This window comes from Rissa tridactyla, chromosome 1, assembly GCF_028500815.1.
Source record: "Rissa tridactyla isolate bRisTri1 chromosome 1, bRisTri1.patW.cur.20221130, whole genome shotgun sequence".
In the NCBI taxonomy this organism is placed as follows: domain Eukaryota; kingdom Metazoa; phylum Chordata; class Aves; order Charadriiformes; family Laridae; genus Rissa; species Rissa tridactyla.
In genome coordinates this window covers 130,128,726-130,413,192 of record NC_071466.1, presented here as the reverse complement: position 1 = coordinate 130,413,192, position 284,467 = coordinate 130,128,726, and the positions used below count along the sequence as shown (strand labels likewise).

The 284,467-nt window shown below is 46.7% G+C and overlaps 8 protein-coding genes across 36 annotated transcripts; 4 read left to right on the top strand and 4 right to left on the bottom strand.

Annotated features, from left to right (window-relative positions):
• The first annotated feature begins 29,952 nt into the window (after positions 1 to 29,952).
• Positions 29,953 to 30,417, top strand: NHLH2 (nescient helix-loop-helix 2). Its single transcript, XM_054186014.1, has one exon. The coding sequence runs from the start codon at positions 29,953 to 29,955 to the stop codon at positions 30,415 to 30,417; it is 465 nt and encodes a 154-aa protein (XP_054041989.1).
• A 36,762-nt stretch (positions 30,418 to 67,179) lies between these two features.
• On the top strand, positions 67,180 to 103,403 carry CASQ2 (calsequestrin 2). The gene is made up of 11 exons (XM_054187121.1): positions 67,180 to 67,617; positions 82,009 to 82,093; positions 83,597 to 83,697; positions 85,887 to 85,998; positions 87,321 to 87,394; positions 88,820 to 88,950; positions 93,654 to 93,699; positions 96,131 to 96,185; positions 96,865 to 96,965; positions 97,325 to 97,399; positions 101,246 to 103,403. Exons 1-11 carry the CDS (start codon positions 67,345 to 67,347, stop codon positions 101,444 to 101,446), a joined length of 1,254 nt encoding a protein of 417 aa, XP_054043096.1. The 5' UTR covers positions 67,180 to 67,344; the 3' UTR covers positions 101,447 to 103,403.
• An 8,203-nt stretch (positions 103,404 to 111,606) lies between these two features.
• On the bottom strand, positions 111,607 to 158,096 carry VANGL1 (VANGL planar cell polarity protein 1). 4 transcript variants are annotated; one of them, XM_054223249.1, is made up of 9 exons: positions 150,034 to 150,436; positions 149,016 to 149,307; positions 147,087 to 147,213; positions 143,701 to 144,308; positions 124,757 to 124,890; positions 121,543 to 121,675; positions 119,285 to 119,519; positions 117,763 to 118,035; positions 111,607 to 112,498 (listed from the first exon to the last, which is right to left on the bottom strand). In XM_054223249.1, exons 2-8 carry the CDS (start codon positions 149,096 to 149,098, stop codon positions 117,775 to 117,777), a joined length of 1,581 nt encoding a protein of 526 aa, XP_054079224.1. In that variant the 5' UTR covers positions 149,099 to 149,307; positions 150,034 to 150,436; the 3' UTR covers positions 111,607 to 112,498; positions 117,763 to 117,774. The 4 variants fall into 4 exon arrangements, with proteins under 4 accessions (XP_054079224.1, XP_054079213.1, XP_054079203.1 ...); XM_054223238.1 differs by lacking the exon at positions 150,034 to 150,436 and adding an exon at positions 157,993 to 158,096 and having other exon boundaries at positions 111,607 to 118,035; XM_054223228.1 differs by having other exon boundaries at positions 111,607 to 118,035; positions 150,034 to 150,437.
• Positions 158,097 to 162,892: 4,796 nt separating this feature from the next.
• On the bottom strand, positions 162,893 to 188,354 carry CHD1L (chromodomain helicase DNA binding protein 1 like). 4 transcript variants are annotated; one of them, XR_008463914.1, is made up of 24 exons: positions 188,184 to 188,353; positions 186,924 to 187,036; positions 186,128 to 186,234; positions 184,764 to 184,878; positions 183,186 to 183,217; positions 181,078 to 181,159; positions 180,061 to 180,223; positions 179,562 to 179,717; positions 178,269 to 178,361; positions 177,719 to 177,815; positions 176,226 to 176,299; positions 175,014 to 175,124; positions 173,306 to 173,420; positions 172,713 to 172,866; positions 171,449 to 171,614; positions 169,952 to 170,097; positions 169,420 to 169,583; positions 168,592 to 168,800; positions 167,452 to 167,550; positions 166,975 to 167,045; positions 166,599 to 166,713; positions 166,246 to 166,354; positions 165,204 to 165,555; positions 162,893 to 164,355 (listed from the first exon to the last, which is right to left on the bottom strand). XR_008463914.1 is itself a non-coding variant. In XM_054186636.1 (23 exons), exons 1-23 carry the CDS (start codon positions 188,278 to 188,280, stop codon positions 165,477 to 165,479), a joined length of 2,667 nt encoding a protein of 888 aa, XP_054042611.1. In that variant the 5' UTR covers positions 188,281 to 188,353; the 3' UTR covers positions 162,893 to 165,476. The 4 variants fall into 4 exon arrangements, 3 of the variants coding, with proteins under 3 accessions (XP_054042611.1, XP_054042531.1, XP_054042727.1); XM_054186636.1 differs by having other exon boundaries at positions 162,893 to 165,555; XM_054186556.1 differs by lacking the exon at positions 162,893 to 164,355 and having other exon boundaries at positions 165,513 to 165,777; positions 166,233 to 166,354; positions 188,184 to 188,354.
• Positions 188,355 to 188,395: 41 nt separating this feature from the next.
• Positions 188,396 to 206,474, top strand: LOC128903001 (uncharacterized). The gene is made up of 20 exons (XM_054186874.1): positions 188,396 to 188,597; positions 188,710 to 188,766; positions 190,571 to 190,608; positions 191,833 to 191,973; positions 193,585 to 193,647; positions 194,809 to 194,929; positions 195,361 to 195,453; positions 196,492 to 196,652; positions 197,766 to 197,851; positions 198,088 to 198,171; positions 199,244 to 199,306; positions 199,444 to 199,521; positions 199,614 to 199,702; positions 200,419 to 200,455; positions 201,728 to 201,876; positions 202,093 to 202,155; positions 202,467 to 202,542; positions 203,201 to 203,285; positions 203,426 to 203,513; positions 204,092 to 206,474. The coding sequence occupies exons 1-20, from the start codon at positions 188,436 to 188,438 to the stop codon at positions 204,200 to 204,202; spliced, it is 1,845 nt and encodes a 614-aa protein (XP_054042849.1). The 5' UTR covers positions 188,396 to 188,435; the 3' UTR covers positions 204,203 to 206,474.
• A 242-nt stretch (positions 206,475 to 206,716) lies between these two features.
• Positions 206,717 to 227,303, bottom strand: TMEM39A (transmembrane protein 39A). Of its 9 annotated transcripts, none has more exons than XM_054187055.1 (11): positions 226,926 to 227,066; positions 226,524 to 226,615; positions 224,832 to 224,920; positions 215,005 to 215,198; positions 213,207 to 213,429; positions 211,699 to 211,782; positions 210,159 to 210,301; positions 209,346 to 209,694; positions 208,337 to 208,524; positions 207,685 to 207,805; positions 206,717 to 207,146 (listed from the first exon to the last, which is right to left on the bottom strand). In XM_054187055.1, exons 3-11 carry the CDS (start codon positions 224,859 to 224,861, stop codon positions 206,913 to 206,915), a joined length of 1,566 nt encoding a protein of 521 aa, XP_054043030.1. In that variant the 5' UTR covers positions 224,862 to 224,920; positions 226,524 to 226,615; positions 226,926 to 227,066; the 3' UTR covers positions 206,717 to 206,912. The 9 variants fall into 9 exon arrangements, with proteins under 9 accessions (XP_054043030.1, XP_054043246.1, XP_054043318.1 ...); XM_054187271.1 differs by having other exon boundaries at positions 224,844 to 224,920; XM_054187343.1 differs by lacking the exon at positions 224,832 to 224,920.
• Positions 227,304 to 234,214: 6,911 nt separating this feature from the next.
• On the top strand, positions 234,215 to 264,617 carry B4GALT4 (beta-1,4-galactosyltransferase 4). The gene is made up of 7 exons (XM_054197664.1): positions 234,215 to 234,353; positions 249,600 to 250,051; positions 251,634 to 251,866; positions 255,415 to 255,602; positions 260,308 to 260,430; positions 262,892 to 262,996; positions 263,440 to 264,617. The coding sequence occupies exons 2-7, from the start codon at positions 249,784 to 249,786 to the stop codon at positions 263,579 to 263,581; spliced, it is 1,059 nt and encodes a 352-aa protein (XP_054053639.1). The 5' UTR covers positions 234,215 to 234,353; positions 249,600 to 249,783; the 3' UTR covers positions 263,582 to 264,617.
• Positions 234,585 to 278,272, bottom strand: LOC128908047 (beta-1,4-galactosyltransferase 3-like). Of its 15 annotated transcripts, XM_054197614.1 has the most exons (11): positions 278,045 to 278,272; positions 277,789 to 277,926; positions 277,480 to 277,659; positions 276,654 to 277,173; positions 274,023 to 274,062; positions 271,570 to 271,805; positions 270,511 to 270,701; positions 269,823 to 269,945; positions 266,884 to 266,988; positions 265,787 to 265,906; positions 264,806 to 265,028 (listed from the first exon to the last, which is right to left on the bottom strand). In XM_054197614.1, the coding sequence occupies exons 4-11, from the start codon at positions 276,666 to 276,668 to the stop codon at positions 264,911 to 264,913; spliced, it is 948 nt and encodes a 315-aa protein (XP_054053589.1). In that variant the 5' UTR covers positions 276,669 to 277,173; positions 277,480 to 277,659; positions 277,789 to 277,926; positions 278,045 to 278,272; the 3' UTR covers positions 264,806 to 264,910. The 15 variants fall into 15 exon arrangements, with proteins under 15 accessions (XP_054053533.1, XP_054053525.1, XP_054053551.1 ...); XM_054197597.1 differs by lacking the exon at positions 276,654 to 277,173; XM_054197619.1 differs by lacking the exon at positions 274,023 to 274,062 and having other exon boundaries at positions 264,809 to 265,028.
• Positions 278,273 to 284,467: the final 6,195 nt, after the last annotated feature.

The window sequence follows — 284,467 nt, the reverse complement described above, 5'->3', positions numbered from 1 at the left end:
CTAGTAACCAGTTTTCCCATAGCTTTCTGTAACATGGAAAACTGCTTTAATTTTCATTTTTGCGTTTAATGCGGGAGCATTGCTCATTCTTCCTCCCAGCACTGTCTCTTTTCATCACTCCTTCCATGATGCTTTTAGCTCCCAGCCTCATGAGCTCTTGGGGTGGTGCAGCAGTGCCAGGGCAATGCCAGGGATGGGAACACACTGAGGTGCTTGCAGGTCTTTGTCAGGGACAGAGCTGGGGCAAAGGGGAGAAGACGGGCTATGGGTGCACACCTGGAAGATCTTGATGTGCCTGGGACTAAAGAAGGGAAGCAAAGGTGGGGAAGTGAGGACTGGGAGACATCGCATTAGTGTGGGAGGGTCTATAGGCTTTGAATCCACATTGGGAACCGTGTTTAATACCAACTGCCCCGCTGTTGTGAGTGTATGAGCTCCGATATTCCCCATCACCCTAACGAACCCAAATCTGGCTTCCATGGAAAAAGCTGAGGTGTGCTTTCAAACCAGGGATGCTTCCATGGGTGTTTCAGCTCTTTCAGAGGGGCTGAGATATTAGGCGGGCACGTAGTCTCTCCCACCATACTCCATGCAGAACAAAAGGCTTCGCTTTCTTCGCCATCTTCTTTTGAAATGTTTCCGGATAAGGCTTCCCTTCTTTGCTCCTGTCCCAACATTCAGAGCAGACCCTCTTACCAATGACAGGAGCGTGCTGGAGGGTTTGTGGCCCCCTCTCCTCTCAGACTACCCTGTCCCACGCAACCCTTCCCCCTCAAGTCCATGCCTTTCCCACCCTCCTGTCACAACCCCTATCCTGGTCCCCATCCCCATGCTGCCGCACACCTCCCACATGCAGGAAGATCTGAGCCTCATCCCTTCAGGTACTTGTGGGACATCCCATCTCCCCATCTTCTGCCTGCGGAGCTAGAAACACTGATCCTGGCACCCACTGAATCCTGAGCTGTAGCCTGGGGATGGAGCAAGCCAAGGCCTGCAGGCTGGCAACCTCCCCACATCGGTTCAGGGTCCTGTTCTTCCTGAGGGATGCCTCCTGCTACCTCTCCGCCTTGTCCCCCTAGTCACCGAGGGGATAGAAATACCTCCTTCTACACAGCTGCTGAATGGCTTGGGCTCGTCTTTCCCCAGATAAATCCACCTGTGAGCGGTCACGAAGAACTGGCAGGTTTCAGTCTCCAGAATGAACATTTTAGAAAGTTATGAGTGACTGAAAATTGGCGAACAGAGCAAAAATGTTTAGCTGGCTTTAGCTGTAGCTGTCGCTAGCACAACACCCACATCAGCAGGCAGAAAGAAGGCGAGCGCAAGAGACAGGGAGGTGCAATAAATACAGCCAAGTAGTCTAAAAAGCAAAGAGCTACTATTTTGCTGATACAAACAAATTAAAGTAGCCTCAAAATTTAGGGTCTGTGAAACAAGCTCTTTCTAAGCTTAAGACAAATAGCAATATTCCCATGGGGGGAAAAAGACCCCATTGATTGGAGAGATTTTTAACAGGGAAATGTTTTCTCTCGGTATTAGCAATGCAAATAACAGCACGGTGCTAGAGTTTGGTAATGGAAGGATGAAATTGTGTAGAAACTGACTGAGGAAAAACCAGAAAGCATGTCTTTTTTTCCTTTTTACATGGCAAGGTAAGCAGAACTGAATGAGATGAAAAAAAAATCAGGCAGGATGTTTCGGGCTATTTTACACAGGAATTTTCCATTATGTCATTATACAAACTTCTGGGGTCATTTTGATTTGTTTTGTTTTGTTATTTTTTTTTAAGGAAAAATTGCAATTTTTAATATGGCTTCATTATTTTTACCACATGTCAAACGTTTCAGGGGAAGATGAGGACCAATCTTCTTGTTCCTTGAAGGAAGCACAAGGATAGGGGAAAAGACAGAAGGAAAAAAGCAAGTTGGGTTAAACGGAAGCAGCAAAGTGTTTCATCTCTGATACAGAATGCAAGAAAAAAAGACCTTTGAAATGGTCTTTCGACGTCCTGATGTCACGTCTCTCTCTAATCTCTTCAAAATAGTGTAAACCTCAGTGATTATTAATATATTTTTGGTTGTTTATATGAATCTTGAGGGGGAAAAGAAGCTGCTGCCATTTTAATTCCTTTGTTAATGTCTTTATGAATGCAATTAGCACTTCATTCACGCTTCTTTGTTTCTGGATCCCATTACGATATGGCTTCTGCCAACTTCTTTCTCCCAGGAGAGGTGAGGCATCACACAGCACTCTGCTCAGCTGTGTGGCTGAGCACTGACAAACTCAATTTACTGGAGGAGTGCATGAGATGACACCGTGCAGTCGCTCTTGCTGTGATATGGACAAATGGCCTCTTTCGTTCCAAACAAGACATCACCTATCTTGGGGAAACACGTCTGTACATAAGTAAGTGAAAGAAAAACAGGGTTGATTTACCTGACAAGAAAGTAACCTACCGCAGCTGGTCTTAAAACTGAAATATCTGATTGTTCAGTCAATTTTTTACTGTTGTACGTCACCTGCTTACAGGGTACCCATTCAGTTGCTTTTCATTTCTAAACATGAAGCTAAAGTCATCCCTCTTATAACCCCATCAGGCCCTACAGTCTTAAACCAGGGATGGATTTGGCCCCTCAAATTTTTTCCTGTCTCCAAACAAAACAGACCTGTTTCCAACGCTCCAAATGGCTTTGATGTGAGCTGAACAGCACAAGCTCCAGCTCTTGAGGCCACAAGGGTGGAAGCCAGACCATTATACCACCAGGCGCTTGGGCTCACTGGGGTCTCTGATCCTGACCTCATAGTCCATCAGTGCAAGTTAGGGGGAAGCCCGGTGAGACGAGTGGGCTTGCAGTGGTGTAAAACTGAAGTCAGAAGGAGATCAAGCCTTTTAGTCTGTGAGGGCAGCTTTTCAGCACTACGTGGACATTTACAGATGCAGGGACAGTAAGCATCAGGTGCCTAAGTGCTGCAGCCACCCAAGGGGAGTGAGGAACTTAGGTGTTTCTGAACAACCCACCAGGTACCAATTCACACCTAAATACTTCTGGAAATCTGGTTCTGAACTCCTGCGAAGTGAGGAGCCAAAGAGCAGCCCTGATTCAGGAGTGTGGTAACTGCGCACAGACAGAAAAATCCAGAGAGATTTTGGAGCCAACAGAGCCTGTTGGAGCCCAGCAATGCTCCCAGCTGCAGGGTGATGAGTTTTTTTGTCACCTCCACCAGAGCAGAGGATGGAGGCAGATGCAGTTTACCTGCAGGACTGATTCTTTAAAATCACTACAAATATTCCACAAAGGACACGAAGACAGTGGGATAAAGGCAGCAAAGCCATAAGCTGTTCCTCCCTCCAAAAACTCCTGGGGAAGGGGGCTGGGGGAAACTGGTTTTCAGTGTTGTAGAGCTTTTCTCCCTCTTTTTATGCTGGTCCCATGCACTCTTTGCCTTTCCCCAGTGCATGCTGGCACACAAAGCGCATCGGCAGACACAGAAGTCCAGACGCTCCCTGTGGGCTCCAGATCCCCTCTTGCACCGCCCCCTGGTCCCCGAGGAACCCACTGCCAGCTAAAGAGGATCGTTGTTTCCATCACAAAACAGAAGGGAGGGAAAAACTGTGGGCTAAAAGCCCAAGGAAAAGAGACAGGAATTCTTTATCGCTTATTAAATGTGCAATTCAAAACCTGGTGAATAGGGAGATGAAAAGCTCCTGCTGAGAAATGGAGAGAGAAATTGCGTTTTGGCCTCGGGGAAACCTGTGCCTATAATATTAAAGATGTGCAAATAAATAAATAAAGGCAATAGCTAGATTTACGTGTCTAATATCCTCGCATGCTGTGATCAATGTCGATATTTTACTTTTTTATGAGGTTCTCCAAAAATCTATGGCCCTTTCCTTTATTAATTGGAGATCCTCATTGCAAAGGTCTTTCGCATGTCTCCAGCAACTAGGTCTTAGCTGTCAACTCCATTAAATTCTATTATAATATGGCATGATTGAATGCTCCAGTGGGATTGGCCAGCCAGTGTGTATTAATATATTATGGAGCACGCAGAGGCAGGCACCAGCACCTTGCTGCATTCACAAAGATGCTGTTGTGCTTACATTTTTTTTTCCCTCTCTGTGCACACATCTGCTGTTTCAGTGGAAACCGGCTTTACCGTAAATTATCCCTTGCAAAAAGAACAATGTAAACTGTGAGGGAGCTTTCCCTGGGACGTGGAAGCCAGCGGTCTTCCCTCAAGTGAACAGATTCTCATTCTCTGTCTGGGATGTATTTGTATGACTTTAATTAGTTTGTGTTTGTACAGTATGAAAATCTAGGAGGCCTATGGTATTTAAAGTTAGGGAATATTGAAGAGCAGAGGATTTCCCACCCTGCCAGTTAGAAACAGGGATGTTACGCTGCTGGGAGGGGGTAGAATCAGAATTCAAATAGACGGGATCATGGATTTTTTTTTTAAATAGGATACACTGAAACATCACCCCTGGCCGCCTGCAAATGAGGAAATATTTCAAATCAAGACAGCTTTTACTAGGGTGGAGGCAGGTTGTGTGACATATTTTTCGAAGAATGGAGAGAGGACTTTTGTGGCAAAACCACCACACCCTTCTACACCAAAACCTCAGTTTGCCCTCCCATGGGAGGAAAGTACTTGATATGGCTACAAAGCTCGTCTTCGCAATCCCTTGGTCCTCTCAGAGCCTAAGCAGCCAGCTAGTGCAGAGCTCTGAGCTGGTGAGAGCTGAAACAGCCCTCTGCAAGCTGCTCCCCTCTCCAAAGGTGAGGAGAGTCCCTGAGATGCCACCTTGCCTCCTCCTGCCCCATCCCATTTCCTGCTCCATCATCTCACATCCAGCTCACCCTTCCTTGCGAGGGGTGGAAGTGGCTGAATCCTTGCACTTCTTGGATATTTGCACCAATTCAGGCTGACATTTTGCTTCAAGAGTCAAATTTGGTCTCAGCTGCATGAATGTCTAGTGGTCTTCTAAACTCTTGTAGCATACAAAGGGATCTGGCAGACCATACATATGGGTAGTGGAAGACCTGTGCCTATTTGGGGCAGTGCATGTAGGGTGGATAGGATGTCACATGCAATGACACTGTTTAGACAATTTAATCCCACTCTCAGTGCCTATTTGCAGCCTGAACTGAGCAACCCAATTTAGGCACCTTCTGCTTCTACTAGGAAGGCAGAGGAGCAAAGGAAGACTGCAGGCTCTGGCTGAAAATCAGTTTAATTCAGAATTGGGGAAGAGAAAAGACATGTGAAGGCGTATCCAGCTCTCAAACCATGTGTAGCTTCATGAGATCTCTGCTTGTCCTGGGATGCTCTGATCTGATGGATTTCATAGTTAGCAGCAGTAAGTCAGTGCTTCTAGGTCTCTGGGGAGTTCTGCTGGGTCACCAGGCTCTCAGCCCAGAGCAGCCGCGTGCGTTGGTGCTATTAGCTCCCTTTGCCTGTGCTTACACTTGACAATTCCAAAGTCCTGTGTGCTACCACGAAGCAGGAACACGGCCAGGGCAGCGCCAGCCACAGCACTACAATGGACGAGCTTTGATGAGCGTTAACACTGTGGCTGCAGCCAGAAGAGAGAAGTCGCAGCCTGATTGCCTTTTGGGGGCCATGCCAAGGTCAAACCAAAGACTAATTCATGTCTGCCCAGCCAGCGTACGGCTGGCAGGGAATCAGGCAGGGCTCTGTGTACCTCGGTACACTGTAGTCAAACCTTGTGAAATTCCTGGATTACTGGGGGGCAGGGGGGGCTGCCATGATGATATTGGCTGAAATGTAGCTGCCTCCTCCTCCTCCTCCTCCTCCTCCCTCAATTCATGCAGGATCATATTCTGCACTGCACGGTTTCAGTTCCCATGCTCCTGACACACTAATTGCCTTGGTCAGAGATGTTGCCTCGCCCAACTCAATCTGCCTTTAAAGATGAAAAACTCACCTAATTCCATAATTCATCCTTAGCATCACACTCCACTTGCTTCCAAATAGGAATCATAGACAGATTGATTGATCTGTCACAACGAGGGCTAAAGATGGTCTAGTATTAGGGGCTGAGGACAGGGAGAAAAAGATGCCGCTCATACTAATAGATTGCAATTCTTTTCCCGGAGGATATCATTGCCTTTAGCCAATTCAAGAGACTAACCATCCAATTTAGGAGAATAAAAATAATCATTATGCTTACAACAGTGACCAGGGGAAAAAAACCAACCACAAAATAAGTAAAAAATCAAACCTTTCTGAGAAGCAAATGGGGAAAGAGGATCTTCTCCTGCTTCCCCAAAGATGTGCTTCACCTTTGTGCCTGTGCTGCGCAGAGAGGAAAACCAGTCTGCTTTGTTCCTCCTGGAGCCAAGTCAAGGGGCAACAGTGTAAAACAGAAGTACGAGCTATGTTTTCCTAGATCCAAGGAGGATGTAAATGCGTAAAACATGATGGAAGAGGTTGGATATTTTTTTTCCCTTTCTTTTTTTTATTATTTCTCTCTCAGGAATGGTCTGACAGCCCCAGGCTGGAGTATGTGTCTCTCCCAACTACTCTGTCACCCGGGTAACCATGGAGACCATGACGATCGATTAGATGCCATCTGATCTCAACCTCATAAAAAAAACCCCACGTGCACCCGCGCGGGCGCATACGCGCACACACTCACAAAAAAACAACCCACAAAAACCAGGCAGCAGATGGCAACCAGGCCACTAGACCTGTCTCCAGAGAGAGCAAGCTGGGGAGAGGGACTGAGAGATGCAGGCGGAGAGAGACCATGAGGGAAAGGGGGAAAAAAAAGACAAAGAAAGAAAAGGTGGGGAGGGGGGAGACAAAGAAGCAAAGAGATCAGGGGAGAGAAAGGAAAGAGGGAGAGATGGGAGCGGGTCCTCAGCTGGTGTGATTTCTGGGGGACCTGTCAGGGTGGAGCAGCGACCATTTACACTGCCTGCAAGTCTGTCTTGCTTTGAGAGTGGAAAGGCTGAAAGAGATAGGGGAAGAGGAGAAAAGTAGAAAAATACCAAGTCAAATCCAAGGGAAAGCCCATGGAAGTGCAGTAAATGTGCCTTTGTGCACTTCTACCCCTGCAACAGCCAACGCCCTCTGCAACTGCTCAGGCCGAACAAGGTCTCTCTCTAAGGATGTGAGAAGGTGTCCAAATGGAGATCAGAGCTCCTCATCCCACCGAGGCCACAGCACGTATAATCTGGGAGCTCCTGCACTAGCTCCTTGCCACCAAGAGGACAGCTGCTACGCTCTGGTCACCCCCACTTGGGACCTTCAAACTCTGAGGGATGGAGGCAGAGGAGCCACCTCACCTCTGAGGACCCATGCGTGGTCTGACCAGACACAGTCTCACTAACCTGGAGGTGATTGGCAGGAGTAAAGCTGCCTGAAGTCCTTCACGGCAGGAACTCCTATGTTTGTACAACACCTGCAACAACTGGGTCCCTCCACTTGCTGGAGGCTCTTGTGGAATTGCGAAATAACCAAATAAATCATAAAGGGATCTTGGAATTGTAGGACAAGCGATTGGACTGAGACCCCAACAGTGTCTGGGAAAAAAATTAGGGCTTCGACCACCACTCTGTAGGGATATACCAGAATGAGGCAGGTTAAGACCTCTCTGAAGTCTCACAGCAAGAATCCTGGGGTCCCTTTTTCTGCTGCTGTTAGTTGGAGAAGAATTGGAAATGCTTTTTTAATATGAACTGCTTTGAAAATGAGCAGGCCAAGGGCAGAGAAGCAAGGGTGCAGGAGCAGAAACTCAGCTGAGAAGGCCAGGCATATATATGTGACTGCATGGGCTTCTTCTGGAAGCCAGGGCTGGGATTTATGTGATCAGTGCTGAACATCTCCATCTGCATCAGTCTGGGCTCCCTTTAATGGGGACAAACAGGTCTTTCTGGTAGGTACTTCACCTCACCCTACCACAAATGTCTAAAATAGGCTAGATGAGTTGCACCATCATAGTGCCTCCTTTTCCCTGTGGATGTCAAGAGAGTCAGGAGGAACTATCTCAGATGAAGTGGGGACATAAGAGCTTAGCTGAGACAAATCCCACTCCAGGTGTGTCAGTGGCACGAAGGCTGCTGCTAAATAACTCATCTATCTCCTCACCACCATCCTTTTACAGACGTATATGCAGCACATCTCAGCAGACAGGAGCTGGTCCCTAGGGATGCCTTCTCAGGATGCTGTCAAGAATGGTGAGCACCGTGTGGATGATACCCTCACTGTGAGGACATTGCCATATGAGGGAAATAGTTCATGTTCAAAACATATTGACTCAGGTGAGTTTGAAAATTGCTCTCAGGAACACAGCACCTATTCACTAAAGTTAACCATATCTAGTTTAAATGGGGAAATTAGGATCATCATCTCTTGAAGATGGTACCTCTCTGGCGTTGGGCAGGGTGTGGAGGGCGGGGGGCTGGTGATTGTCTGGAGTGGGACTTCTTTGAGACCAGCTCTCAAGAAGGTGCTAACTCACCTGCACTTTAAAGAGTGGGTGAAGAAGACCAGATCTGTATTCATGTTGCATAGAGATTACTCATATGCATGATTTTCCTTTCCTGGGGTTTCCTGAAATGTTCAGAACAGGATATTACCTACACTGATATCTAAGGTTCCTTCTTAGATTGACATTTACCTTAGCTGAGAGAGCAATCCAAACTTGAGTGAAGAACACGAACAATGAACATTAGTGAATTCAAAGAATGGTTCTGCAGACCCCCAGCATGGCCTACAGCCCAAATCCTTATTTTCAGAATCGTCAGTTTTCCTGTTTTCTTCTCTGAATCACTGCTATTAAAAGAAAGCTTTGTCTACCTATCCCCAAGTAAGCACAGAAGGGAAAATTAATCTGAAAGCCAAGAGGAGGTTGCTGATGGTGAACTGCACCCATGAAAGCATTTTTCCCTAGATACCTTCAAGGAAGACAAAGGCACAAAGTCATCTTCTGTCCTCAGCTGCCCCTCTGAAAAGTCACACTGAAAATTTCTGTAGCCAGAAAGTTACTCTTGATTTGCAGTGAAGAAACTGTAAAGGTAGCATGGCAAGTCATCTCACAGCAGTCTGATGAAGTCTAGTGTAAGCCACCTGACCACACTGGTTGTTCCACTCAACCTTAGTCTGTCATCAGGCAAGGGTCCTGCGCTTGTCTGAGTATAACCCAGTGACACTGGATTAGTATCACTAATCGAGGCATGAAATTGCTCTAACAAGGCTAAGAGTCTAGCTGTCATGTATGTGATTCTTGAAATTAGTGGGAAACAGATCAGGTGTCCAGAAAGGGCTGATTTCCAGGACTGCTAGAGCAGAGTCATTTCTAAAAACCAGTGCTGTTTCAGATAAAATTTGTTTAATTGAGTACTAGATTAAAATCAGAAAGAGCCAAGGTATGTTCTATGATCTGTATTACACAGGACAAAAAAAAAATAACCAAAACATCAGTGTCCCAGTCCAGTTCTCAGCCTGTGAGTAAAATTCTGCTACCTTGAAATCAAGAGCAAGTTGTTCTGTGATTCAGATTTTCCTCCCTGGATTTTCCTACCAGATGGGTAATGGGGAAATAAGGGATATGGCCTATGTTATCCAGAAACGCATGGCACTGACTCAGCCTGTCTTGAGGCGCTTGTCTTGTTCTCTTGCAGAGGGAAGAGAGTTATTAGTGTTTGGTGGTTTAAGCAACTTCAGTACTCATGACCAGCCCCTGTGACTTTTTTCTGGGATGACAGGCCCAAAACCTCCTTAAGCAGTTTCTGGCTTCACAGAGAGATGACAGAATTGATGGTTCTGGTTCTGTTAAGAGTCCACCAGTCCACTTATACCAAACTTCCCTGCTCTCCACAGCCTTTCCCAGGTTGTACCAATTGATGGAGCCTAAGAAAGGGACCGCGGCTTTACCAACATTGATCGCAGTAAGAGATGCTTCAGGGCACCTCACCAGCAGCAAGGACAGATGTATGCCCTAGTGAGAAGCATCTTTTTTTTAAGTTGACATCAAGTTGGGTATAGGTTGGCAGGGTGAAAGCACGTTCAAACATTTGCCAATCACTAATGCATCTGTCTCCCATTGGAACTGAGTATTCATTACCCTCGGGGCAACATTATTGCTGCAGTGTTTTCTCACCAGGCTACCATGTCAAGTGGCAGCATGTGACATGGTATTTTTAAGCAAATGTTTCAAAATGACACTGGATTAGGAAAAAAATACAAATGTGTGATCAATTCCACCTCAGAGATACTACAAGAGGAACAGGAACTGGACAATGGTCTGGATTTGGACTGTTGAGTCGATGGAGTTTTGCTTGACAGCCAAGCTGTGTTTCTTTCTCCTGCCTGCCAAAAGATGACTGGAATGCCCAGTTTGCAGGAAATCATCAGAGCATTACCCAGGGAATTTTCTGAAATACACAATAATGGAAATCAATATCCCATAACGATGCAACGCAGGAGTACAAGAAAACTGGTATGTTTGGTGTCTGTGACAAATTCTGAGTGGTTTATTTCTCTGTTTTGACTTAATTGCTGTGGGTTACATGACCATGTCCTTAGGAAAAGAGTGCAGAGCTTTTTGATTTGGGTGACCATAGTTAGGTTCCCAAAAATCAAGAGTCAGTGAAACAAATAATGGCCTCATTTTCAGAGCTCCTGGACATCCATAAACCCTCTAGCCTTATCTGCTGTGGAAAAGAAATTACATTTTTATTTAGATGGCAGGATCTGAGAAATTAATTTTATTCACTCAGATATGAGAATATAAGCCACTATGCTTGCACAGGTAATTAAAAGTGCATGTGGGGATTCCTCTTGAAATAACACCCACGATAGACCTTCATCAAATGGAGCTCATTGTTCTTGCTCTTTAGATAATTGTTCTTTTCCTACTGGTTTAACTGGGAGAGGATACAGATTTGTGTCATAAGAAAGTACATCCCTACAGGCTGCTTTCACTTGTCCTCATTTCCAAGAGCCCTACCAGCCAGTCTGCGAGCCATAAGGCTTCAGCAACAATGTAGAATATACCCTCCACCTTTTTTTTTTCTGTTTTCATCGAAACCTGTTTTCCCATGACTCTGCCTCCTCTTCCTCTTCCTGCATCTCATTTTCTGCCTGCACACTTAGCCCAGCTATCCCAGAAGACTGTGACCATTCCAGCCTCCTCTATGCCAAAAGTTACTTCTCCTTCAAATAATTTCTCAGAGGTTTTCCAAGTCTTATTTAACCAGCAAGGCAAGAAAAAATATTCTTACTTCAACCCCAGGCTTTCAAACTCAAAGGCATCAGCTCACAAAGCAAGACAAGGACAGATTAAATTTAAAGATCTCCAAAATGGCCTTTTTGCCTAGTGAACTCATTGTAAGTACCTGATTTCCACAGAGACAAGAACAAACTATAAGGAAGAAACCAAAGAGCAATAGCAATAACCGTAGATAGGGGCAAGAGGATTTTATTTTGAGGAAAGACTATGCGTGGGAAGAGTACCTAGCTTGGCTAAGCAGCAACCAAGAGAGAGCACAACCTGAAATTATTCACAAGTACAAGTAAAGTATTGTGGGGGTGCAGTAACGAGCAAAACAAGAAAGCACACACGACATAGCAGTAAGAAAATATAAACTGGACTCTTAAAGATAGAGGTCACCAATGAGTGGGTGGCCAGGCATGCAGACCTGAATCACCCTGCCCTAAAGAGTGGTGGGCACAGCCTCATGTCAGTGGAGGACCCTGGTGGTCCACATAGCATGGTGGCACAGTGTCATTAATGAGAGGTGTAAGAATCCATTAGCTTCCTCGGGAAACCACTCCTGCTAGCAATCCCTGAAACAAAATAATAATCTGAAATGGAATGGAACGGTACTGAAACGCTGTGTGTCTGAGTGGTGCTATCGGTGTGGTGTTTATCGGGCTGATATAGCTCAAGTAGTCACAAATCAGACAAGCTTTCGAGGACGTATGCCCTCTTCAGGTCTGCCATGGGGTGGGGTGCTGGAGAACGTCTCATGAGGCACCTGTCTGCAATTCTGGGTTTTGAGGGTGTGAGAGGCACTGTTTGATGGAAAAGCCTCCCATGGGACATAGAAGCCCTGCTGGCTAGAGTATTTAAAACTAGACAAAACACTAGTAAAGGTACTTTAGTTTATAATCATGTGCCAGGAGAAAAAGGGAACAGATTGGGTGCCATAAATCTTACCTATTTCTAGTTCTCATGAGCCCCTTTTCTGTTTTGCATTGCCCCATAACTGCATGCTATGTGTGTAAAGGACTCATCAGAAGGATGACAATGCCGATATTTGTAAAATGTCACTTATGCCTATGTCTGGTTAAAGAAATAATGACACTGATAATAGTAATAGTGTGAGAAGCCCCAAGCGCTAGGTCAGAAGAAGCAGGGCTTGGGAAACCCATTATGAGCCAGAGTCTTCAGCCTGGGCTGTCCTTCTGAAAGGAGGAGGACAACAAACACCGGAGCTCAAGTTTTGCTTCTGGGTCTGGGTTTTTTTGTTGTCTTTGTTAAGAAACTAGAGTTTTACCACATCTCTGTTCTTGCTCAGACATCTTGTTTTTATGACAGAATGTTGTAATAAAAAGCATCTTGCTAAAGAGTGCCGCTTACTCCCAGCTGCTCAGGATGGGCCAAATTCACTAATTTCAAGCCCCTCTGGGTTTGTTTGCCAGTTGGCTGGCCACAAGCATTGAGACCAGATATGAAACTCATCTTTAGATCCTTACTTTTCAATACCACAAGTCTCAAGTTTTGTTTCCATCTCAAGTCAAAAATCATGCAGAATTCCTAAGTGTGAATAATTTACATTAAGGGATGGTGTAACAGCCAGTTAGATTAACGCACTCAGACAAGTTCCCCCCTCAAGGATGCTCAAAGCTCAACATGATGATCTTACTGCTAGGAACTCTGTTTTCTTTTTCCCTTTTCTTTTTTTTTTTTTTACCATTGCCTTCCTCTTTTCCTACTCCTTTCCTCTTTCTACCTCTCTTTCTACCTCTCTTTCTACCTTTCCTTCCTCTACCTTTTCCTACCTTTCCCTGGCTTCCCTCCTTGCAGTATACTGTCGTCTCTCCTCGCCCTTAGTTAGCGCAAAGCCCTGTTTTGTCTCAACAGAGCAGGATTCAGACAAGATGACCCAGAGTGGGTGCTTACAGCTCCCAGACCTCTTTCAGACAGCACTTAGCCCAACAACTCTCTTCCTCATGCACCTTTTTGTCGAGGCTTGCTCTGGATTTGATTCCCCCCAGCCTTCAAGACTGCATCCCGCCAGTTTGATATAGTGCGATGCCAATTATTTCAGCTGTGACATGTGAGGATAAAGTTGTGGGGGAGGAGGCTGAAGAAGTCCCTGAGAAATCACACTGGCCAGATCTTCAGAAGCACTGAAGAAACTAATTCCCTTCAAAATCAATACTGCAATGCCGCTGAGGAATCAAAGCAATGTGCTTGAGCGAGAGCAGAGCTGAATATACCTGTGAACAAGTGTCCTGATCACGTACACCACGGTGCCTGATCCCTCTCCCTTGCAATATTACAAGTCACGGGGAAATTAATTGCAGTCCACAGGGCAGTGCAATCATAAAGCGTGGGTAAATGAGTGGGGAATCAGGGCCAGTAAAAATACACTCACGGTGATCGAAACACTCTTTGCCAGCCCATTTTTTTCCTCTTCTAGTTTTTGTCTTCTCCTCTTCATGCTTAACTTCACTTCTCAGGCTTCCTAGCACTATGATTATTATTATTGCTATTATTATTATCATTGTTGCTTTGTGGGCTGAGTTGCAGATCTCAAGAATAAAGCAGATGTCAGCAGCTCCGAAGGATTCTATTCTATTACACAGCAGAACAAATGAGTATGTCAAGGAAGGGCTCTCCAATCTAACAAGAAACCAGCACAAACAGACACAAAATAAATAAATAAAGAAACCCTGCGGGGACAGGCAGGCTAGTTCTGATTAGATATTATGCTAACATGATGCCTACTTTCTACGCTAACAGTGTTTTAATACATTTAAATGATACTGGGGAAATAAGTCATGAAACAGGAGAAGAAACCTTCATGTCAGAAACGATTAAGATTATCCAAGGGGGCCAGACTGCCTCTCTCATGGAAACGCGGCTCATGGTGTGGGATTATGAATGTAGCCCAAAAGGTATTTACATAGAGTGCTCGACGCGATCTCATTACCTTTGCCAATGATTGCTTTTCCTGGCTGCTGGAAGAGTAGTCCGGCTGGCGAGGAGGCCAGCACCAACGTCTGCACCACGGCAAAGTCTCAGCCTCTGCTGAGGCTCCAGGAGGCCCCTGGGTTTTGCAGGGACATGCCACGGGGGAGACACCTGAGCAGCTGTAAGAGGGGATGGAGCCAGGTACCACCTTGGTGCCTGCACTTGACGCTCGCAGGGGTGCATGCCCGCCTCCAGCTTTCCTGCAGAGGGGTTACGAGCAAAGCTGAACTCTTTAGAAATGCACATTTCTGGAGCAAGGCCATGCTCACAGTTCTTAGAGTGTTCTCCCTCCATACTTTCTGAGAAGGGACAAAACCAAAAAGTCTTGCCTGACTCAACCTGTTGCCTTTCATCTTCTCCCCAGCTGCCTCCCCATGCTCCCCCATCCCACAGATAGAAGATCTCTTTTCTCTTGAAGGACTTGCATAAAAATCTGAATACACTTGTCAAGCTTCATGCAGCAATGTTAATGTTGCTTGTGAAACTGTGGCCTTGGGAGACCCTCCATCTCCCGAGTCTTTGCAGCCCTGGTAAATGGCCATTTATTAGCTGCAGCCCATAATTTCCTTCCTCCTGTGACCCATCCTGTAATTTTCCTTGAGATGACAGGCTACAAATGAAAAGCATACTTGTTTTCCAGCTGTAGCATATAAAATATAGATGTAGGCATGAGATCTTGAATCCATCAAGAAAGCAGAGACATTTCCTTTTAGGACCTAAGGCCCTAAGGACCCAGGGCTGGGCTGAAGCCTCCATACCCTGCGAGCTGGCATCTGCCCAGGCACAGAGCAATGATACTGATCCCAATTACCAGTAACTTGAGTCACCCAAGTGCTCTGACAGATGAGCTGTGACGAAGCCCGCAGCAGTAGTTTAAGAACTTCCTGGTGACCCTCCTCCCATTACTCCCTTTGCAGATTCGGCAGATGGGAACGCGTGTCCTCCCGTGGCTCTGCCATGGTGGAGCCTGGTGCATTAGCTCAAAAGAACTGAGACACCAGATGATGAACTGGAGCTGCTGAGACTTTCTGTCACAGGGGGAATAACTTGTGGCTGATGGACGAGGCAGACAGCTGGATATGAAAGTAGCCTAAACTGCCACAAAAAGACTTGCCAGCTCATCTGTCAACCCTAAGTGAGCGGTGAATCAAACAGCATTAGCCTCTGCTCAATACTGCAGAGCAGCAGTTGTCAGGAAGATCATACCCAGTATGCACAGGGGGGCAACTCACAACTCAGTCCTCGTTTTAGGAGACTATGGAGAAAGTGAGCAGAGGAGAGACTGTACACAAGGAAACAAGACGAGGACTTCAAGATGGCCTAACTTGCAACTTCATTTCTTTAAACCTAAACCCTGAATACAAACAAACTATGGCCAATAGCAAGCTAGAGCCATTACAGTCTAAAACCTGCTCAGAGGTTTGATTTTGTGGAGCTGAGGACCTGGGAACGCTGTGCTGCATAAACACCCCTATGGAGAATACGACTACCCCCAGTCTGTGGTTGAATTCCCTTGGGAATGTTCCCCAAACACCGGGGCCAGTGAATGACAGGATTGTCGGACCTATAGGACCTACTGGAGCAGAGCACCAGTAGTTACTGCTCTATCCTAAAACAGCTCATGGAGGTAGGCAAGAGCCTATTCTCCTCCTGGATACAAACTCCTGACATCTAAGCCTCAGTGGCGAGAGAATTGGATCATGTTCCCATCTGTCCTCTACCAGATTTCTTGTGTGCCTATAACTCACCCTTACTTCACCTTCCCTTGCCCATAAAGCAAGACCAGTGAAGCTATTCACCTTTAAAAAATGCTTTGAGATCAGTGAGTAGAAATCTTCTCTGTGAACGGGTAGTATTATACTGAAGTCATTCAACAAGAGTTTCTTGGGGCGATGGGCACAGCCCCGACAGGAATAAGAAAAGCCATTGAAGTGGAGCTATGCAGAGCTGAACTACAATCTGCAGAAATGGAAACACCTTCTCCCCCACAGCCTTCAACATCTTCTCCCCCATCAGGCACTATTCACCACCTGGAAACGCATACACTTGCTAAGCCATGTGGACTTTTAAGTGCTTAACGGGATCCTATGATGACCTTAGACATATTAGTCCATCATCTAGTCTTATTAAAAACCTCGTAGCTATGCACAATGAAATGATGCAAGATAGTGCATATCTTATAGAATTTTTACTGCAGGACACTGCCTGCACATTCAGACTTCTCTGCATCTAACACCCTCCAGGCATATTTTCAAATTCATCTGAAAACCAGGAGAGCTTGAAGCACTTTATTAAGGGAATGCTGTAATTTAGCATAATCATGACTCCAGAAGAACTCCAAACTTCTTAGTGAGATATAAGGCTTATCCTAACCATGCAGAAATGAACACGTAGGCAACAGAAGAAGGAGTAAACAAGAATGTGAATTATAACATGAAATTTCGTAGACATACAGTGTTTCTGCTTTTTTGTTTTCCTTCTTGAAATATAGCCCTAAAGTGGAGTATTCTTGAGAAGACAATCAGAAAAACTGGAGCCTGAGAGGAATGTACAAATATGCCTATCTGAATACGTATGTTTACATATATACATAGAAAGAGTTACTGCCCCAGGAGGCTTGAGGAGAGTTCCTATAAACCTCAGGCATTGTCCTAGACACGAATAGGAATAGTCTGTGTTCATGAGGAAATCCTGAAAAGATAACGGAGGTGACTTTATCCTTCAGGGAGGCTGTGTTGTCAACTTGGACAGAGCCCTGACTAGACAGTCTTCTTGGTAAGTCTTCTTCCCTTCAAACAAGGCATCACCCAGCTGGGTGCTTTGAGAATCATTTCCGATGAATGGCAACAAATAACAGCATGGGGAAACAAAGGAGAAAGTAGCGGGTGCAGGCAGGAAAGATAACTGCGGGCAACTGATAGATTTCATATTGAGGAAGATATGAGGAAACGTGTTCAAGGAGAGGATGCAAAAACAACTCTAGAGCCTGCAGCAAGAGACAGAAGTCAAAACTAGGGGAACAGGAGAGGAATGCCCAGCAGTTTGTGACATCAGCTGATTTAAGTCCTAAGAGCTCAAAAACCAGGAATGCAGCGCTACATAGCCTCAGTGGGGTGGGGGAAGGTAGTCAATGGAGATGACTGAGAATGCAGAAGACCCAGCACCACCTTCCATATGCGCAGGACTAGAGAGCCAGAACTCTGGAGGTTGAAAGAGAAGCAGCTACTGGAGCACAAAGGAGGTGAAAGTCTGCACAAGAGATGGAGCCTAGGATATGGTGTGAAACTCTATGGGAAAGAAATGGCTTTTTAGACACCTGATTCTATTCCCTGGAAATATTTTGTCAGGAAACACAATTTGTTAGGCCTGAGTGACTTCTTGGAGTGAATCAGTTTGCCTCCTGTGCCAGGAATGACCGTACAACTCACAGGAGCCAACGTAAAGCCAGTTAGAGCTGGCCCAAACTATACAAGTGGAAATAAATTATCAGTCTGCACCCCTGAATGCTCTGCACACTAGCAATACCCTTGCTGCTTGTTGCAGGCATTAAACTTGTTTGAATTTTCATTATGCTTTTTCATTATTAATCAGTTAGTTTTAGTCCCTGTTTACAAGGGAGTGAGAACACGGGGAGCGCAACAAGCCAGGGAGGGATGCGAGGAAGACCGCTGCAACTTTCTTTGTGTGAACATAATTACGGCTGACCCTAATTAATACCAGCCTTCCCTTTCCTGGCAGCGTTCATCTGGGGAGCTCAGTCACACTCACCTCGCTTCACACTGTTTCTTCTGCATTAGGTTGTGAAACTCCCTCTTTCCTTGGCACAGAGCTGAGGTATGGAGAGGTGAAATTTTTTGTTTGAGACCACTTTCTGACTCGGTTGTGGGTCTGGGCTTTCAGATGAGAAGTCCTGCCTTCCTCTTCATCTGGTAGCACTCCCAGAGATCTCTGGACCTCCTATACAGGCACAAGATTGCTGGGAAGGAAGGGTGAACGAGCAGCCACTTTGGGAGCTGACATGGAAAGAAAGGGGAGACATGACAACCAAAAGCACTGTTATGTCACCATATGAATCTATGATGTGTCCACATCTTGAAGAGTACATTCTGATGCTATCCCCACCCCAAATGTCATTGCCGAACTTGTCGCAGGAAAGGAAAGGCAACAAAGATGGACAAAGGTATGCACCTGCTCCCATGCAAGTTACCAAATGGATAAAGTAGCAAGTAACTACATAGACTTGGGAATTTTGTGGCTGGAGAAGAGACCACTGTGGAGAAAGATATGATAGAGGTGTCCAAAAGCAGGAAGAAAGGAAAAGCTAATGTATGGGAAGAGAAGAGCAGAGAATGGTTGTTCATTGCTCCTAGAAATCAAAAAGTAGGAGGCAAATGAAATACAGCAAGTTCAGAACCAACAAAAGGAAGGGGTTCTGTGTGTGTATGATTTTAAAAAATATATAAATTGAACAAATTCATGGAAAACAAATCCTTCAGGGATGGTTAAACCCCCCAAATCACTTCTGAGCCCAGGAAATAAGCAAGTCACTGTTTGCTAGAAGACAGGAGACCAAGCCTGGCAATGTTACTCACCTTGTTCTCACCTTCATCCACTCTGTTACAAACCGGTGTTAATATGGAGCAAGACAGCCCTTTGACATGGCACAACAGAGCCACTCAGGTGTGTTTAGGCTAGTGAGTAGCTGCTGTTCTGCCTGCCTGTCTGATTAAACTGCTCCTGAAGAATGCTTACCTGGTTGCCATAGGCCATCTGCAGTATGAGGTAAAACTTAAGATGACATTCCTGGTTGCTAGGTGCCCATTGTGTCGCTCCTACAGACAGGCTCTTAACCTTCGAACTCTGTTCCATATGGGCACATCCTATTTTCAGGTTGCAACACTAGGCATTTGCGTCAGCATCTTCCAGAGAGCTTGTGCACCCACCTGTGAGATGCCCAACACTGGCCATGGCTGGGGAAAGGACACTGAGCTGGGCAGAGCACCTGGATCCTCCAGGGAGGCAGTCTTTACACCGCATGTGTCTCATGGCAGGGTCTTTCTTACCTGGTCAACTGGCCTAAGCTGTCCAGTTATGATCACTGGGGTGTGTTTTACAAGTTCTACTTCTTCCAAGTGAAGAAAGGAGACCTGGACTCTGGGGTGCACGGCATCAATGGAGGGAGAAATATCTGCTTGTGGTGGCTTCAAAACCTCCTTCATTTTTTTTTTTTTCTTTTTCACAAGAAAGAGCATTCCCCATGGCTACACACACAGACATCAGATTTAAAAATAGCCAAGTTCCACTTTGACTGTGGGGGAGTGAAAGACGGAAGACAGATGCATTGGCTGCCAGCTAGACTTGACATCCACTTTTTCTTTCCTCACCCTGGCAGCCAGCAGTTGCACACACGTGCACAGGTAAGGTCCTCGGTGGCAAAGCACACCGTGTCTGCCTCCCCCTCACTTCACTAACTGCTGCACCCCGGCCATGCGTGTTTCAGAGCCGCATAAGCCCACACACCTTATTTAGTACACCAGGCATGTATCAAAAACACTGAGTTCCTCCTATTTGTTCTGCTTAATTCACAAACTACTCACTAGTCATTTGTGCGTGTGACTTGTTAGCGTGTTGCAAAGGTTACCGTTCACATCTCTGCTTCTGGCTTGTTTTGTTAACTGCCTTAGCGCCTGCTCCACGCCGCCACTCTCCATGGCTCCAAGCTACATAACAAATGTGTGTGCGTGTGCATGACGGGTCGTATCTGCAGACCCTGGCCCAGGTCATTTTAAGATGATCAGCTGCTTTCAAGGAGCCAGGCCTTGCTCTTGCTGCCTTCCCCCTACCCAGGCAGTAGCAGATTCCTCCTCTTTTCCCTAACTGGCTATAATCCACCCACTATTTATGCTTTCAAAAGCATTCATTGAAAACATAAGGCACTGCTGCCCACACACTCAACACTACTCTTCCTGTACTCATCAGCGGTAGAAGCCACAGTAATACAGCAAACTTGGCTAATTTATTTGCAAACATGTTTACATGAAGCATCTCTTTATGCATTTACCTAAATTGCATGGCTCACAGAGAACTCCTTGCCATGGGAAATTACGGATGCTGAAAGTTTACACAAATTCAAAAAGCAACTTGACAAATTCATAGAAGAAATGTTCATCTGGTGCATTAAACTGCAATTAACTGGATGTCGGGAGAATATCTGGGGGCAGTATCACTGTAGATTTATGTATCACTGTAGATTTATGTTATTCTCACAAGCTTACCAGGCACCTTCTTTTGGTACCGATGAAAACCAGATACCTTTGGTCTAACCCACTGTAGCCATTCTTGGGTTCATGTATGTGTTTTCTGTGATTTTAGTGTGATATGATTTCTAATATGCCTATGCCGGGAGCATCCAGGCTGCGTTAGATCTTATAGACACACCGAAAAGCATGGTATGTGTTTCTTGTTCTATATTCACAGCCAGGCATGCTAAGCATCTTATTTCTGGGCTAGGATTATGGACAGGAAGAATGGAAAGTATCCCAGACCAGAACCACCCTAAAAGTAAAGCAGGCTAACTCTCTTCTGCATGACGACAAGGCATTCAAACCTGTTCAGTTTAACAAAATGAAGGCTGCAGAATTGATATGGCCACTACTAATGAATAGTGACCTAGGAAGGACCGACAGATGTCTGGGTTTACTCAGGCATGTCTTCTCTTTCTGCCTGAAATGTTTGCCCAGGTGGAATTTTCCCATTTGTCCAAAATTTCCAGACGTCTGACCGGAGCAGCAGCAATAGCTGTAGCTAGGCTCTGCATGACCGGAAAGTCCAAGCTAATAACTGGTGCACGCAGGCATATCAGCTGTGCAGCACACATGCATACACCTGTTCACAAAATCCCTACCTAAACCTGATAATATGATAATAGAGAACCCTTAATCCAGGGGGCCAAGATACAACAAAATCCCACGGCTGGGTGCTGACAGTGTGCATGCTCATTTTCCGTATCAGTGTTTTCAACAGTGGGGAGAAACAGCTGGTGAAGTAACTTACCAAGGATCATAGTGAATACTCCAACAACAACAATGTTTAGATGAATATTATTCCTGAAAAACATGTGCTCATTCATACAAGAAGCGAATAGGGAAGTCCCGTGGCCTTCTACCTGCAGAGATGCTCACAATGGTCCCTTCTGCCTTTAAAAACTCCGCATCATCCTCCATCTCCTGAGACATCTTACCCTCAAGAGAGCTGTGAATATTAACTAACATTGCAAGGGTGATCTTTGGAGATATCAAGACAATATGCCAGTGAAGGGTCGTGAACACCCTCATGATGGCACCTGGCTCTTTACAGCAGCAGCTGGAGCTTGATGTCACAGCTCCTCTAGTCCAACAGGCAAAGGAAAAGACTGGAACCAAAACAGAGACCAAAGGACCTGAGCCAAAGGCTGAAACTAGGTAAAAAAAAATCAGGATTTTGTCCAAAAGACCTAGATTTCAACCATTAGGTAGCCTGGAGACAACTGATTTAAACACAGCAGCCAGTCCCAGAGACCGTCCCACTCACGTTTGCAGGGGAGCAGCTGAGGGGGCCTGCCTGTCCCGCAAAAGCTGGCAGACCTCAGCCAGGGTGGCCTTGCATCCAGATGTGGTGGCCCTGATACCTCTGCTGACGGCCCAGAAGGGAAACTGTTTTTCCACCTTCCCCAGTTGCAGGCCGTTCCTGCCAGCAGCCTCCAAGCTCCTGACCCGTTATTAAAACAGCCCACTGTCCCACTGCCTAGAGAAAGCAAACATGACCGGTGGAAAACAAAAAATATCACCCAAATGTCCAAGGAAACCACGAGCAGAGGCACTGAGCTATATCCAGCACAGATTTTTCAAAAGGACAAGGATTTTCATGGCTCAGCGTTCTAATTTGTTTGACCGTTTATTTCCAAGGAACACATCCAAGAGTGACAAGCTCCATTTATTTCAATGGGCAGCATATGCCAGCAACGTGAATGGCGTATGCTATAAAAGAGAATGGATGTTCTCAAGCATCTCGGAAAGCTGTCCTTTCGACAGATAGAGGACGTGTCGGTAATGGAAGTGCAGCTCTGCTCTGACAAGCAACGCCATAAAAGCAGCGTTGTGGGTTCCCGTGTTTGATGTCTCGCCGTGGCAGCCCTGCAAGATGTGTTCAGGCTGCAAGTGAAAAATTATTTTCTTAATACCTGGCCCCGTGCTGGAGAGCCCAGCTGGGTTCTTTCATTCTTCTGCTTTTCCAGGCCAGAAGGACTTCTCCTCAGGACAAATGGCTACGCTGGGGTGTTAGTGCTGAACCTTGCAGACTTTTAGGGGGTACATGCCAACATGTGCTATTCTCACAAATGACGTTACCTTCAAATGATCGTGTGACATGAATCTGAGATGTTCACAAAAGAAAATTCCCCCTTTCCATAAAATACCATAATACGTCAGCACTGTTTTCAGCCTTGTCTCTTCTGACTACACCCTGAAGATGATCCTCTTCTGAATCTCGCCTTTCCAAAGCCCGATCCTGATGAGCTCTGAAAAGCCCTGGGTTGTGAGTCTCTGTCATGGCATCACCACCACCTATCACTTGATATTGTCTGGTGGCCTGTCATGCTTTGCTGTAAGCCTCATAGCAGTGGGCAGCTTTTATTTGCTATCATTAATGAATTAACTAACGTTAGTTCCGTGCTAGTTCTTATCTAGTGAGAAGTCTGGGTTTTAAGGTTTTACTGGCTTGTCAGCAAACCCTGGAAGTCAAAACAGAGTGATTTTCTTCTTGCTTTTCAGTGAGATGGCCCCTACAAAGGTGAGATGTGAGGGTTTTGATACTGAGTCTTTCTCTGGCCACCTTTCATCCTCATTAAACTTATGAGGTTGCTGGGAAGGAGATGGGTGTTGTTTGAGCTGCAATGCCATCCACAGACCAGCTCCACTTCTCCTATATCTTCAACCCTGAGAGCAACATCTCAAGCCAGGTAAAGAAGAGGTGCTCATGGGTCCCTTACAGCCCTCCAGCAGGGCAAAATGGAACCCCAGATTCTCCTCCAGGATATGCCTGCCCACTTGTGCTTCAAGGTTCACTATCATGGATTTAGTCTGCCATAAGGCCACAGTCATACAGTGTCCCTGGACGTCCATTGTACAAACTGGAGACCCTTGCTATGCCTTAGTTTTTCCTATGCACTTTCTCTTCATCAAGTGCAGCTTGGAGGCTGTGGTTTCACCTCTTATGGAGAAGCTAAACCAACGCTATTCATGCCACTGAGGTCACCTTTGATACCATCTGGGAATTTCAACTTGTCTTGATGCCAGTCAGGTGCTTACTTAGTGAAGAAACCAGCCATAGGCTGGTACTGGCCATGCCTATATTGGGGAATACGAGTCATAAGGTGGCCTTGCATCTATGCAGCTTCCTTTGGGACCATACTGATTCTCCACTTGCAGCAGGCTATATTATAAGAAAAAAGACACAGAGAGCTTGAGGAAGAGCTTTAGTCATCCCTCCTTTACCAAAGTGGAACTGGTTTAGTTTCCATCAACTGTACTTTTGCCCTATAATTTCTGATTATTTCTGGTGACCTCCACATCTGGGCCAGTCAGCCCCGGGAGTGTTGAGCTCTGGAAACCAGCCTCTTCCTCCAAGTGTGAGCAGTGGGAACAAGGAGATCTCTCTGCTGGGAGAATTTGGCTCTGCTTGTGGGCTTTGGGGCTTTGTCTGCTCAGAGAAGAGCCAGGCTCTCACAGCTCCAGCATTTCTGACTGGCTTCTTAGGGCTAAAGATACAGAGGCTACAGCCTGGCTCTTGTGGCTGATGTGAGAAGATTCACAGTATCCCAGCAGGGCTGTTCAGATACACACCGCAGGCCTCGCGTGCCCAGGGCAGAGTGGGAACCTCCACGTTTAACATGTCTGGGAGCAGAGCAGTGGGAGGACTGGATCACAGTGGCAGTAAACAGCACTTTATGGGGCGTCAGAAATGTCTACTCATAACTGAAGGGCAACAAGAAGCAACTGCTTGGTTTCTTCCTGGAAATTAAAAATAAAAAGCGAGCCATGTGATGACAGCATCTGCAGCGGGGTGGCTTGCATGAATTAGCAGCTTCCTGGCTGTTACCTATGGCAGCCGTAGCCAGCTACTTGTTCCATCACCTGCAGCTTCTGTGGGCTGAGGCCTCAGACTTACAGCTGGAGGAGTACTGCAAGCCAGAGCCCCCATCACTGAGCCACAGTCAAGCAAGAGCTGGAGAAAGTCTCCTTCACAGCTTGCTCCTTGAAGTGTGGGACGGTGGTCGTTTGATGGAATGGGACCTTGTCTTGCAATGTGGAGCACTGTGACCTTGAACTGCTCAGATCCTGATCTCCAAAGGTTAGCAGAGAGCTGAGCTGAATGGAGATGTGCCACGGCCTCGGAGAATTGCATCTGAATATTCCTGGGGGGGTAGCTGAGATTTTAGTTACTTCCCTTCGCAGTAGCCAAGGAGTTTACTGAGTCCCTGTGTCCAGGAGCCCAAACACCCCCCAAATACGATGTAACCGCCCTTTCCATGCAGACCAGCTACCTCACAGCAATGCCTCCCCGCTCCCCTGAAGCTCCGCAGGAGGTTTTCTGCAGATCTAGGAAGCCCCTTGTCAGGACTGGCAGAGAGGTGTGATGAGGACACATGCGTTTCAGACCCTCGCAGCCAGAGGCTCTACTGCATTTCTACACTCTACCTTCCACAGTGGGTCTTTGACAGGCACGTCCCATGGCAGCCAAGGATCGCTTAGCCAAGCATCTCCAGAAGCCCCGCCGGGATCGTATTGGATATCCAGGAATGCAGGATGTGGAGTCAGAGCACCTACACAAGTGACAGCCTCCTGCTGCCTTGGAGACATGGTGTGGGCAGGGGAAGGGAGACGAATTCCCACATTTCCCTAGAAGAAATGTCCATGAGGATCCTCTTGCAGGCATTTCTTTTGCTAGTGGGACAGGTGACATGCGGGGAGATTGTATTCTTTGACAGAGTATCTATCACTTTCCAAAAATAAAAAAGACAAAACACAAAATTACTCAGGCGTGTTACTCATTCTTGTTAAGGTCCTGTAAATCATACCAAAAGCAGAACCTTCCATCATTCAGAGATCCCCCAGCCTGTTGCATCTATTACTGCATGAACCACGGGGACCCCTGTGTTTCCCTGCCACCTCACCCCCACCCATCCTACTGATGGGACCCAGGGAGAGAAGCATCTCTGGCAAGACCAAGCACCCACAGAGTTGCTGGCAAGCAGCAGAACCAGCTCTGCTCTGTGCAGGAGACCACTACTTCCCTCACCCCTCCCACTGCCCCTCTTGGGGGGCTCCGGAGGGAGTCTGCCAGTACAGGCTGCTGGCACAGAAAAGTCCCCAGGGAGGGAGATGGTTACACCCAGAAAAGTGGCTACAGCCCCCATTTGATGGGATCTGCAGGGAGGGAGGTGGGGAAAAGGGGATCAGAGCGAAGAAGGGGTTGCCAGCTGGGAAGGGGGCTGGGGCAAGGTGGCAGCAAGAAGAGTCACCTTGGTCACAGGCGTCCCCTGGCTCCAGTGTGAAGGGGCCTGGCTCCATCCAGCCTCTCGCGAGCAAAAAAGCCACAGACCCGTGGCCGGCTCCCTCGCCTCATTGTCTGTGTGCCAGAGCTGGGGGATGGCGGGGGGGGGGGCGAGGGGGGGGCAGTGGGACCGAGGGGGGCTCTGCCCCCCGGGCTCCGGCAGGGCTGAGCCTGCCGTGCACTGGGATTGGGGGTGGGTGGGTGGGAGACAGGGCATTGGGGACCGCCAAAATAAATGCACTAGAAAAACAGTCTGATAATTCTCCACATGCTCGGCGTACATGATGCAAATTGACGTTTAAAGCTTATTTATTAGCTTGCATGCGAAATGCCAGCGGTGTTTTTCTAGATCGGTGGGTAACCAATATTTTTTTGGGGGGGGGGGGGTCGACAGCGGTGGGAGTGAGCATGGCTAGAGACTGTATATCCAGAGGCTAGGGTTTATATCATGGGCTGCTCTCGACTGTTATAATTTGTGGCACAGATTCAGCGAGAATCTGATCTGCTGAAAATATTTGGGCTGTGAAAACTCCCACACTGTGACAGATGTCAAGTCCAATTAAGTGACTCGTGTCCAGGTTTCTGTCCAATAGGCTTTCCCATTAAATATCAATTTAAGAGGGGAAAAAATGCCGTCCCCTTTTCTCCGAGCCTTTATCTCTTCCGACCATCTCTCGGCTAAACCCTTTGGTACCAGAAGCGGATCCTCACGCATCTCCGCTCCGTCTGTCTGTCTGTCTCGCCCCTGACACCTTCCGCACCCCTCCTTGGCTTCTTTGCCACTCCGGGAGGGGTGGGAGGAGGAACTGCACTTTCTTTTTTGTGCGTGTGAGCGTACCTTTTCCTGCACCGACGTTATCTCTCACAGCCGCTCCAAACCCGCGCCGAAATTTTTGCTTATTTTGTTTTGTTTTGTTTTTTCTTTTCAGCATTTCACATTTCTTTCTTTTATTCTCACTCGAGAGATGCGGGAGGAGTTAGGAAGCTCAGGGACGGATGGGGGTTTCGTTTATCCTTTTTTTTCCCCCCCGCCTCGCCAGCTCTTGAAAGACCAGAAGAAAAACTAAGCCAAACATTTATTTTTCCGACGGCGTCTCCCTGCCCCTCTCCGCGGGACCGGTGAATTAACAAAACCGCACGTTACACACAACCCCTAAAAAAAAAAAAAAAAAAAAAATACAGAGAGAGAAATAATAGAGAAGAAAGGAGGGAGCGACGCTTTGTCACCCCCGACCCTCGCCGGAACAAAGCCGGCCGCGCCGCGCCGGCTCCTCCGCGCCCCGGGCTCCGCGCAGCGCGCAGCGGGCGCCGGGCTCCGCGCCCCGGGCCCGGGAGCGGCGGGCGGCGGCGGCGGCTCGGCGGGCGGCGGCTCGGCGGGCCGCCGCGGGGAAGGGGAGGCCGAGGGGGCGGGGGAGAGGGGATAATCCCGGCTGGTGCTATCGCCCGCATCCCTTTTGTTATTTATCGCGATCGGGGAAGAGGAGGAAGAAGAGCGGGGGAGCCGGCACTTTCCAGCGCAATTTCCCTCCCCCCTACCCCCCGAAAAAAAAAAAACCCAACCCGACTGGCGGCAGCTGCCGGTGCATTGCAGCCCGCTGCCCCGAATTAACGGGCGGAGGCAGACTTTGATGGGGGAAAACGCTTTCTCTCCCCTGATGCGTCGTAAGTAACTTAAGTTGTTATTTATACTCCGCAAACAAACACGGCGATAACATCTCCCAGCTCTGGAGCACTGGAGGCCGCGGCGAGGGATGAGATCTGCCTTTCCCCATCCGAACAGGACACTTTTCCTCTCGTAATTTATTTGATTTGCTTTTTTGCTTTTTTTTTTTTTTTTTTTTTTAATTTTTCCATGCTCCGCTCCCGGAGGGTCATTTGAACTGTAAAGGAATCGCCGAGGGGGCGAGGGGACCTGGAGAGAGAGGCTGTCCGACCGACTCCGCCGAGGTAAGCAGCCTTAACAATATATCCCTTTTCCAGGTAGCACGGGCACGGGTTTACTGAAAAGAAAAAATAAAATAGGGGAAAAAAAAAAAAAAGCTTTTTTCCGGCTCAGCTCGCCAAAACATACCGTATGGATAAACCTAAACCAAACAGGAAAATTCAACACACACCGCAGAGAAACCTTTAAGCAACTTTCTCCAGGAAACCCCGCTGTAATCGCCTGTTTTCTTACAAGCGCCCTGCAAATCCTCCCTCTGTTCGTGTGCTTTCGCATAAACCCCCTCGCTTGGATTTCAACTGAAAGATGATTTTAAACGTTTCCTATTTATTGTTTTGTTTTGTTTGGTTTATTTTTTGTTTTTTTTTTTTTCCAAGAGATCGCTGATACCTGCCCTGCGCGCTGGCCGGCTTTATTCCCTACCGCTGCCTTGCGGGCCTGATTAACGCTCCTTAATAAAAAGAGAAGAGGAAGCGTTTCCGATGGCCCTGGCAAGCGGCGGCCCTTTCCCGGGGAAGCAAGCGCCCTCCTCTCCTCTCCTCTCCTCTCCTCTCCTCTCCTCTCCTCTCCTCTCCTCTCCTCTCCTCTCCTCTCCTCTCCTCTCCTCTCCTCTCCTCTCCTCTCCTCTCCTCTCCTCTCCTCTCCTCTCCTCTCCTCTCCTCTCCTCTCCTCTCCTCTCCTCTCCTCTCCTCTCCTCTCCCCCTCCCTGGGCCTTTCCCCACGCGTGCCCGGCGTCTCGCCCCGTGGGGGGAGGCTTGGCTCTAGCCCTGCCTGGGAAGTATTCTTCCTGACCATCGTTTGATGTCGTATTATTATTATTATTACTACTACTACTACTACTATTATTACTACCACTACTACTACTATTATTATTATTATTATCGCTTTTTCATTTATTTTTCCCAACCGGGCCCGAGACCCGAGGGGGGACTTTGCCCGGAAACTTTACGTGGAAATACTCGGCAATCTGAATTCTGGGGAGGGAAGGGAGGAGGGTGCATCACCTCCTCCCTCAGGCTCGCTCCCCACCTTGCTCGGCACCCCAGCCGTACACACACACACACAAGCACACACACATTTGTGTCCAAGGTTATTCACTAGTTGCCTGATGTATTGTTTTATTACATGCCGGCATGTCCACGGGCGCGCTCGGATCTGTATTGCTGTCTACATGACAGATGGTGCTCTGTGAGGCCGCAAGAAGATACGATTCAATTTTCTTTTGAAAGGCACGTCCGCATTTATTTATTTATTTTGCTTTTCTCCCCCCCACCCCCATCCCCACCCCCACACCCTCCACCACCCCCTTTCGCGCCGGGAGGGGAGGGGAGGGAAAATTTAAAGGAATGGAAAAGTTCGGCCGCTGCTTTGGGGTTTTGCTTCTTCTTGAATCCCACGCTGAAAAACCGGAGACTCCAAACATCCCCATTTGATCGCTGGCAAATCGCTATCCGCACAATTAGCAGCAGGAAAGGGGGAAAAAAAAAAAAGAAAAAAGAAAAAGAAAAAAAGCAGGATCGCAGAGAAAAGAAAAACCGGAGGAGAGCCCAGCAGATACATCAGATCCCCTAGTTTTGATTGGGGATATAAATTTCCCCACCGGCCTTGTTATGTTTGGGGAGCCTTGAGCTGTATATTTAAAAGCATCATGCCTGTAGCTGGGATCCCACAGAGCGTTACCGAAAGATAAATGGTTAAGCGGAGATTGGTAGGGGAGGAAATACGATATTAAAACTGGGGGGGGGTCGGGGGGCGGGGGGGGGGCGCGGAATCGACCTAATATCGAGCCACTGGATATTAGCTTGTTTGAAAAAAAAATATATATATTCTTTTATTGTTTTCCGGGCCTGTTCCTACAACCAAGCAAGCACGGGGAATAATGGGAGGAAGTATATCCCGCTGAAGCTGCCGTCAAAGGCTAGAAACGGGACGGTAAATGACGGGGCACCGCTCATCCCCGGTGTCGCTCCCAGCAGCGAGCGCTGCCCCCGAAGGAGCAGCCGCCCGCCCGCCCGCCCCCCTCGGTGCCCACCGGCGGCGGGGCCAGGGCGCGGAGACCCACATCTCCCCGTCCCTGCCCTTCTCCCTGCCCCCCTGTACCCGCCCCGGTGCCGGCGGGGCCGTGGCGCTGACCCCCCTCTCTCTCCTTCTCTGTCCCGGGAAGGCTCCTCCGCCCCCCGCCAAGATGATGCTTAGCCCGGACCAAGCTGCCGACTCCGACCACCCCTCCTCGGCTCCCTCCGACCCGGAGTCCCTGGGCGGCCCGGACGCCCAGGCTCTCGGATGCTGCGTCTCCGACCCGGAGCCCACCGAGGCCGGCGGCGGCGGCGGCGGCGGCGGCGGCGAGGGCCGTGGCGGCGGCGGTGGCGGCGGCGGCGGCGGCGGGGAGGGCCGGGTCGGGTGCCGTCCCGGGCTGCACCCACCGCCGCTGAGCCGGGAGGAGAAGCGGCGGCGGCGACGCGCCACGGCCAAGTACCGCTCGGCCCACGCCACCCGTGAGCGGATCCGGGTAGAGGCCTTCAACCTGGCCTTCGCCGAGCTGCGCAAGCTGCTGCCCACCCTGCCCCCCGACAAGAAGCTCTCCAAGATCGAGATCCTGCGCCTCGCCATCTGCTACATCTCCTATCTCAACCACGTCCTGGACGTGTAGCTCCCGACCGCCCCGACGGACCCACGGGGCTCCGGGCATCCCCTCCTCCCGCCCACCCTCCCCCCCCCCATCCCCCCATCCCCCCCCAACCCCGCCGACGCCGGGGAACCGCCCCCCCCTCCCCCCCCCCCAAAAACCCGCCGCCCCGGGTCCGGCGGCGAGGGCAGCGGCGGGCAGCGCCTTCCCGGGGGTCGGGTGTCCCCGCAGCCTCCCCTCTCTCCCCGGGGCTTCTCCCGCAGGGTCGCGGTGTGGCCGGCGGCGGAGAGCCCGTTTGTTCGAAGAGAAGTGTAAAACCGGATTGTTTCTTCAGGCTGTCAAGTGCCCCTTTATATATATCCAAAAACATCTACTTGTGACCTTAAACGTGTGACCCATGGGTGCAGTTAAAAATAACTATTTTTTATTTATGGTAGAAGGAGTTGACAATTTATTTTTTTCAAGATTTATTTATTTTTCAGAGTGGTGGCAATTTTACTTTGGATACTTTGTGCCAATTGTTTTCTATAGTCGGGTGTTTACACTTTCTCCTGTGGAATATTATGTTTAACTTGATGAGTGTTTGTTGGGATCAATACCGTGTTCCTTTTCCTTATTTTTTAATTTATTTTTTCCCTCCAATTATATTGCACTTGTGTACGACAAACCTCCCCTTCCTCCCTGTTTATATTTTATATATGCCAAGGCATTTGTTCTTGACCTTTTTTCTTTCTTTTCTCGTGTGGGATCGACAACCACTAGCACTTAACTAGGAGAGGTTTTTTTAAAACTTGTTGTTATTCTGATCTATAGTTATGTCTGAAAAGTACTTTGCAAATCGTTTATAAGGGAAGTAGTTTCTTTGTGGGTGTATATGTGCGTGCGTGTACACATGCATGTGTGTGGGAGTGAGCGTGGGCGTGTATGTGTGTGGTATATTTTTAGGAAAGGACATTTTTCCTAAAAAAAAAAAAAAAAAAAAAGAGAAAGAAAAGTAAATCCAGGACTGCTTTCCTTTGTGACAACCAAAAAAATTCTATAACCTGAAAAATGTTTCATGTTCTTTGCTGTGAATCTCTTAAGACAAGAAGCGCATTTTAGGGACGAAAGAGGAAAAGAGAAAAAACACATCTGCTATCCAAAGATTTTAGTCTTTTTCAGGGTTTTTTTGTGTGTCTCTGTTGCTTTATATAATGCAATATTTTGTAGTGAAAATAGATAAATCTGGTTTCTATCTGATGCGTTTTTCATATCTCTCATGAATGGTGAGCTGTTTTGCATATAAATAAAAGTATCAAATAAAAGCTGTTTTTTCCTAATTATTCTTCCCTGTTGGTCTTTCTATAAGACGGAGATGCGATGCCCTTCCGAGTAAGGATTGCAAAGGCTTCTCGAGTCGTGCGGTGGGAAAGCTTCAACAGGTTACCTGCCTCTTCCTAAGGAGACTCAGGCTGCGGTCCCTCCAACACAGCTCCCCTGCTCCAGCTGCTCACAGCGGGCCACGCTGCCCAAGTGCAGAGGGGACACAGGACCGTTACTTTCACTTTCTCCCGGCACATTTTCAAAGTTCAGGCTGTAAAATCAATCCTGATGCTTGCAAGCACCTGTTTTGCCACACCGCTCTTCGATACCTACAACTTTGCAACCAAAACGTACATGTTTCCTCCTGTCTGAGTGCACCGGATTTTCTTTCTCTTGTTTAAATCGAGTTTTGATCCCTCTCTGGCCAGGTCCAATTCTACTGAAACCAGGTAAAAAATCTTGGGCCCTTTCCCTGTTTTTGAAAAACTCAACTATGCTCCTTTATACAAGGCTTCGCTGCCAAAGCCTGTCATTTGAAACATGGCACAGATACGGACTCAATAACAGACGGGTTACTACCCGAGTAACGTGAGACACCTGTGCTATCTCATTTATCAAACCCTTTTCTTGTTTACCGCAAGGGGTTAATTCTACCTATAATTTGAATATTGCCATTGACTCTAGCCGCTGCCTTCAGTAGAAAGCAAGTCCATTGTTACTTGCTTTAGAGATAAAGCCCTTCTTCCCCGCCCCCCCCCCCCCCCCCATTTTTATGGCTGACACTTGCGCAGTGGTTTAATTAAGTGTGGGCTTGACCAGTTGAAAAGCTCCATGCAGAAAACCTGTCAGAGAGGCTGTTAATTCCACTTTCTACGCATGCACGTTTCCCACGTCCCAAGGGAGCAGACACAGATTGGGTAGTTCGATGCACAGTTTTCAAATCCTGCATCTTTCGGGGCTGAAATAACTCCACCAACTTTGGAGCTGGTTTTCTTTGGGGCAGGCTTGTTTCTTAGGTTCTGTCAACATCTGGACACTGGGTGGAGTTTGATGCTAATTGCCTGAGCGACGTTATTAATCCTGCCATCCAGCAAGCCTTCGCCCTACCAACATTCAGGAGGACTTAGTTGATAAAAAGATTAACATGTTATTTCTTTCTTGAAGGTGGGAATGCACGTTTGAGGGAAGAGAGTGCTCTGCAATACCTCACTGTAAAGTACGGTGTCGGCAGTCACTGGCGGTTGATTGAGGCACACAGGGTATGGGATAAGGAGGTGTGAACACTGTGTTCCCCCTGGCCACACTCCCCACCTCTGGGGGTGTTGCAAACACATCAGGTCGCAGGTTGAGAGACCTTAAGTTTTGTCCCTGCAGGGTGGACCCAGGAGCAGTTACTATCCCAGAGGTGTCGCAGGTCTCAAGGCCCCAGCCACGGGACCCCGTGCCCAAGTGACGAGCCAGGGAGCCCTCTGTGTTGTGAGCATGGGAGAAGGTAGCGTGGAGCTGCCTGGGAACAGCTCAGGTTTGGAAGTAAAAGAATATTCTCTGGGTCATCCTGTTCCCACCATCCCCTGGGAAAACAGAGAGGCTGCTTGCGCTCAGAGAGAGGGCAGGGAGGGCTCTGCTTTTGATGGTATCCACAGGATCGAGTCTCAAGTTTAACCTGCAGAAGGATCAGGGCACTTGACCTGAAGATGTGTGCTTTTCTCCCAAAGGTTTATCTGATGGAAGAAATTGCTTCTCCCTACAGGCCCTGTCTCTCTTCCTTCCGCTCACCACTTTGCTTATGTCCTCTCACTGCCATAACATCAGCCCAATCACTTCTATTTTCCCTGCTGGCATCAAGAAGGAAACTCATTCTCATCTAGCAGCTGATGACTGTTGAAGACAACATGTAGGTTTTGCTGCCCCATCCCACTCCTTTTTTATTCTTGAGAAAGATCTGTGTAGATTGTACAAGTTACAAGGCCAATGCAATAAAAAGGCTGCATGGCTAAGTGCTCAAAAGTCTGGATTTCTGAAGAACGGGTAAACAACCTTAACTCCATCTCATTGCAAGTCTGCGTTAGACAGCAATAAAGTCTAATTATGTAATCAAAGTTACTTTGCTGACATCTATGTTCCCTCAGCAATACAAGAATGAATGACCTTGCACAATATTATAGGAGGAATAGGGTGGAACTGCTTCAATGGAAGGTTACATCATGCACGACCAATCCAACAATTGGGAGGGAAGAAACACAGAATTAATATTTACTGGGGTTTTAGGGATTAAAGCTAAGATTAGAGCTACATTCAGATACCTTTCTTTCACATTTAAAGAGAAGCTCATCTTACGAACCATGAAAGAAAGCATACTCGAAGACAGAGAAGGCAGAGCACTGCCTCTGCACCTTTAGCTGAGGCTGAAAGAGGTGCTTTAAATCTGACTTAACTGAATATATAAAACATAGCATGGAAACCTCCAGCATTCACAGAGAGGAAGTACTTCCAATGGGTAGATCTAGAATATCCCAGTACTACCGATATCCAGCACACCCTTAACGTAAGGCAGTAACACCTATTAAGACACATTTGCAGACCTATATGGACAGACATGGACATATGGCACAATACACATTCACATTGGTATCGTTAGGAAACAGGGCATCTAATGCATTCACTTGAACCCTGGAAATGGATCCTGACCCTGAAACTGTGAACGAGAACAGAGAGCAAGCCAAAAGTAACTTCTACAAATAAATGCACTGATTTCCACAGGACCGTACAGCTAAGGGAGGGCTGTTTCTCTGAGGATCATACACTTTCCTAGAGCACAAAATATTCCAAAATATAGACTTGCATTTATGCTGCTATTAGATATGCATATACAAAAGGAAGGATTTCTAGACACAGACCATGATTCTAACTCACCAGCGAAGTGCATTCAGGAACACACTACTCACCGGCCTTATCGCTTGTGTTAAAAAGTGGGTGAACCAGGTAGGATATTACAACTGATACTTCAAGGGGAGAAATTCTGAGGGTCTTGGATGTGATTTGATCTCTTTGCTGTGTTTCTAGCGAAGAGTGTGTCTGTGTATGAGAGAGAGATGGGGGGGTGGGGAGCTGAAGAGGATGCTGTATATGAAATTCAACAAAGAAATGGATCGTTTCCATTATATAGCCATGAAGAAATACCAGCGACGTTCTGTCTATCTATTCACGTATCTAGCCATCTAGCCATCCTGTAACCCAATTAACCCAGTCCTTTTAGGGTGAATAAATGTGTTCTGATATCAGCCATTATTTTTCAGTACTCTCAGTTTATTCTCCAGGGTGGGACAGATCAATAACCACAATAAGCAACCAACCCAAAAGGAAAAGGCAATCTCCTGGCACTTCTTATTTATTTCTTCAGAGGCGATTTTGTTTTTCCTGCCTCTTCCCCTGGTGACGGATTTTGCCTTTCCTGCCCAGAATGGCCGTGTTGTTTTATCCTGGGCTCTATTTGCATGTGGGCTTCAGATTCGTCTTTGGCTCCTTGCACGGTTTGGGATGAGACCCTCCCGTCCCCAGAGAGGGGGGCAGGTGTTGCTCCAGTCGAGCGAATGGAACCAAATTACAGGACCGTCTGTCGCCTCCTCTGGGAGCCTGCGGAGGGAGGGGAAGAAGGGGAGGGGAGTGGGATGCCGTATGACAGAAAAGAAAAGCAGAACATCATACTGATGCCGATAAGAGCTTGAAAACATGAGTCACCCCAGCCCACGGCCCCACCCAAAACCAGGCAGCAGCCACCTGAAAGAGAAATGTCAGGAGCAGAGACAGAAATAAATCAGTCACTGGGCTGGAATAACTCAGGCTTCAAATGAAAGACAGCTCAGACCCCGTCCACTTTCAGCCACAGGAGCGCGAGCACAAAGTTGGACCAGCTAACGCTGCTTTTTTTTTTTTTCTCAGCTCCCTGCTGGGTGCTTTGATGTCTCCTCCCTCTCCTTCCAGAGCAGGCTCCTCTTCCCACCACCACGCTTTGATGCCTCCCCCCTGTCCCTCCAGAGCTGGCTCCTCTGCTCTCCGCCAGCTCCTGGCAGCCCAGCTCTGTGTGTAGCTCGTTGCCTCCCCTGCCTCCGTCCGCTCTTCCTGGCCTCCCCCCAACAGCCGCGTTGCCCTTTGAGGTCCCTGAGAGTTGCACGACCGTGGGGAGGTCCTGCTCCTCCATCGCTGCGAGCCCGTGCCCTGCAGTGCAGCCGCTCCTTGCTCCCGCGGGGAGCTGCTTGGAGCTCCAGCTCAGGGGCAGAGCGGCAGGGCTGGTCGCTCGCCTCCTCTCTCATCTGTGCAGACTTCTGCCCAATCGGCCTGAGAGAGCAGGTGATGTTACGGAAGTTACACTCTTCTCGCACCCCCATGGCTGATTCAGGCTTTCTTAGTGATTTCATACAAAAAACCCCACTTGTTTTCAGTGCTTTAACCTCCCAGGCTCTCCTGCACGCTCACAGACACACACTTGTGTGTGCAAGGATAGCTCCCGGTGTGGCAGGGCACAGGGTTGCTTGGAAAGCGACAGGTGACAGTTGTACTGAAACGTGAAGGCGATCAGAGAAGAGAAAGCTGCTCTGGTGAGAATTCAGAGGAGACCTGGGAGAAGGGATGAAAAAAGGTGTCGTTAAAAGTGCTTAAATCAAAGCAAAAGCAGCGCAGGGTGAAAGAGTGAAAGGCAGAAGGAGCCAGGTGGAAGGACAACATCAATCAGACTGGGCATAACGCGAGGGATTTTGCACGAGGGTGGTGGGCTCCACAAGTGAACCTGGGGCATACGCAGATGGAGCAATGAGGGAAAAAGCACATGAAAAGGCAGGCAACAAACATGAGAAAAGACGGTCGCAGAAAGCGTGAGGAAGGGGAAGGGTATGAGCAGCTGGGTAGAGCTCCTGGTATGGGAGGATGAGGAGAAGATGCTCCGGCAAGCCAGAGGTAGCAGCAGTTTACTCAGGGGGTTAGAAGCGATTTCCATCCAGGCAGGGAGGGAACTGAAAGGAGTCATTAATTAGACATTCAAGACTACTGAGGAGAGATCACCACAACTTTAATTGTGGCCAGAGGGATGGACTGGCACAAGAACATTTTTTCAAGGACCAAAAAACAAGCAAGGGGTTTGTCATATAACATCTATCGTCCAGAGAAGTCTTCTGTCATTCTTCTCCCTCAAATATCTTCTGTTCGTGGAAGTGGCAGAACGATTTGCAAACCTCAGGGCTAGAGCTCAGCACAGGCTCACAGACAAGATAAACACAGAGAAAGAAAAGAAAAGCAGAGCAGAGCAGGAGAGAGCAGAATTTCTCTATGTGCAGACACAACGTTCAAAGACAACTCTTTCCCACATCTCAGACTCAATACTCCCAACATCAAGGGTCTTCTGCCCATTTAAACAATCTCAAGATTTAAGACAGGCTTCAAGACTTTCCCAGAAAAGACCCCCATAGGGTAGAGCCACAGACCTGTGTTGGACTCTTGTTATTCCGGATAATAACAAGAAGGACTGACCATGAAAAATTGCAGCAGGACTGTGCAAGACTGATAAAATAGCACAAGAAATTCCATCTAAATAAAGCGATAAGGTGATTCACACAGGGAAGAACATTTCTAGCTTCACATATAACTGATAGGTCCTGAGCCAACCCTAGAAGCAAGATCTTGTAGTTATGATATATTGTTTCGTGATAACATCGGCTTGGTTCCTGGTGACATGGAAAAAGAAAATGAAATGTCAGATATTATTATCACTGTAGAGAGAACAGAACAGGTAGAGAACAAGACAGAGAGCATTATTATGCCACTGCATTAAACTGAACTAAGCCTGTATCCTGAATAGCATGTGCCACTCTGGTCCTCCAGTCTTTCAGTAAGAATTCAGTAGGAGCGCAAAAGCATCTGAGAATGGCAGCAAGGGTAACCCTGGAGTAGCTTCCACACAACAAATCACTAAGTGAAAAGGACTGAGTCAGTGGTGATTTAACAGAAAGCTGTCGTATCCCAGTTAAGAAGGGGATGGTGGAAAGGGATCGGTTGTTCCTTGTCTCTTCCAATACAATTTGATAGCAGGAGGCATCAAATGAAACTGGAGGGTGCCACGTTCAGAACAAATAAAAGGAGGTCTCTCATCACACCATGTGCAGTAAAGCTGTGGAACTCCTTCCTCAGGATGTTGTGAAAGCAAAAATGTTAAAGAAGTTCAAGGACAGAAAGCTCATGGAAGAGAAATCTGCCGAGGATTTTTAAATGTGTAGAAGCTGCTTCCAACTCAGGCTCTCCTCAAGCCATAAATGGTTGAAGGCCACCAGACTTCTAGCAGGATACTTCCTGCTGTATATGTGATACTTCATATATACCTCCACTATGGTGATATTTCCCAGACATCTGGGTTTGGCCCCTGTTTGAACTGGGATGCTGGGATAGACAGATACTCGGTCTGGCACAGTGCAACTGCTTTTACGTACATCTTCATGATCTGAAGGAAATGGCTCTTTGACTGATGGCCACTTCTTTCAAGCCTCGGTCGCTTTGGACCTGCACACAAAAGCTCTCTGTATGGTAAGTCTCCAGTGGGCCAATGTGACAAGGTAAATATGACCTTTTGGATCAAGAGGGCGGAGAGCTTGTTCTCTGGGGCAATAAGCAAAACAAATGCGGTTTTCCTGAAAGCCAAAGGGCTGGAGTCTGATGTCAGACACATAAAGGTAAATCTAAAGCAGTTCCACTGATCTCAATGGAGTTACTTAAGACTGTCACAAGAGTAACAATCCTAAGAAGGATCCTGAAATGATGATGATCATGGTACAGTAAAATGGTCAAATGCAGGATGGGGTCCTGCTGTGAATTTGGTCCCAACCTTCTTGTCCTGACATTTTTTTTTTCAGTCCTTACTTGGACAGGACTACCTGCTGAACAGGTAGGTCCTATTAGTCAAGGTCACAAGTTCTTACCTTGCTTGAATTGCCCCAAGCACACCTAAGCTCAGGAGACCTTAAATAAAATTAATCTAGCAATAAGCCCTAGATGACAACTGGAAGCGTTTAAAGGAAAAATGGACTGATGAGAGACTTAAGAGCTTAGATTCAGCCATCCTGGTCATCAAAACCTAACAAAATTTGACATACTTTATATTCAAACTGCAGAAAGGAGAAAGAAACAAGGAAGAGGAAAAGGAAGGGGAAGTTAAGGTGATGACATAAATAGTAGTAGTGAGAACAGGAGAGTACATGAACTAGGGTGGGAATGGTCGATCATCTTCTAAGCTCATCCCATTGGGGCTTCTTATGTATTTAAAGTTGTCTCAAACACACAAGCAGTTGTGGGGCCACACCATGTGTAGTTATTCAGACAATCCCAGTATAAGTAGACCAGCCTAAATTTTGTGGCCAGAAGCCACCTGAAGCATGAGCCAGGTCTTGCTGCTCAGCTAGGTGTGGAGTCTCCAAAAGTGGTTTAGGGATGCTCACCCCTGATTTCTTGGTGGGGGAACAGAGCATAAAAAAGATCCAGAGATTCAGAAATGATCTTTAAAGGCAAAAATCACTTTCCTGTACATAGTCATATGACTGCGTCAAAGTCTACACTCTCTAGCTCAGCCTATATCAGACAAAGCATGACTTTCAAAGAAACTATCTTTAAAAAACTGCAGAGCAACGCCCCGGCTCTCCCAGTCTGGGGCGGCCCACACAAAGCCCATCAATGCCAAAGGATTTATTGAGAAGGAACTACCAGATTTCTTGACCCATGAAGTATCTTCAGACAATGTACAAAATAAACCAGTGCAGGACTTCCCTGCTCCATTCACCCAGTAACAGTATCCAAGATTTGAATCTTACTTTGTAAAGGTGAATTTGCCTCACTTGACCGTTTCTTGAATCACTCTTAAAGCAGCTCTCAGTGGTGGGTTTACAGGGCATGCTTGACCTACAGACACACATAATACCTCCTCTGTATAATTTCAAGACACCCATGACTCTTGCTACCAATCGACTTACTTCTCAGTAGCACCCTAAAGGTGAAAGAACTACATGAAACAGGATTCAGAGGACAGATTTACAAGATTGCAGAGCGCATAGTGTTACGAGGGGCCAAGGCCAGTGTCAAGTCCCATCGGTCGCACGGGCATTCTAGCACCCAGTTGCTTTTTTAGCCAAAGGGTAAAACCCCCTGGTAACCTTTTTAGCCATGCAGATGGTGTCAGTAGTCTCTTAAATATTTTCCTCAGAAATAGAGATTCAGGTGAGAGCAAGCACACTATGAGCCACTGAGGCAGATCCTAGTGAGATGAATATTTTGAAGTCTCAGAATCTGAAGCCCAAGGGGCATTCACCAGCAATCTCAGAAGATGGCCCAAGGACAAAATACACGGTGAAGCTTGCACACGGCCTAAAATACAGTCTCTCTAGGGCAGGGTTAAGCCACGCTGGCAGGATGGCACAAAGAAACCTGCATTGCCTGCTAGCATAAACAAGCTGTAATAGCATTCATTGCTTTTCTACTCAGACAAACCGCATTTAATTACCGTGCGTCCAAGTTGCAGTAATCTGGATGCAGATAGATCTGAAGTAAATTGAAAGGAAATGGATTTTACGTGACAATGTAAAAAGGAAAAGCACATTAAGATAAAGATGATTAGGTGGATTGGAACAACCTTGTAAAAGATAATTGCATCCAAAACAACAGCATCTTCAGCAGGGGAATTTCTGTCAAGTGAAAGTTATACCACTGTCACACTTGGATAACTGTCCACACCAGATTGACTCCTTCTTACTGTGCATGGTGGCTTCTTGAGCTTCTCTAAGAGTTGCAGCTTCTGGCTTGACTGACACCAGCAAAGCCATTTCTCTCAATCTCTGAATCTCACAGCCAGTCTGGTATTTCGCCGTGTCTCACATCCTCCTGGGAGACAACATATGCTTCCCTTTTCCACCCTTTACGTGTTTAGATTGCAAACGCTCTCTCAGCAGTATAAGGACCTGACCTACCCGGCAGGATGATTCGCAGCCTACCCGATCCCGCCTTGTCTCTGAAGCTGACCAGTCCCTCCTAACTCCCTTCCACCATGACAGCTATATAAACCCTTGACTAACACAGATGCCTGTTCAGTCCCATGAGGTGACTGAGCTACTCTGGTACGCGCCTCTGGAGAAACAAGAACTGACTCTTACTGCTTGAGAGTAGTCGCGCAAGGCATCTGTGTTTGCCCACCTGTAGTCAGCCAACTCCATAAGATGTTATTAGATCCATCACCAAACTAGGAGCCAGCTTTCAAACAGTTCAACATCCCAGGGTGTTTTGACTGAGAGTTGTGGGTTAGCCTCTGCTTTATTCCTGGCCACTGTGTTATGACAGCAGAAATCCTCGCTAATTACTGAGTGGCAGTAAAATGTTGCACCCTTCAGCAAATACTCGGGAGTAGGGATCTCGATGGAGGTCACCACCACCCACTCCTGGCGTAGATGGTACAGTATGACGTGAGTCTCCATACGTGCTGGCCCACAGCTGTTCTTGCCTGCTTGTCCCAAAAACTAGTTAGTGATACAGTTCATCAGATAACAGGATCCCAGCTTGACATCCCTGCAGCAGAGAACTTTGAATAAATACCTACAAAAAGTGGAAATATCCATTTAGTCTCTGGATTAGCTGGTCCAACAATGTCAAGTCTATTGTGTCTCAAGGTCTCTTTTGAGAGAACAACAGCACGGCTGGTAAGCAACAGGAAGTCCATGTTTTGTGGTCATGTTATATCAACTGTCTCACCATTATTCTGCTGTCCTTGTCTGAGGCCCTTCCAAAAAGAAGGCTGCCTCACTCCAGCTCCATCTTCACCGGTGTTGTGAGAATGTGCTCCTTCTTTCTTCACTGTATGCATCTATCTGACAAGTCTATTTGACAACAGCCTTCCGTAGCGGCAGGGCTAATCCCACCATTTGCAACTTTGCCTCCTATGCATCCTTCAGGATGCATAATAGCAACTTCTGGGTCCCTGAATCACATATTGCTTGTTATATCTTGTCTTTTTTTATATATTAGAGTCCCCAGGGATTCTGAGTCCCAGCACTTTTATCGGCATTTTGCTTGTTTTCAGTTTCCTATTGACCACATGACAACCCACACCACAAGTACCGCTTTGAACTGTAACAGTGCTGAGTATCCATCTGAAACTGGCTCTGTGTCCTTCTTCAGTAAGTACTTTACCAGCCAACCCAATAGACTGGGGAGTGCAGACATTTTGGTATCACGTATAATGCATCCAGGAAAAAATGCTTTCATGCACATGGAATGCTCTCGATTGCTGACAGCTGGTTTTTTGTACAGGTCCTTTATACCTTTTCAGAGTCTGCAGTCTTTGCAGGATGAGTTTTTGCTTCAGAGTCTTGTTCACTTCAGCTTCCGTAAACCTCAGGAACAGCTGGTGCCCAATGCCTCCGATTCCTCATTTTGGGCATCTCACGGTTATATTTGCCTGCCTTCTATTTTAGATAACAGGAAGATCAGCAGCAGATTCAATGTGCTGTACCTTCCTGCCATCCTCCTGTTTATAAGAGCCCATGTCTGCTGAGGAGATATCTATGCTGGGGTCCTGTTAAAGTCCAGGCTTGACATAAACAGCATCTTCCTCAATGCGTACAAATTTGATTGCTGTCAGTCATGCCCTTGATGCTCAGTACAGACCAGCCTTTCAACCTTTGCTCTATTTTTTCTCCTTGTGGTTTCACACAGACTCATATTTCTGTTCATATTTCATTCACGGTAACCTTACTATTCGGCTCATGGTAAACCTACTGTTTCTTTTACTTCTCTCTAGATATTTGACAAGTTTCATCAGCTTCCTTGATGCCACTGGCCTTCTGATGCCAGGATAAAACACCTTTGGCTCTTCTCTTTGATTTTTTCAGTTACTGAATATCTTTGATGTATCCCTTTGAACATATTTTTTTTTGCCTACCTGGCTGTGTTAACTTCTCTTTCAGACACATCATTTCCGTCATATGAAATATATAGTTTTGCTTGTTCATCTGGAAACTCCAGCTTTTTCCAAAGTTGCTCCAAGTCACCAGTCATGTGTTCTTCCCCATATCCAAATATCACCTCTGCAGACCTGAGTATCTTTATACCACCAGCCTTGCTAGTGTTTTCCTGGGAGGGGGGGGTAAGATGTGAAATGCAGCCTGAGTATCAATCAAAGGAAGGGATGTTTCCCAGAAAGGGTGTTGAACACATGCCAACATGCACTCTGTTTTTCTAAAGCCTTGTTTGTGCCGGAAGCCTGCTGATAGATCACATTCAGGTAATATATTTGGGGATCACAAAAACTGTCTCTGATGTCCTGCAGTGAAAAATATTCCCTTTAGTTTATTTGTTTCCCATCAGGAACTAAAGGAAGAATTTTATCTATTTCACCTATGACAGCAAATATATCTACTCCATTGACTTTTCTCCTAGCTCAGTGAACTCCTGAAGCTGTAAGTTTATCCAGCTACACTTTTGGCCATTGGCGAAATGCAAAAGGAACTTCCCTATATATGCCTCTTAGTTGTATTCCCGCAATCCCTGCTCCATGCACTCTTTTGGGGTACCCAGCACCGAAGCAGCCCCACAAGGTTAAGCGCATTGTGAGGAAAATACAGCTCAGGGCTGCACGCTCCTTTGCTCCGTGGTGGTGGGTCATGCACAGTGGTCGTGCGTGCCAAGGATGGGCATGGGTGCAAATGAGTTTTACTCTGGTTTTCTTTGGAGGCTCACAATCTGGCCAAACTGGGACATTTTTTCAGGATATGACAGAAGTCGTATCCCCTGCAGTGGAGGCCCTTTCAAGCCAAATTTCCAGTCTCTGCTCCACAGAAGCTTTAGATCTTCTCAGAGAAAGGCACTGCGAGTCAATTTTAAACTACAGATACATCTGTTTCTTTTTCTCCAGCCTCATTCCGAGAAACTGCTTTTGAACTGCTTCAGATTAAACTCAGCTCCCCCAGTCCAAACCACCAGAGACATCCGCCACGGCGGATCTCACCCTCAAGGGTTACATTTGGCTAGGTTGTAAGACGTTGGGAACAGGTTCTTGTAATGCAACCAGCCTCGTAGAAAGCGTTGTCAAAAACTGCGTTTTCTTGTTTTCTGCAAATAGCTGTTGCAGAAAGCAAATAAAGGAGCTGAAAGCAACCCCCTATTGATCTGTACCTATCTGCAATGCTAAGGGCTCTATTTCTGCCACACTCATTTTTCTGTCTCTTCAATAAACCAGCTACTACCGTGATCCCTTCTCCTTCCAACCTCTGCATACACCCACCAGCGCATTCATCCCTAGAAATCACCTCTTGTGGTTGCCTGATGGATGAATTCAGCCGAGGCACGTCCCGCTAATATATCAATAGTGCGCCGTTAGGCCGGGCTGAAGGGATCTGCTTCCGAATGATAGACAGGAGAGTGGCCGAAGTGTGCACTCTACGTGTGAGAGGGATCCCCTGTAAGAAGAGGTGTGAAGAGGAGAGGGGTTGCGCTGCTCATGCAAATTTCCTACATTAGATTAGCCCCCGGCATCGACGCACAGAAGGAGGTTGCTCCCGATTGCTAGGATTCAAAGGGAAAGGGACACAAAGGAGCAGTGCTGGCCAGTCCCATGATCCCCACACCTTTTTTAATCCCACTCTGGAGAAGAATAACTGCTGACCGCTGAAACCGAACAGCTCCTATCTGAAAGGAGCATGTACCTGCCTCTCTAGGAGTGGGAGATGCCAACCAAGGGAGGATCTCATCCACAAGGAAACAGCTCCACCTGTGTGATTGAAACGAGACGTGAGACACTTAGAAAGATTCCTAAAGCTTACATGAGCATAACCACTACTTGTACTCACTGCTTTTTAAATGCATTTATTTGCATTTCTATTGGCATGAACAGGTCAGCTTCAGCTTGTTCACTGTTTTTGATCTTTTCTTTCTGGCTCCCCGTCTTTGAGCCAGTGGGAGTCAGGCACCCTGGAGGCAGGCATCCACACGCACGCCAATAAACTTGCTGTATTGGTAGGGGATGATGGACACATTCGGTGGGATCTGTTGTGCAGCACTTCTGAAAATGAGGCAGAGCCACTGTCACGGCACTAGAAATCTCACTTGAAATGACTGTTTCTGAAAATCTTGTCCAGGACCAGATGTTGTGTTTTGCAGAACTCCCTCTTCTCCCCCCCAAGACTGATTCTTTTACTTTGCTGTGTTTATTGCAGCCTGGGTGCAATCAGTTCTCATGGTGAATATCCCTTTAACAGTCCCACACTGGTTACTCAGGTGCTACCTGCTCAATGGAAAAGAATCAGTGAATCTCATTTCTTCACTCGACAAAGATTCCCCTGCCTCCCTTTCCATCGTTACATTTCTGGAAGCTCTTTTCCTCCTTTTTATTTTAGTCCTGGGTGTCCCCTGAGCTCCCTGATTGCATTTAAAACAGACACAACGACATTATGAAGCATTAAACTAATGGCATTTGAGACCATTTTTCTCCCGTAAACCATTACGACGTCCCTGGAACGGCTGGCAGAGGGCTGAGCACCAGCGCTGCCATCCAGGGCTGCATCCCTCTCTGCCACTGGGTACCCGCTTTGGGATTCGAGGTGCCATCTCTTGTGCTGCTCTCGCTGTAACAGTCCCCGAGAAAGCTGTTTTGATCTTCAGATGAGTTGTTTGGCATGACCATAATGACAAATACATGAATGGGGGGTTAACCATGAATTGCAAAGTACCCATCAAATCCCCAAGGTGGAGAGGAATATATCTTCCTTCACACCCTTTTGATGTATAGTTAATTACACGAATCTGGAACTGTTACCAAGTGCAAACACAGTGAAAATTGACTTTCTAAGCCATCCCTGGCCCCTCTGCATATGTCGCTTGCTCTGGCCCAATACTGCGCTCTGTCTGTACACATACATATATATGATCAGTGCTGTTTTAAACTCTTTTTTTGATAATCTAGCTTTATAAAATGTTAGAGGAATAGAACGGAATGTAGCATCCTCCAGGACTGATGCAGCTTTTTTAAAAAGAATAAGAAGAAAAAAAAAACTTATTTTATATTGGTTGTTCTTTCTCTTGCCTGAATAAAAGCTTTAGCACAGCTTGAAAGGGTTGCATGTGCTGAAATGTAGCCCAAGGATATGTGTTATTATCCATCCCCTCTTGACCAGCAGGGTCTCGGCTCTCTCTCCCTTTCAGCCTTTTGTTTGAACAGATGGGATTGGGGAACGAAGGGAAAGAAAGGCAGTCTGTTCTCATTAACTCTCCCAGTACACAAACACAAACCTGAGCACAGGGGACCTACAGAACAGGACTGCTTCCACTCCATACACATCCACTGAGACCATATGTACCCGCACACAAAGGCAGACAGAAGACCCACATCGAGCCAGCTACTAGGCGTTTACCAAGGATGACTCCTCACCAACTAATTAAATTTTTTTTTTTTTTCAAAAGCCCTCATAGGTCATTTCCTTTTTATTCAGCTGCACAATTTAAAAAAATAACCTTCAACTGATGTGGTGTTGAGGCTGTTTTAAAAGAAAGATTGTAATGAAATTAGCCTAAAACCTGAGCTGGGAGCATTTTTTGTGTCTTGGTCTGACATGAGCTGTGTGAAGAGGTTTCACACTGAACCCGCCAGATCAGGGATGAGGCCCATCCAGCCCAGCTTCCTGGCAAGGGCCAAGGCTGCTTCTTCTGGAAAAGGTGCTCAAAAACCTGCTGTCAGCCATGATGGACTACTTGCGTTTGAGAACATCTCCTCACAAACTCTGCAGCCAGGATACACCATGACCCTTCAAAACTGTGTCTTTCTGTTTCCATCATGGCTCTTGCATATTTTTCCATATTTACTGATAGAGCTCTTAGGAGTGCCATTTAAACAAATATTTGACATTTTTGGAATCAGGCATGGTCGTTGGCCTCAGTGATCTCCTGTGGCAGTGAATGCCTGCACAGACAGTATGTGGGGAAACATCTCCTTCCAGCAAAGCTTGACTTCTCACTTTGGAGAAGGACAAGCAACTTCAAGCTCTGTAGCCTGGTGGCTCACCACCTTGTGACAGCTGAGCAGAGGTGACCACCCGCAGCCCGTGACAAACCCAAAGCCAGTTGGACTAGCTTGGCTTGTGAAGACGGGGAGGTGAGAAGTGTTCCTCAGCACCCCGCTGCATGCCACACATCCATCACGGGTGCAGGGCACACACAGATGGCTACCGCAGCTGGCACATGGCAACTCATTAAGCCACCATATCACAGCCACACACCAGGGTCAGACCATGCTTGGAGCCATGGCAGAGCGGGTCATCTGCTGGATCATGGCAAGCTCCTCCAGACAGAGAGCTTCTGCTCCCCTTCCCGGGTGGTGACCCTCACCGCAGTGTGGAAAGGGTTTTTTGTCAGCTCAGGTCTTGCCGCTGCCTCGTCCCTCTTCCAGGAGTTTATGCCCACCTGCCCTCCCCAGCTCTAACGGGGTCAGGCCTGAAGGGAAGATGTACCAGGCATCTGCAGCTGCTTAACAAGGAGCCACCACATCAGAAATGTGATGGGCACTTGGCGGCTCAGAAACAAACACCGGTGAAAACGAGTAGAGTCAGGAACCAATTCCCCAAATATGGTCCTTGGTTAAAGCCCCCGACTGACCTTTGTATTTGATCGTATTTCCCCAGGAGCCTTGCTATACCCTAACGAACATCTTATCTTTTTTAGCTGTCGGGTAACAAGGTGAGGGAAGCTCAAGAGTGGCTCTCCTCCAGCTGCAGTAGGAGTGAGCTGGAGACACGGCAGGCTCTTTCCTCAAGTGTATAGGGGAACACCCATGTATTATGTCCAGCATCAGGTAGATCTATATTTCATTACAGCCCCGGGCATTTGACATGTAGTCTCAAGAAAAGAGAGCTGTTGTTTTTTCCCCAGGTATTGCGAGCGGAGGGAACGCAGACCAGAAAATGAAGTGGTTCTCCCCGCAGGGGCTGTTTGCAGAAAGATCACAGGAGGGCCGAGGCAGAGAAGCAACAGTACCTCTGTTATTGCCAGCAGATGAGTGGCTGGCAAGCTACCCTCTGCCGACTTTTTTTCCATGCAGGGTTGTCCATTTTGCTCAAATAAGAGCAGCAGGGGCAGATCCGAAATGCAGCCCCCTGCCCCGGCTACCCAGCCATGGACTGGCGCAGACCAAGTGAAAGGCTTTGCTCTGCAGGTGGTGGGTCCCAGTTGCACGTGAGCTATACCATGAAGGTGGTGGCCTCCGTGTTAGGTCCATGGCAAGCCACCCCAGGCCCAACTGCACTTAATAGCTGGAGCACAGCTTGTGTCCTGAAGCAGGGCAGTCACTTCAGCGTGGTGCAGAGCACAGATAATAAACCCCGGTGGGCCCAAACCGGCAGCACAGCCCTCCTCAGGCTTCACTGTTAGTGAAGGCAGCGCAAGTAGCACGGCAAAAGGAGCCCAGGCCAGGACACATCGCTCGGTACAAGGCCATGTCCAGGAGAAACCCCCGTATCTTTGCAGCACACCTCCCAGTGCTCCCAGCCCAGGACTGGGGGCTGCAACGCACCAATAGCTGCAGTTAGCAGCATTCACCCTACAGTCTGCCCGCACCTCGCAAGCAATGAACGTCAGCTTTAATTGCTCGGCACTTTAGGCAGGCAACAGTCAGCAGAAGAGACCAAACCACCAACCACCATTTTCGGTAGCCTGTAAGCACAACATCGTTACCTCTAGGCTGACACTTTGCTCATTAGCCCATCTGCATGGCACCAGGAACAGAGAATAGATCCTGCTCTTAAAAATCCAGTCAGCCAACCAAGGAACAGAGGCCCCCAAGCTTTTCAAAGCAAAACACTTGAAGTTTGGGCTCAGCAAACATGACACAGCTCAGCAGCTTTCCCTCTTCCCAGCAAGGACTGGCAGTGCTTTCAGCCAGACCATTACAACCTGTTTACAAGGGAAGAAAAATAAAAAAAACCCCTAGCAGTCCAGAAAAAATCAAAACTCAACAGTCAGAGGGTCAGCTGAAGTCTAGGAGTATTGAGGTTCCTTAGTTTTCCTCTGTCTTTTTGGCAGAGGCAATTTACAAATTTACAAATTGCTTCCACCCCATACCAGAAAAGCAGCCTGGAATCTGATGTTTCACATCTAACAAAAAGCCTTTGCAAAGAAACAAGATTCAGATCAATGAAAATATTTTGGTTTACCTTGAAAAAAAAAAAAAACCAGCCTAAGTGACAAGCTGCTTGAAAGTGAAATATTGAAACAGAGCATTTCAATAACTTGGAGATGTTCCCCCTTTGAACTGCCTGTGGGGGGGAACAGTGCCTGCGTACAATCAAAAGGAGCTCACAGTGCAGCTGCAGAGACAGCCGAAGGCTCGGGCTCTGAGTCGTCCTCCTTCAGTTACTCTGTGTCACAGGAAGGTTGATCAAACTCCTCTCTGGGGGTATTTCCGAGATATACAGGTAAGCCTAATAAGGACAAAATCATCCTGCTCCTGGTACCTATGCCTTTTCCCTATGCAGCTGCCACTAGCCAAGCGTGGAAACAGGAGGCTGAAGGACAGCTCTGCAGTCCAATGAAGTTGTTCACAAAATTGCTTGTCGTGTTTTGCTCCGTCATGTACAAGAGAGTCTCTTTCAGCCCATCCGTGCCTCAGAGCGCAGGACGGCACTGTGCTACCTGAGCCTACAGTGCCACAGGAGACATCAGCCTGTGCCAGGCTGTGTCCTGGTGCCACCAGACAGCCACTGCTTGAGCTCCATCCTTTGACACTTGCTTGGGTCGGCAGCTGTGAGCAGCTGGATGTGCCCTGCCGTACCCCAGCTCTCCCATCAATTCAGACGCCCGGAACAGAAAATGGACAAGTGCTCAGACTACCACCACCCATGGGGCTCAGAAGACGAAATTCCAAAAGCCAGCTAGTAGTGGGCATTTGAGGACTCAGGGCCAAGGATTGCTCCTGCTGGTATCTGCATGATCTGTCAATATAGATGTACCTGCTTATACCCATCTGAAAATGATAGAGGGATTACAAGTGGAGGCCAAGCAGAGTGCCCTCATTGCAAATAATGCCATGCCCATACTGGACTACACTAGGAGGAGGGTGGCCAGCAGATCCGAAGAAGTTATAAACCCAATCTGCTCAGTGCTGGTGAGGCTGCACCTACATATTTTGTCCTGTTTGGAGTCCCCCAGTTCCAGAGGGATGTTGAAAAACTTGGAAGCATCAACTGAGATGGTGAGGGGCTTGGAGCACATAGGCTATGAGAAAAAGTTACAGGAGATGGGCTTGTACTCTGGTGAAGAGACACTACAAGATAATATAGCTGCAGGCTACACTTATCTCAAAGGGAGCTCCAAAGACGATGGGGCCAAACTCTCACACCGTCTGGGGAGAGGACGCGGAGAGGCTGAAGGGGGAGTTCAATGTGACAGCTCATAAAAACAGGTGGAACCATTCAGAAGCCAGAGCCACTGCAGGCAGAACGCGACTGCCCTCTCTCCTAAATCTTCCTGTGATCAATAGCCAGAGGTCTCAGCTCAAATCAAGGGTCAAGTGTTCTCATTGAGCTTTAGAAGTTGAGATAACTCCTCTGTGCAACAGATGCTGCTCCAGAAATCTCTCAGCTGTGCAGGGATGCTTTTAAACTGGTCCTGGCTCTAGTTTTGCATTATATCTCTCCATTTCCCCGCCTAATGCCCCTCCAAACGAATGTGGTGCCATGACCATCCTAATCCATCTACAGTGTTTAAACTTGGATCACAACTAACACAAAGGGGCTGGAGACAGCAAGTAAAACACCATATGTTAATTAGCTTTGAAAATTGCAGAAGTCCAAAGCCAAAACTTCCCTTCATCTGCAGTCTGCAGAACTGCTGACATGGACGGAGATCTGAATCTTGCGTCTGTCTGATCCAAGTGGCTCCAAAGAGGCAATCCCTTCGTGATGGGGGAGGATGGGCTGGCTGCTGGACTGCAACTGCTAGCTGCTGCCAGTTCCCAGAACTTCAGCTCTGCCCGGCCTGCCACTCGCTCTGTTGTCACTGAAGTAGCTGAAGCTGGGATGCTCAGCTGGAGTGGACCTTCAGCTTTGCTGCTTGAACCAGTTTCTACCTGACGGCTCACTCTTGCTCCCAGTTACATGGAAAACCAACGCACCCAGTGTGGTTATGGCACGGACTGGCGCAGACTGGGACTGAGGTGCCAAGCTGTGAAAGAAAGGTGAAACTGGGGTGGGTAAGGAGGGCCACCTGAAGATGGGCTCCACTGCCCTCCTTGCTTCAGGGCCCAGCTTCATGTCATCAGTAGTCACAAGAGCTCTGCTCCCCGGCAGCCGCCTCTACGCGTTTGCATTCAAGCCTTGTGTGTGAACGTGATTTAGGGACCTCAAGAAAAAACTTGGTCCTTCGGTCTCAGGTGGTGGGTGCACAGGGAGGACAGTGGAGAGAACGAGCAGCCCATCTTGCAATGCAAAATGAAATAAGAGGGCTCGGCGGTGGCCGTACTGGCAGGAGGAGCAGCGGCCCCTCCGTGCTGTCTGGACTATTTCCCAGAAGGGACGGCAAGGCCTGTGTAATCGGGCTCAGCTGGTAATCAGGCAAAGTCCAAACTAGCATAAAGACTAAATTATCCCTTAGTCCTTCCAGCTCAGGGGAAAGGCTATTGATAGGGGAGGCGAGGATGGCTGCGGGACTGCAGCTGCCAGCAGCAGCCCATGAAGACAGAGAAACATCTTTCCACCTAACCTGCTCCTAGCCCCATTGTCATTCAAATCGCCAGCCCCTGGCCTGCAAAGGGCGAAGGCAAATCCCAGCGCCCTGCTCAGCCCCACACCAGCGTAGCTGCGGGCACCCTGCAGCCCTCCGGGGGAGGATAACCCCATCTGCGCCTGCCATTGCTCATGGAGAGCTGCCCAAAGACCCCTCCACTCACTCACTCGACCCCAGCTTCCTCCTCTCTCTGGTCTGCAAAAAAGGGGAGTGATGCCAGGCTGTTTGAGTTGTCATGAAACATGGGCCCAGCAGACTAAGCTAAACCTGGGTCCAATGGGCTGAGAGACCCTGTTTCCATCAGTGCCGGAAGAGTGTGCAATATCCCACCATGGGAAAGGTGCCTGGCGGCTGGGTTCAACCTTTGGAGAAGGGTTTATCACACCTTTAAACCCCAGTAGACCCATCCCCACCTGTTCAAAAATCATAGCCATCAAAGTTACATGATCATCTTTAAATCACAACATTTAAATTCAAAAACCAAATTTGTGTGTGTGTTTTTGGTTGGGAGGGGGCAAGCTTTTTTACACTCCAGTTTCTGAACCTTTAAAATCCTACTGTGGATCATGACTTCAAGCTGCCCTCTGCAACCTCTGAGGCTGGGGGGAACCTTAGGTTTTAAAAATGGAAAGCCAAGATCTAAATTTCACATTAGCTGTCACCCCCCCCGCCAAGGTCCTCTGACTCTCAGACACCCCTTCTCACATGGCACTGGAGCCCAGATCTCTGAAAAGGTCCTGGTTAAAACAGCACAGGATGAAAAAAGAGAAGGTTCTCTTGAGCTGGACCCATTCTCTGATCCTGACTGTGGTGTCTCCCCATGAAGGGTTGCCTCAGCACAGCGAGGGAGCAGCCGTCAGACAAATGGCATTACGGGGCAGGCAGCAGCGAGCTGGCAGGGCAGGTGAGGAAGAAAATGGCATGATGCCACATGCGGTGACAGAGTGTACCCTCAGCAAGTTTGCTGATGACACAAAACTGGAAGGAATGGCTGACACACCAGAAGGCTGCACCACCATACAGTGAGACCTGGACAGGCTGGAGAGTTGAGCGGAGAGGAACCTAATGAAGCTCAACGAGGGCAAGTGTAGGGTGATGCTCCTAGGGAGGAATAACCCCATGCACCGGTACAGGTTAGGGGTTGATGTGCTGGAAAGCAGCTCTGCAGAGAAGGACCTGGGAGTCGTGGTTGACACCAAGTTGACCACGAGCCAGCAATGTGCCCTTGTGGCCAAGATGGCCAGTGGTCTCTTGTGGTGCATTAAAATAAGTGTGGCCAGCAGATCAAGGTATGTCATCCTCCCCCTCTACTCTGCCCTGATGTGTCCACATCTGGACTACTGTGTCCAGTTCTGTGCTCCCCAGGTCAAGAAAGACAAGGAACTACTGGAGAGAGTCCAGTGGAGGGCTACAAAGCTGATCAAGGGAATGGAGCACCTCTCATGAGGAAAGGCTGAGAGACCTGGGTCTGTTTAGCCTGGAGAAGAGCAGACTGAGAGGGGATCTCATCCATGCTTACAAATATCTAAAGGGCAGGTGTCAAGAGGATGGGGACAGACTCTTTTCAGTGGTGGCCAATGACAGGACAAGGGGCAATGGGCACAAACTGGAACACAGGAAGTTCCACCTCAACATGAGGAAAAAACGTCTTTACTTTGAGGGTGGCAGAGCACTGGAACAGGCTGCCCAGAGAGGTTGTGGAGTCTCCTTTCTGGAGATATTCAAAACTTGCCAGGAGGCATTCCTGTCCTGCCGCCAACATAAGGACATGGACCTGTTGGAGTGAGTCCAGCGGAGGGCCACAAAGATAAGCAGGGGGCTGGAGCACCTCTGCTATGAGGACAGGCTGAGAGAGCTGGGGTTGTTCAGCCTGGAGAAGAGAAGGCTCCAGGGAGACCTTATAGTGGCCTTCCAGTACCTAAAGGGGGCCTACAGGAGAGATTGGGAGGGACTCCTTATGAGGCAGTGTAGTGATAGGATGAGGGGTAATGGTTTTAAACTGAAAGAGGGGAGATATAGGTTAGATATTAGGAAGAAATTATTTACTGTGAGGGTGGTGAGGCGCTGGAACAGGTTGCACAGAGAAGCTGTGGATGCCCCATCCCTGGAAGTGTTCAAGGCCAGGCTGGATGAGGCTTTGAGCAACCTGGTCTAGTGGGAGGTGTCCCTGCCCATGGCAGGGGGTTGGAACTGGGTGATCTTTAAGGTCCCTTTGGAGTCTAACCATTCTGCGATTCTATGAACCTGCTCTGGGAGAACCTGCTTTGGCGGAGGTCGGGGTGGGGGGTTTGGACCAGGTGATCCCCGAAGGTCCCTTCCAACCCCTGCCGCTCTATGACGTCCCCGCCGCTACTTCTCCCAGGCGCGGGGTTTACCTGTCGGCCCTCGCCGCACCTGTGACGGGGGGGGGAGTCGGGGGGGGGGGGGGCGGGCGGGCATTGATCCCGAGGGCGGCAGGCAGAGCCACGCGCGGAGCGGCGGCGCCACCTGGCGGCGACATGCGGCACCTCCCGTGACGGGCAGGGGATGCTCCGCGGGCGGGGCTGGGGTGGGAGGGACACGGGGAGGCGGTAGGGTACCGGAGCGGTGGGACGAGGCCCTCACCCTGCCGGAACGGAGGGTGTTGGGGAGGGCGGGGAGGGGGGGGGGGAAGAATTGATGGAGTCTCTTTGTTTAGCGGCGATTTCCCAAGGGATGGAGTGCTTGTGGTGCTGCGTGGGCAATAGCTGAAGTCTTAAAAAACAGCTCCCCGCGTGGTTTTGAGGTTTTGAGCCGACGGGCATTTTTATCTAAAACTGATGAAATGGGGAGGGTCTCAAAAAAAACGTGGAATGGTGCCCTACAGGAGGCTTCGTGGGGAAAGGTGGCCGGGCGGAGGTAGAAGCTGGGTTATTGCCTGTGTTACTGAGCTGCTCTGTGAGCTCAGCCCTTATTTCAGGGGATGTAGTCCGCTCGGAAACATAAAACCAGACAGACGTCTTCACAAAGCAGACGTCTGCCTGCATTGCCCCATGAGACATCAGTGTGTGCTGGCCAGGAACACGACTTCTGCATCTTCGTGTGTGTCCCTCAGCATTTGCTGTGGCCACTAAGGCAGAGACCCTCCCTGTCCTGTGCTTGTGCAGCACCCAGTGCCGTGGCTACCTGCTCTCCGACCCGGGCTCCTCCCTGCTCTGGGACTGCGAGTGAGGGATGCTTGTTTGCTGTTTTCCTGTTTAAGGAAGAAGACCCTATGGGTGACTTCAGCAAGAGGCCAAGGGCAGAGAAGTCAAGGACAGCAGGCTCAACAGGGCAACTTCACTTGGGAGGATGTGGTCATCCCATCACCTACTTTGCCTGTGTCAGAGGAGACGGAGAGATCAGTCCCTGTCTCCTGCAGTGACAGGCACACCACCATGTAGGTGACACAGGGGGGGCTGTATCCCAGACTGGAGAGTCACCAGCTTCTGACAAATGAAGCAGAGTCACTTCTGAGCTTCAGAGTTTGGCTCCTAATTTAGACCACTGTGAGTGGGCATTGAGTCTATGAGAAGGTACAGCCCTGATCAGCTACAGAAAGGCACCCCAGAAGTGACTTCATTAGTTAGAAATTGCCAATGTAGGTATAGCTGATAATTTGTGAAAAACTGTTGATGATTGGGTGTATACTTCTGACCTGCCCAGCCTACCCACCATAAATCAGCCACTAATAGGAAAGACAGCAGAAGCCCTTTATATTAATTGCACTGTGTCATTTGACAAGCTCTATCTAGTTAAATCTTGAAGGACCTTGAGGAGTTGGGCTCTGATCCAGGAAAACGGTGACCCACATGCTTAACTTCTAGCGCAAGGGCAGACCTAATGGGATGCAAAATTAAGCACAGGCCTAAGTGTTTTCCCTGCGTTCGCCCGAACCCAGGCTAACACTTCAGAGAAGGTCAACATCTCGCAGCATATCAGCATCAGCGGGGAGACGGATGGAGAGCTGCTTCCTAATTTTACATATGCTAATAAATTCCCCACCTGTGTCCAGTAATTTACAGGCAAAAAAAAGCCAACCTACTGTCACTGGGTAGCTATAGATAGCAGCTGGACATCGTGTTTGGTTCACTAGAGTTCAATAAGCAAAGTCTCTCAGGGCCTGAGGACCGTGGGCAGGTTCGCGCGCTCCTGCACCGTCTCCCTGGGTACCAGGCTCGCCGGGTTTCCTTTACGATGTTCCCAGTGGAAGGGAGGATTTTAGGGCCTGATACTCAAGCAAGTGGTTTCCCAGCTCTCATCTGAGACACAGATTAAGTACAGAAGGTAATTTTTAGGTTAAAATAAAAATATTGCAATTAAAAATGTCAAAAGAAATATTTTCACTGTTTTATCTGAACGGTTCTGTCAAATTAAAACACAGTTGTTAAGTCCTTTATGTTACAGAATCTGTGCTTTCTGCCACTGGAGAGTTTTAGCTGGATATTTTTCAATTAGCACTTCAATTAATGTCATTGAGGGTCTGCCTGAGATGATTCTTAGGTAGTCTTCCCCTTTCTCGCTTGTGCAGTTATTTGGGTCCACACTGTCAGTGTAAATGATGCTGTTCAGCCCCATATTTTTGTGTATGTTCACAACATGTGGAAGTAAAGAGGACTTACTCAAGTCTTAAGTACTTGGGGTCTTTGGGAGATTTGAAAAATGTGAAATGAATCGTTGAATCAGGCCCTGTCCTGAGTCATTCAGCTGCCTAAATCTCTGCTTTCTGCCTCTAATCTGGACAAACAGTAACCAAAACGAATTGTAGAAGCGACAAAAAAATATAAGTTTCTCATCCTCACTAGCCTTAAGTATCTAATTGCTTGTTTAAACCCTGAAAATCTGCTCCTTGCAAATGAAATAGTGATCCAGAAACGACTGCAGCCTGAAATTGGTCTTTAAAAGAGCATTGTGTTCATAAATCTGCAGGCTTTAACTCAGACAAAATACTAATATAAGTAGTCCAGAAAATGTCACTTTATGACAAGGCAGGCATTTGTATCTTTGTCAAAACGTCCCAGATAGCATAAGGAAAGCTCCATAATCCTCCCGGGAATCTTTTCCTCTGTACTAGATTGAAATGGAAAGAAAGGGGGAAAAAATACACAGAAAAACAGGAAGAAGAAAAAAAAAAAAAAGACAAGAAGGTGGTCTTGACCAGGGAAGAATCATTATATTTACTAATTTAAAGCTACTTTTGTTTCCTGCTACTGGCTGGTAAGGACTGAGCACAAACTGCAGTGCGAGATCATTCTGGCTCCTCTTTTCACATATGACATTTGCCTAACTGCACTAACCAGCAGTAACTCCAGCTCAAATTACTCCGTCCCTGCCCTGCATATCCCCACCTGCTAATCTGGGGAGCTTTGTAGGAGCTTAGTTGCAGCCTTCAGCGTGCGGATGCCACGCACAGCCCTGACGTGCAGCTCCCGAGAGGCGGAAGAGCCGAGTTTGCAGTGCTGGGCCCTGACACCGCGCACGTGCTGCGAGAGAGAAGAGGACGAAGAATCACAGAATCACAGAGTCACAGAATCACAGAACGGTAGGGGTTGGAAGGGACTTCTGGAGATCATCCAATCCAACCCCCCTGCCAGAGCAGGGTCACCTGGAGCAGGTTGCACAGGAATGCGTCCAGACGGGTTTTGAATGTCTCCAGAGAAGGAGACTCCACCACCTCTCTGGGCAGCCTGTTCCAGTGCTCTGCCAGCCTCAAAGTAAAGACGTTTTTCCTCATGTTGAGATGAAATTTCCTCTGTTCAGTTTGTGCCCATTGCCTCTTGTCCTGTCTCTGGGCACCACTGAAAAGGGTCTGTCCCCATCCTCCTGACACCCATCCTTAAGATATTTATAAGAACATCATCAATGCGCAACCTCACTTCTTACCTAAAACCCATCACATCCTCCAAGATGACCTGTATCTCCTGTCAACCAAAATATGCCCCATTCAGGGGTCTCCAGTCTTCACTAGGGCCACAGCACTCTGCGAGGGACCTGTTGAGAGCAGCGCCATAGCTTTCTTTCCCAGTCAAACCGTGAGGAATATCTGAACGTTGGCCACAGGCTGGCATAAGGTGGTCTAATCTTCTCTTTGGTGCAACTCTTGGAGTGCGTGCCATGTTGTGCGCTTGGAGTGGTGCATTTGGAGTGTACCATGTTGTACAGCCGGCAGCTGAACAAGCCATCTTTGATGAACTTAGAAGAGAAGGGTCCAAGCAATATCCAGTGCAGGAGCCATGCCCTAGTTTTTGAGATCCTCCTTATCAGCAGCACCTGAAGAAGAAAATTCTTTACCTTGCTGGAGACAGCCTGTCTCCCACGAGATTGTAGTGGCTCACACTTCCCCTGCACCGCTAGAGAAAGCCACACACCTCCCAGAGTTTCCACTAGAAACTGAGCACCGTATCTCCTGTGCACCCTCTTTGCCCCATACCCTTTTCTCCCCCGAACCGTTCTGTCGTGCCCCCCACCCAGCCACCTCCAGGTGCCATCTGCCGGGAGGTGGCGGGCCCCTTGGCACACGGGGATGGAAAGAGGAGCGCACCCTGTGGAATGACTCCCTGAGCCCGGGGAAGAGCTGACCTCTGCAAGCTGGCATGCTGCAGTGGAGGCAAGTGTTATAAATACGAGCGAACCCAGCAGCCCTTTATGGAAGCCACAGCCCGGGCTGCAGCCCGGGGGTGCTGCCAGGTGGTGCTTAGCAAGAAACCTCAGGTTAGAAAGGAAAGCAAAGCCATGCTCTGGCACAACACCTTGCTGGCCCCAAGCTTGGAGAGACACAACTACTGCTTTTTCTCCAGGAAAGTGCTGGCTGCATGTTTTGGGGTGTGTTTGGCTTATTTTTTTGTGTCCCAGGACAGGGCTGGTGCAGGAGGCTGCTGCTGGGGTCTCTTCCTTCCCGCAGGGCCTCTCTGAACATCCAGCCTCACCAGGTGGAGCCTCAGCCTCCACTTCCCAACCTCCCACCATGAGACTCAGAAGTGCCCTGTGCCAGGATGAGAAGACTCTTCAGCAGCACAAGCCGGTGCCTCTTCGAGCACGGGTGACAATTTCTAAGGAAAGGTGCAAAAAGATTCAAAAGGAGCTGTGATATGTTTCCCCTGGCCAAAAAGCTGCTAGACATCCTTAATTGCTGGTAGCAGCTGATTTCCAGTAAGGCAGAGACATGCTTCTTCCCACCACCAGCTGCAACAGCAGTTTTCGGCCATCCCTAAGGAGTGAGGTGAGGTCTCCACCTCTTTGCTAGCTTCCACCATATCATCATATAGTTTGTGATTTTCTGGTCCTTTCGTGGCTCTTCAGGGTAGGATTCACACCATTACTCAAGCATTGCGGCTTCCATTTTCAAACAGAAAAGCTTTAAGAGAGAAGCCTTTACCTCTTTTGTGGCTGCAGGTAAATGCTTGAGCACAGGCACCCAGAAGCTGCCATGCCAGGGAAAAATATCACAAGCAGGACACTTCTCACATCTCCCGGTTTCTAGGCTGACTTAATGATCTGAGGGAAGGGGATACCCGAGTCATTACTTCTGAATGCTTGGGAATGCTGTGTAACTGTACCCCAGCTGCATAACAATATCTATGGTGGGTTTGCTGCCAGTAAGGCTTATTCACACAGAAGAATTTGAATTAAAAAGTTGCCTGACATTAAAAAAAAAAAAAAGCATGCCCGGAGCGTACATAAAGGATTGCCTGTAAGACATCAGTAGTGCCTGGAAAGCTATTCACCCTAGAAATGCACATGCTTGACAGGTGCCAACAGACTTTCTAAAAAGATTCAAGGCCGACCCAGACTGTACAGAGTCCCGTTAGAGAAGAGGGAGGTGAAAATGGAGCAGAAATTCAAGAGCAGCAAATCCTTTCTGTCCCCTTACAAAATTAAGGAGCACGCTAAGCTTGTCCAGCTCATCATCCGAAAGGAATGAGGTTCCTGGTGGCACAGTGAGCTCACCCCAGAGCTTCCCAGTCCTGCCAGCTGCGCCCCGGCAGGCGTCACGGCCCGGGCAGGGGAGGGGGAAAGCTTTGAGGGGCAGTGAAGGAGGATGGGGGTGAAGGAGAGCTGAGCCGCCACTCCAGCGCAACAGGTGTAAATCTGCTGGGCACAGCTCTGTCGGCAGCAGCCGGCGCCATGCTGCTAAATTAAACACCCTTCCAATCATCAAGATGTTATTAAATATGCCGGTGCGCTCATGGCTAGGAGAAACCCGAGGTGCAAGTGGCAGCCCAGACCTGGCCACCCCTAACCCTGCCTGGTGCAGGATCCTCGGTTTGGACCCTGGCTCCAGAGGTCTGGGTGGTTAATGCCTGCACGGGCAGGTGCAGGCAGAGGCACGGACGTATGCCTGGACATACCCATCGTGGCCAAACTAGGCAGGAGTCCAGTGATCCCACCTCCTCCAAGAAAAAGGCAGGGGGACTGATGGAAACGGCCAGACTGGGCTGTATATGCCCCAAGGGTTTCCAGAAGGGAACATGCTGTGTCAGATCACATGGTTTATTTCTTTTACTTTGCTGTTAGTAATTATATAATTAGTATATTATTAGTAATTACTGGGGTCCCTGGGCCAGAGCTCAGCCTGCACCCATTCACACCTCAGCTCTCAGGGGACCAGCTTTGGGACATGCTTTCACACTGGCTCAGGGCTTGGCTCTGCATCACCATGTTTTCAAGCAGGTCACCCAGAGCTCAGCTCTCAGCATCTCTCATGGGAACATGCCTGGCCAGGTGTCTGAACCAGCTCTGCTGGAGACGCTGCCAGCAGCAGTTGTGTCCCCTTCTCAGGCTCTCCAGCATGCCAAAAGCTTCAGTAGCCCAGACCTTTCCCAGTCTCCCTGCTTGCCTAAAGCACTAACCCCCATCAGTCTAGTGTCAAAGCACCTTACAACTTCATACCATCCCTGGGCCCCACCGACACAGTTTGGATGGAGAACTGAGACACAGAGGGATTTTTTCAAAGCCCCACGGGAAGCCTGTGGAGAGGAAAATTTGAATGCCCATCTGTCTTGGGCTGAGCGACACAGGACTGATTTCTCTTCTAATGCTGGGGAAAACTCCACTTTTGGAAGACTCTAGTGTCTGACTTTGTGAAAATATTTACTTTATAGCCAGCTAGGCTATGTGGGATTCAAGGTCTCAGTGTTTTCAAGCCTTGCCAGGTGCAGGGCTGAGGAGGAGCAAGGCCTGGGCATTTGACCCAGGCTGACCAACAGGATTATTTCATACCATGAACACCACATTCGATATGAATTAGAAAGTTTGCTGCGTAGTCTCTCTCTCCCTTGATGGTGGCAGTCCAGAGAAACTCCTTGCCCCGCTGCCGGACCCCTGAGCCCTTCCCTTCCTCCCGAAGCCGCAGCGCTCGCAGTGTCTGACATTTGCTGTCCACGGCTGGGAGTGCACAGCTTCCCGCTGATGGAATTGGCTGAGTGTAATCCTTGTACATCTTATATTAGTATTGGGATTAATACCGGTTCTTTAGTATTATTGTTAGTTATTTAGTCTTATCCTATTAAATCTACATATATTTCAACCCTTGTGTTTCCTTGGTTTCCCCAATTCCCCTTCCTGGGTGGGGAGAGGTCATCGGGTGATAGAATAATTGTCTAAATGACAATAAATTGTTATGGGTTTTCTCAAACCATAACACCATCTCTTACCCACAGCCACCTCCTGTCCCTCCTGAAGCACCTGTCCCCACGTTTCCCCCTGTGGGGAGATTATGCCCCTGTCTCAGGGGCAACTGCTTTAGCTCATCAGTTGTGATGTCACAGCACAGGAGGGTGACATAGAACGAGGCGGGGGGTGGTGGTGGTGGCAGTGACATGCCATGGGATTTGTCCTCGGGGAGAGTTTTTCAGCATGCGGCACTGGAGTTGTTCTGAAGAAGGGTGACAGAGGTACCTGGGAACAAAAGGACCTCCCATCAGTCAGCTTGAAGATGTTACGCAGGGATCTGCACTGACACTAGAATGATTTTAGGAGTTTGTACATCAAAAGAAAAGGTTGAAAGCTCCAGCACTAAATTGCACGTCAGACCCCTCCTTGCTCCCAGGTCCTGCAGACGAGAAGGTGGGCAGGAGGCCACTGCAGGCAACAGCATGGCCAGGTCTCTGCTCAGGCTGCTTTGAGTGTGTGATCGGCAGAGCTCTGGCACACATCTGTAGGACCTTGCGATTACTGGAAAGGCGAAGATTTTACTAACCAGGCTATGGCTAAGTCACATCTCCCCGTTTTCAGGTAAGATAGAGCCAGAAAGCCAAATAATTGCTCCAAAGTCTCTTCCAAATGCTAATTATTTGCCCAAACAAGGCTGCCTTCCAGTGGCTCTGAAAAGGCATTGCCTGTCAGACCCAAACAGCCACAAACAGCTCCCCTGTGCCCGGCCCCGTGGAGGCAACCTCCTGCAAACTGCGGGCACGGGCTCCCGTCAGAGGCCCAGTGAATAAATCTGGGTCTGGCTTCTTTAGGCAGGGACCCAGTTACTCCATCCTCAGAGTGAGGAGTTTTTCCAGATGAAAGCACAGGGAGTGATGGGACACCTGAGTGTAGCCCTGCACGCTTACCAAATATGATTGGGACCTGCAGCTTATGAAATGGCCTTTCTTGGAATATTTTTAGATCAGGGTGTTGGTTTTTTTACCACCTCTCTGCCCACTCCTTAGTAGGATCCAGGCTTCTTCTAATATGCCTAACGCAATGCAGGTACAGCCAGGTGCAAAGCTGTCACCCCGATTAGGATTCATAAAATGCCAATTTTAAGCTCTTATTTCTTTGAAACTGTCTGGGTGTATTAGAGGTAGCATCTGTTTGCTGTCTCCTGTATAAGCAATAGGAACAATGGAGAAAATCCTGCCATCCCAGTGCTGCCTGCAGGAAGCCCCCTTGGGGATCCCCTCCACCCTTTCCAGGGTGGGTTGCGTGTGGATAAGTCGTACGCTGCTCCCACAGGCTGGTGGAGCTCCCAGCCCACTGGGAGGGATAGGCAGGTCGCTGCCTCTCTGTCCTGCTGCAGGCTACCTGCAGCCTTTTCCAGTCCACCTGATGGGTCCCCCCAGCCACCGGCAGCAGGTTCCCTTCAGGTGTCCCTTGTCGGACCTCTGCATGAAGAAGTGGTCTTCCCTGCTTCCAGCATTTCTCATTGTGCTTTTCGTTTTCATTTTATTACTCTCCTTCCCAGCCATTTCCATCCCTGCCAATGGGCCCATTTCCATTTGGCCCTGAGTGAAATCTGAGTTAAATCCCTTCTTGTTGTGTAGGGATTATAAACTTATTGGGAGGAACTCTGGGACAGTCCTGATTATGACCTTCTAAACTACTTTCTGACCTGTATAAGACACAGATGCCAGCTCTCAAAGACAGAGAGGTGCAATGATCCCCATAAGTAGGCACAGGACAACTTTACTCTGGGGGACACGATGTCTAAAAAATACAAGACTTTTTTGAAATGTCAGTGAGCAGAGACCCTCATGGCTCCGAGTGAGTCAGGACTTCTGAGTTGTCTCATTGACCTTCCCTTTACAATTTCTATATAATTTTGTATAAGTGCTTTTGTCTGTGCTGTGTTTTATTTTCCTCATCAAAAGCAGTGCCCATGTGTCAGAAAACAGGAGGGTTTACAGCATCTTCTTATCACACGACAGGTCTTGGGACACCTCAGTCGAAATATACAGAGATCTCTGGAAGTTTAAAACAGGAAAAAAAGGGAGGGAGGGCAAATGATACAGCTTCTGTGCCTTGTACTTGCCATCACTGACGTGATTATGTTAGAGTACAGGCAATGTAAAGCACCATGAAAGACTTGTCACCTTTCAGGGATGAAGGGAAGGGAGAGAGAACTACGTTTTTTTTTTTTTGCACTGCAGTGCTTTCCTCGAGGTGATAGCGATCCCCTTAGTCTCCTTAGAAAGGTTCAGTGCATTTCTGAGGCTTTCACCTTAATGACAGCATTACACTCAAAGTTATTACGTGCTGTGACCTTGCTTGGCTAGCTGGAGGCAAAAGGCATATTTTCTGAATACTCCCTATCTTGCAAAACATACAAGGTCTTAGAAGCTTGAAAAGAGATTAGCTAAAGCAGAACCTTAAATCCTGAAGCCCTGGAAAAAAGGCTCACCGAAGCATTTGGATCAGCAGTGGCTGGGGACCTCCTTTACTGCGTGAGCTAGAAAGGACAATGAAGGTGAGAATGGCAGCGTGGAGTGCGGCTGCAGCAGCCAGGAGGGAGGAGCAGCAAGTGGATATCCCTAATTTCTAATACAAGTAGAACAAAAAAATCAACAAGGAGGAGATATTTATTTATCCTACATCCCCACCCTGCTTTTCTACAGGCCTGAAATGAAGGGCTGAGATTGTACTGTTTTGAGCACTTCCATTGTATTTCTGTCGCTACCTGTCCTCACAAAATTTAAAGAAACAAGGTAAAATCCTACTTCAACACATGTCGGGGTGGTTTCACAACCTAATTCCCTGGAGCCAGGATTTTGCTTAATGCATATACCCCAAAGAGCCTAGAATAGTGGATAAATCAACAGCAAGCTTTTCCTTTAATTCTCTCTTTCTTTGCCTGAAATTTTGGGGTCAGTTCCGAAGGTTGTTTGAGTGATGTGGGCACCTGCCCAGGTGAATGGGCATTAAGCCCTATCAGCTCATCATTCAGAGAGCTTTCAGGTGGATGGTGGGATGGTTTGCCAGGGAAGAGCATCATACTGATTTCTAGAAGCAGGTCTAAAAGATGGTTAAGGAGTCGAAGTCGGGAGGTTGAGCCTTATATCAGAGACTAATAGATGTCAGCTTTGCCAGGGAATGAGCTGAAGGGCAAATGTCGCAGGACACAGCGCTGACCATATCATTCCCTCTCATGGCACTGCTCACAGAAACAGATGTATTGCAATCACGGGCAGCTAAATGCAATCAGGAAGACCTTGGACTATGCAGAAAGATAGCACAAAGTACTTGTGATGAACCTGTGAATGCAAAATCCAAGATTCCGCAGAAAAGTTCTTTGTCCTCCTCTTTCTCCCCTCCTATGGGGAACTGCTATTTCTCCTACCCTACGGGGAAGGATCTGTCACACAGAGAAAGCTTTTATCAGTATCCTATAGAAATGGGCCTTCAACAAAGCTCGGGTTCCCCAAATCCATGAGGTCTACACAGTGTCCATTTCTTGACAGTGAGCCTGCCCCAAAATGTCGACTGGATTTTGCACTAACAGTCCTACTGAAGTTTTGAGTGATGAGACAAAGAGATGGACTTTCCAGTGACCACGACACGCAGTGTGGGTCTGCTGGAGGAATTCCCTTTGCAGCAGAGGTGAAGCCTAACAGTCACAAATCTTTGCTACTCATGCCACAGGCAGATAAAATAGATGTGTCTGGGGCTAACGAGGTAACACTTTTTGTGAATAAAAAGCTTTTTTGTTCCTTTTTTTTTTGATAGCAAAAAGAGGAGAAAATGAAAATTGGATTGCATCTATTTTTAGGCAGATTAAAAAGTTATTCAGACTAGAGAGAAAATGCCTCAAAAATAGCTTGAGTGATACAAAAGTGGGGCAATTGCTGAAGATCTGCAAGAATAAAAGGAGGGCAGGAGTCTGGGAAACCAATTCGGAAGTAGCTGTGAACATTTCATTTTTACAGCCCTGTCTGTTGTGTGCCTGCTTTAAGACACACTCTGATGCCAGCAGAAGTCTACTCCTGCACCCCAAATCCATGGGGTCCTTCAAAGGCAACCAGCCAGCCTGGTGTATGTCTGGTCATCCCACAAGCTCAGTTGTGCATTTTATAGCCTAAACATTCAGCAAAAGCCTAGCCAGCCATTGCCACCCACTGTGACACAAGGCTTGCGTCTCTCACTAAAAGCAATGGGACGTATCCAGGTTTGTCACATCTCCCTCTAGAAATGACCGCCCCTGAAGGGTGCCTCTGTAGGGAGTGTATTCCTGAGGCTCTGGCTTCTACCCACATTCCTCAGGCTTCATCATTAGGACTTCAAGTTGCAGGCAAACGTTGAACTTCTGAAAAGGCAAGAGCAGAAACTGAGAGCAGGCTTTGGAAATAAGACAGACTTGGGAACTGTTGCCCACAGAGTTCCAGTCAGTATGTCGTGGGCTGTTCAGATTGGAAGTGAAAGCTGAGGGGATGTGAGTTCCTAGATCACCCAGGAGATGGGTATAATCTGCCCATGGAAGTGGTTGAGTCACCATCCCTGGAGGTATTTAAAAGGCCTGTAGGTGTGGTGCTGAGGGACATAGTTTAGAGGTGGACTTGGCACTGTTAGGGTTACAGTTGGATTCGATGATCTTAAAGGTCTTTTCCAACCTAAATGATTCTATGATTCTGTAATTGCTAAGTAATGCTCGCCTTTTGCCCCAAATATTGAAATAATCCCAGCTCTACAGTGAAATGGGAACAGCTGCTCCGGGTGAGAGTTGCATGCACCAAGAAGGGACATCACCTCCTCCCCGGCATGGATGGAGCAAGGCTGGGATGGAGCAACATGCAAGGAGGAGGCCTGATAAGGCCACTTCTCTGCACATCACTTTGGCATGGGGGAGAGACCCGTGCCCCCTGTCAAGCTCTTCTCTGCCAGCCCCTCAGCATGCCTTCTCCAGCGGATCCACGTCAGCCCCGGTGGTGGCATGTGGCCAGCTGGCCTGCCTCCACCTGCCTGTTGCTGCCAGTCATGGGGCAGCAGTGACACCCCGGTCAGAGGAGGGGAAGAGGTGAAAGACAGTGCCACCAAGCCGTTCCTCCCCCAGCAGCGTGATGTGGGAGGCACAGCAAAGCGGCAGCTCCCGGTCACCATTCCTGGGAAATGAAGAGGAAGGAATATGCAGGACAGCTTGCTTTTTTGGGGGAAAAAAACCCCTTAGGGCCAGCAGGCAGGTCCTATCGCCTGGGAGGCCAGCAGTGATGGTGGCATCTGTCCATCATCTTGAGGAGAACCCTGCCTGCTGCTCCAAGACACCGGCCTGGGCACGTGCCTCCTACCCTTCATCCCCCTTAACACGATAAGGTTTTAACCCCTCGCCAGCAATGTGTGGGGCTTGGTGACTGCTGTGGGCCAGGGAGGCTGCAGCGTAAGCTGCCCTCTGCTTTGGGATCACAAGTCCAAGGGCCAGCAATTCCCCTGGTACCCTGTAAGCAGAGAAGGTTCTTCAGAAAAGAGTTTGAATGTCAGCCGGCAGCTCCGGCTGGTGCCCGAGGCAGGAGGAGGAGGAGGGAGTCCCACGAGCGCTCACCTCCTTTGCTGCTGAGGAAACGGGACTTTTCCTCTAGCGGTGCCGATGAGGCTCTGAAACTGTTTAATCTGAGATCTGTTATCCAAAGCCTAATCACTGTGATGCCCAAGGGGTTACAAAGAGAGATACCCTTATTAAAAAATGCAGTAAATAACCTTCTATTTTTGTTAAGCCCTAGTAGGGCAGGCTGTGGCTTGGTTCCCTGTGCAAGTGAAGTCTGTCCCTTTGCAAACCCTGCCTGCGTGTTCCCAGCATCGACATCTTCCACTCCCTCCCTCTTGCTCGCTCCCTCTCTCTCAGATGATGCAGAGTGCCAGCAAGGCCCTCAATGGTGTCATATCTGTCCTTTTTATTCATTGCAGGGTTTATTTTTAGCCTGAAACAACTGCTTCCTAAAAATGGAGTTCCTAATGACACGGGAGCTGGACACAGCTATGTAAGGTATCCAGGGCTTGGCCTGACAGCTTCTCCTGTCTGTCTCTTTGTTGTGAGCCCAGGACAGCAGAGTTTGCTGCTCCCCACCAGCCTTGCAGGGTTTGGGCTGATCACTAGGAAGGCAGCAGAAAGAGAAACTCAGGTCAAACTTCACCTGGAGCCTTTGATCTCCCCCTCTTCCCAAATTAAGAAGGAGGGGGATGTTTACCTGTCCTCCGCTGCACTCCAAGGCCTCCCCTATGAAGGCGACTTGCTGGATCCTGGCAGGTTTTTACCTGCTTTTCTGCTGCAAGGCAGAAGAGGGACTGAACTTCCCCACTTATGATGGGAAAGACCGAGTGATCGACTTGAACGAGAAGAACTACAAGCAGGCCCTGAAGAAGTATGACATGCTCTGCCTGCTCTTCCACGAGCCCGTAAGCTCTGACAAGGTCTCCCAGAAGCAGTTCCAGATGACAGAGATGGTCTTGGAGGTAAGCGCCGCTGCATGTCCCAGCCGGGGTCAATATCACAGCATTGCCTGGAGCCGTGGAGAGGAGCCACGGGAGAGGACCGTCTAAGGGTCTGGTGCAGGGGGGAGCTTGAGCACCCAAAAGTTTAGGTTTGTTTACTTGGATTTGAGTAGGCCCCTGAGTTCTGCAAAGCCCAGGAAAAAGCCTCTTTTGTGCTCTTCTGAGTTGTTTTGCTGGGAAATAGTCTTTCTGGATTGCACGTCAGAAACCCAGGCAGTAGCAAGTAACCTTGCAAACCTCAGCAATGTGAACTCAGTTCAGCTGAGCTTTCCCAAATCTCGGCACAGACCTGAGTCCGTAGCTTGAAATTTTTAGATCCTTTCTCATTCTGTGCAAGCCAGTATCCCCCTTGTATTCTGGATTCGGTCCCATTTTCTATCCCACTAGGAGTAATCAACCAAAAAGCCTTACCAAACTGTGCTGCAAACGGGTGCCCTAGCTCCCCATCTCAAAAGCCTCTCACTGATGCAGCATTAAATCCCTTTTTGTTTTTCTGACACTGGGTTGCCTGCTTGGAATCAGTCTGTAGCTGCTTATTAATGCAACCAATCGTTTCTGTGCTGGAAAAAAAAGTGTTGTTAATTCTTTGGTGAAAGAATGATTAAATAATCCTCAGTAAAATAAATTGTGGTAAAAATTGTGAAGTAGATTCATAGCATTCTTTCCTGTAGTATAGCTGTAATCTAGGGAATCATACAGCTGCACGCCTGGATTGTTAGATGCCTGTTTCCTACCAGGGGCTTAGAAATATTCCCTCTTAACTAAAAGACACATTTGGAAAGAAAGAGAGAATTGCAGAAGAAACATATAAGCTGTATTTATCAGATCCGGAGAGAAAATTCATTGCACCCCTAGGAGTATAGCAAACGTGAATTAGAAAATACACTTGCTGAGGGCTAGGACCTGAAAAAGTCCAATGTCAAGTTCAAAGTCTGCTGACCTCCTCAGCAAGCCTGACAAGAAGGAAGATTCAAAAACTACACCAGATTTTACTCACTTGTCAGGAAACAGTTACTTGCTCCTCAAACCAGGACAGTGAGCAATAAAATAAAATTTGGCAAAGAAAAGAAAGAATAATGTTGGAACTGCCGTTGAAATGTTTATGGTTGGGGGTATAATTGCGTTGTTATTTAATAGGATAGCTATTTCATGCTCAATAGATGGCAAGCGGTTGCTAAATACATATTTATAGAAATCTGACAGAAGCAGGTATCTGTTGTGTACTATCAGTTTTAGTCCCCATGACACCTATACCCGTGTTAAGAATCAGCTCTATCAAGGGTGCAATGGCTGCAATACACTCGGGCTTAAGGCTTTTATTTTGCAGGGTTGGATTCAGCAGTGAGCACATTAGCTTAGGACTCTGGTGACTTGGTTTCCAGTTGTCTCCCTGCCACGGACTTCTTATGTGACCTTGGGCGAGAGATTTAGGATTAGATCCTCAGGAGACTACATAATTGTAGTGCTCCGGCCCGCTAATGCTCAGCTAGCAGCTAAGCGTGCCCCTCAGCAACCGGCGCTTGTGGCTTGGACCTCAAAATTTCCCAAGCGCTTGCAATGCTGATTCAGTGCATGTCTCAAAGTTTCACAGTCCTCCCTTGGACTGGGAACTGCAGCAGCAGCAATCTGACAGCCCAAGCACAAGGGCGATTGCAGACTGAGCACTCCTTTGCCTCTGTCACCCGAGAGAATCAGACGGGGACAGGCTCTCAGAAAGCAACCGAGAAGATAGGATGTGTCTTATCCTGCATGGGTCACAGCCCAGCAAGGTGCTGGGGCTCCCAATTTCTGTACTAAGTCAACCATGGGAGCACTTGTGAAAGGAGCAGGCGAGCCAGGTTGTGGTCTGCTCCCTCCTGTGACAGCATTCACTTCCGTCACCTCAAACCATAACGTGTTGTGCCATGGGGGTCACTCTCAATCTGCCCTGCCAGAGCTCATCCGGCTGTGGGAATTCACCCCATGTTCACCAGGACAGGGAGAGGGAAAGAAATGTCTGCAGTGGCTCCGTGGCTGAGGTGTGGAGCCATTCATCCGGGAGTTGAACTGCCTGGGATCAGTCTCCCTGGAGGCAGTCAGCAGATGAACCCAGCTCTCCCGTAATTTGAGTAAGTACCCAGAGTAGCGAGCTGCTGGGTAGGCACAGGAGCAGTGACAGGGCCTCCCGTTCCAGCCAAACCTGGGAAAATTTCACTCAGGAAGGCTTTATGTATCTAATTTCCGTAGAGGACTCAGGGCTCGGAGTGCAGAAAGTCCTTTATGCCTGAAATAAGGTATCTAAGAGGCAAACACTCCAGCCCTTGGTGTTCCCTGACAGCCAGCCTGGGGGGTTCCCAGCATAGGGCGAAGCCTGTGGTAAGATGTCTTTCTGGAGCACCTCATGTTTTTCCGTCTTACTCTACTGAGAACTTACCTACTGACTTACAACAAGAGGTGTTGCTTCCACAGCCTGGGAAACATCACGTCCTTAGCCTCTCATCCATAAAACGGCATTGGTCTCCATCACTAGGAATACTAGGGAGCCTTCAACCAAAACACAGGCAGGTGTGGAGCTAAGCAGAGATCTGAGCTGCGTGGTTAAGCATTGTTATGTCCTATTGTCTGATGAACATGAGTGTGTGTGCACATGGGAGGGAAGGGGCTTAATGGATGTTAAGTCCAGAAAAAACCCAAAGAGCCTACTCTTTCTGTTCCTCTCACATGCTTTTTATAAGAAATTTATAATTCCGAAGACCAAAGACCTGAAGAAATATCTTAGACACCAAGAAAAGAATAAGAGATCCAATGCCCAGGTTCCTGCAAATTTGCTAGGAGAAACTCCAAGATGTGTCCAGATAGTAGATGACATGGCATGTTGCTGAAGCCAACAAAAGTCCCACCAGTGACGACCAGTTCCTTCTAGACTCCAGATCCAGCCACCAGTTTAGGCTTCAGCAAGTCAAAAAAACCCACAGTTACAAAGCTGGGGGTTGCCGAAGAAGGGCAAGATGGGTGTAGACAAACACCCCTCCAACCTAGAAAAAGGTCCCTTGACCATGAGCATGGTTTCCTTGAAATATGAACCTTGTGGACAGTAACAAGCTCTGACTTGGGCTTCTCCCATGAGTGAGGAGCCTGTGAGGTTCTCTTACCAGGTCCTCTGGTGTCTAAGAGGGGTTGAGCTCATGTGGTGACATTTCCTTCCTTCAGAGCACTTCAGTCTCTTCCCTTCCAAGTCTTGCTCTTCACGAAACTTGCAATAACTTTATTATGCTGATATCCCAGCCTCTGGAAAATTTGGCTGAAAAGGGCCAATAGCTAGAAAAATTATTAGGGGAGGCAGCTGACAGACGGACCTGGGGGGAGAGAGAAGAGAATCACACAGGTCTCGTATCCTTAGGAGATCAAGCTGAAAACCTGACAGCACATGAGTAAAGTTAAGCACATATTTAAGGACTTTACCAAACCATAACTACAAACTGACTGAGGGGGAAGTGATATGATAGGAAAAATTGCCTTCCCAGGACAAAAGCCCAGCATGCAGGACTGACGGGCGCTGTCAAAGCACACCAGCTATCACCAGAAAAGGGATGCCATCATTAAGCTGATATTACAGTGGGACAGCACACGGGGTCTTCAGCTCCCCGCACCCAGGTGTACTGGGAGCTGTCACCAGATTGCCACAGAGCCCAGGGTCCATTTCCAGTTTAGAAAGAGAATGAAAGTGAAGACCATCATGAAGCAGTCCTGACAGCTCCTACCGCTTACACTGCTGGGTGCTACCTGGCAAGGACAGGGTCTGGAGATAACCAAGCCCCTCTGGGAGAAACAGCAGCTTTGGACCATCCTTTGTGCATGACAACAGCTCCAAGGGTGGCAGTGCCAGGACCCCAGGTCAGGGTGGGAAAGCTGGGAGCTGTTGGGTTAGTCTGTCAGGAAAACAATCAAAGCAATGATTGGAGATACAGCTGCCTACTGCTTTCTGGCTAGGGTGGAAAAGGTTTGGGGAAAGACTGTTATAAGACAACCCAGAGCAAAACCAGCATGAGCACAGACTGTTTCACAGCCCAGGTTAAAGGACTCTTCTCCTTTGCTTGCCCTTCTGCTATGACCTCACTCTGCACCTCTGACTACCAAAAAGCACCTGCAGCTTGAGTGGGGAAAAGCCATTGTATGGGCCAACGCAGAGGTAGAACCAGGCAGTCCCAGGGCTAACGGTGGCTATTCTTATTCTGCGGAGATGTTTACAAGAGCCCTGCATGCCCCATGAGGTGAGCACAGTGAAGAAGCAGATGGAATAGCCAGGCACAAGGCTTCCCAACAATTATTTAACAGACAAGTAAGAAAAAAAGCTACTTGTCCTAAAAGGTCTCAGCTTTCATGAAGAACGGACAAAAGAGGAAAAGACCAAAGCAGCGAAGCTGAGAAATATCTGTTCTGCTTTTCTTCTCCTCTGTAGCTCCCCTACCATATTTCATCCTGTCTCATACCACCGCTTCTCAGACCTTCTCCCCTCTCCCTCTCATCTCTGAATCTCCTAGGGATATTTCCACTTTCCCAGTGGGCCAGCCCCCCTCTCTAGGAGTCATGTAGAAAAATAATGAGCGGTGGGGTTAGGGGCTTTCCTTTTGCACCTGAGAAGCTCTTTCCAGCAACTGAGGCTGTCTCACTACCATAGCAGGCTGCCTGCGATGCGCTCCGTTACCACCTCCTCTGCTGAAACTCGCTCAGTCCTGGCTCCCCAGTCATTCTTTCCTTGTCATCTGTGTGCGTGTGTAATATCCTTTACAAAAAGTGGTTTGTCAAGCCCAAGTACTTTAGGTCCTTCAGTGCAACAGTGTCCCTGGTCCAAAAATTCATGGAGAACTGTCCTAGCACAAACCATTCTGATTAGAGATAAGAGAAGAGGGACGTGGTACTCCACTTCCCAGATAAGGTCTAGGATCAGCCCGGTCTCTAGCAATAAATGGCTGGAAAAAGTGAAACTGCTTAACGTATTTGTCCAATTCTGTAACACAAGGGAAAATTTCTCCTATGAACCTGGGAATATAAATCCAAGAGACTACATTGCATGAGATCCTCCTTGTGCCCAACCACAGCCAGTAGCTACCTGTGGTGTGAAAGGGAAAGATAAATTTTGAATCCAGCAAAAGGCAAGGGCTAAACTGGGTGTAAAGCTTACCTCCCAGTTCACTCAAGAGCAAGGATTTATTTTCAAGTGTTGAAACTACTGCAGCTTCCAGCTCAGGATGGAAAAACTGGTGCAAGATCAGCTGGTTTGGGGATAGTTCAATCCACATGGTCTTGAAATCTCTGGAGAGCAGATGTTCCCATGAGAGTTCAGAGCCATGTAATATATAGCAAAAAGTCCTTCTCTGCTTCTGATGCAACAAAGAAAAAAGGTTTACAAGTTTAGGTGTGTAGTTTATCCCAGAAATTTATAGGAACCAGGACACAAGATTCTAGTTTATCCCCATCTCTAGATAGAGTATAAATATAAATATAAATATAAATATAAGCTTTCTTTTTTAGCAGCCTTCTCTGTTTGTTTCACAGACCCAGATTTCAGTCTTTTTCTTTGAAAATGGGCATGTTCATGAGACAGTGCCTCAACACAATTTCCTGGGCTGGGTTGACACGTTATATGAGACTTTCACTGAGTGTCACAGAAACTGCCAGGTCCCTGGGTCTCTACAGAACAAGTCCTCAGGGTGAGAGACAAGGCACACCTGGCTGGATAGGTATGTGTAGAAGCCTACAGTGCAAGTGCCTTTTACTTGCCTGTAATAAAAGAGGTGTTTTGGTTTCCATGGCTACTAAAGCAGTGGCTTCCAGTACAGATAAGTTAATGCAAAAATAAGGAAGGAAGGGAAAGAAAAGGAAAAAGCGTGCACTGATTACTTTGCCCTTTGAGACCATGTAAGTAGGTCTCAATTCATCAACAGCCAGCAGAGCACTGATTTTTAGCAGTAGCACCTAGGAGGACTTCACTTACTGACATGCCAGTCACAAAAGCAAGTTGCAGAGAGCTCCTCATTTCACATACGGGCACACTGACATCCAGGGACAAGTATGTGATTTGGTCTTTCTGTATAACAGTGGCAGAAACAATTTCCAAGGCTGCTTTACCTGTTATTGCCCAGTCTCTTTCTTTGAAGTTCCTCTGTCAGTTGCCAGCAGTAAGTTTGGACTTGCTGCATGAGAAGCATCTAGCATAAGGGCAGCATCTAGCATAAGACCCCCTTTTCGGTGCCATACAGCTCTTTGAAAGGCACCTTTCTCAGATGCTAAAGTATGACGGGAGGGAGGTGTGCTGACAGCAGTTCTCAGAGCAGAGACCAGCTGTAAGCCCAGGTTCTAAAGAAAATCAAGGTGGTTTCATCCAGAGACCCAGCCTTTATGCAAATGTTATCTGGAGACATGGCAGACCCCTGTGAGCTTGGATTCACTTACTAACACAGTGCAAGGCCAAGTCTGCTCAGGCTTTGCAGGCTTTCTTGTCCCCAAAGCGAGGAGCTCTTCTCACTATCCAGCTGGAGAGCAGACAACCTCTGTAGGTGCCGTGCAAGACCTTAAGTCACATGGAGACTCCTTCTGTGTCACCCCTCCCTTCAGAAATGCAACTGGGGAAAAAAGTTGAAAATCCCATCCTCTTAGGTCTCAGCCATCCTGCCACGCTAGTCAGATTCCCAAAAATTGTGCTGGTGACGGTTTCCTGTTAGTCTTCCTGTTGGGCTGGTTCCTGGGAGGTAGGGTCTCACTCTTGTAGAACGAGGTGCCTTTGCCCCATCCTGAGTGGGGGCCTTCAAAAGGACTAGCTTGAGCTCACACTCGCCTACTCAGTGGACACGTGTGGTGTTTACAGTTTTCATTTCGTGTTCTCCACCCCAGACCTTGACATTTCTCGCAAGCCTGCCCGCAGGCTGGGACAGCTGTTGCTCTGCGAGGCAGACTGGTGGGCCATGTTGCGCTCATCCACCATGATCTTACACTAGAACTTGGTCTGCCAGTGCCCTTCATCTAAAACTGAACTAATCAAAGCCCATGACTGCCCTTCCTTCATGCCTGAGCTTCATTTGTGGGGAGAGTGGAAAGGGAATACGATAATTCTCTTTAAACACCCAAGAGGGAAAAGAGCTATTTAAGCACCAAGCCTGAGGACAAACTGGCTATGAATAAACCAAGTCTGGGAACTAGGAAGTCCCTAATCACCAGAGGAGGAAGACATCAAGGGGAGAACAGCCCAATGAGATTTAAATGGACATTGACCGGGTTGTGACAGATTGAATGACACTGTCCCTGGTTTGATGACCAAAGATGTCCTTTTGCAGCCTCTGTCCCTAAAGGACAGGCTTCAGGTAAGGAATCCATGGCCTAGGAAAGAAGTGACTTAGCAAGGTCCAAGTTCTCCTTTTTTTTTTTCCTTTTTTTCTTTTTTTTTTTCTCTTTGGCACATTGGGATTTACCTACATACATGAGACAAAACCTTGCCTGAGGAAATAGAACGAGTAGCAGCGGTGAAGAACTCAATTCCCCGGGGGGGGCCGCAGAGCTGGCGTTCTCTCCTCCCCTCCCTGGCGCCCTGGGACGGCCAGTGCTCCCTCCTAAGCAATGCTGATGGTGCTCATTCCTGCCCGCTCACTGGCACAGCCCTGGCGAAGGCCAGCTGCCGTACATGATACGTCCTTTTTCTGGGAACCCTGTCCTGCCCTGGCAGGAGATGGGATGCTGTGAGCTAGCAGACCTCTGACACCTCGAACCCTGCGCAATGGGGCTCTGTGTTTTTAAGGCTTTCCTCAGTTCTTGTTTCTCACCTTCTTGGGCAAAAGGCTTGTCTTGTCTCAAGGAACCCTCCATTCCCGCAGGACCCCCCCTCGCTGATCATTCCTGCGGATGCAGGATGGGAGCTCCCCGCTCCTGCCTGCAGCGTCCTGGGCTCTCTGGGGTTTCATAGGCGCTGGCTCACGCCCACTTGGTCAGAAACTCAAGAAATCTGACTTGTTCCTGGGAGCTGGAGGTGTAGGAATGTAGGAATGCCGAATCCCATGTCGGCAATGGTCTGCGGAGGTGAATGGGCTGAATATCAAGCATGCTTCCCTCCTGCAGCAGCTACTGAAAGGAGACAGCTTGTGCCCTGCGTAGGCTTCACGGCAGCATCCAGCCTTGGGTTGCAAAGCAGCCTGTCTGAGGCCAGAAGGACAACAAGGCAGCGAGAGCCTCACTTTTGCCGAGGACAGCCCCCAGGCTGCACCTCTGGTCTCCGTTTTGTCGAAGGGGAGCTTAGCGGGGTGGCCCCTGGGCACCGTCCCAGAGTCCACAGCCTGGGTCAGCACATGGACGCACGCACGGACGCACGGCCCGGGCTGTCCCCGGTGTGCCAGCTGCCCAGCTGAGTCGGCAAAACACCTGTGATGCGGTGCCAGCGAGGGCTGGCTGGCAGCAGTGGCAGGTGGCCCCTGCACCCGTGGGTGCTGGGTGGGCACGGGCACCGGCCCCGGTCAGCTCAGGGCTGGGGAGGCTGTGCTTTGGCTTACCCCTCGCTAAAATTAGGGATGCCCGCTGCGGATAAAAATACTAACTATGCGAAACCTTTAGGGAGGCAGCCAAAGAGCACATCATATGTCTGACCGGGCTGAGCGGCTGCGCAGCAATTAAAGCCCCGGGAAGGCGTTCTTGGAGCATTACCTGTGAAAGCCACCTCCGCAGGAGTGACCTTTGGGTGTTCCATATTTGGGGACTTGCCTTTTAGTCCGAGGAGCAGCGACTCCCAGGGAGGGCAGGTTCAGCCATAAACAGCCTCTCCTGGCAGCTCAGGTGGTGGAAAAGGGCAGGAAGGTGGGACCAACATGCTCTCCCCCAGTTCGGCTGCCAAAGAGTGGCTCCTCTAGTGGCAGCTGCTCCGCAGGCTTCTGCCCCTTCCCTTTGACCACCATGATGTGTCAGGACCTGTAATTCGCTGGTCTGAATTATGCAAGAACCCAAAATGTTGCTGGTGGAGGTATGCAAGGGGATGCTAGAGGAGACCACACAGCATTAGGAAGGAGAGATATCCCCCTCTGCTCTCCAATAACCTGCCTACCAGCTCTAACAACAGAGAAGCCAACTGTAGCATGAAGGCATGAGTCCTGCATACGGATTCAAAGCTTTTGGGGAAATGCCATCTTTTGCCATCTCCTCCTGCTGTTTCTGAAAATAAAATCCTAACATTTTGGGATATAAAATCATCATCAACCAGGTTCTGACCATCAACATAAACTGCAGCTTTAAAGAGAGTAAGGAGAGAAACTGCAAAGAAGTGTAGGTTGCTTGAGGGACGTTCCCTCATCGTCTCCTGTTGCTCTCCTCCTTGCACTGCTTGAGTTTTGTTCTTCCACCGCTGCCAGCCAGGGAAACAGAAAGCTCCCCATGCTTAAAAGAAGTTTGCTCATGACGGCTCTCACAGAGACACAACATCCTGCTTCCCAACCTGAGCGGCTGGGGAAGATGAACCTTACTGCCTGTGGGAGCTCCAGGCAGGTGCTGTAGAAGTAGGAAGAAAGTCCAGGCCACAAAATCATAATGTCACTCCACAATGAAAAACTGACCATGCTGAGACATCCACCCCTCCCACCCGCATTTGTAACCCTCTCTGCTGGGTTTTTTCTGCCATTTAGCAGGAAAACTGACACCAAGTGCAAGGTTTGACACAATTAGTGTTGTCTGCAGCTGGAATAGGAGCATGGTCAGGCAGCCTGTGACAATTCTGCTGCTTTATAACCTAAGATTTCAGAATGACCCTCTGGGTCTTCTTAAATGTCCCAGTGTCACACCTAGGTTCAGATAGGTATGGTAGGTGGGAAGCTGAGATGTTCTGGCAGGGAGTTGCTTCTTTCCATCCCCATTATTCAGATTGCCTGCAACTGTTGACACTGTCCAAAATGAGGTGGCACTTGCTTACTTGGTGGTACCCAAGCTTCACTTTGGGCTGGCACCTCTCACACAACCCAGACGGCCATGCATTCCCTCACCCTTACCCAAATCCAAGTATGGCTCTTACCTGAAGGAAGTGGGAGAAAGGAGGAAGTGCTCCCAAACTCACACCTCCTTTTCTGAGGACTGCGCAGGACACAGCTTGTGATCCTGTGGCTAGAAAGCGTGCACTGCAAAGGCTTCATGCACATGAAGGGAGGGCTGCAAACTGTGCATGGGCTATGAGCTTACAAGCGACTGTGGTCTTTGCTTGTGGTCTTTGCTTATGGTCTAAGCCAGCTCTGCCTGCCCAGCGCTCCTGCTGTACCTCAGGGACTGCATGACCAGTTAGGTCCAGTTCTTCTAGGGCAGTTCCTCCCTGCAGACACAAAGACAAGGGCTCTGGCTGGCCAAGACTTCAGGCAATATGAATTTAAAGGGAGGAGGAGGAGAGAGAGGAGGAGGAGGGGCTGTGTTCTTACATTACAGCTGTCTCTGTCCCAGGGTCCTGAGCCAAGAGGATTGTCAAGATTAGAAACATTATCTGCATTCAAATCCCGCTAGCATTATGGAATCAGAAAATACTGTAAGGGGATATATAAATGCTTGATACTGTAATAAGCAGGGGCCAACTAGCCAAGCTGCTGTGCCTCTGGCATACTCTATATTTTGTTGCCTTGTGGGGTTCAAATATAAGTGTGGGAATTCGTCCTCACCTAAGCACTGGTCAGACTTACCTGCCGCAGTGGAAAGCAGGGAAAGCACAGGCAGGAGCAATGCCTAGCCCCTGCAGGGCTGGCACTAGAAAAAGCCACCACAGGTACAGACACTCTGCAAAGGTCTCCCGCCTCCGGGCGCTGCCCCAGTGGAAAGAGCTCCCAAGAGTCTTGTGTTGCATAGAGATTCCCCTGGTGCAGGAGTCCAGTGCTCTGCAGATGGGCACAGGCTGTACCGCTCACCTCGTTATCTCGTTAGCATGAAAGTCACACACTGTGGCACATCTTCTCTTGGGACAAGCCTCTTCAGAGGAACACCTCCAAACACTCCTGCCCACGGTACATACACCTCCTAGGGACAGTCTCGCTAGACGCGGTCACGCAAGCCCTGCCACAGCAACAGGCACACCTCCAGCGCCACTGTGACCTTTTCTGCCTCCCGAGCCCTAATGAAGTGCACACTCCCAGAGTCTCACACAAAGAGGCTTTCATCCCACCACCCGCATTTTCTAGACACGTTTGCTCTTTCCCAGCAAGCTCCCACGCTCGCAGCTATGCGGCTGCACCCACACCACTCCACCACTCCGAAGACTGACCTCGCGTATGCTGCATGCTCACATACATTACTCCCGATCAACGCCTCCTCTCTCGCAAATGTCCCCTCTCACACCCAACTACTTGTCTGTAGCAGGTGTTGTGGCCTCACACAATGAAGGCACATTTCTGAGCTGCTTCAAACTCCCCCAAGAAACCCTAACCATCTCCTGTGTGCAGGAGTCAAGAACTATTGGTCTTAAACTGCCTTGACTTTGTCTGGCACATGGCTAACATAGCTGTAAGTAGATAGCTAGATCAAGCACAGACTGGACTGGACGTGACTGGACAATCTTTTTCCCTTGGGCTTTCTGTGTTTTACCTCTGGTCACATTGCAGCCAGAGCCTCAAGTGTTGACCCTGAGGAACCTCTTGCTCTCCTACACAACTGCCAAAAAGTGGGGATTTGCTGACAATATCCCCTAAAGCTGATGAACCTACAGGCTCCATCCCTTTGTCCAGTAAAGGCAGATCCCCACAATGGGGAACAGAAAACAGCTTTTTTCGCCGCCACCTGCTTGCAAATGTCTGGGGAGCTCACAAGAGGTGTCCATCTCCCTGTGTTATCGGGTACCAACTGCTCTCAGGTGCTCTAATGTGGACAGCTGTGGCCTGAGCCAGGAAATGGGATGTCAGACTGGTCAGACCTGTGCTGAGATGCATTATCAATGGATGTGCAAATATGCACCACTGCTCTGCCCCCTTCAGGCAGCATCCCCTGTAAACACCAGCCCTGAACGTGCAACCTCACCTTTATTTCAAAGCACTGTCAGAGAGCAAGGAAAGAGTAGTGAGACCATGTGTTTCCTGCATAACACGGGGAACCCTTTTTGCCTCACACAGTGGCATTTCCCTCTAAAGACAACAGGCCAGGTAGCCACATGGGAATCAAGGTTGCAGTGGTGCTGTGATGGTTGGTGGAGTATATGTCCTTCTGGAAGGCTTCAGGACAGTCCTGGGGATGCGTATTTGGTGGGAGGAGACAACCGTGTTCTCCATTGCTCCCCTTTGCCTCTGCCCCTCTACTCTGCTCTCATAAGACTCCACCTGGAGTACTTCATCCAGCTCTGGAGCCCCCAACATAAGAAGGACATGGACCTGTTGGAGCGGGTCCAGAGGAGGGCCACGAAGATGATCAAAGGGCTGGAACACCTCTCCTGTGAGGACAGGCTGAGAGAGTTGGGGTCACTCAGCCTGGAGAAGAGAAGGCTCTGGCCTTCCAGTACCTAAAGGGGGCCTACAAGAAAGGTGAAGAGAGACTCCTTATCAAGGAGTGTAGTGATAGGACGGGGAGTAATGGCTTTAAACTGAAAGAGGGCAGATTTAGATTAGCTATTAGGAAGAAATTCTTTACTGTGAGGGTGGTGAGACACTGGAACAGGTTGCCCAGGGAAGTTGTGGATGCCCCTTCCCTGGAAGTGTTGAAGGCCAGGCTGGAAGGGGCTTTGAGCAACCTGGTCTAGTGGGAGGTGTCCCTGCCCGTGGCAGGGGACTGGAACTAGATGATCTTCAAGGTCCCTTCCAATCCAAACCATTTGATGATTCTAAGCAAGGTCCCTGAGACCTGATTGCCAGGGTGCCTGCCATCTCTCCCAGGATTTTGGGGAAAGGCTGGACACTGCCAGCATGGGGAGGTGGCTGGCCCTGTGATGCCCCAGGGTGCAGGTGGGGGGTTTACCCCACCACTTTTGCTCCCCGACGCCTTTAATCGCCGCTCGGTCTCACAGCAGCCGGGCGCAGGCAGAGGCTATTTATAGCAGGGGAGCCAAGGGGCCACATGGCCATGGGGACAGTGCCGCTGGGTGACATTCAAACCAGCTTTGAGGCTGGGGGTGTGTGTGCCAAAAAGGGGTCCTGGAGGAGGGCGTTCCTCATAAATCAGCCTGCCATCCCTCTGGCCACTTTTCTTCTGCCCCCCTCCAACCTCCCTCCACTGCACATAAGCAGCTGTGCCCTAATAGGGACATTCCTGCCCTGGAGGTCCCCAAACCCTCATCCCCATCACCCGCCCCTATTCTGTCAGGGTTGGGAAGGAGGGACAGCAAGAAGACTGTCAGCACCAGTGGCATTCGTGGAGCAGGAAGGGAGAGGGAAGAGGAGGGGGCTCTTACAGCTGCTTGTTGGTCTCAGAGCATCATTACCGCCTTGTAGGGTCTCTGGTGTTCTTAAGTCAGTCATCTGGTGACTAAGCGGACTCATTTCCCAGGGTCACTGCAACTCTATGGAGCCTGTCTGGAATTCACAGGGTCTCACCCGGGGCCGCTCCCCACCATGGGGCACTTGCAGAGCGTCTCTCCTTTCCTCACATATCTATTTTCACAAAACAGGCAGGAACTCGATATCTTCAAGAGGCCCCTTCGACAAAAATGGTGGGAATGGGAGGCAGTGGTTTCCGAAGTTGCAAGGAGGCAAATGTGAGCGTGGCTGGGATTAGACTTATTTCTTTAGGAAAAAGAAAGGACCAGGAACTGAGGGGTGACAGAAGCCTGGCCAGGAGACATGACTTAAAGCATTTCATAGGAGAAGGGACGGCTTTTGCAAAGCCAGGAGTCCCTCTGCTTTATGTCGCTGGGAGCCTGCTTTGGCCACCCCATCACATGTATGAAGGAAATGTGATGCTGCAGTGCCCTGCATCCCCTCCAGTTTGCAGCCACTATTGCCTGGCACCAAGCACTTTCAGAGTTATAATGTCCATGGTGCCCACATGTCACGCTGCCCCGCAGGGGGCCACCAAGGCACAAAGGAGGAGACAGTTTTTGCTTTGTGTCGGTGGCACAGGTTGTTCTCCCAGCCATGCCTGCAGTGCTCTGGTGTCCCCCATTCGGCCAAGAGTGCCTCTGCCTATGCCCAAGTGTCAAACAGCAGTTAGCAGCATGTGGTATCGCCAGCAAACTCGGCGCTGTGACACAGTGGGAAGAAACCCAACCCTTGTGACCTCTGGGCAGTGTTATCTCAGCGGGGAGGCAGCATGTGATGCATCCCACCCTTTGGTGCTGCCTGAAAGCAGAATATGGGTCACTTGTGTCTGTCGTGCCATGTTAGCAGGGCATGATGCCCTTTAGCTACCCTGTGGTGTTAATGCCGCTAACGTTGGGCTCTCTGGTTCCTCCCACAGCTGGCGGCTCAGGTCCTGGAGCCCAGGAGCATTGGCTTCGGGATGGTAGACTCCAAGAAGGATGCCAAACTTGCTAAAAAGCTAGGTGAGTCCCGTATCTGATATCTCTGGAATAGCTTGGAGGGGGTGTTGGAGTGATGCCCAATAGCCAGCCCCATAGAGGACAGCCAAATCCTTGTCACCAGGATGGAGAGGGTGATGTTGGCCATCGCAGACTGAGCACCTGCCTACCCCAACATAGTCAGGATCAAGTTGGGGGGCAAGGATGAGAGGGGTGACCCAACACCCTTCCAGTGAAAAGCTTCCTGGCTGAGAGTGCCAAAACAAAACCAAACCAAGTGAAAAAGAAAACCAGTTCATGCCATAGCGATGACAGGGTGGAAGCTCACAGCTTGCTGAGCAGAAACTAGACAGGTGTCATGCAGTAACCCCATGCTCTTCCTGTACAGAGACAGGTCTGACACAGCGGCACAGAACCAAAGCTTACAGGGACATCACATAGGCCCCCAAATGTCACCAGGCCCTTGGCAGGGTGACCCCCAGCCACTAATAGGGGAGCTACGGCCTTGCAATGGTTTGGCAGCCAGGTGCCAGCCCTTCCTCACTTGCTCCACAGAACAGAATAGGAAACCTCCTGCAAAGGTGAAAGGCTGCTGCATTGCTCACCCCTGGAAATTCCTGGCGATTCCTTCATATTTTAGCCCACAAAGCAATGTGGAAATACTATGGCACATAAATACAATAGCACACAAATATACCACTAGGCTTAAAGTCAGAGACTGTTCAAGCACACTGGACTGTATACTGGACTGTGATTTTCTTTCCTAAATTAGAGGCTAAGTGTGCTGGTGGAAGCTAAACTAAAGCTGAGAGCTTCTGCCTCTCCAAGAAGGACCAAACTACCAACCACCTTTACCCTGCCATCAATGCATTGCAGGAGCTTAGTGCCGGTGATTTTGGAGCCTCCACTGAGATGCTGCAGCAACGAGTCCTCAGCCCAGTGATATACCATACAAATCTGCCAGCCTGCCATCTGCAGCGTCTCTACCGTAGGTTTCTAATCCTTTTGCCAAGGCTAGCTAAGACACAGAGAGATTGAAGCTCGCTTTGGCTTCCCGTTCACTGTTTATGTTCACATAGTTCAGCCTTCTTCGGGCAGAGAGTACAGCCCGCACCAAAAATCCATTTTTCATCTAGTGTCAGGTTGTTCAAATTCGGGATATCAGTTAGAGCTCAGTATTATTTACTGCAATAAACAAGTTCCCGGTACAGAAATTTTCCAACTGAGGCCAAACTGTGACCAGAATGAAAACGTTCGACATTTGGGAAGAAACTAGCACAACTTCTGGCTGACATCTGTCCCTTGTGCTACGAAATAGCAGTCAGGATCTTGCTCAGGTTGTTTCTAGCTGGATCAACATGCTGAATTGGCAGTTGTGTTTTCCAGGAGGTGTTGCTAGAACGACAAGCAAGATACTCTGTAGTAAAAATGCTTTTAGTGATGTGTTGGCCACATGTCCTGGTTGCAGCTGGGAAATAATTTGTTTTCTGTCTAGTGATTGCTGTCTTTCCTGTCTCCTTCTTTCAGGCTTGGTTGAAGAGGGAAGTCTCTATGTCTTTAAGGAAGAGCGGTTGATTGAATTTGATGGGGAACTGGCCACGGATGTCTTGGTGGAATTTCTCTTGGATGTAAGCACAGATAAGCACAGAGATAGATAAAGTCTCTCAGAGAAGACATTGCAAATACTCACTTTGCTAAAGAACATGGGTTTATCTTTATTTGAAATTCCATCCCTATTTGCTACACACTGGTAGAGATGACATTTGCCAGCTTCCCAAATACTCGTCTGACCATGAGTTCCCAGGAAAGCTGGTCCCTTTCTATCCCACCAACCACTTATATCTTAAAGGTATTTTGCTCTCTTTCCTGTTTATGGTGTATTGGATTGGAAGCAAGCAGCAATCCCACATAACTAACTGCTTGTCACCCACCTCAGTTAGCAAGCTAGTGTGCAAACACTTTGCCATTTGAGAAACCTTTCACTCTTTTTTTTTTTTAAAAAAAAAAGAAGAGGTATTAAAAAAAAATAAATACAAGAAGTGGCATTCTCATGGAGCAGCTAACAGCAGCTCAATTCATTGAAAAATGTATATGCTGCAAACTATTTGCCCATTTCTAGACACAACCGCGCAAACAACGTAGTGTACTACTGCCCCTTCAGTGAATTTACCAAATTGCACTGCCATGAGTGGGAGAAGATCAAGGCCCTCACGCTTAGTGCTCTCAGGTCATTTTGTGCACGGGCACAACTGTGTACTCACCTTTGTGCCTAAATGCAAAAGAGATGCTGAACCCCTCACCAACGTGTTGCGCTCCTCTCTACCTTTTATTCCCAGAGCCCAGAAACACGGTCTTTGCTCTGAAGCGAAAACATTTTGCTGCTTTTTGGCTTTCCTTTGAAATGAGGCTCCCTTTACGGGCAGCCTTGCAGTAATGCAGTTAAGGGAGGTGAGGCAAGCAGCGAAGCCGGCAGGGTTTGTTTCCCAGGGTGGCAGCTTGCCTAAATGGTGACCTGTGGTGCAGGAGTGCCAGTAGTGAAAGGCACCTCTCAGGGAGAGAAAGAGCTCCTTAGGACCTCAGCTCTCCTACGGCAATGCAGCTGTGGCTGCGTGCATCAGATACTATAGCCAAAACGTATACAAGTGATTTCAGGGACAGAAGCAGGCATCTTGCCCCACACAGGAGGGCCACAGGCAGGGCAGGGCTTTGCTGCGACCCCAGCAGCGGTGGGATCCCTGGTTCCTGTGGCTCAGGCCACTTACGGCAGCAGGGAGCTGCCCACCCTGCTCTGGACACGGCAGAGGCACAGCCACATGCCAGAGCATCACTCGCAAGGGGTGCAGCATAAAGGCACTTTGTGAGGTTCTGTTCGCTCTGCTCTGCGGTACGCCACCGAAAAACCGAAAACACAAAGATTTCTGTTGGTGTATTTTCCACTCGAGAGGGAAAATACCCAGCAAAGCAGGGAAATAAGAACAAACACATCTGTGGTGCCTCGGCAGCCTGCTCTCAAAGGAAAACAAACCCAGAGGTCCTCTCCTCCTCTGTAGGCTGTAGGGTGGCCTGTCTTTAGGTTTTTTTTTCTAGTGAAGCCACACCTGATTTACACCGGTATTGCTGGGCAAAATAATCAGACCCAATCTTTTCACCAGCAGTGGCTAGTTAAGAAAACAGAAACAAAGTTTAGACTAAGGAGAGGCTGAAGCAGCAGATAGGTCTTCATCTTCCTCATCAACACTGTTACATGTCTGAGGACAAAGCATAGGTTTAACCCATTCTGCATGGGAGGATCAGCCAGGAAAATTCACATCCAGACATTTCACTGCTCCAAAACACTGTTTGGCCACGCTCTAGCATGCTAGTTTTAATGTTTTCCAAAAGCCAGTTCTTCGCAGTAACACCTTCCAGCAAATTACAGTTACGAACAAATATATCCATCATTCACAGAAGCTCACAGTCTCCATACCAGCCCCTTTCAACTGCTCGCCCTTTTTCTCAGCTGCTCTAAAGCCAGTTGCAATTGCTACCCCTTATCTCATATCAGCAGTCCCTCAGCATCCAATTTGGGTTACCCAGATGTCTTTCAGTTTCCCTCTTGATGCTTCAACCTACGCAGTGAACCTACTAATGACTCCCTCTGAAGGTGACCTGCATCTCTTGGTTCCTCACATTAAGGCAGAGAGCACTAAGTAGGGTTTCCAGCAGCAGAGAAATTGGGTGACCTCTTTCTCCCCACTTGGGCTGCTAGTGACACACCCTGCCAGGCATAGGTTCCTGCTGCAAATCGTTGCGTTATCAAATGCATTTGTCATGGCAGCTGCTAGAAGACCCTGTGGAGATCATAAACAGCAAGCTGGAGCTTCAGGCCTTTGACCAAATCGATGAGGAAATCAAACTCATTGGCTACTTCAAAGGAGAAGACTCTGAACGTAAGATGAATCTATTCCTCATGGGGCTTGGAGCCTGGCTGGGGGCGCTGGGGGCCAGGCGCTGGTTCTTCTGCATGGACATTAAGGTTGTGGGAGTATATGGCAAAGTAGCTGGAGGATGTGGTGGGGTTGCAGGCAAGTTTCTGCTGTTGCTATGCATGAGCCCATTCCAACACCAACAGCGGTGATGCTTCTGCACGGTGTCTGCTGGCAAGAGAAGGGGGTGATTATCCAGAGTCTCCTGAAGAACTTGTCTACCTCACCCAAAATCAGCTAAGGTTACAGTTACACTGGGTGAGCACCTAAATGCTTACCTCTTATGAGCAGTGAGCCCAAAAGGTCAAAAAAAGAGGGAGGGAGGCAAAGGGAAAGAGGGGGACACTCATTAAATGCTAACTTGGCAAACATACAGCAGCAGCAAGCAGGACGCCTTAGGGCAGCCTGGCAGGGGGACTGACCTGTTTCTCCTTGCTGAACCCCAAGACTGAGAAGAGGCTGGTCCCATGCCCTGAGAGATGTGCAACTCGGGGACCATTCCAGGCAAAACCATCATTGTTCATGAGCCTTGAGAAACCCTCACCCAAGTCTCTCCCCAGCAAGCTCCAGCAGTATCTTCTGCCAGCCTGAGCACTCCCCCTGCTCTCCAGGTGGCACCCCACACTTGCAAGACTTGCCTTTAGCAGAAAGACAGGCGTATTCTTACCTGAGCGAGCAATGTATCACCAGGTCTGCTGCACCGCAAAAGCCCCTCCACCTCTCCCGTCAGCTTTCTCACCTGCTCAAAATGGGCTGCGGGGACGGCTCAGACAGGGCTGTGCACACAATGCTGCTCAGTAATAAGTATTTTGAAGAAAGGTGGGAAATACCTGTTGTAAAGAGCTCTCACCAGGCTGAGAGCGTCAATCCTGACCCCAGCTGAGGACCTGATACCGGTGACAGTAAGAACGTACCTCATTCCTCCCCCTTCCTCCTGCAGCAGGAGGAGAGTGCCTAATCATGCTTGATGACTGTTTAGGGAATGGCAGCAATCATTAATGCTGGAGCAACTCCATATATTTCCCAGGCTGCTGATTTCAGCCCCAGTTAAGTGTGGCTTACCAGGATTCGTAGTATTGCTGAGTGTTGCGGGGGGTGCACAACATGCATCCTGTTCACTCGACATGAAATGGTCCTTGTTTGTAAACCCTGGAAGGGTAGAAGAAACATAGTGCTGCCATCTGATGTATTTTGTGATAATTTATATTTATTCTTCCTTCTGTGCTGATCAGAGCATGGCCAGCTGCCTGTGAAATCCTTTCTTCATTCCCCTTTTCTCCTTCCAGATTACAAAGCATTTGAAGAAGCTGCTGAACACTTCCAGCCCTACATCAAGTTCTTCGCCACATTCGACAAAGGGGTAGGCATCCATGGACCCCACTGTGGGAGCTCATAGCCTCCACCACTTGTTTTCCAGAAGCTCAGGATGCTCACAAATTTAATATCTGGCTCTAGCTTCTCATTTTCAGTGTTCCTGTAATTTGTGCTGTTGGTGTCCGCATTTGGATTTGGCCCTGTGGTGTTCCCCAGGGCTCAGTACTGGGTCCAGTTCTGTTTAATATCTTTATCGATGATCTGGATGAGGGGATCGAGTGCACCCTCAGTAAGTTTGCAGACAACACCAAGTCGTGTGGGAGTGTTGATCCACTTGAGGGTATGATGGCTCTATAGAGGGATCTGGACCAATGGGCTGAGGCCAAAGGTATGAGGTTCAACAAGGCCAAGTGCTGGGTCCTGCACTTGGGTCACAACAACCCCATGTGGCGCTACAGGCTTGGGGGAGAGCGGCTGGAGAGCTGCCTGGCAGAAAAGGACTTGGGGATGTTGGTTGACAGCTGGCTGAACATGAGCCACCAGTATGCCCAGGTAGCCAAGAAGGCCAACAGCATCCTGGCTTGTATCAGGAATAGTATGTCCAGCAGGACTAGGGAAGTGATCGTCCCCATGTACTCAACACTAGTGAGGCCCCACCTCGAATACTGTGTTCAGTTTTGGGCCCCTCACTACAAGAAAGACATTGAGGTGCTGGAGCGGGTCCAGAAAAGGGCAACGAAGCTGGTGAGGGGTCTCAAGCACAAGTCTTATGAGGGGTGGCTGAGGGAACTGGGGTTGTTTAGCCTGGAAAAAAGGAGGCTAAGGGGAGACGTCACCACTCTCTACAACTACCTGAAAGAAGGTTGCAGCGAGGTGGGGGTTGGTCTCTACTCCCAAGTAACAGGCGATAGGACAAGAGGAAATGGCCTCAAGTTGTGCCAGGGAAGGTTTAGACTGGATATTAGCAAAAATTTCTTCACAGAAAGGATTGTCAAACGTTGGAACAGGCTGCCCAGGGAAGTGGTGGAGTCACCATCCCTGGAGGTATTTAAAAGTTGTGTAGACGTGACGCTTAGGGACGTGGTTTAGAGGTGGACTTGGCAGTGCTAGGTGAATGGTTGAACTTGATGATCTTAAAGGTCCTTTCCAACCTAAATGATTCTATGATTCTATAAAAGGCCATTGCTCCAAGCCTGGAGGCAGGTCCTGGGTTCAGAAACCAGCCACATTAGGCTTGCAGGATCTTGACTCTGGCCTTGCTCTGCCCCAGTGCTTGAGACCAGTAGTGTAGAGCATCAGTCTTTTTTTAACCAAGGAAGGGTCCATCCATATTTTGTTGGCCACCCCTAAGAGTGCATGCTCTGGAAGAGAGAGCAAGCACCTTGACCTCAGCTCTGCCACTGGGAGAGACTCTGGGTAGGCAAAGAGGCACGCCAGGCTCACTCACCTCTGACCATCTGCACTGCAACAGGTTGCCAAGAAGCTAGGTCTGAAGATGAATGAGGTGGACTTCTATGAACCATTTATGGATGAACCTGTTCACATCCCTGATAAGCCTTACACAGAAGAGGAGCTGGTTGAATTTGTGAAGGAGCACAAAAGGTACGTAGTGTACAGGATGCTCCTGGCCAAAGGGTATCGGTAAAGGTGTCTCTCATCACAGGCTTATCACTCTAGGGCATCCCTCAGTAAAAATTAGGATAATGACCACCTTTTGGCAATTTGCTGACCCAGCTTTGAGATTTTGTCTGGTCTTTTTCTACACCCAGAAGTGAAAGTATCTGTGCCACAATCAGAGCCCACCACCATGGGGCTGTGACGACGCAGCTTCCCTCCTCCTCCTCCTCCTCCCTGGTTAGTCCTCCCTCAAAGAGCAGGGAGGCTTGCAGGCAGTGGGGAGTGGAAACCTTGTCCTACTTGCCAATGCCTTTAATTTAGAAGATGATCTTCTCCAAGGCCTCTGAAGCCAAAATCAAATTCTGTCCAGTCCCCTCTTTCCCCAAAACAGCTTCACTAATGGGTATATCCCTCTCCTGGTGCCAGATATGTTTGTAGGCAGTTCTGAGCTCAGACCAAGCTTGGAGGAGCTGCGATGGACTGAGAGGCCCCTGCTGACTGCAGGGGCAGAGAGGAAGCCACTGCTGTTATGGCTGTCTTAGTCCTCATCTGCAAAGGTGCTGAGCACCTACAATGTTTGATCAAGTCAGCGTGAGCTGTGGATGCTCCGTGCTTTTTGCGATGAGGTTTATTGCACAGTTGTTTAGGGACTTGGGCACCAACGGCCTGGAAGCAACCGGAAAGGCTGATCCCATCTAAAAGCACAGGGTTAAAAATAAGGGCATAATTACCTATGAGGTACTGTATTTTTATGCCCTTAAAAATACATCAGAGAGTCGCACAGGCGATCTGCTGCTCCTACAACTGCATTGCCCAGCAGATATTCAAGGGAGCAGAAAAGAGTTCAAGAAAAGCAGGGCCATTGATAGTGTTAGGAGAGCCCAAATCAGGCTGAGCTGGAGGTTTGTGTTCGCACACAGAGGCTTCAGAGACAGGAGATCATCTCTAGAGTCTGCGAGTCACCAGACTTGGAAACAGATCTCTGCTTTTTCTGAAATATGAACGGGTCCTCTATCTCCCATGTACTCGCAGGTCACTTTGCTGACCTCCTGGACTTCCTGGCCTCAGTCCTTCCCATCTTTCTTCCTAAGCTCATTCTGTCAGGCAGCAGTGTCAGGATGCTGATTAAACAGAGTCAGCTAACTGCTAGCCTAATAAGGCAAGCTCTTCACCAGCACAAAATTGCAGTGGAAACCCACCAAGTCTTACATATTTCAAGATGCTGTGCTGTGCTTGGTAGGAGCAAGGGGTGGTGCCGAGGCTCAGAAGGGAATTAAAAGGAATCTCATGAAATCAGATACCCGAAACCCCAAACCTGCCAAGATGCTGCCATGACAGTGGAAAAACCCTGGGGTGACAGTGATATGTTCCCAGCATTTAACACTGAGTCTCTCAGAGCAGAAGTGCTTTTTCCTGCCTTGCCACCAGTAAAGGACCTAAAGCCAAAGGCTGGAAGTGGAAATAGTCAGACACAGAGATAATCGGGCCTGTAGAGAAAAACAAAGTGACCTCAGCAGTTGCCATGTCTGGTTCCCTGTAGATAACTTGGCAGGATCTTCTGCTCTGCAGGAAGGTGTAGAAGATCACTTACCTCCATGCCCTCACAAAACAGATGTTCTCACTTCACCCCATCCAGCAGGTGTGGGCTATCCCTACGCTGAGGTGCAAAACCCTTCTGCCACCTCTCCTCCATCCTGCAGAAGGAGCCCCGTCATATCATCGGGGAAAGCTCACAGTGCTCAGCAGTACTCAGGCTCTTTGGCATGCTTTAAACAGGCCTTCTAAAAAGAGGTCCCCACTGCCATGCCCAGGCAGGCTTCACCACCTCTTTCTCCAGCCCTATGTGGAAATTGGGATTTTTCAAGGCAGGAACTGAAGCGAGTGGCCAGGAGGACCCCATACGCAGCCTCCTGGCTGATGCTTCCCTGGGCAGCTGCAGGCAGTGATGAGACAGTTCATCCTCTCCCGAGCAGATCAGGAAGCCGGTGTTCAGCACAGTGGCATGACTTGTCCAAGGTCAATAGGTGTCCGGCTGGGGACGGTGGCTGGGTGCCGCCACGCCAAGGTCTCAGCCCAGATTTTGCTCTGACTTGCACAAATACAAATTACGTGGTAGTTCCCCTGCCTACAGCAAGAGGCCTCTGGGTTTATGCATGTTTCACATGCAAAATGCTAGGGGTGGGCACCCCACCCCAGCCCCGTTCTCCGTGACTGTGGTGGCCAAATGTGGGGGCTGAATTCTGCTCCCTCTTATTCACCTAAACCCCACTTATCTTGCTCCCTCCGGCATTGGGGAGTAACCAGAGTAAATCTTCAGTAACTCCACAACAATCGGTACATGTGGGTGTGATCAAATCCTTCCCACCAAGTTTCCTTTCTCCAAGCTGCCCCCAGAGAACAGCTAGGGAAAGCATCTTGAAAGCCAGATACAAGTACATAATATGCATTCACCTGATATAATCTTCAGTTTCTGGCAATCAGCGATGAGGAGACTTGCTGGGTCAAAAATTGTATCCCTGATCTTCTGTTTAGTGGCTATTTCTTCAATCTCTATAGTCATTTTTTACCTCATTTCTATCTTGATGCTGAATGTCCCCAATTATCATGAGTTCAGTGGCTGAATTATGCATTGCATCAAAAGAGCATTCCTATTTGTTCGGTTTATACCTGCTACTTAATAATTCACTGCGTGCCTACTAGCTCTTGTGTTATGAAAAACAATGACTAGCCGTTCCCTGTTGTTGCACTTTTTTTTTTCACCACTCCTGATCTTTTAGACCCCCTACCAATATCCTCTTTGTTCACCTCTTTTACAAGATAACTAGTTCTCATCTATTTAATCTCCCCCGAACAGAGGTCATTCCATACCTTCGTTCACAGCTGCCACGTTTCCATGTCCCTTTTTCAGTTGTCCCGTATAATTTCTGTGATGGGGTGACCAGAACCAAAAATACATTCACTGTGGAGGTGCATAGTGTAGTTGTCCAGTGCTATAATGGCATGATGTGTTTTCCCAACTGTTTATAACCTTCTTTTTGCCTTTGGAGATGATGCTTTCTCAATTTGTGACACCTGGGCCCCTTTCCTGAGAAGCAAGAATTAATTATAACTAATTTAGAACCCACTGTTGCACCTGCATAATCAGGGTTGTTTTTCTGCAAGTGCATTACATCCTATGTCTATCATGCAGACACTCAAGTCTCGGGAGATCCCTCTGTATCTCCTCATAGTCAGGCCTGTGTTGGTTGTCTGAAGAATTTGATATGATAAGGAAATGCTCCGTATTCGTATTTTCTGTCTCTTTGAGATTATGTGAGAATATGTTCTGCATATCATCATGCTAAAGTACAATCTATGAATCTTAATTGGTTCATTCCCTCTGTCGTGAAAGCTGATCATTCATCTCCACCTTTCATCTTCCAATGTCATGAATCCACAGGAGGACTTATCCTTTGACCTAACTGCAGCTTAGTTTCTCTGAAACCCTTTAGTAAGGGACCTTGTCCAATGGTCCTCCGAAGGCAGCTCTCTGCATTGATCAGCATACCTTTGCCCACCCGTTGACTTGCTCGGGGAACTCCAGCATATCTACTGCCATGATTTTCCTCTTAAAGGCCACATGTGTCTTGTCCTATCACGTCATATTCCTTCAAACATCTGTTAACTAAACAACTTCTGGTAGCATCGTGTCCATAAGGAGGTCACTCTTTCAGATCTGTGGCTCCTCAGGTCCCTTAGGAACCTCTAAAAAATGCTCCTTGTTTCCACTGCTCTTGTAGCGAGGCAAACCAAAGCGGCAGGTTACACATCTCATTAATGCCACCTGGTCCTGGCAATGTGCTGCTACTCCCTTTGCCAATTTGTTGTAGGGCCTCATTGACCGACACTTCTCTTTGCGACAGCTCCCGGGGCTGGTTTGCCCGGGAGTCCCGCTCTGCTGGGGGAACCTCCCTGAACCGGAGGGAGCAGAACTGCAAAGGACTACTTGTGCTTGTCTGCTATGGCCTTGTGTTCCTTGGGTGCCCCTTTAACACCTCAGTCACCTCTCATCCTGCCAGGCTCTCTGACAGGCTTCCTGCCTCGGATGTGTCTGAAAACATTTATTAATCTTTTTTTTTTTTTTTGGCCTTTATGAGCTACTTCTCAAAAATATTTGCTTTGGCCAGTCTTACAGTTTAAATTTTCTCACCAGTGCTTATTATGATCTAAATTTTGCCAGAGGTTATTCTGTTGTCTTTGCTTCAGCAGAGTTTGGAAGGATTTTTACAGTGGAATTATGCTGGGGTAAAACCAGGAGAAAAAGGGGAACAAAGCCCACTAGGAATGTCACAGGGACTGCAATACACAAGTGAATGGGTCACCTCATGCTCTCAGCATGGGCAGAACAATCTGCCATGTGTGGGACTAATTCACCAGTGTACCCCAGCACAGAGAGGCATCTCATCTTCCCAAGCACAAATAGCGTCTGCAGTAACTCCAGTGGGGTCAAGGGCAGGGTTTTATCACCATAAATAAAAGCATAAGTTGACCTACTGTGCCCCTGCGCTTGCATTCAAAACATGGTGGTCAATGGCGCTGACTCCAGCCACCAACCAAATGAGCCACAGTGACCTTTTCCATGATACCAGCGGCGTCATGTGTGACAGTGCTGGACGCGTCCTCAAAGAGCATTTCTGTCTTCCTTTCAGGGCCACCTTGAGGAAACTGCGCCCAGAGGACATGTTTGAGACGTGGGTAAGCGCGCGTGGTGGGAAGCCTTGCGTCCCCTGCTAGCTTCCAACAAGAAACCGCTGCTCAAAAGCTGAAGCCTCTGGCTGGGCAAAACATTGTCTTTCCTTCCTTGCAAAGCCACTTCCCCTCCTCTGGGAAGAAGGGAAAGCCTTGGATGTGATGCCCAGTGCCTGGGTTCAAACGGTGTGTTCAAATGCTTTGCTCAGCAGCGGTGGACAGCTGAGCTGGGTCCCGTTTGCTCCCCAGAGGGTTCAGGGAAAGCTAACCAAGTGTGCCAGGAGGGCGTTGTGCCTCTGTAGCGGCTGCGATAGAGCTATGGAGAGCATTCTTCCCAAGGATGCTCTGTCTCATCTTATGCACCTCAGTGCTGGTGGTGGGGTCACTTCAGTGGCCTGCTCACTGGGCGAGCTATGGAGATTGTACCGAACAGATGACTCACGAAAATTGTATTGGGGTGGTCATACAATTCAAAATGCAAGCGAGGGCAGGCAGTTCAGATAATTATATAGGGTACGGAGCAAATTGCGCATTGATTGCACTTCTCATGGTGTGAGCAAGCTGCACGTCAGCGATTGTGAAGAACTAACCAGCGGTTTGGCACTGATGACATGCAGAGGACTCTCTTGGTCTGCAAGTGTGGGGGAAAAGAGGAAGGGTGAAAAGGAAAGAAAAACTGTGTATAACAAATTATCCTTTCTCTGTGAATGAGTACGATGTTAATAGTCAGTCAGGGACCGTCAAGTGTGAGCTGAATGCTGAAAACCAAAGATAAACAGGTGCTTTACAGATGCTAAGAAAGATGCAGTCATTCCTTCAAAAAGCTCGGCATATTTCTAACAGCAATTGAGTTACATCCTTGCTTGGCTTTGTAACCTGAAACGCTGAGGGACTCTGAAGCACCAAAAACCTTGGGAGTCTTTAGGACAACAAGGCGAGAGGTAATAAAACTGACGCAGGAGTTACGAGTCACTTAGGTATGATAGCTTTTCATTTTGTTTTGAAATACAGATTCTGTACAGAAGACAGCTTCCTAGATCCACTGAAGTTCCTCAAAGTTTTTTCCCAGGGTTTCAGTGGGATGCAAATTTTACATGCAGTGGTTTTGCTTTCATACTGAATGTGTTCTAAAATAACCTCAGGAAAAGTGTGAATTGTGGGCAGTGGGATGCTCACTTTACCAGCATCCTGGGAGTACAGAGTTGCCTCCGCTATGAGCAGGGAACTCGTACCTACAGGTGACAACAGGCTGGATTCTGATCTCGCCGCAAGTTCAGGACATCCCCAATACCTTCACTGGAGTTACTCTCGTTTTGTTTGCTACCTTGGGGGACAGAATATAGCTATATTATATAGCTGTGTATATAACTATATATCGCATATGGGGTTTTTTAAATTATTTTGCTGTCTGCCAATGCTGTGGGCAAATATGGAGAAAAAGCAACAGTGCAGATTTTGCTAGTTGTAAGTGGTCTGAATCCCAAGTAAATCTGCCTAGAATACCCTGGTAAAAACGTATTCCCTGAAGACGCCAGCAAAGGCCCAGCATCCGCTATTGTTTTGAAAGATAATGTTTTCCACTTAGTCTTTCAGGGCTTTTTTTCCTTTCAGTTTTTGATGGTGGCTTTGTCACCTCTGGGCTCAGAAGGGAAAAGAAATTAGCATTTAGATGGGACTTTTTGCTCGCATTAAAACCAACTGAAATGGAAACCGGGACCAGCAGCGGGTGAGGAAGGCAAAACCGATCCATGGGATAATTCAGAGATGACATTCATAGCAGGCGGATGATGAACCGGGTGCCAGATCTATTGGCCTTTGCCAATATCATTACCCATTACTCACGTGTCTCATGGAGAAAAGCAGTCCACCAGGCTGTCATTTCTGTCCTCCACTCATTGGAGCCCCGAAATGAGCTTCCCACTCAATTCCTCTCACTGTTCACGGAGACCCTCAGCCAGAGCAAGAGACCCATCACCTCCTGAAAGGTGCCCAACTGATCCACCTCACCTCTCACACTGTGAGGAAACCTCCTTTGCTGGCCCCAAAGGAGCACGTTTGGGGTCTGAGCGTGGTGGCAGATCTTTGTTTCCCCACAAACCATCCCCTGGCAGCTGCAAATTTATGAGGGTAGGGGGCCTCGGGCATGGAGGGTAAGCCTATGTTCCCATGCTAGAGAGCCTTTGCCATTGTTGTGCTCGCCTCATTTTTAGCTAAAGGGTTTCAGCAATGCTACCCAAAGTACCCACTTCAGCACCTACTACCTCCATGACTCAGCCTCACCTCAGGTCCCATTTCTGGTGTCTCAGTGGGACTCCAGTCAAGCCTCTCTTTGCAATTGTCCTGTTCGTTTGAAGGCATCCCATCGCTCCTCTTCTCCAGGAACTGCCTGGACTCTCCTCCCTCCCTGGCCCACCAGTAATAGTTTTGTTGTTTCCAGGAGGATGACATGGACGGAATCCACATTGTGGCCTTCGCTGAAGAAGATGACCCAGGTAGGAGTCCGTTTTCCTCCTCGCATGACTCTCCATCACTCAAGGTGGTGTAGTTTCATGTGTTTTGTTGGCATTGCAGAGCCTTGCACCCCAGCCGGGACAGGGAGCAGGGATGCTTCTGGGTGTTTATGCTAGCAGGAGTGCTAGCTGGGACTCAAACTTATGGTCTCTAGATATAAATGGATGTCTGACTGAGGAAAAAAAAAGTCATTGCCCCCAACCCCAGTGCCAGGATTTGCTCCCTAACTCTGCAGCCGTCTTGCTGTGTGGCTCCGAGAAAGTGCTGAGGGCTGGGTGTGTGATGTGCATGCGGGAAACCCGTGGGCATCGGCTCCTGAAAAGCCGTGGCATCGGTGCTTCTCCGCGCCATCAGCGTGCCGAGAAGCTGCAGCCGCTCGGGGGCTCGGTTCCTCCCTCGCCACAAGAAAATAGTGACATTGTTCCACTCCACGGAAGGATTATGAGACTTAATTCATGTGTAACTAATTTCAATACCCGGGGAGGATGCTTGAAATTAAAAGCCTTATTATCAGAAGAAAGAGCTGGGAGACAGCACTTTAATGAGATCTATATACAACCCCTGTGTGCATAGGGGGGTGAGGGAAGTTGAAAGCCCCGCAAGCGAAAAGTGCCTGCGTGTTTGCAGGAGTGGGCTGCAGCAGTTCATATATCATTTCAGATGGTTTTGAGTTCCTGGAAATCCTGAAGCAGGTTGCCAGGGACAACACCGATAATCCTGACCTGAGCATTGTCTGGATTGACCCCGACGACTTTCCTCTGGTGAGTGGCAGGGGCTCCTTGCCTTCCTCGGTTTAATTCATGGATGCAGTGTGTGGGTGTGTGTGTATGAACACAGGAATTGCCCCAGGGAATGTGGGACCCGGAAAGATGTGAAACTGGACCACGGGTGATGCCTGAGAGCTGCTTGTTGGGGTCTACCTTCCATAAAGGTGGTGTCTGGAGAACATTCCCAGAGCTGGGCACTTTCCTTTGCCATGTGTGGTGGCCCAGGCTTGGGCCTCTCTTCTCTCCTGTGCTTTCATGGATGCACGCTCCCTGCACCACAGCCCAGATGGATGGAATAATGCAAGGGGGTACAGCAAACATCCTTGTCTGAGCTTTGCTTCTCTCTCTTGCAGCTGATCACTTACTGGGAGAAGACTTTCAAGATTGACCTGTTCAGACCACAGATCGGGGTGGTGAATGTCACAGACGTGAGTAGCACGTGCCCAGAAAATCCAGCGATCCCAAGATTAGGGTGCTAGAAAGGACAGGATCTGAGGTCCTCCAGAGTCAGTGGGATTTCTGCCGTTGAGTGCAGGTAGACCAGGCTTTTTCCCAAGGGAGAAAGTGTAAAGACTTCACCACTCCTGTGTGCAGCTGGGTTCATAACATCTCCAGGACTGGGCTTCAGGGCTTTGGTCTGAGAGTGTTTCTGCTGCCGAGTGACATACAGACCATGTCTGCCGAGGAGAGGACCAGCCCCTGTGGTCTGAGCTTCAGGGCTTTGCCCTGTTTTGGTTTCAAGGCCCACCCCAGCCCACAGCATGCACCATTGTCCGTGCCCTGCTCTGACTGAACCTGGGAGTGCTTGTGCGGGGAAAGTGTGTGTGTTGTGAGCGGGGGAGAAAGCCGTGCTTGGGGGAGGAGAAGAGGAGAAAAAGGAAGGTGTTTTTGCATCAGAAGCAGAATGGCCCAGCTTGAGCGTAGGAGGGAAAGATGGTCCCCAACAGATGACAGGGAGCAATTGCACAGATTGGAAAAAAAAAAGAACCACAAATAAATACACAGCCTTAATAAGGATATGACATAAAATGGTAATGGAGGGATCCTGCTGGCATGAAGAGGGTAAATTGGGGTTCATCCAGTCCTTCCTCCCCTTCAGTCACTGCCGTGCGGATGGTTCTGGAGGGATTTGGGTGGGAAGAGGAGATGTGTCCACCCCATTCTCAGCGGCAGTAAAGTGTTTCAACACTGTCTGGCAGCCAGCATCGCTGCAGAGGGGGAGGCGCACAGGCAGGTGCTGCTTTGGCACGGCTGTGGTGGTGGTGGTAACCACAGCATCCACAGCTGTGCTATCAGGCCAGCTTTCTAGCAGCTACTGGTTTCACCATGGTTGCCCTCAAGCCAGCAAGCCATGGAACTGATGCCAGGTTGCCCACACACTGTGAGTTTTTACGGCAGGTGGGAGAGGGACCCGTCCGACCCCCACAAGCAGAGATGTGGGGAGAGCTGCTGAGTGCAATGTAATGTGCATTATGGCCCTGACACAACTACAGAGAGGAACTATTTTTCCTCTTTCTGACAGTAATAGTCCAGACAATCAAAAAACATGTAATGGGGTGTGCTCCAGCCTGGCTCATTTATTACCTTAGTTTATTTTTGATGGTTAGGTGCTGGGTGGTTCTAATCTCTTTAAAATGAACCTGTGTGGGTATGTAAGTGTCTCTGGACGCAGAAACCTCTCCACTGCAGAAGTGTTCATATTTTGGGGCTTGACTTCTTTGTGTTTGAAATTTCAGCCATATGGGAACCTGATGTTTCATTACAAGAGAGCAAAAAGGGACAGAGAGCTGGGATAACTAGCCGGGGCTGGATGATGGTCCTGGCCCTGCAACCAACCTTGCTCCCAGCCCCGATGTTGTCTCTCCTGTACCTTGCCAGAAAAAGAGGGACAGGGAGGGAGTACTAGAGGGTTGTTCCTCCTGTTATAACAAATGCTGCAAGACCATAAGATGGGAGACGTGGTAGGGAAAGCAAAGCGATGATGTTATAAAGAAAGTGGAGACCCTGGATGTTACCCATCCCATTGAGGAGAATGAGAAGGAATCACACAGGCATGGCTTGGGAGTTATGGAGTAGATGGTGGCTCTGGCTGGATGTGAGCAGTGCTCTTCCTGTAACAGAGCAGCATCCTCCAGAACGTGGGACAGACACCTAGAGAGTGGGGACCCAGTGGGCTAAGGGTTGTGAGCAGAATTGTTAAGAGAGAGACAAAAGGGAAGAGGGCCAAGATAGCATCTGTCACCTAAAGTCATGAGAGAAACGAACAGACAAGCCAGAAATAGACCCCAAGTCTTCCAGTCTTTTGCCCTTATTACTACTCCATAGTATCTCCCTTCATTATATTTACTGCAGCTGGCCATGTTTAAGTGATGTCAAAGCTACGTTAAACAACTATCAATGGAAATTCATGGGAGTAGGATTGTCAGTGGCAAGAGAATCATACAGAAACTAATGTTAGGCAGGAACACATGCCTTATTATCCATCAGCCACTCAGAGACCTGTAAAAACTCGTGCATGATCTATCTTTGATATAGTAAATGTTTCAGGTTGTTGATTATAGTATTTGCAGTTTTTATTTCATTCCTCTTAAGTCTGTTTTCTACTCCTCAAGAGAGAGATTTAAGAAAGTTCTAGGTTGGCGGGTGATATCTAAAACAAACACTGAGCTCATTTCGTTATTTCAGTGTTACATCACTGCATTCAGCCAAGTTACACAGGTACAAAGTGGGCCTTACGCAGCAGAGTAAAAATAAACACTGCTGTTGGCTTTGGTGGACATAACCCCCGTGACCCCATTGCTTCTCTAAAAACCTGCCAATACAAACACCAGAGCTCCTAGCAGCCCCCACTGGCCCATCACATCGTAGTGGCCCAGGACTAGGGCCGTGACGCCCTGCAAAATATTGCAGATTTATTTGCACAGCATCTTCTGTAGGTGCAGTGGGCCCGCTCCTCTGCCCCTTATTTAAAGGTATCACTTTTTGCCACATGAACAGTCCTGAGGCTGGGGACAAGGTCATTTGCATGAAGAAAGAGCTGCATGCCTCTCCATGGCCTCTTTTTTGTTACAGTTTTGGTGTTTTAGGAGGAAAATATTGTAAGGGAGAAACAGTTTTCCCTAAGCAAAAATTGGTCTGGCTTTTTAGCAAGCCATGTGACAAAGAGAATTAGGTACCACAGACAGGGAAAGACGTGGGGCACGTTTGCTAAAGCTGGTAGTTCTCTTCTGACATATGGAAAGCACTTGCTTCTGCAACACCAAATGCTGAACAAGATAACCACACAGCACCTCTGCAAAATAGGATGCTCTTCCTATTTTATGGAGGGGAGACAGTGAAGGGAAAGGGGCTTACCCAGGCATTTACCCAAGGAACCTATAGCAAAGCAAGGAGAAAACCTTTCATTTCCAGGTCTCAGAGACCATCTAAGCTTCGTCTCCCTGGGTAACAGCCACAATTTAGTCAGCATCTTCGCACCACATTTTAGAGAGCATCTTCTTACTGAATGCCTCCATACCCTACAGTTTGTGAAAGTAATGCAGACAGATGGAGAAAAAGAGCAGGGGGCACCTATAGTCCAGCGCATCGGTGTTTTTCACCATTCTTCAGTTGGAGCATGGTTGAGATGATCTGAGGAAAGGCTATTCCAAGAGGAGGAGCTGCTATCACATGTAGAGAGTCCAGAGCAACATCCTGAGGCAAAGGTGGTGGTAAAAAAGGCTGGGGAGAAGGGGTGCTGACAGTAGGGTGTAAATGCTCAAAGGAAGAGGTTCCAGAGAGGCCTTGGAAGGAAGGAGAGAAATGCTGTGATGTCCTGTGAACTTGGGTGATGCATGGGGAGCTGGCATAGGTCTCTTTATGCGTTCTTTTATGTTGACTTGGAGTCTACAGAACTGGCCAGATGGGGTGAAGACAATGCATCAGGTGGACGATGCTCTTGCTCACAGGTGTAAGCAGTGCAGGGGAGGAACGGGCAGCAGGCACACATCTAACCTGGGGCAAACAGTACCACACACTCATGTAAACCCATTGAGCCGACCCACTGCCCTTAGTGAGAAGCAACAGCACTTCAGGGGAAGTGGTAATCCCAATGTGTGGGCAGAGAGACACTGTGGCTGAGCCTGCCCACAGGCTGTGGCAGAGAGGGAGCTACTGCCACCCCCCCCACCCTGCATCCCACCTGTGGTCCAACCCTTACCCCCTCAATAGCAGCAAACCTCATCTCTTCCCTGTGTCCCTGGGGGTGGCTAATCCCCCATCACCTGTTCCCTCAGGCTGACAGCATCTGGATGGAGATCAGAGACGATGATGACCTGCCCACGGCCGAGGAGCTGGAGGACTGGATAGAAGATGTGCTTTCTGGGAAGATAAATACCGAAGATGATGATGACGATGATGACGATGATGACGATGATGATGATGACGACGATGATGATGATGATGATGACGACGACGACGACGATGACGATGACTAACTGTGACTCTGTGCAGTTTGACTTGTGGGGGCTGAGAGGCCTCCCTCCGTGGCAGGTCCTTCCATCGGAAGACCTGTGTTTGAGCGTCAGCAAGCACCGCTGCTCCTCTTCCCCGCCCCCACCCCGCTCCCCCTGCCTCTGCCCTTGCCGGGACCCCCCTGGCCTGATTCTCAGCGGCGCTGAGCCACCGGGACTGCCCTTGCAGTGGGCTGGTGGCACCTGCAGGCACCCAGCACCGCTGCAAATCATGCCTCCTTAGAAAGGACATTAGGAATCTGCAGGGAATCTGCCCCCAGTGCCCCAGGGCAGGAGGAAAGTGCCTGCCTGCTTGCTGCCAGAGGGACACAGGGAGACAATTTGTATTTTTCATGCTCATCGGCCCAGCACTTACATCCAAAGACCAAATCTCACTTCAAGACATAGGGAAGGCCACTGTAAAGTTTAGTCCTTTTATTAAACACAATGCCCTTTGCAGCTACTCTGCCAAGACCACTCCATCCTGCAAGTTCTGCTGCGAGGGTCTATAGCTACTCATTAACATGCTAGGAGCAGCAAAAAGCTGTGCGAGGGGAGGAAGGTTTTAAGGATGCTATTTAAATTTTCAGTGATTACATAGAACAGTATATTCTTGTCTGGCAGAGCAATACAAAACCAAAGACCATGATCCCCATCTGAACCTCTTTCTTCTTGAAAGCTTAGGTGAAAGATAGGGTAAGTGCAGGTGGTCTGATATGGGACTTCAAAACTTGCAAGTTCCTGAACCGCTGGACAGGCTCATCCAGGTCTGAGCCCAGACTCTTGAGGATGAAGATCACGGCAGTGAGCCAAACCGTGGGTCTTAACCCCAGAGAAACACCAGAGCAGACCCCAGGCCAGTTCCAAACATTTGCAGTCAGGTCTGGGCTGGGCTGGGCCTATCTTCCCTTTCAGGTGAACCTCAGCTGGATTGAAGGTGGTGCACATGAGATAGACAGCATACTACTGCCAAGGGAAACATTCATAGGGGCCCACCATGAAGCCCTCCTATTCCCCACGACCTTCCAGCTTTAGCTGACTTTTAACCCAAAGCCTACGTAGCGTCTTTTCCCATGACCAAGTCATTGGGCGGGAACACATCCGTCCAACTGTATTAGATGCTGGATAATGTGCGTTGGGCAATGAGCAGTGAAAGGATTCAAGCCGTTTGGCTTTTAAGTATTCAGTTGCACAGTTACTCCCTGCTTAGAGAATCGGATGTCCCATGGTAGCCTGTGAGAAGCCCCTTTTTGCCTGCAGACTGGGAAGGAGCTCAGGGCACCAGTTCGCAGTCACGGGGGGTCACTCACAAAGCAAAGGGTCAGCAACTCCGTCCTGGCGAGTGCAGCACCATCCATGTGCAGGTCACTGCAACAGTGTTAGGTCTCCCTGCTTTCCCATGCCGGCAGATTTTAATTGTCTTAGCTTATTAGGTTTGACAATAGTGCAATGAATGGAGAGTTTGGAGGCAGTTTTATCTTTATAAATACATGTATAAATATGTTCTCCAGCCGTTCAGACTTGTTAGCATAGGTAGGGTACACACGTCCTCTCTTGCTACAGATGAAAAATATTGTTCTGACCTTTCTTATAGTGGTTTACGTCAGAGGTAAGTGATGTTAGTGGAAATAACGATGTGAGGCACAGAAGAATCAGATTCGTTGTACAAATGATGAGAAACAAGGTTTACACACTATATATTTCCTTTATCAGATGAACTGCAAAGCAAGATTTTATAGGTGTTTTTTTTTTCCTGCCTGTTGATCAGTCTCTTTGACTCTCTCTCTCTCTCTCTCTACGTTAGCTGAAATAGAAATTTGAAACTACTGGTATAAAAAAGCTGAAGTACTGATATATTCCTACATGTGCCATACCCCCTTGGTGGAAAGTGCCAGCATGAACACCACACAGCTGGGTATCTATATATCTCCATGTATATGAATGAATACTGTGCTTATATGGTATATGACCGTAGGCCATGTTAGCTCCTCATTGAACATCAAACACTCAACACGTCCTTGTCAGACACAGCTTGTTAGAAGAATAGACGGGACAGCAAAGCCCCCAGGCCAACTATTTGCCCTTTCTTGCTTCTTTACGATGCATAAGCACTGCCTGGAAGGCTTGATCCAAGTGTATTTGGGGAGACCGTCCACCTGGTCGCACTGGGGTTATGAACGACTCGGCCCGATCCCAGAGGACCTGGTGGAGACTTTCAGAAGGCTCGAAATGCAGAGTGCTCTCAGCCTGGAGGTCCACTCCTCTCCTGGACAGAGGGGTGCCCAGCACCCTTCTTCTGCTCTTTCCTTCCAGCTGTTTCCTCCAGAGGTTTGCTGGAGAACCCTGGCTCAGAGAGAAAGGGAGCAAGCTGGACTCAAGGTGTCATTGATGCACATCGGTAAGGAGCAAGAACAGGCAAAACTAGCCATTTAGTAGTCTCCTAATCTGTGATTAAGGGACAAAAACTCACCTGAGCAAAGTGCTTGTTTATCTTTACCTTGGGGCTATTCCCAGGAGCAAAACACACACAATTTCACCCTGCATAAGGTAACAGCCTGCACAGGCCCCGCAGCTACAGATCAGTCCCCGCAAAGCACCACGAATTTCTATAAACATGAAGAATAAACAAAGAGCTGCCCTACCGCCTTTCCTAACTGGCACTGTCTCCGGAAATCCCGATTGCCTGTGTACTTTCCATGTACCTCCCCTCCCGCTGTGGATGCCCATCTGTTCTGACGTGTCCCCCTCTAGATGCTCCGAGAGGCAGAGCTTACATGGGCAGAGCAGGCAGACCCTGAAAAAGGCACTACGGACGTGTTAAGCGCACGGGTATTTCTTAGGCACGTACGCATTTCAACGCATTAAGCAACAGAACTCTGGGGTGAAAAAATAATTGACGTAGCGGTGCTAAGGCTTATACGGAGGTCAGTGAGGCTGAGCTCATACTGGGGCTGGTGTCAGGAGTTTACGAAAAGTTTGCCTTGACTTATGAAAGGGCTGCGCCTAGGGCTGCTACTCCTTCACGATGCCAGTGCGGTCCTTGACGGGGCCACCCTTTCTCTCTTCCCTCATCCCCCCATTACAGTTCTCATCATTCTCTTTGCCCACAAAGAGGAACTTTTTATCATCAGCTTTTGGGATAAACACATAAAAAGTTAAGAAAACATTGCAGGAGAGGAAGGATTGCAGCATTGGAGATGAGTAGGCAGCAAAGCCTCTCCCATTAACCTGTAACACCTCGTCTGCCCTGAGTTCCTAGCAACTGAACCACTGAATGAGGCCATACCCTTTGAGAAGGAGATGGCAGCCTGAATTTGAATGTCTTCCTTGCAGGGACAGGTAAGATAGTGGTGCGGGAGGTACGACACACAGGACCCCAGGCATGGGCACTCCTGGGCTCCTCTGTCAGACACAGGCACAACTGGCACTTGAAAGGCACTGGCAACCCTGAGGAGCAAAGTCAGCCTAACCCTGATGACTACACGCCCAAAAGCAAAAGGTCAGTACCTTTGGATGAGGAAACCAAAAAAAAATAATCTTCTTTATTTGAAGAAATTAATTGTGCATGTGGGCAACACTGAGTGTTTCTGCAGGCAAGTCTCTTAAGACTGTCCCTCTCTTAGCAGATAGTTCTTTTTCTCCAAAGTGTTAGCTAGACATTCATATTAAATGCATCTTAATACACATAAGACAAAGAATCGTATTTTGCCCTCATCTAACTGCGAGTGCTTCAAGCTGATCAGTCACTTTAAAGTACCCAAAATCCTAGTCTTACCAGCCCCCAACGAGAGCGAGGACCCCTCTCACAAGTGATATATGGCAAAAACATGAAGACGTACACCGCCTCCTCCCAGTCCCCAGACATGGGGCGAGGGGCCACAGAAAGGCTTTGTTTGGTGTGCTGTACCACAGGCCACCCTGTGCTGCTCGTGGGCAACCATCAAGGGAGAGGGGATCCCATCAAGAGCCACATACTGCAGCCATCGTACAGAAGCAGAAAGGAGAAAGCATCTGCCTTTGCAGCGGACCCAAGGACACTGATGGAGAGGCTCTGTGAACCCCAAACTGCTCTGAGCTAATGTCCACCATTTGGGAAACAGCTCCAGAAGCCGCAGATGAGGGAGGCGCTCTGAAAATCACAGACTATTCCATATTCTCAGGGTCAGTGGTTTTTGTGATGTTTCTGAGGAGTGGTGAGAGTCTCCTGTGCTGCCCTTGGGAGAGGAATGGGCCCATAGTGAAACCAGAGATCCCGGCTGCTTCCCATCCCGGATTGAAGCTGCTCAGCCAGACGCCAACATGCAAGCACAGCTGAGGACACCGGCTGCTTCTCCACGTCTGTCTGCACATCATACCTCAGAAATGATTGATTCATTACCGAGACCAAACAAAAAAAGTTGCCATTTATTCCCAAGGAAATAATTAATTAGACAGAAACATATCGTCTCCCAGCTGCCGCTGACTTGCAGTCCTGTGAAAATAGGCCAGGATTGCATCTGGATCCCTCTCTACCCCAGCAAAGCTTTGGCTTTGGGGAAGCCCCACACACTGGGGAAGCTGGTTGCGCACCAATGCCCGGACTTGAAGGGCAGAAGAGGGGGAAGGGGTGAACAGGCGACCAACGCCAAGGCCCTCCAGGGCAAAGCAAACTGCCTCCTGGCTACTTTTACACCCCAGGTACATCTACGCCCTGCAGCGCAACACCACCTGCTAGAAACTGGAAGCAGCAGAGCACAGCAGGAAGGATAATTAACCTCGGTAACGAGGCTGCGCCAGCAGGACTGTGTCCTACCCGAGACCCAAGACTTTTGTGCGTCAACCCACTGCGCTGCAGCATCCCCTGCCTTTTCCCCGCTCCCTTGTACCACCGGCATCTGGGGCCAGCCCTGGCATGGCTCTCACACCTGTTTGGCAGAAGAAGATTTCTAATGACGACGCGGACCACGGAGCAGGGTCCAGGGCAGAGCCAGTCCTCTTGGCCCAGCTCCCAGAAAGCTCCCTGCCAGGTTTAAAAGGTGCTAAACTATTTAAAGAGGGGGGTGGGGGGAAGGCTAAAGGGCTTCCTTGCAGCTTGAAGACCCGTTTCTGGAGTCAGATTACAAGCAGCTTTTGGGATGGAAGCAAAGATCCTTCCGGTGCCTTGCTCCCCTCCCTTCCGCTCCCCCCTCGCACCTTCTCTTGCCAAGCTCCTGTGATGAAGGAGATCAGCAAAGCACTGAAAGGGCTTCTGGTATTGTCCCTAATGCTATAGAAAACAAGAAGAAAACATAGTTTTTTCACCTTCTTTTCATCCCTCTTGACTTATTACTCTTCTGGTCTTCACTGGCTCCCCTTATTTTTTTTTTCTCTCTCTCCATTTCTATTTAGCCCGTCTTCTTCTCAACCCACACCCACAGCATATGGTACTGAGGGTCACTTAAGGACAAGGCCCTCCCCTGCCCCTGCTGCTTGAGTTCATCCTCACACCACTGCCAGGAACCGGCCATGGTGGAACCCATTCCATGAGCCGTGGCTATGAACATGGGGAGGGACAACACTTCCTTCCCAAGGAAGAAGCCGACTAAACAAGGCTGAGACTGGCTTTACTTTTTGGTGGGACACACTCAATGGAAAGCTGTTTTACCAGCCTGGGCACTGCATAAATACCAGAGTTTTTTTTTTTAGGCAGATACTTTTTTCCCATTGTCACAAAATCCAGGTGAGGAACCATCACTCTTTGACCAAACCCCAATTGCATGAGGAGAGGTTGGGTCACCTTGTCTGCTGCTGGAGGAAGAGATCAGTAACCCCCAGTGCCACCAGCAATCACACCGCTCCACTGCCTGAGCAGAAGACAAGTGGCATGACTTCACATATGAGAAGTAAGTCTCGAGGGTTAAACAAACTAAGTTTGCTGGAGGAGTTATTCTATTTTTCAACAACAGACAGAAAGCCAATGGCCTGCCCAAGAAGACCAGTAGTTGTCCTGACTGAGCACTCCTTCGGTTGTGGGTGGCAAACGACTTAAATAGCCATGGGCAACCTCACCCTCCCCTTTTGGATTTGGAGGAGGGCCAGCTTGAAACAGGTCCCTCCCTCAGTAACCCAGGTGAAAATAAAACGATGTTCGACCAGAGAGCAGCCCTGAAATTTGCCTGGTGTTAGATTCTTGCTTTAAAATTCAATCCCAAATGTCAAAGCCCTGCTCCTGCTAGTGACAAAGAAAGAGGCTATTGAACGACAAAAGTACCTAAATGTTTGAAGAACATTTTAGTCCCCACAAAATGAAATTGCTGAAGGAATTTGCACAGCTTCCCGCAGTCTAGTTACTGAATTACTAAACCAGTTTCTCCCAACCACTTACAAAGCAAAATTATAATCAACTGTAGGATCTGGTATTATGAGTACTCAAGAATGAGCTTTTACAAAATAGAAGCTAAAAGGTTTGCAGATCTGTTTCACATCTGCGACCCAGATATAATCAGCTCCTTCTTGTTCCCTCTTTTAAAGCATGCCCACAGCATCTGACTCGTGCTGAAGAGAGGTCCAAAGAGCTAAAAAGTTCCGAGTGGCTCTTAAAACTTCCAGAGAGGCTGAATCAAATGTGTTTCATCAAGAACTCCCTTCTCTCTGCATCCAATTTTCATTTATGCTACCTTTTCAAGGAGAAAGAAAAAAAAAAAGACTACAAAGACTGTAGATGTCTATGCATTTGGAAGCCTGATTTTTGCCTTTGGAAGAGACTTTAAATGTTTCAATTTACAGAATAGCATCATCGCCTAGAGCTATCTGTGGTGTCTCTGTTTTTAAAACCTTTGTACCTTCATGTTTCTAAGGGTGCTGGAGGGAAAAACCACACCCTGTTCTCCAAGGTCTCTTCCCCTGCTTTTGCATTGCAGCCTCCTTGTCTTACTGTCTCTCTCGAGGTTTTGCTCCTTCCTCTGTATTTCGATATGTAAGCAAGGTGGGCGCACTGAGCTATTCTAAATGCACATCCACAAGGCAAAAGTTATCTCCCTTCTTCCTCTTCTAAATTGTATTTAGTGCTGCCCACATGGAGCACAAAGACTGCTTGTTCCCTTTGTCTTGGCCCCACCAGCAAACAACCATTCTCCTCTTCCTACGGGCAGGACCCACGGGTTTTTGGGAGGCCTGCAAGCAGCAGTACTGCTGCGTGAGGGCTCTTGGCGTCCCCAGGTTATTTGCATTAGCTGAGCTGGAACCAGAGCAAGCCCCAAGTCATGTACAGAAGTGGCCATCTTCACCCCGTTCAGCTCCCCAGATTTTAGAGGAAGGGAAGATCAGCTCAGGGTTTTGGAGACGGCAGTCCTGCAGCAGCCCCCAACCTGCTCACAGCCCGCTGTATAAGCAGTAGCCAGGAAAAAACACCTCAAACCTTTTCCGAGTTCATTATGGAGGGGGACAAGGAGATGGGGAGAAACTGGAAAACAGCTTTCTTCCCGCTTGAGGTACTCTCCATTTCACTAGCAACGTGTCAGCATAAACCCACATGCACACTCACAGCAGGGCTGTAAAACTTGTTACAGCATTTCAAAGCAACCCGGACAACCTTGTTGGTAGATAGTGATTTACGCACATGCAATCACCCCACTACACCGTCCCTACCTACATCTGCAGGCACGTTATGCTCGCTGCTCTCCCTTCTCTCAGCACCTCCTGACCCGGCAGTGCACGGATGCACACATGAAAAGGGAACGGACACCCCTGCACCAGTGGATTATCTGTCAGTACGGGAAAGGACTGTAACCTAAACCCATCAAACCTTCCCAGTCCAACATAAACTCAGGAGGGGCGCTGAAAGACAAATCAAAGCGCTCCGCTTGGCCAACTCCCAGCGTGCCTTCCCTTCCTGCGCGCTGTTGTGAGACCCCACGTCCTGCTGAGAGACCCCCTTCCCCTTGCACCCACCCCACCTGCCCCGAGCTCCAGCCCGCCCCCCCCCCCCCAGCTTGCCGCACACACTTTCCCTGGAAGCCCTCAAATCCAGTTCCTCCCTGTAGCTCCCAGCAGTTCAGGTCCGGGGCTGGGACAGCAGAGCCAGTACACAGCAGTGGGAGAAGCTGTTTTGGGGCTTGAAGCCCTGCCCACGTTGACAGTCCGATGTTTATTGAACTACTAATTCAGCTAACAATATTGTACGGTGAGGTGTTGCTAGTGCTTCACTCAAGGCTCTGGGGCCAGTCGCCTAAGGTGGAAAATTCCTTTCTTAACCCATTTGTTATAGCCTGACTGCATGCAGCCTCTTTGCCCCATATCTCCCCACTGAATTCTCCAAAGCTGATGTCTTCTGACTGTCCGTAACTGCGAAGCCTGGTTCTATCACCTACTGGGGTCAATCGATCGTATTTCGTATGAAGCCACACTTCATCCCTGAGCCCTGCCCAGCATCAAATACATTTATCTGCCCTGGCGGCTGTAGCTTTGCTGTCTCGAGGTGGCTGCAGCCTTGTGCCCTCACGGCTGGCAAGGGCACTGCAGGACAGTCCTCTCCTTCCCAAGTGACCCCAGGCTGCTGTCTCCCTCAGGCAGAAGGTTCAGCACACCAAGTCCCTCCAAGCATTGCTGCATCCCCTTTCTGTCAAAGGCTTGGGTTGGTAACGCTTAACCCAACGTTGCACCTGAGGCTCCCTCACACCTCCAAGACCCCTGCAATTTCAGCAGAAGACTTGGCCAAACCAGAACAGCACCCTCAGCTCTAATTTCTGCTGAGCTACGTGCCACAGCCCCTTATGATTCAGATACCTGAGCTCTGGGCGAAGGCCCGGGGAACTGGTCCCTCTAGCAAAGCCTGTTCCTTCCATCAGCTTCCACAACCCGCAGCAGGAGAGAAAGTGCCACAAACGGCAGCGATCGGGTGTTGATTCGGTATCAGCGTTAAGCCACAAACGAAACAGAGCGTGATGAACTCGCATGTAAAGACACAACTCTCAAGGCTAAGAGCCTAGGACGAGCCCATTATCTTGTCTGTGCCAAATTCCTGCTTCTTACACACCTGCAGCCGGCTCCCACAGTGTTTTTACCCGCACAGCTCCAGTCTGGCAAGTCAGGTCTTCCTCCGAGGGGCAGGAGGGGACCAGCAATGGCTGCGCACCCACGGCAGGCTCCGCAGGGCAGCAGTGGCGTTATTTCCTCTCCCTGCCCACCTTCAGGAGCTGCACTGCAAACAGCCCAGGGCTGGGCACTGCCAAAGCACCAGCAGGATGAGGGGGACAGATCAAAAGCAGAGAGATCACGGGAGGGCAGGAGGCAGGACGGAGCACACGGCCATCCCACCCTTCCTGCTTCCTCCCGGGCTTTAGTTCAGTGCTCTGTAGCCTAAAAACATCCATCTCCTCCCCCCCTCCCCAAGCAGAGAATTACCCACGTGGACATTTCTCTCCATCAGCGTTTATACGTGTGCTGCTTATCTCCACAACTGTTGCATTGCATTATTTTTTTTCCACCACCCAGCAGCATCCTGTGGATTTTTCCAGCAAAGCTACAGAGAAGCTCTGCTGAGCCAGAGGCCAGGTACTCCCCATTAAAAGGGGCTTTCCTGAAGAGGGGGTACCAAAGACAGTCTCGGAAAGGCTGCTTCCATGTTTCCTCGGACACAGCTGCCGGTTTTTCCCAGCTCTGGGCATGCTGGTGACGGAAAGGGGAGGTGGGGAGAGCCACACCCACGGGCGCTGCTGGGGCGAGATCCCCGCACGACGTTAGAGCAGAAGGCAGGCTGGCGTCCACGCAAACAAGGAGCACTGGCTTTTCCTCCTCCTCCCTGCCAGCTCCAAATAAGGAACTTTGCCACGAATCCGGACTTCATAATTCATGTGCGAACGAGGACGGAAGACAGGAGGCAGAAAAACCTGTTCCCACTCCAGTCATGGCACCCCCCCGCCCCCCAGCTGCATTTGCTCCCCATCGTTTGCGATTTCAGGTGTTCAAAGCCAGTCTTTCTTCAGGAGTGATAAATGAGTTTGCATTTTACTGTGGCAGGGCAGATCAGAAAGGTCTAGAAGGAGGGTGACAAAAAGACAGCCTTCAAAGAGGTTAAGCCACATGTTTGCAGGGCCCCTCCCAGCCACCGCTAAGGAATGCTTGAAGGCCATTTCTTTTTTTTTTTTTTTTTGCCTCTTTTTGTCTGAAAGGATAAGAGGAAGGAGTGGGACAATCGAATCTGGTTTCAGTTTATTTCCAGAATTTTACTGTACAAAATATGCAAAGTGTAAAACGGTTTTATGTTTCAGTTTAAAAACAACAAAACCCCATCCAGCTATAACTTAAGAGAACCCAGCTTGGAACAGAACAAGTTACTAGGCTAGACCCACAGTGCATTAATGTCACAGACACCAGGAATTTGCTTAAGTTCACAATTAGAAAAGAACAGAAAGACCATGTACCATTGCAGTTAAAGTCACATGTGCAAAGAGGGGGGGGGGGGCGGAGAAAGAAATGCTGGTTAGTGTCTATTAATTAGAAAACCTTGGCAAAACCCATCTTACTATAACAGAGTTTGTGTAGAAAAAGAGTATTACACAGTGATTAAAAGAAGGTGAGGGAAGGGCATTTGCTCCCACCCCCTTCCCCAAGACACGGTAACGCTGAATCAAAAGAAACAGGCACAGAAGAGTGTAAGATTCCTTCACAGTTAACGCCTGTGCAGGTAGCGAGCCACAGCATCCCCCCCAGTGCACGCAGGAGATAGATAGATACCCCCAAGCTTCGTTAGCGCTGGTGAGAGGTGCCCGGGAAGCGTCCAGAGGGAAGGATTCCCTCTCTCGGCAGAGCACACCCCGGGCAGGGATGGTTGCCCACAGGGCTTCGGTATGGTACAGGGATAAAAAAGTAGTCTCTTGGAGGGATGCGGAGGGGCGGACGATGCCAGCCATACCGCTGGTGCTGCGGGAACCCAGCTCAGGAGTACCCCAAAGCGATCCGCCTCCCATCACAGAGCAGCTGTCGGAAACGGCAACTTTTGGTCATCATCTATCGGAGGCAGCAGCCTGGACGCAGGAGGATGCATATTCCTGTAGGAGACTTCATGGCCCAAAGCCATCTCTTTTAGGAGAACAGAAATTTGCGGGGAGTTTAATTTATTTTTTTTTTTTTTTTAAAAAAAAACAAAACAACCAAAACCAACCACCACCCAGCAGCTCAATCCCAAAAGCGCTTCCTTCTTAACACAGTTTAAAACACTGAACCACCAAGCCTGGCTTGAGGCTTTAGCCATGTACAATGCACACATCTATCAGGGAAAAAGCACACAGACACACAAGCTGAACGAGGAAACAGACGTCTGCGCATGAACAGATCTCGTGAAACCTCTCACACGGCAGGGCAGAACCGAGGGCAACTGAAGAGCAGAGCCTGGGACCAGACTACAGCATTTTTGCAAAAGACCGCAAGAGTTTTGTTTTACCTTTGAAAAAGGCAGATTTACAAGTTTTGGTAAGCAAGATGAAATTGGCTTGAACATTTAACACGGTAGGGATCTTTCCATTTTCCTCAGCAGCAAGTGTTGGAAGCGAGCACATCTCAAACAAGACTTTTAAAAGCTACTTATGCAGGGCCAGCTTCAGAAACTGCTTCCCCACAGCTTTTGGCATACTTGGCAACAGCCGATTCCCAAGGCTTTGCATGGAGATTCCCATCCCAAAGGAAAAGGTTAAGAGGCTCCGATTTGTTCAGACCTCCCCTAAATTTGCGCCTTATCATGAGCTGCCCCCAAGCTCCAAGCTGTAGCCCCAGCACCTCCCATCCCAGTGGATATTTGCTCTGCCTCACTAGGGAACTTCAGGGAAAAACATGGGAAGGGGAGGATGGGAGCTGGAGTGACTGAAGTTGCTGGAAGGAAAACTTTTAGAGGCAGAAGTCAAAAAAATAGCTATAGCAGAGGCTGAAATCTGATCCGCCTTTCTCTGCAATATCCTCCTTCCGCGGGGGAATCGCTCTTGAAGGCACCCAAGACAACGCCAGAAGCAGAAGCTGGCCTTGCTCTGCAAGCAAGCTGCATCACACCACCCTTTCCACGTGCGTCCATCCCACCCCAGCTACCCTGCTGCCTACAGGGGTGGGTGGGTGGCAACGTCTCACCTCCACAGGGTGAAAAACTGGTAGTTGCAAGCAGCCCCCCCACCTCCCCAAGCTGACCACAGGGACTCGTTGAGGGACCACACGCACGCTATTGAGAGGAGCGCTAAAATGCTCACGCTTCTCAGAGCGCTGCAGCCACATGACAATGAGGGGCTAGGAGGTGTGCTAATAACCTTCACACAGCCCCAGTTAGAAGACTGGCAAGGTATTAAGGGTCTGATATCCACCCCTAAACTCCTAAAAGCTGTAAGAAGTCTGAATCTTTCACTCTTTAGCTATGAAAGAGAAAGCCAGCCTTCGTGGGAACCCACAGCCACTTCCATCTGCTCCGTAACAGTTGAAAGTCTTAGCTGCATCTGGTTTTGGAACATCTCAGCATGGTTTTGCATTTAGGCTGTAACAAATCTGAGAGCTAAAAACCAAAGCCTTTAAAGTATCCAAGCAGCATATTTGAGAGTCATAGGAAAAACGCCAAATGTGGAAGATAGGAGTGAGGCAACACCACTCCTGGCTAGGCAACACGGCACCTTTAATCAAGGATGTCCAGTGCAATGATATCTAAGGAGGACACTGTCCACTTCACCACAAACAGGGTTATCTTATAAACCACTTGAATTCTAAAAAAAAAAAAAAAAAAAAAAAAAAAAAAAACCAAAAAACAAACAAAACCAAAACAAACCCCCAACAATTCCCAGCCAGGTATGAGCATCCAAGGCTGGGAGAGAGGAGGGAGAATATGTGCAAGGAGACAGTGCAGGATAGGAGAGGCATTCAGAGGAAAACAGCCTGCACTTGGCTGGCAAACCCTACAAGCCTTATTTATGCTCAGCTCTTGGCAAGCTCTGCAGAAGTAAGGACTGCAGGATTTTGGATCAGAGCTTCATTCCCTGTGACTCGATTCTTACTCATTAGCTGGCTATAAACAGAGTTAAACAAACCAGCCTGCTCCCACTGCTCAGTATTTTTATGAAGAGTCTGAATTCCTATAGATGCCACAGATCCATCTGTGGATCTCAAAGCACTTGATGACAAGTTGGGAGTTTAGCCCCACAACACCCCAGTGAGGTAGGTATGACGGCAGTCCCCTGATTTTGCGTGGCGAGGGGAAATAAGAGAGACCCCCCCAAAATAAAATGTCATTAAAAACCCCAACAAAACCAGGGAATACTCAGGAGTCTCAATTTCCCCTTTGAGTCTGTCCTCACCCCTAAGGTTTATCTCTAAAGAGGTGGTTTGAGAGGCCAAGTCCTCTCCTTCGGATTTCATCAGGCAAAGCACCCATGCTGCTCACACAGGGAAGAGCATTTAATGTAGGAGATGGCCCCCGCTGAAGGTATCCTTTTCGGCAGTAGGCAGAAAAGGCAGCGCTGAACCACAGCACACAGATGAGGAAGCAGACGCAGAGCAAGCACGTGCTGCTTCTGTCTGGTTGTCCATGTGTTTAAGGATTCAACGCAATTAAGACATGAGTTTCCTGAGCAGATACTGACAGAAAACCACCCTTGTTGGGGAGGGAAAAGGAAAGGAAATCCTGGGAAAGTAAGGAAGTTTTGCAGGTGTCAGAGACAAGGTGCTCTCATGCACATGGCACACCCAAGCCCCTGGCGAGGTGGTTCTTGTTCTGGCTTCACAGAAATGAGCCAATTCAGCCACAGGCAGTAGCCTCCACACAGGTATAAGCGCTCCATAGTCTCCCAAGCTACTCCCCGTGTCTCCCACCTTGCTGGTTATGCACATCATAAAAGCCAGAGACAGGCATCTTTAGGAGAGCCAAGTGTGAGATGCTATACGCTCCCCTTCCCTCCCCCCCCCCCAAGGAGGGAATAAAATAATCTATTTTTTGAAAAATAAAATACTGCAAAGGCCACAGTCAATAAATGAGTCCCCATATGGACTCCCAGAAAGCCTGACCTAGAAAGAAACCCAAACACTAAGTTTAGAGAAGGGAAAACTCTACCTAATTCCCATCCTTTAAGGGACTGATCCCACCATGTACTGTGCCGTCTGGTTTCTTCACAACCACGTCTGGCACACTACATGGAGAAGACAGGATCCAGGTGACTACCACACACTTGTAAGAAAGGTGCAGGAGACTGCAGGTGTCACTTGGATGGCGAATCACCACTTTGGACCCTCACTCACCAGGGTGCTCCCCTGATCCCAAGAGGACTATTTGCAGGTGCTGTTGGACACGCAGCTCCATTGCTGCTGAAGGTGGAAGAGGTCGGACCTCCTGCCCTGTCCCCTGCATCCCTGCTTAAGGTGGCTGCTCCCTCCCACTGGCTCGTGGTGGGCACCGTCAGCCCACACCAGCCATGCCATGCAGGACCGGCAGAGCCCCACTCCCTGCTCTTAGCCAGGCCACCTCGCACTGGTGGGAGTGGGGGGCAGCCCCACAAGCTGGTGAAGGAGCCCAGGGAAGGCCTGGGGAAGGCCAAAGGGGATGGGAAGGGCTGTCACAACTCCCCTTGGAAGACGATGCACCCTGGCAGCGAAAGGCACTGGCTAACGTACCTTGCTGAACTGGGACCTTCTGCGTTAAGACATCTGTATGGAGGGCAGGTCAGATCCTGCCTGACAGAGATATTTGCAAGGCAAAAGACTCAGGGGGTGGGGGTAGGGGGAGAATGAATCTAGCGTTTGCATGCACACACGCAAATTTACCACCACCAGAGCAGGGGGGTTTCTTGGAGAAACCTGACTGAAGGCAGGTCCCTGCCAGCCTTGGAGGTGGCTCCAGAGTCACACAATGCCCTGTGCTGGCAATCAGACTTCAGATATCGCTTTAGGGTCATCATTAAAAGCAAACCTTTCAAAACTCTGCAAACTTCAGACAACAAAAGTCATACACGAAAGCTGCACCGATAGGCAAAGGTGGCCTTACAAACCAAACTGCAATCTAAGACCTACACAACCCTCACAGGAGCAGGTCCCGGCACTGAGCAGAAAGTCCTGCAGTACAGAAAGCCCAAGAAAGGCAGGCAGATTTTCAACATTCAGACGTAGTTTGGTATTTCTTAGCTATAGCTGAAGGCGTACGGTGGGGAAGGACACACTGCAGTGTTTCCCAAGCACAGCAGTTCTCCAAAGCAAGTGCACGCGGCAAAGATCAGCCCTTCCCTGGCTCCTCTCCTCAAGGAGGGAAGTGCTTTTCCCCTTCTTTCCTCCAGATGCACTTGACGCCAGCTGGAGAGGGAGAGGCGCATTCCTACCTGCACCCCCCTTCCCCTCAAAGAGGCCGTCAGACATAGGGAGGGTCTGTGATTTATCTGAGGAGGAGCCAGGTACCCACCTACCTTGTCCCAGTGCAAATACGCAGCCCTTGCAGGTGCAAAAGGAACTGGCGGTAAGGCAGACCCCGAGGGGACTGTGACTAGAGGAACACATTGGGAAAGCCAGGCAGCAGGGGGCAGAAACAGGGAGCCCTGGGAGTGCCCGACACAGATGCGGGCAAACAGGAGAGAGGGAAGCAGGTGAGAGATAACAGGGAGCTGTGCCACGCAGAACAGTTTCACTAAAAAGCACTAGTAAAAACAAAAAATAAAATTAAAGAAACAGAAGCGCTGCAAGATGGGCTGATCCAGTTCAAGACAAACAGCTTCAGAGACACAGAGAGAAAAAACACACCCCGCTACTCTCATACAGGTCCAGCACTGACAGAAGAGGGCACACAGAGAGGAGGAAAAGAATAAAAGTCTTCAGTCTCCAGAACAGGTGGCTCACAGAAGCAGCCCTCTCGCACCCGTTCTTTGATGCCCTCTCCTCCCAAAGCGAACAGGGACCAAAAAAACTCCCCCTGTGCAAGGCAGGTTTCTAGTGTGGAGAGGTGAGCGACACGCTCTCAAAGACAGCGACAGGTCGCAAAAGCAGAGACACAAAAGCGCAGGCGTGCGCATGGCGTAAGGCAGCGCTCCAGCAAAAATACCGATGTTGCAATCGTGCGGAGAGAGAGAGCGTGAGATTTACAGTATGCCTAGAAAGGTGGGGGGGGGGTAAGAAAAAAAATCTGTTCTGTCTCCAAGGCTGAGCTAACTGAGCCAAGTCACCCTGTCACCTCTTAAGATATTTCTTTCTAGATAAGATAACCCAACTCCCCCCTCCCCTTTCCAAATAAAGTGCAGATGGTCAAATATTACTGGTCCATCATCTGCCAGTTTCAGTCAGCATTGGGGAAATTAAACCCAAAAGCACAATATTGAAAAAAAAATAAAAATCCCCAAACAACCCACCCTCAAAATCCCTTAGACTGAAGTCTCAGACTGTAAGCGGAGGACAAATTTATGAGATTTAGGGTCTATGAACTCTTCCGAGAGTTTGATGAAGGGGATTTTCTTCACATTAACAACAAGGCTGAAGTCCAAGCACTTGAGGACAAAAACAACGCCGTCTTGTAACCCGCTTGTGACCGCTTCCTCGCTGACAAGCGTCCACTGCTTGGAGAACCAGCGATCCCTGTCGTACTGGAGGGTTGGGCCCGGGTTGAGGTAACGCTCCAGGAATGCCTGCCAAGAGAGGCACACGCGTTAGTGCTGGCCCTGCAACTTACTCTGTGTCGATGCTCTCTTCCCATTCCCAGGCACAGCTCCATGCGCACGGGCTTCCCATGCTGCGAATGGCTTCAGCATCCGTGCTTCAGGAGACATCCTCTCCCTAGTCCGTCCCAGCTTTTCAGACCCCAGGAGCAGACACAACCAGCAGAAGATCCTCTTTCAATCCATCCCAGCAAGCTTGCAAAGTTATGGCCCCAACTTCTGCTGTCAGCACTGCCATCCAGCAGCAGCTCAGTAGAGCAGAGGACATTTCTCCCCCACCAGCCCCATAACCCATCCCAAAATTGCAGTGCCAGAAAGGCAGGTGGGACAGGTGGCCTTCCTTTCTTCAGGCCAACCTAGAGGTGGAAAGCAGAGGTTTCCATGTTTGCAGCCTGACTGAGGCTGCAAAACCGAAAGCAGAACAGAGAGCGCCGTTTGATGTCGCTTGAGTTTTAAAGTCTCCTTTGCAGTCTCAATGGCAGTAGAACTCCCCCTTGCATACCAGGGTGAGGTCCCAGGTGGATCCCAGTAAGACGGTGCTAAGCCCCATCTCTTGACAGCATTTATGCTCTTAGCATAGTAAAGTCCTGGGTAAATGCCCGGTAGTAAATTCTTGCATTTCTAACCCTTCTCTAGGATTGTGGGGTGTTCTTGGAGGTGAAGGTGGAGAGTGGGAGGGAGATCGTGTGACCCGTTTCCCTCATCATTCAGTCCCTCCCTGTGTCTGCAAGTCAACAGTCACAGTCAAGGTGCGAAGCAGCAAACTGACATTTGAGCAAGTGGCCCATAAATTAGAAATGCTCTAAGAAGCGGTCCAAAATGCAGCACTGTAGAGGGGTGGGGGGGGAAGGTCCTTTGCAGGTTGCCATCTGCATCATGTCATCATGCTGCTACTGTGAGCCAGCTGGGAGAACATCCTGTGACTCCAGGAACAGGAGACTGGAGTCTTGGACACTTCTTTGGTACTCCCTCTGCTGAACTGGATACGAGAACAATTATCTCATAGGCACTTTCAAATAGAAAGAGACAGATGATGATGTAGAGGAAACATTACTTCCTTTTAAGACCTGATACAACCTATAATGCACTGATCATATCACAGAGAGCAACCGTAAAAACCTCTGCTCACCTCCCCTGACAATTTTCTGTTCTGCATGTACACACAGATGTGCCATCCCTTTCTCCCTCCTTCCTGCACCAATGTTAGAGAAAGCATTACCTTTGGTGTCATGTTATTGGTGATGCAGAAAGACAAGTGTTGCAAGATGCTCTCCATGCTGTGGTACTGTTGCTGGCGGGTGGTGCGAAGGTACTTCTGCAGAGCTCTTGCCATGGAGGGAAAGATTGCCTGGGCTGCTTCTCGGGGGTCCATCATCTCTCCTGGAGCTTTCTGCTGTTCCTCTGCCTGGAGGCGTTTGATGTGAGTGAAAGCCTCCTCTACTGCAACCACAAGCCTGCAGAAGGAAAACCAGCACAGAAAGAGTCACAACAAGAGAGGTAGGATGGGTCTGTGGTTAAGGCAGAGCCTAGGAGTCAGGATTTACAAGCTCCTATTCCCATCTCTGCCACTGACTCACTGCCTGCCATCACACCATTTACATAAAATCTTCTCTACTGACAGTCTGAGAGGCAGACAGCAGCTTTTCTTTCCTTGCCCAAGCCGTCCAGCAACTGAGGGCCATAAAACAGGATTAAGACTTTAAAAGCCTGAGTGTCGTACTTGGTTCTGCCAACACAGCATAAACATCAGCTACATGAGTTAAACAAGACACAGCTGCCCTTGGGTTTAATGCACATCTCTGAAAACAACGGTTCCAGCATACAGTACTGCAGCATGAAGCGTAAGGACGAGCAAGCAGTGAGGAAGGGGCTGGCTATAGCCTAGCATGACCCAGGACACAGACTGCTCCGTGACTCTCTGTGCTCAGAAGCTGCCATCCGCTCCGATTTACACCACCTGCGTACAGACCTTGTGCCACCGAATGATTGTTCTGCACCCCTCCACTCCCGCCTTCACTCCTAACACTGAAGCTACAGACATCCTCTGCAAACCATTCCCCTGTTGGCACAGGTGAGCAAACACTAAGACCACACCATAGGAAGGCAAAGAGATGCCAAACGACACTTGCAAGCATCTAAGGACTAAGGAACAAGCGAGGGGCTACGCTGCAGTAAGTGAGGAGAAAGCAATGATAGTGGAAGAGCCACCCAATAAAACTCTTTTAGCCCTCCAGACAGGACTTGTTTCACACTAAATTTCCACTCAAGTCACCAACTACTGTCCACACTGCCCTAAACACCCAAAGCATCTTAAAGCCAGGGGAAGCTGCGTCACGACAAGCAGAGGTATAGCATACTGCATTCAGACTATATATGAGGAACAGCATGAGAAGCCCTCATCCCTGCCCATTTTGTTTAATTTGGCTTGGGAGACGTGGGGGGTGGAAATCAGTTTCTAATCTCCTCACGTCTTTTTGTTACCGCTCTGACCTTTCTCCTTTGAAACATCTGGCCTGGTCCTCTAGTGACTGATGATTTTCCTCTGACTAAGCAGCTGTTCTAACCAAACTCGGCAACCAAGGGAGCTGTGCGCGAGTTACGATGCTACACTGCATGGAAAGGAACGTTTAGTTTCCTATTGCTCCAAGGCTGGAAGAGAGCCCAAAAGACAACGGCTGTGGAGCACAGGTCAGACCGGAGCAGGCTATGGGGGGAGACACTGTGCCAGCACTTTCCTGATGAAATATAAACTGCCAAAAGAAAACACAAAACAAGACAGCTCCTTCCAGTTACGGCACATTCCTTCCAAACGCAGCTCAGTTCAGGGGTGCCTGCCTGTAAGCAACTTGCCTCAAACTGTTAGGTACGTTAACTACAAACTGTAATTAGGCTCCAGAGCAAATAGAGGCACTATCGCAGGTCACCTCAACAAAGCATCAACTCTGCAGCCCATGTGCGACTGGCAGGAAACATACCTGTGCTCCAAAATAAAATGCAACCAGTTCTGGTCAAGCCTTTCCTCCCCAAGCCACTGAAAAGGGAAAACTGCCCCTTTTAGTAGTCTGCAAACACAAATATTCTCCTTGCCCATGAACAGGCAACACCAAGTGCTCCACCGATCCTGCCCCTGGATTACTTGTGCTGAGACGACAAGCCTGGGCATGGGGAAAATAATGGGATTTCCTACAGTAAGTAACTACAGATTTGTCAAGCACTGGACTGCTCCCTAATCCGTGACATTGCCATTAGCTTATCTGGCATAATATACATGAGCTCCGCTTTATGCACGTTCTTCAGATAATTCCAGTTGCAAGCCGTCACTGTCCCTTGTGCATCTGGGTTTCGTATGCTTCTTTGCTGTGACAGATTTACAGCCAACCCCCAGCCCTTAACCATGGGTGTCCCCCGCCTCGTCAAGCCCCATGCGACTGAGTCTTGCAGCACCAAGGAGTGGCACCTGGGAAGGAACATTTTTACCTTGCACGGCGTTTTTTCACTCGGCGCTCGTGGTCGGCCTCTTCATAGTAGAGTTCGTTGTGACTGGAGTCCCGGCGACGGGCTGCGGCTGCAATCATGGCACGGGACTGCCCTGAAGCATTGTTACCTGGGCCTTTGAGAGATGAGGACAAGCAAGATGCAGACACGAAAGGTGGCATTAATGCCACAGGAATGGGGCTGGGACAGACCAGCACCCCACAGCATCTGTCACAAGTGCTGTGCGGCTCCAGCCTTCCCAGCCAAGGCTACAAACCCTTCCCAGGTCCTCAGGAGCTCTAACAGAAACCTTGCTAGACAGCACAGGCTTGCAGAGGGGGCTTTGGCTTGTGGACGAGGGAAGTTAGTTGGGATGAAGGATCTCACGCAACGTACACAAAGGCAGAGGTGAAGTGTACATGCCAAGGATGCAACTTACCACCCATTATATATGTTTTCAGTTTGAAGGCAAAGGCAGCTGGCACACACCGCATTTCAGCAACAAGACAGTGTGAGAGCACGAGAAGGGAGGAGTTGGAAAGGGGAGAAAGACAAACACAAGAACATCAAGAGACATGAAGATGAACGAATGAAAGCCAAGCTCCAGACAGTTACACGCAGAGAGGTCAAACAGGATGCAGAGGCAGCGGGGTCACCTTTAGAAAAAGCATAGGGTTTTCCAGAAGGGCAGATGCTGTCAGAGCAGCAGTCCTGCAACAGGGTAGGCTGGGGACTATATTCGTAGTAGCTCCTCAAGGCTCTCAGAGAAGTACCTGCCATTAGCATTTCTGTTGCTGTTAACGGATCCTACACACCTACTGGAACAGGGAAGCTGCACCTGGACAAGCGACAGAGCTGTCTGCTACAGGACCTTAACTAGTGACCCTAAAATGCAGTAGTAGGTTCTGCGGTTCCCCCATGAAGCTCACTTCTCTGGCTGGTTGGGCAGAGAGGAAAAAAAAAAAAAAAAAAGTCACTCCAGAAGAGTCTACCAACCTGTTTATCTAGACAGAAGATAGAGGTGGGTCTAACCAGAGGGACAAAGGAGAAATCTAGGACAGTCTCCAAACCACCAAGAGCTGCTTTTCTGACTAACTGCTCTGAAAGCCCACGCTCTCAACTGGCAGTGGTCAAGGCCAATCAATTGCACAGACATGCTTAAAATTGTTCTGCTCATCCAAGGGCAACTTGTTCATTTTTTCTTAAAAAGCACAAACCAGATTCCAAGACAGAAGCCTGAAGCTCAGCAGTGGGAAGGACGAGCATTCACACAGACAGCTTCTTAAGAGTCTAAACGCTTCAGACACTGTTTGACAGCCCTGAAATGGAGGATATGACTCAAGGGAGACACTAGCTCCCAAATTTGGGTTAGAACTGCAATTGGACTTGTTGACTATGCCTGGTGATGAAAATCCTCGTTTTGAAGGTGAGCCTCGCCATTCCGTATAAGAGAGATTACTGCAAGATGTTTCTCCTTCCTGGCTACTCCAGTATCAAATACGAAAGCTGCCAACAAATTAGGCTGCCTTAATAGCATTACTGTCTTTTCACATGGAGGGTGTAAGAGACTGTCAGGATGCCAACGTAAGCTGCAGCCAGAACTATGCTCCACTTCATAAAATGGATGGGAATCTTCTTAAGGACATGCCTCTAAGCCTGAGATTTCCACATCCACAAAGGCAGCGGCATTGCACAAGGAACAGCCCAGGGAACTGGTACTGCTCCAGAAGGGAAGGCACAAGTTTTCAGGCCCTGGCAGGCTCATGAGCTTGACACTTAGAAAGGCCTGTCAGCCACATCTGGAGCTTACTTCTGGTTCCTTCTCTTACAACAAAGTTTTGTGAGCTAGCAGCTCCTAAGCCACTAACACTACCAGACTGGCAATTTTTCCTCCGAGCTTGGGAGTCCCAAGATCCCAGCAGGTGCTGCAGGGGCAGGGACCCTGCCACCTCCTGAAGAGATGCTGCAGCATCTCTTGAGAAGACAAGCCAGCTACTAAACAGAATGTCACACCCTGCAGCCAGCCTGGTGGGGCCGCTGGGTTTGAATGGTGTGCTGACACCTGTGGGATTGGGAAGCCCTCACTTTCCACACACCAGGCCTCATTGAGAGCGAGCAGCTGGAATGGAAGATTTCACCTCTAGGGAGCGCAGAGCAAGTCTGTTTGCTTGCCCTCTTCAACTCATCTCGTTCTCTCCCACCTGAGAGCTTCTTCACTCCAGGGCAGCGGGGGACACACAATGAGCAAGGCTGACCCTCTCCCTCACCCCTGCTTCCATTCACCCCTTCCCCTGTCAGGACGGGGACCTCCAATTAATTTTACAGACTCGGGAGTGCTGGATCAGGTTTAGGGAAATGCTTAGAATAAGGTCTTTAAAATTTCTGAAGTCACCAACAATGCAAAAAAATTAAAAAAAAAATTAAAAAAAACATAAGGCACTGGAGCTTTGTTGAACGCAAAACAATCATGTCTCATGTTTTCCCACGTTTATCATGCCTGCTTATCATGCCTAGCTTTCACTGATAGGGTTTAAGAGTGTCAAATGATTAAGTCCAGTTTTCACTGCTTTGAGCGTCCACAGGGATCCACCCAGCCATCCTCCCACAGACCTCTACAGAGCCCAAAAATTTGAAACAGGTTTGCAGAATGGCAAAGCTCAAGGGGGATAGTTATCTGTCTCTGAATTTCCACGAACTGCTTAGCATCACGATGACTTGGAAGCATGGCCATGCATAAGCCAGGCATAGCTAATTTACTGCTAAGGCTGCTGCTTCTTCCCACATTGGTATCAACCTCCTTCACTTTCCTGAAGGCTGCCTGTGGAAGAGGCACGGTAAATGGCTGAGGAACTCATTTAGGTTAGAAGTTGTGTTTATTGTACTAGCACAACCAAGGAGATGACCCAAGGGTGACAAAAAGCAGAGGCTGCCTAAAACAAGCAGCGCTGCTGAGAAGTGCTTGTCAAGCCACATAATAATTAAGCCTGACCAAAACCTTGGCCGTTTCACCTGGCGAAGACAAAAGCTTCATTGTGGGCTCAACACATCTGTAAAGTCATCTGGAACCGGCAAACTCAGCACCGTTAGGAAGATTTCCAGCAAGAGACAAGGATTTGGCAAAGCAAGAAGGTGAGAATGTGTGCATAACAAAGCATAAAGCCAACCCGGCCCTTCCCCATCCCACCCAGTCTCAGAGCCTACATTTCACCTCACCTACCATCAACATTGTAGACTTTCAGGCCAGCCATGTGCTTGGCTGCACGGGATTTGGAGGCTGTTAACAAGGCTGGGTTGTAGACTGTGAAATCTTTGTAGTAATTTTCCAGAACCACCAGTGCAGCTCGCTGGATGCTAGGGAGAAAAGAAAAAAAAAAAACAAAACAAAACCAAAAACGTAAGACAAAACCCCCCAAAATGCAACAAGTTCTTTTGTTTCATTAAAAAAAAAAAAAAAGAAGAAACAGTCACATTATTTGGAACGGGCTGCCACGCCCACGGCATTAGGCAATGTGCAGAATATTAATTACTCTCTCTGGGACTAACATTTCATCTGAGATGCAAGATAAACACGTCTGCCCTCACCTCAGTGAGCGGATGACAGGGAATCCCTAAACAAGGGCAGCACAACCACCAGAAGCGCCCAGGCTGCCCGCAGCATGGGAAACTGCAGAAGAAGAGCTCAGCCCGCCTCGGTGGTAACAATAGCTGCAAAGCAGAGTCTTTGCCCAAGCTGAAGACCGCAGCACCACGCTGGTTTTGCTGTAGCCGGCTGGCTCAGGATGGAGGGACTGGCTCAGGATGGCTGCTTTTCCCTTTGAGTCATTTCCAGCCACACCTCGCAGCTCCTCAGGTCTCCTCCATCCCAGCACTGACAAGAGCCCAATCTCTTCAGCTTTCACAGCAAGATAAGATCGCTGGCTGAGGAGTGCTGCTGCTGCTGCTGCTTGTTAAATCCCAGGCAAGGGACAGAATAAGGAGCAGTGGCGCTCCCTCCCTCCCTTTGAAGGGATGCCGCTCCATAAAATAATGACACACGGGAGCAAAACAGCACACGCGCCAGCAGCAGGAAAGGCTCAACCCAGAGGTATCTTCCTTTGCAATCATTTTGACAACAGCGAGACAGATGTCTGTAGGCACTGCTACGAACAAATAGGACTGTATTTCAAAACAAGCCAGAGCTATGGTATTTAAAAATGCCAGCACGCGTGCGGGATCTAGGACATAGCTCTCCCCACGTTGCTCCGGCTCCGTGCCCCGGTGTGGCACTACGTCCGGCTGGCCGTAGTATTCTCAGCAAATCGCCAAGATCACCGATTCAGTCAGCTGGAGTTTGCCAAGAACCCACGCTTTACATTCATTTTGAACCCACAAAAATTACAAGGGAACTGCCAACACATTTGTTGCCAGTTAATTGTAAAGTTCACACTTACCAACAAAGCCTCTCCTAAGGAAAGCAACCAAGTATTCTCACACATGTTACAACATAGGAAGAAAACATTACAAGGATGGTAACGTGGGAAAATAAGACATGAACAAATTAAGACCTAAATTCAATTCTCAGCACTACCACCAATTCAATGCGCACTCCCAGAGGAGCAATTTAAATGTTCCTGTGCCTTGTGCTAATATTAAACTTTTGCATCACACCCCAGTAATTCAAACACACACACACCCTTCTGCCATCCTCATTCTCCAGCTGCCCCCCCCCCCACCGATCACTGAATTAAGCGTAGATGCCAGCCCATTCACGAGATTCTGAGAAAGAAGAACAAACCCAGACTTGTTCACTGTGTACCTTCATCAGTCAGTATTACAGTACAGCGCCATATATTTCACTAGCTTTGTACCTTTAAGATGATGAATTTAGCTTTTGAAGCAAATTCCACCTTGAGCACTGTTTAGTGGGGTCTTTTGCATCAAGGTAGAGCATCTTAAAGAAGCTTTACTTTTCAGGCGTCAGTCCTTCCTATCTCCTCATATCAGGTTTGTTAAAAGCAACTCTACTTAAGCACTCAGCTACTGATATGGAATTAAAAGCCACTATTTAATCAAGGAAATAATCTTCCTTTAATGAAGTAGTAGAGACTGACCCACTGCCACACACGTGTAGGTGCTGACACAGAAGTAGTGAAAGCCAGTTTATTTCTCCCTGCCAATCTTTTGATTTCTACTGTGAATTTGCTGCAGCTTAGAACCAAAATTTCATAAAAGAAGCCGTGTGGCGGCAGCACATATTCCCCCTTCCGACTACATTCAAATATGAACGAGTTTTTCCATGTCCAGTTCCCAGGAAGGTAAAACTCCATAGTTTCATCTCAAAACGCAACATTTGGAAAACTAGGATCAACTGAAAACGAGAAGATAAAAATGAACAGAGTTATACTCTGCTAGTACACTGTGCTCATTTCAGGCAGCGTTGGGACTTCCATCCCAGCAGTGGAGATGTTTGGAAGGTGCTCCACTGACCAACTAGCTCTATTAGGACAAAGCACAATGCTTCACAGGACAGAATCATTTATTTTAATACATACGCATTTTCCCTGGACCACACAGAGAACGTTAGCATCAGGACGACTGCTTTCCCCACCCACTACCCCTTCCATCCCCTCACTAAATAACCTACACTACCCCACCAATTCATTGGCACACGCACCCAAAATCCAAACACTATAAAGCTTTTACATTGCAATAAGCAAGCATCATTGCCCTGAAAATTAAAGCCCAGCTATTTTTTGCTGATGCAAATCCAGCATAGGCTCAATCCTGCACAAGAGATACCCCAATCACACAGAAGATCTGCTCTAAAGGGAGAGAACTGTAATTAAACATCAGTTTCCTAAATTTCTACCAGCCCATTCAGTCTCCCGTGTAGTCCATCCTAAGCATGCCAGGTTAGGAAGACTGCTGGACTGCAACCCTTAAAATTCTCTTTTAAAGGGGGTAAAAAAAAAAAATAAAATATTAAAGAGAAGATGCTGCGTACAAGAAAATTAGAAGGGTCACAATAATTAGCAAGAGTGAGGAGAAGGCTGAATCAGAGCCTTCTGGGCTGTGTTGCTCAACCTCTTCACCCACATCAAGGGGAAGCCTCACCCTGCGCAGCGCAGGACGGCCAGCCCTGCCCCATGCGGGAGCTGTAAAGCAACAAGAACCACCACCCCCCCCAAAACAGGCACAGCCGTCACAAGCCTGGCAGAAAGGGACCCAACACACTTGTGCAATACAGTGTGCAAGCAGGAGGGTAACTGGAAGCAATCAAACACCCAGAGCTTTGCTCCTGCTCGTTCCTCGGGGCTGCGAAACTCTAAGGAATCCTGCTGCCTCCTCCCAGCAGAAATTCAGTTTTCCGGGACTTTCTGCTGCAAGGCAGACCCTCTGGCTGCCTGGCGAGCAAGGCGAGGTGGCCGCAGCAAAGCCTCCTCTCCACCCAACACGCCAGCTCCGATGGGAATGGAAACTGGCAGTCTTCCCGGGAGCCTGCATTCGGAGGCTGTTTCCTCGCAGAAGCGTCTCGGGAGGAGATCACCACCACCATGTCGGTCACTGCATTCACTCACCCCGCGCTTCAGCAAACTCCGGCTTTCCTTGCATTTACGGCTTTATAAAAGAATGGGGAGGGGCAGGAAGAAAACGAACAGCGAGTCTCAATGCTTAATTGCCTGCTCGCAGAGGGTCAGAGCGAGGATCCTCCTCACGTCCTACACAAAGCAGGTCCGGCACACCAATATATTTCAGGCGTTGTGACAAACTACCGGCACACAGAAAAGCGTATCGGGACACAAAAAGCATTTCCATGCAACAGTTCAGACTCAGAAAACCTATAACACGACAAAAAAAAAAAAAAAAAAAACAAACAAACCACCAACTCTTGCACAAGCCAGTGACCGACTGTAAACCCAGTTTTCCTTGTAGGCAATATTGGTAAGGCTCTCTGCTTTGTTGCTTTGCATTTTGTGTGGTTGGAGGGTTGATGTGTTTTGTTCTGCTTTTTTTAATTATTATTATTATTACTACCCTGAAGAAGGCCATGTCACAGCATGCTGCCAACAAGGAAAGCAAACAAGCAAATCCAACAGAAGCACGGGGCACCTCAGTGGCATTTGGCAGCAGAGAAACACAGTCCTTTGCAAACAGCAATGAATTAACTTTTACAGGGCATCCAAGGAAGTGGAGGAGGGGACTATGTGACACAAAGGCAGCAACTATTGCCAATTTATTTTTTTTTTTCCCCTCAAAAGGTAAGTCAGGAACAGTTTTGCCTGAATACTTGCTGCTACACAGGATTTCGATATTTGAGGTCTTGCCATACTCTGTAGCTCAGAGGCCATTTTGGCTTTGCATTTGCTTTCTGTGACATAGCTACACCAACACTGAATTTGGCTTTTTTAGAGGATTTCCAAGAAAACAAGCCAGTGCTATACTGAAGCACAGCACAAGGAAAGAAGCCTGTTTATATAATCAAAACACCGGCTTTAGGCCCTGCCGGCTTCTAGAAAAATGGTTTTGACTTTTCTCAAGTGGTGGGAAAGGGTTAGCAAAAAAGAAAATAAGGAGGGGGGGAAAAAAGGGATTGAAGCCACACCTCTACGCTCAAAGTTGCCATTGGACACACTAGGGTCAAACCCAACCGGCTGCAGCAGCCATCATTCACATGGCTTTAGCAGTTTCAAGCTTTCCTGTAAGCTAGAAATGTCACTTGTCACGGTACTATACCAACCATCAGCCAGACACTGCTCGTCACTGAAGGCAGAGCAGTGCCCCACACTTTTGCAACAGGTACGGATATAAATGCACATCCAGAAAAGAGCCGCTTGCTACCAGAGCGCCCACTTCCTTACCTTGCTACGGATGCAAATCCTGCAGCACCAGAGCTTAGGGTGAGCCACGCACCCAAAATCCACAGGGATACTCAGAGAGGTCTGATCACGGCTGTGCTAATTGAGGGCTGAGGAAGCCTAGGGCTATTTAATCAAATGGTTCCCAACACAGACTCCTCTCCTCCAAACAACTTTTTTTTTTTTTCAAACATTCTCCAAAACAGACACAGCATCAAAACAAGCCCAAAACAGACACAGCATCAAAACAAGCCCAAAACAGACACAGCATCAAAACAAGCCAAGGTCTCTGGGCACACGAAATACATGCCACAGCCAGTTGGGAGGCTTTGGCACCTGAAAGAGGAGCTGAGCAAGGATTGCACACAGCAACCTTCCATGCAGAGCCAGCTTTGCCTTACGTGTTGTCTCCAGCCTACAACTGCATCAAGCTTATCTACTGCAAGAAAAGCTGAGGTCTCCTGAAGTGCTGAGCTACTCATCCACAGCACTTCTTACTCTCTAGCGCTGCTCTCATCTCACACCCAACAGGCTCAGAAAGCTTCTGTGCCTTCCCAGAAGCACCCTACAATCGCATCTCCCTCCCCAAAAACCCCTTTCCTTCACGTACTCTTTTGCGAGGCGCAGAGCTGAGGCTTGAGTTCTTGGTCCTTCACCTCGCTTAGCTGCTCTTCCCAAGCAGTCACCAGGACCGAAGCCTTGGAAATAAAACTGGAAATAGACAACTGAAATTAAAAAAGCTTCCCACACCAACAGCCCTGCCGAAAACAGTTACAGACGGTATTTCTGCCATCCTCTACCCAGACTTGCTACCCCACTCTGCCAACCATAGGTAGGGGTGTAGCAGGTTGCCCAGGAAGATGCTCCCTGGGAGGCACGGCTGTGCCAGGGGCCATCTCCTGGCAGCTGGCGGAGGAGGAGGGATTTGGTACTCGCCGTCTTTCCCAAGCAGCACCTTGATGCAAGGCTCCCAAGAGGGCTGAGGTTGTGCAGAAGCACTTTGCAGTGCTGGCAGTAGCACCACTGCCTCAGCTACACTTTTGTCCTCTCCGGTAAACAGAGATGGAGTCAGATCTCAGCAAGAGATGCCAAGACAAGGAACTCCTCCTGCAGCTGTGGCCAAACAAGCAGAGCAGAAAAATGCCTTTTGATCGTCATAACTACAACAGCATTTCAGTCTGGTAGAGTCAAAAGAACAAGACCGCAGCCCCTAGGAACAGGAAAACCACGTTTTCTTGTCAGACAGCCACAACTGAAGTCTTCACTCAGCTAAGGCAGGCAAGCGCAATCCTTGCCCTCCCTGGAACCAGCACCAGGCGACCAAGACGCAGCCAGTTTGTTTTAGATACCTGACTGCTGGTACTTGGACAGGCAGGGAAGAGAATCTGCAAGGTCAAGCCTTTATTGGGGAAGGGAAGGACACCTCAGTGTAGTAACAGGTTGTCACTGTGATGGCAGCATGGCTGATGCCCCCAAGGAAGCAAACATCCATCTGTTAATGGTGCAATATATATGGAGCCTAAACACACACACACAGGGTTCATCCCACGGTTTGCAGCAACCAGTCCCCATCTGTTCTGTCCCCTCCCAGCCTTTTTTAAAAAGAAGTAAAAAATAAAAGAACAGGAACTGAAGTCTGTGTCTGTGCCCCTCAAGGCTGGACATCTGAACAACTGTCACATGAATATTGTAAGTTTTAGGAGAGCATCAGCCGGGTTTCTAGCCACAGATATCCCCTTTTTCTGCCCTGCATAGTCCAAGATACAGTGCCCTCCAACACACATGCTCTACGCCAAGTCTCATATTTTGTGAGACAAAAAGCTGAATTAACACACCAGTTGTGCAATACAGTAGTTCACTGCTGATGCAGAAGGGATTTCAATGTACAGATTTTCTGAATGAGAAGGGGAGAGCAGGATTCATTTTCAAGTTGGGTTTTTTTTTTGCTTGTTTTCTTCAATAGCAGCCTAGCAAAAACCCTCTAGCATGGATAAAAAAGGAAAGGACCCATGCAAGTCTACTACTGATGTCGCTGCTATGTTCTAATCTTTTTATTTGGAAGAGAAGCTGTAAGTATGGAAACAGGAGCTTTTAAAATAGAGGATTTTACAGGAGGGTATAACCAAACTTTAGGAAAAAAAAAAAAATCCACTCCTTTATGTCATACGACCTAAACAAGCTACTTATTTAAGCCTCCCTGCAGAACCCTATAAAAGTATTCCCAGGCCTGTACTAAGAAGATGTTGCCACAGAAGTACAGAGCGCTACGTTTTAGCAAACAGCTATAAAACACCAGTAAACCCACAGGCATGCTCCCATTGCAATTCTCCTTCTGAGAAGCTTTCCAGCTTGATACTTCAGGAAGTTAACTGGTCTTCAGGGTACCAGCACATGGGCTGAATGTTTTTCCCAGTCACCTTTATTGGTAGAACTTCAAATTTCAATGAATGCTTTCCCAACAGCTGCACTGCCCTTGCTTCCACATCCAATAGCTGGAGGTGGCAGCTAGTATAATTAACTAGGACAAAACCCCAAGACACTAGTGGTAATACGTCGTGAGGAAGAGGAAAGCACAATCCTCTCACTCGAAGAGTGGTCTGAAAGGTATAATAATACGGTTTACCAGCAAAAAGACAGTCACTGTGTTGAGGTCAGATACTGTGACCGCACCATACTTCTCTTCTTCGGTAACACAGTGAACATCTCATTTCATGGTATACAGTGCCAAAGGAGGCAAAGACCATAGGGATGCTTGTTACCCTCATGAATATGATGAATACATCATATTCAACAGATAGAAAACGAAATTAAGAAATAAGCTGCAAAATCCCAACGTGAGTGTTAGAAACAACGAAGGTCCTGGAGTACCAGAAGAACTTCCTATCGGGGGCAGGAGACTCTTTTCACAAGAAAAGGAAGACTTAAGCCCTTGCTGAGCTCAAGCTTCTTCCCAGGTCCACTGTACGCCAATCCTCAGATGCCTTACTGCAAGGGGTCAGCCTAGGTAACCAGAAAGGCTGCCTTCCAGCCCCCTCACAGAACAGCAAAGGGGAGTTTGTTGGCATGCGGCAAAGGGACGTTGCACCGATTACCTCAGCCCATCCACTGGGACGGGTACGCGAGCGTACAACAAGAGCAGCTTCAGGGCCGCGTCTGAAAGAGCAGCTTGTGAACGCCTGAGCACGTGGCGCGACAAACCTCTCCCCCAGAAGGCTGATGGAGACAGCTGCCAGGAGAGCAGGCTCCAAAGCAAACCACTCGCATCCTCCTACGCCAGGACCGCCTCTCCAAGACGAACAGCCTGTGTGTGTGTGGGGGGGTTGTTTTCAAGCACTTACAAGGCAGATACCTAGCAGAACCACTAAATCCAAACGGTACAGCTCACAGATTAGCCAGTGGACAACAGCAGCTTTCAGGCACTAACAGCTTGGGCTGGATTTCAACAAGTTCCTCAGACACCAATAACCACAGGCAGATGCCCCAACAGCTCTCAAACTAGACATACTCTTCCCTTTGATCATATATAACACATTCAAACAGGGGAAGGCGCTACCTTCTCATCAGACAGAGAGCAAACCCTTGCTACCAGCACCTCATTGCCCCAGGGTCTGCTCCAACGCAGAGAAAAACAGATGAGAGCAAAGGAGCTGCCCATGCCTGGCCACGTACCCACCACGTCCCAGCCACCCACAGTGAACCGAACCAACACCTGGCCAGACATCCCCACCACAAGCTCAACCCAGCACCCTCAGCAGTAGTTGAATTGTATCTGGAGAGCAGCGGCTACTGGGATCCACACGCTAGAGCTCAGGAATGGGTTTTCCAAGGGCACTGCCAGCACACCAAGCAGTCTGCCTCCATGCCATGGTTTTGCAAAGTGATGGGGTATCCTCAAGGGAGCTACTGAGAATACAAACTTGCTTATTTAGAAAAAAAAAAAAAAACCAAACCCACAACAGAAAAACCAAACCCCAAGCAACTACCATCTGCTCACATTGAAGCAAAACCAAAGCTGTGAAAGGCCTCCTTTATCTGTTGAGCAAACTGTCAGGTTGGGAAGGAGGGCAGCGAGAGAAGAGCACAAAGGGGTCAACTTAAGCAAAAAGAGGATGGGAGGAAGCTGCTGCCAAGCTGTCCCCATGAACCTGCAGAGCACGGCAGATACAGGCACAGGTCTGTCTGCTGACAGAGAAGGGGCAAGACGGCTTCCCCAGGCACCTGTGGGTGTTGCACCCAGCTGCCAGCAGCCCAAGCAGGCTCCGCTTGTCCGCACCCAACTCAAGACAGGCCCATGACTGATTTGAGAGAGTTAGGGACACTGCTGAAGTAGATCTTACAGTTAACATCTCCATAACTCAGCAGACTATTGAGGCCAATGAACCCTGTGGAAGGAGACCCGCACAACTCAATAATTTAGGGAGTCCCATCTCACAGCTGGTAATTTGACTCTACACCAAGCCCACAACAATAAGCTGCCATGGCGTACACCATGTCCGACTCTGCACTTTAACGAATGTGGCCTGGGACACGAGACCTGTCCCTCATGTTTGGGCCACAGCTGGTTCCCTGTAGGCCTGCTGGGTAGGGGAGGAGAAGCAAGGACTTGATGCTGCCCTTTGTCCAAGCTCAGCAGAGGAGCACACCTTTGCAGACAGAGCCACGTACCACCAGGGACTGCTCCTGCTCTGCAGGCAGACTGCAGCAATGCATGGGCACAACCTATCTCCTCACGCAGGCAGCAGCAGGACCACTTTCAATGAAACCATCACCACCACATGAGCATGCTGTCCTCCCTCTTTCCCTCTGCCCCATCACACCTTTCTTCTGCCACCACAAGCCTTTGGAACCCTTAAGCACTAGAAGGGTAGTTAAAAAGACTGCAGAAATTGAGCTGGGCTAAATAATCCAGGAAGAAAAACACACGCACAAACTATAAAGCTACACAGATAATAGAGATACAAATTACCAGTTTCACCATTCAGATCCTTGTGCAACCAGACAAGATTTCTTTGGGAGGGGTGAAGAAGGATCAGACAGTTGACAGGATTTTTTTTTTTGCAGCAGCATTAGTTTAAGAAGTGATGTGAAACTATGATCAAATGTTTATGTAATTGAGGGGTGTACTGAGTATTTATGAGGAAGGCTTAACCTCTTTTAAAAGTTTCTACATATTTGAGGTTATATTTAGGATTTAAGCAACTTTCAAACAAGTCAGGGTGGACAGGATGACACCAAGGTGTGCTCTACCTTCTGAGCACAGGAGTTGGGAACAAGACCAAGAGCTTGCCCTGCACGCAGGAGTGAAACAGGCACTCAGTGCAGACACATAAGGGATGAAATACCAGACTTCCCTGAGCTCTGGGGCACCCATCACCCTCCAACTTGAGCTTGTGTCCTGCTCAAGCACCTGGGCACCTTGCAGCAGCCAGCAATACACGGTACCCTGGATTACCACTTCCAGTCCCTGGGAGTAGCATGATCTGTGACAGCGATGCATTTCTTCTTCCCAAAATACACGTATGCTATGCCTCTGATTAGTCTGAGCCTCAAAAGAAAAAGAAAATAAAAATGCAGGATCTGGCAGGTATGGCAAGTTTATAAGAGTCTACATTTTCAAAAGATAATTTAAAGCCTGACCATGCATCAAATAAGGCCAGAGCCTTTAGACTCTAGAAGGAATTCTTCAAGTTACATTAATAGTTATGAAGTAACTAAGGGTGCGGTGGGGGTTTTAAGTGGAAGTTGAGAAATGCAACTTTAACTCCAAGGAAAAAGCAGAAAGCGTTCGAAGTTCCTACTGGCAGCAAAACTATAGTGCTGTAATAGGGCTTCACATTTAGATGCTGCTGCCATGAAACCTCAGTATTCAGAGCTCTTGTTCTAAAGGCAACCTGGTAGGGTGCTCTCTCAGGAAAGAAGACCACCCCTTGACCCCCAGCAGGGGACGGGATTAACCCAGCCAGACTTGGAATGAAGTTTGCCATTTGCATCAATACAGCAGCTTCAATTTCTAGGATTCCTCTCACAATACCTCGGAGCATTATTTCCCTGCAAGCGTACATGGACAGGCTTGAAGAGGCAGCATCGACGCTACCCTTGCACACAGAGGAGTATCAGCTCTCAAACTACAGCCCATCCCTCCCTGCAGAGCATCCCTCCTCCACCCCGCAGGCTTTACACAAGCAAGAGATGCCTCATTTTAAAGCCAGCACCCAGCGGACCCTACAGACAATGCTGGGGATGCAACGGGCACGGTCCGCGGTTCTGAGCTGGGCATCAAAAATCCATCCCCCAATAAGGATGCAGATGACCCTCCACCAGGACCTTCAGGAGCGCAAGCTGGCGTCGGCAGCCTCCATACCACAGCGAAGGGGCTCACTGCTGTGCCAGGAGGCTGTTTTGCTGTCAGCTGGGGAACAGCTCTCCCCAAACTGTCAGCTGAGGTCCCCGCTTGACCTAAACTGCTCAAGGGGAGTTCAAGCAGAGAGGTTTGTTTAAGGGGATCGAGTGCTGGAGGGGGAATCAAGTTATAACCAAAAATATTGCCCTCAGTTTTGTGGGGAAAACAAAAATAAAAAAACTAAAAAAATTATTTTACTACCACGCAGCTCCCTATTAACTCCTCCTTATTCCTTCAGGGTAGGCTCGGGAATTATCTTCCAGCTTTCTTGGACACATTACTTGGTTGTGCTGTACTAGAACTGTAAATTCACAGTTTCTTGCACTTTTAACAAAAAGCGAGCCTCCTCCTTTCCCCCAAAGGGCACACAGCTCACTCCTTTGTGGAATATTTGTATTTCATCATTCGCCACAAGAAACGGATGTCAAAGGTTGAGGGGGTGGAATTTTTTTTGCAGCATTTGAAGATAAAAGTATCTTCACAGCCACAAAATTTGTTCAGCAGCTTAGGGAGACCATCTGTCTCCGTGGGTGGTACACGCAGGCGATTTGGAGGGCACCGACAGCAGGGGAAAAGGAATTACATGACAAACCCCTTAAGTACAGGGTAGGCTGGAGTGCACGCTGTTCTTGTACTTCTGGGCAGTGTTGATTTTGAAAGACAAACCAACAAGAAGGGAAATCCCTGCAGATGAAACCAACGGCATTTCCTCCACACCATCTCTTTCAGAAGGACGAAGCCTCGCAGCTCCCGTCTGGGAGCAAGTAATACCATACTAGCGAGGGGGATTAATAATTGACAGCAGGCCCTTCACTTACAAGTAGGCTTGTAAACTTTTAAAGTATTAAGTATTCCAAAAATGTGAGACCGCTCCAGGGTATAACAATCACCCTGCACCACTCGCCAGTGCTGCCTGGTGCGTCTGCAGGAGCACAATACGACTGGTACCCGGGCTGTGGTCTACTACACTCAACTCCACGCTCCTTCTGCTGAAAAGGAGAGGAGAGGTGGTGTGTGCGCAAGGGGGGGATCAAAGATCAAGAAAAGCATATGCAGAAAGGCAAGAGGCTAGGAAAACACGCTCCTTTCAGAAAAGCGGGGCCCTCCCAGGCTTTGGAGACAGGCTTTACCACATCAGAAACTCCCAGATGAGTTGTGCATGCAGTCAGATACTGACAGTCCACCCTAGACTTTCCCCTCCCCTCTAATGAGAAGCACCTGGCACTTCTGGAGTCTGGCTGTTCACTACTGTCACAAACAAACATCCTCTTAATGAGGTGTTGCTCTGACCCGAGTAAGATGTCCTATCTGGTCTCTGCTGACAACGCACCCGATGCGCCATCAGCCAGATCCTCGTAAAACAGAACAAGGCACAGCTCCCGTAGCTCATCTGGAGCATCAAAGGAGACTGCACCCTGCTCAGCAGGCAACAGCACACTTTTTTTTTTTTTTTTTTTTCTCTTTTCTTACAAGGCTACTGGAAAATTCCCTTCTGCAATTCCATGGGTACCCTCACAGCAAGAGCAATCAGGTGGAGCGCTCCCTGCAGCGCCATCCTCCTGCAGGCGAGGCAGCAGACACAAGGTGGGAGGGGGAAAGGTATGACCTGTGACTAAGAATGCAGTTAAAAGTCTTTTCCCATTAAGTCATTATTAGTTCAGCCCTAAGTCAGAGCTTTCTTCCCTACTCCATGGAATGGGGTGTTTGAAGGGTGTTAATGCTCAACTGCCCATACCACACAGCTGTGGACAGAGAGTTCTGCAAGCTCAGGAATGGGAGCATGGAGAAGCAGCCCAGCTGCGGAGATCATGAGTTGCAAAAAGGTGGTTGTAAACACCCAGTTATGTGAAGTGCTGCTGGAAGGACATTGCCTCGGAGGTCACAAGTCTGACACCTCTCAGTTAGTGCTAAGGAAGCTGCTCTGAAGCAGACAGCTCAGCTTCTTCAGGAGCTTCACACTTGCAGATGCCATTAACACCCATTCAGCCAGCTATCCCAGAACTTCTTGGGAGGAGAGACTATTTAATGCTGGTGCTCATCAGGTTTGGTGATAGGCAGGGGGATGGTGGAGGGACAGTCACACAAACGCTCACCAGGATGCCTTGTACAGATTTCAGGACAGAAAAAAGAAAAATGCATTCAGGAATGAGGCTAATTTTACACAGGCTCAAGGCTCCGGTGACAGAACTGCTCTGCAAAGTCGTTGGTCCATGGAACATGCTGTTCTAAGAAGCTCCTGTAATCAAGGCAGCAGGACAGTTAACAAGATGTTTTGCTACAGAACAAGATAAAAACTCATCAGCTCAATCTCTTTCATCACAGTGTTTATCACTGTGGAAGATGGTGAGGGCTGAAGAAACCCCAAGGAGAAAGGAGGATCAGTGTAATTCCTGCAGGCCCTGGGAATGCAGACCAAGCAAACTGCACGCAGGGGAGAAGGCACAAGCCCAGAGTGCCTCCAGCAGGGTTTAGCTGGGCAGGTACAGCATCGCACCAATGCTGGTGTTCCACTGCTCACCACCCGACTGGAAACAGAAATAGCCCACAAGTGCATGGGATCAGTCACACTAGGAACGACCAATGTAATTAGACACACCTTCTGAAGTACCCTCACCAGAAGACAGCAAGATTTCAGCAGCTCTCGCCTCAGGCAAGAGGTCCAGTTTCTTGAACCCATGGTTAAGCTGATACATTTCACCACACTAGAAACAGAAAACAAAGACGCCTATACGCCGTGGAAGCTTTCCTTTTTTGGGGGTAGGGAGATGTTAGGACAGCTTAACTTAGGCAGAAGTGTTGACACAACTCTAGGCAAGAGTGCTCTGTACACTTCAAATGTTGACCCAGTGCTCTTCAGTAGAAAATTTTCATCCTTGATAAGGGGAGGCATATTCGAGCAACACCTCATTGTTGCAAGATCAGATGTGTGAGGGATACAAATGCAGGCCGGTGTATGAAAAAAAACTTATTCTTACTCCTTAGCCCTCTATGTACTCCCTCAGTAGGGAATATGGCCCCAGTGGCACCCAGGGACACAGACAAGAGAGTGTTCATCACATTAGATAAGTAAATACCGACAGCCTACAGACTGCTTTTATAAGCAACAGGTCCGGTAGATATGAGACTGCCAACCCAAAGCAGCTGGGTCTAAAGTGGCATCAGCTTCCACCATGCAATTATGCAATTCTGTTTCAGCTCTGGTTTGTGTTAAAGGTAAGGGCTCACACACCACCTAAGAAACAGCTACGCTGCTGCCTCCAGTTGAGCTGGGAGACAGGCTGAACGTCTTCCCCTTCCACAAAACACATAGGCACCTACTTTGTTTTGTGAGCACGTACAAGCCATGAGAATTCCCAATAGGATATTGATAGCTCCTGCAGGGAAGGCACAGGCCCTTCAGAGACAGGTACCTGTTTTGAGGAAGCAGTTGCTCCCTTCCTGGATTTTTAAACCACAGTTCAGCAAACATCCACCCAAACGCAGACAGGTAACACAGATACGGGCAACGCTCTAACAGACTTTTTCAATACAGAGCTGGTATTTCCGAGTACTAAGCTTCTCTTGGTTAGATGGACAGAGAACATCAACCAGCTCACAGCTGTCTGCAAAAGCCGTACCCTGATTCCAAAGGCATACAAAAGCCTCCCCACTAGATTCCCCACCAGCTGGTTTGTAAAGGCAAAGCCCATGCCAGGAAGGACAGAAAATCAGACTGAAGCCCTCGGTACTTTATACAGCCTGACACATGACAAACTATCATGGCCCCAGCTCCTCATATCCCTACCGCAGCGATGAGCAAAAGGGAGGAGAAAGACCCACTCTCAAACATTTCTAACCTCAGAAAGCCAAGACTATACTAGAACCCAACATCCAGTCTATGTGTAAGATCACTAATTACCAGATATGTTTGAAGCCATTAATTTTCTTGAGCTGGCTAGACTAGCAAAGCTCTAGGGTGGGGAAAGAGCATTCACTGAAGAGGAAGGGGATACGTTTAACACCCTAACTACAGAAGAGGAGGGTTTTCTCCAGCAACATCCTTCCTACACAGTTTCCGAGCCATCCAGAAGGAACTGAACAGGTGCCAGCAGTGTCCCTATCCGCAGGGACAAACCAAAGCCTCAGCTGCAAATCCAAGCCTCAGCTCACAAAACTACCTTACTTCCAACAGAAAAGTTATCTACTGTTGCTCTCCCTCACCTTTGTTTCCCTTTGTTGTTGCTTTCAAAAGTCTCGCCAGCATCCCCACCCAACCTCTCTCGCATTTTCCCAGGCTTGACCTTTCTTGCATCTACTCTATTCCCTGCTCTTTGCTCACACGTACCACCATAAAGCATTCCCCCTGCATGACAACCCTTCCTACCAGGAGCAGCAGAGCAGTCAGCGAGCTGAGACTTGGCACCACATTCACTGGGACTCCAATTTAATTTTTACCTCCCCCCTCCAAGCTCCTGAACCGATGCCAAAGGGAACGCTAGTTTTGGCAGTCAAGCCTCCCAGAAGAAAAGTTACAGCCAAAGTGCTGGGGGTGGGACCAAGCCAGCCTATTAATAGGTTGATTATAATATGAATTTGGGGAACTACTCCCAAATATGCTTACCCTCCTGGACCTAGGGCCCTCAGGGGTGGAGTGGAATACCTAACTCAGCACTTTCAGCTTCTTTGCTGTGTGTGGAGCCAAGGAGGGTGGAAAATCCTGTCTGTACCCTGCCTGGCAAAAGCACGGTTTTCCAGAAGGGTGGCTGGGCTATTGTTTTCTTCCCTTCTCTCCCAGAAAGCCTGCTCTCCTCACACTTACATAGCAGCTCCCTCTGCCACATCAGAAAAGATCTAGAATTTGAAAGCTTCCACCTTGGATTAAAAAGGTTATCAACAATTTTCCTGTGAAAAATCCAGAGCTATCCAAGAAGCAACACTGAACAAGACGAGATGTCTCAAGAGCCTTCTTGCCACCAGCTTCTCCGGAGCATGCTGGACTGTTCAGGAAGACAGGCTCCATGGACAGCCAGGGAGCAAAACTTTTAAGGTATTTGGAAGCACGAGGAAAACAAAAAGCTGGACTGAGGCAGCAAGGTTTTGATTTCAGGAGGCAGTCAGATTGCTATACCTGTTAAAGCACGCCTCCTCCTTCCGACTGGCAGCCCACAACATAAGACCCTGTTAAAAGTACTGCAGTGAGGCAAGCATGCATGGTGGCAAATGGAGAGCCCAGAGGCAGCAACAAGTAGTATATGCGTACTCCATACATAGCTACAACCAGCTCTCCAGCACACGCACAAGGCTCCTTCTCCAGTCTTCCTGAATAATCCAAACTGTCCTTCCATGTCTCCACATTTTCCCACCAACAGACCTCCCATTCCAGCCCTGTGCCTCAGCCAGATCGCCAACCAGAGCAGCCCCTTGTGACCTTGACTGACTATTCACCGACAAGCATGTCAAGACCTTTACGGAAACTTTGCAAAATTATGCCGCAAAGGTGTGCAAAAGTTCCAAAATTTCTCGTGTTTTGCATAAACATCTTGCAATCCTAAATCTTTAGAAGCTGAAGGAGATACATTAATTTCTTAGAGTGCTTACCACATTGGGGCCACGCTCGGTGTCAAGACCAGGAGCTCTTACAATTTACAATGCAAGTAACTCTCCCCATTGGTTGTGGGGGAGAGAGAGAGAGAGAGAATGAACTCTCCCTTAGTTGGGAGACACCACTTGGCCACTGATCAAACCTACACAGTTCTACCTTTACATTAGTAAAGACAGAAACACATACAGGATTCAAAACACATGTCAATAGACGTTACACTCATCTGTCAGAAACTAAGGAAAACGCAACACCGGTTCACCATTATTAGACACGCTTGACAAGCCTCTCCTGTAACACAAGATACTGAAGCATCTACATGCTTGCACGGTTTGGATTCAATATGCCAAACAAAATTACAATCAGCCTGCCAATAAATGAGAAGTTATTAATTTTTCATACTTCTCAGATTTCATCCTAAGTTTTACAACAACTCCTTGCTGCCCTCGCATCACCCAAGGCACTTCAAAACCTTGCTGCAAAGAGAGAATTGGAAAGAACACAGTTTCTAACACATATGCTATTAAATATTTAGGCCTTGATTCTCAAGCAAATTCTTTGCCTCCAATAGCAAGTTTACTTACATGGTTAAAGCCAGGCATGCAGACTTTGGCAGGCATAGGATCTTAATTTCTCTGAACCCAAACCCACAGTCTACCACCAAGCAAACAGCAAACTGTCTCAAAACAAACCTGCACTACGCGGGTGTATAGGTATATACATACACGTATACATAGGTGTACTGAACTTTTTGTGCAGAATTCACTTAGGAGAGAACTGCCCCAGCACGCCTCCAGGCGCAAAGCTGTGGCACAGGGGAACTCTTTGGTGGTCATGTCTCCATCTCCCTAGTCTTAAAGGCTATGCGGCATCTGTTGTGTACCACAGAGGAATTTTCAAGTTAAAAAAAAATTAAAAAATAAATTAGTTTCACAAGAAAACCAGCAGAGATCAGTTGTTTTTTTTTTTTAAACCCTGAAGGTGACCTTTCATCAAGTCAATGGCTGCCCTTTCATTACAGAAAAGGGTCTCTCCTTCACATTTAACAGACAAGGAAAATAATAGCAGAATCCAGATCTATCTCATCCAAAAGGCCTTGAGTTCTTCCACTAAGCCAGAAACAACATCCAGGAGTCAACTCCCAGACTTGAGCTTCAAGCACTAAAATCTGCTTCAAAGCAATTCCAAAGCAGCTAATGGCTGCAGGAGACTGTTCCTACATCCACTTAAACCAGCAGACACTAATCTCTCCATCTGCAATAGATAGGCATGCCATAGGGGTCTGGACAGGATAAGCAGAACAGATGTTTAAGTGCACATACAGTCTGGGGAATCATCTTCAGAGCTCAGCTGCTAGCTTCACGGGGTACAGGAACTGAGAGCTTTCTAGAGAGCTTCACAGGACATGGGAACTAAGGAGACTGAGATACCTGTCCTTTCTTGTACGTTTGCTGAGGGAAGCATTAATCCCAGCAGGAAGGTGGAAGCAGGCATGTACGTGTCATACCTATAGACATTGCACAGCTCCCAAACACTACCAGATCCATCTGACCCAGCAAACCAACCCATACCTATGGCAAAGAGCATCATGCTACAAAAGCAAACCAGGAGCAGCGTAGCGCTGCCAAAAGAAGCACCTACACGTGCCCCAGTACTCATTAGAAATATTATTCCTAAATGCCTGAACTGCTGGGAGATTTTGGCTGGGTCAAGGCAACTGTTTCAGCAGGACTAAACGCTATTTCCCTCAAGCCAACACAAAACCACAGAAAACTGCCGATCTCAGAAACAAGGACACTGGAAGCAGCCTTCAGATCCCACGGTGTAGCTACCTGGCTAAGCCCTTCAAGGTAGCCACAGCCTGTCACAGTAAAAGGCTTCAGAGCACAAACACCTGAACACAAGCACTTCCACGGGCCACGGAAGGCGCACACAGGATCCAAACGACAGTGCTCGATCTGACCCGATGGGATCGCGCTCCTCGTGCGACTCTTGGCTGCACAGGGCAATGAGGACAAATGGATGTTTTCAACAGCACGTTAGGTTGCTGAACGCGTTCTCCCACAGGGCCACTTACTTCTTCCTTCAGCCCAATGACCAGCCTAAAGTTGTGCCATCAGCTCTTTTCATTTACAGAAATGCGCAGGACTCCTCTGAAGCAGGGACACCCCTCCCACAGTCGCAGAGGGGAAGAGAAGTTCAGTTTAGTAACTTTGGAGAGATGCTAGGACTCCCTTGGGGGAGGATTCAAAAACCAACGACGCCACATTTACAAAAGCATTTGATGCTTCACACTACAGCATAGCCACATTTATCTACACTGCTGAACTCAAAGGACTTGTACCTACCTCAAGTGCCCCAAACTGTAGTATCGCGACTCTCCGTCCGTTGACCGAACCACCTTGACAGTGAACATGGGCTGCAGCTGCCGCAGCTCCAGCAGCACAATGGCCAGGTAGTGAATGAAGAGCAGAGCATCCACCAGAGACACCGCATACTGCACTATTCCTTGGTAGTTGGTGTCCTTTGAGTCCAAGATGCGAACACCATAAAAGAGCCAGTAGGAAAACACAAACAGGAATATGAGGACCAACAGAAGGGCCCGAAATACAAACACCCTCGGTATATCTGCCTTAGGCTGACGGAAAAACAGAGCCCAGGTCCCAATCAGAAGAATGAGGAGTTTAAATGCCACAGAGATGAACAGTCCCTCACAGACAGTACCACACGGCTCCAGATCATCCCGCCACAGGATCTGGGGTAACAGAATGAAGGCGATGGGGGTAAGGAAGACAAGGAGTCCAAGAACAGCTGCCACTGTTAAGCCCAGGTAACGTTTGCAGTCCAACCCAACGCTGTCCTCCAGATCCTTACTGATCCGGGCAATGTCCTCCTGGGAAATGCTGTGCTCAGAGGTGCCTGTGATTGCTGTCGTGGTCTCACCCCAGTTGTCATCCTGAGGGAGGAAGAGATAAACAAAAATAATATAGAAACAACCAGGTTATTTTTCCAAGCAAGAAAAACAGAAAACCTGGAAGGAAAGATTGTTACAACAGACTTAAGTCCCAGAAAAAAAACAACAGCAAAAGCAAAACCCTCAATATATTGAATAATCAACCCTGAAAATTAACAAAAGTTTTGATACAATAGCAACTTGTCCAAACCAGTGACTATAAATGTTAGGTATTAAAAACCTGTAACTGTAGAGCAGGTAGCTCAACTTGCTATGCCACTCACTGTACCCCAGATGTTCCTCTTCCAGCGCACTTAACAAGTAATATCACATAACTCTTGGAAACTGCAGTAATCATCAGTTCCCATGTGCAGGGCAAGGACTAGCACTCTTCCAGCCCACAAATTCCGTGGTGCAAGTACACCACAGAAGCACCTGGAAGGGAAACTTTCATTTCAGTGTTTCAAGCCAGTTGTTGTTGTTACACAATCAAAAACATGTTCACACATTATTTTTCCATTCGTAACAGAAGCAACCGCACTTCCAGTAAGTTCCTCCACTTTGTTTTCTTTTATTCTCCTCTACAGTAGCACTGCCCTTAATAGCTGACATATTCTAAAAAAAGTTTGGTTAAACCAACAAACCATAGGTGATTTAAGAGAATATTTTCAGGTATGGGGCTTTAAATTCAGAGGATCCTAGACTACCTAGTAGCTCTAGTATTAAGAGCCCATGACAATGTCAGAAGCCACTCAGCCGTAAGTAAGCTTACCTGAAATACAGCCGCCATATAGTCAAGCTTCAGATTACATTACGTTTTCTGAAAGTCTCATTTCTTCCCTAGTTTATATCAGAGGACTTCTGCAAGCTAGTTTTCCCATCCCGCGATGCCTCCAATTGCTCTTTACTGGTGCTGGCACGGCCAAAGAGTTCCACTGACATGTACGGATTTGACTCACAGCTGCTGCTGCTCGAGTGACTCATGCACACGAAGACTCCTGATGCTTCCCACAAACACACACCAAACAGCAGCAATGCATGTGCTTTGTTGCTTGGCACCTGACGCCTTTGTAGCTTCAACGCTCATTCATTTCTCTTCCTCCTATTCTTCTGAGTGTACCTGCCTTCAGCCTGTGTCATTAATAGGACTGATACCTTCCTCCAGACTTCTGCAGCTACACATGCCGACTGAAGCATTTTGTTTTAAAGAAACAGGCGTCATTTTAAACCTTTATTCACTTATTTAAAAGAGTTAGAGGAAAGCCTTCAAGAACCTTCAGGAAAGGAGCAGACAGAGGCAGCATGACTGCTTTGAACAACAGCAGGGATTTAACTTTTAATGCACTCCAAGACACGAATACCTCCCGTGCCTAGAGCAGTAGGGTTTTGAGACAGACCAACCACAAACAGTCAACATCTTGAATTAATATGAGGGGTTTTTTGAGTCACTTCTCACCAAAACAGAGGCCCCATAAGAGATATCTGCACTGTAGTATGTCCTGAAAGGCAGTATAATCTTGTCACGCTTCCCTCTTTGCCAGTGTCTCCAGTAAAGCAATCTAAGCATTTCAACTATTTTATGTATATGTATGAAATAGCTCTGCATAGTTTCCTTCATTTGACAGACTGAGAAAGTGTGCAGAAAAGAGAAGGCACAGAAACACCAGAGCAGCTTAAGGCTACAGCCCAGAAGATAACAGGCAACCCTAGTCCCAGTCTATCCTTTATAACAGCTTTTCCCACTTTAAGTGGCAAAAGCAAAAAGTCATGCAGTTACATGGCACCAGGAATCTAAATCTCCAGTGGCACAAAGTTGTTGGACCCAACTCAGGACACCCTGTTCCCTAGAAGAAAAGTCTTGCTCATGCATCAGCTTATTTTGCTTTGACTTTAATTCACATCGAGGAGGTCTGCATGAAAATAAGGGCTAAAGAATTCACCAGCACCTTTAGATCTATTCAAAGTAATATCTGGGATTCATGAAAACAAGCATCCGAATACAATATACCAAATGGCAATACCTGAAGTGAGCCCACCTTGTAGCTACATGAATACTGTTAGAAGTACCACCACACACAATTCGGGTGGAAACTGGGCATTTTTTTTTTTTTTTTTGAATGGGCAGAGGTGGAGCCCCACAGCCAAGGATTAACACACCCCAAATCCAAGCCAGGAGGCACCAAAACATCCTGTTTTCCGTCTTGCAGCATCAGCCGTTCTTTGAAAGTGAATGTGCACCTTCACATCAACTGCTAGAGCAGAGAGAGTACTCTAAAGCCGGCATTATTGCATTCTTTATTTAACCCAGTGTTAATATATTAGCTTTCACTGAGTTCACCCTCCTTTCCCAGCTATTTCACATTATTTTTACATTTCTTGCCTCCTTTCCCTACTGGGATCCTGGTCCTAATGTACTTTCCATGATTACCCAGAGCAAATCCTGCTTAAAAACATACAGGTGAAAGGGCTGACCTGAATAATGCATAGCAGGATGATAGAAACAAGATGATTCTATAGAGCTTGGCAGATGACGCTTTAGAGACAGGGACAAATTAGTGCCCCAAGAGTTGTCACATCAGCACTGGTGCTGTCAGAAATAACGCTCTCAGAAAAAGACAACGTTGATTGAGACCTTGACTTTATGCATGAATAAAGGGTGCCCATAAATCGTGATTCTTTATTAACAGCACGTGAGCAACACTATTTTCTATTCATGTGCCAGTACGTCATACGCTCTGTTCCATAAACCACACTCCGTGTTAGCTTTCCCTCCCTCCTTACCTGGCCCTCCTCCGCCCGAGAGGCATCGTTCCCAAGCAGCGGCTCTGCAGGAGGTGTTTGGATAGTGACAGACTTCTCAGACCGACTGCCATCTTTGCTTCGTGGCGATTTGTGCCTGTCCCGACTCCTTTTCCAAACAGAGCAAGAAGAGAACAACATTACCAGGTAGTTTCTGGCGCAGGGCCTGGAATCTGCTACACCTCAAGCTGCGGCAGGTGCCCTAAGCATTAGGTTGTAGTCATGCTTGCCCTTCTCTTGATCAATATTTACCCAATCTATGACAAAACAAGCTTTGCAAGAGCTAGAAAGGGACCTTGCCCAGAGCTGCCTACAGCCTGGTGGCTGAGACAGTCTGCCCTCTCAGTGATTGGAGAGGGGAGCGAATGGGATGGGGGTATATCCCCACCACCTCATCTTCTCTTGAAACAGCTTCTGCCAGTGCTGCGCTTCAAAAGGAAGCTCACGTTCTCCCAACAACTGGTAACTCCATTTGGGATTAATTGGTCTACACAGCTCTCTACCTGCAATACAGCATCTCACAGGGAGATGTACAGTTAAAATTGATCAAGACTGCTTTAGTTCCTGCAAAGTAGCCTTAACAACTAGGACTTCAACACTGTAGGACAACTGGTGAAGTTTATTTCGACTGGTTCATAACCTGCAGTTAACCTCTTATAAAGGCAGCAAGAACATCAAGGGTACCAGGGTAATGCTTTCTTCCAGAGTACCCTTTTAGACCTCATTGCTTCTTGTCTGAGAATGTCTCAAGATGAGTTAGGCGCCATCAACCTGCTCACCAAGATTTTCCTCCCCCTTCCTACCCGGATACGAAAGCAACCTTTGCACCGGAGACCCTCACTGTGCTCAGGGACCAGCTTAAAGCTCAGGAGCATCCAATGTTCCAGATCCGTTCTCTCTATTCCATCTCTCTTGGAATTACCAAAGCCCAAAGGTTTCACAGGATGAGACTTTTCCCTGGTCACAGTAAGAGGCTCTAGGATTTTGAATGTTGCTTTGGGAACTTTGAAGGCATTTTTCCACATGGCATTCTAAACTTCAAAGGGCAATCCATATTGGGGGTGGGGGTGTTAAAGAAGGGAGAAAAGGCAAACAAGAGATGTTTTACTCAATAACTGGACTGCGAGCAAAAAGACTTAATTTCATGGAAGAATTATTTTTCCAACCACACAAGATAATCGCTTCTGAAATGCAAAGTTATTTTGGATCAACTCATTTCTAAGTTGCAAAGACTGTAAGCGGCAAACATTTTGCATGTAAAACTAATGATGATGGAGGGGAAAAAAAAAAAAAAGGATAATGTTTTCAAGTAATCAGAAGTTTTAGAGCAAGATGGTTTTTGAGGCTGCTGAACTACCACAACAGAGAGGACCTGCTACTGAAGTTCAGAAAAGCCTGACTTCTAATCCAATCAATGCTGATATAGGACTTGTTGTGGACTCAAGTACCACTCAAATTCTATCAAAAAACCCCAACACACTAGCAAGAGTAGCCAGGAGGATGGTGGCGAGAGATAGGAAGCCTTATTGTTACACAATAAAGAAATGGCATCAGAAGAGAAAACAAGTGGCAATTATCAGTTTATGAAGTCTGACACATCTTCTTCCCAGAGACTCTACTCATCCCTCGAACTTTAAGAGTGGAGTTAAGTGACTGTTTCCTTCTGCTGGTGCTTTTCTCAATCTTTCTGGCCATACATGACCTCAGAGCGCATCCAACAGGTTGAATATGATCAAATTTGCAGCATTATTACTTCCAGTCTCCTCACTGGGTTCCTCATGAGGACTTTCCGCATGTATCTCCCTCCAGAGTTGTGGCCCCACTGATTTCATCCTAGCTTACAGGTTTTTTCCCCACGGGCCATGGTGCTAGCTTAGAGCAGCAAGTAATTAAAAATAAACATTTCCTTACCCTTGTCTGTGGGCTTTTTTGGAGTGACCTGAGTAGTGGGAGTATCCCGAATATGTCGATTCTGTATCCATTGCAGCAGACATTGGGTCTGCACAGAAGGGGCACAGATTTTACTTAGAAGACGAGTTCCTGGTGCTCCTGAGGTGGAGTCCGTGGTAAAAGTGCTTTCCTGGGTACTCTTTGCTTCCCAGTCATCAGTGAGGTCTGGCCCTCGGGGAGCAGGTGAGCTTCATTTACAAGGAATCTGATCGGAGGGGCGGGAAGGGAGGGTGCTTGGCTCCTCACGATCGACCTAAGGAAAGAAAAATGGGCATGGAAGTGCACTCTTAAGCAAAGCAGAACAGCATTCTGACTGCGGCAATTCCTTCACCCTGGTCACACATCACCACTCATCACACTGTGCCCAATCTGCAAGCTTGTCCTGGCCAATATCTCTCCAGTCTAGAGAAATGTATGCATTTGTAGACCTTTGCAAAATAGAGATATGTTATCAGCTTATTTAAAGTCTAGCCCATTCATCTAAAAATCCAGAAGAAACAGTGAAAGTCACTTGGAAAAGACAGTGACTTGGAGAAGGCTCAGCAGCCCAGATACAGCTGTTCACCCCCAGGAAAAAGTACTGGGTTTGACTTCCACACACCCATCTCTTCACCTGTGAAACACACAGCCCAAATACCCCCAGATTCAGAACGCCAGCGTTATAGCCTGTATATAGGATGACTATATAGGTGACTTTCCTAGGAGACACGCAGGAGAGGATCAGACCACCGTGTCTGAACCTTCTTTGTTCTCACAACTGCAAGGTGTGCCCGTTTTACAAGCATTAGTTACTACACAATCAATGGCACTACAAGCACCTCCCCTTCTCTGTAACCTTTGCCTCCAGAAGCTAATTTGGGCCTTGAAGAATTGAATTTTATTAAAAATCATATCTATATATACACATACTAATAACACCGCGGAGAGCTGATTAGAGATCACATCTAGCTTATATGGGCCAACATTTCTTACAACGTACTTCCATTTGGAACAGAAGCTGAAGTCCCATCCATAAAGGGCAGAAGAGGGTCATGGTTTTTGGAACAGGAGCAGGGCGACACCAGAACAATTCCCAACAGTGACATGTCAAAAAGCCCTTGAACCCTGTGGGGAAGAAGGGTAGACGCCAACCCGCTTTCCAAACCCATATCCTGCATTAGGTGAGAAAAGAAACGGAAAGGAGGGGAGTCAGTCACCGGTTTGGGAAAAATGCATGCAGATGGCAAAGAGGTGCAGACGGAGAGGTTGCAGCTATGGACAGAGGTACCTTGTCAGAGCCCAGCATTTGGCACGAAGGAGCACTCTCACGTGCCTCCTGCCCAGGTGATCGCTGCCTCCAGCCAACACTGGTGGAACGGAGGGCTACAGCCATGCTGTACTTTCAGAGCGGGCAAAAGACCGCTTTAAAATTACATTCGATCCCTCCGCTGTTCTCTGCTCACAGCGGTTTTCAAAGCTGTTAGCAATAAACCACTGCTTTCCACCCTCTCCCTCCCCAAACACAGAGGGACAACAACAGAAGTTGGGCTTTATACTTGGCCAACTATTCTTTCCAGCCGTAAGTTTCCTCCACTAACACCTCCAGAAAAGCTCGTAAGCGAGCAGAGAGCTCTACCACACACAAGCCGTGCCAAAGAATGAAGCCTCTTCCCCACAGGGTTCCTTGGCTGGTGGTGCGATCTGCAACGACGCGAAGCAGCATTCCCGCTGCATCGGGAGCTGCAGGTATTTGCACAACACTTGGGCATGCCAGGGCTTTTGGAAAGAAGGCGGCAGAGGGGGACCTTCTGTGTACATGAATCCCCAGGCTTCTACGGGCATATCATGCCTCGAGGAAGCTCCTTAAAGGCAGCAGAGAATCTAGGAAGGACAAATAAGGATGGGAACATAAGGCCCGGGTTGGGAGGGGAGGAACAAGGATGAATTTAAACGCAGCAAGACATAAAGCCAAGGCACGGCACAGTCTGGAAAATGGCATCATTACTGTAGCAGGAATAAAAATCCCCCAGCCTGGGACACATGATGTTAACACTTGTTAACTCCCTCGGCTTGCACACAGCCTGTAGCTTATGGCTCCAGCAATAGACTAGGACTCATTAAACCTGATTTTTACCTCTGTCCTAGGCAACCTTGGAGAAATCCTTCCTCCGTGTCTGTCCTTACCCAACAAACGGAGGGGAGGCCGTCACCCCCCCGCCTTCAAAAAGCACTACGATACCAGTAGAGGAGATGGCTACACAGGACTTTGTAAACATTAGGCATTACAAAACCAAAACACCCCCAGTTGTACAAAAGGTACTATAGGCTTAAACCACTGACTATTTGTGATGTTACTAGAGTCACTTTGAGAACAACCACTGTCTTCACAAATACACACCACCACGCTACAGGAACAGGGAAAGCAAGGAGAGCTTTCGGCATCCATCAGTAAGGGTTACGCATTTTTCCTCAGCTTCTAGGAAACTATCAACTCCCAGCCTTCTCCTCTCACCACAGAATTTTTCCCCCCCCAACTCCCAGATAGAAGAATCGGAGCTGAGACAGGGACTGGGAACAGAGCCCCTCTTTCGCCCTCTCTCATCCCCAGCAGCACAGGGTCACCCTTCCCAGGAGATGCCAGAGAACATTTCAGCAGGTAGAAGCTGCTGTGGAAACGCACAGGCTGCCCAGACAGGAATCGGGAGCGAGCGGTGCCCATCTGATGGTGGGTGAAGCAAGGCAGCGCTGGGCACCACGCACAGAAAGCAAACTCATGGGAAGACTAACACAGGAACATCGGGGCAGGCTGGATCATGCCAACTTTCGTTTTCTGTGTAAACAAGAGCAACGGTTTTGACACAGCTCTGTGAAAAGTCAACAAGAAGGGCCCCAAAAAACGTTAAGCCTCCTGGATTGTTGTCAAAAGCAATACGATGAACCTGGGGACTCAACACCACCTCCTGGCCCCAGCTGCAGGACACAATGGTGGCTAAATAGATCTTCCTGACAAGGACTGCCAGGAATAAAATACATCTGCCAAACTTCATCTGGAAAAAGCAGAAGACCACTTTGTCTGGTGCCCAACTGAGGCTGACAGTCCACAAAACTTCCTAGATTTGCCCAACAAAGGATAGCCTAAGCAGAATGAAAAGAAGAAACAAAGGAGGGAGGAGGACAGTCCAAACACACTCCTCATAGCCAAGCCAAGCAGGTTACCTGCCTCCTGGTCTATTTTACAAAAGAAGGGCACCAGCCTTACCCCAGAAAAGCTTCTGGAACCACTGGGGAAGAAGTAGGGAGGGGACCGAAAGACAACTAATATGCTAAACTACATGTCTGGGTTGGAGCTTTCACCAGCATAGACAGAAGCCAACCCTGGTTTAGCCACCACTCCAACAGTGCCCACCACTAGAGCCTGAGCAAAGGTAGAGAAGACAAGCTGTACATGTATCCTACATAGTTTGGATATGATTGTGCTAAGCGCAGTCTTCAAATACCTCCACTACTAAATCACGATTAACGATGATTCTTACCCTACCCCTCTGGGCAAGGACATCTTAGTTTGGGGTTGTTTGGCCTGGAGAAGAGAAGCCTCTGGAGAGATCTTATTGCAGCCTTTCAGTACTTAAAGGGGGCCTACAGGAAAGATGAGGAGGGACTTTTTAGCACGGCCTGTTGCGACAGGGCAAGGGGTAATGGCTTTAAACTAAAAGAGGGTAGACTTAGGCTAGATATAAGGAAGAAATTTTTTTACAACGAGGATGATGAAATACTGGACCAGGTTGCCCAGAGAGGTGGTAGATGCCCCATCCCTGGACACATTCAAGGTCAAGTTGGACGGGGCTCTGAGCAACCTAATCTAGTTGAAGATGTTCCTGCCCACTGCAGGGAAGGTTGGACTAGATGACCTTCCAACCCAAACCATTCTATGATTCTAACTGTGCCGCATAAAGGAGCAGCCCCATCCCTCCACAAACAAGTGTGAATTGAGAGCCCAATTTAGCCAATTGAAACGGTTTCACAATAGATCATTACATCTTGCAGGATGCCACCGAAGGCATGGTCTGTTTGCAGAGCTTCTGGCCCTGTGTGAACGCAAGCTCCTCCAGCCTGAGCATACAGCTGCACTGTATTTTGGCATTGACAAGAAAGCCGGTGTAAGTAGCTTCCGCCTCCACACCATGGTTCACCACTCTCGGTTGTGTCAACACAATTCTCAGCGAGCAAACAGCACCGCTGGAAAACAAAACAACAAAAAACCTCCTTTTCTCCCCCTCGCCACGCTTTTGTCTCGGATCCTTTCCACAACCTAGTTCACAGCACAGCCCCAAGCAGCAAAACCAACACCAGGGTGAACAGCAGCACAAGCGAACAGCTAGAGGGGAGATGGGAATGCCTCCTCCGCTCCAACCATGGCAATTGTGTGTCTGCACACACCAAGCACTTTGCTCCCAGTAGGGCCGGCTCTCTCACTTTGCCTTTCCCTTACTCACCAACGACAGAAGGATGCGAAGTACTAGATGGGAAACAACGCCAAGGACTCCCCAGAGGAAATTTTGGGACCCTATTCTGGCAAGGATGGCCACATCCTGCACGACAGTGGAGAAATTTAGTTACTCCTCAATACCACAGACATCACTGTAATTACAGTTTCTACGCAGCTACACAACTCATTGTAACTCCCTCTTTTCATATGCTCATAAATCTCCAAAAAGAGTCCTTTTGAATTGCTATTTTCCATGCTGGGAGCCCAATCCCATCTCCAATGAAGTTCGCTTTGTGATCGTCTTCAAGGGAGCGCAGTTTGGCTCCCAGCCCAAGGGAAATTTAAAAGAGCAAGTTACATCTTTAAATCAAAGCGGGCAGACGCAAACAAGAGCGCTCTTTTACATCCCATGCTTTCCCGATGGATTTTCCCCTGTGAAGTTGAGGCAAATAACTCCAAAGCAGCTCAGCTTTGAAATCCTTGTCTGTACAGTTCCAATCTTACTCCGTTTAAATCTTGCCATCAATTAGAGTTGATTTACCAGTCAGTTCATGAAGTTACGTATATTTGGCAGTGCCATCTGGAGCACAAGCGGCCACAAGTGTCCGCAAGGATGTGCGCACACTCGGCTCCGTACACTGTCGGCCTCCCTTGTTAAACAGCACCAGCTGTCTACAGGGTAACGGGTGCCCACGAGCTATCGCGCTGTGAAATCCTTTTTTCTCCGCTTAGTGAAACGAAGAGCTTTGCAAATTAAACACGCAGAACCCCAAGAGCTAAGCTATGGGACACCGTTAGGGTTCAAGAGTAAAACTAATTAAAAGACGGCTAAGCAGCGAGGAAGCCTTCCAACTCTGGCATTAACTCGGCTGCACGGTATGGCTGCAGCATATTCCTATTATTCACCTCAGAAAAACGAGAAGTTGCGTAACATGCCGTGTTCAACTGCATATATAGGCAAGATCTATGAGCAATGCCACAGGAACCTTTTGCTTTTGAATTTCCTGAGATGGCCCCAACCCAGCAATTTGATCTGTAAGCACAGAAGCTCACCCAAGCTGATCTACTCGCAGAGCCAACGCTTTCCATTTTAACAGCCAACAATCTTTGGGAAAGAAGGCTTTTCCAAAAGCCTTCTATTTATTTTTGCATGTTACTAAATACAGTTCATTTTTGCCTTAAATATATATATATAAACCAGGACTTTTACTCTACAGCAGTGGCTCTTGATTTGCAGGCCCCTCATCCTAAAAAAATGTTTAGTAGTCAGCAAATTCAAGCCCTCTAGCAATAGGTTCTCTTTTCTTTTGCTTCTCAGAGGCTTCTTCGAAATTCCCTCAGGAATTCCCAGCCCCTAGGCTGAAAACCATCAGTCCATGACATGGACATTTCAAAAAGAAAAGTCACTCACTCGGTTTATTGAAGCAATCCACCTGCACGTTTAATCAGAACATGCAACAACACAGGCCTGAAAACATTGCGAGGCTGTTTCAATTGACAACAGAAATGTCTGGCCAAAACCACCGCCCAACCAAGCGGTGTTTCCAAGTCGTAAGCCCCAGCCTCCTGCCTCCCTGACGCACAGCTGGAAGTTGGAAAGTCCTCCGCGTGGGACCGAACAGTGAAGCACCTCCTTGGAGGATGCCCTTTGCCCACTCCAAGAAGCTGCACTGTCCAACTTTTTGAAGCACAGCCAGCTTTCAAGTCTATCATGCAAATTATACCTCAGCTGCCATCCTGTCAGACTGGTGAAAGCTTGCGCTTCCTCGCTCGTATGTCTCTCCGGAGTTGCTAGACCTTCAAGTCCACCAGAGCCAGGTAACGTGGCAGAAGGTATTGTGACCTCACGATACTAGAGCAGCTGGGACTGTGCACAGGAACGTAGGTTTCCATACTGACATTTACAGCCCTACGGCCTTACTGAAACGAACAGGGGAAAGGCTCGTGCAAGACTCTTCAGGCTCTGCCTATCCACGCAGGCAGCACCTGTACCTTATTTTCAAAGTTTACTTCTCACCATAGCACCTAGACACTGAGACAGTATTAAAGGCTATAAACTACAAAAGGCTTCTCTGCTGAAAGTGCATCCCCTCCTTTAGGATACTGCGTGTCTTCCTGCATTTTCTATTTGAACTTAAAATGAAAAAGAAGTCTACAGACCCTGATCAAATCCCCAGTACACAACATAGTCGGACTCTACAGTCTCCCTCTACCTCCCTCCTCCTGCTCAATCCTGTAAAAAGGCAATGACATTCTGACCTCGCAAGGAGAAAGGGCAAGGGTGTTGACCCCTAAGGACCACTGTTTTTCAATTTGACCCAAATCAGAGAATTCTGCAGTAAAAGCTAATGAGAAATTAAAAGAAGTCCTAAGATAGTTTTCACAAGGGTTCATCTCCTCCTTCCACCAAATTCCCCAGTGACGGTACCAGATATGGAGCAAGATGACACTTGCTGTTTCCTACCAGCAGAACTGGACATCACAATTCTCCACTCGGGTCTGCCTCTCAGGTCCCTGCGCAGCACAGCGCGCCCTGTAGCAGCGCACAGCCATGTTTCTGGAACCATTCTTCACTTTGGTTGTCAGAGATAGGGTCGGAAGGAGGGCAGGCTACCACAATACGACATGCAGCTTTGCTAGGACAATGGCAGTCATCTTGGTAACATTTTCCTAGTACCGTATCCTGGTTTCCCAGGGGTATAAGCCCTCCCTAGGTGCACATATCCATAAGACAAGGGCCACCAAGAACACTGCCATGACTAACCAAAACCAGAGGGCAAGCAGCAGCCACAGGGAGCTGCTGGCCAGTGACCGTGGGCAGCTGGCTACTTGCCTGGGTGGTTCTGACACAGGCTGGAATCCTTCCAAAAATTTCAGCTCATAGAAAGCATTCCTAAGGGAGGCTTTCTGTCAGACTCTCTTCACCGTTTTTTTTTTTTTTTCAAAATTAACATGTGAAATGATCACAGAGCTGACACTGGCCCCATAGTTGTGGCAAGCTATACAGCCAAGCCCCAGAGGTGGAAAAGAGCCAAGCATGTCAAAATGAAGCTTTTCAAAGATGGCAAAGCGTTGCTGAAGCTCTCTTCTCCGTAACTCTTCTCCTCAAAGTCAGGATGCCCTGGTGATAGGCTCACAGAATATACTCCACAACATCCTAATTTGCTCTTCCAGCCAGTATGACTTAATTTCTTAACTCTTTATAGCTGCAAAGATCTTGTGGGCAAGTCATTATTGACAAACTCAGTGCCAAAAAAATCCACCGCTTCAAACAGTTGCAGAATTGCTAAGTCTGCCTCCCCTGACCAAAACCCTGCCGACAAGTCATTTATGCTTCCAGAGACCCTACAGTCAAGGCGTTCTCTTGTCATGAGAGTCAGTTTACAACCTTGATGGTCTTCTAAATAAGAAAGCAATATCGCTTCACAGCGGCTCTCCAAAGCGTGCCACGACTGACGCTGAAGAGCTAACGCAATAGCTTTGCCCTCTGTTGGGCGCCCTCAGCAGCGTGCAGGTACCCATCCCATCCCGGGCCCGCACTGCCAAGGCGCAGGAGGAGACCCCCCCTCTCCCTGCCTGTGGCTGGAGCAGATTTATCTCCGGCCGTGCGAGATGGACCTTCCTTCCCCACGCCGTAACTTGCTGAACGGAAAGAACCGTTCAGTCCTGCGAGACGGGGGCTTCAGGCATCGCTTCAGCGACCAAGCCCGCTTCCCGGCCGAGAAGCGCCACCCTTGTCCTCTCTCCCTCTCCCTGGCAGTGACCCCGGTGCTGCCCGGCGGGGTGAGCCCGGGCATAAAGCAGCTTCTTCCACACGGCCTGGAGAGGCGAGGCACCAGCAGAGCCACCGCACCGGCGCGGACTCACCCGTGCTGGCGCACGAACCCTTTGGGGGTTCCTCCAAAGGCCAGGCTGGCCAGAGGAGCTGCCGCCCCCCCCCCCCGCCCCGGGGCTACACCCACGTCCCCCGACGGCGTTTAAGGGTTTTTACCCCGGGGAGCGGAGATCTCTCCCGCCCGCGGCATCGTAGCCGGGACCCGCCGCCCCGGCAGCCTCCCCGCGGGGGAGGGCAGCGCCGAGGCTGCCCGGCAGAGCCCCGGGACGGCAGGAGGGAGGCCCGGCGGCCGCCCCCGCCCGCCTTCCCCCTCCGCCCAGCTACGGGAACCGGCCCCCAAGGCAGCCGCCCCGGAAAGCGCCGGGCAGGGGGTGCGGAGAGGCACCGGGCTCCCCCCCGGCAGCCGGCACCGCCGGAGCCCAGCCGGGCTCTCAGTCCCCCGCTCCCCGGCCGGGGGACGGACCTCTGCCGCCGGGCTCGGGAGCGGAGGGGGCTGCCCCATCGCTGCTCCCGGGCACCCCGGGGCAGAGCGGCGGGGTCCCGGCGGCGGGAGGGCGTGGTGGAGGGCAGCGCCGCCGCCCCCCGCACACGGACGGACAGACAGGCAAACAGACCGACAGACGGACGGACGGACTCACCTCCCTGCCGCGGCCGCCCCATGCCGCTCCCGGCACCGACCCGCCGCACCCCGCCGCCTTCCCCCGGCGGCGGCCGCCGTCGCTGCTGCTGCCGCCGCTTTCCGCTTCCTGTGCCCGGCACCGCCCCGCAGCCCCGTCCCTCCCCCGCCGGAGCCACCGCCCCCGGGCCAGCCTTCCCTCTATCCCTGCCTCTCTCCCTCCCCGGGCTCCCACCGGGAACCCAGACCCCGGCTCCCGAGCCTCCCGGCGCTGCCCGCCCGTCGGACCCGGCATCTCCCGGCCAGCCCTTGCCGCAGCCATACGCGGAAGGGGTACCTGTGCCCGGACCCGCTGCTCGCCCCTTCGAGGCCCGATGTCACCCTTTGAACGTCTCCCTGCAGCTCATCTCGGCTCACAGGCTTCCCTCACAGCCCCTCTTTCCAAGACCTGTCTGTTGCCCCCCTCCCTGCTCCCTGGTGTCCACCTCCGGAGCCCCACAGCCCCTCCAAGGCTGAGCCCCTTCCTACCGCTCTCCACCACCCAGCCTTACCCTTCGACCTGTCCTTACGCCAGCACACTCTCCTCCAGCAGAAAGACCAGTCCCTTCGAGCTCATGCATCCAGGACAATCACGTCCTCGGGTGTTCTCCAAGGCCAAATGTATTGCCAGGCACTATAGCCGTCAGGACTGCTTGGTCTTCTCCTCCACCCATAGCCTGCAGCTGCAGTGCACTTTGCCCCTGGTCAAAAGAGGTCTGCGGTGAGGAAGGACCTCCTTGTCCCCCAGGGAGAAGGGCCTGGTTTGCCCAAAGCCTCTAACAGGCTTCCCGAAGCCTGCCTTGGGCACCAAATTCCTTACACCGCTTGCTCTGGGGAGGAAACGGGCAGAGTTCTGCATTGCCGTGCAAGTCACCTTTTCTGTATTCGGATGTTGCTCCTTTTTCATTTCACCTCTGGGTTGTCTTACCCTTTAAAATTAGTTAAGTTTTCGGGTGGTACAACAAACCAGCAGTTGAAAATGCATGAAGAAAATCTAGATCTCCTAGATTCCAGCCCGGCGCTTTGAACTACTCAATAACAATCCAGTCTACAAAAGGAACACATGCAGAAGATAACTGAAGTTACTCCTATCAGATAGTTTCTGTGTTGCGTTATTGTGGCTGCTGTAGATAGCATCTTTTATTTTTCCCCTCCCATTTCCCCTCATCACTCTCTTTTTCCAAAATAATGCCATGGTGGTGCTTGCCCCCTGCTCAACATCCCTACAGCACTGAGTCACTTTATAGTGGAACAGTCAACTGGGAGTTAGGAGAAACATTTCCATATCACTCGGATTTGGTAATTACCTTACCTCCTGTTTTGCATGGCGTACATGCTTACCCAACCCTGTGACTGACGGGAAGAGGCCGATATCAAGTGATAGGCTCCATCGTGTTTTATGCATCAACATGTGTCTAAACTTGCCCAAGGCCCGAGTACTCTGCTGCATTCCAGGCAATGGCCCTGCCCTGGAAAGCATCTAACACCCTGTTGAAAGCCTGACTCTCAGCCTCAACGCCCGCTAATGGCTCCCCACGGCTTGACTTATGGCAACGGGGCTTGTTTCTTCCCCACTCAGAGGTGGGGGAAACACAGCAAAAGGCAACAGACTGGAAGTTATGCAGGCTCAGTGCCCTTGCGCTGGTTTTACCTGCGCCAAGTGGGGAAGAGGACAGGGGGAGATGCTACGGAAACTCAGGGGAAAACTTCATCGAGGGAAAGGGGCCTTTTCCAAAGGTCTTTAGCTTGGACTTCTTTAAAAGTGAGCAAGAAACTCCTCTGCTAAGTCTGTATTTCTGCTTCTACTATGCCACCCCAGCAGCTGCTCAAGAAGATTTAGAGGATTTCTAGATATTGATTTCATGGTCTAGAGCAGCCGGACTTGTAGCAGTACCCCACAGAAAGGGGACTGGGAAGACATCTAAGCTGGGGATGTACGCAAACCTCAGGGATGACCAGCACCTACCCCCTGCCCAGACCTAGCTGGTGTAGATACCTGTTAGAGCCAGCAGTGAGGAGCCCTTGCACCCAACTCGGGCAAGCTGTTACACAGAACATTGGCAAAGGAGGAATAAATACACTGATGAGGGGCTCAGGGGAAGATGCTGAGAGGCTGTTACATGCTTATCTCTCAGCATCTGTTTAAACCACCAAGACATGAGGCAATGTTCTGCATGAGCCGAGCTGTTTATGTGGTAGGGTCATAGTTCAGAATTTCGTGAAGTGCTACGCTCCTCTACGCTACTGAATAGGCAAAATTAGAACTTTTTTTAATTACCCAAAACAGATCTCATAGATTGACAGGAGAATCGTTTAAGTTGGAATGGACTTCTGGAGGTCCAGTCTCCCCTGCTCAGAGCGGGGTCAACTAGAGAGGGCTGCTCAGGGCTGTGCCAAGTCAGGTTTTGAGCACCCCCAAGGACGGAGAGTCCACAACCTCCTTCCACAACCCGATCCAGTGTTTGAACATCCTCACAGTAAAAATGGTTTTTTCCTTATGCTTAGATTGAATTTCATGTATTTCAGTTTGCGCCTGTTCCCTCTTTTCCTTTCACTGGATACCACTGAGAAGAGCCTGCCTGCATTTTTTATTTTTTTTTTTAAACTCGCCTGCATCAGGTATTTATACACATTGACACACATTTACACACATTGATTCCCCTCTGAAATATCTCAAGACTGAAAAAATCCTAGCTCTCCCAGCCTCTCCTGGTACATCAGATGCTCTAATCCTTGAATCATTTTAGTGGACCTACGCTGGACTCTCTCCAAGTAAGTCCATGTCAAACAAAGTCTGTCTCCGTCTGCATGTAATGCAAGACACCTTCACCGTTCAGTTCTCTTCTGTTTTGATCATTTCCCATTCCTTCTGGCATAACGGCCAGGAGATGTTTTAGGAAGAACGTGCAAGTGGTCAATTATATGGACTGGTACTGCTCTACGGCATGCTCTTAGATTCACACACACACACACACACACAGAGGCAGATGAAGAGGTAGGACACTCGTATGAAGCCAAGCCCAAAGTTGGCCTGTTTCACAATGTGGCACACCGAAAAACGATATGAGCTCAGATTCTTCATCCCTTTCTGCAGTGGAGTTGCATGAGATCATACCTTTGATTTGCTCCTAATTTGTCTCTCTTCTATTTGGGAAAAAAAAATTCCTTATCATGTGAATGCCAACGTTACGGCCCCAAGTTCACTATAGCAGAAGGCAGCTTACTCAAATAAATGAACAAAAATAATTATTTTCTGCTCAAGGCAGCAAAAAACCAGAGACTTTTACAGGTCTTAGAAGCAGCAGCTTCTGACTTCCCTTAAGACTCCTTTGGTTTGTGTTTCCAATAGAAACATGACTAACATTCTCATTTCACGTACTTCCTTGAGGGAGACTGTTTCCATCCATAACTTTGAAGAAATACCCAGGAAAATGCTAGGAAGTGCAAACAGAACATTATCTTTCTGGTTGAAACATGAGGGTCCAGACAGTTTTTGTCCTCATGACATTTTCAGAAGGTTCCAGGTGTCTTCTCACAAATGCAGTACCATCTGACCAAGGCCAAGGTGGGTGGATGGCAGAGCCCAGCATGAAAACACACATGCCGACTTATTCACGCAGGGAATTCAAAATGCAACAGAGATCTGCTTTCCAGAGGAAATACCCATCTGTAATTCCACTAATCCTGACACTGCATTCTTCAGGCTTGTATCTTTCACTATGAAAAGCATGACTTGGACAGAAGACCAGGGAGAGGTGGATTTTTGGTCACACTTGTGTGGAAAACAATTGACTGGATCTACTAGAAGAGGCATTTTCCGGAATGTGGACCTTATCCCTCCTTATAACAAATCCCTTAGTGTTTTGAATCATTCTGACTTACATTTTGACTTGCCGATCACAATGCATGACCAGCCTGCTATCCAGTCAAATAAGCTCAATAAACCTCTATGCTCTCTCTTGTAGCATCATCTATTGTAAAGTGGTGACAGTTTTTTTTTAAGTCATCTCTTTGCTCAAAGGTTTGCTTTCGTTTTCCCTCCAGGTCATTAGATTAACTTGTTTTTAAATAAGTCCATCTGCTTATCCTTATGGTTTTCTACTGATCATTGTTATGGGCCAGATTCTGCCTTGTTTGGAGACACATACGTTAAATATTTGTGTTATGATACTGAGCTTGAATTTGCTGTAGATTTTCTCCATCTCCTTGGAAACCAGTCTTCCTCTTTCTTTCCCCAAAATCTAGACTCCACCTTCCCCAATGCATAGTAACACATCCAGATAATTTTAGTCTGTGACAAAATTCAGTGACAAAAATCACAAATCTACACGTGTCCATAAAATCTGATTGGTTTCTCAATTTTTTTACGTTTCCCAAGTAGGATAAAAAGATCATTTTTAAGTTATTGGCTGTAGAGCTTCCTCACCAAAGACAGAGTTTGTCTGCACGATGCTTTGAGAATCAGCAGTGCCATGTCAAGTAAGAAACATAAACATGAGCTGAGCCAGCACAAGTATAAATGTCATTCTGAATTAATCCCCACTCTTAAATGGCATCAGCTGAAGCCTCCAGCGTGGGGTGGAAAGTTTTCACTGAGAGATGCCACTTCATAGGTCCTATCCAATGAAACCGCTTGTATAGCCAACCTGAACTGTGCGTGATCTTGCTCTGTGCCGCTGACCTCAATCGAGCACCATACATCTAAGTTTAAGTAAGTGTGCAATGACAGATACGCACAAGGAGCCACATTTCAGCTCTTACGATGCAGAAAATCTTGTTTAGAGGAAGAGAGAGGCCAGAGGGACATGACTACAAAAGAACACCTTCCTTCCCTTTTGGGGTGGTTGCTATTTAGAAAGGGAAAATGCGTAGTACTGCACAGCTGAAGAAATAGCATGACACATTTATTTTGCATAGCAACTTGCATAAAAGCTACCGAGCCCTTTATGGAATTAATTGTCTAAAATACATGATTTGTGCCCAAATAAAGAGAAATGGTCGTGAGTTGCAAACACTAGAAAAACTTTTCTTGGCTGAGATTCTGCAAAACCCAGTTCAGGATTCAGCTGAAATCTCACTTCCATTTCAAAGTAGATAGAGGTAGAACTTTTCTTCAGGTTCAGCAGATTTAAAAAATACTACAGAACATTGTTTTAAGAAGTAAAAAAAAAAAAAAAACAAACAAAAAACACACAAACAAAAAACCAAAACAACAAAACCCAACACTCCAGAAGCATCTCCTAAGTAAATTCAAAAGGGAAAAAAATAAGGTGGATGCCATGTGTACAGGCCAAGAGGACTAGCGGGGAAAAGAGAACATCTTTTGTCTGACTTGCCCCTAAGTTAGAGGGCTAGAATCTATTAAGTACCATGACCTCTCCTCTCTGCATGCCAGGAACCTTGCAGCCCCCTGTGGACCTTATCTTAGAGGGTAAGGGACATTAACAGGCAGGTAGTCATGCTCTCCTCTCCTTTATAACTCTAGTCAGAGTTATAGCAGGGTGGTGGGCACAGGACAGAGGCAGAGCCCCACCTTCTTGTAGAAACAAAGCAAAGCACGAGGCTGCAAACAGGAATACCTGGCCATAGTGGTGGTAGATGCAGTACTGCAACCTAGTCAGAGGGACTCAGCCACAAGACAAATCCTGTCCATGTGTAACAGCATGGTGGCCAGAGAACCGGGAGGTGGGCTGGGATTTGGCCATACGTGTGCGTGATGCTGAGGAACAAGACCGCACAGACTGTAACACTGGGGAATTAAACCTTTTAAAGAAGGGTAATAAATATACAGAAAAAGAATAGGTGGAGGAACAGAGCCTTCAGTCTGCAGACTGAAATTACGTGTTCTGTCAAGCTGGCAAAGAGAAAAGCATAATTGGTGTTTTAATTCTGGCAAAGAGGGAGCATTTTTCCAGGCTGGAGATCACTGCCCTGCTCTCTGAAAGGAGGCTGAAGAGCAACATGTGCTGCTGCTGCAGCTGATTAACAGTGCCACCAGCCGGCCTGCTGGAAGAGTGCCAGTTCGCATGACTGGGGGAAAACAAGGTAATAACGTACATCTACTCACCACCTTTCACCCCACAAAGTCTTCACAGCCAGACTCTGATCCTGCAAGCCCTTTGCCAAATACATAGGGGCTGTTCCTGTGAGCAGCTGCAAGAAAGGTCTTACCCACCGAGGTGCTACGCAGCACTAGCTTACCTAAGCTTCAGTAGGGTCAAAGGCGGTAATGAATCACTTGGGGTTTTCTGGTAGAGCTAAGAGTGAATGACAAGAGCATCCAACTCAGGAAGGCTTCTAGTGTGGAGCACACCAGTCGGGGTGATGAGCCATGTTGGAATCAGGCCTGAAATTATTAACCAGATGGTGCTACAGAGCCAGTGTAAATGCAGCCAATGAGATGCATGTTGGCAATTAGATATTTAAAGCTATACTTTCCACTGCTTGTGGGGCGATTTCCTACTCGAAGCTGAACTTTAAATTGAATTAAGTTTGGCACCTCACAGTCTCTCTGGTCAAAACACTTTTTAGGAGAGCTACTATTGCCCAGTTGTACTAAAAAAACCCTAAAAAATATGCTAAAGCCAACAGTGCCAACAAGGCAAAAAAAACCCCAGGGAAGTTCTGTTGCAAGACAGTAAAACCAACACCAAAACCTCTGCATTAAGATTTCCTTAAAGTGAATCAAAGGGTCATGGAACCCTTCACACTGCTTTTTGTACAGCAGTAAGGAACTGGTTTTGCCCAAGAGCTGCAACAAAGAACTGTGTAATGAAAAAGCAATTGTGGGAGAAGGAAAGGTGTCATTTATTAAAGCCAGTCTCAAATTTTTTCAGCCTTGCACACCTTTGCAAAGAATACTGGTCAGGATTTTGCTGGATTGTAAGCATGTGATTATGTGGCTAAATTTTGTATTTGAACAAATGGAAGTCAAATAGACTTCTGAGGAACTGGAACAACATAAACAGTTTATATTATGTAGTTGTCATGGGGTGTTGTTAATGCAGACAGCTTCCTTTCCACTGAGACGTCTATGAGGGCATGTACCCGGAGTCTCAGGTAACCACTAAAAAGCTGATTGAAAACAGGTATAGTGAGACAAGGGTTGAAATTTGAAGAGGAGGAAAAAATATGGCCAAACAATACTCTATTTCAAGCCCTAGCGATAACTTAATATAAGGGATAACAACTGACCGTCGGTGAAAGTTTAATTTTCCATCTCTAAAACAGATCTGGGATTGAGCCAACATCCTTATCCAAAGAGTCTTTGAACTCTGAAGCAGTCTCATTCCTCTCCAGAGCCACTGACAATACGTAAACGTTCCGTCCAATAAAGGCAGAGAGATACAGGAGTGAATAATGGTTGTGTAAGCCATGTTTCTGAAGTGGATGCGTACAGATTGTCTGCGTGAAGTTGAAAAGATCCTTGGCTTTTTGCACGCGTTTCTCAAGGAAATTACTGCATCTTCATGGCTTTGAGGCTGTCATTGAAGATGAATATGGTTGTGAATCAGAAGAAGAGCCTTTATTCCTAGGGAAGTAGTATCTAATAAGAAGTGTCAAGGAAATGCTGTCAAGTGTCAAGGAACGCCAGAAAACATGTCCACTAAGAGATTCACCAAGGAAGAAGGCAGAATGCTGTGAATACTATTGTCTTTGTTTCAGGTTTTCAATTTCACAGAATTGCTGGCAGTGGCAGTATAGCAAATGCATGTCTTCCTAGAGAAGTGACAAAACAAGGCCTCCTTGTAAACCTCTGTTTCCTTTCCTGGAAGGAGAAAGCAGTGAGCTGTTTTGTTTTGAGAGCCTGTCCTAACATACACCAACTCCACCAATTTCAGCCAAGGAAGCCGGTCATCACTTGCCTGGAACATTGTAATGTTTTTTTCACATTCTCACATTTGCTACTTTCTGAGTAATTTCCGTTACTCTGAAATTCCAGTCATCTCACCCACAGGTCTGGCATGTACAGGTAAGTTGATGGCTGTCAACAGAAGACTAGCACCTAGTTCTAACAGATTCTGACAGGCATACTGAATCACACTAATCTGTCGTTATCACCTGAAATGGTAAGTACTCACTGTGGAATGAGTACCTGGATGACAGCAAAGTCAGAGAAACCAAGTTTTTAGCTGGACTGTGGCATCCGTGCCTTACTTTGCATTCACCACGATATTTAAGGGATCTTTTCAATATTAAGATTCTGAACAAAATAAGACATACTCCAAAAGGATACATTAGAGTGGGGATGCCCCGTGTTGCCAAATATTTTCGGATGAGCCGCTCAGTACCATACCAATTGAAACCTTTTGTTGCATACCCGATACGTGGAAGATGCACTGTTGCTGAGAAGGAGGGAACAGAGAGTGCATACGCTTTAGGACAAGCTACACATATAGAAAGCAATCTAGATAAGGACTTGAAGCTACCCAACAAGAGCAGAGGAAGTATTTTGGAACACAACATATCTGCCATGGAGATCTCACTCTTACTTCAGAAAAAACACTACAGGAGAGGTGGAAATTGGTCATCATCTTTAGATGCAATCACACATGTAAAGATTCACCGTTCTTCTGCCCAAACACTCACCATTCCTGTTCTTGGCTGCTGAATAAATCTTCTTCAGGCCCTTTTCCAAAGCAGACAACTTAATGCCAGACAAGTTGTTGGACCGATCCCGGTGCTGAGCTACAATCAGGGCCAACTAAGGACAAAACACACAAAAACATGAAATGGAGCCTAGGTACAGCACTAAGAGACACAGTGACAGCTGCTGGAAAACTGCATTACTAACTATTAGCTTTAATAAATGAGAAAAAGATCTCCTTTTCACTAATGTTTAACTGCAACTTAGCCATATTCAGTATTCAGTGCCATTACTATTGTGAAAAAGACATAATGTTCATTTCACACACTTCAAAAACATGTGGACAGAGCAACACAAAAGGGAGCTTCTCATTCTCACCAAGTCTTGTCCTTTTTTCCTGGATTTTTTATCATCAATGGGGAACAAGAGGGTTCCTCCTAACTCCAGGTCTGTCCAGAAAACAAGAACACAACAACAACAACAAAAAAATCAGTCCTGAAGAGTCAACAGTGAGTCAATGTACGATTTCACTTACATTCTGTATTATTCTCATTGCCTTTCTTTATCTCCTCATGATGGTTTCAGCAGAGTCAGTCCCCTTGCCCAGAGAAGCAAGACAGATGTTACCCACCCCCGAGATCAGAATGACCAACCCCTGTGCAGAGTTCTCACGCTCCAAACAGATCAAGTCAAAGCACCCACTACATTACTACTGTCAGGGCTAGGGAGGCACGTATCTAGAGAAAGAGGAAAAAACATGAGTACCAAGGTATCCAGGCACCTCACTCCTGCAATATCAGTGGGATTTAAGCTCTTTCAAGTGTCTTGGCCTAAGGTCATGTTTTAGTCTCTTACCTTTCATCTTTCCTGCCATCTCATATATTTTCTTTGGCTGATCAGAACGAGCCTCCAGAGCTGTAAATAAACCACCTCTTCCCCAGCGGCCAGAGTCATCTAGAATGAAGTGACAAGTTAGACTCCTTTTAGAAAGTGAGGTCAAAGACCACCCCTGCTTGGAAGGGACCCACTCCGTACAAATGCAATGAATGATTATCAAAAAGATATGGGAACCACAGATGAACTGAAGTCAACCAGTACTCAAAGGACCATCCTAGAGGATAAACCTCAGTCCTTGAGAAAAACAGACTTGTCACAGTTCCCTGAAAAACTCTGCAGGAAGAATTCCTTCTTACTGCCGACTGAGAATGCTCAAACAAGCACTAACCATGGCATTGAGCAAATAAACCTGTCAGTATCCTCACATATATGTATATAGGTACACAGAGCACGCACCTAGTATGTCCCCAGATTGGTGCCTTGGGCTTCCCACAACTGGATCTTTTTTATTTGTGGGCTTTCACTTTTACTTGGCATTTCCACTTTAAAATGAAGTTTTGTACTGAGTTCAATATAAGCTAAAGTAGATTATCATGTTCTGCTATAGCCCTGGTCAAAGAGCAGCTCCAATACTGATTCAGGAGGAACTCTGTAATGTGAATTTCCTTAAATTCACAGAGGTCTTTAAATCAGGAGACTAGCCTAGAGCCTCTGTACTGTCAATGTTGAGAGATAAGCACCGAGATAGAGAATCTCTGACCTCAGCCTCTGGAAGCGTGTGTCTCTCTCTGCTGACTGTATACGGGAGATTATTTTCAATCTCTACAGCTTCCATGGGATGAGCAAGAGGCCCTGCTCTCAGGACCTGTCCTCCCTTGGCCACAGACATAAAATTTCAAGCCATACAGGCACCTTTCAAGAGGTTCACCCATAAATCCAGAAAAGGCATGAAAAGACTCCTATACACCTTGCTAGTACTTGTGTGGGTTATAGATAGCGGAGTAGAGGTTGTATTGCCTCTGCATCACTCAAGATTAAGTCAGACTCAAATCCAAATTATTTCAGCCTGGATGGGAATTAGAAACCATTAGCTAGTAGGGACAATTCAGCCCCCTTGTCCACCTCACCCAACAACATTCCTGTTGTCATAAGGCCCACCTAGGCAGTGGACAATGATGGCATCCTCCTCTTCTGCTTTGGGGTTGGTGACATCTCCCATGACGTACTTGATACAGTTCAGATCTGCATCTCTGTAATCTAAATCCACATTCAGACCAGACTCATCCTCCTCAAACTCTTCCTCAGAGTCACTTTCCTCTGAAGGAAGGCAGGTAGACGTGTAATGATTTGCCTCCCACCAGGCCATCCTGAAACAAAACAAGAGAAGATGATGTTCAATGAAAATCAAAGACTGGGAGCACACACCTGGTTTTAAACCATTGCAGTGAAACACAGGAGACCCGGACCTGCATTCCCTCTGCTCCCCTTCCCTATTTTAGACTGGTAAAAAGTTTAGCACAGGTGTTATCTGTGATACTAAGAGCCACATGCCGGTGCGATAAGCCAATTGCAGGCATGGAAAAAGCGAGCATATGACAAAAGGCAAGGAGCTACTTAGAGTGGTAAAAAGGAAGAACATCTAGGAAACAAGGAGGAGAAAGTTAAGACACATGCCAGAGTCACAGATGTCAGACCAATACATAGGGGCCACTGTGACATTTGAGAAAGCTACTCCCAAAAGCTCACTGTACATTCAGATATGGGGTTCTTACTCAGGCCAGTCTCTATGAATTAAATTAGATGTGAAGTCAGACAGCCTATTCAGGGGTAAAGAACCCTTGCTAGGGGCTCAAGCCATTTTTCCACCTTCACATCCCTACATTACACAGTTTGAGCACAACTTCTTTTTGTCAATCAGACACACATTTCCTGAGCATAGTGTAACAGACACCAGCTTACAAGTAGTAGATACAATGCAAATCATACTTTTTTTTGTGTTCTGCCTCTGCTTTTGCCTTCTTTTTTTCCTCCATGAGTCTTGCTCTCTTTGCTGCAGCTTCTTGGCGCTTCTTCCTCCTAGCCTCCAGCTCCTCTGCGCTCAACAAGTGCTTCCTCCTAGTTGACTGTTCCCGGAGGCCTGTGAGGAGGGCCTGGAGAAACAAAGTATAATGGAAACAAACCACTCATCAAAAAGCTATGTCTAGTGCCCACCTTAACCTACACTCCTTTCCAATTTGTCTATTTGTCCACAGATCTTAATCATCAGATCCCAGTTGTCACATAACATGTGGTTTTGTGACCTAAGTTTACATGAGTGCCCTGCACATCATGTCTCTGCTCCGTTATCAGAATTGCTGAATTGTCAGTCCCCCAGATTCAAGAGCCAACTTTACTACATTGACATCCAAATCTTTTAACATGCCTTCTGCAAGCTGTAGGTAAAAAGAGAAAACTGTCAGTTTCATTTTCACAAGCAAATGAAGGAGCATCATATGCCTTGTCATGTCTTCTGTCTTACGTTTGCTTTGTTCCGGAGAGCTCTCCCTTCCTTACTGGTCTCTTCAGTCAAGGCTTTCTGAAGATCCAAAAGCTGATCAAATGCCTTTTTGTCTTCTCTGCTGGGTTCTTTTGAATAATCTTTGCCTTCATACACGTACATGTGATCTTTAAAAAATAATTAAAAAGTGTAAAAAGGAACTGAAAGCCACTAACACCTAAAATGTATAGTGAGATCAGAAGAAATTTAGCTTCTCTGTGACACTGTTCTACCCTCAGCAGAAAAAGACACTCAATCTCATCATTATTTTTGTATAACTAGTGTCAGCATCATGTAGAAACAAGAGAATCAAGATTTGCTTCCTTAGGCAAAAGCTTTTTATTTAAGTTACTAATACTGGCAAAGAACCTTTCTTCCTATTTTGGTCAATGAACTATTTTAAGTTGTGGCTCCATCCCTTTGGTCATTCTCTTTGGTCATTCCACCTCTGCCAGCAGCATATCCATTTAGCTTTGCTAGGTAGTTGCAGGCAACTCTTGTAAAGGGACAGCAAACTTTTGCTTCTGAGCTCCCAAACAAGATGAAAGCACAGAACTCTGGCAGCCCAGAGTTACTGCTCATCAGGTGAGGTATCTTCCCAGTAACTATTACATAGTGTGGTACCACTGCTGCTCTTTAGGTTACCAATAGAAAATACCACTCTTTGCTATCTCTCAGCAAATAATTACTTGTTACCGGCAACTGCTTCAGGACGGATAATACCTAACCTGCAGGGCCATATTTCTGCTTCAGTCAGAGATCTGTATTTAAGTGCTGTGTACTCAAACAGAAATTCAGTCTTGCCCACCACCACACTAGAAGAGGGAAAGTATCCTTAGAATTTATTCTCATACAGTATGGGGCTATGAAAAACTAACCACAATTGTGTGACATTTGGATTGCGTCCTGGTTTCGTAGAGTACTGAAGACAGAGTAGGTTTGTTCTAGTTACTTTGACTCCACGACTCCACATTTCTTATCTCACGTTCTGCAACTTTTTAAGGTCATTTTAACTTGTGATTTTCATGGACAATAATCTTTTGTTTGGAGATACATACAAAACACCTGCTATATAGCCTTTCTTTAAGTTACCATTATATCTCTAAAATTGTAGATCTATCTTAATGGTGCTCTGTGGGAAAAACAGCATCTGCAATTTGAATATTTCCCCTTTTCTCATGAATTTCATCTGAGGTCTCTAAATATTTGAAGCACACAAAGGAATTCAGACACCAGCCACCAAACTGGGCAAGTATTGTTACTATTATCTTACAAATAGGCAAATAAGGACACAAAAAGAAGAAAAATGCCAATAAAGGCTCAGAAATAAAGTTTGTGGATAGACCACAAACAAAATCCAAGTCACTCAATAACAAGTCCACTTCTTGTTGCCTAAAAAATGCCACCCCTGCCTGGGAAGACTTCTCTAAAAGCACCCAAGTGTCATGCATTTCATAGGAATTTAGATTCTTAACTTACTCTCTGTATCCTCCTCTTCACTCTCTTCTTCGCGTGGCAGCACAACATCCATTACCCACTTCCCTCCTTTTGTCTCTCCAAGGATGTTTTCTAGCTCCACATCCTGTATAGTACTCCCCTCAGAGGACAGCAATTTATCCAAGCCAAATTTCAGGATTTCACTCAGCTTTAACAAAGAGAAGGGGAAGTTCAGTATTAATATTTCCAATTCCATGCCAATCCCAGTGTCTCGAGCTTCTCAGGCTTAAATACAAAGTATGTATGAGCGGAGAAATCTAAGCCTTACTGTTACCTGTCAAAATACTTATGTTTTAACATGCTTAGTTCTCCCAACACCTGATGGGACAGGCCCCTACAACGTATCTCCCTCAATCATTACTCATCCAGACTTTAACAGCCATTTTTCTCCAGGGCTAAATGACAAAACAGCATTGTATTGACTGCATTCAAGCAGCTTTCTTCGTAGCTAGAAAGACCGGGGTTGGTTTTGCCCCCAACTCCTTTAAAACAAAAGCTTGAATACCACAAAAATCCATGGGGAGAAAAATATCAGCATGGAACTTCTTATGGGCTCAGTTCCACTTCTTCCATGAAAACTAAAATTGCTGAGATACACGCTGGCAGGGCAGGAAGGGGAGGCAGTGGGGGAATGGATACCCTAATTTCAGACCTCTCCCAGGTTTAGCTGCACACAGAGGGCATACTCCCCTAAATGTCACTTTGCTTGAGGTTTTCAACCCAAGTTTTCAGCACAAACCTCAGCTTTCAGATCAGAATTATAAATCATGCCCTGACTCCTGAGACACTACAGTTGCCAAGAGGTCAAGAGAAGGTTGACCAAGTTTCAGACTAGAAACCAAAAGCTGACAAAGTACTTATCATCACCTCTGCTTGTGAGGGAAAAGCACCAAAGACAGATAAGTTCTAGAAACAATGAGTCAGTTTCCACTTTATACCTATTATAATTAAAAATAAACAACTAAAATTAGGAGAGGTTCTGCCTTCCCCTCTTCTCCAAGGAAACACACCCTTTTTCAACAATGGACGTGCTTCAAAATTGTAAAAACTATCTTCCAATGTTAGATCTTGTCTGGACCTGGGATATTATTTTGGTTCCTAAAACATGCAAAAGCTGTCATGTCAATGCACATCTCCTGCAAAACATGTGTTTGGCTAAGTTCATATCTGACATAAATACAGAAACACTCTGGGACATTTCTAAAGACATTACTGGAGTCAAATTGAGCACATAGCTCTATTTTACCTGTAGCTCTGCTGCTCCCTGAGGCTTGGGTGCTCCCAGAGCAAAGTGACCCCCTTCTACAATGGCATTTGTCAGACGGAGCTTAGAAGCAGCTCTTCGGTAGATTATTTCTTCAATTGTATCTCGCCCAATCAAGCGTATAATTTTTACAGGCCTTGAAAAGTTTAAGAAAATTCTCATTATTTGCTTTTTCTGAGGTGCACTAAAGCTGTTTCCTTGCACGGAGCACTACCTCTTCACCCGCTGCTTTGGTAGGGAAAATGCGGCAAGAACAAAATGAACAACAATAATCAGCAGAAATGTAATGCTGATACAATTGCTTCTTGACACAAGAGAAATGTTCCCTGCAAAAGTGCAGGCAAACCTCCGGATTCCCTCTCCTCCTCTAAATCAACAAAGCTCCCACCCTAGACACATGACAAGGATAAGACTGCATGAGGCTGCAACAGAAAAACAAAGACATAAAATCCTCTCTGCTCTCCTTCTTTGCTCTTCAATCTACTGTACTTTAACTCTTGTTGCCTATGAATAGGGGAAGCAATACTGAGACACCAAGAGTCTGCAACCAAACCAGAAATAGAAACATTTCTCACTTGTTCTGCCCAATCCGGTGAGCTCTTGCTATTGCTTGCAAATCATTTTGCGGGTTAAAATCACTATCGGTAAAAATGACTGTATCTGCTGCTGTCAGGTTCATGCCAACTCCACCTACAAACAAAGAAGAGGTCACAAAATATGTCACCAGCAGAAAATAAAGGAGAAGCTGGAGAATTTATGCTATGCGAGGTTCTGTCAGATCTGATCAACTGTATCTAATTCAATCCATCTCTCAACACTAAATTTCATACGGATCTAAAAAGATGGCTAAGCCTTCCATTGCCAGCTTCCAGCTTTCTGCAGCAGCCCAAAACCAAGCTGTACTGTGCAATGCAGTCAAAAAAGATGGGGTGCAAGTGAACCAATGCAAAGGGGATAGCTGTCAAGGCTGATGAATGCAGACATATTATTCCACTGGCAGGCAGATTAACCCAACAAGGACTGGCTTCACTGAGGCTACAATGAACTGCCCAAGTCACGACTTGGCTGCAGCACAGAAGCAACAGGTAAATACAATGCTGAAACAGAGGAAAACACCAGCCCCAAGTACACAATAAGCAGAGCCTAGGTATTTGTATGACAAAGTTTTTGAGTTAGAGTTTGAGTGGTTAGAGTTTGGGCTGTCATGGAATGAAAAGAAAAAAAATACAGTTAATTATATTTTTTTTTTAATACCCACACTATCGTGTCTACATACTGTAGTTAAAGAGTATGCTTTACATTTCTCCCAGCTCATGTCAAGCACCTCTTCACAGTAATCAGAACATCCCTGCAAGTGGAGACAGTCATGTACCTGAAAAACTGTCCATAACAGTGATGGAAATAGTGTTAGCACGCCTGTTCCCAGCTAAATACAAGATGCTTTGGCCAGACATAGCAATGTGCAGTAATAAGTCTGGCTGACATGGGCAGGGAGAGTTCAGGCACTGTGGGGAGAGACTCACTTATTCCTACCATCTCACATTAGGCGCTTCTCTTCAGTCTCTCCACACGCTCCCCTCAACGCACTGCAGTATCATTGGAGCCAGGCTTACCCAGGAAAAGTCTGACCAGAAACCCAAAGGAAAATTTAGTTCAAGTTTGATGCTTGAGATCAAGCAGTGCGAATCCCTCCTCTGGTGACAAGCCTGCCTCTGCGCTTGCTTGAATAGAAAGACAGCGAGGTTTGAAACTACGTAGAAGACACAGATCTGCCTGAGGAGCTAAGAGGGGGAAAAAGCACAGATGGCGGTCCCATGGTGTTCTTTGCAGTCTCAGGACGGTAAAAGGCTGTCATTTGAGTCTGTCTGCCAGCTAGAGAGCATGTCCATGTTCAGTGAACTCGAGAAGTAATTCCACCAGCTTACTTAAAGGAAGTCTGTTCCCGCCTAAAGTCTGGTGCTTGCAGAAATAAGATGCTAATGAGATTCCTTAAGCTCAACCTGGCACAGGGACAGGCATTATGGGACCTGTAATAAAAAAAGTAACTCAAGTGGCTGCAAAATGAAAAGTGTCTTGGCATCAGCTGCCAAAAGGAAAGTACAGAAACCAGATGTCCTAGCTGAGAGACCCAAGTTCAGGATGACTTGTCTCCCTCAAAAATCCGCCACGTGAATAGGGTCTGCAAGATTCATAACTCCCATAACTCCTTGAAATCTTGCCAGAGAGAGCAAAAGAAGAGTAGAGAGGCAAGATGGGTTGTTTGTCTCTCCTTTCCTTACTTACCTGCTCTGGTGCTCAGCAGGAAGATGAAGATGGGCTGTTGACCAAAGTTCTTAACGGCAAGGTGTCTCTCTTCACCCCTAACAGAACCATCCAGCCGCTCGTAGCTGTAGCCTTTTCAAACAAGCAACACATATGTTTCTGAAATTCTGTCTGTGCACTCACCCTCTTACCTCATTCTCTATTGTCTCACTGCTGTCCTGAAATTTTTTTATGCCAAATCTTCCTGCCTTGATTCTCATTTTATTGCCTTCAACTCGTCCATTCTTTCCTAGTTAAACCTCATATAAAGTGAAGTAGCAACCCTGACTTCCAGATTGACTGTCGGCAAAGGGTAATTTAGCTGAGTCTGAAGCAGAGATTCAGCATTTAATTTACTGCTTGGAAACACAACAGGAAAATTCAGAGCCAAAGTAAAAGAACGTTAGCACACAGTCCCATTTCAGACTATGCTGTGCTGGCTGTTGGCCCCACAAAACAGGCCAACAACCATTGGACCCTCCTTATGCAAACTCCCACGGCATTGAATATGTGCTTTCCTGCGAGCAAGCAGTATGGGATATGGCCCTACATTTGGCTTTATCCTGAATTATTAGTTGTCCAAAACCATAAACACCAAACAAAAGCCTCTTTCATGGGAAATCCTAAGTAGGCATGGAGCCACATGGATTGAAACAAAAGAATATGTCCCAAGAACACTTTGGTAACCTTGCCAAAAATGGTCTGATTCAACCTGCCCTCACTGACATGTTGGGGCCCCACTGCCAACAACTGTTTTAATCAAAAATTAATTTCCTGGTATGAATGTGGCCCAAATTGCATTTTGTGCTGGACAAACTCAATCTAGAGCAAGCCTACTACCTTCTGTGCAATTACTTCAGGACTTGGGTACATAACTGAACACAGATATATATGAAACACTGCTACCCTCCCATCTATTAGCTCCTTTTTATCAGGGAAGCAAAGCTGAAACTGCTTTGAAGAGAACAACAACATTAAAGAGCCAGCTCATTTCAGTCAGGTGGCAGCACAGCAAACTCAAGACCCTCCAACTCACAGTGTCACTCCAATAATATGGTTTCTATCTACTAAGAAGCAACAAATACCCATCACAGTCCCTTCTCCAGCCCAAGCAGATCAACCAAAATCAGAGGAACAATATAGGGTAGAGATCATTAGGATAAGCCCTCTGCTGCCAAAGAGTGCGGAACGTACCTCTATAGTCCATGTAGTCTTGCAGGATATCAAGCAGTTGAGTCATCTGAGAAAAGAGCAAGACACGGTGGCCACTGGAAGAACAACGTGAGACACCATGAGCCTCAACAAACTGTGACAGCATTTCCCAGAGTGGTAGAGGGGTTACAATAGCTTAACCAGTCACTGCCACATAGCAAGGCCACATCATTTCTGTACACTAAGTCATGGCTCATTCCCTCACATTTTCAGCCCCACATCCAGATGCAATCAGTTAGCCTCATCTGCCATCATCAGTTGTCATATCTAGAGTCTGGAGTCACAGAGACGTAACAAGGCTCTGACACAGCTCTGCTTCTGGCTGGATGCAGCCTGGCGAGGATCCAAAGAAGCCTGTCTAAAAGAATACTCAGCTTCAACCTAGCATCATGAGGTCTTCCTCACCGCATGACCTGCCACACCAGACTGCTCTCAAAACACACACTACAACGCATCTTAAATGCTGCAAAAACGTAATATCAGCATCTCTGTGACAATAGAGCATTTCCTTCTCCAGCAGATGACCCTCAAAGACCAGACTTTCCCTACAATGGTGTATAAGTGAGAAATCAACTCTCTTCCCTCCCAGCCACAGACCTGAGTGCCTGTTTAAATCAGACTTCACTGTAGAGAAGAACACAGGCATTTTCAAGTCCAGAATTTGCAGCGGGCTAGTCCTGTGGCAAAGACATTCAAGGGAGAGGCACCCACTTACGAGGTGCTATGCAGCAGAAGGACGAAGACGTCCTCCACAACCACATCAGAATTTCCCAAGGTCTGCTGAAGCTCTATCCTTTGGAAGTACTCAAAAGGAAATCGCAGCCCAATTAAGAGAGAAGGTAGAATTTGTGTCATGCAGGAGGCATAGCTTCACAGACTGCACAAGAATACAAACTGCAGTTTGATTTGCCTCCCATTTGAGAGCTGGAGGGAGATACCCAAGGTCCTGGGGTCTGAAGCCACCAAAGCTCAACACAAGGAGTTATGAATGCCATTCCCAAAGCTGAAGTTTCAGTTTACTCTTGGGTTTTGGTCCAGTCAAATTTCTTTTTCATGTTTGCTATGCATTCTGCCTCCTGGGCTAACACAGGCACGGTAGCACAAAGGAACTCAACTGATGCATTGGAAGCAATTCTCAGGAAATCCACAGTCAAACCAGATACGCTGAATACCATGTCAGATGGTTATTCTCCCAGGTTCCCAAATACAGCAAATATAAGAACATGTGAGAGAGTTAGTAAAGCATTTTAAGAAACGTTTAAAGGGAAGCTACAAAAATCTACCACCTCTAATGCAGCTCCTTATATTGAAATGACTTCTTTCAGGTAGTCAGTAAATGCAATAAACAGGCCAGTGCTTGCGTTGTGGTGAGTATCTGCTCAATCTCTGGCTAAATAAGGTAGTTTGCCTTCCCAGTTTACCTCTTCTCCCTATGTCAACCCCACTCTTATCTTCCCCACCCCAACAGGACATACCCAGCATACAAGAATGAAAGGAGCTTATCCAACAAACACAGCTTGCCACTGGCTTCAACAATGTGGTCTCCAATCTCAAAGGGTTCTGGCTCAACACCTGGAACAGAAAGGAATTTCAGAAGCAGACCTAATCCTATGCAAGTAACAACTCAGTGGTCAACCTCAGCATTGTCTGCACTGCCAGCTATTGCCAAGCAGACCCCCACAATGCTTGCTTGAGAAGCGATGGTCCTTCTCTGTCTCTAAAGAACACTCTCAGTAGCTCACAAAGTATTGTAATTTCATTGTTTAGGTAAGAGAAGACATACAAGTGCAGAGCTGCAGTAAGAAACTCAGACTTCACAGAGTCCTCTAATTTATTCCTCATTATTGATGAACTGTCATGTGTTGAAACTGGTCACAAACTCACAGCTGCTACTGATTCAAGTACAACATTTTTTATTACTTGCTTCTTCTAAGCATTACACTGTCAAGCAATAATAGAAAAACACCATGCAAATCAAGAAACTTACTTTTTTCTATTTCAAGAGAGGGAACAGTGCTTTCTTACCATTGAAAAGGTACGGGTGGGCAACACACTTCCGAAGCTGAATTAAGACATTCTGAAGTGTAACCTTCCTTCCTGTTTCACTTTCAAATGCATCTGGAACAAAGAGCACAGAAAAGGAACTGAGCAGGAAAGCCCACGCTCCATCAGTGCTCACGACTGGGAATGTCTGGGTACTGAGCACTGTTCTGCAGTACTTCAGCACTGGAGTATTTCTCTCTGCATATCACACTTGCATTTGAATTTCCATCTCAAGACTAATACATCTGTTTTCATGAACGAAACAAAATTTCCCTTACATTTTTTGGACAAGCCTTTAGAAATAGATCCTGAAGAAAACTACTCTGCCTTGTCAAAAGCCCTGGAACTTTCTGGACTCCCTGGAAAGGGTCACTGTCATTTTTATAAGAGTGAATTATAGATCTAGAAATGATCGAAAATAGTGAAAGAAATTTGGTGCAGTTCATTTGAATTTTCCAACAAAAAAAGTAACACAGCACCATCAAGATCTCCTGGGCAACCAGGAAGTTAAGAAGGGTTGCATTTTTCTGAGGAGAAAAAGAAAACACATGCACATATGCTGACTCCAGAAGAAGAAGGTTCAGATTGCCTGGTGATGTTCATGAAAAGTGCTAGCATGCTAGCTCGAAGAATAAAGGGTCTCCATCCCCCCAGTTTTACTTTCCCTGCAACACATAAGGACTGGCAAGCCATATGATGTGGTGTGTATAGATGGAGAAGGAGAAATTCAGAGAGAAGCAAACACTTTCTCATACCTCAGGATGCTTTGTTACAGTTAGTTCACCCGTGAAGCGACAAGAAGCGAGCTACTATGGTAACAAGTCTGTGGCTGCATTGTTTATATGGCCCTGTGGTTTCCTAAGAAACTCATCTACATCCATGCTTTATGGCATCTGTGCTACTACTGGAAAATTTGTAGATATCCACATATCCAAAATTTCCTGTACCACCCTTTTGTCTGAACACAAAAACACGGGATAGGAGCAGGCTTACCTCGTGAGAAGTATTTTTAATTACAGGCTAGCCCAAAGCAGAATCCTGAAACTGATCCTCCCTAGCTCTGCAACAGCTCAGCTCTAGATCCATGTGTCTCTTATTTTATCACAAGCTAAAACCACAAATCAAGCAGCCGAAAGCACTGAATTTGACATGTTTATTCTATGAATATTCTGCAGGCCAAAGTATCTTCCGCTTCACTACAACAGAGCATGGATTTACAAAAGGAATTAATTTTGTTTTTAAAATTAACTGGTAGGATTCAAAACCCTCAGTTACCTAGATCTTTCATCAAAATGGCCTTGTAGTACTTCCTTTGCAAAGCTGACATTCCATGGTACAGAACCACTTCCACCTTCTTTGGCAGCTCTGCAGCCACCTCAGATTTCACTCTTCGAAGCAAAAATGGCTGCAGAAGATTGTGCAATTCTTTGGCTATGCAGAGGCAGGGGAAAAAGGGAGGAGATTACTGCATTAAATTTAAGGAGTGTGTACAGTACCTTCATAACTATATTTTCAAAATAAATGTATAAGGAACCTTACATCTATTAGTGAAATGATTCAAGCATGATTTTACAAACAGAGAAACCAAAATATAGCTGCATACCTGAAATACTTAAGAGCTACATTAAGGTAAGTAATCACTACTTTTAGTGGCCTTGTTTTAAAGCTAGTCAGCATTAAAAGAAAGCAAATAAAGAGGACACAACATGCCCGTTTCCTATTCAAGATAACAACAGCTGGTTCTGACTGAAGTACAATATTGCTTATTACTGACCTGGCTCACTCTCCTTTTCAATCGCTTGGTAATAGTCAACAAACTCTTTTGCTTGTTCCCTAGGAAAGATGTCAGGTTCTACAAGGCTGAGTAGGGCGTACAGTTCCTGGAGGCTGTTCTGGATTGGAGTGCCTGTGAGTAGCAGGCTGAAGCCTACTGAAAACTGAAAGAACCAGCAACAAAACAAAATTATTAGGAGAAAATATCTGGAATGAAAAGTTACTTAAAGTACAACTCCACCCACACCACTCTCAAGCTTAACTTAAAGATGACAGGTGACACAGAACTGCCCGCAAAATGCTGCAAATGTCTGCCAAAATCATCCAACATAAGGTATGGTGTGACAGTCAAACAGCTCCACCAAACTGACTAGAATGGCACCAATGCAGGGAAGCTAGTGTAAGCAAAATAAGAACAAAGTGCAAAACTGACACCATTAAAATTGTCAGCTCCAGGCACTCTACGGTTCAATATTGCATACTCGGTGTTAGGTAATGAGAGGTGACCAGAACATGCTGTTGGAATAGGACAGTGAAATGAAACGTGCACTTCAGCTGGGCTAATTGCCTTCCACTTTACTGGGGGGACAAGCCTTTATTCCCACCTGACCGCGCTCAGACTTTTCTGCAGTTGCCAACCTATCATTACTCCTCATGTCTTTGCTAGCACATGGGTCATCATCTCCCACCTCCATTGTGACAACAGGCTGCAAGACCTTGCTAGAGCTTTTACCCACCAGCACTGGCATACTGCTCCCAGGCACCACTTTAGTAACTCTGGTTACATCCCCGTCCCCCTTCAGACCTAGTTTAAAGCCCTTTCAATGAGTCCTGATAACTCCTGTCCCCCAAATATGGGAATCTGCCACTAAATATGGGAATCTGTTCAACCAGCTCTGATGGAAACTGCTTGTGGCCCAGAGCTTAATAAATACTTGGAGGAACAAACAGAGAATCTCTATGCTATACTGAAGAGGAAAAAGTCTTTAGACACTGTAAGGTAGATGAGTTATTTTACCTCAGAAAGCGTCTTGTAAAGCAGAGAACTTTGATTTTTCAGTCTGTGAGCTTCATCTACAACCAAGGCAGCCCAGTTAAAGCTGAACAAACACAAAACAGCATCTTCAGTTAGTGGCTGACAATTCATTCTTGTAAGTACAAAAAGACTGAAACAAGTGGTGGCTCTGCTTGGCTGAACTTGAGATAGTCCCACCACATGAACAACAAGCAAACATCACAGGTCGGGTGGGAGGAATTCACAGGTACTGGTTTTCAAGAGCCAATGCAGCTTCTTAACTATAGCCTGGATGAGTTTCTCTGCAATCAAAACTTTGTTCAAGTGAACAAATTCACTTGAATTTGTTGCTTCACCCTCAAAATGGTGAAAATGACATAAGCACAAGTTAGTCAAACATTCAAGGAGATCTACAATTTGGAAAAAGACATATGAAACTAGGCCATAGCACCCGTGCAAAAACTCAACAGCTCTCAGGAGGTAGCGATGACAGAGTGATTACAAGTCTTTTGCAAATCACCCAAGACAGGAGCTTCAACTTATTCTAGGTTCATACAGCTATATAGAGTGTTTCCTCAAGTAGGCTGCAGAATCACTGTTGATCTAGTAGATCCGCTAGGCTTCATACAAACTCCAGATCTTTTCAAACCTTAGTGCTTGTTCCTGCTTATCACTAGGGTTTCAACTTCTACATCAGAGAGCGATTTCCATGCAGTCAAGTCTGCCTGATGGGTAGGCAGGGAAAGGAAAGCAACTTTTCTTAGCCACATGCTCCTCTTCCCAGTGGAATACAAGGGCTACATACAAGCGATCTACATTCTCCCCACAGCCTTTCTGTTTGCCTTGATTCCCCTCTTCACTATTAAAGAGTGGTTCTCCATTGCCAGGACAGTCAAATGTCATTATTCTTATTCTACAGGCTCAGCAACCAAATTACAGAGGGGACACTGCAGTGCGAAGCATTGCAGAAACGCACGTGCAGAGCTGAGTCTGATCTCTTATGCATCTGCTTCTACACAGGACAAGGTGCAAATGATTAGCAACCACTTTTTTCAGAAGGAAGACCAGAGGGCAAAAAAACCCCAAATTTGAGTGACATGGCTTTGATATTACGTGCTAGCCTTAGAAGTAGGAAACTGCACTGGAGATGACATTTCTGTGATACTAGGGCCAGTTACTTTCTCTTTCTGGGTACTATATACCAAAGCTAAACTGCAAAATAAGCAGAATCATACGCAGCAGTGCAGTACATGATATGGAACTGTAAGAACAGTATAGCTGTGGCTACCTTTCATTAGGCCTGGCTTCTACCATCATGCATTAATCCAGCACAACTTGCTATTTCCAGCAGCGGCCAAGGACAGGTGCTTTGCTGAAAGACAACAGCGTGCCCGTAGCAGGGCCTGACTAGTTCTGGGAGATCCAAAATTGTGTCAGTGAGGGACACTAGGTTTCTGCTCCTACCCTCGTGATATCTGGCTGACCCCAGCATTCATCACAGCGCTTATCACTACTGCAAGGCATTGGTGCTATTACTAAAAAATATGAAAACTCCTTCCCATTTCAACTGTAGGCTTCTGTAAAATCCTGCATGACCATGACAATACTTTCTACAGGCTGAATTTCAGTCGTATAATCAGTCATGCTAGAAAGCGTAAAGCTCCAGAAGCCCTCCACAGTTCTGACTGGTGCAAGAGGCAATAAACTTCAAGATATGGTATTAGCACGTGATTACCATAGTATAATGCAGGTGAATTTCAGCAAATTTTGCACCTAATACCTTTATAATCTGAAGATTTTGAAGACCTCCTCTGTTCCAAGTATCAGTCTTCTGGACTGATATTTAGTGTAGTGCTATAAGCCACTACGTATCCTATTATTTTGAGTTAACTGGCTTGAAAACTGTCCTTGGGGTAAGTTCACTTACATCTTAGCTGACGTTAAAGATTCTTCACTGAAAGCTGGTACAGACAAAGCTCTAATCACAAGCAAAGAACATCCTTGGCTCTTGTGAAATAAGCACAGGATCTCATGCACATACTAACATACACTTAAGAAATCACTGTCAGATGTGCAGAATTAGATTTGAAAAAAATTAAAACCAGACTCACGATTTTAGAAATGCTGCATCTTTCAGACAAATCTGCAATGAAAAGAAATGAACTGTGATTTATGACTTAAGTTAACACACCAGTTAAGAAACAGAACATCTTTTTGTCTACTTGCAAACTATGGTGGAATGGAGGAGAATGGAATGAAGCCACTTATTACCTGAGGAACGTAACACGACAGCTATTGTAACCACAAGCTGTTGTGATCCTACATTTTAACTCATCTGGCAAAACACCAGCAGCAGAACCTCAGAGAATTAATGGAAATTTACACACACCATAAATGCTCTTCAGCTCTGTAAAGTTTTTCATATCTTTCTCACTCAGTAAGAAACAGCATGCCCCTTCAGCATCACAGTCTCTTTCAGTCTAACCAAATATATGCTTCAGTGGATTAATCTAAGCTATTACAATGACCTGATAGCATCCTAAAGTGTAGACTTTGCTTGCCCAACTTCAAATTCAGAGGAAGAGAAATCAGGTAGCTCAAGATAAATCCTTAAAAAGCACAGAATTCTATCGTCAAAAGCAACAGAGCCAAGAAAAATCCCAGCTAAGTGCATATCTTGATACAGTTGATTGCTTTCTTGGACTTGCTTCAGTATGAGCACCTCTATTTATCACATTCAGGACAAGGGTTATCACTACTCCCCACTCCCGTTTGTGTGACATGGAAAAATATTCAGTGTACCTGAATGGTGAGCACAGGTCACACAACTCCCAGTGGGAAGAGACCGTAAAATACTTGAAGAGTGGAAAAACAGAAGGGCAAAGGGAAAGGGAGATCGGAAGGGAAACGGAAAAGGGGAGGGGGGAAAAAAAAAAAAAGGGAGCTGTAAGAAGTGGTTTTCATCTAATTTCAAGTTGATGTGTTTGTTAAAAGATTGTTAAAATAAAATCAAAGTGCTGATAAGAAGTAACACCTGAGTGGGACTGGCTCATAAGAGAAAAATAAGGGCTTTTTCCCACTCCAGATAACTAAGCACAAGATCATGCTAAGTCCAAAGCAGTGATCAAGGAAACAACCCTATTCTGGTTAGTTCCATTTACAACAGGACAGGACCTTCTCAGGAGAGCTATGATCAGATTCAGCCCAAAGTCCTATCAATTGTAACAGGAACGTAACCATTTTGCAGTCCAGGAATGAGAGTTTTGTCCGAGGAGGGCATGCTGAAAGGGGCACGAAAAAGGCGAACTCTTTCTAAGCGTTCTTGCATTGCCCAATTAATAGAATCTTAATAAACATCACAGATATGTATGCTTCTATTAAATATTACAGGTCTGTAAGACACCATACAAAGTCAATGCAGATACCATTTAGCATTAGTTAAGGATGGACATGGGTCTGTTTTCTTTGCTCAAGGTGTGATGCAGCTATGCAGTAATGCTGGCGTTAAAGTAGATTATCTTAGGGGCACAAAAACCGCAGCAACTTAGTTCAGTTTGTAGAATGGGTTACACAGTAGAAAATCACTGAGGAAGGTCAGAGATGAGTACCGAGGACAAGGCATGAGATGGGTGGTACAGGGGAATGGAAAAGGCAAGGAAAAACTTTATCCCTCCTTTCAAGTGACATACCTCATATGTTGTCAAGAGCACATGGAGGTGAGATTGCTCTTTCAGGTTCTGCTGCAGTTTGGGTCGTTCCTCCTTGCTGCCTATGTATGTCACAAAGGAAAGACCTGGAGCAAACCTATCGTCAAGAGAAAGACAGCAAAAACAGTGAGTCAAGCTAAGTCTTTCATGTTTAAGACCCTCAACCCCATTATCAAACATAGCTACTGCACAGATAATGAGAACCTCCTATCCAAACACCCTACCCTCTTGTGAGATGTGGCTGGATCTCAGCTTTTGAACCTAACCCCTTCCTGACTAGTATGCATCTCAGGTTGGCACCTCAGCTGCTGGTTCTGGTCTGGACAAGTCACAAATAAACTGCCTTCTCCTAGGTCTCACAGTTCAACGCAGATGATTGAAAACCAGTCTCATGGCCCATCTGTTATTCTGAACTGAGAAAGCTCATGAGAAGGTAGTGAATGAATAGAGTTTGCCCAGTTGGGGCCAAAGAATTGGCCTAAATCATGCTAAAATAAAGGGAATGTCTGCAGCAAACAGATCTAAGTCAGGGCCTCAAAAATCTATCCTCTTAGCCAAGAAGCAGATAAAACCAGTTCCATGGAGGAAGAGCTGGGGCCATAAATTTTTTCCTCATTTAATCCCACCACTGATATTTGGCTAATGGTCCTCCTGTTCACTGCTTATCAATGAAGGGATGCATTCTACCCCAACTATTCCCACTGCAAGTCTATCCAAATCAGGCCAGCTCACTTCAGAATGTAACCTGGATGACTTCAGATCCTCAGAGACAGCATTGCCTGATAGTCACATAGACAGAGTTCTGTTCTAATCTTTAGCTTTCCGCCGTTCCTCCTAAAAGGAATCTTTGGGCTCCAGCTCAAAAATGTATGATTTCAGGGCATGGCAAATGTGCCATCAGCACAGACTTTGCATGCCAGTGAAGACGGGTTGCATGCACAGATGTAATGTGTTTTGCATGCATATGTGAGCATGCCATGAAAGATACTATTCAACTTGGGTCTTACCTTTCATTATACAGAATCCTGGGTGTCTTCAGCAGATTTTGCCTAAGAGAGGCTGATCATGGAGGGTTACAAATCAATAAAAAGCAAGGAGCTAGTGGGGGCATTTGGGCTGAAAGTCAGACAAGACTATAAGTTGGATGAAATCATGTATACCACAGCATTCTAAAGACTACACATTAACTGCAAGTGGTGTTTGCATGGATTTGTTGTTTTGGCAGCTCCCTTTTTTACTTTTCTTCCTTTTGAAAGGAAGAAAACTGTTGTACTGAGCCGATTTGACGAGAATCTTTGTAACCTGTTGTGCAAGAATATGATGAGCCAGACAACTGTTAAACTTACCTCTCCAGTTCTTCCTTCCAGTTGCTCAGAACGGACAAAGGACAAAGTATCAGAAATCTCCCTTTGTTTGTTATTTTTTTTGTCAAATAAAGAAGTAGAGAAATAGTCTAGAAGGCAAGGAAAATATTGGGGGGTTTTATAATAAGAAAAGAGTTAAATGCAATAGCCTGAACCCACATAAACTGTCTCCCTCTTGAGCTTTTTAGCTGGTTCCCCTAGGTTCTCTAGCACAAGAAAATGTCAAGTGAGATCCACCATCAATGACAAAAAAGCTTGGATCCCAAAACGTGACCTCGAAATCTGCAGCCCCTTTCCAAAGGCCTTTCTCCACAGTCACAAAAAAGAATACCTACCATACAACACTTTCTAAAACTACCAGCTTGTTATTTAAGACGCATTGAATACCACCACCTGAACCACAGCACAAATGTTCGTCTTTACAACAAAACTGAAACCCATTTAAAAACTTACAAAAAAGCAGCACTGAAAAATTTACACCTGTAAATTTTAATCCATGTGTGGACAAACCCAAAAATCATCTTGCTGCAGATGCATCAAAATGACATACTCCTTTCCCTGCTGGCTGTGTACCGTCCCTTCAGCTCCGTGCACTATGAATTAGTTAGATATTCAGATGTCATGTAAAAATGACCACTCACCTTTTTACAAAACCCTGAAACTTTTTTGGAGTGTCATTCAGGACCTAACAGAGGTTTTAAGTGATGGAGGAGTGAAAGAAACAATGAGTATGCACTTTAGAATGGGCCTGATTAACTGACCAATCACTATAACACACCTGACAAGTCTTCCCAAGACCCATCTCATCGCCCAGGATACAGCCATGCTGGACTTCGTAGCATTGCACCAGCCAGTTTACACCTTCTAATTGATAGGGACGAAGCTTAATGCCTGAGAACAAAAACAATTTGTTACATTTACATAGTCATCCAATACACTCCATACACAGTTACACCTTGAAGCCACCAAAAACAGGTTCTGCACAACCAGGCCTTCCCAAACAACTGCCTTGCAAGAAAAGTGCACTAGTTTTCAGCAGAAGCTGGTTTACCTTGCTGGAGAGCAGAGACACCAGTGTTACTGCAAATCAATTAAATTAAACCATATTCAGGAACTTGTACACACAGAAATGCCCCAAGTCACTATAAAGGCCCGCACAATGAACATAATCTGGTAATGAAGCCACTACTTTGCATTCCTAAAAGACAGCTTAATTTTTAGCTCCAGCCCCTTTTAAAAATACTTAAGTACAACATCCAGGGACACCCTTTATGCTACCGGAAATCTGCACACTCTACTGTTGTATAATAATAATTTCTCACCAAGATGTTTTCCAGCTTTCCTACCCTTAATCTAGGGCTGACTTCAAGCGTAGGTCACTGTAGCTACTACCACCATTGCTATCCTTATTATGGTAGCATCATAGAATGGTTCAGGTTGGAAGGGACCTTAAAGATCACCTAGTTCCAACCCCCTGCCATGGGCAGGGACCCCTCCCACTAGACCAGGTTGCTCAAAGCCCCATCCAGCCTGGCCTTGAACACTTCCAGGGATGGGGCATCCACAGCTTCTCTGGGCAACCTGTTCTAGTGCCTCACCACCCTCATAGTGAAAAATTTCTTCCTGATATCCAATCTAGATCTACCATTTTCCAGTTTGAAGCCATTACCCCTCATCCTATCACTACATACCCTTTAAAAAAGTCCCTGTCCGGCTCTCATGTAGGCCCCCTTCAGAAGCCACTATTACAGAGCAAAGATATCAAAACAAACACAAAACAAGTAAAGCCGGAGTTCTCAAGATCATTTCCTTGTACCTGGACTCAAGTGCTGCATACTGTTAACAAGTCCCCTGTATTTACACTTTTTTATTTATTTCAGGCCCGGGGGCTGTTAACACAGAGCCCCGACGACCAAGCACCAGCCCCCCCCCACCCCCGCAGAGAAACCTCCCGGGCCTCCACCGCTCCCTCACCACCCCTTCTCCCGGGGGGGGCAGCCCCCGGTGCCTGCCCGGCTGCCGGCGGCGTCCCGCTAACCTGTCAGACCCCACCGGTAAACGTCCTCCTCCTCCAGGCCCGGACCCCCCGTCCGGGCGCCGGCGGCGCGGCCAAGCGCCTGGTAGAAGCGGGACATGGCGGGCGACGCGGGAGGCCCGGTCTCGCCGGGCACCGCGCCGCTCCCGCCGTTCACTCCCTCAGCTCCGGGCGGGGCGCAGGCGCCCTCGGTGGCAGGCGGGACCAGGCCCCAGCACCGCCCCGGCAGCGGGAGGGCTCGGTGGAAGGAGGGAGATGGCGGCGCAGCTGTTGCTTCTGCTCCTGTCGCTGCTGCTGCCGGCAGCCACCTTCTACCTGTGCTGCGTGCGGCGGCACACCGGTAGCGCGGGGGCCGTGCTGCGCCGCCGGCAGCCGGGACGGGCCGAAGAGCGGGGCCGCTGGCTGCCGCGGGACACTGTGAGCGCCGGGAAGGGAGCCGGGAGGGCGGCCGGAGGGGTGGCGGGAGGAAGGAAGGGAAGGGAGGGGAGGGAGCGGGGTCCGGCCCTTACCTGTCGCCTCCTCTCCGCAGTGGGCACCGCGGCTGTGCGGCTCCGGACTGCGCCTCTTCGTCCATGTGGCCAACACGGTGAGTCGGGGCGAGGGGGACGGGTGGCCGCCCCGGGGCCAGTAGCGGGGCTGCCTGGTAAACAAGGCAGTAAAACCCGGGGTTGCTGGGGGAAACCGGCCAGGGCTGCCGGGGGTTTCGGAGGGAGGAGGCGGGGGGGGAGTGTCTCGGTGGGAAGGTAAAAGCCCCGTTTGTAGGGAAATTGTAGGGAGATGGGGGCGTTCTGTGGGGCTTCGGGTACACCCTGCCCCCCAGGTGGGATGCCGGAGAGCTGGCCTCTGGGTGAGGGTGTCGTGAGGGCCCAAAGCCGACATCAGGCTCAGAATACAGCTGCCACCAGCTTTCCTTGGAGGTGAAGGGGTTCGGGTCCTTCAGCCCTCTGAGCGGCGTTGTCAGGGAAGGCGCCGAAGGCAGCTTTACCCCTCAAGCTCTTCCTCGGGTGGGCTTTGGCACTGAAGGCAGCAGTGTCCCCCCAGAGCTCTTCCTTGGTTGTCTTTGGTGCTGAAGGCAGCCATTGTACCAGAGCTCTTCCTGGGGTGGCCTTTGGCGCTGAAGGCAGCTGTCCCCCTTTGGCTCCTCCTCGAGTCGTCTTTGGTATTGAAGGCAGCTGTCCCACCAGTGCTCTTCCTCGGGTGGTCTTTGCACTACCTTTGAGCCTGTGGGTTGATTCCCACCAAGGCCGGTGTGGAGGAGGCGTGACCGCCCTATGGCAGGGTGCTGGGAAGAGAAAAGCCCACGTCCCCTTGGCAGTGAGCACCTTGCGGCATCGTCCGCCTGAAAGCAGGTGGATTTTGCTGCTGCTGCTGGGCCTTTCCTTTTGAGCCGGTGTCAAGGTTAGGCATGAAGGTCTTATTCCAGCAGTGTGACCTGTTACAGAGCTTGGTGGCTGGTGGGGCCTGGAGTGAAAGCTAGTATTGGGTTTATTCATGAAAATACCTTGCAAGTGGCTTTCTTCCAGAATACCTCTTTATCCCTTGCTTTGTGTCTGCTTCTGGTGCATGACCCTGGGCTTGTTTCCTTTCCTGACATCCCCCTTGAAGGGGGGATGCAAGATTCTCAATCTCTTAGAGAATTGTGCTGGTTTAGATGAGATGTAGATTAGGAAAAAAAAAGAGACTGCAATTCTTATGTAATGTATGAGGCAACATATCAGTTCATGGATCTAGGAGCGTGAGCCTTGCTTCAGACCTGTACTGTGTTTGCACATTTCTTAACAGATTTTTGAAGTCCATTGTTGAGCTATTACGACAGGCTAGAATCAAGGCCGGTCTCTTTGGGGCCACTGGTATTGCTACACTGGGAACCAAGGTATTCAAAGAGTGTTTTCAGCTGCCTGCTACCATGGAGTCTCTAAATTTCTTGTGCTTTTCCAAGTTGACTTGGTTTACTGTAGGAGCTGGTTGAGTAACAGGAAAGATCCTAACAGGGGGAGAAACAAACTAATAGGCTTCTACTTTCTCCAATGTTTGCGTAATCTGTGGAACATGAAGAAAGGAACGTGTGGGAGCTATATAGATGCTTCTTAACAGTGTTGCAGCCTGCAGCTGCAGGCTTTCCAGACCGAGTCAGGGAAGGACAAAGGCAGGAGAGCCAAAGTATACACTCTTTATAGTTATATAAATATGAGACGTGGAGGGAAAGCATTTCAGGCCAGTTTTGTGGCCTGAAATAGAAGGATTTGTGCTATTTTTTTACTACATAGCATTGCATGCTCTCTAGGGTGGGACTGCAGCAATTGTGAGCACATTCAGCATTCCTTGTCTAGTGAGGAAGGTGTTCAGGTCAAAGTTACTGCAAACCAATGTTTCTGCTTACTTTCTTCTAGGCTTTTGGACAGATCTGCTTACTGCCATTCTTAATAAGGTAAGAGTGGGGAGTTTTCTCCCCCTCCAAGTTTCTTTTTTTTTTTTTTTTAAGATGCTCACATTGCATACCACTTACAGGCTATCTGAAATGACCTTTTCTAAGAGGGAAGCTGCATAACGTGATTGGAGAATGAGCAAGACTGTGTCGTAGATGTTGTTTACTGGATTATTTTTTAAACTACTCTAGTTTGAGTGGGTCTCCGTCAGAAGAAATTAGCCTTTTTTTCACGCTCAGGCAGGTGCATAGAAACCGGATTCTCCAGCTCGCCTCTTTGCCTTTCTTTCAAAGCTGTGCAAAGGATGAGCGAATGTCCTGTGTTTATCACTGATAGTGGTAAAAGAATAGTAGTAGTGGGGAAATGAGGCCAGACATGAAGTTCAGAGGTTTTAGTATGTTCTTTTTAAAGATATTCACTATTTTAGGTCAGCCTTTGCTCTTTCTCTCTCACTTATGTTTTTGTTTAGAAACTGTGCTTTCAAGTGTACGTGGCACTAAGAGCCACTCAGGCAAGAGGTCTCAGGAACCTTGGGCTCACGCTTGGCTCACATAGTTTGCCCATGATTTAATGGGTTGTCTGTGCAGGACACTGAAAAATGTATTAAGCATGATTGGTACCCCTGAACTTTTACTTGGGGCATGGACTTTTTGAGTGAATCAAACCCAGACAAATGTCACTGCTGTTATACAGCAGATCACTCCTTGACATCTATGACAGGGTCTCGATTTCCTGGCTTTACATGTTCCAAGCCCTGGACTTGTGCTGCAATCCCTGTTGTATTTGGTTGCAAACGAACAATGTTGAATGAACAAACTATGGTCATGGAAAAGTCTGAGGAGGTGCTTGTCTTAACAGGATTAGTGCTTGAATGTGGGTTTACACTACTTTCTCCTTTTCTTTTCCTCTCCGTTTTCTGTCTTTATTGGTCTGTAGGTGATATGTCTAATTAAAATGAATCGAAAACTTTCACCATTTCTTTCCCAGCTTGGGTTTACGGAGGCTGGCTGGCCCTATGTCAAGAGGTAGGAGGCTTTGTTAAGCAAGCAGAGTAGATTTGATCCTGCCTTTAGGAAAGGTGTGAGAGATTATCTTGTCACTGTTGCAAATCCCTGCTGTGAGAGCAGACTGCTAAGACAAAATGTTCTTGCATAAGGTTTCCTCTGAAGAGTGAAAGATTAGTCATGGTAGAGCTTGCAAGCTCTAGCAGTGACTTTCTCTTTCAGGCTGAACAACTTCTCACTCATGCGTTCACTTGACATTCACGAAGATCCCACGTTTATCCCGGAGGTTGCTGCAGAGGTTACAGAAGACAAGTCTGAGGCTAAAAGCACTTCGGATATTATCGAGCAGCTGATAGATGCAAGGTCAGTATGTGATGTGTAAGAGTGGAGTGGAAGAACACTCATGTTGGCACTATTACATGTTAGTAGCAAACTGTCGTTGTCAGTAATCTCGATTAAAATCTTTTTCCACACCCAGATACTTTACAAAACAAATAGTGCTGTCAGTCATCTTTCCTTTTGTAGCTTATAAATCACCGATAGTTACAAGCAATATGAAGTTTCTGCAAACTTCAGGAAGTCTGCTTATTGGGGAGAGACCAAATTCAGCCCTTGCCAGGGTTCTGGTTGCACTATTAGCGCAGATACACTTAGTGGTTGGCTAGTCAGCGCATACATCCGTTTAAGTGAGTTTGCAGGTGTGCTGTTTCTTGCCTGCAAGGAATCTCAAAGAGAACACAGGGGTTGCTTGGGGGAGAGAAGGAACACAGGTTATAAAGAAAACGATCCACAAGAAATTAGGCTTTGTTAGTTATGTTGCTTGGATAAAAATCTGTTCAGCTTCTTGATTGCAGCCTGTACTTGATTAAATCCCGCCAGATTCCAGGCAAAATGTTACTCAGGCTCACGTGTCTTGTTGAGGTCTGACGCTGAGGTGGGAGCAGCTGGGCTGCTATGAATGCTGTCCCCATCTGGTTTTGGTTCTTAGTTGTGGGCCTATCCGGTAGTTACTGAAAATGTCTATGAGCTGCACTTCAGCATCTCACGGAGTGGGTTCTCTGTGTGTATCTCAGCTTTTAACAGGACTAAACTTGCTCCCTGCTCGAGTTCTTAAGCTAGAGCAAGGAAAAACTTTTGTCCCCTTCACTTTAGAGGGAGGGATGTACTTCCTACAGGCATTGGTCGGGGCGAGTGCAGCCTTCTGGTTCTTGTGTCCCCAGCTTCGCCAGTGATATATAGAGTATTACAGAGCAGGTTACTGGAACCTTACCTCTTCCCTGCATAGCACATTATGGTGCCATACGCTGTCCTATTCCAGGATATGGCTTCTGGTTTGGGTGGTGATATGGAGACATCGCAGGAATAGTAATTGTAGCTAGCTCTTCAGATGACCTTATGTTCATCCTGTTATGATGAGAAATGGTCTGTTTCTTATGTACTAGAGACACTGACTTAGTTTTTAAGCAGTTTGCTGATGTGAATCATTGTGTGTGCTGCATCTCTTCCCGCTCCTGCACCACACGCTGTGTGTGCTGCTGGCTGTCTGGATTGAACTTGGGACAGAGATCCTGGGAGTAGGTTTACCTGTAGTATATTCTAGTAGGTTTACTTATAGTATATTCTAGCTATTCTGTAATGCTCCAGTGGTGAGTAGCAAATGTAAACCTGGAACAAATTTTGAACAGTTTAGTGACTGCTGTACTGCAGTAGAAATACAAAGCAACTATAACGTGTCAGCAATACTGATCCCTTATTTCTGTGGCACCCTGAGTACAGCTGGTGTCATGCCTGTGTGCAAGGAGTCTGACAGAGTGTGAGCTGAAATGCGTAAGCTAGCAGTCCCAACGGTGACCAACAAGTTTACTGTGAACGAGTGATACCCAACCTGCATTGGACTGTGATACTGAAGTCTGCAGGTCTAAACAGAGGTGGCTTTGATGGTTCACAGTTGCCCCTTTAATCCTTTCTTTGCAGGTCTGATTCTGCTAGCAATGGGTTTAGCTTCAAAGGGATCAAAGACTACCTGGACTGCTACCGGTAGGTGAAATTATGGTCTGGAAACAACCTGTCTCACATGTTCCGCTGCTGCGGGCTGTTACTGTTCCACAAGCTCTCAGGCATCTCTTTCTTAGGATTGTCCTTGAGGTACAACTCTTTAGCATCACCCTCTGCAATCCTTTCCCTCTAATAGAATAATGAAGGAAAGCCAACTGGGAGAGCTGGCACAACTTTTGCAAGCCCTGCAAGGGTATTTAAATGTTATTTTCCTTGGCTTATTGTCAGTCTTCTCTGGGAGAGATTTCTACATACCTTGTTTGCCCAAACACATGAGTGAGAAGGAGAGGAAGGTTCATCTGGATGATCCGAATTGCACATATTGTGGGTCTCTGAAGAATCCTTTGGTTCCCCATCTGCTTGTGCTCCTGTGAGCAGTTTGACTGCTTTCGCCCAGTAAACATGTCCAGCTGGGGAAGAGCTGAAAGCACGTCCCTGACTCTGAGGTTCTGTGAGCTGTTGGCTGCTTGGTAACTCCTGGTTGCCTCTGGGACATATGTCAGATGTGGAGCACTTGGATAAATCCTGTTGCACTCCTGACACTTGTTCCTGAAGTGCCACCTCTGCCAGTAGGCTGCGGCCTTGGAGCAAAAGGCTGACACTGCAGTCTGCTGTTGCAGGTGAGGCTTTCGTGTTAGCCAGAAATAGATATGTTTGTGGTATAATGTAGCCTTTTGCCAGGAGGGAGGGAAGGCCTGTTAAAGGTGGGTTATGACAGTAATGCTGTGAGCCCCATCTCTGTAATGGGAAGCCTGTATAAAGGGGGCTGTCCTCTTGGTCTTAGCTCATGATATGGGAAGTTTCACAGCCTCAGGGTTTCAGAAGCTTGAGGGCTCTCTGTAAAGCTGACACCTGCCCTTCCCTGTTTATCTGGTGGTTCGGGAATATCTGGGTAAGTCTCCTAGCTCCTGCCCCTACTCTGAGGGTCGGGGGCATGCTGTGTAGGCAAACTCTCGCCTTAACGAAGGGAGTCTTCTGTCTTGATGGTGTCAACTGTGTTGAAATCATTACCACACACAGATGCTTACCTAGTTCTTGCTTACAGCTGTGACAGCTGCCATCTTGCTACATGAGAGACAAACCCGGTGTGTGGGTGTGGTGTGGGCGTCTTGTAACAAGGTCCCAACTTCTCCTGTCCTGTAGGAGTGGGAAGCTGACGCCATCTCAGGTAGCAAAGAACATCATTGCTGTGCTGGAGGACTGCGACAAATCCACGCCTCCACTCAGAGCGATAGTGCAATGGGACCAGGAGCAAATAATGCTGGTAATGTCTGCCGCTGGTAGGAGAGGGGCCCCTGCCACCCCAAGAACAGTAGCATCTATTAGAAGGAGCAGAGGCTCTTCTACTGATGTATTGCACAGAAAAATATGTACATTTTTCCTCCCTCCTTGTGTAGAGGACTACAAACAAGTTTGCTTTCCTTTCTGCAAAGAGAGGTAGCATTAAAGCAATCTGTTTCCTGCTGGATGACTATGTTTAAAACGGGACTTCTGTGCTTATGTGGCATTCATTAGCGTAGATGCTTCCAACCAGTAGTTTCCCATCAGCATATGGTGGAAGAAGAAAGAAACTTTTGTAGTTTGGCTCAGTAGAAGTCTGAGAAAACCATTTTTGGTATCTGTTCTGATACTGGTACTGACCTTCAGCTCGACTAAATATGTATAACATATACTTTTTTTTCTTTCTCTGTGCAGATGGCTGAGGCCTCCACTGTTCGTTACAGGAAGAAATGTACCCTGTCTTATCTGGATGGCATCCCAGTGTGTCTGAAAGAAGAGTTCAAAGTGGTGAGTTTCTTTCTGTAGCTGTCAGTTCATGCTGCAGGTGGTCAACCTGGACAACTCACTGCAACAAGGTTTTAAGGCCAACTCCTCAGCAGAAGCCTGAGAATATGTTTGTAATAAAGGGTAGTATGTGGGTTTATAATGAGTAGGATTAACAAGTTTTGCCAGGTGAAGACAGATCTTGGGTACAGCAGTCGTTCCATATATTGTATTGATCCCTTTAATCCACAGGAAGTAGAGGGTGGGAGTGGGAAACAGTCCCTCTTGGGATGAAATGAGAAAGGATAAAAGCATCTGTAACTGTCTGTATTTCGCAGGCACTGACTGCTCCACTGGCAAAGCATCCCTCTCTCCTTACCTTAAAGGACACACTTGTGTCAGAAATATGCAAGTTACTTTGAAAATTCCCTCTTGCAAGGAGTTTTGCCTGTGGCCTAACAACAGTTACCATTAAACACTCCCAGCAGTGCTACCAAGCTGTCATAAGCTCTGCAGGGAACTACCCATAGGGTGGGAGTCCTGTTTATGTACAGATTCTTATACTGCTGCATCGAAGTGGAGTACATAGCATACCCTGAAAATGAGCCCATCTGGTATTTTGGCATCCATCTAATCCCTGTGCCTTGCTTCAAAGCACTGCAGATCTGAAATGCTGCAGCTCTGTCTGTAGAAAAATGGAAAACGGAGCTCCTGTGTGGTGTGGGGCCAAGGGGACTGTTCTGTAGCCTTTGGGCATAGCGATTATATTGCTACAGGGAGACAGACTTTTTGACCATATACATGTTTCTGTTCCTCCGTATCATGGTATTAAAAGGACTCTGCATGGGAGAAGGACCAAATATCGAAGGGTTAAATGTTCCACCTAACAGAAACCAAAACAGGACAAGTCGAAAAGTGAAGCTTCCTAGCCCTTACTTACCCCTGTGGGTCCTAATATCTGCGGTCTGTTGTACACTTGAAGTGTGGATGTGAAGCACGCACATGTGCCTGCTTATCTTGCCATTACTTTAGGATGAATACTAAGGTGTCTTCTTGCCTAAGGTACCTTACCATCACCGAGTGGGAACAGTGTATCTTGGGACAGAGCCCGCAACAGAAGATGCTACTGTGGCCAAGAAGCTGCGAGAGGCTGGGGCTATCATTATTGGGGTCTCGAACATGCATGAACTAGGGACTGGAACAACTGGATGCAACCCTAATAGGTAAAAATCCCTTTCCCCTCTCTTCCTCTGGGTCTAGAAAGACCTAAAAGTATGTCCAGAACCGACAGGGAAGGGTACAAAAATAGGGCAAGCATGTGAGAATAAAACTGATGGAAGCACCCTGGGCAGGGAGAACCCTGGGGGTATGAAAATACAGCATTGTAGATTTGAGGGTCAGTGTAGCTGTGGAAGCCTGAAGATGGTGCCTGAAACCGAAGGAGGGAGAGGATCCAAGTGGCGTCTGTTGAGTAAGGAACTTGATTTGCCAGGCCTTAAAGACCTGGAGGTGTGAATGTTTACAGGATGAGTGGTAGACAAACACAGTGACAGAAAACAAATAAATAGTAATCTAATGCTCAGTCACAGTAATGGCTGAAGGCCCAGAACAGTGAGAAAAGGTACAGTCATTTCAGGAGAACATAATGTTTTTATTTCCTAGCTAAAACAGCTTCACTGAAATTTGCTTTACTGTTGTGAATTTTCCAGCTATAGCCAAGCTGAGAACTGCTGTTCCAGAGCGGCAGTCCTCACAGCCTTGATGAGCCACGTGTAGAGCCATACTCATGCGTGTGCAGCTGGATGGAACTGGGGCTTCCCCTCAGCTGCAACAACGTGCCAGGGCATTTCCTCACTGTGTGAGGTCGGCTGGATACCCATTTGCCTGGCAGGTCTCTTTGGTGTCTGGGGACTGTGGTCAGACTGGAGACTTTGGGAGCTGCTGCTCTGGGATGAAGGGCAGAGCTGAGGATGCTGACTTGCTTGTCTGTAAGAATTGCTGGCCACCAACTGCTCCACCTCTTGGAATTGCGTAATGCACTGTGGCATGCAGCAATGGCACAGTGCCGTTGCAGACAGAAGAGCTGGAGCGGCATCCTTTCTCTTGCTTTGAGTCTGTCTCCTTTGGGTAGGCTGCTTCTCGTAACAAGCAATTGGACTCTGAGGCAGAAGTCTCTTTGGCATCTTGTTTTCTGGGGACGTAGCACTATCTGGGGTAAAATGGTATCTCTTTACTAAGAGATTGGAATCCCTGAGCTGTGTTTCTGGATCTTTTCCTGCCCTGTAATGAACGCGGTCCTTCCCAGGAAAAGATTCAACACTATTTGTCTGCCTCAGGTACCACAAGATCCCTAGGAATCCCTACAAGCCAAACCACTTCACAGGTGGGAGCTCCAGTGGGTCAGCAGCAGCTGTAGCAGCAGGTAGGTGGTCCTAAATGGAGTTCGGGGGTGGTGGGAGGAAGGTCCTGAGCCAAAGTATCTCGGACATTCAGTTTTTATGAGGGGGTTTAGAAGCTGGAGGGAACTCCTAGCTGAACAGAGAGCTCTGTGTGCTGTCTTCACTACAGCTGCTGGTAGAATGGACAGGGCAATGATGTCTCTCTGATCACAGGCCAATGTGTGGGGCTTTTTTCGGTTTTGTTTTTTTTTTTTTGCAGGTCTCTGCCCAGTGGCTATTGGCACAGATGGAGGCGGCTCCGTGAGGATTCCTGCTTCGTTCTGTGGTGTGGTCGGGCTGAAAGGTAGAGCCCTTTAATCGTGGAGGTGGTGTGTGTCTTGTTTGGCGTATCAGATAGAATGCCACAAACAAGTCGGGTACAGTCCATTAATTCCTTTCAAGCAAAACTTGACCAAGAAACTCTGGAGTATAACACCTTGAGAGTCATGTGGGTTGGATCGGCAGAGTGGAAGTATTCTCAGTACTGGCTATTGAACAGATGTTCAAAAAAACCTGACTTATTTGAGCCAAATGCTAAATAAAACATGCTTGCTGCTATTCTTTCTACTCGCTCGTCCCTCTTCAATCTTCCTTCTCTGCTGGGAGGTGTTCCCAACATAGCTGCATATCTGTAGTGAGCTGGTGAAAAGCATCTCCACCCACAATGGTTTTGTGTCTCCATTGTGGTCTCCAGCCACAATGGTTTGCCATCACCCCAATTATACGGAGAGGCTGATGCTGCTCAGATTTGTGTCTGGTAAGTTAAACCTGGTAATAGGCTTATATGAAACCAGGATGTAGCCATTCCTTCTCACCTGAGTGTTACAAGAAGTAGCAATGCAGTTTTTGTAGTAAGAATTAATGTAATCAAGAGGAATGTGCAGAGGACATAAGAAATGCACAGGACAGTGTCCACAGCATGGAAAGTAGCAAGGCAGGATTGGCACTTGGAAGAGATGCTGGCTTTTTGGAATGGTTTACCATTCTGAAGGATCTCAGCTGCTTCATCTCAGACCAGACACTCAGCCATTACTCTGTTTTTGCATCCTTCACATGTGATCAACTTGATTAATCTTGATTGATCTGAGGAAAATAATGATGACTATGACAAAAATGTAACTGGTCAGAAAGGCAATGTGAGTACTTGCAGAAGGGAAAACAGTTTCGCTATTTGTTGAATGTATCTGTTTCACCGAGACGGATCATGGTCAGCAGAACAGGGTATTGAAAGATGAGTGACTGGGCTCTGAAATGGCAGACATAGAAGTGACTGGCAGGGGTGTGTTGCTTACCCACTGGGTAGACAAGAGCCATCTAGGTCAGATCTTATTACCAACTGATGGTATCTAGCTAACTTCACATTTCTTTTTCTCTAGGTACATTTGGGCGCATCAGTTCTCATGGCAGCTTGCCGCTCTCCTACTCCACTGTCAGTGTAGGTAAGAGGACACGTGCACCACCTCAGGGACCTTGCTGTGTGGTGTTCTCACAAGGAAGGCAATGCCTACAAAAGACCTTGGGAGGAAGGTACTATTTACCCCTTGTCACATTTTTATCACTGATCTCTCTTTTACAGGCCCTATCTGTACCTCGGTGGCAGATGCAGCCATTGTTTACAGTATCCTTGCTGAGCCGGATCCGCTCTATCCATATGGTAGGTGAGCCCTCTTCCTTCCTGAGCCCAGGTGCTCTGTCTCCCTCAAGGCATCCAAGATAAAATGAGGAACTCTTGTTTGTTCCCTGCAGGACTAAAACAGCCCAAAGCAACCCTATCTGATATGTGTGCTCCTGACCTGAAAGGCTTAAAACTGGGAGTGGACTGGACATTTTTTAAGGTGCCTGTTCTATCTCTCTCTTTCTGCTGCTTTGCAAAATGAGATTTTGAAGGAATTCAGTGCATTCACTGTTCTCTTGCCTGTCATCATTAGAACTTCTCATATTTAGTCCTATAATTGGAAGAGAATATAATCTGGGTGAAAACATTGACAGGGATAAATTTTTTCCTAAAGCAGCCTTTTGAGTAAAAGTCTGTTGGAAGCATGAGGAAAGGTAATGACTCTACAGTTGATGGCGGTGTGCTTCCTCATACTGCTGTTTCTGTTAGAAGCAATGCTTCTGAATTGATTACAAAAGGCAGTTAGTTTAAAATCAAATGAGGAAAATTAGCGTATCCATTTCGTGACAATGATGTAGCTGCTGAGTGGTATGTTATCATTCCAATGTAGAAACTGGGCTTGCAAGCTAGTACCGTTTGGTAATTGTAATGCAACCCCTCAAATGTGGTCAGGATTTCTTGCCTGGAGGAAAACAAGGACTCTTTCTGGCCCTGCCCCAGCGAAGAGGAGGAATATCCTCTCCTCTGGAAAAGATGACCTGCAAGCTGTTTTCTTGGAGCAGGTGGCTTAAGGCAATCCTGGAGGGGTGTGTTTCACTACCATTAGGGACAGAAGCAAGGAAAGCTCCATGAGGACCAAAGTCCTTGTGAGCATGCTCACCAAGGACAGGAAGGCAGTGTCCAAAGTCTACTTAGCTCTTTCCTCTTTTTCTCTAGGCATGCGATGCTGAAGTACTATCCATCTGTGAGAAAGGTAAAGAGGAAAAGTCAGTACGTCTTTTATTCTGTCTGAGGTCGTGGTATCATTTGGTGCTCCTCTTATGCATGCATTAAGATCTTGCCTGAAGTCCTTAAAGGCAGATGCTTAAAGAGGTCTGGCTGGACAAACAGCAGTAGCTTTGTATTAGGGAAGCCCTTCTGACTGCTGAGGGTTAAAAAGCTCAGCAGTTGTAGGCTTGTCAGGTTACAATGGAAGAATGCAGTCCAGTGTGCTAAGCCTCTGTCTGTATAAAGACAGATCTGTGCTCAGTAATACTTAGTCTGCAAGCTTTAATGGTAAAAGACTTCTAAGGGAGGGACTTGTTTCACAATATAATGTTCAGTAGGAAAAACAAAGCTAGGTCTTTGTCATGTATCCAGTCCTCTGGTATTTCCATTAAATCAGCCAAACAGTGCCTTTAAGGTGGCTTTGTCAGATTTAAACTAAGCAAAATTGATCCTGGTGAGTACTTGAGGGGGTAGGGGAGAAAGACTCTACGTTGCTTGGTATAGTGGTTGGCCTCCTATGCATTGGAGCTGAGAGAGTTCACAGTATTCAGGCTTTGTTTGCCTGGTTTTCCTTCAGCCTCCTTATTGCCATAGACACTCACGCTTCTACGTGTGTGGAGTTTTCTTAGGAGAGATGTGCCATAAGCCAGTGAAATAGGCAAGCTTGGGTATTTATGAAGAAGTTGGGGTCAAAGAAAGAAAGGAATTCTTTCTAGACTGCAAAAGATTCACTTTTCGCAAAGTCTTGGTGTTCAACCTTGCTAAAGTGCATCAAGATTTAGTGAACATGCACTGTTGACCTGGTCTCCTGAGTATCCCCCAGGTTCCTCTACTATTATGGTTCAGAAGAGGCTTTGAATGAGAATCTCATGATGCTAAATAATCACTTCATGCCGATAGAATACTGGTCACGTCAAGTGCTCTAGAAAGTATTGTCAGTCCACCTTTACCTTTTAGATTAACTGGGGGTGGCTAGAGGAAGGAGATGAACTTGCCTGAAATGTAGTGGGTAATTTAGGAACCTGTCTGCAAGCCCCTACCCCTCCCCTGTTGGAATATCAAGATTTAGTTAGGCTGAAGGCTTTTATCCAGGAGAATCAGCTGCAGCATTCTGCATGCCACAAGATGCACTGAAGATACTTGCTTTGTAATCACCTATGGGGTCTCTAACTTCTCAAGGGGGTGGGGATTCACAGCCCTTCTTGGAAGTCCGGTGAACTCAAGGATGCTGTCTGTGCTTTACCTGTTCTGTACTCAGCTGTGGAGCACCTGCAGAGTTTGGGAGCCAGCGTGGTTGAAGTGTCTCTTCCAGAGATAGAGGAAGTGCGAGTAGCACATGTAATCTGCATTCTCAGTGAGATGCGGGACTTCCTGCAACCTGACTTCAATAAACATTTCCAGGAAATGGTAAGTAGCAGCAGCTCAGATCAGTGGCAGTAGCTGTCCTGGCTGATACAGAACAAGTGTCATGTCAGTGAGAAACCTGAGGCTTTCCTGCCTTTTCTGTGATGAGCCACCAGTTGGATTACTACTAATACAGGAGAGCAGACCTGGAAGAGAAGTCTTGGACTGTCACGTTCAGTTTCTTGCAAGCAGAGCCATGATCAGTGTTTTCTCTTTCAGAATTTAGAAACTCGGGCTAACCTGGCCTTGGCTTCCCAGTTCACAGCTCTGGATTATATTACGGTAAGAAACATACTGTGGTGAAGGCACCTAGTGAAATTCTAAAGGTGGGGTAGAGGATTCTCTTAACCTCCCCATACATGTGGAAAGGTATCACTCAGCTGTACTGCCCTCTGCTGTGAAAGCATGCTGAATGGTGGGGCACAGCAGAGGACATGCCACATGGATTGGTGTCCTGCAAGTGGATTCCAAACTGCAGGAATTGCGTCTTCTTTTGCAAAGGCATAGGCTCTGATGGGCAGAATCTGTCACCATCAAGCATGAGCCTCACGAACCAAGAAGGCCTGGTCAGACAGTAGTCTCTCTGCTTGCAGGCAAATCGACAGAGAACTCGGAGTATGAGATTTTTGCAAGAGATCTTCACCTCTGTGAACTGTATCCTTACACCAGGTATTGGCAGCCTTGGCCAAAGACATGGTCCCCCACAGCTGTGTGGTGCATTTTAAGAACAGTTACTCCATTAACTTTCCCTGCCCAGTTTTAAGAGCATGACTTTTGTGCAAAGGCTTCGCTGTGCCTCAAGCCTTTAGAAGATAATGCAGCCTGGTTAGAAAGACTTATGTGTATTTCTAGATTTGCTGTATATTTATAGACTTACTGCCTATATCCATGACAGTGAGAAACTCCTTCTTGGTACTTGAAACAGGAGCTACAGAGACAGCACATTTACACAGGAAGGACTGGATGTCTACTTATGTATGCAAATGTTCTTGCTCTAAATAGAAACTTACTACTTAATTCATAATTCCTAGTGACTTGATTGTGTTCCAGGGGTGTGAGTTTGCATCACCAATGTATATCAAACTTGTGGCTATAATGAACTGAGCTGTTCCTAGAAGATTGCACACTGCCTGACTCTTCCTTTGCTCTTTAAGCTAGTGCTGGTTGCCCAGAGAGGCTGTGGAATCCCCGTCCCTGGGGATATTCAAAAGCCATTCAGACATGGTTCTGGGTAACCTGCTCTAGGTGACTGTCCTTGAGACAGAAGGTTAAAGCCGACCTCCTGAGGTCCCTTTCAGTCTCAGTCATTCTTGTGATTCTTCCACAGCTGTTGCTTGTACTGCCCCAAGAATCTATGAATCTGACCTCTTGACTGGGAGCAGTGACTTGTCCTTCACAGCTCGATCCATGAGGTAAGAAGAATAAGATGAGCTGCACTAACTGAAATTGCTCAGGCTGTAAAGCAGGAGATAGATCCTAGCTACCTCTCCCCAAAAAAGATGGCTTTGCTGCTGTCCCAAGGCAGGAATGCTGATGACAGCTTTTCCCCCAGGTTTATGCAGCTTGGTAACTTCACTGGGATTCCAGGCCTTGTGGTCCCCATTGGGTATTCTACTGCTGGGCTTCCTATCAGCTTCCAGGTGAGTAGTGCCTCTGTGAATGCTGGGTCACAAAATCCCCTTCTGGCTTTGTCCTGAACCACTATAACCAGGTTCCTGCTGTTCCACACAGCATACTTGAGGAGTTGGCAGGTACTGGTAATAAAGTTTTAACTTGTGGGTGAAAAGACTTGCCTCAGAATAAGTCATTCCTGAATGGCAGAAGGACTCTTCAGGTATCTGGGAGATGGATTTCTCTGTCTCCCTGTCTGCTTGCATCAATACTCACTATTTGTCACTACTCTTTGCTCTCTTTTTTCCTAATTTCTCAGTTCTGTAACTTCTTTAAGTCCTTCTTTGCTCTTCTCACTCTTGAAATGGGTCTCATGTAAATGAAAGGTCCATGTCTTGTAGTTAGAAGTCACACAGCTGCCTTTATCCCAAATGCAGTGATGCAGTACTTACTGGGGTAAAAGGGAAAAGCACGTGTCCTTTTGGTGCTGTTAGAGGGGGGGGAAATGTAGTTATGTTTTGCAGGGCTTTTAAGAGCATCTGTATGTGGTGATGCTACTGTTTTTTTTCCCCTTCTTTCCCTCTCTGTCTCTCTCATCTTCTCCCAGGTCATGGCAAAATGGTGGGATGAAGCTGTTCTTCTGAGGATTGGTCTGAAGCTAGAGCAGTTTCGTTACCAGACCAAAAAACCATCCATTTATTACGACATACTTGCATGACGGAGTGACCAAGATGGGGAATAAGTCTTTTTTTTTTTTTTTTCCCTAGTCTGACCTGATCAAGTGTTAAGAGTGGGCTTGTTCCCAATGCTTATCTGAATGAGGCTTAGCAGCAGGCCCATTTGAGGAATGGGGAGGAAAACTGATGCTGAGCAGACATAATTTCTGCTCCCTGTTTGTTATTGGATGGTCCAGTCTATACTGGGGAGACCCAACTGTGCTAGCTGGTTCCTTGCTGTGTTTTTGCCAACAGGGGAAGCTGCAACTATCTTCTGCAACTTCTTTCCATGTAGGGGTCCTGTGTAAAGATGGAAGACAGTTGCATCAACAGGACTGCATGCGGGCAGTTCATGCTACTGTCCATGGAGAGGTGCAATCCCCACACCTTAAACCTTCTCACAGAACTCCTCCTGCTCCAGGATATAACAAAGGTATTGTTTGGAGAAGGAGAGGCAGCTTCCCTTAAGAAATAATGCCTAGCTCCCTTGGAAGTGAGGAGGATCTTAACACACCTGCAATTAGGTAGCGTGTGTTGTGCCCCCTTACTTAGTCCCTCAGAGCAAAATAGAAAGCGTATAGCTATGGGAGTGTCACTGTGCTTCTGTCCCTTATGCTACAGGGATAGTCAGTCGGTTACATAAAGTATGGGTGTGCTCACTGCGTGAACAGTCCTACCTACCTTCAGCCTTACGTGCAAGGGGAGGAAAAAGCTAAGCGTGAACCCTCATCGACTCTGTGACCCAGAGCCCTGGTTCAGGCTTCCTGTTGCACATCACCATTTCCCAAGCTAAGCCTTGGAGAGCCTCTTTTCTCCCACTGGTTACTTGAGTATAAGCCTGCTATCATTTAGGTGTCCAAATGGAAGAAACTACTTGGTAATGCAGTGAAATATCGCTTAAGGAGTGCTGAGCCAGCTGTTACAAACAGGTGACACTTGTGTGGTACTGAAAGTAGGAAATGCTACTGAGCTACTGCAAGAATGGAAGCTGCGTGCAAGAAAGGTGCTGCACAAAGCCATGTGCAACAAGGAGCCTGATAAGAAGCCAACCCCCTCTTATCCCAAATGTACTTCCTGAAGTAATCTAGGTAGAATTAAGACATGGTTTAATGATGAGGCTATACTACATAAAGCATGACATGGCTCTTAGCCACACTGCTGCGTTTCACTGAAAGGCCCCAGACTGTAAACTCCCAATTACTTATGTCTTGGCAGCAGCACTAGGGCTAGATGAAAGATAAGCAAAGGCCTAGGAGTAACTAAAGCTAAGCATTTGTGTTTGTTTTGGAGTAGCTTGGGGTTAATGCTCAGAGGCATCTCCTGTTGCTTACCTCCTCGGGTATCTTGGGCTGGTGATCAGGCTGCTGGAGAAGCTGTCCTACAGACAGGAGCAGAGAAGATCGCTATATTCTCAATTAGCTTGAAAGGAAAGAAGGAACAGAAAGTAGCTGCAGTTTCTCCCAAACTTAATATGATTTGGGTTATTTTTTTCCCCCATACATCTCTCTTCTTTAACAGAGCTAGCACTTGACTAATAGCTAAAGTTAAGACAGATGGCATCTGCATGGAAGAATAGTGCATTGCCCTCTCCTCCTTAATTACCTGAGTTAAACCATCAACTCCTACCATCACAGCATCCACAGTTAAATTAATTATACAGCTGATATTGTCTTCAATTCCTCTATGTGATACTGCCACAACTATTTTTTCACTAGATTCTAGTATAGTTCAGCTTTATGAAGAACAGTTTAAAAGCAAAGTATTTCCTCTATTATTAATGATAAGTTATTAAACATACCTTAGAGTGAAACACTGCTGAAATGCATTGTGTAGCAATAAGGGAGTTAAGTGTTTGACAAGAATAAATTTCTGCCAGGAACACTGCTGCTTGAAGGACATGGCTGAATATTTCCTCACTTAATTATATTATTCAATGGATTAGAGATGGATGTTTAAAATATTCAATTACCATGCTGCTAGATGAAGCTATTTATTTCAAATCCCTTCCTAAAATGATAATTTCCATATTTAGTTCATTCTCTGGGCTAGGATGAGAAATAGGAGCTAAAGAGTTTGTTTTTTAAAACTAATACTTGCGCCCTGCTAACAGTGGGAAGAAGAACGAACTGAGAGCTTTTACTAACAGTAACTTTGTCTTTCTGCACACTGTTTCCTTCCTTTCCCTAAACTGGTATCACATCAGTGCACATCTCTAGTCCAAGACTTCCCTGGTACTAAGGTTACTAAGATAAACTTGACTCATACTTGTGAAAAGCTCCCGTGTTTCCTTTCTTCCTCTGGCTTTTAGCTTATCCAAGTTCTACAGCAGACCAGTTCCTAATTAACAGCAGTTCTATCCCCACAGTATGCGCCATAGCAAGGCAGTTGTGTGAGCAAAGCAGACACAGTGACCACACACACAATCCTGTTGCTTCACATAGATATATGTATGGGTAGAGATATATGGTATGTACACACTGATTTTTTTTTTATATATATATATATAAAATAACACCTTGTTTATAAAGCGACATTTAATTGCCACTGGTTCCCTTCCCGCCCCACAAAAACAATAGTATACAAAATATAAAATATTTTAAATATTTATAAACGCCGCAAGAAAAAAATAGAACTGTACGAAAATATTTTTTTTCTGAGGTTCCTTCCCTGCCCTGTGGGAAGGGAAAGAGAAGGGGTACACGTTTGGCCGGCCTAGTGTGCCTTCAGTCCATAGTTGTTAAGTGGGTAGGAATACGCCCTGCCTAATACTATCCGGTCCCGGAGGAGCTTAAATAAGACATAATAATTGCAGAAAAGGATCAGGGCCATGGAGAGGGTATGGTTCCACTTCTCTGAGCGCAGCAGTGAGTAGAGCTGGTAGCAGACCACACTGCCTTCGATGAGAATCAGCAGGTTGAGCAGCCGTAATGGACGGTGAAAAAGGAACTGCAGGGAAACAGTTAAAGAGGACAGACTTCTATAATTTGTTGCATTGTTAAAGTGGGGAGGGGCACGTGCGTAAGGCTGAGCTAGCAACCACTGTGCTGGGCAGAAGAAGTGTTTGTACTCCAGCCACCACTGAGCTGCTACTTAGGGAAAACAGCATGAAAGACAAGGCGCGTAGGAGTGTCATTTTACTCGAGAAGGGGAGGACAGGTGAAATAACCTACTGGCCAGCTGACATACTTTCCCCTTTCCCTGGAAGATGTTAACTAGAACCCTCTTAAGAATATGCCACCGCCTGATGGGAAAGCTCCGTCACCATGATGAGAAAGCACTGACAAGGCAGCTGTGGCTTCCATCTTGCCCAGACATCACTGTAGCACTGCAATGGGAAAGCCCCTCGGCTGAGAACAGGCTTTTTGTTTAGCAGCAACAGGCTGTTGCCCAGCACTGAACTCTGTTCTGCACAATCCGCTCTGCTGCAGGTAGGTTCGGGCCTCTCCTCCCTCCCACAATGTCAAGAAAGAGAAGAGATACTTGCATAAAAGCGGGCATGGGACACATCTGAAGGCACTGCTACGTTGTAAGGCCCAACTGCTTTATACAGGCATCGGCTACGTCGCACCAGAACTCCTTGTGGCCATATTGTGTTTTCTGACCAGCTGTGGGGAAAGACAGCCAGAGCATTAGCACTTGTGCTCCCAACTCCCTGAACATGACTTCACAGGGATGGACAGCATCTTGAAAAACACCAAAGCCTCTGCCACAAGGACATGTCCTAGCTCCCACTGGAAAAGCACAGAGAGGTGATCACAAGCCCACCAGATGGACTCTGACCGATTAATGTGAGCAATTGGCTTCCAAGTGCAAGAACTTAGCCCCCTGCATTGGAGGGGACCGCCCCCTGCCCCTGCAGAAGCTACTTCTCCAGACACCGAGAAGATCTCAGTGTTTGTTTCTGCGAAGGAACCAGTGGTGACTGCAGGACCTCACAGCTCTCTAGAGCAGATGTTTCTATTTCTAGGGAACAGAAAGACCAGAAAGACCAACAGAGTTGCACTTATGACACCTGGCACTGTGGTGAATGGGGAAGCTTCCTCAGTAAATAAGCATTGCTGATGCTTGCTTATCTACTAGAATGCCTTCTCCGCCCCTTGCTGGGCATGCCAACCCCTCCTCATCCCCACACTCACATATGCTGTGGAGCATTGCTGTAGGAACCATGTTCTAGTTTCTGCCACTTGCCAAGGTGGGCAGCTGATCTGTGGAGCAGGTCACAGTACTTGGGAGGCAGCAGTTGAGTGGTGAGCATGACAAAGGCATTGATCCACACCATGATGAGATGCTCACAGGACCAGCGCATGTCGTAGTACTGGGTGCTCTGCAAAGAGATCAGACAAGAACTTGGCACCACTGTCACAAAGCAGAGGAGGGAATGACAGGGGACATACTGCATGTGCATCCAGCAGACCCACACCACACATTACAGGCATGCGCTTTTGGACCAGTGATTTCAGAGGGTTACAGCTTAGGAAACACTCAAGATTCCCTTCTCCTTGACCTGAAGGAGAAAGGGCAGGGGGTGATGCTGCAGCTGGTGCATCTCCTCCTCCAGCAGCAGATAACAAGGAGGTTTGCTTGCCACAGAACTGCCCCAGGAGCACCAGTTGCACCAAGACTGCTGCACAGATTGTGAAGCCCTGCCCATTTCACTACACCAACTGGAGCTCGTTCAAGTTAGAAAAAAAGACAGACTAAAAAAATACAACCCCCACACTGACAAGAGATTCTTGGATTTAGCTTGCTAAGCATCCTACTTGGCTCTGTTTTCCAACAGGCTGAACATCAAAGCCTCTGATCCAAGCACTCGAAAGCCAGGACGTTGGATCTGAGACAGGTAACAACAGGTTCCCTTTTCTAGAAAGAACACAGCTATCCATCTGCCTAGGACAGGGGGTGGGAGAAGGGGAGTTAGTAAGTGGGGTGATGGGACTAGAGGTGCATCACATTTATGGCAATACCTATCCGCCAACCAGGAGCAGTACTAGTGCACTCCGGATGCAGCCATGCTCCGCTATCCGGGCTGCCAAAGGGGAGACAGAGAAAAGGGGAATTAACCAGGAATCCAGCCTGGCAGCAATTCACACAACATTCAGAAGGAGACGGCGGGCAGGGGCACAGAGAGAGCCAGACAAAAGCTACCTTCACAAAACATAGTGGCAGGAATGCCACATAGTAGGCACTGAAGAGAGAGTTGAAGAGAACTTCCTTGATCCTGCGGTTGAAATCTGCTTTTAGGCACTCCACCTCATTGCGGATGAGATCTGGGGAGAGGGGGCAGCTGTGGGTGGGGATAGACGTAGGATTATTGAACTGTTCTCTCAGGGATTCCCACAGAAGTGAGAGGAAATCTTTGGGTTTGACCAGGCTGCTGACAGCTGAAGACCCATCATCCACCATCTGGTCCTGTACCAAGTAACCACAGTCCGCAGGCAGGGGCTGTGCTCTGCTGTCCTGGTGGAAGCAGCACAGAGGAACGTAGACACCAAATCTGCAGGGAAAGAAATTTAAAATAGGGCTGAAGTGACGGCCACCTCAACATGAAGCCGGGGGGACCTTCTCAACAGCTGTTGGCTGTTATGAGAGGGACACCACATAGGAACCCTCACTCCAGAAGCTAGTGACCAACTCTTCTCCCCCACAAAAGGCTAGAGGCTGCAGCTTCAACAGCTGTGCAGAGAAGCTTCTTTAAATCCCATTTGTGGAACCAGTGATCCCAATGGCTCAGTCTTCAGTTGCAGTAAAGGCCCTTCATGCAAGCAGCATACTGAGGCAATTTGCTTCATCAGCTCAGCATCACCTCCTCACACCATCCTCCAGCCCTTCCTACTTCCCCTTTAATCATAAGATGAGGAGGCAGATTACAGCCAACAGCTCTGCTTCCCATGGTGGCTCATGCCACCCCCAAGTGGCTATAGTCCCCGCACCCTGATGGTACAAGGTGGTGTGACTCACGGGTAGCCCAGGAAGAGAAGATTGAGAACAGAATGGCTGCGGAAGAGGTTGACCAAAGTCCAGCAGAGCACCCATCCACAGAGGGTGAGCAGCACCAGGCGCACCATGTAGTGAATCACTGATGTCGCACCCACCTGAGAGGCCTGCAAACGGAGAAGAAACATTCAACAGCCCTGTAACACCAGTGCTAGAACAGGAGCACAGGGGGTGCCTCTGGAAGAGGAGCAGGGAGAGGGGTGCCAGGAGGCACCGTAAGAGGGATGGCTGCCCTCTTCCTGCCAAAAGTAGGAGACTGACTCCTTTGATTTTAGTTGTGTTTGGTAGAATCCCAAAGATTCAAATAAGTGCATGTTGTAGGACATGACTAAAATAGAGCCTTTAAAAAAAATTTCAGAGCTGAAAAGTAGGAAATATTTTTGCTCAAGTTCCTTATTGCTCTGATGATAGTCCAGGATAGCCTGAAACACATTTTCTCTTGCTTTTTCCTTTAGAATGATCAAGTCTCAGCATTAATTTTCCTAAAGAACTGGAATGTCACAGTTCTCAGCTGAGGGAAGAGAAGACGGTGCACCTTGACAATCTTAAAACTAGATTTCCATTTCTACTGATTGTACAGGCTACAGTCTAGTGAGGAGGCACCACCTTCAAAAGGACAGAAAAACAGCTTGTTCTAGTCTCCAAGTGGGAGAAGGCAAATTGAACTATGAAAAGATTCTTAGGTATTCGAGCCAATAGATGGGATGCGCAAGAACTTGCATGGAAGGTTCAATGCAAAAATTTCAGTCTATGGAAGGTTTTACGGAGGATGGGAACATAAATGAAAATGGCAGGAATCAGAGATGAAAAGAAAACATCTGAGATACCACCTTCTCCATTCACCTATTCAATAGGACATAAGTGTTATTTTTTTTATTTATTTATTTTTAAACTTGTTGCTTAAGTCTGGAGTTGTGTTAATGGTTTCAGTGGACAGAACCTGCATTTTCCTCAACATGTATTTGGCCTGGTTCTGCTCTCACAAACACAGAGAGGGTCTCAAAACCTGAGGTGACGCAACCAGAGCCTCCAAGTTACTGAGTAACCAGGACTGGATAAGAAGTTCTGCCAGCTATTCCTATTTCATTTTAGTGTACTCAGACATCCTCCTCCTGACCTTTCCCCTCTAATCTGTTTATTCTTCCCGTCTTGGCTAACCTCACTATTCCCCTTTCTGCTTCCAATTCTCTCAGCCACTTCACTGGCATGAGATAGCGAAGTACAGTATTGCACCTGCAGAAATAAAGAAGCAAGTGTGACCATTTCATCTCCTTATAGCTGCAGAGGCAACAGAGCTACCGAATGCTGCAGAACAATGAATGGGCTCAAGGAGAAAAGCTCCGAGGCAGAAGGGCATCCCCAAAAATCTTAGTCCTTCACACCCAGACTTGTTCTGGGGGAGGAAACCCTCCAGCTATCCAACTCGCAGAACTTTCTCAGGCCATGGATGTTCACACTCTGCAATCCGTACCACAGACAGGAGAGGGAACAGTGGGAATGTTACCTCAGAGATGAGGGCCCACACCAGCCTCCGCGCCAGCATCACTGTGATGAATGCCGCCAGATGGTAGTCAATGAGGTGAAAATTCTGAAGGAGGAAAGAAAAAATGTCTTCACCAGGGGAAGGGACTCTGAAACCACCCAGCTGGGGTGGGACTGGAAAGCTGGCTGCTGAGAGCACATTAGGGCCTTGTGTAAGCATTCCCCAAATCTCTCTATTAGGGATGAGAGAAAAGGGATAAATATCAGTAACACAGGAGCATCTCCAGAAGCAAGGTCTTCCCCACATGGAGGTTCCTTTCCATGGAGAGATTTCCACTGAAAACAAAACAAACCCACCCTTCAGGCAGGTATTTTGGGGGTCAAAGGGACATCTAGGACCAGGATCCCACTATGGAGAACGGGCTGCAAATTCTCCCAGGAAAAGCCACTGAGCAACCACAGCAAGGGCAACCGAAATGGAGAACAGAGTGAGCACACCAGCTCACTTTAGTTCTTGGTCTCAGATATGGTCTGTAGTGACCAATGCTCGCTGATAATCAAGTTGATCTGAGAAATGTCATCTTTGTGGGTCATCGATCTGAATTAGGAGTTTAATGTTGACTTTGGCTGCATCAAGTTAGATACAGCTCTTGGACCTCTTACAATTTTTCAGTGAAGCTATCAAATATGTTCTGGCCAGAACAGTTAGCAGATTCCAAATACTGCTGTTTGGGACTTCAAGGACATTTTGGGTAAAAAAAGAATGCTTGCCTTATGATGGGAACAAACAAACGATCATTAAATCCTTTTGGGTAAGGAGCCCAAAACAGATTGCTTTTTCTTCAGAGAAAGCTGTGTCCAGCATCGCATAGCTGAACTTAAACTTAACAGCTGGATAACTGGAACACCAGCACCACCTGTCGGTATAGTTAACTAAGGAACCACCTCATGCTTCCAAGCAGCAAGGACACAATAGAAACCAAAGGACTTCAGCGGCTAGCTTCACTCAGATGAGGTTTGCTGACTCAGGTACAGGTCACTGCTAGGTTGTCCAACTTATTGGGCCAGGAAGAAGACTGAAACCGAGGAGACTGGAAGGTTTACATAAGCCGAGGATCTGACCCCCTCTTCAACTCCTCTGCTGCTGACCTGCTGTGAGATCCTAATGAAAACTTGCATCTTCTCCCCTCTCTCAGGCTCTGTTATTTCCACTGGGAAGGGGCATCCACAGCAGGATAGAGCAGGCTCCTGGAGTCCCAGCTCCATTTCAGACCCTAGGGGCTAGCTAGGCCATGCAAGTATCTACAAGAAATTTCGACTGAAGGAGTCCTGCTGACACCTCTCTCTCACCTTCCATGTGTTTTCTCCCCTGCAAAATGGGGGATGACATGGCCCTGACTGATGGGGGTGCATGTGAACTTCCCTTCACCCCTCTAGTGTCAAATGCTCGGTGATTCCTGGACTGCTGAAGCATGAAAAAAAGCCGTGTAATGAAAAAGGATGAGGGATGGCATTTGCTGAGGAACTCACCAGTGAAGTGCAAGAAGCAGGATGATTGTATGGGTACCACCAGACAGTCTTGTAGATGTTGATGTACTGAATGAAGAGGGCTACCAGTAGGTAGATGAAGAACAGGAATTCAAAGAGAAGACTCCCATCCAATGGCAGTTCAGGGATCCGGCAGTGACGTACAGGCTCTGGAGTAATCAGCGCTGTGATTGGAGGTGCAGAGAGGCTGATGGCGCTACCATTCCTGAAGCAGACATATATCACTCACTTGGTAAGCATTCCACATCATCTCTACCATTTTCCAGGACAGGGACTGCTTGGGGTTGTGAATATGGGACTAGGAATTGCTAGAGAAGAGATGGCAGAAGTCTTGCATTTATATTTTTGGCACAAGACTGGTGGTGAGCTTCATCTTCTTAACTCAGACAAAACCCTTACCCAGCATTTTCTCCACACAACAGATTCATCTGCCAGAGGTGCTGTAACATGCCCAGCAATACTTGAGTAAACTTGTAGATGGAGGAACAGAGGTGCAGGGTGAGGAAGCAACTCCAAGCAAAAAATCATTGAGAACTCTGTGCCAGACCAAGCGCTTAATGTTGGCTCCTTCCACCCATCACTGGGACATTACAGTAGCACCCAGCCTCCTTCTCCAGTATTGGAAAGTGCACATTGTCATTTTGCTCACAGTTTCTCTCTTGAAAAGAGATAACTAAAAATGGAACACAGGAGTTCAGCCACTTCCTAGAGGCTGACCTCTCAACTATTCTCACACTTCCTTCTTTCCTAGCCTTCAGAGGAGGCTAGGACAACTAAACGCTCCAGCAGACTAAACCGATGGAGGAAGTTCAGATATAAACTATGCTGTGTGTGACTGAAACCAGGATAAGTGATGCTCCCCTTGGACCCTGGGGCACTGACTTCATGGTCTCACTTGTTCCTCAAGAATCTAAGACTGTGCCATCCATCCACCCATCCCAGACAGAGAAGTCTTTAAAGGCCAAAGCTAAATGGCTTGGATCTCTCTACTCTGTAAGGATGAACCTATACCAAGTAGTTCAGGGCCTCAACATGCAGCAAGTAGTTTCTCTAGTCTGATAACTTCAGTGTGGAAGGAAGTTACACTGGGCCCTTTTAAGTCTTTGTGCCAAATGTGGAGATCTAAATGTCACTGTGTGTTCCTTTTTCAGCCCTCAACTTCCCCAGAAAATGAAGATGAGCTTTGCCAACTGTGAGAATTTGTTTCATCTGCAGCCAGCACAGCTAAAACAGAATATAGGCATCCTCCTGCCCTGCCTTTCTATCACGTAGGAAGGGCACTCACAGCTGAGCTCTGACATGTCACACTAACTCCCTGTGGTATTGCAGACAAATGGGCAAGAGAGACAAGGACTCATAATCTGCTAGGACTCACTGCTCTGGGATCTGCTGCAGGAAAAGACAAACTCAGCACCATGCAACTTCCACCCCTGGCTGTTGCGACCATGGTAAGTGGTGATGGGTGGCAGAGACCACTTCCACAATCCTCCCCACAGGGCTGATTTTAATGCATGAAGTCAAAAGAGGGGCCGCAGAGGTAAGCATGTGCCACAGCAGAGCTGAAAAGAGAAGCTGGAAGAGCTTTGTCACACGGCGCACGTTCCCTCTTGGATGGGCCATCTCCTAATGGCACAGCAGAGGGCTCAAGGTTCACATCTCCCAGTTCCTTGCTTTAAACACAAAGCCACACTCCTGCACAGAGTTCAGAGTGGATCAAGGCTCCTAGCTTTTCACACTGTCCTAGCTACGGGTGTCTCAAAAACCCTACCTTTTTCCTCACCTGTTTCTCAAACCGGTACCGTTTCCGCAGCTCCCGCCAACCAACGTCTGGAGAGAAGGCAAAGCTGAACGGCTTAGCTGCTGCCGGCTGGGTCCCCTCCTTCCACCGGGCATGACCAGGAACCAATCCACTTCCAGTGCCTCCAGCAGGCTGTGCCCTGAGACCCAGACAACGATCCCGAAGCCTTCCCAGGTCTGCAAAGGAGGCAGAAACATCACTTAAGCTGCAAACGGCTGGTCACCAAGTTCACACCCCAGCCAAGGGAGTTCATGCAAAAGGAAGCCACTCATACATGCAGAGCCCTGCGGAGACACCCATCGCCACCCTAAAACACTGTGCCCTTTCAACAGCACCAGATCAGCGTCTGCTTGGATACACAGAACGGATGCCACTGACACTGTGTCTTTAAAAAGCAGCTGCTTAAATTAGCCATCAGCGACTGTGAGCACTTCCTGTTGGCTGGAAAGAGCCACCAAGCATCTCCAGCACTGGAGAACACACAACTGTGTGCCTTGTTTCAAAAGCAAGTCTGGGAAAAGCCCTCTCCTTGTTCTGGTGCAAGGAGCTACTAGAGCTTCGCAGGTCTTTTTAACCACCCAATACATCACTTGACATGGTCTGACGCTGGACATCCTGCCAGAGCTCAGAACAGACAGCCTTAATTGGTCTCTGTGAAGTTAATCGCATGGTTCAGCTCCCTTCTGTGCTAAGAAAGCCTGACTGACACAATGGTAGGACATCCATATAAAAGTGGTTCTAGCTAGCAGAGTAGTGCAGCAAAACACACATATAAGTGTCCTTCAAGTGCATGGCCATGCAATTACATACCACAGACTTCAAAAAAGATTAAATTTAGAAGTGAGCCTGTAAATATTGATTTTTATTTCACTGATTGACACTGCAAGGATTTCGGCAGTCAAGTAAGTTTCTGACGGCTAGCAGGCATAAAAGCGATAGGCTGAACTGGAGTGCAAATCTGGAAGTCAATCCAAGTGCGTGCGTTGTACAGAATCGAGGCACTGTGAGCAAGCATCTCACTACAAGGACACAGATTTGCATTTCTGGAGATTAATCGTCCGCCCTTTTGGCAAAATGTCACAGCCAGAACCAACCCAGGGTCTAAAAAAGCACTCCCACCTTCTGGGAAACTCTGGATCTAGCTTTGAAATTTACAGATGGAACCTGTTGTCTATTTATAATTCAGTTATCACCTCCTTTAAAATCCTGAGAAATCACAGCTGGCAGAAATGCCAGGAAGTTTGCTCAATGAGTCACACCACTGTCACCATGACCACAGTGTGCAGGAGGACTATTCTAAAAAAACTCTCTCAAAGAACCATCATTTGTATTAAAATTTCCCATGCTTCGTCTCTACTCCAATAACTCAGAATTTCAACAAAAATCACATAAGATGTTTCAAAAGACATACCCACATGAAGGTCACTCAAAAAAAAAAAAAAGTAAACCAAAAAAAGAGAGTTGTGAAATTGCATGAAAAGAGAGCAAACATTGGACAGTTTGGGTTTGGAGCAAAATAATGCGGTTTTGGCATTGGCAGACTTCAAAACTCTCATTATAATTCCAATGACAACACAACAGACAAACGAAACCTTCCTTCTTCCTCTCCTTTCTAGTCAGGACTCTAGAGCTTTCAGGCTCTAGGATGTTCTAGAGTTTTGTTTGGGAATATTTGTATTTCTGGAATTAAATATACACAGAAGAAAGTTCTCCTACGTGTACAAGATGAGCAGGGACAGGAACAGACAATGCAGAATTCACTTAGGGTATCTGGACACTTTACATAAGCAGTTAAGGTGAAGGAAAAATAAAGAAAAAAGATAGAGACTTCTAAAAGGAGCAACTTTGAAAGCCATTTTAAGCCAAATTAAATTATTACAGGGACTGTAGAAGCAAAAACAATTGGTCTGATTCAACCTACAGGTTATTTATGATAACAGATGCAATACGTCAGTGGTCTAATTACTGGTAGTTACAGTGGAAGGTACTTTATGCCACATTCAGCAATTCATGTAAATAATTTAACAGCTCTCATTAGTATTATCCCATTAGTATGCTTCACATGCTTGATAATATAGACACTTGGAAACTAAGTAATCGCATTTCCACCTTCTGGTTTTGCAAACCAGTAAAATGCAGGTAAAAAAGAATGCCTGTGGAAAGGAGCCCTCCTTAACATCAGCACACCGTATTTTAAATGCACTTGAATAAGCCCTTTCACAGTGATCCACGAGCATATAGAATGTGCAGTTCCTCATGCCAAGCTTTAAATAACTTTACTTCACTGGAGCCTGATCAAATTAGATAGATGTCTGTTAGAGGACGACCTGCCTAATAACCATTCCTTTTTTGTTTGCTTTTGTTTTGTAAAACTAGCCACACAAAACTGAAGCTCCCCAGATAAAGTTAAACAAAGCAGTGAGATTACACATCAGTTTGACTCTAAGTCTGCTTTTTTTGGACTTGAACCAATCAACAGCCCTCCTTTTTGAGGGGAAAGACATGGGAAAAAGCCTTTTTATAGTTTTCAATTAATAAACAAAGGCATGATTCTACTGTGAAAAATATGCTGACAAGAAAAAAAAAAAGTGTCCATGACCCTTTACTCCGACACTTCAGATTCCTGTGTGCATCCAAGTCATATTAAGAATTAATAAAGAGCCTGCAGAGCGAGCTGTGAGTCTACCAGGCTCCCTTCTTTGTTTGCAGTGCTCCCACCCCATCAGTGATCTTATTTTAATATAGTCTCAGACACAAAAAGTCAGTAATGGAAGATAAAAGCTTTTCCTGACAAGAATTTTTAGTCCATTAATGTGATTCCACATTGTTCTTCCCAGTTCATCTATAATTTCCCTCAAAAATAAGTCACATACTCGTAGTCCTTTCATCGTCAACATCCGCAGAACAGAAACTGCCTAGCTTCCAAGATCTCCTCTCTCAGACAGATGTGGGCATCATAAAAACACAGAAGAAGGATCTGAAGACCAGCTGCAGAACAGTGTACAGTGGTCCTGTCTGCGCACAGGAAAGGATATGAGTATGGACACCTCTTGGGTCCTAGAGAGGGACCACGCTCTTCTTGGGACAGAGACAAAACCTTCAGCTGTGATATGGTTATAAGAAGTTCCAGGAATGCAAGGCATCAGACCCTCTGATTTCTAATTCGTGCTTTTAGGACTACAGATTTGGGCATTTTGTTTCTCTGCACCAACACCCCTCCTCCCCATCGTCTCCCCAACTGCCCCATCTGCCTCCTGATGAGGCAGGATCAAGGTAGGCAAGAACCACAGCTGTGAGCAAGGCTTTACTGACGAAGAACTAAGCAGACGAACTATCCAACTGTCCACCAGTTCAGAGGCAAAGCAGCACGCAGCCCTGTCCTGCCCCCCAGGGACGATCACTCAGAATCACAGTCCTGCATCAGCAGCTGCCCAAACAGCTCTTACCAAGAGGCAAACCAGGAGAGAGTCAGTGACTCATCACAATGAGAAGTCTGCCTGGTTCCCCATCTCTTTGCTGGAAACGCTACAATGCTCAGACAGTTATTTTGATGGCGTTAATGTTTTTTAATTGGAGAAAACTCTGAGCCTCCAATCCTCTCGGGAAGTTCGCTGCATGAGAACTCTCAGCGCTTGGAAAACATTCAAGAGGCTCTCCTTGACTCCACAAGTCCTACAACCGGATACTGTCAAGAGCAGAAAGGGAAATGTGGCCTGAGAAGACCACAGGTCTCTTGTTGCAAGTCCCCATCTTGATCAAAGCAGCTTTCCTCCCACCAAGTAAGCACGTGATGTCTTGGGGTGAAGCAACATGTTGCCTCTGTGGCCATTAGCAAAGGGAGGTGTGCCTGCCTCCTCCTCCTCAGCAACACAGGAGACTTTCTGTTTGGGGTGCCCGTGCTTTACGGCGAGGCAGGCGTGGACACACACCTGCCACCCACGCAGTGCTCCCTCAAAGGGATGTGCAGCAGGCCACCCCTGTGACGTGGCTGCTGAGCGCTGACACAAAGCATGGGGAACTACCAGCGCTGAGAGAACACCATTGACATTTCCAGCCCCTCCGTGTGGCTAATGGTAATACCCTGAACCACAGCTACCATCAAGTGTGGGACAAAAGGATAAAGAACTGGGAACAGTGCAGGGAAAGTACAAGCCCAGGAGCGTGAAAGCAGCAGTGACATGAGAAGCAGCACCACCCATCTCCAGAGCACTCCTGCATCTGGGTATCTAGCAATTCCTCCCCCAGCTGCAGCAGCTGCCCGACCCCCTGCTGTCAGGAGCACTGGCTTCTAGGCCATTTTCCTTCAAAAAGGAACATCCATCCTGGAACTGGACCATCTGGATAAGATCTGAGACACGAGCTCCCAAACCACAAAGGCAAGGGACCGTTTAAGACCTGGACAGTTCACCCTGGCCTGAGTGAAAGGCTCTGGCCCCAGGGCTGCCACTTTACATATTACCTCTGTTGCCACCTCACAGGTGACAAGAACTCACTGTGTCCCAAACAGTGGGTTATTTATAAAACCTTGTTTGCAAGGCTGCAAAAGACAGTTACTAGCCCCTGGTGAAGCCATTTCTGGAAAGATGGGAGGAGTAAAATAGTGTAGCATTCTCTAACCTTTGAGATTAAATATATACCATAACAGTTGTGACTTTCAGCTGGCAGACAAACAGCTCTTCCTCCCTCCCTCCCCCATCATTCTCCAAAATTGAAAGAAGCAATGCAAAAAGGTCTCTTGGCTACTAATGTCCTCAATTCAAGTCACTGTAGCCAGTCAACCTAATCCCAAACTTGCACTTGTCCAGCAATTCTAATGTCTTTGCAAATTATCATCACATTCACCCTATAGTCAAGTTTTCTTTTGAACTGCTGTGAGTCACAGAATCACAGAATGGTTTGGGTTGGAAGGGACCTTAAAGATCATGTAGTTCCAACCCCCCTGCTATGGGCAGGGACACCTCCCACTAGACCAGGCTGCTCAAAGCCCCATCCAGCCTGGCCTTGAACACTTCCAGGGATGGGGCATCCACAACTTCTCTGGGCAACCCGTTCCAGTATCTCACGATCCTCACAGTAAAGAATTTCTTCCTGATATCTGATCTAAATCTGCCCTCTTCCAGTGTAAAACCATTACCCCTTGCCCTACTACTACACTCCCTGATGAAGGGTCCCTCTCCACCTTTTCTGCAGGCCCCTTTAAATAAATAAAAAAAAAGGCTCCCACTAAAATAAAAACATTTTGACAGATGGAAAAAATGAGAGTCAAAGCTGTTATGTGATTTACCCAACACAATGCCAAAAAAGAAAAAAAAATAAGAGAGCCGAGGAAGAGCGATGTCTGCACCCATGCCTTGGTAACGAGACCACTCTGTCAGCGCCCTCGCATCTGCCACACCGAAAACCGAGAAGCTGCAAAACTTCTGTGGAAGCCCTTAATTGGTTTGGGAATGAAAAAGCATTTGGTTGTTGCGAGGGTGGAAACAACCAACAGGTTATCAGATGGAAAGCTAAATATTTGGCTTGCGCAGAGCTCCCCCAGCGCTAAGTCAACACAACCTTTCAACTCAGCCACACACCCACCACCTGGCCCAGAGCTCGGCCTCGGGCTGGGAGGCAAAACCGGTTAGAAGGGAGGTCTCCCAAGTCAGCACATTTTCCAAGTCCTCACACCATACGGAGAGACGGATTGAGATTCAGGGTGGTGAGAGACAGAAGCCCCCCTGAAGCGCAGCCTGGGGTCCAGTGAAAAGGACAAGAGAGATGGATTTTTGCCCTGTCACTAAGAACCAAGAACCTCCTCTGTAATAACAAAACCAACCCAGCAAGACCAAGTCAGCATAGGCTTTTCTGATACAGCACAACTCTGGCTGAAGCGGCTCCATCTATCAGTCCGCTACACACGTGCCAAAGCCAAAAGGTGAAAGTAGCAAGAAAAAGGCAAGAATTCACAAATGGGAAGATACACTGTATGACTCATTTCAGGCATCTTCAGTGAGGAAGGCTAGAGCTAAGCAGACAGATAAGCGTGGAAAATAAAGAGTTCTAGCTAAAGACAAGGTGAAGGCAGCGCTTGTCATTTGTAGCTGCCACAGTACTTCAAATACTTCAATTCACAGACAAAAAATGGGAGCAGGAAAGAAAAGTTTTCCAGGAAAAGCCTCTCAGGTTAAAGCACAGTAAGCTCAGTTCAGCTCATTTTGCAGACACGCTTTTTAAGATGGGACATAGATTTAAGTTCTTAATACTCTAGACCAAGAAAATCATCGAAGAGACTGAAAAAGCAATTTTTAAAAATGGAGAGGGATTTCCAACCCAAATCTTACACATTCCTTAAAAACACCCTCAAAGACCTTACTTTAGGGGGTGCGAGGAAGAGATTTCCAGAGGTATGGAGGCAGTACGGTCCTCTTCAGACTACAGATGAGTTCAAGTCTTTGTGAATTGGAGGAAAGAAGATACACACACACACTAAGCGCTCTTAATGAACCCCTGGCAAGTACAAGAACAAAGCCATGATTCCTGGAGTAATAAAATAATACCTCATAACCATATAATTACCTTGTGCAACTAACTGCTGCAGGAGGTCAAAGTAAACAGCTTAGTAAGACTTTATTGAATGACTATAATAATTTTATGAATGAAGACAAGTGAAATTATGTTCCAAAAAAAAGCTGGGGGGGGGGAGGGGGAACACAAACCAAACCCACAACACAAGATCCTCAGGGCTCAGCAGCTACAAGTGGCCGATAACACACTCCTCACCAAGACAACAGTATCTATCGCACAGTTAGCAAGACATGAACGTTTTCTTTGGCTTCTTCTGATGCAAAGAGCTACACTCACAGCCAAATTCTGGATCTGAGAATAAAGAAAGCATTGGCTTGTTCTGGTGTGAGAACAAGATAGAATTGCAAAGTTGAGCTTTTCCATCAGCAGAGGGAAACGCAGGCCTGATCAGCTGGGTCATGGTCTATTTTGGTCCTACAATTCCCATGTTTCCAAATTGTGCAGGGAAAGGGGCAGACAGCAAGTCCAGCCTCATCCAGAGGGAGAGGCTAAAACTAAAGAGCTGGTGGGGAATTACTGAGTGAGCTGCATGTACGGTTCTCAAAGGCAACCTGTACTGTTGTCTGAAAGCTCAGCGGAGTTTCAGCTTCAGATCCCAAACAGGATTTGAGTGTGTACCAACACAAAAAGTTTTAAGCTCCAACTTCATGAGCCTGTTACCGATAGAAACAAAAGTTCAGTTTAGAAGGGGACACTGGTTGGGAAGTAAGGCCAAATCACAAGGACAATGTATTAGCAGACCCAACATGGGCAAAGCTATCAAAGCTGGATGATAATACGATTTATCAACGTGCATTCCTAAGTACATCTTCCACCAAAGCTCTTCAGTAAACACTGCACACAGGCACTGCACTACTAAAACACAGCCACTGATCACCCTCTGTTACACCGTGCAACACACAGTGGCTGGGAAAGGAGGGGAATTTTGGCTATGGCCACTGAGATTTTATTTTCCAACTTATCAGGGCAAATGCACAGCAAAACAGCTCACTACTGAGAGGGAGGAAAGAAAAAAAAAATATATATGTTCTTGCCTAAGAGCCCATCTTGTAATTTCCAGCCAAGCAAGCCACCAACATATGCATTCTCCTCCCAATCCTGAATGCGTACACAGGGTCTAATGGCCTGAGTACAGGGCTACAAGCCAGGAACTCTTGCTTTTTAGATCTCTCCTCTTCAACTGACTTCCAGGGAAGTTGTTTTACTGATTTAGACCTCAATTTCCTTATCCCAAGCAGGATAAACTGTTCAGCAAGTATTTCTCCTCCCAGGGGTCTCTGTACATAGTAGTGAATATTTTTTACAGTATTATTTTAGTGCTTTAGAGAAGCTTTTTTTAAAAACAAACAGAAGCAGCTTTCCTGCTGATTTTGCTCCTCTGCCAATCCCTATGTTTAATTTAACGGAGATCAGCCACAATGACAACTCGTAGGAGTCACTAGTGTTTTTCTATTTTGTCCTCACTTAGATAAAAATAAGGCAGGCATCTGCCATCTATAGCAATGAGTTTGAAGGCATGGAGTAGAACACAAGGAAGAAACACCTCCTTGAGCCTTACCCCAAGTCATTGCACTGGGATTCATATCGGAAAGTATCCGTGTGACGATGATTTGCATATCCCTGACACTGTGCGAAAGCAAAATCATTGCAGGGAATTCTAAATAAATCCTGACTTGCATAAATCACAAATTTGCATTAAAAAAAAACACATAAGAGAATACATCAAATCCCCTCTCCTTGCTTCTTAACAGGTAATATATATATTAGGTATAATTTATTATAGGTATTTTATAGGTAATTTACAAGTTCCCCGCTAAATGGTTAGGGTCTCCAATTCAATTTCTATTACTCTGGTAGGCGGCACTCAGAACTTCATACAACCATTTACAGAGCAACTAATCAAGCAGATGAGGGAAAATGCAATAGAAGACGTTAATCCCTGGTATAATTAACTATACCAAGACTAATTTAGCTGTCTGAATCTGCGTACGTACTCCTTTCTAAGTATTTTGGCCCACAGATGCCTAAAGACAATTTTGCTTTAAACCAACTACTTCAAACCCGCTAGTACATGTGGATGCCGCCGCACCATGTTAGCCAGCACGGCTTTTCTGACTAGCTTGCACAATATTCACTTCCCACCAGAAGTCTCATTTTCCGCTTGCAACACGTTCAGCCCAAAAAAGTCAAAAAAAAAAAGGTTGGAAGTGAGTCTCCAATGACTACACCCCATGAAGAATGGCAGGAAGTCTTTCAGGCGAGTTTGTGATAGCTCATGAGCTATTTGCCCAAGTCACACAGCTACTAGAGATTTACCTCTGATTTTAAAAATCCACCTGCTAAAAAAGCAGTGCCGCTTATCTAATTGTGGTACGGTTAGAAATAAATGGGCTAAAACTTTCCATCAGCACAAGAGACCTGCTGCAGTTGGGTGAACAAAGAGAAGGAGAGCGCTAATTTCATGGCACCACCCATTAGCATGACAGGCCAAACTCTGCAGCCAGAGAGCAGATTAAGGAGATGGCGGAGGGAAGGGATCCCTGGAAGAAGAGGAAGGTCGACTGTCGTAATTCCGTGCCTTCCTTACGGTTTCTTGTGCATAAACTAGCACTGCAGCACTGTCATGAAACTTTATCAGTTCTCCCATTGAACGGCAGTGCAACGAGAACAAAAATTGGGCCTCAAAAAGAAAAACATGTATAACAGAATATCATACTGCACAATTAAGCATGACAAATCAAGTAATACTAAAGTCTAAAGATCCCAAGCATTTAAGTAGATTCTGCAAGCCAAATTCAACCCTCATCTGTATTTCTCAGTCCATAAACATGCCAGGACATAAAACTTCGCAATGGACAAACAAAAGAATGGTTGGAAATCAGTAATAATTTTAAGACCAAACATTCTAATATTAAACAAATTCAACCAAAACTCTAGCTGATTTTCAACAGTGCTAAAAAGCACCCACATCTTTGTATTGACAAATCTCTCTTCTTTAAATCCAGAGTATGAATCCAACCCCTCCAACTCAAGAGTTTCACATCCATAAACTAAAACTGAACCACATGCTTGTAACTGCCAGAAGAAAACTTTTTCCAGGATTTCAGAGGCACAGGGAAAGGACTGAGACTGAGGAGCAGGACAGTCTCAGAATCAGTACTATCTTGCTGCTTTGCACCATATCCATCTTTAGTAGCTGTCACTCTACAGAGTCATACTGAGTGGCCCAACTGGCTTCTGACCTGAACACTCACGGAAATTGGATGCCACATTAACAAACACTTCTAGCATATATGCTCTTGCTGTATCCTCAAACATCCAGATTTGATGCCTGCAGAAGAAAAAAAACATTAGTTTCATGATATCCAGACTGAAGTTGTCTTGAGTAATACGTATAAGTATCTTGGCAATGTTACATCCACACAAATATTGCTAATATAGACAGGCCACTAAGACGAGAAGAGCTTTATTTCCTCAGCTACCGCAGGATGCCATTAGTGTCTCTGTAAAAAGAGTAATTCAGCAATGTGCTAGCCAGTACATAGCAAGAAGTTTTAAAAAAAAATTATTGTCTTACAAGCAGAATAGAAACATACTCTGCAAAAGTAGGAAGCAAAATGTTTTAACCCCATTTTACAGTCAGAAAGACTGTGAAAAATAAAAGTGAAGTAAAAAAATTAAAATAAAAGGCCTGCCTTTTCTAAATTATCAATGATTTTGAAAGCTCACGTTGACATTATATAGACACCTCTATCAGTAGGAATGTGGATACCCAGACCTTCTGAAAAACTGGGTCTCAAATGCCTACAAGTCACTAGGTTTGCAAAGAGACAGCCAGGAATGAGCTGTACAGGAGGCATGCAGACCTCTGTGGTCTTGAGATTAGGAGTACACATCACATTGGACACAGTTAACTGGGAAAGTGATACTACCCGAGCAACTCTGTCCTTCCAAATAAGTCAGACCTGGACAACATTCCCACCCTATGTGCTGCTTTGCACTGCAAAACCCCAGTCCAAGATGCTCAAGAACAGAAACAAGGAGTAGCTGCACCTACACCTAAAGAACTTCCAGTCCGATAAGGGACAACAAGGAGTGGGTGAAGTTCCAGCACAACTCCCTGAGAGGGCAACGCTGCCTGGCTCCAGTGGGCCCAGGTTTTACCAGCAGAGCATCATCCGATCATGACACCACTTGCCTCGGCTGGAGGCGAGGAGGAGAGGCTGGAAGAAGTGCATGCCAGAAACAAAGTCGCTCCAACAAGAGGAGTGCCAGGAGGTGAGTGAAGGAGCAGACTGGGGGTTAAAGGGCTGCGGTCCTCCTCTGCTCTTGACATCCTGGAGCTGAGCCATTCCAGTCCCATCCCCATCCCTGCACTACTGTATCTCTCTCCCAGAAAATTTCTCCTGAACACAGCGAGTTAACAGAACCGAGCTGGTTACAGAAGGGATGCCCCGTCTTCAAAAACTTTACGACTCGCCACTTTGGCATACAGATGTTTCATTCCTCTACTTGCAGTGGTAACAGATGCCAGTGATACGAGGGGCCCGTTATTCCCGATGAAAAAGCATGCACGAGAGCGATCGTACACTGCAAACAAAGCTGCCTCTGTTTCAGCTACGCGTTCATCATGTTAAAATGATGCTGGAGTGGTAAAGGAGTTACCTCATGTAACAAGGAAAACCATTGGCCTAACCGCTGTCCTACATAATGGAGGATGACCGATACACTGTTTTCTTAGTGGTACAAAAAAGAACAGCTGTAGGGGTGTGCACCCACATCCATTCTGGAAACGGTACCTCATGGCAGGTTAGATTTGCCCAGGCATAGAGGACTGCCTCGGCTCTCCATCTTCCACAGGACGGTGCCCTCTCCCACCTCCTTTGTAGGACTGATTACCTCCAAAGCAAACCTCCCCACCACCCCAGACCAACCTCCTCGCCTTTCGACCTCCTACGGCAGGAGCACCCACATCTCAGCGTCCTGCTGGGACCTCCTGCTTCCACCCAGACACCTCAGGAAACGTCTGAAACGAGAAGCCCGACACCAGGTGCCATAACTTACCAAAAGGACCAGACAGGGCCAGCAGAACCTCCGCACCACACACACATACACACACACACGCGCGAAGTTTCAGAGGTGGGCGGCGGCCCCGCACGGACGGGGCAGCCTGAGGGGGAGGGGGTCCGCAGGGAGGCGGCTCGCCCGCCCGACCCGTCCCCGCACCGCCGGGGGCAAGGTCCCGCCGAGCCCGGCCCGGCCCGGCAGAGCCCACCGGCCGGTGGGCCTTTCCCGGAGCGGAGCTGCCCCTGGGGAGCAGCGGGGCCGGTACTCACACATCCAAAGGCGGGCGGCGGCGCGGCTCGGACATCAGCCGGCAGCGGGGTCCCCTTCCGACGGCAGCGGCCAGGCGGCCAGCCCCGGTCCCCGGCAGCACCCCGGCGGGGGACGAGGCTGCGGCGGCGGCGAGTGCCCCGCGGAGCTCCCCTCCTCCCGCCGGGCAGACCCACCTCGCCGCTGCCCGCGGCGGGGCAGGGACAGGGGCAGGAGCAGGAGCGGGCGGCCGCCCTGCGGGGAAGGGAAAGGCAGAAAAGGAAGAGGCGGGCGAGCCTGGCCTCGGCGCGGCCCTGCACACCGCCGGCTGCCCGCGCCGCCGCCGCCGCAGCTGCCCGGGAGACGTGGCAGTGAGGGCTGATGCTCTCATCACAGGGCGACAGGCGGCGGCGGCAGCAGCAGCCACCGCGGCGGCCGCCGGCCGCGGCCGGCCCAGGGAGGGCAGGGCGCCGCGGGGGCGGGGCGGCCGCGCCGCGCCGCCATCTTGGTGGCGGCGGCAGGGACGGGTGGCGGGGGCGGCCTGCCTGATGCCGTCGGTTTGTCCTTTTTTTTTTGCTGGTTTGTTTTTTTTTTGGTTCAACCCGCGCATCAGCGGCACGCTGGGTAGCCCCAGGCAGGAGCCTCCAGGGGAGATGCTCCGTCTCTTGGCTTCAAACTGGAAGAGGGTAGATTTAAATTGAGTATCAGGAAGAAATTCTTTACTGTGAGGATGGTGAGGCACGGGAACGGGTTGCCCAGGGAAGCTGTGGATGCCCCATCCCTGGAAGTGTTCAAGGCCAGGCTGGATGGGGCTTTCGCAACCTGGTCTAGTGGGAGGTGTCCCTGCCCATGGCAGGGGGGGTTAGAATGAGATCATCTTTGAGGTCTTTTCGTACACAAACCATTCTGTGATGCTATGATGCCTTGCTCTCTGCCGCACCACCACCATTTTTGTTGCTCTAGAATCACAGGTAGTAATAAATCCATAAAACTCCATGGTTTGCATCATGAGATGCCCCCCAACTTTATAGCAATATATAATAATTATAATCATAATTAACTGCTTCACTGCAGCCAGCAAATCCATTTATCCCACATGACTGAACATCAACAGCTGAAAAGTCCTGCTGCCACTGCCGCCCTTGGCCGAGGTGCCACAACTGGAGAAGACCTGGGCCACCTGGACACGTTAGCAGGCACGCACAGGTATTCAGGACAGCCTGAGCACTGGAAAGACCCAGTGAAGGTCGAGCAGTGGGAAGGGACATCGGGTAGTGTCTGCAGTATCCACCATGCGGCAGCAGATCACCAAAGGCTGGCGTGTGGTTGACACAGAAACCAACCCAAGGCTTCCTGCTCCGAGCAGCGCTCAGCAGGTGACTTCTGGGCCAGCTTGTAGGTGCCAGCTCGACGCTGGCGTGAAAAGGTAGCTCTTTGAATGATTAGCTTTTACAACCACAAGAAGAGAACTCTCCCAGGGAGCAAGAGGAAATATTGGAGGAAAGAATCTTGCGTGTGAGCAATAGACAATTCTGCGTGGGGAGGCACTGCTCTAAATGTTTTATCCTGAGTACCTGGTAACTCAGACCAGGCAAGTTTATGACAAAGGGCGTAGAGCTGGCCTGACCAGCCCTTCCCTCTATTATGTTTTACTTTTAAAATGATGGTCTGGAAGGGCCTCTGATAATGTCTCATTGGCTTATCAGTGTGTTTGGGCTTCTTTCTGATACCATTGCCTGCCAGCAGATCAGGGTCTGTCCCTCAGGCATTCAATTTCAGCCTCAGCAGCATCTTTAGATAATTTTCACGACTACAAACTGGACCACAGCTGCTGCACGCTGAACAGACTGCATTTGCCTGCCTCACTGCCCTCGCACCTCAGTTTTGCTCATCCTTCTTCCTGTAGCCACAGAAATGACCTGTGACATCCCAGCTGCATCAGCAGACTGTGGCCGTAGTCCGTGTCTGCAACTCTGTAATACACACCTTGTACTAGGAAATCTGCCAAAGCATTCTATTATTCTGGATCATCTGGAAAAACAAACAAACAAAAACACACAAAAAAAAAAGCCACAAAAAACAATAACTAAAAAAACCTCAAACTAAAATGTGAAATCTTTCAAAAAATAAATTGTTCTTAACCTCAATCCAGGTTTCTCTCAGGCCTGAGGACACTGCTGCAAGAGAAAGCTGCTCTTTGTCTGGAATATGCCCAGGAGATCTTAGCTGATGGAGCCGTGCAACAGGGCAGAGTAAGGTAGGAGACTGAGGTCTGTGCGAATTCCACAGGGGGGAAATTCCTTCTCAGCTGCAAATCTGAACACCAGTTTAAGTCTGGATACATGCAGAAGAATCTTACAGCTGCTATGCATTTTGACTCAAAGAAGTGACTTTGTGTTATTTGTAAAAGTTAGGCTACTGACCTGACAACAACTCTAGGTGGATGTTTTAAGTTTACACCCCCTCTACCCTAGCATACTACTTACTAATCCTATGAGACTTGGGTGACTCATCTTTTCCTTTCTCGTTCTTACATGGAAACAGTATGAGCCCAGGACAATTGCGGAGTGACAATTTATTCCCGCCTATCCTTGATAACGCTATTCCAGAAATACCTTGTGTTTATCTGCCAGGGTCCTTGTGGCGAATCCATGGTGTGTTGTATTTTTATCACTGAATTCAGCACAGAGATGTGTGAACGTTTGGGTCCTTGCTGTCCTCAGATTTGCAAGGAAACTGTAATCCAGACTGAGCTAAGAAAACGAGTACTGAGGAACAAGGAGCAGTTCCGGCAGAATGTGGAAGACGAGACCATCCTTGTTACATTTTGTGAAATACCCCTAGTGTTTTAACTGATCCTTGCATGGGACTTCATCATGTGAAACGCTGGATTACATCAGCAAGAAGCCCAGGGAGGCCCATGTTCAAAAAGACCTTTCCTCACTGATTAAATGTGGAACTGCTGCAGGGCCTTTGATCAAACACTGACACTACATCACTGTACCACCGCTTTCCCCACCAGCCAGTACACCAGCAAACACTAACAGTGTAAAACTTCTCACACTCTCAACCAGCAGCACACTTGATTTTGCTGTTACTTTTTTTGCTGTAACTTTTTGTTGTTACTTAACTCAGAGAGTCAAAGCCTTACCTTGACAAAGCAAAGATATAACTTCAGTCTCGTGTGCATGTATCCAGACGAGATTGGGTACCACTAACAGTGCATCTGTAGCGACATGAAATTCAGCATGAACCAATTGCTTGAACCTCCACCAGTTGCTGGGGTGACTTTTGAAGCCCACTCTAAACTCCTTGCTACCGACACCACTCTGTTATTGGCTCCCAGCCCATGCTAAAGTGAGCTCTGCTTTGCTGACTTGTACAATTGTGCCATATTTCCATGGAAGTTATTTTGTGCTGCAGAATGTTTACTTAGTGTGTGCTAGGACTGGGAGTCACAGGTTTAAAGTGGGGTGTAGCTGAATAAGACACAGCCTCTTGCCTCATTGCCTCTTCCCAGACAGGAAAAAAATGTATTTATTGGATGGCATTATTTCCACAGCTAATGACCTTTGAACTTTTTCAAAGATTTCAAAAATCTCATTTTACACTTTGAAAACCTTGATTCACCGGGACATTTGGGAAAAAAATATGAGGTATCAGGAGCACAGAACCCTGGATTTAGCACATCTATGTTAACACACAGCAAATACTAGTGTCACTAGTTGTCATTGCTGTCTAAATGCTCAAGACAGAAATTCCTCCTGTGCCCACAGGAACAGAGGTTGGATTTTGTGTGCAAACTGCTGCCTGTGAAGTCAAATCTCCCTTCCAAAGGTTTCTCTGTATCACATCCGCACACAAGAAAGGGTCACTGCTGTTGTTCACCTCTCAAGGCTACATTGCATCAGGCAAACAGCTTTCATCCAAAAGATTTATCAGGTAAAAGGACTGTGTTTAAACTGTGAGATTGAAGAACAGAGACAAAAAGAAAGGCTGCTTTCACACATGCTGCAGGGAAGAGCGTCCAATGTGAAATTTGTATCTGCCTCCAAGAAAACAGTGTTTCTGTACATCTTCTACAAGTCGTGTTATGGAACAATTTTACTTCAGATCACTGATGTCTATGCGAATAGGAAACTAACCTTTAAAATCTACTCCTGCTCAGCAAATAGCAACACTAACAGAAACAGACCCAAATGACCCATATTCTGATTCTGTTTGCTCAGAAATTCTGATATTTCTATGATGCCGTATTGAGATAAACTACATTCAGGATTGCTTCATCAGTAATGTTTTAGTAGCCCTAAGAAGCTGCTGGTATACATTTGATTTCTGAGGGTAACCTGTTTATGTTGTGCTAAGGAAACTGATAAGGTATCAGGTTTGTCTGTCTGATATCATTGCCTCTTCCCAGACAGGAAAAAAATTGTCCATTCATCACTGCAACATAATAATGTTACTCAACAACTGTACGTCCTTCTCCAAACTAGAGATGCAGCAATCCACTGAAATACCTATTACTGAGTTTACAGATAATTATTCATTGGGTGGCATTATTTCCACAACTAATGACCTTTGATCTTTTTCAAAGATTTCAAAAATCTCATTTTACATTTTGAAAACCTTGAGTCTCTGGGACATTTGGGGAAAAAAATAGTTTGTACTACATTTGCATATGGTGTGCAGCCCAATGATGCATGGCTGATATTCTGGGTAGCTTAAATTCAGTTCTTGTCATATTCTACAAGCGGGATTAAAATCAACAGCTGAAGATCTCACCTTGGACAACCTGAATTTCTGAGGTAGGGGAAAATGTAAGGTTTTGCATAATAAAAGATTAAAGATGGATCACTGAAGAAGACTCTGAACTCAGCGCGTTTCTCAATACAGACTCCGTTCCCATGAGATCCACAAGAGGGATTTATTTTTTGGAACAAGCATAACATTTAGTCCAGAGGAAAGGAACCTGATTAAAGAAGTCTGACAAATGTTAAATTTGCCAGATAAGAACACGTGTGGAGGAAAACATGCAAAGGGACTTTTATAGAACTGTAGCCACAGAAGTGTTTGTATCAATGTAACACAGCGTTTCGTGGGCCATAAACGGAATTAATTGCTGTTTTCAGAACTTGTTTCCCACATCCCCCATGATGCCTTTCACCGCAATAGCCCAAGTTTGCCTCACATCCTTTATACCGCTGTAACACAGTATCCCTGACACCTCCAAGTCCACACACCACTTGCAGGTTCTCTGCATATCCTGATTGGCTTCTAGCATCTTCACACGCACCTTTGGCCACCTCTTCTCATCCCTTCTCTGTCCTGCGAGACCACCACCGTAAGAACTTCATGTCTCACTGCTTGGCTACCTCTCTTTGTTGGCCTGTAGGATGAGTGAGAATGCGGTCTGCTTCTGTGCATTGGGATTTAAGATACATGCTAATTAAATCTGTGGTATGCGTGTGGACTGACAAGCCCGATAATGGCAATACACTCTCGGCTGCGTCAAACCATGACTAAATGCTCTGTTTCACTCTCTCAGTGGAGTGTCATCTATATCTATCGCTCTGATTCTCACAGCACTAACAGAAACTTACTATCTTTGAGACCGATGCCACTTTGGCAGATTTGATTATAATCAGCAAGTAGCATCTGGATTTGACAATTACATAACATTATAAAACCCGAATAAAACTATGAATACGTGTGACTAATACCGTTAGAAAAGGGGTCACTCATAGAGTTTTTACTGGACAACTACTCATCTATCTTTTAATTTTGGATTATAAACATCCTTCACTATTTACAAACAGAAGGAATTTAAGACTATCCTTTGTTCCCCCTCAGACTCAATTTCTGACAATTTCAGTGGAGGTTATTTTTTTCTTGCAAAAACATTTGCAACATTTTGCTTCATTTAATTTTTTACACTTTTAAACACAAGTTTTCTCCTCTCTGGTTCTTTTAATAGAAGTAATTTCTCACCACAAAAGAGTAATGTTGCCTTTTTCTTGAAAGGCTTTTTTAGTGCTTGGCAGCATATTCCTCTTGGGTGCAACTTTATGAGGTCTGAGTGGAATATTCCAGCTCCTGATGGGCACGTATGCAGGTTTACCCTAGAGCCAAGCGGACTCAGCAGCGAAGCTCCATGGTCATCCCTACTGCTCCCCTGCTGCTTTTTCTTGCCATTGTCAGTGAAATGGCTTTGATATTTTGACCAAATAATTTAAAGTAATTGCACAATTTTTTGCCGGTAGGGGCAGTTATGCTGGAAAGTTTTGCACGGAGAAACTACAAACGTTACATTGTAGCAATATGAGCTTTGGTTAATCTAATTTGCTGATCTAGTTTGTCCTGCAAGAAAAAATACCTTTGATTTTGATGATTTTTCAAAAATTAAGAAAACTTTATAATAACAGATAAACGCTTTCAGCCATCTGTATATGGACATGCACACTTGAAGGGGTTTTGTTTGCACTGTTACGGTTTGATACGAAAAGCCCTTTCGTGATTCAAGATTAAGGAAGGGGAATGCCTTTCTTTTTCCTGAGCAATTAGGTTTTGGAAGCAGGCACCTTAAGTTCAGCTTTCTGAGATCCTAAGAACATCTCCCAAGCCCCACCTGATTTCACTGTAAACAAGTGCTATAGATGACACGTTTTGAGAGGAAGCGAAAGTCTCAATTTTTGACAAGTACCAGCATCGGGAATGCTGCGATGCCCACCCATGGCCCTCAAAAGCGGACACTCCGTCAGAGTTCACAGCCCAGCCCTGCCGAGCCCCTGGCACCATCTGACCTACTCTGATAAAGTTATGCCTCCCGAGTTTGCTCTGAAATCCTAAAGCAAACAAGGAAACAAGGCCCGCACAGCCCATTACTCCCTGCCCTGTTGAAGGGCTGTCATGGTGGGGGATGAGGGATGATGATGGCCACCACCATGGCGGGGTCGCTCTGTCCCTCAGGTGGGGTCTCTATGGCGGGAGGTGGCTGTTCTACCCCTGTGCTCCATGGTTGGCGGCAGGGGCTGGGGTTGCTGGTGGTGCCTTCGGGAAAGGGGAAGGGAAGGGAACGGATGGGAAAGGGGGAAGGGAGGGAAAGGGGGAAGGGAGGGAAGGAAAGGAAGGAAAGAATTCCCCGCCGCCCTCATGCCCCGGCCCCGACCCCGACCCCGGCTCCTCGCCTCTATCCCGCCCCCTCTCAGGCACAGCGGCGGCAGCGGCGGGCTGCCCCCAGCAGCCGTTGGGCGCGCGCGCCCCGCCCCCGGCACGCGGCGCGCGCGCGTGCCCGGCAGGGCGCCTGCGCGCGGGGGTGGCGGTTGGCCGGGGACGCGCGGCGGCAGCAGCAGCAGCAGGAGGGGGTTAGCTGCCTGTGTGTCCGTCCGTCCTCTGCCGGCCCGGGGCGGGAGAGGCGTTCGGCACCTGGGCGCCTTCAGGCGTGGGCCTTGCAGGTAGGCGTTTCGGTTACACAGCGGGGGAGAGCGGTGTGGGCTGCCCGCCCTGAGGGCGGCTGGCCGGCCGGCGGGGGGCTGCGGCGGCCAGAGTTGGGAGCGCATGAGGGAGCGGGGTTGTTGGAACTGAGTTAAATTGAGGAGAGAGGGGTAAAATAGGGGATGAGCGGTGGGGGTAAATTAGTTTTAATTTCCGGACGGTGCTTCAGTTTTAAAACCTTCGCGAAAGAACGGAGGCTTGTGATGGTTTGTAGTTGCGCCTCGCACTTGGAAGTTTATCTCGCCGTCTGCTTCTGGGCAGCTCCCAGTGTGTGCAAGGAGTCCCCCGGCAGTGATCCCTGTGAACAAAAGAGGCAGGACTTGGGGATGGGGTCCTGCGCATACAGCTGCCGGTGCATTATTGCGTTGTAGTGTAGCGTTACGGATATAATTGGGAACAGGTACATATCTAAAAATTATGTACCAGGTGGAAGTACTTACTGTATCAGGCTCAGAGATCATAAGTCAGGAGGATGGATGTAGCGCACTGGTGTTTTCATTTCAACTAAAGCTTTTGAATGGTTTTGTGGTAAACTAAATTCACTACTTGGCAGTATTTTCTCCATTTCACGCATGGAGGAACTGGAGCACAGGCAAGTGGTGCTGTTTGCTAAAATTTTCCCAGTGATGAGACATAAGCTTCTTCGCTCATTGCTCTAGATGTTATTTTGGAGGAGCCAGAACAGTGATCAGAGGGCTTGAGAGGAGGCTTGCACAGGTTCATGGGAGCCCCCATTTGATGAAAATGTGTCCCTCTCAGTCCTGTAGTTGACTTCGGAACCCTTGCAGATGATTTTATTCATCAGTGAGATGGGGAGGGGTAATGCCTGCACAGAAATAAGAAGTGAAAGGTTAGAAAGGAGCCACTTTCCCCTAATCTGCTTCTGAGTTACGTATCATCCCCCTTGATCTTATCTCTTGTTCCTGGAAAGAGCTGGAGCCCTGCTGCTGCTTGGTTGAGGAGGAGGAAGGTTTTAGAGGGACAGGAGTTTTTTAACCCTGAGGGAGTAGGAGAGGAGGATTCCACATCACATTTCACCTTTAGTTCTCTAGACTCCCCAGCAAGATGCAGTGAGATGGGGAAAAGAGATTAGTAACAGAGTGGGAGGAAGAGTGATACACTGTCTCCCACTGCCAGAAATTTTACAGAGCTGCTTGTCCCAAAGGTTTAATAGTACCCTGATTTCTTGAGGGGTATGTTATTAGAATTACTTCCACAGGCATTTGATTAAAATTGCTTGTTGCTGGATTGAACTAGAATTGTTGGAATTCTGTCAAACACTGCTCTAGGCCATAACTCTTCCAAAGGATGTGAGTTAGAGAACATAAATTGCATGTTTGAAACTTTTCTCCTGCATAAAAATCCATCTGCAGATTGGTTGAAAATCTACGTAGATCTAAATTGTGTTCTAACGTGGAAAAGGTCCTGTACCTTACAGGTACAAGGTACAGGTCCTTGTACCTTCCTGTACAAGCTTAACAAAATAATGCCACCTAGGCAGTTTCTTGATAGCTGTTTTTGCAGTAGGCACTGATAATTTGTAATCCTTACAGAGATAAGACTGTAATAATAATAATAAAAAAGTAAAATCTGTTCATGCTTAAGGAAGCTTCAACTGGAACGCCCTCGGTGCCGTTCTTATGCTGAAGTACCTCCATAAGAAACAAATAATGGGATTCTGTTCTTAGTTATGCATTCATAATATGTGTACAACTTTATTACTTTTTTCATTTTTTTACAACTTTGTTCATACTTACTTGTAAACTGAAAATTATAAATATATTAATTGGCCACAGGTCTATACTTCTTACCTCAACTTCTGTCCTGTATTGCTTTAGCTATCTGTGGTTGACATTTTGGTTTAAAAAATTTATTGTGAAATACTTAAAGCTGAAATAAGAATGTGCATAATTTTTTCTCAGATGTAATTTTTTGTGCAGGAGAGAGGTGAGGAATTTGGTTAGAAATGTGTTGAGTGGTTGTTTTGGGTTTTTTGTTTTTTTTTTTTGTTTCCTTTGGAACATGGCAAGGTCTCTGACATCTGGCATCCGTACTGACTGATGCCACTCCAGCAAGGCAGCAGCTGCCAGAAAAAAGATAGGGTGTTGCTGAGTTGAATCATGACCTTAGCTTTCCATTATACGTGAGATTCCTGTGTTCACAGAAATCTGTTTCACCATGTGCTTTTTCAGGATATTCCACTGACCTTGGGGGGAAGGTGTTTTTAAACTGTGCTGTATTTTTTTTAAAATATATTTCCCTGTTAAGCAGTTAGGTAGTTACCGGGTATACCAGTACTATTTGCTGTATGCCTTGCTCCATCTCTTTGACTGCACTCAGTCTGACAGTGCTGTGTCTTTTAGTGAGGTCAGTGTCTCAGCTCTAGTTGTGTAACAAGAGAGGCCATTTATAAGTATGTTCCTTGGCCTGGAGACATTAGATTGCATTTCTTAGCATAAAACCAGAGTTCATTACATCCTAGGAAAGTGAAAACTGTACTGCAGTATTGGAGTAGGACCCACTCAGTTGGCCTGTGCTTGGTAATGATGTTGGGTCATTTGCAGCAAATGCTCTGTACTTGCTTAGTAAAGAAAGCATGAGCTTTTCTGTTGGTAATCTCAGAAATCTTAATGTGATATTTTAGGCGCTGAGTAATTGCCAAGAGTTGTGCCTCTGTTTTATGAGTGAAATGTGACTATGTAAAAATGTCTCCTGCTTGATCACCGAATTGTCTGGAAATGTTAAAAGTAATTGTATATCCACTATCTAATATTTGAGATAGATGTAAAGCACTGGAAAAAGAGTAATGCTAAAGCCAAGATGTGCTGAACACAACCAGTTCTAGCCAGCCTCAAAACAGACCCACCACTGGCCAAGGCTGAGCCCGCCAGCTGGGCTGGTGGTGCCTTGGGTAAAATGTATTTAAGAAGGGGCAAAATGCTGTGCAGCAGCTGTGACAGGAATGAGGGGAGAGAGAGGAAAAAAGAAAAAAAAAGGTGAGAAACAGCTCCGTGAACACCAAGGTCAGAGAAGGAGGAGGGGAGGAGGCATTCCTAGTAAGCAGATATCCACCCTGCAGCCTGTAGAGGGAACTATGCTGGAGCAGATATCCACCTTGTAGTCTTTGGAGGACCCCATGCTGCAGCAGATAGACATGCCCTGAAGGAAGCTGCAGCCCATGGAGAGCTCATGCCTGAGCAGACTCCTGTCAGGGATTGCAGCCTGTGGAGAGGAGCCCATGCAGGAGCAGATTTTCTGGCAGGAGAAAAGGGACCATGGAAGGGACCCATGCTGTAGCAATTTGTGAAGGACTGTACCCCATGGGAAGGAACCACACTGAAGCAGGGGGAAAATGTGAGGAGGAAGGAGTGGCAGAGAGGAGCTTTTATGGACTGACCCTCATTCCCAATCCCCCTGCCCTGTTTTGGGGTGGCAAGTAGAGGAGGTGGGAACAAAGGAGTAAAATTGCGCCTGGGAAGAAGGGAGTGGAGGGACGGTGTTGTAGTTTTTGTCTCTCACCATCCTACTTGAATTTTAAATGGCAATAAATTAATTTTCCCCAAGTCGAGTCTGTCTTGCCTGTGATGGTAATTGGCAAGTGATCTCTCTGTCTTTATCTTTACCCATGAGCTTTTTCTTCTTACTGTCTCCCCCTGTCCTGTTGGGGAGGGGGGAAGTAAGAGAGTGGCTGGGTGGGTGTCTTGCAGCCAGAAAATCAATTACATACATTCAAAGAACAACGGACTTCACGCATACAAGCGCTCAGGGACTGCTTCTTTTGTCCAGTGCATTCCCTGTGGAGCAACTTGTTCATCTCTTTGATCATAAACCAAAGCAGGTTGAGATAGAGGAATAGCACTTCTTGTTTGGGATAACGTTGGGTGGAAGAGCAGTGGTGTCCCTGTTAGGATAGGTGAGATACTGAGTGGCTCCTATTTTCTTCTCCATCCTGCATGTAGTTAAAGATGTACAGAGAGTCTTCTTTCAGTGCTTTTCTGCTATGATGTTCCTTCTGTATGAAATGGATTTATTGTATTTGCCTGCCAACCCTTTTCTCATTCATATCTATTGTAATCACTTCTTCCATGATGCCCACACACATTCCATATGCAAGGGAATATCTAAGTTACTTCCTGGTGTCTTATATATTCTTTATCTTTTTTAGTTTGTAATTCAGGGAGTCGGAGCTGCCAGTACTTTTACATTGAATATCAAGCAGTTATCAAATAATAAATAGCAAGAAAAGAGTGTGGAGCCAGCACATGTGTTTGTATTCTCAACACAAATGGAATGTTTTAGCTGGCAGTGGGTGTTATTCTAATCAGGCCCATAAATGCACCTTGGTCTGTTTCAACTCATACATTTCCTCTTTAAAGTTGTCTGGTTCAAGGCCGTTTGTAGAATGTTACCAGTTGTTGCCTGGAAATGTATATTACCATCCTCCTGAAATAACAGTTCCTATTCAACTGAAAGCTGAGCTAGTTTTTCTGCTGATAGTTGTACCAGGTCTTCTGACATTCTTCAGTGGGAAGGGTAGACAGAGGATCACAGAAGGTTGCTAGAAATACTGCTTGTCTCCTGATCCAGCTAACCCCATGTTTGCATGAGAGCCAGTGCAGAGAGAGTATAGTTTGTGGACTGAAGCGGAGAGGAAGGTGAGACAGTGACAGTCGAGATCTAGGCTGGTCTGAATTTATGTGGCTGACCAGTTGAAATATACAGTAGTCTTAAAGGTTTTTCCCACATTACTACGTGTCTGAAACAAGGAATTTTTTCCCCAACTTGACTCTTGGGCAGTCCTCATAATAAATAAGACCTTTGTGGCATAGAGGAGGCTTAATGGGAAAGCTCTGAAATACTTACCTGCTTGGAATGTACATATTACACAAAGAGTTCAAACAGGCTTGAGTTACAGGAGATTAACACTTGTCATGAGGCTGTACCTATCCTTTCTTTCCCCACCTCTTAACACAAACTGTCTTAGATGTGTACCCTGTGTGTACTCGGGTCTCACTCTTTCTCTATGTTTTGTCATTATCTGTGCGTTGACTGGAAGCGTGAGAAAATCCTACCCCTTACCTGACATAGGTACGCTCATGAATTCCTCTAATGTAGGTGCAACTCCTGAAGGAAGTGTGTTTGTCAGCTAGGGAGGAGGCTTAGGTAGGGTGGCAGCAAAACTCTTCCTGGCAGCTGTGTGCCAGACTGGAGCTTGGCCAGCATGGCTAATATTGCGGTGCTACTGGCCTGGTAGCCTGGAAGAGCCCCAGGTGGGCAAGATGGCAAAGAGACAGCTCTGTTGTTTCAATCCTGCTGATTCTGTGAGGTTGCTAGAGGAGTGTTATGGTGCAATGTGGTGGAAAAAGCACCAGTGAGGGACAACCTTGTAATAAGAAATTACCTTTTGTGAAAAGGCTGGTCAGTATGCCAGACTGGTTGAAACACCCTCACATAAAGTACACACTTCTGTCTGTGGTGGCACTGTCATCAGCAGGTATGTCCAGGTGATAACGGAGAGAAGTGCAGTGGGAGCGCATGAACTTCTCCATAGGTATGGACAAGAGGGTGGACAGTTTGATCTACGTAAGAAGAATGGCATCTCTAATGTTAAAAATCTCCAGATGGAGCAGATACCAAAAAGGCTGCTATGGAAATTATGGTTTGCTTTTAGGAGCAAAGACTCGAGCCTTTGTTTCTCATCAGGTGGTTTGTTGTAGTAATTATTTGTATGCAGTATTGTGTGTGGCACAGTGCTCTGTCAAGATATGCCCAAGTGCCCCCGTGCTGGTTCTGCTGTGCTAGGAGGAAAGGAGAGAGGCTGTCCGCCATCCTGGGCTGGGACATGAGCTGAGGGAGGGGCATATGGGACCGCACTAGGGACCCTCTTAGGGAGGAAAAGCAGCATGTGTTGGTTCTTTTTTTTTTTTTTTTTTTTTTTTTTCCCCCAGTCATCCTGTGAGTTTTGAGCTGACTCTTTCCTGCAGCTTGTGAGAGGTAACAGAGGTCTCTTTATGGTGTGGTGTTTCCTGGATGAAAAGTGTCTGCTGCTTGCGTAGCGCTCTCTGTGCTTTTTGGAGTGACTGCTATACAGGAAGGAGGGATGTGGCAGCAGCAGTGAGTGGTTTAATGCGCTTGCTTTGTTTGCCTTGAAATCCTGAGAAGTGGAAAGGCTGTTTGTCTGAGGACTGTGTTTCGTTTGTTTTTTCGTTTGTGTTTTTTAAAATAGCCCATGACTTCACCATTTCTCAGTGCAGTTGGTGGTTTTTTAATAGGCAGAGGTAATAGGATTATGCAAGTGTTGTATAAAAGAGGTGTTAAAAACTATTAGCTTAATGCCCCACTAAAAAACTAATCTGCTGAAAAGAAGGAAATGACTGTGAAAGGAACAGGTTTAGACTCTTGTAAAACTTAGAGGACTTTAACTCTCTTGCATAGAAAAGCTGCCGCAGCACAGTGATCTTTCTGCCTTGTCAATTGTAAAGAATTTAATTCTTTCTTGTAGGGTTTAATGAAGAAGATTGCAGTACTGCTTCATGATAGTTCCAGAGTTAACCCATTGCTGCTTTTGACTTTGGGCCAGATAAAATACAAAGTAATAGTCTGCATAGTATAGAGCTGACAAATGCAGTCCCAGGGAACTCTTCCATTCTTCATTTCCTGCTTGAAATTATGAGGGTTTTTAAAGTTATATTGAAGTGAATCCTTTTTGCTGCTGAACCTGTTCTGCTGTCTGTGAATCTGCGTGAGCTTGAGGAGGTTGCTGGGGCTTCTGGAAAATCCTGCATGATAGGAAACCTGTCCTTACTGGTCAGTGGGAAACAGGTAGAGTCAGAACGTAGGTTTGTGTAAATTAAAAATTAATTTTCCGTGTATCAAATGAAAGTATCTCTGTGGAGCTGTTCCGCAGATGTTCCATACAAGGTGAATTATTTAAATACAAACACATGAAAAATAAAATTTAGGCAGAAAGTATGCTCTTATTGATCATTTATACTGTTAAAGTTAACTTTTTTGATAAGTAATCATGTGACTTTAGGCTGTAGCATAGTTATCATAATGGAAAATTTTATCTAAAAACATATCAGGAAAAAATAAGTTTTGGAAAACAATGAGGTTTTTATCAACTCCAATTACATAACAAATTTTGTTTATAAGATTACTTTCCTTCACTAATGTCTAGATCAGGGCTACCAGTAATCCATCTTCCTGTTGATACTGTCTTGGTCTGCCTAGGAATTTTGCCTAGATGAAGAAGCCTTTAGTCCAGAATTTCTTGGTATCTCTGAGCTTGGTAATGCTAGTGGCATGAATCAGGCTGCCAGGCAAATGCCCACTGCATATGGGTAGATTGACCCTGCAGCCCTTGCATGGGGAACCAGCTTGCACATCTGTTATTCACTTGCTCTGTGCTTGCACAGCCTGTCGGACTCCAATGCCTATGTATTTCTGTTGACGAAAACTCTGAATGAAAATGGATGGAGAGCAAGTTAGGGCTTTGTGTTCAGGCCAACAGGCTCAAGGATCTGAACTGAACTGATGGGGTGAGTCATATAGCACTGCATTTCTCATTGTTTCCTATAGGTAGGCTATTCTTAACAGTGCTAGGAACCTTGGAGCAAGCAAGTAGGGTTTGGCATATGTTTCAAAAAAAAGTAGCACGCTACAGAGCTTGAGTTGGCAAGCTGCAGAGCACAGGGACAGTTACCAGTACAGATATGATGTTGGGGAACACGGATCATGCAGTATTTATGTGCATCAATATGATCATGGATAGATTCAGAAGTGTGTTTGTAGTGTCTGTCTAGGTATGAGTTTGTCTACATATAGATGGAGACCTTTCTCATTTTTCATTGATTTTTGAATTCTGGCTGATGTCATATTTGGATAACTGTGGCTTTTTTTTTCTGTTTAATTTTTTTTTATGGATTTTGAAATGGGTACCATGGTGTTTTTAACCTTGTGGCCTGAAGTGCTCTACCTTTGTCGTCAGCTGTAACTTTCTAAACTAGGTTTGGTTATGCTTCATTGAGAATTTATTTCAGTTTATGTACCTATGAAAGTTTCTTGGTACCTTTGATGAAGGTCAGATCTAGGTAGACAGGTTTGACAGCTATGAGAAGAGCTTAGTTGCGCTACAGAAGTTTTCCCACCCATATTTGAGGGATAGTCACCCTGAGTTTCAAAGTATAGAAGAAGGAAGAACCACATTTCCAGCATCTTGGGAATTATTGTTTACAGCAAGATTTGTTTATCATTGACTTTTTGATCGAATTATTGTGTATACATGTTTTAATGTCTGACTGGGTTGTCTTTTTTTCACCCCCTAAACAATATATCAGCCATGATTTAGTGATATCAAAGACGACAAGAAGGGCTTCTATAAGTACATAGGTAACAAAAGGAAGATGAGGGAAAACGTTGGCCTGTTGCTTAATGGGATGGAGGACTTGGTTACACAAGACATGGAAAAGGCTGAGCCACTGAATGTCGTCTTTGCCTCAGTCTTTACTAGCAAGACTGGGATTCAGTAATCCCATGTCCCAGAGACCATGAGGGAGGGGTGGAGCAAGGAAGATGGAAGAGGATTGCTTAAGAGGTCAGGGTATACTTAAGCAAACTGGGCACATAGTTCCATGGATGACATTAGGATGCACCCATGAGTACTGAGGGAGCTGGCTGATGTCATTGTGAGGCCACTCTCAATGATCTTTGATCGATCATGGTGACTGGGAGAAGTCATGAGGAGGAAAGCACATATCACTACTGTCTTCAGGAAGGGCAAGAAGTACAACCCAGGGAACTATAGGCTGGTCAGCCTTACCTCCATACCTTGTAAAGTGATGGAGCAGTTAACCATTTCCAGGCATATGAAGGTCACGAAAATCATCAGAAGTAGTCAGCATGGTTTCACCAAAGTGAAGTCATGCTTGACCAACTCGATAACCTTCTACAATGTAATGGCTAGCCTGGTAGACAAGGGGAGAACACTGGATATTGTCTGCCTGGACTTCAGGAGGACCTTTGACACTTATAGAGAAGTTGTTGACGTATGGGCTGGATAAGTGGAGTAGATTGAAAACTGGCTGAACAGCTGGGCCCAGAGGGTGGTTATCAACGCATGAAGTCTAGTTGGAGGCCAGTAACTAGTGGTGTACCCCAGGGGTCAATACTGTGTCCGGTCCTGTTTAACATCATCGTTAATGATCCAGATGATGGGGCAGACTGTGCCCTCAGCAAGTTTGCAGACTGCACCAAATTGTGAAGAGAGGCAGATACACCAGAGGGTCATGCTGCCATCCAGAAAGAGGAACAACCCCATGTACCATTACATGCTGGAGACCACCCAGCTGGAAAGCAGCTTGGCAAAGGACCTAGCGTTGGTGGCACCAAGCTGATTGTGAGCCAGCAATTTGCCCTTGCAGCAAAGAAGGCATGTGTTATTCTGGGCTACATTAGGCAAAGCATTGCCAGCAGGTCAAGGGAGGTGATCCTTCCCTTCTACTCAGCACTGGTGAGGCCACACCTGGAGTCCTATGTCCATTTCTGGTCTTCCCAGTACAAGAGAGACACAGATGTACTGAAGAGAGCCCAACAAAGGGTCATGAAGATGATGAAGGGACTGGACTATCTCTCCTATGAGGAAAGGCTGAGAGAGCTGGGACTGTTCAGCCTGGAGAAGAGAAGGCTTGGGAAGCAACTTCCCAATGTGTAGAAATACCTGAAGGGAGAGTGCAAAGAGGATGGAGCCAGGCTCTTCTCAGTGGTGCCCAGTGACAAGACCAGAAGCAATAGGCACAACTGAAACACTGGAGGTCCCATCTGAACATCAGGAAGCAGTTATTGTACTATGAGGATCACTGAGCCTAGGCACAGGTTGACCAGGGAGGCTGTGGAGTCTCCATCTTTGGAGATACCTAGAAGCCATCTGGACATGGTCCTGGGCAACTGGCTCCAGGTGGCCCTGCTTGAGCAGGGGGGTTGGACCAGATGACCTCTAGAGGTCCCTTCCAACCTCAACCATCCTGTGATTGTGATTTGTGTATCCTCAACCAGTACTTAATTGGTGAGGGTTTAATTTTATCTGATTGGAAGTTATGAAGTGCAAAGCATCTGCTCCATTGTTTCATGTGATTTGCAGAATGACTGTTGGGCTTTGTTAAGATTGGAGTAGATTCTGCATGACTATTCTAGTTAGTATTTTATTAAAGCTATTCCATTAATAATGATTTTATGGATGTGTTACAACTCTGGCTTTCATACTAGTTCTCCAAGTGTGGCTTTTAAACAGCAGGCCCTGGGATTACATTTTTTTTTTGTTGTTTTAATTTTTTAAAAAAATTCTTTAACAAGGCTTAAACTCTGGTGTTCTTGACTCTGGGTTAGGTGTCTGATTTAGCAACGCAGGTACTTTAAGCATGCTGGTGAAAGATCACTTTTTCAAATGAAGAGTCCGTAGTGTGAAATAGTAAAGCAGCAGCATCCAGAGGGGTGACAATCAAGTTTTCCTTTCATTTCTCTGACAGGAAAGTTTTTATTAAGGCTTAACCTCTTGTGTGTTCTTTTATTTCTAGTTACTGTCCTCATAAGTTCACGAGTTCTCCATCTTTGGTGGGAGTCATAAAAGTGCCAGCTCTTCACTGTGTTTCTCAGCCACCTTAATTCATAAGGGTGCAGTTCTTTGTCATTTCTTAATAGAATTGGACATGCCTTTCTGTGCACATTCTATTCTTGTGTCTCGGGGAAAAAAACATTAATACCATTTAACCTATGAAGTAATAATATAAGGTAAATTGATGGGTAAATTTTTCCATTTGATAGGTATGTTTTTCCATTAAAAATACCTGAAATATCTCCATGCTTTCCACATTTTGAAATACATACTATATTCTCCATAGAAAACACCAAAATACCAAGCTGCAAGTTTATGAAACATGAATTATGCTTTTCTGCATGTGTGTTGTGATGAGTTGAAAATGACTAATTGTTGTGATCACGCATGCATATTTATGCAGCTCTGTTGAAGTGCTCAAGTGTATTTTAAGCAAGAACAACATTCTGTCACTGCCATAGAACTCAGTGAAGATTTGTTTTAGTTATGTGAAATAATTCACACTGACAGCAGTACAGTCTGAATATTTGTCAGAGGCAAGCACTGTGAACTTTTAGTAACATCTGCTTATAAAGGTATCTCCTAAAGCTGACAAAGGAAATTGATATGTGTGAGATTTCACCTAGCTGAATAGGAGGGCAGGAGGGTAGAAATAACATTGGTGCGGTAAGTTCAGAGTTTATGTTCATAATTTAACATCCTTGTATCTCAGCAATTTTACACTTCTGTGGTCTTCCTGATATTAACAAAAAAAGAAAAAGGTATTTCAGAAGCTTGTTCTTCTGACTAATACTGCCGATTGCTTCCTGATATTTCATTATGACCCATTTGTACTAGTCTGTGCCTGAGGTAAGCAACTGTTTTAATGTTTCTTTTAAAAAAGGCAGTCTACGTCTGATAAAGTGGGAGGCTATGAATTCAATAAATTAATTTTTAGCAAACATGTGTTGATCGTCATTCCCTGCACATTAAGTTCAGTATCTTATCAACTTTAAGTTGTCCTTATTGGTCCAGGTTAATCTGTAAGATATTTGGGTTGAGTGGTGAAGGAAATTTCCTTCCTCATGCATGCACTTTGTGCAGCGATACCTTTGGTTTATTGTGGGGAGAGGTTACCCCTCTTCAGGGAAGTGCTTCACCTGCTGGATGTCACACAGTAACTGAGAGGTTATAAAAGGCAGCAATTTAGATTATTCCATAGATACTTGCAAATAGATTTTAAATAAGCAAATTATAAGGTCTTTGAATTAAAAGTTACAGGCTAATATTACCTATGGGGTCCACAGTGTTTACTGTTCTCAGATAGTTCATACAGCTTATCACTGATTTCCTGTATGCAACTATTGTAGAGTGTAAACTGGCAGGGGGTGGTAGACATTTTCTCTTTTATTTGAATCTCTATTGTTTCAGTGATGATACAAGGTGGGATAATAGGGTAAAGCATTTTGGACCATTATTTCCTCAGTTGTTGCAGTTGTGTATCAGTCCTAAGCTTGAACAAAGATGCAGTTCAGAATCACTTCTGTTCTGCAAAAGGCTTTCCCTGGTATGACAGCTACTGACAGCTAACTAGGAAGTAATGCTGGGCTGAAAGGCATGCACTGATGTTTCATCTGGCAATAGTCAAAATCAAATGTTATACTGTTTACTGCTCGTTAGTTGAGCTAAAAACTGGAACTATTTAACTCAAAGTGTATCAATAGGATATTTCCGGTGTTACCTCTTAGGGCACCATGGCTACTAATTTATATTATTATGGCTTGTCTGCCAGCAAGACCCAGAAAAATGTTAGAAATAAAATTCATTGCTGAAACAAAATATATTAATTGAAAATCTCAGCATTTTTGTCTTCCCTTCTCTTCATGTTATTTTCCCATTTAATTTCCTTCTACTTCTGTTTTCCTGTTTAGTTAGGGCAATTTTCTTGTACACCTGTTGCAGAGACTGATTGAATTGAGACTTTAGAAACATGGGGAGACTTTTAACTGGGTTTAATCCATTTTCTGCTTGAGCCCACTTCAAACTTTTTGATTAATTTTTCTTAACTGTAAAACAACAATTACTCTCACCTGTTTTTCTGGGCAAACTGGAGAGTCCTATTTTCTGGAAAGTGAATCCCCATGCCCTTTTTCTCTCTCTACTTGATTGGGATTTTCTTCTTCCCTCTTTTCCTGGTGCTTTTTCACATCTTGGTCCCCTTGCCCCCATCTGCCTGCGTTCCCAGTAGTAAGAATTCATTGAACAGCTCTGATGATGATGCAGAAGGAGAAAAATGTTTCTAGTTTGCTCTTCTGTTGGCTGCATAGGAGAGAGAAGTGATGGCAGTATGGTTTTACCACAGTATGTAAGTAAATACACCAAGGAGGCATACCAAGTGAGTGTGGAGATTTTTGTAACTGAGGCTTGAGATTTGTTTGCATTTGCGTCTGAAGTTTATATTTGTTTTGTTGGGTAGTGCAGAAGCTGGATACTGTTTTACTCCGCTTAGCATTATAAAATTAATTGCCTTCAGAAAACAAGTAGTTGAGTTTACTGTACCTGTGAAATGTGTTACTGACAACCCCTCAAAGTTGCTTTCCAGTTGTTTATTACAAGCTGACAGTAGAAGGAGTACTGTGTGCTATAATGTGTAGCTTAAATTTGCTGATCCTCTTGATGTTTTTCCTTAAGATGTACATAGCTGTCCCGAACTGTGTAGATTTCCGTATTTTGTAGGTCAGTTGGATGTTAGGTGTTGCTCTGTGGCTGGTGTTTCCTTTCCTGTTCTGACAGCAGAAGTATGGGTATCATACTCATGGGTATCAACAGAAGAAAAACTAGTTCGGTTCATTCTCGGGTTTCCTTTGGAGAGTAGTAGAGACCCATGCGGTCAATACCTTACAAGCTATTCTGATGATTTCTCATGTGGAAAATCAGGGGAAAGGACGTAAATGAGAGCACTAAGCTAATTTTTCTGTGTCTTTTAAAACAATGAGGCAGAGACCCAGGTGGTCTCCAGTGTAATTTACCTAAGAACAGAAAGAATTCCTTGGAAAATGTGGTCTCAAGGGCCAGGAAACAAGGAGGGGAGGACTAAGAGGAACTCGGGCTTCCCTCTGTCTTTGTTTTGGTGATTCTGTCCTTGTGCTCTTGAAGACCAGAGGGGAAAAAACAAACAAACAGCAAAACCCCCAAGAAAACTGTGGAGCTGTGGTTATTAGTGTGACTGTATGGCTTTTTTCTTTCCTTCTTGAGAACCTCTCCCTCTCCTGTCTCTTTTTTTCCCCTTTCTTTTTTTCTTTTTTCCCCTCCTTTCCTTGGAAGTAATATGATCCTTCACTGTTGGTGGTAAGGTCACTGAAAGCTCTTCTGTTGCTTCCGTAGAGCAACACTATGTGGTGCATGTGGATAGAAAGAGCAGGTCAGGCACTCTGTGAAGTGCCTGCCAGGAAGAACAGCAACTGGTCATTCCCAGTGAACCTCAAGAAGCTCAGGCAGTACATCGAGTAGTTCATCTTCTCGTTCCTAGGTCTGGCTCCCACATACATCCCCATAAATTGGCAAAGTTTTCCAGAAGACACATGGGTTAAACTAGTGGGAATGTAGAGTTACTGTATTCCTTCTGCCTATGATATCTGTCCGGGCTCTCATATATTTTGAAAGTGTGCATAAAATAAAGGTCCATGGTTTTGTGTTTCTTCTCTTTGATCCCACATGTTTCATGTGCATTGTCTTTAATCACTGCCTTTGCTTCACTTAGCCTCAGTCCTTGTTCTTCTCACAGGTGGCAATTTTCTTCTGTGTTTTCTATATCAAAGCTCTCTTTTATTAAAATTTAATTCATTCTCTGTTATGAGATGATAATAACAGACAGAAGTATTAGCATGGTAACTTTATAGTGTGATGGCAGTGAAAGGCTGTATGAAGAGGGCAGGAAACAGAACGAAGGATCAGATCCTCACAGACCTAACACCAAAAAACTGAACCTTTCCTTTGAAAAGCAGGAAGATTTGCCTCCTACAGCAGCATGTGAGAGGGCAATACTGGGCAAAGACCCACAAGGTGGTACTGGCAGGCATCAGATATGGAGGAATGATTTCTGATGCCCATTAAATATTGTGGGGTTCACACTGTGTTTTGCAGAACAACGCAGCTCTGCTCTTGATAATGCCCTCTTTCAGAAGAAAACAGTTTCATTCTGGAGAGATTCATGTGGTTTTGCTTTGGTGGGGGGAGCTGATTTTACTCAATAGCCAGCAAAATTCCTTGCCTTGCAGCTGTTGTTAATTTTGGTAGGAATAGAAGTAGTAAAGCCTGTGTATTGCCAGGCACTGTACATAACATGGGGTAATGGTTGCACTTTCTGTTCTTAAAAATAAATTAAAAAAAAAAAAGACTGGGAGTGGAGAACAAAGCAGGAAAGTGATTTGCCTAAAATCATGCAGCTGGTTTGTGGCTGAGCTAGGACCAAAGTTCAGTGTCTTCATTTCTGACCAGTAGTTCATGATTGCTGTTTCTTTCATGTTTTGTCATAAGTTTTTTTTCATGAAGTCTGTGAAGGTACAGCAGTGGAGGGTGGTAGAAATTAACTCTCTCCTTCCTTTTTTCCTTTGTCCAGATTAAATCGTATTTTCTGACATTTGAAGAGCAAACAGCACCATGGCTCCATGAATTGCAAAACCGCAGGAAGTGTGGCAGCCCTCCATACCTCCAGCTTTCCTTCCTTACTGTGACATTCTTCTTGGATTGGTTTCATCCCCACTGGATGTGCAGAGGAAGCTGTTTGTGGATCAGGAAGAACCATGGCCTTGAACTCATATGTCTTCCACCTCTTCTATAAGTTCAAAGTGTTGGTGCTTGTCAGTTTGTGTTTGATGGTACTATGGACCACATTCAGTTACTTCGTGGACTCCAGAGAGCAATTTTCTAAAGCTAAGAGCATTGTGGAGGATTTCAGAAAGGTACTTAGCCTGCAGGACAGTCAAAAGGAAGAGAAGATCAAACCAAGTGCAAAAGTTCCCACGGTGAAGTCCTTTCAGAGTCACTGTCCAGCTGTGTCTCCATACCTACGTAAGTGATGGTGCTTTCCTCTCCTTTATAACAAGTTACATGTGCTTTGGTACTGCTGACTTGGGTTTCTTCCTAGACACTTTTCCTGTGAAACATACAATGCAACTGGTTGCATTGTGCACTTCTGAGTGAGGAAGTGACTTGTGGCACAGAGTGCCTGTGCTGGGTCTGGCTGGGATACTAGCCTGTCTGGTGCTGTGGTTTGCATTTGTGACTGAAACAGCTTTGGTAATGCGCCAGTGACTTGGCTACTGCTGAACAGTATTTGTACCCTTTTGAGGCTTTGTCTCTCTCTTCCATGGGCCCCCAAAATCTGGTAGGCTGGGGGTGGGCAAGAGGTTGGGAGTGAACACAGCCAGGACAGCTGGCCTCAACTGACCGAAGGGATATTCTGTACCATATGACCATACCATTTATCATGCTCAGCAATAAAAGCTCAGGGAAAGAAAGAAGGTTGGGTGTTCATGGTTACAATGTTTGTCTTCACAACAACTGCTATACATGCTGAAGCCCTGCTTCCTAGGATGTGGCTGGACATCTGCCCGCCAATGGGAAGTAATGAATTAATTTCTCTTTTTGCCTTGCTCATGCACACAGCTTTTACTTTTGTTTAGCTATCTTTATCCGAATGACAAGTCTTTTCACCTTTCCTTAATTTTTTCCTTTTCATTATTAGATGTGCCTTTTTTGCTCTGACTTGACAATTGAAAGACTTCACAGCTGTGTTGGGGTTAGCACTACTTATGGTGAAGGTTCAAATAGATGACTGTTTCCTTAGTTTGGCCATTTTTTAGTTAACTTTTGGTTTTGTGTCTTGGTATTGCTAGCAGCACCAGGCTTCTGCTTTGCAGTACCATGTCATTGTCGTCTTCCTCTTCCTTTTTGTGAACCTGATAAGGGATTTGTTTGGGGAGCTGGATTATTTCCCTCTTCTCTGATGTAGTCCAAAAAACTGCTGTCTAGCTGCACACCCTCACCCCTGCCTCCAAGATGTATTTACTTAAGTAAATGCACTGCAGCTATAGCCGTCGCAGTTGCCTGCATTGTTCTCTTTCATGGCTGTGCCAAGTCCAAGTCCAGAGGGGCTGGAATGATAGCTCAGTGCAAGAGAAGTGATGAAAATTTCATTTGGCTACAGAAAGCCTTGGTACATTTTATCTTACAGATGTATAGCCTTAAGCCTACGACGCTTTTGTTCACGCTTTAAGTAGAGATGCCTTCTTGCAGCCACAGTTCTATGTCTCTTTCCACTTCCCTCTCCTCTGCTTTGCCCTGTCAACTGCTTCTGGCCAATCCTCCTGCAGTAGGGTGGAACTTCTCTGGATTTATTATTTTTTTTTTTTTTTTAATTTTTTTAATCATCACTACTCTATAAGCAGTTTAAGCAACTCACTGCTCAATACCCTCTCCTTCCACTGCCTTTGTAGTGCCCTTGTAGCACTACTCTTCTTTTGGAAAGACAGTGAAACCAATTGGGACTAGAACCTGGGTTTTTTGCACTGGCTACAGAGTGCCTCATTAGGTGACTCGACTAACCACAACCAGAAACATCTCAGGGAAGCTTCTTGTGCTTCTCCTACAGGAGGTGCCAGCAATCTCATTTTCAAAGCATCTCTCACACTAGAAGAGGTGCAAAAGGAGAACCCTCAGGTAGTCAAGGGCCGGTATCACCCTACGGAGTGCTCAGCCTTGCAGCATGTGGCCATCCTCATCCCACACCGCAATCGAGAGAAGCATCTGCTGTACCTCCTGGAGCACCTCCACCCCTTCCTACAGAGGCAGCAGCTGGACTACGGCATCTACGTTATTCACCAGGTGAGGCAACTGTGCAGAGATGTGTTTGGGTGGGGATGACGACAGTGCTCAGCAGTCTAAGGAGAGGCGTGCTGCTGCCTCAGCTATCTAACATCAGTCCTCCAAGCCTGCTTCAAACACTTGTACTTGTTGAGGGATGCAATGGTGCGCGCAGCCATTGCTGGTAGCACTACAGGATCTCAGCTGCTGTTGGCAAAGCTGGGAAGTATTAAAAAAGTGTCTTTAACTGGTGTCCATTTCTCAGTCTAAGTAACTTGCTACTTCTGAGTTAGCATTCAAGGTAAACATCTTTTGCATTACTAATGCAACTCCTCTTGTGAGTATACACATGCGTAACTAGGATGACATGTTTTCTGTCTTTAAATTTGGAGTTGTTTGGATTGACGGCCTCAGTTTGTATCTAGCTCTCCTCTCCCATCTGCTTGCTGGCTATCATACTTCGTAAGCTTTTGCATATCCTGTGGTTGTACTTACATTTGCTGTCTCAAACTAAACATGCGAGACACTGCTTGTAGGTGCTTTACTTGCCCAGCAAGGGCTGTGGGAAGAAGTAGTCATGGCAGAGCATTTGGTTCCTGAAAGATTTATTAGTTACTTTATTTGCATTTGTTCTAGCTCTGCTGAGTCAGTGGCTAAAATTTGAGCATACAGGCTTGTGCCATTTTGTCTTTCATCAAAGGTTCTTATGTTCTGGCCACATAAGCTAAACACAGTATAGATTTCTCTTTTGTAATATGTTGTCTTTTTCTTGATCTTTTATTGTGTTTGCTTTCTTCTGCTATCATTTACTTGCGTGTTCTGCTTTGACTGTAAATGGATTTTTCAGACAGCAGGAGAAAAAGGTGATAAACTAATATAGTTTCTTTTCCCTTCTGTTTAAAGAGGCTAGCGTCAATTAATGAGGATGAGGCAGTGTTTTCTAGGTGAAAGCTTACACTTTTGCTCAATGGCATAGCAGAACAGCAACAAAAGTCATGGCGGGATATCTACTTTCAGTTGGAATAGACTGCTTTTTAATTTAGAGTCATCTTGTGGCCCGTAGAGTGGAAAACCAGGGTATTTTTCTGCATTAGTTGGTATGTCCTGTAGTCATACATAAAATGGCTCACTCCAGCTAGCGAGCAATGGTTAGCAATAAATCATTGGAAGAATGGGCATACGTTCTTTTATTTATTGAAATATGTGGGGTGGAGAATGGCTGTTGTCATGTTAGCAAAAGGTAATACAGAAGTATGAAAGTTCTGTGTGATATGAGCAGCAATATCAAGTCTGGACTTGTTCTATCAGAGTTTTTACGTGGAAGACTAGAAACTCCTGCTTAGCCTTTCTATGTAGATAGGCATAGCCAAAGATTGGAAAGTGGGTCTAACAAAACTCTCTTTTATGGCAAATCCATTTTCACTCTCCATTTGTGAGGTCATTAGTTTTTTTAAGTATCTTTTGAGGAAAGAAATAGTTAAAAACAGGATTTAACTATTAAAATACACAGAGTTTACTTTGAAGGAAGATGAAGAAATGGGCCTTTTATATTTTTTCTCTGAGCTGTTGAAGGGCACACTCCAGATCTCTTCTTTATAGGCTACTTGTAACATCTTGAAAATCATGTTTCTCTACACCAATATGTGCATATATGAGTGCAGTGCTGAAAAAAATGTCAGTTTGTAATTCCTAAGGGGTGAATAATTTCTTCCTACCATAAGTTTGTCTTGCAGTCTGTGTTCTTCCATAGAAACAAAGGAGGGCAATTCTCCCCTCAATAAAAGATGAGAGTAAACTTTGCTATTTGTTCAGCATTTAGTCTAACATTGAAAACTGCCCTTCCTGGAATGCAATTTTAGCTGTCCTTGGGTTACCTTTGTGCAGGAAGTGGGCCAGTGGTGCCTGACTGTACTGATGGAGGAGACAGAACTGCAGCAGGTGGTAGATGCTGCTGCTGAACTGGGTGTGATAGCCAATACAAGTGAAGTTCTCTATATGTTCTTTACCAGTCATCTGAATTGTTCTGTTCACTCGATAACCTATGTTTTCATCATCAGGAGAAGATTATCTGATGGATATTTTCATATATTTAAAAAAAAAAACCAAAAAAACCAACCTCCAAAAAACCACTCAGAAACCTGACATCATAGATTTTTGGATGAATTTTATCTTAATTTTTCTTAGAAAATTCATTCCCTGACTGAGAATGGAAGCAATTATTTATCCCTCTCTTACTTTCTCAGAGCAGGCACTGGGCTGTATTTCCCTAACTGCAGGTATGGAGCCATAAATCTCATCAGTCTTCTTGTTGCATATGGCCGTTGCCATTTCATCAAATTGCTGCTTCAGAACAGTGTGTTACTTTTTGGAACAATAAAACATGCTTTGTGTACAACAACTTTTCCCTACAGGTAACCTTCTCTCAGGCTGGGGAGGCCAGCTTCCTTCTCAGCTTCCATGGAGCCTCTTTCAGTCCAGGCAGCTTCTAGCAAATGAACCCTTTCTCTTGAAAATTGCTTTTTTTATTCTTTCAAGTACATCAGGTTCCTAGCTCTGGAAAATGACTGTCCTGTCAGTTTCTGGGAGCACAGGGCTTGTCACTTTGACTCGCAGGTGGAAACTTGAGACAACTCGCCACCTTGTCCTCAGGAGCAGAAAGCCTTCTACAGGCTGGCAGTCCAGTTAAAAATAAATAGCAAGATAAGCACGCCTGTTGCTCCAGAGTGAACAGTGTCATGATAAGTTTAGAAAACTGCCAACTATGTATATATATGTATACTTCACAGGTGAAAAATTATATTCTTGAAAAGCAGAGATGCACTAACTTACAGCAAATGCAAACAACGAAGACTAGTAAAAGTCAAGTGAAGCTCTGTGCTACAGGGAGTCCTTGTGCAGCAGCATAATTAGGTTATAGATAGGAGTTAAAAATGGAGAGACCTGCTTTTTATTTCCCACTCTGCCACCTACTGTGTGACCTAAGGTAATATAGTGAACTCTTTAAGCATTGCTGTCCTCTAAACTGTGTGGACAAGCATAAAACATATGTGGCAGGTGCTCTGACATCTATAAACCAATTAGTATGGGAGTAATGTTTTTTTTTGGGGGTGGGTGTTTTTTTTTTTTGTTTGTGTGTTTTGCTTGCTTGTTTGTTTTTAAAACTTCCATAAGCCTTAATGACACAGTTGTATGGAGTGCCAGTTTCTAAACTGTTTACTGATACCTCTCTTGTTATGTAGCCTGATGGAAACTCTAGGACAGGAGCAGCAATAGCACTAAAATTGCATCATGCAGTGTCCGTACTTGTGGTGCCCAGATAACTGTTGGCTTTTCTGTTCCTGGCTGTATTTGTTCATGACAAGGAGAGACTGAAAAAACACTTTGCATCACTGGCCACTCTGATGCTGTATCTGATGTTATGGGGTAGCTCTTTGTGTAGTTACTGCTGTAAAGGCTGTGACGCACGAATGTGGTTGCAAACTGCGCGATTAGAACTAATGCCCGAGAGCAGTTCTGGTTCAAAAGGTTTGACACCTTCTTCAGAGACTTTTTTTCCTTTTCTTCCACAGGCTGGCAGCACCAAATTTAATCGAGCTAAACTGCTGAATGTAGGATACCTAGAGGCCCTAAAAGAAGCAAACTGGGACTGTTTCATTTTCCATGATGTGGATCTGGTGCCAGAAAATGACTTTAACAGTTACATGTGTGACAAACAACCAAAGCACCTTGTAGTTGGCAGGAACAGTACTGGATACAGGTAGGAAACCAGGAATACGGAAAGAATACCAACTGGGAAATGCCACGTTACTGATAATGTTCCTCTTCTGATGGAGCTGTACACTGGTATCTACCCTTCCTTTTGACACCAGATTTCTGGTGATAACACTCCACCTCTCTGGAGCGCCTTCTGACAAGATATAACTGTATGGACATCTCTGAAGTCATCTCAGTGGTCACCTGTACGAATAATCATTGTCATCATTCTGGTTTCTGGGGTGAGGTAAAGGGTGTTTTGAGAGGAAAGCAATGCGACAGAGGTTGTGCAAAGACCTTCTGTCAAAGCTAGAAATACATTTGCAGTCTCCTGGTCCTGTGATTTGACAAGTGTGATCTTACTATTGTGCTAATAAAACTTCCGACTTAGCTTTTGCTGTTGAAGAGGTAACTTCTGATATTGAGAGCTCAAGTGTGAGAATTTGCCAAGGGATAGGGTTGTCCTTTAGTTATTTGGCTGTACAGCATCTAGTACAGAATTGTTCTGATTTTTAACTGGGTCCCCTAAGGGATAGTGGGATATAAATAATCCAAAGTGAAAAGTCAGGTTCAGGCTACCTCAGAGAAAAAAGGCTGCTCAGCTTGGTGAATTTAATGGCTAGAATGGTTTCATTGAATGTGGTTTCTTTCAAGAGTCACTTCTTATATCATGTCACTCTAAATATTAATTAGAAGTGGGCTTTTCAAAAGCTGATCTTTATATTGAAGTAAAGCTCTGCTTCACTTCTGGGTTTCCTTTGTTAAATATATGAGAAAGAGGTGGGATGTGCAAATCCTTATACAGAATAATATTCACTTTCCAGTTATTCAGTGAAAACAGGAACAAGCACAAATGAACTAGGCTCGTGACAAGTTTTTGGAGCACTGCGCCTTGCATAGAGAATGCTGAGAGCTACAGGTTGGTCATGCACCAAAGCAACAGAAACACTGCTTTGGTTAATTGACAGACAAGTAGAATCCAGGCTAATAACATGGCATGGCACAAAGCTTGAGGTGCTTTACTTAACCTCCTGTGCCTTAGTTACTGAAAGTGTTTAGCTTTCCTAAGCATGCAGATTGATTATTATTATTTTTTGTTTTTACTAAGGGTTCTTCTTACTATTAATTTCCTCAGCCTTCTGCTGTTTGTGAAAGGAGCTGTTAGTTATGGGTCAGCTTTAAGCTTTGGCTTTAAAGAGTCTTACACTGACAAAATGTTTTTCTTGTGAATCCCCTGCCCTAGGGTGTTGTGAATACCCTGCACCAGTATTCACTAGGACACTGGTAGTGTGAATTAGATTCATACTTCTTTTTCTGTGTCACTGCCTCTGTTTACACATCTGTGAAGTGGGGATAATAATGCTGTACTTCCGAGGGAATTCCTGGGTATGTTTGAAGGGATTCAGATCCTGAGCTCAAGAATGATACCTAAGCTGAGCTGAGACCACAGGTTGAAATGCTGGTTGTGCACCCTCAGTGTTTTCCTTAGGCTGAGATGAGCATGCTGAGTGACACATGTTGCTTAGATGGGATTGAGAAAACTGAAGTCATACATGGTCTGCATTAACACAAAATGTCCTGGGCAGGAACGTAGGTTTTCTGGTTTTTTTTTGTGTTTGTTTTTCTTCCAGGGGGATATCCTCTATGGTGGTGCAGTGCATGCTAACCTTAGCAGTCGTGCTCCTCTGGAGAGCAAGTACCTTATATTTAGTTACATAAACTACAACATAGGTTTAGATTCTTTAGGAAAAGGTTTTGGTATTTAAACTTTGAAGGTAAGGGTGGGAAAAACTTTCCTAGCATAGCTTAGCTATTTCATTGAGACCAGCACAACATCTTTTCCTAATGACCATTTCTATTGTATGGTTTCTCCAGTCCAATTTTAAAAAACCACAGGGAGCTGATAGTGTCTTGTCCTCAGGGAAGAGGTGATTGAACACTGTTAATGCAGAGGTGCCATTTTTACAGGTGATGTCACCTAGGAGCAAGATATGCCTAAGACCTGTCAGTTCTGCCCTGCCTAAGGAGGGTTGAGTGGGCAGCGCTGTCCTGGTTACAGCTCTGGCTCCTTCGGTGTCTGCCTCTCCAGTGGTGTAGGGGAATTATGGGGTGCATATATGTACGTGTGGGTGGGCAGTCAGTTCCCAAAACCTACTAGGCTGCTGGAATGGGGGGCCTGTGGGACCGTTGGTGACTGACAGTGCAGCCTGAAAGCATGGCTGGGGAGGGCTCTTCCCTGCTGTTGCTGTTTACGGGACTTCCTTGCTGTCCATTCCGCTTGCATTTCTCCAGAACACCCATAGCAGAAGTCTCAAGGTGATGATGCATAATTACAGCCTCACAGGGCCTCTGCTACCTTGTGGCTGGTCTCCTGTAGGAGAGGAGATAAAGGGGGGAGAGCAAGGAAGACTAAAAATTCCAGAGGTAGAAAAAAACCACAGGTAGAGCACATGAGAGACTGCATCTGCCTAGAACAATTCTTTTTTTTATATTTATATAGATAACATCATCTTTTTGGGAAGTCTATCACAGTCCCAGCAAATGACAGTTGAAGCTTTTTTTCAGACAACTGGAAGAAGCCTCATGCATACAGGCCCTGGTTCTTGTGGAAGACTAATCATCCTGGTATCTGCTGGAAGGGCAACACAACAGGACACAAGTAATCCAGGAGATTTCTGAAGTGAACTGATGGTAACTGTGATGACACAGGTGATCAGAGCTGATGAAGGGAGGTGTTCTCCTGAACTTTATACTTGGAAACAAGGAAGAACTGGTCAGGGATGCAAAGGTCAGAAACAAGGAGGTAATGAGGCAAATAGCAGGATCACAACCCTGGACTTCCTGTTCAGGAATCTGCTTGGAAGAATCACTTGGGAGATGGCCCTAGAGACAAGAGGGGTTCAGGAGAGCTGATTGATCTTCAGGGATTGCCTCCTTCATGCTCAAGAATTGTTCATTCCTATATGCAAGAAGTCAAGCAAAGGAGGACGGAGGCCTGCATGGATGAACAAGGAGTTCCTGAGAAAACTCGGAACAGAAAAAGGAAGCATGAAAGGAGCGGAGCAGAATCAGGTGACTTGCGAGGACACACAAGATGCTGTCTAAGTATGCAGGCACAAGGTTAGGAAAACTAAAACCCCTCTGGAGTTGAATCTTGTGAGCAACGCGAAGGGCTTCTACAGGTACATCAGCTGCTGGGAAGAGTAGGAGAAATGTGTACCCACTGTGTGGCAGGGAACTTGGTGACAAAAGACAAGAAAAAGGCCAGGATACTCAATGCCTTCTCTGCCTTGGTCCTTACGAGCAAGATTTGCTTTCAGGATTCCCAGGCTTCTGATACCAGTGGAAAAGTCTGTGTATACAAAGACTTACCCTTGATGGAGGAGGATAAAGTTAAGGAATACTCAAACAAACTGGGCATGCACTGTAAAACCATGTGACCTGATGGGATGTATCCATGAGTGCTAAGAGAACTGGTTGCTGTCATTGCAAGGCCAATTCTGTTATCTTTGAAAGGTCGTGATGATTGGAGGGTTGTTCCTGGGGACTGGAAGGAAAGAAACATCATTTCTATCTTCAGGACAGGCAAGGAGGAGGATTTGAGGAACTACAGACTAGTCATCCTCACCTTTTAGTTCCTGGGAAGGTGATGAAGCAAATCTTTTCACAAGTCATGCCTGACCAACCTAATAGCCTTCTCTGATTTGACTAGCTTGGTGGATGACGTAGGAGTTAGTGGATAATGTTTATCTTGACTTAAGGCGGCTTTCAACACTGTCTCCTGTAACATTCCCATGGACAAAGTGATGAAGTATGGACTAGTAAGTGGACAGTGAGACGGACTGAAAACTGGAAGAACTGCTGGACCCAAAGGGATCGTTGGAGTGAAGTCCCAAACACTTTTGCTTGTCTGGCATGTACATTGCCATAATGGATACTGTCTAGCCCTGGCAATTTGTTCATCTTTTTAGATTCACATACGTCTAGAAATCAAAATGCAATCTGCAGCCATGTGCCCATCACCTCTGAAGATGGCAGTGGCGATGCAGTAGGGGCTGTGTGTAAGGCTTACCTTAAGGGCCAAGAAAGAGGACAGTATCATAAAATGCAGTTAGCAAAATGGTAAAGATGATAAATAAGCATGGTATGTAAATACCTTTTTAAAGTAGATGCAGTTTCCAGGAGAAGGAAGGTAGAAGTTAAAAATTCATCTCCTTCAGAGCTGAGCTCCATTACACTAGGTTACTAAGTAACTTGCATTGTACCTTAGCTTGGAATTGGTCCTGCAGTATCGCATACATGTGCCCCCTTGCTGTGATCTGATTTAATTTCAAGTTTTTCAGATTCACCTCTAAGATACTCGATGGCTTCCTGTCATTATTGTGAAGCTTCCACTATATTAGTGCGTAGCTTTGTTCCTTTTCTACTCATCAGAGTCCTTGAGGTGAAAGGACCACCTTGAGGTCCTTTTTGGCTGGCAAGGGGAGTTGTGTAAAGAGAGAGAAGCTATCGAAGAAAGGCTGTGTTCTCTCAGTTGGACAGTTCTGGCCTAAAGCAAATCACCAACTTTTTGTGAAGAGAGGAATGGAATGAGACCTGCCTTGTGGATTTGTGCACCCTTAACTGTGAAGGACAGAGTTTCAGCATGACGTTTTCACTGTTGGTAGAACTTGACTTTTAATTCTTCATTCTCTCTTGTGTACTTCTAGGTTACGGTACCAAGGATATTTTGGAGGTGTAACTGCTTTAACAAGAGATCAGTTTTCCAAGGTGAATGGATTCTCTAACAGCTACTGGGGTTGGGGCGGAGAAGATGACGACCTTCGAATCAGGTAATAAATAACTAAAAGGCTAGAGGGAAATGGGTGTGAGAGGGGAAGGCATTGATTTAAAAAAAAAAAAAAAAAAAAAATCGGTGTGACTTCACACTTAGCCTCCAAAGGTGGAACACTACCAGAACCTTCAATTTAAAACAGTATCGCAGTGGGGATTTGAGTGTGAGATGCAGTTCTGTGAATGGTTTCCTCTTTAGAAAGGTTAGGCGTGCCTGAGACCTGGTCCTCCTCCTGACAGGACTGTTGTTTGGGGGTAGGGTTTCTTGTGGGTTTTGGGGGATCTTTTTTGGTTGGTTTGTTTTTTTGTCTCAGCCGCACAGTATTTGTATTCTTGCTTGGAAACTGGTTATAACTGAAATAATAAGACTAAAGACTGGGGTGTGATTTGCCAGAGACACAAATTCATTGAGCTCCAAAACTTTGCAAGAATGTGGGAGTGTTTTGGGTTTGGTGGGATTGTGTTTTTTGCATTCATTGACTACCATGATTTATTCCAAGCAGGGCTTAGTTTGTATGTGGGTGGTGTTAATGATAGTTAAGATAGTGAATAACTTGAATTTTAGAAAGACTGCATGTATGTGCATATGCCCTTTGCTCTTGTTAAAACTACTTTTTGCAGATGCGCCTGTCTAAGTAGTAAAAACTTGTTAGTTTGAGAGATTTAGTGGGACAAAGAAGTCAATGAAATTTTTATGTTGATCTTTTGCCCTTTGCCTAGGAGGAAACCTCTAATCCTGCATTGCTGTTAGTGAAGGAAGGAAAACAAAAAAGCAACAAAAAACCCCACAACCCCTCAAGCTCTGCTGGCAAAGCCTGTCAATTTGTAACTTGGGTGTACTCTGTCATTCTTCAGTGTTTATCCTTTTGCTTAAACATGCAAACAAACATTTGGGGGACATAAAATTAATACCCCTGGTAATATTAAATAATTACATTGGTGAAATCAAGTGTGTTAAATTTAGGAGCTCCTAAATGAAAGTTTTTCCCTGTTGTCAGTTCAGCTGTATCTCAAGAAATCTAAAAGGTCTACCAATGACATGGATTTCTGTCCCTTAATCACAACTTTTTTTTTCCCCCCTTTCTGTTGCTAGTTGGACACACCAGCTTCTTCTCTCTCACCTATTGGGAGCTGGCTTTTATAGTGGTAGGGGGATGGCTTGATACCATCTTATTCCCCAGCTTCCTGAGAAGTGTCACAGTTAATGAGCAAACAAAGGTGACTGTGGCGTTCTTTCAAATGTTCCTGTGGGCACCAGCTCAGCAGAATTTGCCGAGGGTCTCCACAATGTTTGCAAGGAGCTAGAATTAGAAGTGATGCTTGCTTGTGCATGGCACCTCATAACTTTGCAGCTGTTGTGGTCTTGGTGTGGAAACCAAATCGTATGACCCAGAGTGCACACTGCAACTGGACTTGGCTCATGTTTTTCCTCTTGGGTAGATCTTGGACTGGGCTGATTACAGAGTTTGCAGTGGGTAGGTAATAGGAAGCTTGCTGTCTCGGTGGGTGGTTGTACAGAGATCCTTGTAGCCTTCCTCTGTGGAGACAGCAGATGGCAGCATCCCCTTCAGTATCTTCAAGAATTGGGGACCGACCGGAGTTCTCTAGGTCCTACTGTTTTGCCTCTATGCTAAATGCGATGGTCTCTTTTGGGCCCCTTCCTAAAGCGTCCGTCACAAGGAGATTGTCAGATCATCTGCTTCATAATTTACTGCTACAAACAGTAATTGGAAAGCTCTAGTGGCTCAGTTTCTTTAATCCTTGGTTTCCTATTGCTCTTTCAGCTGCTGATGTGACTAGCAAAGACCTGGGCTATTCCTTAATTACGTTGTAATTAAGTTAACCCTTTCTGCTGACAGACCAAAATTATTGTGTTCCACAGATATGCATAAGGCCCAAAGCTCCAACCAAGCGCCTGATATCAAACACTGAAATCCATGTGTGGGGCTCAGTGTTTCTGGCACTGTTCTCAGAAAGAAATTTTTCTTCATGTCAACGAAGAAAAAAATTTGCAGCTGTCTGCCAGCTATTAAAAAAGAAAACAAGCTTTTTTTTTTAAGTGGAGAACTATCAAGTGCAGGAGTTGAGATGAACTTGTTGCAAAATGTGTGGACTCTTGCTATAGCCCTCCTAGGTTTAATAGACAACAGTACAAACTAGACCAGACAACGCTAATTTAAATGTACTCTGTTGTGTATGTGTGCTCTACATGATCTCTACTGTAGTAACTACCTGTTTCTGTCACCCTACTAGACCTGTTTCCCAGAAACACAACTCTTGAGTCGCATTTCTCTGGGAAATGGGTTGTGGAAGAGATGAAGATAGATGATGAGTTTCTTACAATTTTCTGTGCTTGCTTCAATTGCAACTACAAGAAATGAAATCTCCAAATGTTGCTTTTTTTCCTTAAGAGCTTGTTTATAGGTGACGTCTTGCTCATGGCACTATTGTTTCTTCCAGGGTTCAGATGCAGAACATGAAAGTGGTGAGGCCATCTGCTAATGTTGCCAGGTACACAATGATCTTCCACAAACGAGACCATGGTAATGAGGTGAATCAAGAGAGGTGAGTCAACAATAGTGTTCCACCTTGCATTGTTTTGGTATGTTGCTAGGAGCCAAGCACCTGGGGGCCATGTTCTTTGCTCTAGGCCAAACAGGCATTTTGTGGTACCCAGAGGCTCTGGGGGACACGCCTGTGACACCACTGTTCACAGCTGGCAGCTGTTCTGTATATAACATCTGCCTAGAATCAACTGGGTGATGTTCCTTTGAAACTTCCAAAGTTATACTTACATGAATATAATTTGAGCATATGATTTCAGAGATTAAATGAAAGGACTTTTTTCCCCATGTCTGACTGTCCATGCTGAGGACAGTAAAAGCAGGACTTTACATTCCCATAGATACAGAATGACTGTAGCTCTGCCTTTAAGTTTACTAGTGGGAAAGAGCTCAAAACTCCTTTCCTATGCACGTCAATGAAGGTTTTATCCTCTTTGTCCTCAGGATGAAGCTTCTACGTCAGGTATCTAAAACATGGAAACAAGATGGGCTGAACTCTTGTTCATATAAACTGCTCTCAGTGGAACATAACCCTTTATACATCAACATCACAGTAGATTTCAGCATGCAGCCGAAGATCTCATAAGGGCGAGCACCAGACAGGTTATGGCAAATGGCAACAGATTGTGTTTGTGGTTGCTGTTGACGACTCCCAGCATTCTGCTTGAAAGAGTACTTCAGTAGCACAGAAGAAAGTTCTTCTTCACAGCATCTAACTGATTGGTTGAGAATTTCCTTTTGAGGACTGGAGATAGGAACTTACCCAAGGGACAGGTCCTCACGTTTTTCTATGCACTTTCTGCTGGGACACTTGCAAAAGTGTCCTTGTTTGGGCTGGTCCAGTGGAAGGACTTAAACTAAGTCTCCTGAAAAATGTTTTGTTCTTGCAACTATTCCTAAACTTCTGATTTGTTGTAGGGGGGAAGGCAGCTTCACACTGCCGATACTGCCATGACTTCAAAAGGAACAGGCCAGTCTCTTCTCATTAAAAGCATAAGGATTCTCCACCAATTTGCTGAGAAAAGCTAGTTTTTTTCCACCCTGAGGAAAAACTGCTTATGTGTGAGGGAAGGGCAATAATCATAATAGGTGAGGAGATATTAAAAATCTCTCAATAAATACACTCCACTGAATTCAAAAGGCTTCTCTTGTCCTTCATGAGTTCAACTCACCCTGCAGTGGGGCTTCTGAAGTGTCCTGTGGCAGAATGAAAGTCTCAGATCTGTAGCAAGCTGCACGTGTTGTATGTTATTCTGGAGCGATGTGGAAGGAAATGCAGTGGCCAACTATGTCAGAGGGAAAGAGATTGCTGCCCACAGTTCTTAATTCTTGTTGGCCACACTGTTAGCAGAGTGCATATTTGTATACGTACCCAGGCCATTATTATTTGTGATTCTTGTTTTAGAAGATTGGTGAAAGTCTGTGGTTAACAAACAGTTTTAGTATACTGCAGGATTTCTGCTAAAATCTTGATTAGAGTACTTTGCTTTCCTTACTGCATTATACCTAACTGTCCTTAGACCTGCTTGTTGGATATGCATCCCATTCCAGGTAGATGTGAAGCCAGGGACATGAGTATATTGTTGAGTTTTTTTTAGAAAACATACTAAGAATTACAAGACAAAATGCAACTTCTGCTTACTGTAATATTGAAGAATGGTTCTCTAGCTGGTTGACGCATCATTCCAACTGCAGAGAAGGCTGAAGCTTTAAATACATTTTTCAGGTGTTAGTGGGATAGATGCAGCTTTTCAGTGAACAGGGAATTTTAGTATCTACAAGTAACAAGCAAAAATATCCTGTGTCATCCTTGCAAAATAATTGGACCTGGTAGGCAGGCCTACTGACTGACTTTATAGAGAAAGAAAGATTACAGAAAGGGGAAGGTCTTGGGCAGATGGCATCAGTCTCACAGTCAGGTGTGTACAAATGCATTCTTGCCAGGGTCGTGGCTCCACTGTTGACATGTTTGACTTAGTTTTTCCTCTAGTATTTCATTTCTCAGAAGTATTTTATGTTGAAGACAGATCAACCTTGAAAGATAATTAATGTCTGAGCAACAGCTGAAATACTAGATTAATTTCCCTACACTGAGCAGGAGGTTAGACTAGGTGACAGACTTGGGTCCCATTCAGCCTGAATTACTTACAGCTACAACACAAACATTCAAACACTGATGGATCAGGCCAGAAAAAAACAAGGACTTAAGTTCTGGTTTCAAGGCAACTTTCGCCTTTATTACACTCATTAAATATTCTAGAAAATCTTAACCCAAACACATAACTAAATTTATTTTACTCAAATTCGCAAAAAATATTTACAGAACTGTAACTGGCTTCAACACTTTTTCAAAATACAGCACATCAGAGGCCTGTCTGACAGAATAGCTTGCATCTCAATTAACACTTAAAAGTAAGAGGCAGGACAGAGCTATCCAGCCATGGAACAAAGGTTCCAGAAAACTTGGGTCAACTTACTGTCGAGGAGACCTTGATCCCCAAGGCCTGAGAACTGGGTCTGGCTCAGTCACTAGTTTTACAGTGCTTTGGCAATTTTTTTCAGTAAGCCGCAGCCTGTTTTAGTAGCTATCATACCCCATTCCTGAAGCCTTTCCTTCAAAATCTTATGCAAAGAAAAGTGAAATGCGTGAAAGACAAAAAGGATTAGTCTCAGGTGGTGCAAACTCCATGCCACAACAGGAGGTAGAGGCTGAATGCCCATATGCATGCTGCCATGCTGAGCCCAAATTCTGCTTCTGTTTGTATTCTCTTAAGAAAATGGGGGAACGTACCCAATGTCCACAGTGATGTTGGTATAAAGAGGATGCTTTGTCCTGGAAAGGAGCTTGAACTCTAATGAATTCATTCCATCATCCTTCCATGTTTTTCTGGTGTCATGTCGGGAAGCAGACCTGAAGAAGGAAGAACACCTGCAGTTAGATAGAACAAAGGTGATGTTTGCAGCTGAAGCTGCAGAAGAAACAGACTTCCAGAGGGGACAAGGGCTTAGCAGGTGGAAGCTGCTAGCAGAAAAGCCCTGAGAAAATTCTTTTCACGTAATACAGACTAAAGGTATTTTGTAAGACTAAACAGATTAGAATAAGTTCACACTGAGTATTCTAAACAAGGAGGACAATTTGGACTGGAACCTCATCAGCCAGGGAGACCAGAGAGGTGGCAACTACAGTCTGCAAAGAACCAGGAAACTCGCAGCAGCTTAGAGAGACCTTGGAGTGCAACACAAAGCTTGCAGCAATGGTGTACATAGGCTGCTGTAGGTAGGTTTTAAGACAGCGTTGTTATGGAAACCTGAGTTTTGACATGATGGGGAAGTCTGCACTGTGAGAAGCCTCCACCACACTTGACCCAACACCCTCCTCCAGCTCTTTTATATAAAACTGGGTCTTTGCTAAGGTCTCCCATAGCACCTTTCTCATGTCTTCAGACTAGTATGCTTCTTTCCACTATTTTAATGGCACACTGTAAATCCACACAGACTGAAGAGCAAGTTTTTATTACAGGGAAGTTGTAACAAAGCGCCTCTTTGAACTGAACTCTCCCTATTTACAACACAGGCAGTATTTTTTTGTAAGTTTTATTTCCTGAATAATTTTGATGCTTAAAGTCTGATAGGTGTTAGCTTCCTTGCTAGTACATGCCCTTAACAATAGGAAAGAAGGAGGAAACTAGGAGAAACCCTTCAAATGCAGCGACAGGAGCAAAATGATTCAGTTAAAACTGACTGGGAGGCTTCTTTAAATAGCCACATTAAAGCATAAAAACAAGCAGTGGCATTAGGTGTAGTTACTTCCTGTTCTGAGGAAGATGATGGTAACAGTCAACCTGCCACAAGCCAAAGAGTAGCCTGCGGCCCCCCCAGAACAATTACCTTCTCCAAGGCTCTTGTGTCTCTGTCTCTGCATTGTAGTCCATTACTTTGTAGCGTCCAAGGTGAGGTGATGTCCGGACTATTTTCATTCCTGCTAACTGAATCCTTTAAAACAACAAATAAAATCTTTGCTTAGACACAAAGATGATGTTTCTAGGCTTAGTTATAGGGAAGTTCAAAGTCAGAGATGACTTTTCAGTGTTAGTGCAATCAAAGCAAAATGCAGAAGCTGAAAGAGTGAGTTTAACACCACAGTGCCATGTTATTTTCTCTATCAGGTTCTAACCAGGCTTGGGCTAGAAAAGCTCCCAGCTGCAGTGCACTTTGACAGGGTACAAAGAGGATTATAGCAAGCAGGGAATGAACAACAGCATACAGAGCCTTCAAGAGCCATTCCCACTAATCTGACGATTGAGCATTATTTTCACTTCCGTGTAAGAGCAGAGCTTTTACTGCCTAGAGGTCCATCACCTAAATTTAAAAAAAAAAAAACAACACCCAAACTTGCAGTTTCTGAAAGGAAGCCAGTCCTGAGTTTCAGATACAGATTAAGCCTCTCTCTGTTCTTTGAGAAGTGCCATTCACTCAGATGGCCTGATTAGAGGACTGGCTTCATAAAAGATTAGTGATAAACACAGGCACCAGACAAACAAGTGTGAGCTGCTCAGCTGCAGGCCAGTTAGATAAGAAAAAAAGTGAACCAAAGGCTCAGAATTCCATAACAGAGCTCCTAAAAACAGCATTTTGGGTGACTTTCAAGCAATGCATTGCTGATGGTGGCATCTACATTAGTTTACCAATAAAAAATGCCTGTAACTGGGCTAGAAAACATCTGTTATTGCAGGGCAGCTCTTATGCAGAGAAAATTCCTGTGAATGTAAGAATGAATGTTAGCTCAATTGAGGTTATCTAACCGGCATGTTGGCAACATTTGATTGCCTTCTCTTGAGATCTGGTACAGCAGCAAGCTGTGCTTAAGCTGGAATGTTATAAAGCTGAAAGAGGCTACAGAACTGAAAATATTTGTTAGTCTAGAGCCATCAACTGATTACAATACTTCATTGACAGTACGACATACTATTATTTCAGACTGAGTTTTAGACGAGGTTTCTTGTTTTCTAAACATAAGCTTATTGCACATTCAATCAAAAAGACAAGCAAAAGCAAGAACACCAAACTAGCTTTGCTGTTACACTTTTTGCATGGCAAGATTAAACTAAAACCATAATCTGGAGCAGTTAATACATTCATTTACTGTTAAGAAGAACCCAACAGACTTCCCTGTAGTTGATAATGTTAACACATAAGCGGGTCCAATTAGAGTAGCGTTTTCTTCTAACAAAAGGTGGATCCTGCTGTTTGCTAGGACTGTTTGCTAGTAGACTACTGCAGTCAGCCAACTATAAGTAGCCGTCAGCATGTTTTTTCCACTAACTCTGTTTTAATAAGTAGTATCCCCTTTACACAGGACCGGTTTGGTTTTTTTGACATGTCAATGTCTAATTTCAAATACTAATTTATTTTGTTACTACACGGTAAGAAGTGCTTGAGCACCTCCTAAAATCCAAGTCCCGGTAGGTGCACCAAGCTGGCCATTCAAAACCAGACAGCTGATTCATAACTTTTGCACTTTGACACTTCAGTATACGACTAAATCATTAACAGGCACTGTCCATGGCCTCCATGTTCCTATGGGTCAGAACATTGCTAATCATTAGTATAAGTTTTCAGAGAAACAACATATCATTTGCTTCCCTTCAACAAAGAGCTGTTTTGGGATCTACATAACCTACTTGTCTTAAGAGATTTCTGTAAGGAAGTGCACTCTTATGCATAACTGGCGTGACTCTCTACCACTGGTACTGAAAACCACATTAGATGCTTAAGCTCTACTAAGAACAGCTGAATAGACCCAGCATTGTAGTATTTGATTTAAAGATCTATTTTCCTGGCATTCTATTCCTTTAGTAAATGCTGGCACTCTAAACAATCATACACCCTTTCAGTTAGCTTTCTCTGAAAGGAAAAGGAGGAATTCTATGTTAGAAAACCTGACTTTCAATTCCCAGAAGAATACTGCTTTGTAAAAACTCCTGCAGTCCTTGAACAGAAGATTCCACTGAAACCATGTAACTTGTCACACTGTGCAAGACCAAAAAACCACACAAGGCCTTGATTGTCAGCTTAGTTTTATAAACTCCATGAGCTTGCCTCAGTGCAGGATGATGAAGATGCACAGTGCAACTACAAAGCTGAATAAAAAAAGCCACAGCCATGATTTTGTACTTGAAGAATTCGCATTAGGCAGAGTACCTGGAACTAAACTCATTGTATTGACTTCTATAGCATGCTGCTGCCATGGCAACTAAAGTACAAGAAAAAACATCAGCTCTTGCTGTCACTGACTCACAGTAATACATAGGCTTCTCCATCACCCAGCATTGAAGACGTTAGAACGCCTTGTGTTCCTTAATTCCAAGTATTGGTGATTAGATAATACTCAGAGCAACCTATATGCCCAACATAACTTAAATTCCCAACCGTCTGAGAATTAAGAAGTACCTTCTTGGTTTTCTTATTCGTCAAGCTTGCAGATTCATTCCTTCCCTTGGGGCAGGTCATGTCAATGGAGTCACTTGTCAACTACTGATGGTTATAACCCCTTGGACACACTCCAGAGCGACTGAAGGCACAAGGATGTAAAGTAACATTCCACCCTCCAGAGTCTGAGGAGAGCTTTGTCCTCCCAGCACACAATGATTAGATTCATAGATTCTGAGTATTTTCTGATATTAACCATTCCCAATGCCAACAGCATTTTGCATTATAACGACAGTGCAAGCATATTAAGGAACAACATCTTGGTTCCTTTCGCAGGGTAATGCTACGTTTCACTAGCCAGCCTGGTTCTATTTTAAGCCTGTCCTGTGCATTAATACCTTGTAGCGATGTCATCATTTTCACCACCGCTGCCCCAGTATGTATTTGGAAACCCATTCATCTTCATGTAATGTTCTGGAGTCAGAGCAGATACACCTCCAAAAAAGGACTTATATGGCAGACTAAAAGATAAAGAAAAAAAACCAAAGAATCAATATTGAAGGATAATACCAGTCCTCCACAAATTAATAGTGTGATCCAAATCACGCATGTATTTATTAATCACGTACCTTACAGATACTGTCATGACAAAGCCAAAACCAAAAATAGCAAAACCAGGGTAATTCCTATTATGCACCATTTCTCCTCCCCTCACCTCAGCAGACCAAAGTAAAGCTGGTTTTAAAATTCACATTTTGGGTTAGTTCAAAATAACCTGCATCCTATCACACATCTTCCACATGATTCAGTAATTCCCACCCTATACTTTTATTCTGGAAGGAAAGGCATACAGAAATCTGCCAGACATTTGCCAAGCTGAGCTAACAGTGGAAGAGGGAACTGCAGGCAAAGAACTGTTCAAGATTGCATGCTTGGGTCAAGAAAACCCTTTTCTGGGGAAGTCACTACTGCAAAACTAACAAACAGAAAACCTCTTAAAGGCTGTATCTTTCACTGTCCCCGTTCATACTTTCTATGCAAAAAGTGAACCAATTAGGATACATACATGTACATGGAGGCACTTACGTGTACTGAAACTTATCCATGGCACTAGCCATATGCTTGGGATAGTATTCATCACAAACATAGAGATTATAATCATTCTCAGGTACCAGGTCCACATCGTGCAGGACAAGGCAGTCCCAGTCTTCATCCTTCAGGGCTTCCCGGACACCAACATTAAGCAGCTTTGCTCGATTAAAGGTACCATTCCCCACCTGGAAAAGAAAACCTACATTTCTTCACCAAAACAACAAAAAGGATATCTCAATTCAAATTTATGTTAGTAAAAAAGCCTTATTCAATCAAACGACACCAGAACGAATCAATACTGGCTGCAAATTTCATGCCCTAGACTCTGAAAATTTCATCTGCTCCCTTCACAATATTCTCAGCAGTTGTAAGCTTTGCCGTGTCAGGGGCTATATACCGTGGGCACATGAAGAAGGCTGACTTTTAAGAGACCGGTAAGTCAATCCTCAGGTGTCCATCTGCACATCAACACTTTTGCCCCAACTACTGCTTAATAAGTATAGAAACGAGAAAACAGATCTTGGTCAAACAAAAACTTCATCTGCCTCCCAATCAACTATCAGTTTTAATTAACGAATCCAAAACTTGCTCACTCAGCACTGATCTTTTGCAACACCGGTACAGGTCAGTTAAAAATGGCTGTTTGACGTGTAGAGGTTGCCCCACAGCAGGGTCAAGCCAGATGTTTTTATTTGATACAGACTAAAAAATACCCAACTTCACTTTAGCATTTAGTCTCAACAGTTTTGCTCAGCTACAGACAAACCACCTTCTTGAACAGCTGAAAAGACAAGTTACCACTTAATGACTACTTTATCCCCCTAGAAGAAAAAAAAAAGCATAACAGATGAATAGTAGAATTATGATCTTGACAAGTGGTATGATATTTCAATCATTAGCAGCCATGGACATGGGACAGCATATAACTGACCAGCTCTAGACCCATGCATGAAATGGTACTTCCACATCAGAAGATTCACATTTCTTGTTCAGAACCTAACTCTTAACTGTGAGGCTCAGCTACACCACCAGGCACATCTGGTTTAGATTTACCTGCTGTATCAAGTAGATACTGTAACTGAGCTGCTGACGCTGCAAGAAAGGATGAATATAGTAAAGAAGATGGTGAAGGTACTTCTCCTGGTTCCTGTATGCTACAAGGATGGCTGATTTGTAGCGGGCCAAGCAGTGAGGTGGCCTGTAGAGGCCACCAGACTGAACAAAAGGATTTTTTTTGATGATCATTCTTTCACTAGGGAGCAACTTGAAGGTGATGGTTAATGGACCAACTGTAAGGAGAGACAGAAAAAAGAAAAGGTCAGTGATGTTTCTCAACCTTCGTTCAAGCCTATGAGGTTAGCTATGTATGTTTACTACTTGAGACACCAGCCCTACCACAGAACAGTTAACAACGCCACGCAGGTGTGCCCGCAATGACTTCCACTACTGCCTGCTGGTCATCTCCCCACCAAGGGGTGCCAGGCTCAGCACCGGGCCGCCAGGCAACCTGTCAGAGGCATCCCGAGTCCCGGCACAGCCAGCAAACGTCATCGGGCTCCTGCACAGCTTGCTTTTTCCTGGTATTTGTCTCCCTACTACACAAGCAGACCTTCTGTCTTTTGTTGCTTAGATGGGATCCTTGAATAAATGTATTCACTGTAAGAACAGCATTGAAAATGAATCAAGATAAGCAGACATATCTGCTTTTGCTACCCGTATGGAAAAAGTCTCTAAGCCTCTTTCAGAGGAGATTCAAGGACAAAGATCTCCAAAAGGATAGTCAGCAGGTTGGGGCAGAAATAGTTTAAAGCCTGGATGAATACAAATGCTTTAGGAAATGTTAGCTTTATCTTACAAAAAGTTTCGAGTTCAATTTGATATTATAATCACATGCCACAAGGGCTGTATTTGCTATATTATTTAATTAGTGATAAGCAGGCAGTACTTCAAAATTCTGGGATAAGCAGACAACAGAACTGAAAAGAAAGATGGGAGATGTTACATTTTTGCGAACAGGCACAGGGTAGCAAAAGAAACTACATATGATACTTCCTCTATTCAGCACCTCGATTTTAAATGCAAAACATACTGGATATATTTACAGCTTTTACTTAACTAAAAAAATATTTTGCGTTTTTATCTGAATTCTTGCATTCTTCAGATGGAAAAAGCTTGACAAGTAAGTAAGAAAGAATCAATATAAAATGTCAATCACCATTTTGACACGTCTCATATTGTAACAATATGAGCAAACAAATTCTACAATTATTTAAATGCCTGTCCTTCTGGGTAGCGAGAAAAGTTTCCAGAACTAGCAGAAGTCATATTTATACAGAAATTAGTGTATCTTAGTGGTTTCCAACCACTGTCAATTTCTAAGAAAATAAAATACACATGCTGAATAAGATTAAAATCCATTATTTAAATGAACTAGGAAGACACCTTCACCTAAATCAATTCAAAGGTGACCATTTCAAATGACAGTTAAGTAGGACCAACAATTTTCTGCAGGCCATTCTATCCAAAGACAAAATATTTTTTTGCACCAGAAGCCTGCGAGACAAGTTGTTAGGATTTTGTTTTGTTTTTCAAAAAGCTGTAAATAAGATTTTCTTTTCCTTCCATAGTTAATCCTATGGCAGTCTTAAAGCAAGTTTTCAGAATCTCGTAAGTCAGACTCCCACTGAAATAAAATATTCTCTCAAAAAACTTCTGATAATGAAGCCTGAGAGAGAAAGAGCAAATACTTAGGCCTGGTGTTTAGTAGCTTTTGAACAATGAAAGGTATGGGTGTGTCTTAAGTTCTTAAATCTAATTTAAAATCTAATAAAGTATTTAAGCAGGTGAGTCCATAAAGTACTTCTTCCAGCGCATCCTACATTCAAGTCTCTGCTACGATTCTAACCAAAAAAAAAAAAAAGTTCACCCACATCCTGTTTAACTGACACTAGAAGGAGGCAACATTCCTCCACTGTTTTTTTTTTTGGGGGGGGAGGGGGGGTGTTTGGTTTTCTTTTTTGTTTTTTTTTTTTTTTTTTGTTTTGTTTTTTTGTTCTGTTTTGTTTTGGGTTTTTTTGTTGTTTTGTTTTTATTTTTTTTGAGCACTAACAAGGCTTAGGGACTAAATTTGGCATAAGATTCAAGCTGTTCACTCAGAGCTGGGTAACATTTTGCTAGTACGTGGAAGTTGGTATACCTCACATTTCTGATGGACAAACCTATACTCGACAAGTGTCTCCTTTTCCTTTTCAAGGAACACACATAATGGCATTTCCTGAAGGTTGGTCTGAACAGCCACTGATCCCATTCCTCACACTGTCAAAAAGGTCTAGCCACTGTGAATCCCACTTCATGGGTTTTGTTGGTTGGGTTTTGTTTGTTTTTAAAAGGAAAACTTGAATTTTGCTTGTCAGCAAGTTCGTGAAATAGCTCACTCTTAAGTATCACTTCCCAGTCCTTCCCCAAGTATCTAAAATGCAGGGGGAATTTGATTTTGACTGTGTTACCCTCAGTAGGAAACTGGAGTACATCGCCACACCTTTGTACCTGAAACAGAAGAGCAGTTCATCAGAGAATCATGCTGTGGGCCCATGAATCTAGGTCACATTCATTGTTAAGATTTTATTATGTTACTACCTACTTCTACGCAGACGGTTTCCTGTTCTGCCTTAAAGACCACCACATTTCAGTGCAACATTAGTTTTAACCTGTAATTTATGCTGCTTTTTAGATTTATGAACTCTCTGATTATCAGATCTTTTAACTAAAGCACCATTAACCACTGATTTGATAGCAACTGGAGCTTGTTAAAGAAGTGTTATATTCAGATTGGATTTCAACTTCAGATCATTGCTCCAAAGAAAAAATATAAGAAAGGGAATTAATCGCTTTGTTCTCCCACAAAGGCAGGGTTTTGTTTTCTATAATACAATCAGGGCTCTTTGTATTGAAGAGTAAGATTCTGTAGCAATAATCCTTAAATTCCAAAAAAATCAAATCTAAATTTGAATATAAGGGTTTGAGTAAGATAATGTGCAATAGTTTTACTCTCGTCGTCTCCTCCCATACCCAAACCTGCATTTTTCAGGTTTTTCAAGACATCGTGTTCTCAGAAACTGCCTGGCTCCATACCTCAAACAACTCAGCTTAGAAACTCCATCGAGTATACGCCAAGGAAAGACAGAAAAAAGAAGTTAGTTTGAGACTTACATCCCCAAAACCTCGGCTGCCCTATTCTCCTTGGCTACAAGCTAAATTCTGGCTCTCCTTCCTGTCCAACAAAAGGCTAATACACTGCAATCCAATTAAATCCCAGAGGTGAACAGTGCAGTTGCAGATTGGACCAAACAGGGAAAATTAAAAAACTGATAAAGCACAGCTTTGGGAAAAGAGGACAAACGTATCTTAGGCATGCTTAAAAAGCACAGGATCCCAATTCAGACAAGATACAGAATCAACACCCTGAAGTGCCTAAGCAATTTCTCCGTGGCCTGGTTCCTAAGCTCTTTCTGTGCCTGTACCATCACATGGAGGGCGTTCGATTAACATGAAACTTTAGTGTGTAGAGTTAAAACTCGCAATTCCCCATCTGTATTGTTAGCTGGTGCCAGTGACAACACGCTCCTTTCTAGGCCACACATTTGACTATCACGGGGATCTATTGATTTTGACCAGATCTATCCCATCTTAAGAAAGAAACTGTATGACTTCTAAACTCCTTGCTGCACATTTAGAGTTAGCATCTATAATTACTGAGTTCAACCACAATAAGCAGAATTTACACAAGCTAAACACATAGGAACAGCAGCATGGATGAATATCTCACTAAGAAAGTGCACCACCACTCACTACATCAATAGAGTCGTATTTGTATAATTCTACCATCATTTGAATGCAGGAAAAAAAAAAAAGGTAGACCAATAGCCTTAACTTAAGCACCAGTTTCTAATGACAGAATACAAGGCTTCCCCAACTGCAGCTGAAAATAAATCTCAACATTACCATCTTTTTGCTTCTCTTTAAATCCAAGAGAAGAAACTCTAGTAGGAGAGCATTGATTAGGAAATGCAGCAGGAGCTGCTCACTGCCACAGCAGATGGTCACACTCATGAAAAGGTTATGACAGATGGGACTGAAAGGGAGAAACTACTATAAGAAGGGCTTGGAAAAAAATTCGTCCATCGCATGAGCATATTTAAAAAAAGCAGTTACAGACAGAACTTTCAACTATTAAAGTCCTCAACGGCCAAACCAACTTCTTCAGCATATACCATGCGTGAAATAAGGTACCTCTTTAAAAAAAAGAAAAAAACAAACAAGAGTTTGCCGAGTCTTCTAGCATCGAGCTTCCTCCTGGTAAGAGGGAAAGATGAACCAAAACAAACAACACACCTTGCATGCAATGTGAGAAAGTCAGATTCTCAATTTAAATGCACAACTCTAGCATATAAACACTTTGCTTTTTCCAAAAAAGCAAAGGAGGAAGAAACAAGCAACTGATTATTTGTGTAGAAAGTTCAACCTCTAAGGGAACGCAATTTATTCACAATATTAATGAAGACACTGAATATCTAGTACAATGCTTTTCAAGCTGTCAGTCACAAAAGGTTCAATGGACACCACTAGGCATTAAAAAAGCAGCATTAGTCAGTGAGAGCCTAGTTCCTCCAAGGCAGAGATGTTTAGCAATTTTACTTTAATTCACAGCCCTGGAAGAAACAAGATGCTGTAGATTCAGGAGGTAAGAAAAAGGTGGATGAGCTGCAAGCTGATCTTACATTCAAACAGTTACTGAAATGATCTACTATAAGTGGAAAAAGTGCTGCACTTCATAAATGCCCTGATGCAGAAACCATTTAAGCCATTTGGCGTTCTTCCAGTTACTTTAACATGCTTTGGAGTAGACACAGTGACTTATTACCAGCTCTGAACTGGAGACTGGAGTCCTCAAGAATTGATTTGAAATCCTATTTAATGGAGTTTATGAAATTAATACTAAAAGGCACCACTCTCTCTGATATAATGCTTACAAGAGAGATCAGTCCCAGAAGAGAACATACCAACCAACCAAGACATTTATAAAGTATTTCTAGATCTATTCGTACGTGCCTGTGACATACAAAACAAAGGGCAAATACCTTACAGAGCAGCATGCATTTCTCAGGGGGTGTGGGGAGAACAACACCCAGAAGAGGTGGTTTTGCCTCGGATTTTTGGTTTCTGTCTGTAACATTCTGTTTTCACTTTAGCTTTGAAGTACCACATGCAGGCCCAGCCCCTCTGTTCTCATCACTCTCGGGGATGGGCAGAAGTGTTATTAAGATTTCACAGCTCTAAGAGCATTGATTTCTTTATTATAATTTTACTCTGTCTGTCTCCTCCATATACGTCACTACTCTTGCTTATCTGATGGTCTGCAGGCAAGCTGCACAGAATTGCATCTGGTTTTGTTTGGTTTTGTTTTTTTTTCTTTTTTTTTTTGATCAAAGCTTTCTCATTTGACTTTTCAGGACAGCGGATTCTCATCAGTAGTGGAGACAAGTAGGGTGCAGGCATGTTTCTGCTGTGCTTTTTCAAATAAAACAATTAAGTTGGAAACACAGAAGGTCAAAATTGTGCAGGTAACAAAATACAATCGTTGGCACATTTTATATAGGACTGCCAAGAAAAAAGAAAAAAAGTTACTTGATATTAACACCATGCACCATTTTTACTCTTGTTCTACAATCTCTATGTAGCCAAATCCTTAATATCAGAAGTTTTTAGATCAGAAAAATACTTTTCCTTGCATAACCAATACAAGTGAGTTAATTGACACAAGAAAGTTTTGTCAGTTCAAGTATTACATCACTGTAACACTTTCAAAGTGGAAAAGTTTGAAAAATATACAACTTACATTTACAAAGCATCCTGCGTTACCACATACCAAAGCAGTTATTTCAAATACTACTGGCTTATACCTACCAAATATTGGTGACTGCACTGAGCAGTATGGCATAGCCTCTTCATTAGGAGCTTGGGTAAACAAGCTGAGGTTTGTATACACATCATGAGTTTTTGAGTAATCCAGAATGGGACGTGAGTCTAAAAACCCACGGAACACATTTGAAGGTCCACCTCGGTAGAGTATCAGGATAAATATTGCTTGGAAGACAAACAGAAACAGCAGGAAACAAGGATTTTCCACACGAGAGAGGGACATAGCTTTTAGCCCATGCTCTGGCATGAGACGGGTGAGGAGTTTTAACCGCCTTCCGCGAGCTGCCGTGCTACCTTCAAGGCTAGATCGCTGGGCAGGGAAAACCTCCTCCTCCTCCTCTTCTTCAACTTTCCGAGGCGGCAGCCTGCTCTTCTAGCACGGCTTCGCCGGGACGCTCGGAGCCACACCGCCCTTTCCCGCTACCAGCCGGCCTGAAGGAGAGAAAAACCTGTTTCAAACACACCCGGGGCAGAAGAGCCGCGGGGGCTGCGGCACCCGAGCCCGGCAGCCAGCACCACGGCCCGGGGAGCGGCGGTGGCCCTCACCCACCCTCACGCCGGCCCCCGCGGCACAGCCTGCCTGAGGCGGAAGCAACCGCGGGGCCGGGCGGCTCCAGGAGAGGCCGGCGGGGCAGGGAGCAAGCTCCCCTGTAACCCTCCCACAGAGGCTCCCGGCCTTCCCCTGCTCCGCCCCGGCCCGGGCTGAGGGAGGGAGGGAGCGAGCGCCCTCACGGCACGGCCGTTACCGCCCAACCGTCACGCAACGGCCGCCCGCCACCTTCTGGCGAGACTACAGCTCCCAGCATGCGAAGCGCGGCAGGGAGGAGCCCGGCCGGGCAGCCCTGCCGCACGGCATGCTGGGGGATGTAGTCCTCCGGCGCCCTCAGCGGCCGCCGCGGGTGGCAGAAGACAGAGTTATGAACTGCTCTGGGGCTACTCCTGAAGGGACCGCGGCAGCGCAGCCTCCGCAGCGAGGCACCGCCGGCCATGGCCTCACCGCCCATAAAAATTTTGGCTCTTGCACCCTTCTCTTTAGTGGCCTCCCATCACACTCCAAGGGGTGGCCACCAGCTGGGCCACCAGGCCCTGAGTGCTGGCTCATCTGCCGGCACGCCTGGCCCCAAACCAGGTGAAGCCTGGGCTGCTGTGTGCCCTCCAAATGGGGCGGCATGGCAAAAAGCTGGGGGTAGAAGGGTGGTAGGGTTTATACGGGGAGCTGGGAGTACTCTTGCCTCAGTGCTGAGCTAAGATGTAGGGGACGCATCTATAGGAAAGTTCACCTCAGTCGTTCTGCTGCGCAGAACAACCCATTACTCAATTAAAGTGGATTGCTTAAGGCCTGGATGTAAATTGTCATCATTTCACATTTACTTTTAAAATTAAATTTACTTTTAAAAATGAAAAATGTATTTAACATATTTTTTTGCCTGGGCAAAGTCTTGCTCTACTGAAACCCAGTGCTGCTGCTGCAAAGATTGCTTTCCTTGCACACCGCTGTGCGTCCCTACCATTTACGTTCTCCCTGTGCCGTTCCCTCCACGAGCATGGCAAACCCACCCTGCTTGTCTTCCCCCCCATAAAACAAAGCAATGCTTGCTGTTCCGCAGCAAGTACAATGCCACGGACAGGAAAGAATTAATCTCTGCGTCAACCATGGAACAGAGGAACCAAGATTTTTGTGATATGACCTGGGGTTGCAGACAGGAACTGTTTTAGAGCCTGGTACTGCTTTGTGCTTTATGCTTTGGTTGCAATCCTCCCTTGGGTTGCAGGAGGAAATGGTGAGGTAGGAACAACTTGGGCAAGGCGGTTCTGCCTCTATCTGTCTCGGAGGCAGGGAGAAGCTGGACCAGCTGGAACTGTCCTGTGCTGGCGCCTCTGCTGACTTCCTCAAAGTCAGGGCTTAGTTGTAAAAATCGTCACCTCGTGTCTGTTCCTGGGCACAAGCAGCAGGTCAGCTGGAAAGGCAAGAGCCTACCCCAAGCTGTATTTTTACCTGTGTGTATATATGCTCTCAAGACTGCAAAATGAACGTACAACTAGTCAGATCAACTGCCTGCAGAGGAGCTGAACAGCAAGTGTTTCTGAGCTGAATCTCCAGGAAATTCTCTCTCAGGAGCATTCCAAAACCAAATACAGTTCCTCTCCTTCCCCGTCAGCTATCATCCCAGGAACATGTGGATCAGAAACCACCATAAGCCTTTTTCTCACAAGAGGGCAAGGAAGTATGGACTGGAGAGCAGAGTACATATGAGAACTTCATGGTGCCAGCAGGTCTGAGCCTTTTCAAGGTCACGGTGCTCATGTTTTAAACAGAGCGGTGGAAAGCTGGAGTGTGTTTTGAATTAAAAATGAATCCAATTATTTAAATGCAAAAAAAATAATTTAACCGCCTCCACCAAAGCGTGGAAGGGAAGCGGCGGGCATTTTAGCAACCCCTGCACACAGATTTATTGAGGGCAGTGGTGGAGGAAAACAATGTGAGACTGGATCTGTAAGAAGCAGGCACCAGGCTGTCTTCAGTCAAAGGTCTGCCTTTCGCATTTTCACACGTCTGCCTGAGAAATTAAATTGAATGCATACAAAAAAAAAAAAAGACAAACACCATCTTCAACAGAGCTTGAAATTAAGTTTGTGTGAGAGCCTCTGGATTGTCCCAGGGGAGGGGGGCTTCCCCTCCCTCCAAGTGCAATTTCACCTCCAGTCAGCCCTGAACGTGATGAGAGACTGAGAAAAGTACCTCGCACCACTTAATAAGATTCATTCTTGCTTGCTCTTTCCCCTTCTCCCCGCCTTGTCTCCTGGGGCCTGCACCAGATCCCTGTTGAAAATGCAGCAGAATTGCTGGGAAGCTTGGCCTTGAAAATGCAAGGAGGGGAGGAACGATGCGCTGGTGTAACAGTGATACCAAGCAGGGTGCTCAGGCAGTGTTGGTCAATGTCTCTTATCCACTGCCCTCCCGATCCCCAGGGTTTCTGTCAGGGGAAGAGGAAGGTGGCATTAATCCTTGCACAAGCATTGTAGAGGCTTTCAGGCCCACAGGCAAGCAGAGCTGCCCCTCTTCTTTGGCGGGGTGATGGGGTTTTCTAGGGTGGATGTTTCAGGTACCTTTGGCCATGGCGCTTCTTTCTTCAGCCTTTCACAGGCTGTTTGCTTGCACACTGCACGTTGCACTTTAAGCAACACCTTTGTGAATGTGATTTTTTAATTACGTAAGTATGTATTTGGCTTGTACTCTAAATCGTACTCTTTAGCTTGTACACTAAATTTTTAGCAATGCTTCCTCAAAAGAGCCTTAAAAGTGCTTCCATGTTTCTGGGAGGAGGGTCCTTTGTTGTTTTTAAAAAACCCCAAAGTTACAGATAGCTGATGTGATGCACCTTGCCCAAAGGACAGAGTAAATCAGTGAAAGCATTAGAAACAGGACCTGAGTCTACTAGCTACTCCCAGGCTTGTGGATTAGCCAACAGTGGGCTCCTGTCAAATATGTCTGTCCATTCTCCTCCAGTCTGGAGATAAAAGGAAGAACCAAGAGACCAGAGTTGTTTTTCTACCTGATCCCACTGGATTGACATCTAGTGCCCCAGTGAGAGTTTATGCATTTTTTTCCAGTGGGTTGTAGCCTACAGGGACTGGCAGAATCAGGGACTGAAATAGCGTGCAGTTGGTTAGGAAGATTAAGCCTGGTAATGCCTTAGCCTGTACTCAACCTGTTGGTGCTGCTCCTGGGTGTCTCCCCCTTCCCTCAGGAGGTGCAGTGGGGCTGTATTGTAGAGGGCCACAAGCTACTGCCTTTGCCTGCTTCCTATTGCTTCCTATCCTGAGCAACCGGCCCTCCTCCAGGAGGAAGGAAGTTGAAAAATGTCTCTTGAGAGGTTTCATGGCCTCCAGAACCACCTGGGAGTGACTTTTCACAGAGCAGACAGGCAAAATGGATATATTTTTCAATCAATTTTTGCTGAGACCTGGGATGTAATATGTACCCACATCCCTGCAGGAGATCCCTTGTGTCTTACCATACTGCTGCCAGGAGAGCTTGTCCTGGCTCTTCCCAGAGGGGAGGACAGTGTGCAGGAGCTGGCTGGCCCAACAGAGCTGGAGTGGATACCGTGCACGCTGCAGACCTCATAACATCACCCAGTAGATGCAGCTTGCCATTGCACCTTTCCCCTCTCCCTTGTGATGGAGAACTGACTGCCTGCCCTATGTTGTCACCACCACCCACTTCTGAGCTGTGGTCAGCACCTTTAGAGGGCAGTAATCTCAATAGGAATTGTTTGTTGTCACGTCACCAAAATGACAGCTTGCTGCTAGAGACACCATAAGAATATGGAGTTCAGGCTACATTCTCTTGTCTCCTTCTGTCTCTTTCCTTCATCTCCCTAAAGTGGGCATTGGTCTCAGGGACCTGAAATGTTTTTGCTTGAATTTCTCATGTGGCATTTGGGTCAGATGAAGACTGAAGGGAGTACCCTCAAAATGAGAACAACTAAAACTGATACATTCTCAATTACAGAGTCCGCTGTGCTTTCCTGGAAAAGAAGTAAGCACTTACACTGTGAGACAAGACAATGGTGCAATATTGTACTATTCACATAATATTTAATAATGCTCTAGTACCATTCAATATAAATAAATAACCATTAAAAATTACTTTCTTGACATTCTCTTTCCTTTGTCAACAGTATTTTCTGCAACAGGAAATGTTAGTAATATTCATTGGTTGTTGAATTGGATGAATCTCAGAGAACGTGAATATCAGATACTAATATGCTAGTAAAAACCAGGTGCTGGGATGTCTTCTCTTCTTTAAACACTTCAGGCTTGATCTGCAGCCTCCCTCCTTATGGCATTCACTCACTGCATTCACTTTCACCGAAGCCTGTAACTCTGACCGCTGCTCCACCACTGGGCTCTCCCACCCAGCTCTGCTAACAAACAGACATCTTAATTTGTGGCGTCTGTAATTCGCCTGCCTTTAGCTGATACACCTTGGCCAGCAGCGGTCCTTGCTGTCCCTAGGCTGCTCCACAGGCAAAAGTGTATTTGTGATGAACAGGTCCAAATGTCTGCTGGCCTGGAGTATCAGCTGTGTACATCCACGCTGTCCATGCAAGGTCTCGGTCCTGCACAATTTAGTGACTGGTTCTTGATTCCTGGATTCACAGAAACTCCTCCGGAGGGCCAGGCTGGGGCAAGAATGGGGATGGAATGGGCTGGTGGTGGGAGCAGGCTCTGACCGGCGCTGAACTGACAGTGTAGCACGTATCACTGGATACGTGGTTTCCAGTGGGAAACCCATGAATCATAATTTTGCTTTCTTATAGGGATGCAGAGAGAACAGCTCTCTAAAAACATGTGTGCGTGGGTATCCTTTGCAATGGGAACAAACCCTTGCTGCAACTACCCACCTTCAGTGACAAAACCCTATGTAGGGCCTGTGCGAGATCACAGGCCAAGGAATTAATTGCCATATCCCCTCCTGTTCATACAGGCAGAAACCCTACCCATCTCAGAGGAGAAAATGGAGGATCGTAAATCAACTCCTTTATTCCCTCACTCTTGCTCATTCATCAAAACCACAAAAAAGGGGACTTAATCTTGGTTTAATGCTGGACGGAAGCATTGAGCCCACCTGCCTGGTGGCAGGGATGGGTCAGCAAAGCCCACTGGAGTGCAAGGCCTGTTACCTCCCGTGGGGGACAGGACACAAAGCTCTGACAAATGGAGAATGAAAAGTGTTTTGTAGACACCGGGCTTCCTTCATGCTATCTAATGCCAGTAAACCAGACACTTGCTCTGTAAGGACCTTTCTAGGGCCCAGAGAAGACACCGTTTTTGTGGCCCATTCAGTATTTCTTCATGCGGAGATGGCTGGCATGGTGGCCTTGTAGTGCTGGATGTGTTCATCCAAAAAGATCCTGGCCTGGGCCTCACTCAGCGTGGCCTCCATTTCTCTATTTGCTGCCTGTTCTGATCTCTCCTGGCTTCCTCTCTGATAGGAGGCATCTCACCCCCTTTGCCCCCTCCTGTGCTTTAGCCCCCTCCCATAGCAGTGTGCGCAGCCGCTTGTTCCCCATGTGAGGGAACATGGACCAACTCCCTCTCTCAGATACCCTTCAAAGAGCCCCCTTTGGGCAGGCTTCCTGAGATCCCATGGGGACTATCTGCTGAGCGAGGCACTCCTTTGCACATGTTTTTACCTTGCTATGATTGCTCGGGAGCCAGAAACTTAGTGCCACCCACGTTTCTTGCATAAAGAAACTGTAATTCCTTTCACTGTACTCCCCTCCTTGCTGTGTTTCTGATTATTTTGCCAGTTTAAGACACCATTGTAAAGAAACCCCGCGGAGCGCAGAACATACGACATTCATCGGTGAATGCTAAGCTCTATTGTTCTCCTGTGAAAGGCTGGGGCGAGGGGGGGGAAATATTCTTTCTTCATGAACATGTCAGATGATCTAAGCTAAAAAACCAAAACTAAACAAGGAATAGGCAGAGAAGAATTCTAGTATAAATAAATCAACAAATAAATAAGTCTCCTGCCAGCTCAGAATTTCTCAGGTGAGGATGATTCAGTTGCTCATAACTTTCCCCCAGCTGTGAAATCCTCAATGTGTTTTGAACGCCTGAAGCCTTGTTTCTCATGGCCTGAGTGAAGATGGTTTTCAACATGTGCTCAGAGGGGTTTCTGGGTCATTCAGGGAATCCTCCTGGAAAAGTCACAGCAACACCACTCCCCACGCACACACATGGTACCAACACTTGTGCTTTTAATCCAGTGCATCCTTCCTTCAGTCCTCATTTGTCACCTCCTCCTTTGTGGGCTGCCTTCCACCTGGCTGTCTTCCTGTTTTATTGAGGGAAAGGGAAACCCTTCCACATGACACGCTCCTCTCTCTTCACAGGGCCACACATGCTTTTCAAAGTTCAACTGGAAAACCTTGTCACATTTGATAGTTCAGTTATCATC

Bases quoted from the DNA above. Each gene is read 5' to 3' on its own strand.
- NHLH2 (XM_054186014.1), top strand. From the start codon at position 29,953: ATGATGCTTAGCCCGGACCAAGCTGCCGACTCCGACCACCCCTCCTCG.
- CASQ2 (XM_054187121.1), top strand. From the start codon at position 67,345: ATGTTTACCTGTCCTCCGCTGCACTCCAAGGCCTCCCCTATGAAGGCG. The intron at 82,094-83,596 runs GTGAGTCCCGTA...TCCTTCTTTCAG, and splicing joins CAAACTTGCTAAAAAGCTAG to GCTTGGTTGAAGAGGGAAGT. The intron at 83,698-85,886 runs GTAAGCACAGAT...TTGTCATGGCAG, and splicing joins TGGTGGAATTTCTCTTGGAT to CTGCTAGAAGACCCTGTGGA.
- VANGL1 (XM_054223238.1), bottom strand. From the start codon at position 149,098: ATGTCTGCTGCAATGGATACAGAATCGACATATTCGGGATACTCCCAC. The intron at 144,309-147,086 runs GTAAGGAGGGAG...TTCCTCCCTCAG, and splicing joins CTCGGGCGGAGGAGGGCCAG to GATGACAACTGGGGTGAGAC. The intron at 121,676-124,756 runs GTAGGTGAGGTG...CATCTCTCAAAG, and splicing joins GAAAGTCTACAATGTTGATG to GCCCAGGTAACAATGCTTCA.
- CHD1L (XM_054186556.1), bottom strand. From the start codon at position 188,280: ATGTCCCGCTTCTACCAGGCGCTTGGCCGCGCCGCCGGCGCCCGGACG. The intron at 169,584-169,951 runs GTAAGACAGAAG...TTGTTTCTCCAG, and splicing joins CTCTCCGGAACAAAGCAAAC to GCCCTCCTCACAGGCCTCCG. The intron at 167,551-168,591 runs GTGGGCCTTATG...ACTTCATTCTAG, and splicing joins CATCATTGTCCACTGCCTAG to ATGACTCTGGCCGCTGGGGA.
- LOC128903001 (XM_054186874.1), top strand. From the start codon at position 188,436: ATGGCGGCGCAGCTGTTGCTTCTGCTCCTGTCGCTGCTGCTGCCGGCA. The intron at 199,307-199,443 runs GTAAGAGGACAC...TCTCTTTTACAG, and splicing joins CTACTCCACTGTCAGTGTAG to GCCCTATCTGTACCTCGGTG. The intron at 203,286-203,425 runs GTAAGAAGAATA...CTTTTCCCCCAG, and splicing joins TTCACAGCTCGATCCATGAG to GTTTATGCAGCTTGGTAACT.
- TMEM39A (XM_054187055.1), bottom strand. From the start codon at position 224,861: ATGTGGCATCCAATTTCCGTGAGTGTTCAG. The intron at 210,302-211,698 runs GTAACATTCCCA...CTCCGTTTGCAG, and splicing joins TGTGGGCCCTCATCTCTGAG to GCCTCTCAGGTGGGTGCGAC. The intron at 207,806-208,336 runs GTGAGTGTGGGG...CTTTCCCCACAG, and splicing joins AGCAATGCTCCACAGCATAT to CTGGTCAGAAAACACAATAT.
- B4GALT4 (XM_054197664.1), top strand. From the start codon at position 249,784: ATGGCCTTGAACTCATATGTCTTCCACCTCTTCTATAAGTTCAAAGTG. The intron at 255,603-260,307 runs GTAGGAAACCAG...GTGTACTTCTAG, and splicing joins AGGAACAGTACTGGATACAG to GTTACGGTACCAAGGATATT. The intron at 262,997-263,439 runs GTGAGTCAACAA...CTTTGTCCTCAG, and splicing joins AATGAGGTGAATCAAGAGAG to GATGAAGCTTCTACGTCAGG.
- LOC128908047 (XM_054197532.1), bottom strand. From the start codon at position 277,741: ATGCCAGAGCATGGGCTAAAAGCTATGTCCCTCTCTCGTGTGGAAAAT. The intron at 266,989-269,822 runs GTATTAATGCAC...GTTGTTTTAAAG, and splicing joins AATGATGACATCGCTACAAG to GATTCAGTTAGCAGGAATGA. The intron at 265,907-266,883 runs GTAATTGTTCTG...TTCCTTCTTCAG, and splicing joins ACACAAGAGCCTTGGAGAAG to GTCTGCTTCCCGACATGACA.